A 288,358-nucleotide genomic window follows, 5' to 3' on the forward strand; every position below is an offset into this window, starting at 1 on the left:
ATCTTACCCTCTACTGTATGATTAGGTTTTTACAAAAACATGTTTGTCTTTAAATACAAATATCTCAAGCGATTTGCTTCCGGCACTGAATCTCTGAATAAAATTAATACTGTGAGATGGCAACTGGCCAATGTTCCTTGTAAAATGTCAGATAGTCAATATTTTAGCTTTTCTCAGCCACTGGGCCTCAGTGACACCTCAGCTATACCCAGTGCTAAGGTAGTCACAGGTGATCTATAAAGGAATAGCCGTGTGCACTCATCAAATCTTATGTATAGCCACAGAAATTTGAATTTGATAGCATTTTTGTGTCCATGAACTATTCTTTGAATATGTCTGTCTCTTAGCCACACCATTGCTGTTCTTAGCAGGGGCCATAGCTTGTCCATTCCACAAGAGGAATCTGGTGTGTGTGGCCTGTGGCTGCAAGGCCAGAGCCAAGGCCGGAGCAAGAACACTACACTATGGAATAAAGGGGAGTATCTCTCCTGTTTCTCTGCCCATGGGTTGTACCGCTGAAGACAGTGACCACTTACCCACTCTGTTCATCTATGAACACAGACTGAGGCCTGGCACAGTGACTGACAATGTAGGCACCAGCCAGGGAGTGCTGGGGTGACCCAGAGTGGCATACATACACGGCTCAGCTGCTCAGGGTTGGAGGTCATGGTCAGAGCATGGGTGGATATCACTTCCTCCTTCCCCGATAACCCTCTGGGCCCACCTCCCCAGCTTCAGATCTTGCTAGTTGAGTGAATACTCAAACCCTTCCTTCCTTCCAAGTTATAATGGGAAGCTGCTTTCCCCATGGCCCTAAGCTGCTCAGATGTGAAGATGCCCCTAGGTTAAGGCCCCTCAGGGGTCCCCAACACCAGCAACAGGGATAGGAAGACAATCTCCCAATTGCCTTCTCCTTAGCTTCAGGGCTGGTGGCTGAAGACCAGAGGTGGAGGGAGGCCCCTCTCCCTTGCTAACGATGTTTGTGTGAAGCTGCAGCAGAGGGTGTGGCCTGACTCCATCCTGGCTCCCCTATTGGTCAGCTAATGGCTTCATACTCATCTTGGACTAGCTGGCTGATCAAGGAACTTGGCTAGCCTCTCTAGATCTGTTCCTTTAATACACAGAGTGCAGGGAATGAGAACATGGCTTACAAGTACTGAGCAAGCTGGAGTGCCTAGTAATGATATATGTGCTGCTCCTACAGATAAAACATGAGATGCCCAGTCTTAATCTGACTTCCAGACCAAAATATTATATGTGTATATATTATATAAAATATACACCAAATATAGAATAGAATATACTAAAAAATATTATTCTGCAACTCACATTGAACGGGGTGTCTTTTCTTCCCCCTTATTGAGGCATCACAAATCTAGGTGCCCACCTACTGCTAGCTCTAGAGCTGCTTCCTTATTCCTTTAGTCCACTCAGGACCTGGGGCATGTGGAAAGCAAACATCTTTCCTGTGTGTAGGGTCTTGGGGATGGAGTCAGGCCACAAGGCTTCTTTCCTAGAGTTATTTGAGCCCAATCCCCAGATCCATTCTGTACTTGCCTTGGGGCAACGTGAAGAAGCTCTTCTTTGCCCCTTCCTTTTCCCTGATCTCTCTCCCTCTCCTGCTCCCCTGGGGCTGGCCATTCTCACCCACTGGCTATTGAGAGGAGTAACTATAATGACTCACAAGAGAATAGGCATAGTAATAAGCACTTGACACTCATCTTTCAACCAGCCCCATGCATCACCCTTTAGGTACACATGGTCAGCAACCTCACTTTACAGGTGAGGAAAATAATTCAGAGGAGGGGTGCTGCTTCCTGCCGCCCCTGCACTTCCTGGCCAGTCTCCACTCCCTCCCTCCTCGTTCTAGTTCCTCTCCTTGTCCTCTAGGGCTTGGACTAGGACTGAGGCAGAGCTTAGACGTCAGGGGCTATTTGGTCAGCAAGAGGTTCCACTTCCATCTGACCTCATGAAATGCCTTTCTAGTAAGAACCAGTACTTACCCACTCCTTCCTTCCTATTCCTATAGTCCGCAAATAACTTGCAAGTATGGCGGCCATGTCCTGGGGTAGCATGCCCTGGAGTTCAGCTCTTGAGCTCCTGAGCCCGGTGTGGAGAAGCCATGAACAACCAATGTAGAAACAAATCCTAGTCACTAGGTTCAGGTGAATCCTATTTCTAACTGAAGAAAGAAATCCTGTGGTTTCCACACCAGGCAAAGGAACAAATAATTCTTGCAAGAAATACTGTTAAGGAATTCAGTGTAATGAATCAAGCCTAAGCCTTTCCAGAGGGTGTGTCACTTGTGTTCCATTTTTACTAGTGCCAGTTTTTCCAAGTGTAATTTACTCGCTTAGTTCAGTCTCTGAGGCGAAGAGGCCCTGGAGTGGCAACAGAAGCCAGGACTTGGAGGATTGGCTAGTGGGACCATGGGGTCTAGTCTCACTCTTCTCTGACCAAGACAGCTTGGCAGCTCCTGTTGGCTTTCCCACTAGGCCAAAGGCAGTCACTATGGCAAACACACACAATACCCAGTGCATGGAACTGCTAGAATGAAACCAAGAGTCTTCCCTGATTCTGTATATGCCATTATTCTACCCAGGAGAGAGCTCAGTCTTGACTAGAGGTCTGTAATATTTACTTACTTAAAAAAAAATGTAGGGCTGGGAATATGGCCTAGTGGCAAGAGTGCTTGCCTCATATACATGAAGCCCTAGGTTCAATTCCTCAGCACCACATATACAGAAAATGGCCAGAAGCGGCGCTGTGGCTCAGGTGGCAGAGTGCTAGCCTTGAGCAAAAGGAAGCCAGGGACAGTGTTCAGGCTCTGAGTTCAAGGCCCAGGATTGCCCCCCCCCCCAATGTAGCAGAGAGCCAGGTATTGGTGTCTTGCACCTGTGATCCTAGTTACTCAGGGGGCTGAGATCTGAAGATAGTGGTTTAAAGCCAGCCCAGGCAGTGCAGTCTATGAGACTATTATCTCCACTAAACTAAAAAAGAAAAAAAAGAAAAAGGCCCTAAGTGGAGCTGCGGCTCAAATAGTAGAGTACAAGTCTTTTTTTTTTTTTTTTTGCCAGTCCTGGGCCTTGGACTCAGGGCCTGAGCACTGTCCCTGGCTTCTTCTTGCTCAAGGCTAGCACTCTGCCACTTGAGCCACAGCGCCACTTCTGGCCGTTTTCTGTATATGTGGTGCTGGGGAATCGAACCTAGGGCCTCGTGTATCCGAGGCAGGCACTCTTGCCACTAGGCCATATCCCCAGCCCTGTAGAGTACAAGTCTTGAGCAAAAAAAAAAAAAAAAAAAAAAAAAGCTCAGGAATAGTGCCCAAGCCTTGAGTTCAGGCCCTAGGACCAACACACACAAACACACAAACACACACCGCCCCCATGAGCACGCAGAGTACCCTTAGGCCTTACTCTAACAACGTCCCACCCGTTCTTCAGGCCACTGTACACCCACCTATGGCTGTTCCATAAAGCTAGACTGGGCTAGCAGCTTGTTGGGGTTTTTGCAGGGGAGGGGAGGAGAGGCAGTGCTGTGCTTTAAACTAAGGCCTCCCACTTGAGCTGCAAACCCAACTCTATTTTGCTTATTTTGGTAGGGTCTGTGCTTCCGCTGGAGCTGGTCCTCAGATCAACATCTTCCTACCTCTGCCTTTGGAGTGGCCAGCACCACCACAGGTGCAGGCTACTATTCTGGTACCCTGCTCAGACTTGACTATTTCATCCTTTCCTTTCTCTCCCATGCCCTGTGCCTCATGAATGAGGTCTCACAAAGCCCTTTCTGGCTGAGGAGCCATGTTTCCCAGGGCTAAAGACCAGTGTGTTCTTAAAAAGGCCCAGAGAACTTCAGCTCTCAAGGTGTTCCTGTCTTGTGGACCTGCTCTAACCTGCAGAAAGAAGACTAGTGTGAGGCGGGACTTCCGTTACGGGGCTTGAGAAGTGGTCCTGAAGAGTGATCGGCTGGGTGGGTGTGGGAGCTGGATGTGGTGCTGCCAACCCCCGCCCAGGGCACATTTTGTTCACCTGTGCTGGGGCAGGCTGAGAGGCAGGCGAGGTCAGGCCTCACGACTGACCGCTCAGTGAGCACATTCTCATGCCTCGTACGCACGATGCATTCATCAAATACCCAGGCAACAGAGACAGAGATATCAGGAGCAGTGACTCCCTCAAATACAGATCTGATTTTTAAAACCTTTTGCCCCCACCCCCCCAAAAATCCAGGATCAAGACCACAGACAATTTATTATGTAAGACATGGGTGGAGAACGGTCAAGGAAGAGTTTATGGCTGTGAGTGATATGGAATTAGATGAAGAGGCTCAAGTTTGCTGAAGAGACTTTAAATTTGGCTTTTGCTCTTGGAAATGTCAAAATAATCATAAAGCAGCACTTACGCCTTACAGAGCAAGTAATCCACAGAGTTGTCAGTTTCATTTGGCAGACAGGGTCACAACAGCAGTCAGACAGAAGCCTAAACACCCGAGAGTTAACATACAGGTCGGCAGGTATAACAAGGAGTGTGCATGCTGGTGGCTTCTCCCCTTCGATCTGGAGAGAACCTGGGACCGCCTAGGGGTGTAAGTGGGACCTGGGAAAGCAGCTTTTCCATACACAACAACAACAACAAGAACACAAGGACAACAAAGGAAACCAGGCTCTGCTGGCTGTCTATAATACTCATGTGCAGTAAGGCTTTCAAGATACAGGAATTTTTATAGCATTTGTATTTTAAGGATTTAGGGCAAATACATTTTTTTTTCTACTCGATAAAAAGAAAATTAGTACTTAAAAGGTTCAAAAATATATCGATTGAGTGATTTTTTTTACATAAATAAATTATATTGATTTTTTTTTTAAGGATTTAACAGCTGAAAAAACCCTTTCTGCTTCCACTGGAGGCAAAACGGAACACAATGTTAGTTAAATAGAAAGCAGCATTTCTAAGAAATCTGTTGTCAGCCTTACAGAGCATCCGCACTAGAGATGTCATTCAATAGGATTTATTCAATTCCTGGCTTATTTCTTCTTTATAGGATCAATTATGGAATTGCTATCTTATATATTCGATTCTTAAAATTGGTATATTCCAAGTTTTGAAAATACATTTAGATTCATATTTTCATGATTGAACAGACTTCTTTGAGATGCTCATTTTAACATTTACATAATTTATAACCCCAAATGTATAAAAGACAATGACAAAAGCATCATAAATAAATAATGCAAAATGAAAGTTATGTCAAACATTTGGACCTTCTGATAAATTAGCAAAACGGTAACAGAAACAGTAAAAAAAAAAAAAAAAAAAAAAAGGAAAAAAAAAGAAAGAAAAGGAAAAATACAGCGAATTGTGACAACACAAAGTGAAACACCTGCCGTATTTCCAGGCCCTGCAGGTCCTGTGTTCCCCAGAGTGCTCAGCCGCAAGCTCGTTTCAAGTCTCCAAAGTAAACTGCCCACCAGGTGGGACGTGCCCAACGTGAGAGGTGGCCGGAAGCCGAGGCGTGGTCGGACAAGTTCTTATTTAGCTCCTCAACATGGAGAACTAAGCAAGGAAAGAGAATACTGCAGACCTGCAACAGAGTCTCAGCTAAGTATAGTGTGGAATTGGGGCCAACCATGAGATCTAAATAGAGCAGAGAAACAACAGGGAGGAAAAGACTTTTCACAGTTGTAGCGTAAAGGGTGGCGCATACCTTAAATAACTGACTGCAGAACTTAGCGCCCAGGGAGGCCTCCTGTCAGGCGCTAGCAAGCACAGCTACAACCCACTGGGCAGGCAGGTCGATGGTGAGGATGTACAGGGGAGAATGAGGCTGCAGCAGCCCTGGTCCTGTGTTGGGGAGCTGGCGTGCATTCTGTGGAGTATGGACCCTCACCCACTCCCGCTGGCAGGAGCTCAAGCCGTGCTAAGCTCTCTCAGAGTTAAAAAGTCATCTTTCTGTTGGGAGCGGGCGGGTCCAGATACACAAAGGAATGCCCAGTCAGCCAGTATTTCTGCAGGTGTCTAAAAACAATGAAGGGGGAAATTACTAGCAGTAAGGTTTTTATTTCCATAAAGAAATCAATATATATGTTTCAACCGTTGGTTTATATACTTCTGACTAGGCTACTCAGTAATCATAAAATAGGGCCATATTTTAATTCTGATTAAAAAAAAATGCACCAGCACTTCCTTTTTCTGTGCTTTTTGGTTGTTTCCTCATTACATTCTTCCTATTTGACCGAGCTCGCAGGAAAAAAAAAAAGAGCCCCGCTTTGTCTCTGTCCTTCGTCCCTTCCACGACAAATCCCTAGACAGCTTTCTTTTGCCATTTTCCTCCTCAGGTGGAGTGGGAAGCTTGGAAGAGAAGGGGGAGGGCGTGTCACAAGTACTGCATCGACTACGACTGCTGGAATGAACCACTGGGTAACAGAAGAACTCTGCGCCTCCTAGACTAGGCACAGGACACTAAGCTCATGAAGTGGAAAGACCCTGCAACTATGAACATCTGTTACCATAGTTCTCAGACAGGAAATTAGGTAGGCCATATTACTCATGGAAACACAGGTTCCTGTGAACGTGAAGTGAGGGAAGTAACAAACCTTAATGGGATAAGAAACTTACAAGTCACAAGAATTTCTTAAATGAAAAAGTTCTAGTTGGTGGTGGCGCTGGAGTCTTTGAGCACCCCTTCCCCAGCCTGGGCCACATGTTCTCTCTCTGGGGGCAAAAGGGCACTGGCCTCGGTGCAGTTCTGGTCACTACCTGGCTCCCTCTCGCACCCAGGAGCGGGCTCTGGGTTGGGGTTGGGAGTGTCTCCCTTCGTCTTCTTCTTCTTCCTCTTCTGGTTCTCCAGACCTGCTATTTCTGAGTGTCTGGCCTGCTGCATGGCGGGCAGGGCCATGCCCATGCCGGGGGACAGAAACATGGATGGGTAGAGGAGTCCAGGAGACACTCCCGGGATGAGAAAGGGGTTAAAAGCCACAGGATTACTAGTAGTTATTGCAGGTTCGGACTGGTCAGAAAACGGGCTAGGGCCTGGCTTGTCTTCCGCTAGTGAGTCTGTTTTCACGTCGCGGCTGCTTGGCTTGTCCTCCACTGTCTTCTCAGTGGCCGCCGAGCCACTTTTTGCTGTGCTTGAGAGAGACGCTGGCGCGGTGGAGGTGCAGGTGGTGGCCATGGGTGTGTTGAGAAGTCCCCCGACACCAAACATCTGGGGCACCGCGGCCACGCCCGGCAGCATCATGGGCAGCATGCTCAGGGTGTTCTTGACCTCTTCCCCTGTGGGCATGGTGGCAAAGCCGGCTGGGAAGCCCACCAGCCCGGTGAGGGGGATGCCTGGCATGTTTCTCACGTTCTGCAACCCCACCAGGTCCATGCCCGCGATCAGCCCGTTCATGAACAGCGGCCCCATTCCCGAGGGAGAGTCTGCCACGACGGCGGGCCCTTTCAGGAGGTCCGTCCGTGGCCGCCTGCCTCTCCTGCGTGAGCCCGCGTCTCGGAGAACCGGCTCAGCCAAGGTGTGGTTGAACTTGTTTTCTGGGAGAAACCCCTGGGAAAGGACAGAGATACAAGATGCTAAGTTACTGGACAGAAGGTGGAGGCCGGGGGCCAGGGGGTGGCCGGGGCTCTGCACAGCTCCACAAATGGCTCCTGGCAGGAGAAGCATCTCGTCTACATGCCCAGAGGGTTTCTCTGCAGAGGCTGAGTGCCTCTGGTGGCACAGAAATGATCAGGGTGCCTGTGACTGCGACCAGTGCTTCCAACATGCTCACTGGCAAGAGCAGCGCCTCCCCGTGTGAGAGGCCAGCAGGACTGGAGCGGAGGCCGGCACTAAGATGCCTCTGAAACCCTGAGACACAGAGAGCTGTGCGCTCTCCAACAGACAGCAGCAGGTGCCTTCCGGCTGATACAGGAGAGTTTGTCTGCATCGAAGCAGCAAATCGGAATAGGAAGAAGAGCGTTTTGGAGCGAGACAAACCTGACTTGGCCATGCCAAGGATAGCAGGTCAGCTGTGGTTAAAAAGGACAGCACCATTTACGTAAGGTCACTGGGGGTGAAGTGCTGCACAACTCCGAAGCCCCCAGGGACACTGTCCACTAGCCATGTGTGCTCTACGCCTAGGTCCCAAGCTCCTGGAGGCCACAACTGAGTGTGAACAGGATGTGTACAGAAATGAAGGGACTTGGGAACACTTCTGGGTAAATGCCACCAAAAGGGGTGCCTTTTTGGTTTCCCTTCAAGGAAACAACCTATTTTTCTTCTCTTCACGTGTGTGTGTGTGTGTGTGTGTGTGTGTGTGTGTGTGTGTGTGTGTGTGTGTAGTACTGTGGTTCAAACTTAGGCTGCACACTTGCCAAGCAGGTGTTCTCCTGCCCGAGTCATTCTGCCAGACCTTTCTGTGTTGGTCATTTTTGAGACAAGGCTTCACTTCATACCTGGCTTGGCCAGGACTGTGACTGTCCTATTTGCACTTCCCTGTCAGCTAGGATGGCAGGTGTGCACTGCCACACCCAGCCACCAGTTGAGATGGAGTCTTGTGAATGTTCTTTTGGAATGGAGATCTTCTGCTCTCTACCTTTCAAAAGTAACTAGGATTATAGAATGGAGCCACTGTGCACAACCCTCTACTCTTTGTTTTGTGCTGGTGCAGGGGCTTGAACTGAGAGTCTGGGCACTGCCCCGGAGCTTTGAGCTCAAGGCTAGCACTCTACCACTTGAGCCACAGCTCCACTTCCGGCCTTTTGGTGGTTAATTGGAGATCAGAGTCTCATGGACTTTCCTGCCTGTGCTGACTTCAAACTGTGACCCTCAGAACTCAACCTCCTTAGCAGCTAGGAGTGAGCTACTGGTTCCCAGCTCTACCTTTCTTAATTAGCAAACAGCTCCAACGTCAGCCCTTCTGCTAACTAGACTGACAATGCGGTCTTCCATCACATACCTGGCCCCTTCTCTACCACCATCCAGGACGGCTATGCCAAACAAGGCCAGGGAGCAGACTGGCGCCGCTGTGGCAGCAGGCAGATCCCACACACACCTTTCTTCTCTGAGGTGGAAACTAGGGGTCAGGGTGGGGATCTGACAGGGAGGTCTGCTTGCAGAACTAATTACACAAACTGTTGCAATTACAATAGATCTGCTCTCAATTTGTTTCCCAGGGGATGGAAATCCTGGTAGGAAGAGAGCAAATTCCTTTCAGGACTTAGTGCCCATAATCCCTGAGCCATGGAGAACTCTGCACACCCCCTTCTCTACTGCCTTCCATGGCCCCTGTCATTATTGAGTCATACACATCCATAGGGTTAAGACTAGGCCGGTGACATGGGTGCTGTCGAGCAGTCTCTTGTCTTTTGTTAGGGGAAGGAGTGTAAAGCGGTCTGTCCCTGTTAGTGGCCAGGGATCCCCAGTCAGCTGCTCCTTTCCAAACACACCGAAGGGAGGCAGCCTCACTGCCTGCCGTCTCTACAAAGCCTGTGTTCATTTACACTTCCTCTCAATCCTGAGTGGCTGACAGTGGATTTGCACCGGGGACGTGGGGCTACCATGTAGAGCAGCAGAGCAGCACAAAGTGGGAGAGTTCGCTGGGCCCCCAGTATGAGGGAACCCACCATCTTGAAAAGCTGTGGTTGGTGCCTTTCCCAGACCGTCCTTTATTCCTGCAAGTCTACAGAGAGGGGGGAATCTGACAGGGACAGGCCAAGCTCGCTGGTTCACAGCCTCCTGTCTGGAGAATCAGAGGTGGGCAGGACTGGCAGTATTCCTTAATAGAACAGACTCTTGGGGGGAAAGAAAGGAGGTGCCCAGAGACACTGAAAGAGACATATCTAACCTAGCTAGACACACTGAGAACGTCAGACAGAGAAATCCTATTCTTAGGGCCTGGAGCCCTGGAGAATGTGGAGAGAGACATCAGTGAGGCTAAAGATGTCTAAGTGCTGAGTCGGGGGATTAGGAACTTGAACTCACAGCTCTGGCACTTCCCACTGTTTTCATGGTTTCCCATCTCCTTGAACTATTATATAAAGGAGGGGCAGTTGTAGGAGTGTTGGCGGCACTGCTCTCTGGGAGGCTCTCTGGAGGCTGTGGGGACATGTGTGGTGAGCTCCAAGAGGAGCAGCTCTGGACATGTCCATTCCCCAATGGGGAGCATACAGCACCTCCAACGGTGCTGGGGGTTTGGTGGTGACAGGAAGAGCAGCACGAGAAACACTAGCTGCCACTAACAAAGTGTCCGCATCTAATCCAAGGGCTCTGCTGCATGGTCTCAACCAATCATTACACCTACCCCGAAGTTAGCACTATCACCACAGCCACTCACAGAGAACTTGTAATTTACAGGATGGATGGTGAAATTATGAGTATCTGAGGTGTGCATGTGTACATTTGTACTGGGGTTCGAACTCAGGGTCTTTTACTACTCTTACTCTGCTTTTTCACTCAAGGCTGGCACTGTACCAACTTTAGCCACACTTTAACTTCTGGCTTTTTTTTTTTTTTCCTGGTTAATTAGAGATAACAGTCGTTTTCCTGCCCAGGCTGGCTTTGAACTACAATCCTCAGATCTCAGACTACTGAGTAGCTAGGACTACAGGTGTGAGCCACTGGTGCCTGGTACATCTGAAAGTTTTGAATCCCCAAACATAGTTATTTATGAAGTTTCACACTTGTCTTACAATTTCCCAAAAAAACACAACAGTTCAATATGGGAAGCTTTATGAAACCTCTCAAAAAGCCCTGGCTGGAGAAATCTATGCAAAAGTTACACTTGTCTCTCTTCCCTTTCAAAACTGAGGGCCCTGGGACGGCCCTGGGGTCCAGATGGGAGAGACAGAGCAGGTGAGAGCCTGGGCCTTTTTGCACACCCTACCATGCAATGATACTTATTCCCAATACTATCAACCATTGGCAATGTGCTAGGCTGATTTATCTTTGCGTATGCTGCAAGCGCTCCTTCTAGTTCTTGGTTGGAAACAGAGACAGTGAGAAGGATTGCTCCCAGTCTGTCTTAAGCTCATTGATGCTGGTCCTTGCTCTGGGCTGGCTACTTTCTCTAGATTGTGCAGTCTGGGATTGTTGCTGGCCCCATGACCTTTCCTATTTAGCACAAATCCATTCCAGGACTTCTCCAACTGAGACCTCTTCCTTGAAGCCCACCCATAGCCAAGGGGCAGGAAAATGGGGAGAGGCTTTTTCCCAAGGGCACGTTCCACCCCAGACATCTTTCAGTTAGGAAGAAAACAGCCCAGCACATGATGAGCCATGCCTCCACCATCTTTTCTAACAATCGTCTATAAATTGGATCTTTAATATAATTTGAATTAAGTTCCTGATCAGGACAGCTAGAATTAGACAGCTCATCTAAGATGGGTCGAGGCCCCACAGGACCTTTGCCTCCCTGACGACTAAATGCACAGAGTGTTCTTCAGGCATAAGGATGTTTGGGGAAAAAAATCTTTTCTCTGTCCTTGCTGAGAACCAGGGACACTTAAGAGAATTCTGGGACAGCTCAGAAATGACAGCTTGCTATGAAGGCATGGCTGGAGATCAGCAGCAGAAAGGCCCAGGGCAGGCTGGCTGGTAAAGTGGCTCGAGCGGTAGAGTGCCTGTCTAGCAAGTCAGAGGGCCTTGTGTCCAACCCCTCCTCCCCCACCATCAACAGAACAAGAGGAGGGCTGGCAGAGAAAGCCTGCACTCACCACTTCCTGTGAAGGGGAGTCACTCCAGCCACCCAGCTGCTGCCCAGCCCAGGCAGGTGCCCCTCCCAGCAGCTCAGCGACCACACACAGTGGCCAAATTGGGCTTTGGCAGCTCTCTCTCCTGGTAATTATACCCTGGGAGCAAACCTGCTTGTGATTCCAGGGGAGGCCTGGGGAGAGGGCTGAGAGAGTAAGGAAAGGGAGAGTCCTTGTGTTCGAGCAACACTGGAGGCAAAGCTGCGTTCCAGATGATTGCATGGGCATTCCAACTCAAGAACACCCTCACCAATACAGAGCAGCATTTATCCCAACTCTAAAACTCTTGGGTGGGAGTCAGAGAAGGGTGCTGCTGATCAAAGCCTTCCCACTCTTCACAGAAAGGTTAGCAGGATCACGGAGTGAACTAAAGGTAGTATGTGGCTTCTCCCTTAGAAATCCTAAAAGTGAAGCAAAGCAAACCACACTGGAACAAAAGCCAGCTCATAAGGACACTTTTGGAATGACTGGCAAAATCTGAATACAGATACTAGATATCATGAATGGTCCTGTGTGGTAATAGGGATAATTATGTAGGAAAATGTTCTTAGAAGATGCATGCTAAAGAAGCTAGGATTGGCATATCATATTTGCGACTTACTGCCAGGTAATTCAGCAAAAAACTATTCACAAGTGATACGTAAATATATACTATGAAATTCACAAATATAAGCTATATTAAATATGTGCACGTGACATGTAGTTAATGGGCAAGCACTAAGTCCTGGACATTATTAAGCTGAGCTCCCCTGTCTTTCATGTAGTCTGGGTTATGCCAGGTCTGGTGGGCCTCAGCCAAACCACAGAACACAAAGCAGAAGTCGATGGAAGCTCAAAGGAAGGAAGACATTCTGTGTGGCTTTTTAATCTGTTTCTAGAAGAGAGCTTATGTTTTCTTCCACACTCCACATCTGTATCCTCTCCAAATTCGTATGTTGCAATCCCACCCTGGAAAGGTATGAGGAGGTAAGGGCTTTTGGGGTGATGAGTGCAAGGGGCCAAGCACTTATGGATGCATTTGTGCAGTCATAGATGGACTACGGCTCTTGTGGATGGATTGGTGCTCTCCTAGGAGAGCCCTGAGAACTTGTTTGTTCCTCCTCCACGGGAGGACACGGCAGCAAGATGGCTGGCTGTGAGCAGCAAGGCCTTCATCACCAGATACCAAGGCTGCAGTATCTTGACCTTGAACTTTGAAGCCTTCAGAATGATGTGGGAAGGGAGGGAAAGCACACCTGGAGGGGGCTTGAGTCCCCGGAGACCTGTGGAACTCAGTGTGGGAGCCACCAGTGCTTGGCTCTGTTGAGAAGGTGAGCAGCCCTGGGGATCAGGTGGACAGACAGTGCTTCCAGGCAGGGAACCTGTTTATTTAACAAAGGCGGGGGAGGGGACGGGTTCCTCGGAGAGGAGGCTGGCTTGCAAGAACAGCTTAGAAATTTATTTTTTCTGGTAAGGAGTGAACATCCGCCGAAGGGTGATGGACGTTAATTTCTCTCATTGGGAAAATGGTTAGACATGTACAGAGAAATGGAAAGGCAAGTGAAGAAATTATTACCATCAATTTGAACATGTCTGTAAGAGCTCAGGAATTCCAGCAGGGCATGAATGGAAGGTCTTTGTCTGATCTGACCCCTTCACTAAGACACTCTGTACACAGAAGGTGACAACAGACAGAATGAAAATGGAAGCTGTATCAGCCTGGAGAGTAAAAGTGTATCTAAGAAAAGAGTGGTACGGATGTTTTCTGAGAGTAAAGCAAGATTGGGAAGGACTGGTCTAGGCTTCCCTCCAGATGGTGGGTATAGTGAGCAAGAACAGTTGTCTGGAGCTGCTGGGTGAGAGACAAAGCCAGCGACAAGTTCCTTGGGAACATTGAATAACAACTTTCTGCACAAGGAGGAAATGACTAGGGCGAGGGTGGGTGGTCCTCCAAAGCTAAAATAAGAAGTCACACTCAGGCGATCCCACAGGGAAGGGGACTCATTTCTAGGGAACGCTGCAGCTGGCAGAGCACTGGAGGGCTTGGGCTCATGGAACAGCCAGCCCAGGAGGAGCAAAGGTCTCCACCAAGGTTTTCAGAAGTCCTTTCTGGGCAGAGTGCATTCTGGAGAGGTTAAAAGTTCATGGGCGTGCAACTTGCCCAAGCTTTCGATGGAAACGCTACTGCTGCCCCCTAGAGGTAATGATTTTTCAATTCCAGATTTGTAAGCCATCTGTAAACTTTTTAACTCAGATTTGTTATACCGTGCAAGGATTCTGCAGAGATCTTTGAAGTCGCTTCCAATTTTGGGATTCTACAAGAAGAAAAAGGGCAGCTCAGCTGCTTTTTGTCAGTGAGGAAGCATTAGGAAGAAATGTCTGAAATAGCAGTCATCAAAAAAATTTAGCTAAGAAACGAAAATACTCCATGAACATTTGTTAAACACTAGAAACAGCCTGCCGCTGAGGGCTGAGGCTCCTTCCCTCCCCCTCTGGTAAGTTACAAATATGAGTGGGGAAAAAAAATCAAGCCTCACACAGTTGAGGAGGTACAGGTAACATGGAAAACCTATGGCCACAGGACTCACACCCAGCTCCGCAATGCCCAGGAACGGCTACTACTATTTATCAACTGCCAAAATGCCACCAGCTACCCACTTGGCAACGTTTCCCAGCTGGGCCTTCCTCTCAAGCGTGCAAGGGGTGGCTCAACGACGAAGCGTCCCTTGCTCCCAGACCCGTGGCCCTCCTCCTACCCTCAGTCCTGGCTCCTTGGGGACAGCAGGAACCCTCTCTTCTCCGCTCAGAGAGCTGACATCTAATTTTCCAGGTTCTTTACAGCGTGGTCTCCTCTGCTTTGGTTTATCTGAAAAACTCTAGGAGGCAATGGAGACCAATATTACAAAACATTCTGCCACAGTCTTCAGATGAGGGAGAGAGGCCTTCCAGCTGCTGTTGCCCTTTGCTCATCCCTATGACTTTGCATGGGACAGCATCCCCAGCCCTCGGCTAGGCTTTCTCCTTGAAGCACCCTGGTGACAGCAAGCTGGGCCCTAGGCTTCGCCACCGGAGCCCCCGGCCTCCAGCTTCCCAGGGGCCTTCTCTGTGGGCTCTTTCTCCACAGCTGCCTGGGAAGGCGTGCACCTGAGAATCTGTTCTCCTCTTTCCTGTGCATTCTGCTTACACATCTTATTCCCCAGATGGGCCCAGGGAAGAAGGTGGAGGGTAGATAAGCAGGGAAGAAGAGAAAAACCAAGAGGAAAATATCAGCACTCAGGAACCCATCTCAAGAGTTCTAACTTAAAGGACTCAAGAGCAAAAGCAGCAGATGCGATGGCCAAGTCCCAAGGCTACACAGCTGTAAACTCAGAATACAGCCTTTCCTACCCCCCTCACCAAAAGAGCAGTAATGTGTTCATCTGGAGATTTTTCATCAAGTGGTACAGTTCATGCACCCTGAGGACTCCTGAAAGCTTATATACTTACTGTATGGCCACTTTTCTTGGGGGGGGGGTGGACTCAAGTGGTTAAACTTAGGTAAGGCCTGCCTGCCCTCTTAATATTTTGCATATCTATTACTTAGGACAGTATTCTTACTTAGGACATGAGCTGTAATTTCTGTTCCTGGAGGATTTAACAAAAACGTACTTTCTCAATCAACACAAATTTGTCCCAAACGGCCTTCATGTCTGGTCTCCCTCAGCATTCAATGATAAACCAAGTCAGCAGCCTGTTAGCAGAAGCATCAGGCGGCACCACCCAACACTTACTGCTCCAAATCCAGGAATGTCCAAAGAGTAGTCCGCCTGCTGCCGCAGCCAGTCGAGCAGGCTCTTGCTGGGAATGGCTTTCTCAGCCTGGCTGTTGGCTGTTCCTGTAGGCTCAGGGGCTGAGCTGGCAGGTCCTGGCCCTTCAGGGTGTGTGGTGCTCAGGGTGGTCTGTCCTGGGTCTTCATGGACTTCCTGGATGAAAGAATGACAAGTATGTGCAGCTCAATTACAATGGAATGAAAACTAGCCCCTAAAAGTTAAGCACATCAAGTATTCTTTAAACTTTCCCACCTATCCTAGTATCACTGCTGGAGTGCTTAAACTGGAAACCCACACACGACTGATTCACCATTGCATGGTGGGTGCTCTTTTACCCGAATGCCCTTCTTCCGGTCTACTTGGCCAATTTTAATTCCACCCCAGCTAATCCTATTCAGTGTACATATCTTTGTCCTATTGCTGACTGTCCCACTCTAGCTTCTGGGCCACAGCACCTGTTCACAGCCCCTCTCATGGCTACAATGAGGTTTGCTCACCCGATTCTATCTACAGGTTTTTTCATCTATAAAAGACTGATTTTTCACATGGTGGTTGTTGCTAGGATCAATAGAACAATCATGAAAAGCTGAACATAGTTTTAGATAGATAAAAAAAATAGACAGGAGACAGTTAACTGGCTATTATTATTATTATTCTTTAATGCATGATTTGTGACCCTTCCTTTTGGGCTTAAAATCTGACAAATGGGAACTCAAAAAACAGCATTATGGACTATACATGTCTAAAGTGGATTGGATTTCTCTTGACTAAGTGGTTTCTGACCTCCTCCATGGCTTACAACGGTCTCCTCTGAATTTAGAATGTACTGACTTGGTGTGATCTCCAGGAATCCTCACAGAGGAGCAGCGTGGGGCGTGGCAGTGCCCACCTACCATGTCAAGCAGTAGAGCCAGGACCAACATTCAGCTGGTCCTGCCTCCCGGATCTCTACTCTGTGAGCCTTGCTTTGCTCCCTCAATTCCAGTGGCTCTTCTGGAACTCTGGAAGGTTTGGGCTGCTTCTATTGGAAATGACAAGACCTGATTCCATTTGAAATAAGAAGACATCCTGGCTCATTTCTCCAGAATGCATGCAGATCAAGGGCCATCAATCGGTTATTATCTATTGATTTCTAGAAAGATGGAAGGTACCTTAAAACAAAAGAAAACACACAGGGCCATTGAAATAAGGAGAAAAGGGACACACGGAAACACTAGGTATGTGAGGAAGAAGGGTGTGTTTCTGTGTGTAGAAAGGTTAGTATTTTTATTCACTGGCCTCCTAGACTCACCAAGATTCCTGCCTGGAGTGTTTGCTCCTTCAGAAAGATGAGGTCCATCCCTCCTTCCACAGGTTTCCGCCTCCCTCTCCGCCTCCTCGTGGCCGCATCGTCTCTCCTTAGGCTCCCATTGACTATCTGTCCCGTCACTGGATGGATCAGGCCAGCTTGTAGAATCCCAGACAAGTCCATGCCGAGGGTTCCTTGAAGTGAACTGATAGCTCCAATCTTGGGGGTGCTGGCGCTCACTGGGAAAGGGGATGTGGCTCCCGGGGACCCCTCTGATGAGCAGGAGAGGTCTATGGCTGATTCCCCATGCCAGCCATTAAGGACGATGGGAGGGTGCCCATGGGTGACAGAGAACTGTTCTAGGCTCCGAGCCTTGGAATCCCTTTCCACCTCAAACTCATAGGGACGTCTGTGCTTCTGTTCCTCTTTTGTGAATACTGGAGCTACAAAGCTCTCCTGCAAACACATAAAGGAAGTAAGCCTAGGATAGAGACTGAGCACCCTCTTTTCCTCCCTTACCATTTCTGTGGGGGTATGGACTCAGGACCTTATACTTGCTAGGCAGGCGCTCTATTGATGAGCCATGACTTCAGCCTTCTTTTTGAACTGGTTATATTGAGACCTGTTATAGCTGGAATGACATGTATCCCCCACCATACCCGGTTCCTTCCTGTGAGACGGAGTCTTGAACTTTTTTGCCCATGTTATCCTGAAACTACAAGCCTGATGACCTCGGTTTCCTATGAAGCCAGGACGCAAGTGCATGTCACTGCACCTAGCTATAGGCTGAAAAGGGGTATTACATGTATGCCTGGGCTGGGCTTGAATCTCAACTCTCCATATCTCAGCTTTCCATTTCATTAGGATTACAAGCATGAGCCATTGACCCCTGAATAACAGGTTTCTAGTCTAGGACTGCGTTTGCAGTTTATGCTATGACTCAGGGATCCTCAGTATCAGTAGTCCATTGAATCATTTGGGGAGTTACAACAAAAATTCCAATACTCAGGCCACACCCCAGACTAATTCAGAATCAGTAGGTTTCCAAGGTCCTGTGCTAATCCAATATGCAGCTGAGTGAGAACTTGTGTGCCAACAATTTATCTCAAACTTGCGTTGACAGAAATGCTCATTCCTGCCTTGAATGACTCATTTTTTATCAGCTGACACTGAACTCTCTCATCAAAAGACATCTGTCTCCTCATGCCTCCTTTCTCCTCTAACTAGTCAGCAAGTTGTCCTTGCCAAGTTTGTCTGTTCTTTTTTATCCACTCTGCCTACTGCACAGTCTAGAACCTTCTCTGTGTACTGGTTCCCTATTTGGTTACCCAGCTCTGGCTCTCTTTTTTTCTAATGTCACTTTCACACCAACATGCAGACTCCAGTTGAGCCCAAACCTTGTTTTCATCATGCACTTCTCTGCTCGAAAACTTTTACTAGTTCTCCGTAGCCCAGGAGGTTGGGTAAGAAATCCTTCAACTAACACTCAAAACCAAAAATATACACTGTCCACTCAGTACCGGTTTGCTGAGCGAATGCCTCCGCTGAGAAGCTGGATGTGGCTGGCGTTGTTTTGTGGTCCAGCCATCCCAGGTCTCACCTGCTGGAGCTGGGCTGCCAACACTGCCCCATTGCTGAAGCTGTGCTCCGCCGCTTCTGGCTCTGAGAAGCTGTTTCCAGAACCAGCATTACTGGCTAAGATGGGGGTGGGAGGTGTGCCCGAGGGCTCATACGGCTGGCAGGAGGGCCACTTCCCCTTCAACACCACGTGGCAGATATTATCTAGGCGGTTAATTATCACCCGGTCCTAGGAAAAGGATAACAGCCACAGTAAGTATGGAGACACCCAAATTCACAGGGTCTCTTGAGATCAAGGGTCAAGTTATCTCACTCTACGGAGCTGATCAGAGAACACTCGAACATACTCTATAAACCTTAAAATAAATTTCACAGTCTGGACAATGAAGATTAAATGTACAGTGCTATAAATGTGGGACTTGACACTTTCTCCTATGGTTTAATTAGTCTAGTGCATCTCTCCAATGTCTAAATGTTACCTAACTGATACCTTGTGCACATGTGCGTGTGTGCACATACATTGGTACTGGGGCTTGAACTCAGGGCCTGGGTGCTGTCCCTGAGCTTTTGTGCTCAAGGTGAGCACTTTGTCACTTGAGCCATAGCTGTTTCTAGTTTTCTGTTGGTTAATTGGAGATTCTCACGAACTTTTCTGCCCAAATTGGCTTTGAATCTTGATCCTCAGATCTCAGCCTCCTGGGCAGCTAGGGTAATGAGTGTGGACCACAGCACCCAGCTTTATAAGTGATACCTGGTGAAGACAATGAACAGTTCCTGGAGTCTGTTTTGAAGAGATACTGTAAGAGGGTTGAGAGGAATCAAAGCTAAGAACACTTTGGTGGAGGATGCAAGCTCTGGGCATTTACCTTTGGCCACTCTGAGAAGGAATAGAGTGTTTTCTCCTGGAGCAGCTGGGCGATAGTGGGAGCCCGAGCTTCCTGTGTGTCGTCTCCAAGGTCTGCAATGCCCGAGGTTGAGCTCTTGCTCTCCTCTTCAGAGTATTTCCCGGGATAGTCTGGAAAGACAATTACAAAATCTAACTGGACATTTGGGAGACACTGATTTGAAATCTACCTTTGCTGTTCCTTTTTCTTCTTGGCTCATTTTGTGCTATTTAAAGTTCACTATTAATGATTATATCTTCTATTTCCAGGGGAATAGATTAGTCAAGCCATAAGGGCAAATCCTGCTTTAGGGCTATCAGTGTAGGTTATCTACTGAGAGCATGCACCTATACAAAGAACACCAGAAAGAGGGAAGGGGAAGTTTCTCAAAGGAAAGGAGAAAAGAGGAGAGGGGAGGGAAAGGGAAGGAAAGAGACAGGAGGAAAGTCTACATTCTTTATTAGTAGAGCAGACAAGAGGAAACTCAACACTGTAATACTGTAATATGTGAAGGACAGCCCACAAATATAAAATATAGGAGTTCTTATCACTGTTATCTATTCCTATAAAGAATTTCAGGGTCACCTGGATTGTTTTCCTTTACAATTTGAAATTCCTTCTAACTTTAACCCTTATCTAAGATTTTCCTGTTTAAAAAGATGACATTCACTTTTTTCAGCTGCATGTAAGGGGTCTAACATAAATGCCCAAAAGTACAGGGTTTCAATGACAACTGCTACCCTACCTCAGCAAAGGCCAACTTTACTGGTGTTTGGGGAGTTCCTATAAAACTACTTGTATTGCGCAGCTATATAAGCTGCAGGTCTCTGGTATTGCAACCATCAGTTTCTACAATGACCACAGTTGGGAAGCTCTAGTTTTAGACTAAGGCCTGTGATGTCTGATTTTGAAGGAGTGTAGGCCCACTAGTCATGCCCACTAATGCCATTCCCCTACCCTACCTGCTTCCCATTATGTAAAGACTGGCTTACCCAGCATCCCACAAGGTCTTACATACTGTACCTTGACTAGGGCATGTTCCATCTCTATCATAATCATCTTTATTTTCAAAATCCATGTCTTCTGATTTGGGTTCACTCCCCTCGGAAGTGTATGTGGGGAAGCCTTTCTTTCCCTCTGTATTCTCTTTCCACGGGTCTTTGAAGAGCTTCACTTTAAATGGCTCTGATGGAATAGCAGTGGGCTCACGTTCCACTGTGGCACTGTTGGCTCTGCTTCTGAACAACTCTGGGTTATAAGCCTTGGGTTTCTCCACTTCGAATTCCTCACTCCCGAGGCCCCGGGCCCAGCTCTCCATGTGTTTGCAGTGGCACTGACAGGTCATGGGAGGGAAGGTCCTCTGTGGTCCAGGAGTCTGGCTTACCACCTCTAGGCTTCCTTTCTTGCCTTCATCCAGATGGAAGGCTCGGCTCTTGCCCCTTGGGAGGACAGGCGTGGGCTTGGGGAGGCGCAAAACATCCGGCCTTTCTCTGGTGCGGGTTATCACCGCTAAGTTTTCCTCCTCATTTTCTTCCTCGTCCTCTTCCTCATCACTCTGGTTCTGACTCAAAATCAATTTACTTTCTAAACTTTTGCTTTCTAGTAAATCAATTAACTGCTGGTCAGATGAGAAGTTTCTTTTGGAGTCACAGACGCTAAGGCTGCACAGCTCTACGAACCCGCTTTCACTTTCTGCATCCACAGCAGGGGAAGCTGAGCCTTTGTCCTCCAGCTGCCCAACACTGTCAGGTCTCGGCCCTGCCTCACTACAGCATGGCTCCCCATCTTTTGAAAGAGAGATCAACAAATGCTTTCCATTTTTAATGTTCATTTGAGCCACTCCTGCTTCCAAGCTCTCCATGAGAGAGGAGCTTGAATCTACTTCTGCCTCATGGCTGCCCCGTTGGCAGCTCCCATCTCTGTTGGTAGAGATGGTAATGGCATCTTTCCTAGATTCGGTGTTGGTACCTGGGCTCTCCTGAAAGGAGCCTGGATCCCGGCTGAGTCCTTTCTTACCATACAACATTTTCTCCAAGGATTCCGGCAGCAGACTTTCATCATGGTTGACAGAAACGACATCTTGAGCGTTAGAAAGGAAGTTTTCACAGGTCGCACGAGGTAAGCTACCCCCGGGGAGACCAAGATGATCATCTCTGCTTTCTATTTTCACCACGCTCTCAGGCTCACTTTCAAGGGACTCTGAAGTTCTACTCATTTGAGTATAGGTAAGAGACTCGTATAGTTTGGAGTTGTTCTGGTAAAGGCAACAGAGACTTCCTGGTGCCTGGGTGTCAGTCCTTTTATGCTGGGCATAGTTCCTGTAAGCATCCAGGAAGGACAGCTGGGGGTCGTTCATGATGTAATAGTCAGTGCGGTTGAGCCCGTGTTTGGCAGTGCCAATGAGCAGGTCTCGATCATGTTTCCCACACTCCCACCAGACTGGGAGGTAGAGGCTGGGCCTGCAGAGCTGCAGGCGCTCATGCAGCTGCGGACACCTGAGCACCTGCTCTCGGACCTTCCGCAACAGCTCGATGCGGTACAGAGTTTTTGCAGCCCGCTCCTCAGTGATGGGTTCAACATAGATGGTAGCATCGGGAATGCCTGAAAGGGAGGAATACAGCCTATCAGTGTGGTTGTGGATACTCACCGCCTCCTGAACCTTTCATTTAACAATTCGGCTCCCTGGCTCCTTGGCATGGGAGTCACAGCCATGCTGGTTCCTGCTGAAATGAGAAACTAAAAGGAAGTGAACAAGAACAGATCCAGGGAGGGTGAAAGAACAAGAAGATGTCAGACCTGGAAAACCATTAGGTGTTCTGCACACAAATGACTTCACATTTATTATCCAGTGTTTACCAAAATTTCTGCTATGTCATTACTCCTTCTGCCCTCCCCCGCCCTGCCATCCTGGGGTTTGAACCCTGAGCTTTTGCTCAGGGCAAGCACTCTACCATTTGAGTCACAATACCACTTCTGGCTTTTTCAAGTGGTTTATTGGAGCTAGGAGTTTCACAGAGTTTCCTATCCAGGGTGGCTTTGAACTGTGATCCTCAGATCTTGGCCTCCTGAGTAGGTAGGATTACAGGCATGAGCCACTGGCGCCCAGGTCATCATTCCTTTTTTAAGGACAATAAGACAGGCTCAGAAAAGTTACTCTACTCCAGGTGGCAGAACTACAATCTGAATCTGTCTTGTCAGTATGACTCCATGGTCCAGATCTTTCCAGTATATCCAGCTTGGTCTGAGTGCGAACACTTGCATCGTGCTGCCTGAGGGGCAAAGGCAGGGATGCTCGCATGCTGCCACTGGCTCGGAACGTACACCAGGCAGGCCCAATACTTGTTTTAGCTGTCCTAAATCATGGCTGCAAATTCCAACCAGGAGATCATTTCAGAAGAGCTCTTATCAGACCGGGAGATATTTAAATATTCATTTACTTTGTGTAAGTGAACACATGGTATTTCTCGATATTTCTGTGAGGTTTTGGTTGCTGGTGGTCACAATACTCAGGGCCTTGCACTTGCTAGGCAGATGCTCTACCACTTGAGCCAGGCCCTCTATGAGCTTTTAGTTTAATTTCCATTTTCACTGCAATAATATCTGGGGAAGAAACATTTTGTGACACAGACGGCAGAGCCAATGACAAGTGGATGAGTTTCTAAGAGCCTCCTTGACTTTATCCGAATCCCTTGTAGTGGGAATTCTGCAGTAGAGTGCTAGCATGTTCTCCCCATCTCACCAAGCACCCAGTGACATAGGTTTCTCACCATCCTCTTTCCATGCTGGCAGACGACACACATTCCGGCACATGGCCACGAAACTATAGAAATAATGTTCCAGGCTCTCATCGGACTTCTTGTCTAAACGGGAAATGATGCGAAACTGTGTCCAGTCGAAGATTTTCTTTTCTTGATCATAAATGACTCCAAAGGAAGACACTGTTCTATAGAAGTCTGCTTGCTCTCTCCTGGTCCACCTTGAGATTTAACCAGACAGGGAGAGTGAATGGATTTTCCTCCTTCATTTTCAGGGCACGAATGGGGGTGGTGGTGGCGACGATGGTGAATTCTGGACCTCATGCTTGCTAGGCAGGACAACTACCACTTAAGCCACTGTCTGCGATTTTGTGTTTTGTCTTTTTTTTTTTTTTTGCCAGTCCTGGGCCTTAGACTCAGGGCCTGAGCACGGTCCCTGGCTTCTTTTTGCTTAAGGCTAGCACTCTGCCACTTGAGCCACAGTGCCACTTCTGGCCATTTTCTACATATGTGGTGCTGGGGAATCCAACCCAGGGCTTCATGTATATGAGGCGAGCACTCTTGCCACTAAACCATATTCCCAGCCCCTGTGTTTTGTTATTTTTGATGTAGGGTCTTATTTCTATGCCTGGGCTGGCCTGTACTGTGACCCTCCTATTTATGCTTCCTTCTGTTGCCAGGATGACAGATGCATGCCATTGTCCCAGCCACTGGGTTGTAATGAAGGGGGGAGGGGATCGAGGTGGGGTTGGCCTTGAACTCTTGAGCCCCTGAATATGGCCTTCAAGTAGTTTGGATTACAGGTTTGAACCACTATGCCTAGCTTTTCTTTTCTTACTGGGAACTGAACTCAGGGCTTTGAAATTGCTAGGTAGGTATTCTACCACCTGAGCTATGCCTCCTCTGGCTTCTTGTCTTTTTTGAGACAGTCTCGCTACATAGCCAGGCTGGCTGGCCTCTAACTTGATCAGTCCTCCTGACACAGCCTCTTGAGGACTGAGATTACAGATGTACGCTATCATGCATAGCTTATACTTCTTTTCTTTTTCAACAGAAAGCCAACAACCACTTTTTGAGTACATATTTTAAGGATTTATGAAATCAAGGAAGCAAGTGGAACTAGTTTTCCTATTTTTACTTAATTGTGATTGGGCTAAGAGAACCTTATTAAAAATCATTCTATTCTCAAAGAGGGACTATTCAGATCTCCGGCTCTTTCCTCTAATACTGACCCCCCTTAACTACATGTGTGTAAATAGAGTTTGTTGACTCTTATTTTTATTTTTTTTTTTTTGCCAGTCCTGGGCCTTGGACTCATGGCCTGAGCACTGTCCCTGGCTTCTTTTTGCTCAAGGCTAGCACTCTGCCACTTGAGCCACAGCGCCACCCCTGGCCGTTTTCTGTATATGTGGTGCTGGGGAATTGAACCCAGGGCCTCATGTATACCGAGGCAAGCACTCTTGCCACTAGGCCATATCCCCAGCCCCGAGTTTGTTGACTCTTGAATAACTACTTTTAGAAGTTATCTAGTTAATCTCACTTATAGGAAGTCAGAATTAATAAATATTATATATTCTCAATTATCTTGTCCCCTTCCCCCCACGACATAGGATTATCATAAAACCCCGGAGGGACCTTCCAGACAAGTTAATCCAACCTCTTCATCTCATCAGGAAACTGGAGTCCAGAGGAAAGCACTACCTCAGTGGGCCCACCAGAATGCCTCATCGCTCTTTGGTTTTAGGTCGGTGGGGTGTTCATGTCACTATCTCCTCTAGTCTACACTGTACAGAACTGAGATAATGCCTCAGTGGAACTATTCCATGCCACCATAGTGTTTACAAGGAGGTTCTTGGGCATCGTGCTCTCTGCCCCATTTAAGAATAGGGAGTGTGGCGAGGGGTCAATGGAAGACTGGGAAGCAGGAAGAAGTTTTCTTTGCAGCCATACCAGATGGGAGATATATTTTTCCCAAATTGCCAAATTTCATAAAGCTAGAGGGAGTACAAAGAAGTAACTGGATATGCTATGTGGTGCTTCATCAGAAGAACAGTTATAAAGACTCTCAGAATTGCAGTTTTGATGATTTGTTCATCACTAGCTTATGCTGCAGTAGTCTTTTTAGCTGAGTTCTCAGACAAGCAAGTAACTCTGGTAATTTATACCTTTCTTTGGGCTTATACTTTATGGCATTTATTGCTCTCAAAGGCTTGATAAAGACTTGTGGCTATAATAAGACAGCTTTAATTCCCTTTGTTAATGAAGGAGGGTGTCTGAAATGGTCTGACATATGACAGAGTGGTATTTTAAAATCACAATATCGATGACCAGGGCCTGGCTTAGGGAGTGTCATAGAATTCTGGGAATTGTGTCCAGAGGGTATCCAGGTCTCATCAGACTCCCTAGTCTTTAGGATAACATCATCACCATTTATGGATTTTGGAAATAACCTAATTTCACAGGAGAGAACAAAAACACTTGCCCTCCAGCTACTTTCCCTGTTGTCATCTTTACCTCTTCTGGGCTTCTTTGCCGATAAGATCCATTTCTGATGTTCTCCTGAACATCTCCTCTTGAACCCAGTATCCTTGGTTACCTGGTCCCAGCATTTCAGGTCGGCAGATTTCCTTGCGGTTGCAACGCTGGTAAATAGTGACCAGACGCCGGAGACGAGCCGTAAGAGCAGATGAGACTGGCCACGGTGATTTGTCTGGGTCAGAGCCATCCTGGGCTTCAAACATCAGTGAAGACATTAGTATTTACAAACAGAACTAAGACAAGAACAACTGGACTTTTCCCTCATCCCCTTTTGTTAAAAAACAAGGCTGACCTAACAACTTGATCAATCATTACCATTTAAACAATAGTGCAAGAGATAGGCATGTCAGGAAGGGCTGTGATTTTGCTTCAGCTTTATGTTATGAATGGCATACTCTCTCTTGAATAAACATATCATTTTCTAGGGGGCAGAACCACTCTATAGCACATGAATGAGCGAACTGCAGCCTTTGCCATATACACTACTGGTTTCTGTATAGTTTGGCCCTTCCAGGGCCTCTGATAAGCGTGAATTCAGACAATGCACAATCAACAGAGCATTCCGTTGCTACCTTTCCTAAGATGATCATAATCTTTCTCAATGAAATCACGATTCCTTTTTATCTCTCCAACCTAGCTTACTTTCAACTTTCATTCGATGTCAGGCAGAGGAAGCCAGAGCCGCATGCGACTCCAGTGGGGTCAACTTAGTTTTTAAAGTTTCTTCTTAAAAAAAAAAAATAGCATTTTCATGACACATAACTGCAGGATGACTACATTCTGGGACCTTACTTTTCTTTGCCTTCAGAAGGACACAGTCTCACCTGCCCGGCTGTCATCCTTTTTTTCACCAAAAATGGCATCACCACCGCCATCACCAGGACTCTCCTAAGGATAAAGGAAGCCATTCCATCAGCAAAACTGCAGCTTAGAAGAAAGCACCTCTGAGAAACCCTATATGGAAGAAATAAGCATGCACAGAAGAAAGGCATCCCTGCCTACTAAGGAACCGAGGCTGTTCCTGACAGGCACAGTGCACTTATGCACAGATTCAAAGGAGCTAGAAGCTTGTCTGAAGTCTCTCTCCCCCTGGTTCCTGTGCGCCCCCCCTCTGAGAATAAGTTTAAAGAATGATGAGCTGGCAAACTCTCTCTGGCAATTACATCTACAAGCAGTGTTTTAGCTGTGAATTTAAATATTTGCTTTATCATTGTCACTTGGAATTTAATACTGTCATTTCACCAAGACTATGCCTGCACTTTTGTCTTTTTTTTTTTGCTGGGAAGTAGTGTCAGGCTCACGTTCATTATGGTTAGCTTATTTCACAGGAACAGACACTATTTTCATAAAACATGACTGCTGCAGGCAGGAGACCTGATGGTGCAAAACCCCAGGAATTTAAAATTAAAACGATGACTTCAAGCTCCAACTAAATCTGGAGTAAGATCATAGGCACGGAGCCTTGTCCAAGTTGGTGTACTTGTCAAACTAGCACTAATGGATTCCTTTACAAGCTCTGTCTTGGTTTCAGGAATGGAACTTTATATATGTGCACACATGGGAGTGTGTGGGTGGAAACGAGATCATGCCTTCAACAAGACTGTTTTAACACCAAAACATACGGTTATCTCAACTAATAACATCTTTTGTCATCATTTGATGGCATAGAGCAACCTTGGGACTCAAGACTTTGCCATGTTAGAGGGTCAGAGGACAAGAGGCCTGCTTTCAGTGAACTGTGGCCTGCATTCATTTCTGTGTGACCCTCAAATTAAGAATGGTTCTTATGATTCTAGGTAGTAAAAAGAAAGAAGAACCTAAGACAGAGAGCAGAAGTATAGAGTCGTTATCTGGTGCTTTACTGAAAGTGCTTGCTGGCCTTGGACAGGGGACCTGCAGCAATGGATAGAATAGGAATGGACAGATTCCTATGGCCAAGAGTTCAGCAAACTCTCAGCTTCTAGGGCCTGACAAGAAAGCTCTGAGAAGGCAAAAAGGAACAAAACTCTGCATATGGTTTATCTTGTTTGGTTATCTGACCTGTATCATGAACTAGAAACTATTACTACCCTCATCTTACAGATACACAAAACAAGGCCTAAAAAGAAGCACAGTGACCTGGCTAACAAGCGGTAGAGACAGGCTTCAGACCAGACAGTCTGATGTGAGAGCCAAGTGAGCTAAAAAAATGGCAGCAAGAGGGTCCTGGAGGAAAGTCTTTTTGGAGAGTGGAAAGGTATTCAGAGCTGGGAAGCACTCCTTCACCTCCTTTCTCCAGGCAACAACTGTTTCCTGCCATGTAAGGTCCATAAAGCATGGAAAACCCAGGAGGATTTATCATATCTTTTGTTTAAGTGGCACTGGAGTTTTGAGCTCAGGGCTTCATGTTTGTTAGGCAGGTACTCTACCACTTGAACCACAATCACAGCCTTTTAAAAAATCCTTTTTGCTTTAGGGTCATGTAATTTTGGCTTGGGCCGGGCTGGCCTTCCTGTGCAGTGTAGCTGGGATCACAGGCATACACCACCAAGGACCAGCTAACTTATCTAATTGTCTTGATTTGGCAGTAGTGGGGTACGAACTCAGTGCTTCACACTTGCTGGGCATGTGTTCTACCACTGGAGTTATATTCCTAAGCCATACCTTTTCTGGTTATTTCTGAGATGGGGGGGAGTGTGTGTGTGTGTGTGTGTGTGTGTGTGTGTGTGTCTCTCTCTCTCTCTCTCTCTCTCTCTCTCCTCTCTCTCTCTCTCTCAGCTGGCCTGGACAGTGATCTTCCTATATCATGTCTTGCTGTAGCTTGGATGATGGGCAGGTAGCACCATGTCCAGCTTTTTCTGTTCAGATGGGGAATCTCATAAACTTTTTGCCTGGGGTAGGCTTCAACCACAATGCTCCTGATCTCTCATGAATAGCTGGGATTACCGGCATGAACCCACTGAACCCAACTATTGTATATTTTCAAGTGACACTTAAATATGCCATCTCATCCTGTCCTATTAGGAAGATAAAAGCAAACCTGCCTGCTATGCCTATCCATGACTCTTCTGGGGGGAACCTTTTATAGGACATTCAAAGAGGAGCTGCGGGACCAATCCTCTGAATGCTGGAATGTTCCACAGCCTACAAAACATGGGTGGTAGGCCCCAGAAGGATGCTGTTTCTCCTAACACATGTGTGTATTCTCAGATCCCAGAGCCATGGAGCAGGCTTCCAGCCTGGTGTGAGGTGTCCAGTCCACTCAGCAGACAGGAAACACGAAGAGTCTCAGCAAGTTCTCAGCTAGTGAAAGCTTTTAGTATTAACAAGTGCCTTTTCCAGTGGCTTGTCCTCTCGTGGAGGTATTTCTCCTTTCTGGAAATGATGATGAAGCAGCCTTGGCTTGTCAGAAGCCAAAGTAAGAAAGATGTCATTACTTAGATGGGTGACGTGCTAGGGCAGTGACAGTCCCCTACATGGAAGTCAACAAGGCCTGGCATCTCAACTGCATAATAAATCCTACCTCAATTTCTGCTTGTATGAGTCACTGAGAATAAAGACTCCTCTTAGAACTCAGTTCAGAACGAGGGGCCGAGAGTGCTGACAGCAGAATGTCAACAACCAAAGACACACCATACTGGACACACCATGCAAATTCTCCATCCTGAGGGCACATGTGATTTGGAGTCTTACTGTCTGGGCTCTGGACTTCGGGGAAGTGTTTCCATTTCTCCCAAGCTCATTTCTTTTTTTGCAAAGAAGGGTGACTGTGGAGCAGAAATTTAATGAAATGCTGGTTCAAAGCAAACACCTGTCACATGGTTGCTGGGATGAAGAAAATATCAGCACGCAACCCAACTACTAGCTCATCACTCAATATGTGCACTAAGAAAGAGTTCACAGGATAGACAAACTGTGGTACTAATGACATCTAAGTGCATGGAGTCCAGGTAAGTTGCTGGATACCATATTCAGTATTTTATCCAGGTCTTTTTTTGGGGTGTGTTTGGCAGGGAAGTTCTGGGGTTTAAACTCAGTTTTGGGGTTTCAAGCTTGCTAGGCAGGAGTCACATCTCCAGCCTTGCCTTGTACTCAGTACTTTATACAAATTTCTCACTCATTTTAATAACCCATTCTAGACATGGGAAAATTATGGAAAAGGAGGCTGGTATCTCATCCTAGATTACAAATACTTTTCAATCCTGAAGATGAAATTCAAACCCAGGAGATCTGACTAGTGAGATCTTAATTGTCCTAGAGTCTGTGCTGATGGTAAAGAAATACTGTGCTGACTTCAAAGCACTGTCAGTAGCTAAAAGTAGCTTCACTTCACACATGACGTCCCCGCTATAGTGCAGAGCTCCAGTGTCCTTGTCTGAAATCAGAAGGCCTGGATTCCCTTGCTGTGGCTCCCCCTCCAGGCCTGCCTGCTCCCACTATTGGGTCCTGGCATGCCAGAGGTGGTAATAACAGTGGCAGTGCAGACTGGGGGAGTCCTGAAGACACAGAGACCTTCTTCCACGTTTTTCCAAAACCCCAGAGCCAAGACAACAGAGGATGAGCTGTCTTTCTATAGTCAGCCAAACAACAAGTAACGAAAACAGTGAAAAATATAAAGTCCCTAGTATCTGGAGCTCTGTCAGGTAGCTGTAAAGACAATGAATAGAGGCTATGCAGTAAGGTAAGTGCTCTGTAACACAATGGGAAAACGAAAGTTGCCAGCTCTGCCAGATAGGAACGAGGTGGAAAGACGTGTAAAAGTTGACTTAAGCTTGATACTGAAGGATTTCCAGTGTTCATGCCTTTCATAAAGAGATCTATTAAAAGATATTAATGGCTAATGCTATATATGCATGTATTCACATATATGCATATAATATATGAATAAAATTTCACCTTTCTGTTGGTGCCAGTCCTAGGGCTTGAACTCAGGACTTGGGTGCTGTCATTGAGGTTTTTTGCTCAAGGATAACGCTCTTCTACTTGAGCCACAGTTCTACTTATAACTCTTTGGAAGTTCACCGGAGGAAAGAATTTCACAGATTTTCCTGCCAGGGCTGGCTTAAAACTGCAATGCTCAGCTCTCAGCCTCCCGAGTAGCTAGGAAGACAGGCAGGAGCTACCAGTGTACAGCAGCTAACACTACACTTAATAGTTAAAGACTCATCTTGCTTCCACATCAGGAGTATCAGGAACTGCTCTCATTCACACAAGGAAATAAGTTTTTCCCAGTGCAGTAAGGGAATGAAAAGAAATAAAAATTATACAGATCAGAAAGGAACAACTGAAACCGTCCTTATGTGTAGATGATGTGGCGCTGACAAGGGAAATACTGAGAAACCTGTGAAAAAAAGCTCCTAGAAATGAAAAGTGAGTCCGGTGAGGTTGTAGGACATAAGACAAATAGATCCACTGTCATGTTTTCTGTGAACCAGCAAGGAATACAGGGATAACAAAGTTAAAAATATTTACAACCATTCCAAAGAAAATGAAATACCAAAGTGTGATTTAACAAATGTACAGAACTTGAATGTTGAAAAGTACAGGATGTTGGTGAAAAAGCTTAGAGAGGTTAAAAAGTAAAGAGATGTATAGTAAGATGTAATACAGCTAAACACAATGTGGTGAAGATGCCAAATCTCAAAAGTAACAAAAGAGCTCAATGCAATTCCTATGCAATTTCAGCAAGACTTTCTGTAGATACAGGTTAACTTTATTCCGAAATTCATACAGAAAGATGAAGGAACAAGAAAAGCTGAAGCAACTTAAAAAAAGAATAAAGTAGGAGGAATCAGTCTGCACAATTTAAGAATCATGACACAGCTAAAGCAATCCAGATTGTACACTACTGGCAAAGGAAGAGACAAGTACATCAGTTGGACAGAAATAGACCCACAGAAATATACTAGAATTTTCCCCCATACGACAAAAAAAGACAATTTAGTGGAGGAAAGATTTAAACAAACGGTTCTAGAGCAATGAAATATGAATAGGTTAGAGAGAAAAAAATCCTTAAGGTGGGAATGTCAGAGTATGCCTGTAAGCCCATCACTCATGAAGCTCAGACAGGAAGATCTTGAACTTGAGGACAGCTGGACTATATAGTGAAAGAGACCCTGTCCCAAACAAACAAACTCATGTTGATCTATTTCTCTTCATTTACACCCAAATCTAAATGGACCACTAACTTAAATGTAAAACTATACAACTTTTAGACCGTGAAGGCAATGAGATAGGCAGGAATTCAGAGTTGGCATAAGCAAGAACCATGAGAAGCAGAAATTGATAAGCCAAATTCTCAGAAGTAAAACTTTAGTTCTTCCAAAGACAATGTGAATAGGACAAAAGGATGAATTGTAGTGTGGCAGAGAATATTTGCCAAGCACCTTTCTAACAAAACAGTAGTATCTGGACTTTTAAAGAACTCTCTAAAACATCAACCGGAAAACAAAAACAAGAAAATTAGACATGAAGAAAAACCCTTTTTACTAAACTGGTCATAAAGATGGAAATTAAGCACATGAAACAATGTCCAATATCATTAGTCATTGAGAAAATACAAACAGAAACCACAACAAGGTATCATTATACTTATGGCTTAAGGAAGACAGTGACAATACCAAATGCTGGAAGGAGGATGTGGACAAGGCAGATCATTGAACCTCTGTTAGTGGGAATACAAAATGGTATAGTCACTCTGAAAAAAATCTGGCAGCTCCTTAAAAAAATCAAAACGTGGAACTACTGTATTATCCAATAATATTCTTTGGTATTTATTCCAGAAAAATAAAAACATGTGCTCACACAAATATCTCCATGCAAATGTTTAGAAGGCTTATTCTCACATGGTCAAAAGCTGTAAATAACCCAATGTCAGTGAATGGATGAGCTACAGCATCACTTTCGGCTTTCTGATGGCTAGTTGGAGCTGAGTTTCACAGACTTTCCTGCCCTGGCTGACTTTGAACTGCGATCCTCAGATCTCAGCCTCTTGACTAGGCTAGGATTACAGGTGTGAGCCACTGGCACCCAGTAACACAGCACTTTTGACTCACCGTTTGCTTCTGGAGGCCATCTAACTTGTCCTCGGCATTGTCTTCTTTATCGGGGCTGCCTCTACATAAAAGCAATCACATACCACTTGTTACTCTGCTGCCAAGGTCCTTGAAAGCACTTCCCAGCACGCCCCTCCCCCAGACACGTGGATATTAGTAGGTCTCTATCTCAAATGGCAGTCAAAAGCTTAGTATTCCTCTTCCTACTGGGAGAACTCAAGAGACAGAATGAGAGAAACAATCATCAGACTATGTCATCATTTCTATGGCCAAGAATGTCTGCTGGAGCCTCATGCTTTAAGCCTCATGATCTGCTAGAAGTTGGCTGTTCAATCAGGGGGAGAAAAAAAAAGGTAGGTTCTGCCACTAAGAGCTGTCTGACAAAAGACTCTAGACTGAAGGTTGTGTGGATGGATGGAGTGAGGCCATGAGGGTACCGAGCCCAGACATGGTGAAGCGAATCTTCCTACAAGGTCACTGGCACAAGTACTTTCTTGGAAGGAAGCTCTGTCTCATGGCTGGGAAGGAAGGGCATTTGCTCTCTGCCATTAGACACAGGCCATGTTCATTAACTGTTTTCCATAATTCCTTTAAAAATGACTTTGATATTCCTGTCCCAAATATGCTTGTCCTTGCGGTCAGGTCTGGGATGTAGGGTGATCTTCTACTATCAATGCTTAACCAGAAAGAACAGCTACTCCTACCAAAATACAAGGGTTTCAAGTCACATTCAGTCACCTCACCTGGGAGTGTTTTTTCTAAAATGTGAACCTATATTGGGATCGTTTGTCATCTGGGCCTTTGTTGGTATCTCCCAGAATGCATTTTTATTATCTGTCCACAAGAAATGTCTCTAGAGCAAAGAGCATCACCAGGCACTACCTATGTTTTCCAGTTTGAGCGGATGGTCAGGAGCTACGCAGTGCTACGCTCTCTTGGCCAGGCTTGACCTCCAGCCTTGGGAAAGGTTAAGTAGAATCTGTTACTTAGGGGGAGAAGATCAGACTACAAGCTTCCCAAACAGAAGCTATGTCTTCCAAAAATAGGTGTATATTTGGGGGAACTATAGTTTTTAGCTATTTAGTTCAACTTCCTTGAGAATTTATTCATTCTGGAGTTATGCTAACAGGAAATAAAACTTGGCCAAAGGTAATGTTTCCACACATGTGTACCCCTAGGATGGGATGAAATGCCACAACTATCAAACACAGCGGCTCAAGTTCACCTTACGCACAGAGCTCGCCATCTTAAGTAATACTGGCATTGGAGCTGAAGAACTTCAAGATCAAGAAGCCTGTACTTGCTATTTCTCTTCTTAGCTTTCTGCCAGGTACAAGGAGTCTGAATTCTTGATCTGTGAAAACTGACCAGACATGAGGAGAGCCGGTGTGAAGCATAGCAGGGCGGACCCAAAATTGCAATTGGAGCCAGATACTTTAGGGAGATGGCAGATTCCCTTAAGATACTGAGAACGCTGAACATATATGTAATAAGTTGGTGGCCTGGCATGTCACATCAGCATCAGCCCCTGTGGCTTCTCACCTTTCAGGAATGTCTGAGGTTCCGTCCGTAACACCTTGCTCGGCAGAAAGAGACTTCTCATCTGGCATCCCAACTTTGTCCAGGAAGCAGAGTGCTGGGTCTGCTCGCATGGCATTGTACCTCTCGTAACCTGATCAAGCAATGAGGAACATCAGCAATTACGTCAGAACTCACCAAATCTACCTTGGGTCCTACATAGTCATCTTGTCTTCTAAGTAAAAAATAAAACACAACACAAAACATGCTTCTGTGGAATGAATGAGACTTCCTAATCATGAAAGATATGGATGATAAAGCTTACACTTCTGAGCAGTGAAGGACTAACATTGAAAGCTCATGTAAATACTCAAGTGTCTATGAACAGAGGCAGAGTCCAGGTAGAATTAGCACTGGTTTTTCTGCTTTGGCCAGCAAAGGAAATCATACAAGTTGCTTTTATAATCCTTCAAACCTCAACTTCAGATACGTTATTATGCCCCAAATGGGCCTGTGTGCTTATAGTCCATACACTAGAAAGAGAAGCTGAACAAGATGATGAAAGGAGGGCTGAAATATTCCCTAGGAATAGACTCTGTTCCAAAACTTCTCATTTGTTCCAAAATGGTCTCATCTGATTTGCAGACCATAACATCATCTACATTTAGCTTTATTACCCCACTAATGGCCTTGGAACGTTCCCTCATTTAATTACTCCTGCACTCAAAAAACAGTGGGTTTCTACTATGTGTCAGGTACCAGGACCATGAAGACAGAAGGAAAATGAGGCAGTCCCACACCAAGCAAACAAGAGAGTAAGGTAAACACCACATGAGTTCTTTGGGACCACTGCTGCTCTTCTCAATAATATATTCACAGTACCGCCACAAGTCACACATTCACAGGGTCAAGGCCAGGTCGGGAGAGGTAAGGCTCTATTTCCTTAAAAGGTTAGACTGTTGAATTTGTAGGGATTTGTGGAGTTTAGTCAAAGACTGCCTGAATCATCTTCCCTGGGGGGACTTGATCAAGAGGAAAAAGCACTGCCGAAACACCTACCATGCTTGAACACACCAATGAGAAGGGACTTATCGGCCTCAGCATCCCACCAATCCACTGGGATCTCCACATAGTCTATGTCGGGTAGAGGTACATCCAGCTCCCTATGGAAGGAAAAGCAAGACTCAGACACAAACAACAGAAGAGCTATGGGCCCAACTCTGATATTAAGCCACATTCTGAACCCCATGCTGTGATGGTGAAGTAACAGAGAAGCATTTACAATATTGTGGTCCAGGTTTCTCAACAGGGCTTTGTCAGAATCACAATGGGAGCTATCTAAAGCACATTTTATTTCCAGGCTTTACTTTAGACTAAACAAAGGATGTTGTGTCTTGAAGTACCCACTGGAGAATCCACTGTCAGTGGCGCTGGGGTCTATACATACAAGGTTGCTCTGATGTATGTCTTCAGTCAAGAATCACAGCAAAAGCAATTCATATATAGGTTACCTGAAGGCAGAATTTTGTCCAGATGGCTGAACTCATATGTATGACTTAGCACATATATAAATGCATGTATACCTCAACATAAAGAGATCTCAAGTTCAACTTGAGAACAAGGTCTGCACTGGTATAATCAGAGATTAGGAAGAGGGCCTTTCAGGGGAAAAACTGATCACGTATGAATATAACATGTGCCAGTGGGGATGAACAGACCTGTTCCATCAGGCCCTCTTCCAGCTTCTGTCCTCCCGCTGAGGGCACACAGGGACCTGTAGCTCTCTTCATTCATCTGAGAAATTCTTATTCTTTGAAGGTTTGGGTTTAGAGGAGGGAATATCCATCTGGATGGTTCCTGCTTCTCCTCTCCACAGTCTTTTTTTTTTTTTGGTCCTGGGGCTTGAACTCAGGGCCTGGGTACTGTCCCTGAGCTTCTTTGTGCTCAAGCTAGCACTCTACCACTTGAGCCACAGGGCCACTTTCAGCCTTTTCTGAGTAGTTTATTGGAGATAAGAGTACCATGGACTTTCCGCATGGGCTGGCTTCGAACCATGATCATTAGCTCTCATCCTTCTTTTTTCCAGTCCTGGGGCTTGAACACAGGGGCCTGGGCACTCTCCCTGGCTTCTAGCACTGTACCACTTGAGCCACAGTGCTCCAGCTTTTTCTGTGCATGTGGTGCTGAGAATCAAACCCAGGGCTTCATGCATGCTAGCCAAACACTCTACCACTAGGCCACATTCCCAGCCCCGTCAGATCTCATCCTTCTGGGTAGCTAGGATTGCAGACCTGAGCCACTGCCTCCTGGCCTCCCCACAGTCTTAGATAGTTTCTCTCCCATTAGGCTCTTCCCCCCCCCCCCCGGCCTCCCTTTATTCTAGGCAAGTGGTCAGGGTGCAAACATGGGCCTCCTAAAGGACAGACCAGTTTGGCCACTTCATGTCAAATCTTTTCTGTTGTTATTTGTTTTTTTGGGGGGTGCTTTTGGGCAAAACTGGCATTATTACCACTGAAGTCACATCACCAGCCCTTATATATTATGAGACTGATGTATGGTCCAGTGTGCCAAAAAAGTTTTATTTTTCTGCTTTTAGTTACTTTTCTTTTTTTTGGCCAGTCCTGGGGCTTGGACGCCTGAGCACTGTCCCTGGCTTCTTTTTTTGCTCAAGGCTAGCACTCTGACACTTGAGCCACAGCACCACTTCTGGCCGTTTTCTGTATATGTGGTGCTGGGGAATTGAACCCAGGGCCTCATGTATACAAGGCAAGCACTCTTGCCACTAGGCCATATCCCCAGGCCCTTAGTTACTTTTCAAATAGGATCTTGCTTTTATGTTCGGGCTGGTGGGAACTCTGATCCTATTTATACCACCATGCTTAATCTTTTTCACTGTTGAAGCCAGGGTCTTATTGTTTTGCTCAGGTTGGCCTACCAAATAGCTAGTATTACAGATGTGAGTCATCATGTCCACTGGCCCTTTATACCAACTCCTTAACTCTGAGAGGTGAGGCTGATGTATTTTACCTGGCAGGAGTTCCCTCAAATGCTTTATCAGCTGCTTCTCCCAGTATTTCGGCTTTTAGGTAGTACAGCATCCGGACTCGCAAGAGGACCCTATAAAATTTAGTGACTGTGTTAATGCAACCGATAGAGCCCATGACTGCCTGTGAAAACACTTCTGAATTAAGACAGGGAAATTATAGGCATTCCCATGGAGTTGGTGGTATGAAGTGCCACAAAAACAAAACCCAGCACCAATGGCAGGTGACACTGTGATCATGCCTGTCTTATCAGGAAAACAACCATCTCCTTGGTCACTTGATGGATGGCTCTGTGAGCCACTGGGGATGGAGGAGAGCAGGGATGGCGAGCACTCTATTCAAACTTCCCAAGATTACGTGCCCCTTTTACATGGCCACAATGACTTCAGTTTATTAGATGCTGGCTTCTAGTAATGATAAACAATGATTCTTTCCAACATTTTTCACGCATACACCATGAAATGAATTTTTAATTTTTGGTGCCAGTACTGTTGCTTGAACTCTGGGCTTAGTGCTCATGCTTGGCATTTTTTTTCCCTCAAGGTTTGTGCTTTACTACTTAAGCCACAGTGCCATTTCTAGACTTCTGTTGGTTAGTTGGAGCTGAAGAGTCTCATAAACTTTTCTGTCTGGTTTTGAACTGTAGTCCTTAGATCTCAGGCTCATGAATCACCAGTACCAGTGAGTGGCTAAAATGAACTTTTATTATTATTTTGTTTCTGCCAGTCCTGGGGCTGGAATTCAGGGCCTGGGCTGTTCCTGAGCTTGTTTCGCTCAAGGCTAGCACTCTACCACTTGAGCCACAGCACCACTTCCGGCTTTTTATGTGGTATTGAGGAATGGAACCCAGGGCTTCATGCATGCTAGGCAAGCACTTTACTACTAAGCCACCTTCCCAGCCCAAAATGAATTTTATTTTTGTGTGTTAGCACTGGAGCTTGAACTCTTGGCATCACATTCTTGTGCTTGGCTTTTTCTCTCTAGGCTAGCACTCTACTACTTGAGGCTTATTTATTCTTTCTGGTACCAGTCCTGGGGCTTTGAACTCAGGGGCTGGCTGCTATGCCTGAGCTTTTTTTTTTGCCAGTCCTGGGCCTTGGACTTGGGGCCTGAGTACTGTCCCTGGCTTCTTTTTGCTCAAGGCTAGCACTCTGCCATTTGAGCCACAGCGCCACTTCTGGCCATTTTCTATATATGTGGTGCTGGGGAATTGAACCTAGGGCTTCATGTATACGAGGCAAGCACTTTTGCCACTAGGCCACATCCCCAGCCCGTGCCTGAGCTTTTGTGTTCAAGGGTAGCACTCTACCACTTGAGCCATAGTCTGGCTTTTTTAGGGGAGGTGTTTAATTGGAGATAAAGAGTTTCACAGAGGGCTGGGAATATGGCCTAGTGGCAAGAGTGCTTGCCTCCTACACATGAAGCTCTCGGTTCGATTCACCAGCACCACATATATATGGAAAATAGCCAGAAGGAGCGCTGTGGCTCAGGTGGCAGAGTGCTAGCCTTGAGCGGGAAGAAGCCAGGGACAGTGCTCAGGCCCTGAGTCCAAGGCCCAGGACTGGCCAAAAAAAAGTTTCACAGACTTTCCTGCCCAAGCTGGCTTCCAACCATAATCCTCAGCCTCCTGAGGAGCAAGGTTTACAGGTGTGAGCAACTGATAGCCATCTCATCTGTGGCTTTTTGCTGGTAAGTTAGAGATAAGACTCTCATGGAATCTGCCTGGGTTGGCTTTACACTGTAATTCTGAGTAGTTAGGACTATAAGGTGTAAGCCCACCAGTGCCAGGATATGAATGAGTTCTGACCCAGCGGAGACCACAGATACACATCCTCTCTTTTTGGACTCTGCATGGTGAGTAGTATGGAATGTGAAGGGCTTTCCACATCAGTTTCTTTCAAAAAGCCTGGGCGGTCTGTGCACAGCTGCCCCTAAGAGATACGAGAGGAAAACTCACTTGTTGCAGTGCTGTTTGAGATGTTTCTTGTAGCCATCATCATGCAAGACCACCTCAGGGTTACAGGTGGCTAGCCAGTCCGCATTCTTTAGTTCTGGGAGCAGTAGTTGGTTTTTTGTCTTCTTTCCTTTCCTCCCTCTGGGAACTGGGGCAGACAACCCTGGAACAAAAAGGCAGTGTTGGTATAAGGATGAGCCAAGCTCACACCTAGTTCATAGTGTGAACTAAAAGCCAGGCTAGGGTCGCAAAGAGGAGCTGGGTGCCACATGACAGGCCCCACTCCTTAGTTCCTAAGTAGTAAGGTCCCCAACTCAGTCATCCCTAGAACACTCTAGCCAGTCAGTAAAGTTCAGCGAGTACCCTGGGAAAAGCAAGAAAAGGGGGACTTAGCCTCTGCCCTGGGACCTTCTAATTTAGCAAGGGGAGAAGGAAAGATATGATTTGAAATTTGAAGGTGAGCTTGGTCATACACAGCAAAGTATAGCACAAGAAAAGGCAAGACTGAAGCAGGACTGGGGCAGGGACAGAACAACAAAACACAAAAGGTGAGTCACAGAGTACAAGTTGTGAAGCCCCGGCTCAGGGAGAGCATGCAGGACAGCATGTGGAAAACCGCAAGGTCTTTAATGTCCCTAAATCAAACAACAAGGTTCCGCTGCATGATCCCGAGAGTGCTGCTACTCTTTCCCACCAGAAACGTGCTGAAATGCGTCTAAGAAAGAGAAGTCCCCCCCCCCCCCCCCCGCCCTAAGCACAGCAATGCGGACTCATGCAGGAGCGGGGATGAGAGCACCCGGGAGCTGGTGCCTCTCGGGCCCTGCCTCCCATCTCTCACCTGAGTGGTTCTGGAGGGTCTGGGCCTGCCCATCTTTGGAAGGGGTGATCAGCTCCCAAATGAAACTCTTGATTTTCTCATCCCCCTTATAATGCTTGACACAATACACTAGCAGGGCCCGGCAAATCATCTCCATGTCCTTCTCATTCAGGTGCCACTTGAATCGCCCATGAGTCAGGATGTCCTTCCACCGGCCCCAGCTGACGGCGAGAATACAAAAAGGCATTGGAAGGGAGGGGCCATGGCAAACCCATCCCAAAGCAGGAAACAAGAGCCAAAGGTGCTCCTCATTCTCTATGGGTCTACTGATCACTGAGGATTTTGTCCTAGAAGGCCTCTGAGGGGCAGGAACATGATTGCAGCACATCAAAGGTCATAGGGCCATTGGACACGGACAGCCTCATCGGATTATTAGATTGTTAAGAAGGACTATTGAGAATGGAGAATAAGTCTGGACTGGAACTATTGTGAACCAAGAATAAGGCTGGATTGAAAGAGCCCAGCTGCAGTATTCAAAAGCAATGGTAAGCTCGGAAGCTGAGCCTTCAATTTCAACCACAGCCAGAGTACTACACAAATCATGCCTTGATGGCAACATCTGTTGCACTGATTCCTTATACATCCTCAGGGGGAAAAGGCAGGAAATCAGTACCAGGCAGCAAATTAGCATCAGAGATTTGCTGTTACAGCACTAGAAAAAAAATCATGGCACCTCTACGCTACGTCTGCAGAGCATGCAGAAACAGGGGACCCAGACAGAAAGCCAGCTCTCTTGGTCCAGCACATCTCATCGGCTCCATTAACTTCAGGGGGACTGCTGAGATGTGCTGCGCAGATCTTAGGGACTGGAAAAACAAGAGTGGGAAAACACCACCCCCACTGCCAATGCCCACCCGAAGATGAGCAGGTTTTTCTCCACCCGGAAGCACTCGGCTCGGAGGTAGCGCCTGGCTTTATCATTGAGGCGCCTGGATCGTGTGGGCCTTTCATCCGAGTCACTGTCCAACTCTGAGAATTCCATGAGCTCATCCTCTTCAAATGAGTTGTAGTGTTTGGTCTGTTTTCTCACGCGAGGTCGGTCGATCACTAAGCTTTCCTAGAAATTGAGGAGACAGTTGAAAAGAGGGCCCCTTTTCTCTCTATCCCCACCACAAAGCACAAACTCATCCTGCAGCTGTTCCTTAGGGCCCATTTGAGAAGCAATGACCCCATGTCATCCTCTGGCAGGGTAGGCTCTTCATTAGCACACCTGTGGTCTCCCTGACCACAAGACAAGCAGAGGGGATTCTCTGGGACCTGGTCCCCAATGCTGGACATCACCACCCACTGTTTTGTCATCACCCAAATAGGGGTATGGGCAGGCAAGGCCCCCAAGTGTCCAGAGTGGCAGGCTGCTTTTGCCAAGAAGGACAGGAGTTGTGAGCTCCAGCTGTTTTGCTCAGCATAGAGAGCAGTCTGTATTTGGAGATAGAACAGGTCAGAGAATTCCATCTGCTCAGAACTTCCTGAAGACAAACACACACCCTGCTGCTTTATCTGTGTCCTCTGGTACTATGTCAACCATGTCTTTTGCCAAAGATAAAAACCTCTGCCTTAAGAAGTCTCATTTTGGTGGGTCATCTGCCCACATCAATTGCTTCTAGTTCCATCCTATCTTCTTCAACTCCTGCCTACACCTCTACCCAAGGCCAGGATAAACCTCCGAATATGTCTCTATGTAGCTCAGCCAGTTTCCAGACACCTCTGCTTCAGTGGCTTTGCTTTCCACCTTGGGATACTCTCATTGCCTTCTGCTGCCTCTAGTGCAGGAACCCTTCCTTCCCCTCTCCCCACACGGCGTCCTGCACACAGTGACTGCCATGCTGTCAGATTCCTCAAGCAGGTTACTACAGGGGACTCAATCTTAAAAAGAGGAGAAAAAGCATTTCTATGTAGAGAAAAGTAGTTGGGCTGAGCAGCCACTGGCAGTCCTGCAGAACAATAGAATGGCCAAGTGCTGGTTCCAGACTTAGGTATGAGCATGGATTGTCTTCCCAACTGGTGGGCTAACTCTCACCTGAGAAGACAGGAAGGATGTGTATTCATCCCAAAGTGAGCTGACAGGACCATAGAGGAAGAAGAAGGGAAACCAACATTTTATGGGTGCCTCACGTCTGGTGGAACACCTGTACTGTGTTTAGAGCGGGGCCTCCCACCTGCCACGAGAAACTCACTACCTTCTTTTCCCTTTGGCTTGGGGAAGTCAAGTACCTCACCCAAACTGTAAGGTTGTGACAGTTACATTCACCAAGTGCTGGCTTTGTGCCAGGCGTGGTTTAAGTGCATTAGAGCATCTTGTCATCTAAGAATCAAGACGCAGGAGTCAATGATTGCAAGCTGTATGAGAATTCATGGTCCCGGGAGTCACCAGTGAAATGCTGAGTGGAATAAAATAGGCCGTACCTTCTCATTCTTTGCTTCAGTGTCTAATTCAGCTATTTTAGCCCATTTCTGCCAAAAGTTAGGATCATCCAAGGAAATATCTGTTCTGTTTCCTGAAGCCACAAAGCTAGCCTGTGAAGAAGACAAGTCAGAAAACGGGGCTTGAACATGGACAGTACAAACAAATAATATATATATATTTTAAAAAAGCACTTGTATTATTTCAAATGCATCAGAAACTTTAGTTTATGATCTATCTGCATCAAACCCCAAGCCTCTTAACAGAGTTTTCAAGGTGAAAGCTCCTATTCTTTTTGTTTTATTTTGCAGACTGGGTGACAACATTAAAATTTCAAAGTACAGAATTTATTTTTTAGAACTTTAACTGGAAGTAAGGAGACAATAGCAATATGTTACTTGGTGTCTAGTTCCCTTTACAAAGAGTTCTGGCCTGGTGCCGGAGGCTTAGATCTGAGGATTGTGATTCAAAGCCAACCCAGGCAGGAAAGTCTGTGAGGATTTTTATCTCCAATTAACCACCAAAAAAGCCAGATGTGGAGTTGTGGCTCAAGTGGTAGAATGCTAGCCTTTAGCAAAAAAGCTCAGGGAGAGTGCCTGGGTTCGGAGTTCAAGCCCCAGCACTGGCACACACATGCAGAAAGTTTTGTTTTTTTTCAGACAGGGTCTTCCTGTGTAGCCTAGGCTGGCTTTAAATTTGCAGCTCTCCTACATCAACAGCCTCTCAAGGGCTACATCATCTCCCAAGTGCTGGGATGGTAGACAGGTACCATCATGCTGGCTGAAGGGTTAATTCCTAGATTTTTCTTTTTTTGCCAGTCCTGGGCCTTGAACTCAGGGCCTGAGCACTGTCCCTGGCTTGTTTTTGCTCAAGGCTAGCAATATGCCAACTTGGGCCACAACACCACTTCTGGCTTTTTTTCTATATACATGGTGCTGAGGAATCGAATCTAGGGCTTTCATATTCCCAGCCCTAGATTTGTATTTTCTAACAGTGACTAAATGTCTGCTCTAGACTGCTTTGGCTGGGCAGTATGAAGTGTAGAAATGAGGGAGAGACCGTCCATATTCTGTCCACAAAACACAAAGATGCCCTACTAAAAAAGTCACCAAACAGGAGACTGGATCAAATAAGTCAGAAAGCTCTCATAGGAGCTGGCAGAGCACACAGATCTAAACCCAGTGGCTCAAATAGCAGAGGAAGGCAGCTCCAAGAGTAGAAGGTGGAACTCCATGTAAAACCTCTCTGACATGAAATGGACAAAGTTCTTGCTTGAGTGTGAAGAATGGAGTGTGTGTTAGAGGTTCATTCTCTGGCCATGATCAAGCAGAGCTCCACAGCCAAGATGACCACTGAAGGGGTCTGAGGCAGTCCTCATGAAGAGTGGACAGAGCAAAGCACAGAAGAGTGTCTACCAGCCAGTCATCATCAGCCCTCCAGGTTTGGGGCATTTTCCTTCCACAGTCCCTTATTCACTATTCTGACTCCCTCTAAGTACCTACATCTCCAGTGTTACACAGACGAGATGTGCAGCTGGACAATGTGAAGGCTTTGGCTTTGGAGAAAATGAAGTATTGCTAATGAGGGTCAAAGAGCAAACCGCTTTCTTTCCCCTTCCCCACAAATGATGACCTCAGAGAGGATCTTGTACCTTGGCAAAAGTGGACCCTTTCCCCTCAGACTGGATGGTGATGGTGTGAGTTCTTCTCTGCAGAATCTGATCTATGTCTTCTTCGCAGAACTTCGAGCCTTCGTCTTCCTCGTCCATCAAGGCTCCATAAGCACCTTTCCGGAGTAAGTCCTCCACTTCCATTTTTGAGAGCTGTTGTACCTGAACAGGTCACCAAAGGCAATTCACCAAGTGAGAAATGCATAGGTGAAGAACAGCCTCAAATCTGGCTCCTATGATTCGGTGTCCAGTTCCCTCACTCAAAAGTACAGGTCAGAAGAACAAAAGATAGGGACAACAAACTTTGGAAAATGGAAGCTCAGATAAAGATGCTCTAAATTCTCTCCAGGAGGACAGGCAGGCCATTCTCTACGGGAGCTCTGGAATAAAGCTCAGCACACAATCCAAAGGGCCTAACATTCTTTAGGACATTGGTTATTATCAGATGTCATAAGCCATTAAAACTATGCACCACTGAAGAGGATATATCTGACATATGTTTTTAATATTTCAGTTTAAGCCTATATCTTTTAAAAACCTCCAGATGTACCAAATGAGCTGAAGAATGATGATTTATTCATCATTAAATAAATACATTTGTATTGGAAATGATGTCATCTGCTAACTAAAAAGAGAGTCTCGTGCCAAGTGTGATCTTCTCAACTGCTTGTGGAAAACAGGAAATGGGGTTCAAAACACCCTTTCCTGGTTCTAATTAAGAATCTGGTTCTCCTTATAACAATCACAAGAGGGAATTCCGCGACTACCCCGGATGGGTAACTTGAAGCGCTATACTTAGTAACATATGCATAGCTAAGAGAATGCAGAACATCTGGACTAAAGACAACTCATTTAGATTCTAATTCCCAATCTTTGATGCCCTAAGCACAGAGATTAATGAGATATTCTGCTTTGTTTGCTTATCCTTTAAGACAATTTAAGAGTCTTAGCTATAATTCTTATCCTCCAACACATAGGAGAAAAGACTGATACATTTTAAGCTAATTTATTCATTCATTATTCAATGACTATCACACATTGAATATCTTTCCAATGCTGTGCAGTGTTCAGGTCCATGAGGGACTGAGATAACACTGATCCCATTATACCATCAAGAAGTTCAAAGAGGGCTGGGAATATGGCCTGGTGGTAAAATGCTCACCTAGCATACATGAAGCCTTGGGTTTGATTCCTCAGCACCACATATATACAAAAAAAGGCCAGAAGTGGCGCTGTGGCTCAAGTGGTAGAGTGCTAGCCTTGAGCAAAAAGAAGCCAGGGACAGTGCTCAGGCCCTGAGTTCAAGCCCCAGGACTGGCAAAAAATCCCCACAAAACAAAGAAGCTCAAAGACTGGATATGAGCTAAGGCTGAGAAGATGTGTTTGTACTAGCAAGGATGCTAACAACTACTGGTTCTAATGGGTGGGTTCTTATGGGTGTGGTTGCAAACTGTTTCCTGAAATGGTATTGCATGTTCGGCACCCCTGTCACACAGAACTGCTCCTAAGGTTCCTTTATATACTTAGGAATGCAGAGACCTGACCTAGAATTATTCCCTTCTGTAGAGAATTGTGCAACAATAATGGCCAAAGTGAACCCAGAAACAGCTGTCAAGAGGCAAGCCCAGAGAGGTGCTGGCTATGTGATGAGTGCTCCCAACACCCGGGGCAGGCCTGGCCTACTCACTCCATTGGTGCTGCCCTTTCGATTGATGTCCTGAAGAACGGCCTTGTCTAGGCCCAGCTTCAGGCTGGCCTTGTCAAACATTTCTCGCTCGTAGGAGTTCCGGGTGATGAGGCGATAGACCTTCACGGCTTTGCTCTGGCCTATGCGGTGACATCGGGCCTGGGCCTGGAAAGGAGGCGGGTCAGATGCAGCACATCACTGTTTTGAACACGACAGGAAGCCTGGGCTTAGGAAGTGCTCACACACCTGGGGTGTGATGGCCAGCTCTCAGGTGTGTGACACAGGACTGGGTTCAGAACAGAATTCACTCAAGTGTCAGCTGCTACCTTTGGGAACAACATTTCTTGTCAGTTCACCAACAAAAACATTTGGGGACAACCTTCTTTCAGTTTACTCACTACTATGTGGAGGGGAAAAGCAGTAAGAACAACTTTCCTCCTCGGCTGTGGTCTGTGTGCAGGCACCTAGTTCAAGTGGCACACCCTCCCGGGACGCTGTCCTGCCTCTGGGAAAAGCCTCAGAGCCAGAAGTACAACTTCTCCACCTTCCAGTTTTACTACAGAAAATGTCAAACCCTAAACAAAAATACAGAAAAGAATGATGACCTCTTGTGGACAATCTCATTTCTTCTCTACCATATTCCTACTCTAGAATTTTGAGGAGGTAAATTTTGGGCAGTTTTCCATCCTTCCATAGTTCAATAGGTATTTCTAAAGATGAACTTTTCCCCCCACCTGATGATTTTACCTGGTTGGAGTATTTACTGATATTTTTAGACTTTTCAACTTCTATCAAAATCACTTTTTAAACTTATCATTAAACAGTTGTACAAAGAGGGCTCAATTCAACATGTCAACTTATGTGTGCAATCCATCTTGACCAGTGTCACACTCCCCTCATCTTCTCCCCGCCCTTCTCAAGATAAATTGTGAAACAGTCAATACTCCCACTGCATTGCAACACTTTAAAAATTACTTCTTAGTACTAACAGGCAGCTTTGTTTATTTTGTGATTGTTTATTACATTTGCTTAATTAGATGAAGGGCAACATACAGCCAAACAGTACAATCAGTTGATGTGTTGATGTTGCACAGTTTTCTATCTAGGTTTATTATTGGTGGTGGTGCTGGGGTTTGAACATAGGACCACTAGAGTCATACCTCCACTAGATCTTCCAGATCGTGCTAGGACTACAACCACATCCCACCTCAACTGGTTTTGTCAAATGCAATTCACTCTTTAAAGAGACCAGGTATCTGTGCTATGGTTTCCCATTTTGTGATGTCACTGAGCCCTCTATCTGCCCTTGTGGGAGACACAGACCCTATCTAGGAAGGAGCATGTGGATGGTGGGCAGAAGTGCAGGTGCACAGTTGCTGGGAACTGCCAGCACATACCAAGCAGAGGTCTTCATGACATAGGAACACCTCATTCTTTCTCTAGCCAGATCTGGGCTAACTGTGTAAGAAATGGTCTAGCCATAGGCAGGAGGAAGGAAACTGTGTTTAGAACAGTAATCTGGAATCTACAGGTCTGTTGTTGATTCTAGTCTTGCTTAGTGTACGTATGTAGTGCAAAGAACCACATCCTTCTGAAAGTGAGGTGGAAGACAAGTTGTCTCCCCTCCTGTCCCTAGGACAACTTGGTAATTCTGGATACAAGAATTTTGGTCATTACAATGAATACTGAGCTTTCTTATTACAAGCACTTTGCAAAATAAAATTATATAAAAGTGAAAACAGACCCAAACATTAAACACAAGAATTTGTCTTCAGGAGTTATGCTGTCTACTTAGTTCAGATTCAATTCTTTATTTTATTTCTCCATTTTAAGAACTGACTTTCCAATCATTTATTTAACCACAATGAAGAAAATGAGTTACACTGGGAAATAATATTTTTATTATATACTATAATACTAAAAACTGAGCAACCTTAAACTGTCATCTTCTGATCTCCACTACCCCTGTAGCTGGAATTACAAATTAGAGACTTCACACCTGGCTCTGTATAATCATGGAACTTGAAAATAACCTGAACATTCCACCACAACTCAATCCAGTTTATCAAGAGGCTGACTTTCTCAGCCTGTTTTCTAGGCAGCAGTATTTTACTGATGAGGGATTTTTTCCCCCATTTCTTTTGTCACCCTGAAAGTTCATATGTAGGCCACCTATTCATGGAGGAATTGACCTACCCGTGCAGTAGGAACAGAGGGACCAGGGAGCTGCCCCCTTTCAATCATCTCCAGAGGCCTACAGTTGAACTTGAAGTTCCCAGCTCCCCACACTTGTTCCTCATATAAGGTGTCAATTCCATTTAAAATCCTGTGTGATTCCCTTTATCACTTTGGTTTCCCTAGGGCCTAAAATAGTATCCAGGGCTCAATAAATACATCAGCTACGTCAGCGGGGAACTGGGTAAAAACAGGTGAATTCACTGCATAGGGAAAAGGTACTGCGAGGCAAAAGAAAGAGAATGAGAAGGAGAGGCAGGAAAATACCCAACAGAAGCCTGACCTGCTGTATGTGAGAATGGTGTTCTACGTGGAGCATCTGTATCACTACCCTAGCTTGCAGGTGCTCCATCTATGTTTATTCCCCTCTATACAGCCATTTTTTTTTTCTCCACATGGAACAATTCTTATCTCATAATTTAAGATCCTTCTTACCATTTAGGCTCAAACACCACCCTAGACCTTTCTATCCAAAGTAAGGTGCTCAACTCATGTCCTTTATGCTGCTTTATTCTATTGCATGTTTTTCATCACAAGCATTGCTACATGTACTGATCTTACCTATTTGTCCTCCATTATTGTCTGCCTACCATTCCATGAACATGTGGAATCTTGACAGCAGTTAACTGTTGGCCTAGCCCACCACTGTGCCTCCAGCTCATTTTTTTTTTTTTTTTGCCAGTCCTGGGGCCTGAACTGGGGGGTCTGAGCCTCTTTGTATTCAAGGCTAGCACTCTACCCATTTGAGCCACAGCACCACTTCTGGCCTTTTCTGAGTAGTTTATTAGAAATAAGTTTCATGGAATTTTCTGCCCCGGATGGCTTTGAAAACTGTGATCCTCAGATCTCAGCCTCCTGAATAGCTAGGATTATGCATAGCTTATCCTGGTATTCAACAGACATTCACTGAACAATGGACTGCTATCTAAAAGGAGGATTTGTGCGTGCATGTATGAATTCCTGCTTTTGTTGAGCAAAGAAAAGAAAAACCAGCAAGTGTGAGCCTTGAAGCTCAATATCACACAGACACAGACACACAAACACAGAGTCAAGAAATAGGAGGTTCCAGCTACCAAGTAACATCAAGGAGGCAGAAAAAGGAAGCAGCCCCTCTCTACTTCCTCAGAGCAGTGTGGCAGGCTCCTACAGACCATGGAGGGCTCCATCTCTTCAGGGTGGATCTCTTTTCCCTCCCCAAACCCTGCTGACACACAGCAGCTGCGTTAGTCCATGGCTATGCTCTTGACCAGGACATCGGCTCTCATACTTTCTCACGTCTGCCTTCAGACTTTAGCGACAGGAAAGACATGGAACTATCCAGCCCCACCACTGTTGCCATGAGCCTTGCTCAACCTTAAGGAACTTGCCTCAAGGACAAAAACCCTGCCAGAGAATAAGAGGGTGTTATGAAGGGGTAGAGCATAAGAAGGTACTGTGAAGCCTGTCAACTTGGTTATCACAGAGGAAGGTGCTTGTGGTCATTGGGAGGTGGGTAATGATACTCCAGCCATTCCTAGGAAGAGGCCTCTGCTGTCGGGGCTGGCATTAAGTCGAGATTTCTCCCATTTTTCATTTCTCCCTTTTGTTCTCAGGCTGCTGTCATTACTCTTTGCATGTGTATGTGTGTGTGTGTTGGTCCTGAGGCTTGAACTGAGGGCCTGGGTACTGTCTATGAGATTTTTGCTCAAGGTTGATGCTCTACCAACTGAGCTATAGCTCCACTTCCAGCTTTTTTTGGCAGTTAATTGGATGCAAGAGTCTCACAGACTTTCCTGCCAAGGCTGGCTTTGAACCACAATCCTCAGATCTCAGCCTCCTGACAAGTTTGGATTATAAGAGTGAGCCACAGGCATCAGCTCCTGTGCCATTTCTTAAGCCCAGGCCTTAAAGGAAATGTAGAAAATTCTCAATGAATTACTGGAATGAAACCATAACTTGTGTCTCCTGAATGAGACACATTTTTCTGGGAGAGAAAATTTGGAAATGGGAAAGTGATATTGAGTTGACACAGAAGACACTAGTGTGGGAGTGCCACTGCCCCCCCAAAGGAGTGACTTACCTGACTATGGGACTGAGTCTGAGACTCTCTCTCCCTTTTCTCTGAACACAGGCATCCTCTATGTGTCACTGGCATGTTCAGATTTGGGTAAGTTTAACCTAGGGAAGAAGCTGTGTATACACCCTGTATGTACACACAGAGACTTAGGAAGCCTAACTATAGGAAGCCTATAGGAAGCCTAACTATAGGAGACTTAGGAAGCCTTGACTATATTGAACCATAGCACCAAATTTAACCCTCTTTGGATTTTACTGAAGTTAATTTTTGATCATCCATGTTAGTCCTGTGCCTAGTTCTTAACTAGTGGAGAGCTAAGAATGGGAGAAGGCTAAGACTTCCTGGATTCCTCAGACTCCAAGAAGACAAAAACAAACAAACAAACAAAATGCCACATGCCTATGAAGAATAACATTAAAAAAAGTATCTCTAGCTGGATGTGCTGGTATTCACCTGTAATCTCAGCACTCAGGAAGTGGAGGCAGATCTTAAACTCAGGGCCATCTTGGATTATGTATCTATATCTACATCTATCTATCTATCTATCTATCTATCTATCTATCTATCTATCTATCTATCTATCTATCTACCTACCCACCTACCTCTATATCTACATAAATATACATATCAGGCTCTTACCTTAAAAATCCCCAAACAAGCCGGGAGCTGGCAGCTCATTCCTGTAATCCTAGCTACTCAGGAAGTTGAGATCTGAGGATTTCGGTTCAAAGCCAGCTCAGGCAGGACAATCTGTGAAACTCTTATCTTCAATTAACCACCAGAAAACTGGAGGAGGAGCTGTGGCTCAAAGTGCAGGTACAAGCACCCAGGTTTAAACTCCATGATTGACAAAAAAGAAAAAAAAAGTCCCCCAACAATGTCCCCCTCCCCAATCATATAAATATATAGCAAGTCTTAAACTTCTAGTTCTGTCCACAAAACACAGAAAACCAACAAAATGACCAGAAGATGGATAGACTTTTGCTATCAACAATGAAGACACACCAGAGAACGGCAGGAAAATGGATGTATCTTTAGACCTGCCTCAGAGACTTGTTACAATTTTGATCTAGAATATCCCTAAAAGCCCATATGTTAAATGCAGTGGAGCCCTAAAGAGGTGGGGCTTAGTAGAAGGGAATTAGGTTTTCAGGAAGAAGCACATCCTTGAGGGGGACCCTGGGCTCTAGCACCTTCCCATCTCCCCACCTGCTCACTTGTCCCTATGAGGTGGGCAGGCTGCCCCACCACCACCTGCCTTCTCCCCGACATGCTGCTCTGCCACAGGCTCCGAGGCAATAGCGCCAACTGATCATGGATTGGAATCTCTAAAACTCTGAGCCAAAATAAACCTCTCCTCTAGGGCGATTATCTTAGGAACTTTGTTAACACTAATAAAAAGAGCTTACTAACATGGAGACTCAAGCTGGCTTTGGCTGAGCCCAGCCTTCTCACAATCAGGCTGGTTTCACTTTCAGGATTCTGCAGGGTTCACCTGGGCTCAGTCAGGAAGCACGGGGCTGCCTGTGCAATAACACACACTTCTCTGTGTGTCCTGACCGGGGACGTGGACTGCCCAGAGTGAGTGAGAACTCCTGGCAGTCACTTTAAAAAATCACCTGAGCTGAAACCTTAACCACACTAGGAGAGAGGGAATTTTCTACCTGTTCACAAGGCCTTGACAGTTCTATCAGTAGTGTGCGCCATTATGCACTCCCAGGTAAATGTTTTATGATTAAGCTCATCTTCCAAAGGCAGTAATCTTAAGAAACAGAAGATTAAAAGCTTTTGTTCATTTACCAAAATATGTTAAAACGTGTGACTATGTGTAAACAATTTTACATTGTAAAATAATGAACTAAGGAAAGAGTCTAGTTTTATTTTCTGATAGGGTGATGATGATCTTAACTCACTAATGCTCACATCAGACTTATTTGCAATCTTGTGAATCACAGAATGGGCGCAGGGTCCCAGGCATTATCTTCTAACTTTGTATTTGCAGCTCTTGGATACAAGGGAAATGGCACTGGGAGTGGAAGTGCACGTTTGTGGTGTTCACTGTACATCATTCTGTGTGCAGTCTCCATCCATCTTCCCCTGATCCACCATATCAAGTACCAAGAACCGGTCTCATCTCTGTGGGAGACCCAGAACTTGGATCTTCCTCCACCTAACATAATTCCCTCTTCATCTCTTGCCAGTTTCCCCAGCAGTGCAATTTCCAAACAGCCAAATGGTGAATCCAAAGTTTCTTCCTTTTCCCCAGATTTTCTTCTGGACAGCCCCACCCATTTCCTCTAGCTGCTACAAACACAAATCAGATCACTTCACCGTCTCTGTTAGTTTGGACTTTCTTGCCTTTTCCATTTCTCAGCAAATTAGTATTCCAAATTATTCAATGAGTAATGTATGGAATTCTAAAACCTTTTGCCCCTTGCAGTATTGCCTCCAATTTCTCTTCTAGATATCTATGCATGCCTTTCCAGCTAATATGACTTCAAACTTCAAACTAGTCACTCATCTTTGGTTTCTTATCTTCCTAGGGAAGATTATGCAGTCAGGGAAGCATCACAAAGGAATACAGAACTTTATTAACTGTCAAGGACTTAATAAATGACCTGTCTGGGGTTGGCAAATATGAAATGGCTGCAGAAAAATTCAGGTTTTATGGCCTATGAGATCTGGATGTGTGTGTGTGTGTGTGTGTGTGTGTGTTAAAAGTGCCTTCATTACCCCACCACACCATGGAGAATAAATGACCAGTGGGAAGGGCTCCATCACCACGCCACACCTTGGAGGACAATGGAGTAGTAGCAGTACTTTTATCACCCCGCCACACCATGGAACTTTCCCATCTCTTTAACTCATTTACTGTTTATTTATGACATAGGCCCACCAAACAAAATGAAGGAGAGTGCCAGATACTTTTATGCTTGCTAAGAATAACAATAATTTTATTCTGCACTTGGAGGAGGCTACTGTCTGGTTAGTGGGGAAGAATCATCACCTACTTCTCGTTTGGTTTCATTGCCCTGACCAAGGCCCTACCCTGTTACCACATCACTGGGCACAGCACATAATCCACAGGCAAGTCAGACCCTGTTGGGATATTCCGGGATTCAGGGCAACTAAGACAAACAGCGATCATCCTAATGGTTACCTGCAAGTCATTTTGTGGGTTCCAGTCAGAATCAAATATGATGCAGGTATCAGCAGCCGTGAGATTGATCCCCAGGCCTCCTGCTCTGGTACACAGAAGAAAGACAAAGCGGTCTGAATCTGGCTTACAGAACCGGTCGATGGCAGCCTGCCGCAGGTTTCCCCGTACTCGCCCATCAATTCGCTCATAGGTGTATCTGAGGGGATCCAAATGAATGAAAGCCCAGGTGTTAATCATGGCATCAATGGAGAACACAAAAGAATGCAGGAAGCTGTTGCCCAATAAATGGTCTTAAATCTATCATGTCTAAATTTGGACAGCAGTCTAGAAGCAGGGAAAAAGCATAAAGCTACATTGCAGAATTCTTCCCCACCCCCAATAAAGAAAAAACAACAACCAGAAAATCAGCTGTAAACTAAGGAAGGCTAGAAGAACAAAATATTGACATCCAACACTGATCCCAAATAAGTTATCCAAGTAACTTATTCTCAAGAATGTAATACAGCTGCAGTGAATTTAATCATAAGACCAAGAAATATAAATAAGAGCATTTCACACAGATTTTCAAAAATACTCCTAACAAGGACTCAGTATTCTTATCAGTTTCCATCTGCTCAGGCTAACTGGAAGTTATAAGAAAACTGCCAGGCCTGGGTGGGCCATATCCAACCTACCAGTTCCTAAAAGCTTAAGAGGTACACAGGAAAATCTTTAATTAAGTTAAGGTTTTCTCAGTTGTATGTTGCCAAGCAAGCAGACTCAATCACCGGAATGGTTTCTAAGATTGCTGGGGGCAGGAAGGTTGAAGATTAAGCAAGGGAGTAATTAGAGAGAGAGAAGAGCTGAGTATCAGGAGAAAGACATTATGTACCTGTGTGCATAGGTAAAGAAGGCGGAAGGCATGGTGAGGGTAAAAAGAATAGGTAATGAAGATGTCAGTCATGCCAATACTTCCATTCAGAAAAAAAAAATACAGAAAAGATCTTTATGGTGGAGATGAGGAAATTAATACAAGATTAATACAATCTTGTCTCTCTGAATTGATTACTACTTTCTTATGTATTTGACTGACGACCAATGATTTCATAAGTGGCATGTTACTCTGGACTCAACAAATAAGCAAAAACTGGCTAATCCAACAGAAGGAATAGGAATCTTGTGAAGAAAAAAAGACCAAGTTATCCTCAACCCAACTATAGCTAAGACCATGAATCTTGGGAAAAGTTTTTCCTGACACCCAGAATTTGGGGGGTAAAGAAAATCAGATCTCTAAAACTTAGAGAAGTTAATTGTTAAGATTGCAGAGACAGGGGGCTGGGGATATAGCCTAGTGGCAAGAGTGCCTGCCTCGGATACACGAGGCCCTAGGTTCGATTCCCCAGCACCACATATACAGAAAACGGCCAGAAGCCGCGCTGTGGCTCAAGTGGCAGAGTGCTAGCCTTGAGCGGGAAGAAGCCAGGGACAGTGCTCAGGCCCTGAGTCCAAGGCCCAGGACTGGCCAAAAAAAAAAAAAAAAAAAAGATTGCAGAGACAGACATTCTAAGGGTAGCTATGTGGATAGCTTCAGAAAACTAAATTTGGCAATGTATTTCTGACTTCCTTGAAGGAAAGGAAAATCCACGTAAAGAAATTAAGGAAATATATAACCCAACAAACTCAGAGCTATTAGGGACACAGACAAAAGAAACAAGTCTGAACATACTGGCTTTTTTTTTTTTTTTTTTTAAAAAAAACAAAACAAGGGCTGGGGATATGGCCTAGTGGCAAGAGTGCCTGCCTCGGATACACGAGGCCCTAGGTTCGATTCCCCAGCACCACATATACAGAAAATGGCCAGAAGCGGCGCTGTGGCTCAAGTGGCAGAGTGCTAGCCTTGAGCGGGAAGAAGCCAGGGACAGTGCTCAGGCCCTGAGTCCAAGGCCCAGGACTGGCCAAAAAAAAAAAAAACCAAAAACAAGCAAAACTACAATACGATACCTGGAAGTATGGATTTTAAAAATTGTTAGTTTTTAAATTAGAATATATTTAAGAATAATATTACATGGGAACTATAGTGGCAAACAAAACAGGCCTGTCCTGAGGCATATCAAAAATATTTTGTTTCACAGATGAAGTGAATGTTTCTACAGATACCACCTAGAACAACTACAATAATAGTAGTAGTAAGTTCTCAAATGTCTGTCCTGGGCCAGACACTGGCATACACTTGATATGGATCATATTTAATTCCTACTACAGTCCTCTGAGGTAGTTTCTATGATAATTTCCCACCTTGCACTTGCCCAATCTTCAAAACAAAAACTTGCTCTGTCACCCTGTAACTCAGTTGAAGCTCCAGCTCTGACTGATGGCTTTCATGCAGTTCCCTTTTGCTTAACAATTTAGAAGTTAAAGACAAATAAGAGACCCTACTGAAGTTTGGAAACAGGTAACCCTGACGGAAGGGAAAAGCAGAACCCTTACATCTATGTATCAAAAAGGTTAGCTCAATCAGTGCTTCAAGGACTGGTGATGGTGTTTACCTATGCCACCCTGGCCAAGCATGTGATGCAGCTGAAGCTGCAGAGGGTTAGAAGTCAGAGATTGAGATCTACTAAGCAATGGACCCCGTCTGGGGACCCGTATGCATTATTGATGCTCCGGGAGTAGGAGACTCAATGTTCTGTGACACAACATCTCTGGTATCAGAGAGGAGCCAGAGCCCCTGGGTCAGAGGCAGGCTGGGAACTAGCATAGCATTTGGAGAAGAATTCAATAAATTGCAATGATGTGGTTCAGTCATACCTAAAGGAAAGAAAAAAAAATCCCATAAAATTAGATAAGTACTCTGACAACCATGATGTAACAAGGGTTTTCAGAAATAAAATCTGTGCAGGATGACTGGCACGATGATTCTCATTTCTTGTTTAATTTTGAGAAGTAGTCTCAAAGAACACAAAGCTAAAGTTGGAATTATTTGAGTTCTTTTAAATTATTCTTCACTGCCCAGAGTGAGCCAGATCTCTTGGCTCTGCCCTCATTCCTGTGTGAGAGTCTGGCATGGAATTAAGTGGGAACAAAACCAAACCGACAGCTGGAGCAGCAAAGAGGCTCAAGAACAAAGAAAACCTTGAGGGCTAATAAGTTTGAATGAAGAAATCAGACACCATAAAATTTTCCACACTGAACTTCAGCGCAGCAGCAATTAACCCTCTGTGACAACTGTATTTTGAATGCGATCCCTACGAGTTGATGTGGCTCATCAAACTGTAATTCTGAGTCATTGTCAAATCTCAACAAGAAGCAGGTGGCATGATGGAAAAACCTCTGAGGACTGGCTGGGGGGAGGAAAGTGACAAGTTTTTGGCATTAAAAAATGTTGACCTCAGAAGTCCTAAAGGGAAATGAACAATCTTCTTGTCTCCCAGCAATAACCAGCTGGAAAAAATACACACGTGCACACACATGCAGAGGCCAGGGAGAAAAAAATGAGAATGAACAAGAGTTCACAACCACTGAAAACATCTAATATGTTCAGGAGGAAAGTCAGGAAGAAATACAGAACCGGTAACGTGACACTGGAGTGCCGGTGACAGCTCATTGTGGCATTCCTAACACCAACAGAGGTCTGCACAAAAAGACTCGAGTAAGTAATGTTTTCCAACTTTGCAAAGATGTTACTCTTACCCTGCTTAATGTGTAAGAAGAGCCAATAAAAATGCTTATACATCTAATAAACATGCTGTTTTCTAGAGTTGGAGCCTTGAATGGTCACAGGTTAAAAGAATAAGAAGTCTTCTGGAATAATACACAAGAGCAAAAGAATACAAGCACTGTCAAAAGAAAAGAAAGGCTAGATATAGACCTCATTTTATTTTTAGTTTTTGTGAATAGTATTTTATATGCATGAGGTAAATATAAGATGGCTACTTTAGTAAACAGAAAAGCAGAAAATCAGATGTATTTGGAGAGAAAAGAAACTTCCTTTAATATCATTAAGCAAAATAACAGAAGGAATGAATGAAGGGTGAAATGCAAAAAGAAGACCAAAGAAATCCAGGTAAGAATTATGAATTAATGTCACATTTAATTTGTTGATTGTTTCAAACCTTTAGTAAAATGGCAGTGAAAGACATAACCCCTTCCTCCCAATAAATCTATAAACAGAAGTGGCAATATTCTACAAGCTAGGAAGCATGCAAAATGGGATCTGATTTGAAAAAAAAAGTGCAGAATCCCAGGCAAAACTCAGCCTAACTGAAGAATGTCTGAGAATGTCAGACACTGGTGACCCTAGATATCTGAATAGTCTTAAAAACAGAGTATCTACTGGAATATTTGTATCCATTAGCTTTTAGATTATCCATTCTAGCCTTGAAGATGAAAAAAGATCTTGATCCTCTCTCTACTCTGGGAGATTCTAACCAAAGACCATGGTAGATGTACCAAACTAAAAATCAGCTTAGAGCATAGTCAAAAACTTTTTAGATGGAGAAGAAGCGAAACAAGAGCCAAAGTAATTGACATGGGAGGGCCCCCAGTGAAGTGGCCTAGCTGGATAAATAGCGCTCACATGTACAAGACCAAGTCCACAGTCAACAAGCTCCATTCACAAACCCAGACCCTCAAAGAAATAATGGCTCACCATCTGATGGCCAAAGACACCAGACACAGAGCAAAAGACCCTCTCATGGGGCTAACCCTATAGCAAATAAGACAGAGTCTATGCAAAATATAAAACAACAACAATCAAAACAATAAATGAGCAATAAAAATCTACTTGAAGGTACGCGAGAGGAATAGAAACAGTGCCTGGCTTTGAAATTGTAGCCAAACTTCTAATACCCACTGTCACCTTCAGATTGCTGGTGTATATCAATGACTGAACATCGGAGGTACAGTGTATGATTTCACAAATGCAAACGAGCCATGTACTTGCACAGTTTTCACCTGCACAAGAACTAGAAGGCAGGTTCAAAGAACCATAGAAGAAGCAATGAAAAGAATAAACTGAGAAGCTGCAGCTAGCGTGTCATAAGCCAGCAGAGGACCTGCTCAGTGAAAATTGTCAGCTCATGTATTCAGAAACTTGCTCCTATTATTGAGCCACACAAATGTTAAATCGTTATTTCCTTAGCTTTCCTTTCAATATTATTTTAATTTTGCTTCTTCCAACTAAAGTGAATATAAACAATTGTGGAATTTTTCTTAAAGCAAGAGACTCCAGACAGCTTTCATGTAAGCTGTGAAATTCACTTTGAATAGTTAAGCTTGGATCTGTTTGGTAATACAATTAATTCTGAATTTTAGTATTCAAGGGGAGAATCTCTTATCACTTCTGAATGTCATGTTGTAACAGCAGCATCTCTGAACGGATCAGTGGATGAATGCCCAGTGTAGGACCAGCACTCTGACCAATCTCACCTCCTCTGGATGAGGTAATCTTCCAGGATGTCAAGGCAGCGCACCATTTGGGAGAAGATGAGCACTTTGTGGCCGCCTGCGATCAGCTTAGGGAGCAGTTTGTCTATCAGCACCAGCTTCCCTGCTGCCTGGATCATGGCCTGCAGCTGAAAGTCAGAGGCATCAGGGCTGTGGGTTTTTCGGAAATCTTCTAGAATTTTTTCCTCTGCCCCTGTAAAGCAACGGAACAAAACTCTTCTTTAAACCAAGTGTAAGTATAAAAGCTGTTCTCTACTTTATAGAACCTGAGAAAAATGAAGGGGGCTCTTAGATTCCTGGATTCTCAGTCCAGTGAAGACATGCTGGGTGTTTGCTACTGTCTGTGCCTGGAAGGCCACCTTGTAAAGAATGAGAATTCCCACTAGAACATGAAAGGATTGAAAGGTTAAAACACTCAGGTAAGGAAATCTTCCAGTCCTGCATACTTATGGTCATCACAAGATTGCATTTTGATGTACAAATTTCTCAAAAAAATTTCACTTAAAACACACACACACACACACACACACACACACACACACACACAACAAAGGGCTGGGAATATGGTCATCACAAGATTGCATTTTGATGTACAAATTTCTCAAAAAAATTTCACTTAAAACACACACACACACACACACACACAACAAAGGGCTGGGAATACGGTCTAGTGGCAAGAGTGCTTGCCTCATATACATGAAGCCCTGGGTTGGATTCCCCAGCACCACATACATAAAAAAAAGGCCAGAAGTGGTGCTGTGGCTCAAGTGGTAACGAGTGCTAGCCTTGAGCAAAAAGAAGCCAGGGACAGTTGTGCTCAGGCCCTGAGTCCAAGCCCCAGGACTGGCAAAAAACAAAAACAACCACAAAATAAACTTTCCCCAAATCTTCTCTAACTAGTATAGATAAGGGTTCATTTATCTAGAGTTTTAACCTCATTGCAGAATCACCATCCAATGAAGTGATAGGACACATTTCCGTGCACCCAATTATGTGGGCTAGACTGTATGTAAGGGCAGCACCTGCTCCTAGGGAGCGAGGTGTCAGAAGAACTATAGGAGCTGAACACTGAGAGCAGTTTGTTTCAAAGTAAGTTCTGCAGATTTTTTTTAGCTATGGTACTTAAGACAAGCAACTTCCTTGAACCTCTAGTTCTATATTATGAAAAAAGTATGTTCTAGCATCTAATGAAAACTTGCACATGAGATCTTTGAGTATCACTGGCTTCTGGCAGAGACCCAAGCTGCTGCTGAGTTACTTCCTGCTGGCCTGACTCACCATTGATCAGATAGGGATGGTTGCAGCACTTTCTCAGCTCCATCATGGTATTGATGAGGTTGGGCATGTTATGCTGATTTGCTCCCTTCGTCAGGAAGGAAAAGTTTTTCTCCAGGATGGCACGGTAGTACTTTTTCTGAATATTGGTCAGTTCCACTTCAATGATTGTCTCTTGTTTGGGAGCCAGGTTCTTTTCCACATCATCTTTAAGGCGCCGAAGCATCATTGGTTTTAGGATAGATTGCAGTTTCTTTACCTGTTCAGGGAAACGAGATCTATTTAACTGCCCCAATTCCAACTGAAAGATTGTTGGAGCAGTCCAACCTTCACTATAATCTCTTCCGTGTCTAATCATAGTACTGTGTTGTAAACTGAAAGACCATGGATTGATCCCTGAGAATGCCACAGTACTGGAAAGAAAAAGGGGATCTGGTTTGCACAATTTAAGCACCAAGGACCTATGTGGCAATTTCACAAGATAAAAAGGGAGAAAGATACAGCTCCTATTCTCTAAGATGGAGAAAGCAGCCCCCCCTTCACACATACACACACACACACACACACACACACACACACACACACAGAAGCATGCACATGTACATGCAAGCACAGGAATAAAGTAAAGAATATTTTAAGTCTTGTTAGGAGGTACACATGATACATAACAAAGGGAAGACTTGGATGCTGAAAGAATGGAAGAGGAATTCAAGGCAATTTGGAAATGGAGTCCTTCTATGCCTTTTAAATAAAAGCAGCAGCATATGTGTTTGGAACTGCCCGTATGTGAAGAATTAAGTGTTTATGGTGACATCTCCCATTTCATCATGGGAGCTGTCACATCAAGGGCATGACAAGCCTGAGAGTGTTTGTATTCACCATGATCTTTTTCTACTTCATCAAACAGCCCATTCCTGGACAAAGACTCCACTCACATGACTAAACCAGCAAGGTGACTGGATTCCTCTTCCAGGAAGATAATGCCAAAGCAAGGACTTCAAGTTAAAGTACCTAAGCTAACCTAAAGCTACAACAAAATAATGGTAAGATTAGTCCTGATGGGAAAAGAAAAGAAAATGAAAGTAAAAAGAAACCAAGTTTCGAGTAAGAAAGAGCCGTTCAAAAACTTTAAAAAAGGGCAGAACCTTCTATGGCAATGCTTCCTGAAGAAATGTAACATGACTTACAGAGAGTAGCTTAGGAGACTCACTTGCTAGAACAGATGTTTTCCAGAGCTTTTATTTAATGTGTTTTAAAATACAGAAGCAGAGGTAGAACAGAATTTTGGGAGATGTTCAACAATAAATGCAAAACTTTAGACAGAAGGAATAAGTTCAAGAGATCTACTGTGTGACATGGCAGTGACTAGTTCTAACAGTGGACCTGGAGTGTTCTCAACACAAAACTTAAGTAGGTGGAGTAATGCAGGTTATTTAGCTCGATTTAGCCAAACTATCATGTTAAATAGTATGTATGTGTGTGTATATATACGTATATACACGTTATATAACTTTTGTCAAATAAAGCAATTTTTAAGTACAGACATTTGATGCCATTTTAATGGTTTTCTTTTAACTAAGCCTATTTTAAACCTAATTCTTTTATAAGACTTTGACTTTACCAATCAAGGGCATTTAGGAATCAAATTCCTCAAATATGTGAGGAGTTACTATGTAAGTGCCCGAGAGAAAGACATGACTAGCTAACAGACAGGGACTAGATAGGGACAAATGTCAGCCTGTCACATACTGGGTTCAGCTTTTGCCCTTCTCTTGGTTCATACCTTGAATCATTTAGAGTATACTACATGCCAGACACTTTGCTGGTCAATACAACAAACACAACTTTGGAGAAGATGTGGCTTTGTCCTCAAGGAGATCATTGTCTAGAAGAAAAAATGCATACCACAAATTCAGTGCGATGGGAGAAGAGGATGTATTTCTAATAGTCCAAAACGGAGAGGACAGGAGCTGGCTTTTGTAGGACCAACGGACATTGCAAATGCAGAGGGAATTGTTTGATTATTCAGTAACTTCCAAGTCTGACTTGTACCATGAGTAGAAACAGAAGGGATCCACAGAGTATATTCTTTTTTTTTTTTTTGGCCAGTCCTGGGCCTTGGACTCAGGGCCTGAGCACTGTCCCTGGCTTCCTTTTTTGCTCAAGGCTAGCACTCTGCCACTTGAGCCACAGCGCCACTTCTGGCCGTTTTCTGTATATGTGGTGCTGGGGAATCGAACCCAGGGCCTCATGTATACGAGGCAAGCTCTCTTGCCACTAGGCCATATCCCCAGCCCCACATAGAGTGTATTCTTGACCTTGTTAGTAAATGTCTAAATTCACTCCCATAACTCTACTACATCAATTTTGCAGAACCAACAATGTCATTCTGGTGGTATAACCATGCATGATTTCTGCATGAACTACAGATTCTTCCATCTGCCATTCAAGACTTCCCCAACAATGTATGTAATTGCAAACCATGCTGGGCTTCAGATACCTCCCAATTGATCCTCCCTATTTTCAGCTCAACCAGATGACCACACTTCCTGGCTCTGGTTATGCTGGAACTTTTCTTATGCAAAGAAGACACCACTGCTCTTCCCTACCTGTTGAAAACTTATCTATCTTAAAAATGCAAGTCATTGTTTGTTTGTTTTACAGTAATGAGGTTTTGAACGCAAAGGCGCATACCTACTAGAAAGGTATTCCACACTTGAGCTATGCCTCTAGCCCCTTTTGGCTTTATTTATTTTTCAGATGGGGTCTTTTATTTTTACAATCTTCCTACTATTGCCTTCTTTGTACCAAGGATCACAGACATGAACCACTACATCTGACTTATGGAGATGCAAGTCTCGGTAACCTTTTGTCTGGGCTGGTCTTGAATCTTAGTCCTTTTGATCTCTCCCTTCTGAGTGGTTGGGGTCACGGGGAAGTCACTGCCTCTGACTGAAAATACATCCTTAAATTGTACCTTCTCTTTTAAGTCTTTTCTGATTGTCATATAGAAGGAACCTTTCTCTTTTCAACCTCTCCCCTGTTATTTCTTCCTCTTAAGACATTGAAACCCATCTGACTTATTTCTGTAATTCTCACAGAGGTTTTACCAGCAGTAGATATTTATTAATATTGGTTGTTTTGAATTAGTTTTAAATCTGATAGCCTTAGGACTATGACCTTCAAAAACTAAGGAAATACAGTTAATCTGGGCATAAGTGGACTTAATCAACTACTTTAGGTACACAAGTGGCACCATTTCCTCACTCCCTGTGTGCTGTGCAACAATTAAGACAGGGAATATGTTGCAGATTCTGAGGAAGGATGAGGGATTGGGGGGGGGGGGGCGGGGAGAGGGGAGAAGGAACGCCATGCTCCTGAGGCCAGACTGTAAGGAAGGGCCTCAAATGTACAAGGGAGCCCAGTGAAGCAGGCCTAATGTACTAAGATCCTCTGGCTGTGGACTCATCTGTGCTCTGCAGCAGTAAGAACTGCTAACAATCGGGTGGTGCTGTCCAACATAAAGAAAACCACAACATAAAAGACACGACACTCATTTTACCAGAGATGTGGAAACCTGCTCACTTCTCCATGACTTCTTCTTCTTTGTCATGAAGGTAACCCTCTTGTCTCCTTGATCCTTCAGCCCCTTATTACCTGTTCTTCTGTTTTCAGATCTCCAAACTCCTCCAAAAAAGCAGTCTCTGAAGGAAACTGTGATGGCTCCAGAAAATTCAGCAAACTAAAGAGTTCTTCCACAGAGTTCTGCAAGGGTGTTCCGGTGAGCAGCACTTTATGTTCCTGCGTAGATGACAAGTACATGATGAAAAGTGTTTGAGGCACACAAGAATACATTTTACTGGGGAAAAATCAGTAAGTCGGGCACTCTGTGCTCAATCTGAAGCAATTCTATTCTTCTTTAATAAAAAGCCCGGTGCCAATACTTCACAGGAGTATGTTCATTAACAGATCAATGTTCCTTTCATATTGAATTCAGCAGCAATTTCACGTTCACTGAAGTTCATTCACTCAACCTTCCTGAGTGGCAACCCACCACATACTGGGTACTGTCCTAAGGTAGTAATGTTAAAAGGCAGGGACCCAGGATCAAGCCAAACAGAAGTACCTTACATTTCCAGGTCACAAATGTCATGGTTTTCAGAGTCCCCCAAGTCCTGCTGGGAGTCAATCTCTGGAGAAGGACTATGGGCAAGTAAGCTGTTGGCAACCGAAACTAAGAATGTTCTCTGCACTGGGAACAAAGGGAACCTATTTATGTACAAAGCTGACCCATTCTCACCAGGGCCATGAGCTTTAGTCCCTCCAGAAGTTTGCAGTTCCTATTCTTCAACCTGTGAGCCTCATCAATGATCACACAGCTCCAGTGAATCTTCTTCAGTTCTGGGCAATCTGCCAGGATCATCTCAAACGTTGTGATGACGACATGGAACTTGAAGACTCCTGAAAGGGGATTTCCCTGAGGATGACACAACCGGAGGCAGAGCTTTACACCATGGCTACTGAATTCTGCTGGATTAGAGAGGGCAGAAGAATTCACTGCCGAGGCCTAGGTGAGATCCCAACATGCACTGCTTTCCCCATGTGAGAAAGGCAGGGAATGTAAGGATAGGCCAGATAATCAGACAAAAGAGACCCCACACTATTGATGAAACAAGAGAACAAGTGTCTCCACATAGGTGAGAAAGATGAGCTTCTAGTTTATTAATTGTGATGGTCAGGAAGCAGATGGGGGTGATTCACACATCATCCCCAGCCAAATGACTATCTAACCAGATGCCTATAGCTTGACTATCCAAGGAAATCCTCTACTTTTTAGTTCACTGAATTTTACCTTATAACTCAGGTTCTAACATAGACTCAACGTCATCTTGATGCACTTGAGACAAGTGTTACTAGATGAGACATTTGCTTTTGAGCTGTCACATTTCAGGAGTAGAGCTGCATTAGTTAGAATATACCTGAAAGTTCTTCCAAGTGTCTCTACTGTGTATGGAGCCTTGGGGGACAGCACATTGGCTATTCTCTGATTGGAGTCATTTAATTTTTACTTCAATTATAAAAAAAATTAGTACCTAGGACAAGTATAACTGTACTTGGTATGGGATTATATGTAACAAAAACTTTTCAAAAATCCTATTGTTTTTTTAAATATGAAACCTCTTTTTACCTTTCCCTGACCAGTGTGTTCAGTTCCTCTCTCAAATACCTTGGCTGGGAATCTACTCACTATACATTATTTCTTCTCACTTCCTTTACTGAGCACATAAAATTACAAGTAAAATCTGCATATAAAGCTAACTTCATAAACCTACCACTAAGCCAGGCTATCAGTGTCCTAAAAAAAGCCCTCTGGTGTGTCTCAGTGAGCTAAGAAAGCATGTCCTCCCATCATGTGTTTTATTATAAATTAAAACAAAGCACAAAGGAATAGTAAGAAATCATAGGAATCTATAAGTAAGCCAACAGTAACCCAGAGGCCAGGTCCTGAAACCTCCTGGAGTGCAGCTCACCTGTGCATCTCGGTACACCATTTCATACTGCTGGATCATCTGCCTGCTGATCTGACTGCCGTGGTACACGATGGCATTCATCTCTGTCCATGTCCGGAATTCCCGCTCCCAGTTAGTGATGGTTGAGAGAGGGGCAATGATGAGAAAAGGGCCATGGATTCCCCTGAGGAATATTTCTGAAAGGAACGTGATGGACTGGATGGTTTTCCCTAGGCCCATCTCATCTGCCAAAATACAGTTTTTCCTGCGGAGGGTAAGAAATGTCCATAATTCATTACCAGTGGTAGAAACTTCTAAGGTTAGTCACAGCTAAAACACTTTCATGGGCAAGATGATCACAGTGAAGGTAGTGTTACCATCATTTGGCAGAGAAGACTCTGGGGCTAGCTTTTAGTATTATCGGAGAAAACTGATGAAACAAACTGATTAAAATATAAACCAACAACAAGGAGACAAGACTAAAACAGGGAGGAAAAAAAAAAATAACACCCCGAAACTACCAAGGTAACAATGAAGAGATGACAGGTTGTGCAGTACCTCTTGCCTATTGTTGATGTGTTATCACACGACAATTTTTTTGCCCATATAATAAATTCCAGCATCACAGCATCAGCGCTGTGGCCCTGCAAGACCTGCTGCCACCTCTGGTCTCACTCCCTCATAGATCAGAAGGGTAACTCAAGACCTGAATGACTTGGGTGAGCCACACTCTTGGTCACACCATGAGAAAGTGGCTCTCCAGACTCTCATTTAGGTGGATTTTGCATTATAACATGCTGTTGTATGAAAAAAATATCATTATGACAGGTTATAATCTCAGATGTTAAGAAAATCTGAATCTGAATCAAATTATGTAAGTCCAGTTAGATCGATTTTGATAGGAACCAGAAGCCAAAGAAATTAATCACTGAGTTTTGTAGTGTAAGTCTGCTATATATATGACTTACAAGTAAGTAGCAGTGTCATCTAGAAGCCAGAAGCATTTTTTCCCCTTCCTTCCTTCCCTTTCTTGCCCTCCCTCTTCTCTTCTCTTCTCTCTCCCTCCCCCCTCCCTTTGTTCCTTGGCTTGAAATCAGTGCTATCCCTGAACTTTGTCATCCCAAGGCAAGTGTTCTACCACTGCAGCTACACATCTAATTTTTTTTTTTAAATGATTAACTGGCTTTGAATCATGATCCTCAGATCTCAGCCTCTTGAGTAGCTAGGAACACATGCACGCCTGAGCCACTGCTGCCTGGTAGAAGCATTTTCTCATAGAAATTTTTAGTAGTAGATTTGTGGGCACGTGGAAAGTAAAGACTTGAAGACAAATTTCCAGGATCATTTGTGTTTTGTTACATCTAAGTTGATCCTAACCTTTTGATTTGATTCTTTCCCCAAGTCCCACCCTACCCTAGGCATATAGTCATCTAAAAACAACTTCTCCTTTTAGTTGGAAAACCACCTGATATAAAGGTGGTCTTGGTGTGACCCTCTGTTAGGGCTAAGGGAACAATATGCCCCCAAGTATAAACATCTGGGCTGCTTCTGGCTCCTCACCTGTTATACCAATTAAAAAGAAGCCAGTTCATTCCCTCTAGCTGATATTCCCGGAGCTGGTTACTGTTCTTGTATTCCCGAGACTTCTCCAGCTTCTGCCAGGAGTCTGAAGCAGGCCGTTCCTAGGAAGGAGACAAGAACAGTTTATAGATCGGATGTAAGGACCTTAACACAGATAGTTAGGCACAATGGGGCAAAATCTCACATGGTGTTGATGCTGGTTTCAAATTGCAATGATCACATTCTGAGTAACAGATCATCATTTTCTACCATTTCTCCAGATGAAGAACAGTTTAAGACTTGTAGCTGAGAAACAGACCTACCTAAGAATCTTGATAAGTCTTTTGTTGCTTTACAAAGATTTCTGGGTTTATGACATTTGAAATTACTACATTTTTAATTTGCCTATCACCTAATACTACTCAGGTTGATTTTTATTTCTTTTTTTTTTTTGGCCAGTCCTGGGCCTTGGACTCAGGGCCTGAGCACTGTCCCTGGCTTCTTTTTGCTCAAGGCTAGTACTCTGCCACTTGAGCCACAGTGCCACTTCTGCCATTTTCTATAGATATGGTTCTGGGAAAATCGAACTCAGGGCTTCATGTATATGAGGCAAGCACTCTTGCCACTAGGCCATATTCCCAGCCCTGATTTTTATTTCTTTTTTTTTGGCCAGTCCTGGGGCTTGGACTCAGGGCCTGAGCACTGTCCCTGGCTTCTTTTTGCTCAAGGCTAGCACTCTGCCACTTGAGCCACAGCACCACTTCTGGCCGTTTTCTGTATTTTTGGTGCTGGGGAATCGAACCCAGGGCCTCATGTATACGAGGCAGGCACTCTTGCCACTAGGCCATATCCCCAGCCCCCTGATTTTTATTTCTATAAACAGAAGTTCTTGTATTTCCTTGGGGCTCAGGAAAATACAGTGAGCACATAAGGCCAAAAAAAAAATCTGCATAATCATTAAACAGCAATTTTTTGAAATTCCCTTTAAAATAGAGACAGTATTACCACTTCATATCTCCACATGAAACATCACTTTTAAAAGTAGTTAATCTTCTCTACACTGAAAAGAGAAGCCACATTCATATTTATTAAGTTCCCAGAGATCTATGAAGTGTATATCTAGATTCTTTCATCTTTTCCATCGGCTTGTTTTCCTATTATAGCAATACACTACTTTAATTACTATATCTATAGCTAGTGGGGAATTCATTACCAAAGTAATGTTTATAATCTATCTTACTTACTACTTTGTGTAACTTTAGTATTAACTTGCCAAATTCTAAAATCCCACTAGAATTTTGTCAGCATTATAATGAACTTATTTTGGGGAAAACATAAATGTTTATGTATTGAGCTTTCCTATCCAAAAGTTTTACTTTTTTTTTTTAAATTTGGACAGGCATGATTATCTTCCTTATAGACAAACCCTAAGCCAGAGGTGGGGAATACCTAGCCTACTGCCAAATAAGGTCCTGAAATCATCTGGTTTGGCCCTGCTAAGGCCTGCAGATAGGACTCAAAACTCAGGAAATCTAGCTTTTTCATAGCAATGTAAACATCAATGCTAGCTAGCATCACATGTCAAATGGCCCTTGGCAAAAAGCAGGCAACCCCATCTCTATGCCTAAGCTAATACTCTAGGATCTGAAAACAAAAAGCAAAACCAAAAAACAACTATATTGATGGTTACAAATAAAAATAGCCAAATTGTAGCTATTATTATTGGTGGTGGTGCTAGAGGTGGTAGGTAATGGGGTCTGAACTTGGCTGGAGTGCTACTTTAGCCATGCCTCTAGTCCTGCTTTTTGTGGTTATTTTGGAGATGGAGTCTCACAAGGCTGTTCTGCCCAGGCTGACTTTAAACTGTGACCCTCGTATCTCACTCAGACTCCCGAGTAGCTTGGATTATAGGCATGTGCCATTAGCAGCCAAATTGTAGCTTTTCAACAAAACAATTTTATCTCCATAGGACAGTCACACAACCAAGAAATCTAAGCCCATATCTAAACTTTTTTTTTTTTTTTACTCAGTTGTGGGGCTTGACCTTAGGACATCAGAGGTGTCCCTGAGCTTTTTATACCCAAGGCTAGATCTCTACCACTTTGAGCCATAGCTCCACTTCTGGTTTTCTGATGGTTAATTGGAAGTAAGTCTCACAGACTTTCCTGCCTCCACTGGCTTTGAACTGCAATCCTCAGATCTCAACCTCTTGAGTAGCTAGGACTACAGGTGTGAACCATCAGTGTCCAGTTTCTAATCTTTTTAGATGCCACACACACCAAACTAGAGCTCAGATGTAAAGCTGACTAGGATACAGGCAAAGACTGACCTGGGGAGGAAAACACTTTGAACTTCAGGCTTATGGGACAGTGACAAAGAAAGCACTTAGGAATTGAGCCAATGGCATCATAACTGTCAAATTAGGAATAAATAAATATATTACCACATGCTTAATTTCAGGGAGAACTTGAAGAGATTCAAATTCTTTAACTTTTGCAGGATCCACATCTTCCTCTAGCTCCCAGGTGCTCTCCTCATATGGCAGGGAGCACCACTTCACCAGGTAATGTGTTACTTCCTGGTGGGAAATGAGAGAAGCTTAAATTCAACCACACTAGGTCAACCTTTGAGAAATGCGCCTTACCTGTCAACACACAGATACTATTAAATCAAAGGCTACATATTAACAAAACAAGTTATGGGGGAAGAAAGGATAATGCTGAAGGAGAGGCAAATAGCAACACACCTACCTCCCCTGTTTCTGCATCTTTGGTGTGTGCCACCTCCAGGATGCGATCAACTTCCACATAATCTGGATTGAACAAGTCTTCGTCAGGCTAATGCAAACAGAGGAGAAACAATGAACCAGTGTAACTCCCTTCCTTCAGTTCTAACACCCAGGGTTTTAGTGTGTGTATGTGTGTGTGTGTGAGTTTATGTGCTTGTCTAGGGGCTTGAACTCAGGGCCTAGGCACTGTTCCAGAGCTCTTTTGCTAGTGCTCTAGCACTTGAACCACAGCTCTACTTCCAGCATTTTGGTGGTTAACTAGAGGTAAGAGTCTCATGGGCTTTCCTGCTCATATGGGCTTTGGACCACAATCCTCAGATCTCAGCCTCCTGAGTAGCTAGGACTAAAGGCATGAGCCACCAGTGCCCGGCTCAGGGTTTTACTTTTAAGTGGTCCCTGCTTTGAGTCCTATCAGAAAATGCAGACAGAAAGGGTTTGCTTGAGACCATGATTAAAGCTAAATGATCTAACTATCTTTGAGGCTGCAGGATGGCTAGGCAATGTCTTCCCTGCTGCAGGTCATTAACATCAATAAAGAAAAAGCATCACAGAGTTCCCTTGGCAACTTGGAACTAGATTTTTTTTCCCTTCTTATTAACAATAGTTAACACTGGAAGAGATATGGAGTTTCTTCCTTTTTGTCAGTGGTAGGGCTTGAATTCTGGGCCTGGGCACTGTCCCTGAGCTCTTCAGCTCAAGACTAGCACTCCACCACTTGAGCCACAGAACCACTTCTGGTTTCTGGTTTTCCAGTGGTTTATTGGAGATAAAAGTCTCACAGTCTTTCCTACCCAGGCTGGCTTTGAACTGCGATCCTCAGATCTCAGCCTCATGAGTAGCTAGGGATTTATAGGCATGAGCCAACAGTGCCCAGCACTTTTTCTTTTCTTTTCTTTTGGAGTTTCTTGGTTACTAATTATTCTGATTTAGGTGATAGTTAACAAGTATGTTTATTTTGTAAAAAATTCAGAGATGTACACTTAGCATTTGTTTACTTATTGTCATATCTATAATGCTCCAAAGAAAGTTTTTTTTACAAATTGACAATAAGCAACACTTAAGAATATTTTATGTGTGTTCCCCAGTTATCCTAAGTGCTTTTATTTATGTCTTAAAATGATCTTCTGGCATGCGTAGGTGTCAAAATTAGTTTATGGAAAATTAGAGAGGTTAAGTACTGACCAAGATCACAAGAGTGGTGTGAAGTGAATGGCGGGCCGGCCAGTCTTTCTGATCTAAAATGCTCTTCTTAGACTGCCTCTTATGCAGCAAAGAACTTTCAGGGTCTAACCAGTATCATTGCCTAATCAGTGCAGGAATTCTTTATGTAGAATTTTTTTTAGACCTATCTTCATATTTAATTCCTCCTTGCAATATTTTATCATCATTAAATTATTGCCAACAAGACTACATCCAGAAGCCCACTTTCTTGGGTTCCACTTTCCCTCCCTTGCCAGTATGACAGCACTAGTTTTCTTGAGATACTAGTATGCACAAAATCTCATTTTGTTTGGCAAAATAAGCATTTACTTCCTTTTCTCCACAGCCCTGCTGCCATTATCTGCAAGTTGGCACTGAGTGCAGGGGACCAAGTTTCCATTATCTTTAGAGCCTAAGTTCCTTCCTGTAACTGCCTCTCTGTATGAAATGCTTCTTCTAGCAGCCTAAGTTATCTGATTCTTTGTGTCAGCTTTTCAAAAATCTCCTATCTGGGTTAAAAATGAAAAACAGAACAAAAACAAGATGGGGTAGGGTGTGGCTCAGTGGTTAGAGTACTTGCTTAGCAACACACACCAGTTTTTTCAATTATTCTCCACATGTCATGATTCTAGACCCTGAGTATACAGAGAGTTAATGTTTATGGAACGCTGGCAGTGAATTATGAAGCAAGTACCATGCTGAGCACTTCCAATAAATACTGTGCCAATTTACTACCCACAATGCTTTAAGATGTGAAGGCAACCTCAGTGTTGATAGTACATACATACACACAGAGAAGAATACTATTCAGGTTTTTAAAAAGTAAATCCTATTTTTCCAACAACATGGATAAATATAGATGAATATGGAAGGCATCATGCTACGTGAAATAAGCCAGGCATAGAAAGAGTACTGATTTCTCTCATGTGTGGAATGTAAAATAACCAAGCTCATCGAAGCAGAGAGTTAAGTACAATGGAAGGCAGATGGGAAAATGCTAGTCAAAGTTAAAAAAATTCAGTTATATAAGGAGAATGTTCTGGAGATTCAATGTATAGCACAGTGCTGACAGTCAAAAATGCTGCAGAATATGCTTGAAATCTGACAAGAGGGTAGATAGATCGTAAGTGGTAGGGGAAAGGGAAGGAGAAAAGGGAAAAGGAAAAATATGGCACTATGTGGAGTAACGGATACACTAACTTCCTTGAATACAGCAACTGTTTCACAACATATATGTTCATCAAAACATCAAGATGTACCTCTTAAATATATATAAATTTTGTCCATTATATCTCAGGAATGCTGAAAAAACAAGAGCACTGTGTTGCTCAACTGTAGGTATTGTGCAGGCTGCTAGGATTAGGAGTTTGACTTTTAAAAAATTTTATTTATTTATTTATTTATTGTCAAACTGATATACAGAGTGGTTACAGTTTCATACATTAGGCTTTGGATACCTTTCCTGTACTGTTTGTTACCTCCTCCCTCATCCCCCCTCCCCCTTTCCCTTCCCCCCCATGAGCTGTTCAGTAGATTTACACTAAACAGTTTTGCAAGTATTGCTTTTGTAATTGTTTGTCTTTTTTACCCTGTGTCTCTCGATTTTGGTATTAGGAGTTTGACTTTTTATACACCGGTCTCTGAGTTTATTATGCCTTGGCCCAAGGTCTCCCGGCTGTATGTGCACACTCTGAGGAGGCCCCAAGCACCAGACCCAGGGGCCCAGGTGTTGACCAACACACACAGCCCACATTGAAGAGCGAGTCCCTCACTGAGTCCAGGTATCCAAATGAAGAACAACAACAACAAAAAAGCAGGCCTAGCAGTATTCTATTTTCTGTAAGGCAGCCTACGATTAGTATGCCTTGGCATGGAATCAACTCAATAGATAATGAAACTGGCAATATCTTTCCTCCCTAGAACTGTTATCTAATCATTTTCCTTGCTTCAAAACTGTCAAGATTCTTCTATGTAAATGCTCTATGCTGGAATTTCATTCCCTTATTTTACTCATCTTAACCTGAGCCAGCAAACCTGGACTTTGCCAGTTTTTCTTGGAGCACCAGTCTGTTTGGAAAGCCTGTGTTTTCAGAGGGAGTCAGGATTTCATGTCAGCCCTTGCCTCTGCGGTGTGTGGGGATCTGCGGCCTCTCAGGCTGGGTTTCCCTCACAAGTGTCTTGACCATCTTATAAAACAATTGGAAAAAATGGGCATGAAGACGATCAAGCTAAAATTTAGTTATTAGTTCTATCATAAGAACACTGCTTCCCAACTTACTAATAAAAATGTCGACTAGGTCAAGGTCATAGACAGTGTTACAGAAACTATCTCCATTATTATTCACTGTTAAATTTATGACATATGCAAACTTCTTAAAGTCTTTTTCTTCCCCTTAGAGTACAAGCTCCTGGAGTACAAACACACTGGACAAGAGGATTTACTGACATTATTCTATAATAATTTTTAATCACTAAAGGAGGAACACAATACAAACACTGAATTAAATATATGAGCAATTTCCTATAATTTGATGACATCTGGATGCACTCTGGTATTAGTGACTACATTTTAAGATTTATTTTATTTATTTTGTGCCAGTCCTGATGCTTGAACTCAGGGCTGGGATACTGTCTCAGAGCCTTTATGCTCAAGGCTGGTGCTCTACCACTTGAGCCATAGCTCCACTTCTGATTTTTTGGTGCTTGATTGGAGATTAGAGTCTCACAGACTTTCCTGCCTGAGTTGGCTTCAAACTATAATCCCTAGATGTCAGCATCCTGAGTAGTTAAGATTACAGGCATGAACCACCTGCGCCCAATTTAAGACTATTTTCTCTTGCTTCTTTTCTTTAAAAAAAGTGTAGTGGCACACACCTGTAAACCTAGCTTCTCGGGTGTTGAAGAAGAGGAAGACCTCCACTTTGGTAGACAAATTATTTTTTTTGGCTTAAATCTGGACTACATTAGCTGCAAATTGGCACAACGTCTACTGATGTGATCTGAACAACAGACCTGTATAGGATTTCCATTTGGCCTTAAAAACTTTAACCCAGTATATTTAATGCTATAAGAAAAGTAGCAGACAAGTAAATATATGTTGCTTCACCTCTGTAAAAATGTGCTTCATCTGGGCTTGTTTATTCCTAAATCGCTTGATCTTCTGTGCGATGCGAGGATCCTTTTCCAGCTCTTCCATTGTGGCCCATTTACAATGTAAGTAGGAACTATCCAAAGACACACAAATTGTGAGACAAGCAATTACCAAATAACTGAGCTTTAAGGTTTCAGTAGGAAGGGGGACCAAGGGGACCAGCTTACATAGAAGTAGCTGGGTGGTCTGTTGTGAAACTTCTAGAAACTGCTTAGAAGGTCCTTGCCCTTAAGGGCAACAAGAAACCATACAAAATGGACTAAATGCAATCAACTCATCCTGCTGTTTCCATAGAAACTAGCTCTCCACAGTGGAAGGGGCAGATATGGGCAGGGTACCAAATAAGCATTGTGAAAAGCACAGGACAGTGATTTTCTACCCTGGGTGTATATAGAAATTGCCTGGGGAGGTTTTAAAACTCATCAGTCCTTGGGGCCCACTCTGGCTCTGAGTCAACTTGGTCTTGAATGAAGCACGGACTTTAGTAGTTTTAAAAAGCCCTCCAGGTGATTCTATGTGCAGCCCAAGTTGAACACTACTGTCTAAGCTCAACTCAAGGCCTCTGTGGCTTGACACACAGATGCCAGTTTCTGAAAGTATAGAAGACATTGAAGTATCAAGGCTTCACTCATGTAAAATCCCAATGCATACATTAAATAGACGTACAAATTTCTATACTTAACGTAGAATAGTTCTAGGTCAAATGGAGGCTCTCCAGGGTGAACCTGTAACCAAAGCAAGAAGTTATCAGTCCAGCTCCAAGGCAGATCACACTTAAGATACCAAAAGAAAACAGGTAAACCAACACTTCTGCCTCACTTTAGAAAAGATTTCTGGAGGATATCTTCATTTTCCCATGTCTTTTCCTGATACGCTATTGATCAAGTTTTCCACAGGCTGAACATACAGCTAGATAGTGTGTGGGCTGCGGTCCTTCCAAGGCCCAGGAAGGGAGACTGCTCAGCTGATAAGCCTAACCTGACCCAGGGTTCTAAGGAATGTCAGGACCACAGCCTGTACAGAAGGGATTTCATTCATGGTTTGCTGGCTTCCTCCAAAACCTTCTACCCAGATGTTGAGGTTTTCTACCACAGAATACTGGAAATACTGCAGGTGGCTCACACATGTAAACCTAGCTACTCAGGAGGCTAACATCTGAGGAATGTGGTTCAAAGCCAGCCTGGGAAGGAAAATCTATGAAACTCCTATCTCCAATTAACCACTCAAAAGCTGTAAGTGGAGTTGTGGCTCACGTGGCAGAGCTCCAACCATGAGCAAAAAAGCTCAGGGACAGTGCCTAGGCCCCAAGTTCAAGCCCCAGGACCGGCATGAACATGTATACCCCTCTCACCCACCCCCCAATCCCCCCCCACAAAAACCTGTAAATAAATGATTAATCTATGCTCTGACCAACATATTCTGTTGCTCAAGGAATGTTCACTAGAGCTTTCCTATAGCACTGAGGTATCTAAAGAAAATTTCCATATTTCCACTATGACTCTATTCAATCTTTCTTCTTGGCTCTTGATAACTTTTCAAAATGTGTGCTAGTTAGTAACCGGGCTTGAACTTACAGCATTGCCTGACATTTGTGTTCAAGGCTGACCCTTTCCAACTTTTTGCTAGTTAACTGGAAATAAAAATCTTAGGTTTGTCTGCCCAAGCTGGCTTCAAACTGTGATCTTTACATCACAGCCTACTGGGTAGTTAGGATTATAGGTATGAAACATCAACACTATATCCCCCATGATTTTTTTTAAATGGACTTAACTAAGGGATAAAAATAACTTTTGATAGGATCACAATGGGGAAATAATAAATTCAAGAGCTTTATGTCCTAAAATCTTCAGGATGGTAAACGGTAGTACTGACTATCTGGACAATATTTCTCTCATGCTCTCGCTCAGGACAAGTGTATTGTATGTTCTCTAGCCAAATACCTCTTCATGGAGGGTCAAATCTGTGTTGGGACAAAAAGCTACAAACAGAAACCACTGACCTCCTGGACGGTCTTAGATGCCAAGATCTTCTCAATGATGTTTGCATCATCTTCTGGAGGCTCCTGGATTAAGAGACAGAGGTTAAAAGGAAAGAAACTTTGGAGCAATGGAGTCTGAGAGAATAACTATGAGAGGTACAGGTTGGGGACACATTGTGTGAAATGCCAGTTTTTCAGATTTTGGAGCACTGGTACAGATTACCTATTGCATTCTCCAAAATTCTGTAATTCAAAGCTTTATAAGCATCATATTGGTATTTTAAAAATTTCAGATTTCAGAGTATTTTGGATTAAGGATTTTTTTTAATAGGGATTCTTAGTCTGTATTGTACTAGCTACTACTTTCATTCAAAAGTACACCTATGAATACTACAGCCTCTCTTAAAAGATCTAATTTTGCAAAGCTAGAATTCAAGGAGGTGGGTTCTAACCTCTGGGCACAATCTATGACATAGGTGAAAAGCCTTTCTGCTTTTTAGACTCAACCTCAGGGCTGCTGTTAGCATTACTAAAGTTGGTCCCGGGTCTTCCTTTGCTATAAAGCTCGCTATATTTTGCTACATAAAAATTTCAGAAAACCACAACAGAAAAGAATCTTCAGGCCTTAGAATCAGAAAGTCCCAATTCTCTAATACCTACCTATCAGTTAATGACTTTGTGCAAGTCAACTGTTTTCTTTTAGTTTTCAAAAGGTAGCAAAATACAGACCTCACTAGGTTAAGTGTGAAATGCTTCTTGAGCAGTGGCATTCTCCACAAACAGTATTTAATTACTTTCTACTGACCATAGTTACTTGTGTATGTAGAAGTGGCTTTCTGTTTCATTTATCCTTGACTGTGACCCCTAACTGAACTCTTTTTCCTATCCTACCCACATCAAATTTCTACTCTGAAATCTTCCACAGAGAATTTATCACCAAAAAAAAAAAAAGTGCATGAAAAATGGCATTCTTAAAGAAAAAAAGAATATACTGAGTCAAAGAACATTTGGAGGGGGGGAATTAAGGGCCTTGTAATAGCTCCGCTTGCTTGCTTATGGCTAGCACTGTACCATTTGAGCCATGCCTCCAGGCCATACTTTTTTTGTTTTCCTTGGCAGTCCTGGGGCTTGAACTTGGGGCCTGAGCACTGTCCCCTGGCTTCTGTTTGCTCAAGGCTAACACTCTACCACTTGAGCCACAGTGCCACTTCTGGCTTTTTCTGTATATGTGGTGCTGAGAAATCGAATCCAGGGCTTCATGTACATGAGGCAAGCACTCTACCACTAGGTCATATTCCTAGCCCTCCAGGCCATACTTTTGCTGTTATTTTGGAGATGGAATCTCCCAGACTATTCTACCTGAGGTTGACTTCAAACCATGACCCTCTAGATCTCAGTCTCCTAAATAGCTAGGATTACAAGCATGTGCTATCAGCACCTCATATTTAAAAATATTTCAGGACTCTGAGTAGTTTCATTTCAGCAGTTTCACATGCACTGAAACTTTCCAGTCCTATCAAAATATGACACTTAAAACACTATATGAAAACAACACTAACCACCAAATTTACTGTTCTAGGTTCCTAGTTGGAATGTTCTAGAAGGATGATTTGTGCTCTATATTACCTCAGTCTAAGGCTCAACTGTTCTAAGTAAGGGGTGTGTGTGTTTCTAATATTGAAGTGGGAGCTTGAACTCAGGGTCTCTTGCTTCCACTTGACTTTTTCATGATACTCTACTACTTGAGCCACTCTTCTACCTTCCAGCTTTTTGCTGGTTAACTGAGGATAAGAGTCTCACAGATGTCCTCATCCAGGTTGGCTTTGAACCTCAGTCCTTAGATCTCAGCCTCTCGAGTAGCTAGGATTATAGATGTGAGCCACTAGCACCTGGCTAAGTGCTAAGAAGAAAGAACATTATACTTTTGCTCGGCATGGTGGCTTATCCCTGTAATTCCAGCTATTTGAAAGGCAGAGATCCAGAGAATCATGGTTTGCAGCCAGCCCAAGAAAAAAAAACTAGCAAGCTCTTATCTCAACAAAAAACGAAGTACTTCATACTAGTGATCCCAGCTACCTAGGAGGCCTTATGTGTCCTCGATCCAGTGGCCCAGGGAGGAAATGCAAGACCCTTTCTGAAAATAACTAAAACAAAAAGAGGCTGGGGGCATGACTCTAATCGCAGAGCACCGGCCTACCAAGAACAAAGCCCGGAGTTCAAACTCCAGTTCAAACTGCCAAGGGAGGGGTAAGGAGGAAAAGAAAGAAAACATTCTATTTCTTAAGCTCTTAAATGAAGCTTTTCCTAGAAGAGTCATGACAGTTGGAAAAGAGAGAGTGAGAGAAAAAGAAAAGCAAAGGGCATATGGTAGCAAAGAATTATGGAAATTAGCAAATGGGCACAGACAGATGCTCTCAAAGGTTACAAATATTTACGACACTCCTCAGACACATGGCATTGTGCTCGCCAAAACCAATCCAAAATGGCCCAAGTCTTTTCTTGCAGCCTGACAAGACTGCAAGGGAACACAGTACTTACAATAAAAGGAAGGGATGGGAACACAAACTTCTGGTTTTCTGCCTAAGTATTTGTGTCTGCACAGGTAAGAAAAGGAGAAGGTGGCAGATTACTGTCCACTGGGTTCTGACCCTTTACAATGTAAACCTCCAGAGGGCGGGGATCATTTGATTCATCGAAGTAACTATTTCCTTAGAAGATGCCAGGCAAAAATGGGCATATTAAGAAGAGGAAAAGAGAGATTTAAGGAAACAGGCTGAGATAGAGGCCACAACTAGAGACAACTATTCTATCTAGGTCATCTAAGTGAGAAGACATGGCCATCTTTATATACTTAAAACATTACCTCGTGTGGATGCTAACAGAAGGCCAAAGCTAGGTGATCTTTGGTGCTCTTTCACAAATAGCACTTTGTGGTCAACAACAAAGGTGCAACTATCCCAAGTGATAGTAAGGAAAAGAACAAGTGCTACATCAAAAGAAACTATAATATGATATGAGGTCATAGTCTCCCTAAATTCCAGTTCTACACTAATTGACTGAGCAAGTCTTATGTTTATACAGCAGTCTTCCAGAAATAAATTAAATACGGCCTATGAATAGTGTTCACAAATCTCAGGTGTTTATCTTTCTAATACACATACACACTTACATAACTACTACTCAGATTCAGGTTACATAATCTTTCCAATGTTCTGGAAGATCTTGTGAGTTCACAGAAGTAACCACCATCAAAACTTCTACCATCACAGTAAGTTTATCTGTTATTAGACTTCATTCCTTGTTGTTGTTGTTGTTGTTGTTGCAGTAATGGGTTTTCAACTCAGGGTCTTTGCTTGCTGAGCTATGCCTATGGCCCTGATTCATTTTTTTCTTTACTAGTTATTTGAGAGAGTCTCAGTTCCCACCTGATTGTGCCTGAGCCTAAGCTACAATCTGCCCGCTTGAGGTTTTTTCTTTTTTTAAAAAAATAATTACTTATTAATTGTCAAAGTGATGTACAGAGGGGTTACAGTTTCACAGTAAGGCAGTGGGTACATTTCTTGTATAATTTGTTACCTCCTCCCTCATTCCTCCTTTCCCTTTTCCCTCTCCCCCCACAAGCTGTTCAGATGGTTTACAACAAATGGTTTTGTAAGTATTGCTTTTGGAGTCATTTGTCTTTTTATCCTTTATCTTTCGATTTTGATATTCTCTTTCCCTTCCCTAGTTCTAATACTAGTAAATACAGTAGCCAGGGTACTCAGATGAGATACAGTATCACTGTATCCGCTTGAGGTTTTCTGTTGCTGGAATGGTACACACCAGTGTCTGGCTCCCCTCTGTGGAGATGGAGTCCCACAGACCTTTTCTGCCTGGGTTGTCCTGGAACAGGAGTCCTCCTAATCTCAGCCCCACGTGTAACTTAAGGTAGCGGGTATCCATCACTGTGTCCTCCATGGAGACTCTTGTGCTTAGGTTGGCCTCAAATCACTATCGATCTCAGCCTTTCAAAGAACTAGGATTACAGGCAAGTTGTCTTTACAACAGAAATCTAGCTAATCCCAAAGTATGTAATGAATGTGTATATTGATTAGTATATGCTAATTGTACAAAGGGGTTTCACTGTGATATTTCTATACATTCATATGCTTACTTTTCTTTGGGGGAGGGTCAGTTGTGGGGTTTCAACTCAGGGCCTGGGCACTGTCCCTGAGCTTTTTTTTCAAGGCCAGTGCTCTACCACTTTGAATCACAGTGCCACTTCTGGGTTTTGAGTAGTTAATTGGAGATAAGAGTCTCATGGGGACTTTTCTGTCTGGGCTGGCTTTGAATAGCAATCCTGAGATCTCAGCTTCCTGAGAAGCTAGGATTACAGGTGTGAGCCACTGGTGCCAGGTGCATATAATATACTTTGAAGAGATTTTCTTGATAGCTCCAGGTGGATACTATGAGCTATTTCAAGTTTACAATATTTAATAAACTCTTGATCTGTTCTTCTAGCTAGATCCCTCCCTTTCTTCTGATCCCTCTGCCTACAGTCTGTTTTTGAGTTAAAATAAATTCTTTTCAGGTGATTAGATAAAAATTTCTTGTGTAAAACTTGACTTTTTCTTTTTATAAACTGTATCTGACTGGCCATGAAACCTGTGGAATCTTCCTTCAAATCATGTCCAGAAGCCAGCCCGCTACTCATCTTCTCCACTGTTCCACCCAGGTCCCCATCACCTTTGTTTCTACTTAATTATTCCCAAGAGCCTCTGAACCAGAATACAATAGAACCCCACTTCTATTCTTACCTCATTAGTCTATTCTCGTACAAACTAAGTCACTCTTCTTACACTGCTTTACCAAAGATTTCTCTCTAATTCAGAGCAAAACCCAAGCTGAGACATGCGTGTTATCCCAACTATAAATAGGAAGATTGTGGTCCAGGCAGGTGGGGGGGGGGCGGGGAGGAAAGCAAGATCTTATTTCAAAAGTACCCAGATATTTGGCTCAAGTAATTAGAGCAGGTATGAACTCTGAATTCACCTTTCCACAGGAACAACAACAATAACACCCACCATAAAACAAAACAACAAACAAAAACCCTGTAGGGTCTGTAGGTATCCCATCTGCTACCTCTCAAGTCTCCTTGACTGTTTGTCATAGGTAGGAGTCATGATCCCACTTCAAGGATAAGGATAGGTCATTCTCTCTATGTGAAATGTTCCTTCTCCTACATGACCTCTCCTTTAACTTTTAAAATTCTCCACTCAAGTAGAGGCATCTCAGCCCACCTTATTGAAAACTGCAACTTCCACCCTTGAGCTCCATGCAACCATGTCCTTTCCCCTAGCATTTGTTGCCACTGACACAGTTTTTTATTTCTTTTATTTCTTTTTTCTTTTTTTAGGCTAAGCTTCTCCCTAGCTATTTATACCTTTGGGAAATTTTCAGTTTAGCCCTTTGGCCAATCATTTCATTTAGGTGTCTGGAGAAACAGAGCAGTGGAGCATCTGCTGCAGGGTTCTCTTCTACTTGCTGTAAGGCCCCCTCCATGACAAGACAGACTTTTGCCACTTTTGTTTCTTGGCAATATTTGTCTCATTGAAGTAGTTCTTGATACATTATATGCTCAATAAGTATTTCTTTTAGGAAAACTGAGACTTAGGTGCCAGTGGCTCAAGCCTGCAATCCTAACTACTTAGGAGGCTGAGATCTGAGGATTGTGGTTCAAAGCCAGCCCACGTAGGAATATCTGTGAGACTCATTTATAGTGTTTCTATTTTTAAAATACAGTTTAAACAAGAGTTATACCAAACTCTCAGACCCAAAAGCAGAAATATCCTGTGTGCCTTCTCCCCGAAGGGCTTGGCCCATTGAAAAGCAGCAAGCTTCTCTCATTTTCTTGCTTTTCTTCATAGTTTTGCACGCATCCTTATATACATCTCTGAATAACATACTTTGCTTATCCTCTTTTTTAGCTCCATGTAAGTGGAATCCTATTGTAAAAATTCTGGGTGGAGGAGAGAATAAAAGAAGCGATGGTGACCATCAAAGCACTAAGCACAGAACTGGGTGTGGTGGCGTATGCCTGTGTTTCCAGCACGTGGGAAGCTGAGTCAGGAGAACTGTGGGTTCCAGGCTAGTCTAGGCAACACAGTAACCTGGGCTATATTCCGAGACTGTCCAAAACAAAAGAAACAGACTTGCTAAAAAAAAACAAAAACACCACTGAGAGCAGACTTTAAAAAAATTCTATCTTAATGAAAGGAACAGGAAGCAGCATCTGTACACATCAAAGTAGACAGGAGACTGGAAAAGCAGGGTTTCTTTCCCTAAACAGAAATTGTGCATAAGCACAATCGCCTGTGTATAAACATTCAGTGTATACAGATACACACAGTTTATATAAACTAAATCTGCCTGCCAAACACACTTCCATAACAACCATCTGTTCTTAACCACTTGGAATTTTCTCAAATTATCCTTCAAAAAGACCATCTTAATTCATTTGCTTGTATGTCAGAGATTCATATGATTTAAAATTTTTATCCTTAGAGGAAATTCTCAAAATCTTGCAATCCCATTCACCCCAATTTCAACTAACCACGGAGAAGAGGTCTAGTGGAAGGCACATTGGTTTTTAAAGCAATTGGTTATTCACTGGGTACCATGGAAGATTCAGAAGTGCTGCCTAGTGCTGGGATTCAGGGGCTCACACTCATCCAGGGAAGGCACAGTAAGCCTCTTTGTCTTAGAATGTCCTAGATGATAATGGTATGACTGTAACTACAAGTTCAACTGGAGTTCAGAATGTAAGAATAGTTTGGATTTCACAGAATAGGTGAGGTTTTGTTGGGCCCTGAAAAATGATGGCTCGCAAAAGAGCAAGGACAAAAGGAACCTGACGCCAATAAGAGTCTAAAAGGTTCATATCCAGAATACAGAGTAGCAACTTGTCTTAGTAGAGTAAAAGCATCAAGAATGAGGGGAACTAGAAGAAGGTTAAGGAGTAGTGTGTGGCTGCATCTGAAAAACAAAACAACAGACCCGCATTCTGCACAACACAGCAGTTAATAGCCACCTCAGATTCTTGTGCAAGACACTCCCAACTACCAGAGGAATTTCTGGTATTGCTCAGTTAGTCTAGTACCAGGTGAGGGAAGGCAGAGACCTGTAGCAGGGAACTATAGAACAGTGTGCTGTAGTGGTCTGAACACTGGCCTCCGCGCAGAAGGTGGCAGCAAAGACCAAGGACACACTCAGAGGAAACAATCTAAAGGGAAACAGTGGGAACTGACGGTCCTGCCCAGCGAAGACAGGAAACCATCAAACGTGGCTGAGTGGACAAGTGCCTAATGATGAAGGGCTCAAACTGGCCCCATTACAAAGGTACACCAATGCCAAACAACAGAAGGAACTGGGAAGGAGATGGCTACCAATGGGAAAACTAAGGTCCGCATAAGAAAATGGAGAAAATAGGAGCCTGGGAAAAAATGTTAGTATTTGTCTTGCCTTCCTAATCCCGGTATTAAAAAAAGTTTACATAATGGGTTTAAATTGATCTTAATCATTCATTAAATATATAAGTACAACTAAGTGGAAAGCTTTATGTTAGCTACTACCTAATAAACAAAGTTCTACCTATACTAAGTAAAAACTATGAAAAATTAAACACTGGTGACTCTCTTGCACTAGCTTACAATCTGATTAAGGAATTAAGACTAGTCCTCAACACAGTATGGGAAAGGCACTAAGGATCAGAAGAGTCTGAGTGAGTGGAGCAAACGTTCCGGTTACCTGGACTTTGGGTATAAACACAACAACAATAGGAACATTACAAAACATAAGACAGAGTGGTAAAGAGTGATTTCATCTGGGTTCCTGGGGCTTACTGTAAAACATACACACATGGTTGCTTAACCACAGAGCAGCTCCTGGTTTAGGAGAAGGTGACAAGAATAGGCAGGTATTCAAAGAACAATAGCAGGACAGTGACAGGGTTAAATGTACCTGTGCTCCTGGAACTCAAAGGAGGGGCAGGGAGGCTCAGCATGTCAGGCAAGGGAAAAGGCCAGATAAAGAGGGCACCAAAGGCCATGAGCTGAAGGAAGCCTCATTCAGACTCAAGTCTTTCTTTTCTAAAAGGTAACAAACATACCAACTACCCAAACTGTCAAAACCAGAGTTATAGAAAAGTCTATACACTTTAAGTGTGTCACAGAACTGTGAAGGTCTGTCGGTGATCCAGGCACTGACATTTGTTTAAGAAAAAAGAAGGGTGAGTCATAGCTAAGTGTGGTGGCACACGCCCCTAATCCTTTCTACTTGGCAGCTACAGGAGGATCAGAACCGGAACACAGACAAAAGGGCAGAAGGTGGTAGAATGCTGGCCTAGAATGGGGAAGGCCTGCGTTCAATCCTCAGTACTGCTATAATAAAGAAACAGCAGACTGGCAAGCCATATACAGTAAAAATCATTTGCTACACGATGGGACAGACACATAAGCTTTTCGTCAGCTGCCCTATGCCCATCTGCCTGTATCAATACATTTGTATATGACCCATGAACAATGCTAATAAGTACTCAAATGGCCCTTGGAAGAAAAAGGTTCCTCAGTCCTGCCTTAGAAGGAAAAAGAATCTTGATAAAGATAGATAAAATTTCCTTGATTATTTCTGTCAGAAGAGCCACTGCTGCTCCTCAGGTATCAGGGGGAGAAGTCATAACAACATCTGAAATATGGTAAATAGCTTAGTCTAAATGGCTATCAGGAGAAAATAAAAATCTCTTGTAGTGTTTTAACTATCAAATCAACCATAAAATCCTCAAGGAAAGAAAACCAATTACAAAGCATCACATTCTTATCACCCCATGACAGTTTTAGCTGTTTGCTTGAAAAGTACTGCAATTGAAATACATCAAATTGTTACTCCATATTAAGTATTATATTCATTAGTTCTATAACCTTTAGCAGAGGTATAAAACGAGCTATTCTGAATTAGTTACTGATTAACTGCTGCTTGATCACTCCAGGTTAAGTGAGGACAATAACCCCTGTTCTATGAAAAGACAATGAGAATGGATGTGATGGGAGTGTAACGATAAGAAAATAATCAAGGATGTTGCGATTACTGATTTCGATACCTTGGTTATTGTATATACATTTATTGGAACTAGGGAAGGGAAGGGGAACATCAAAAGGGAGAGACAAAGAGTAAAAGGTGAACCAATACAACAGCAATACTGACAAAACTCTATCCCATAATCCAACTGTACACCTCATGGGGGTGGGGAGGGAAATGGGGAGAGGGGAAGGAGGGAGAAACATGAAGGAGGGGGTAACACGTTTGATAAGAAATGTACTTACTGCCTTATGTATGAAACTGTAACCCCTCTGTACATCACTTTATAAATCAATAAATAATTTTTTTAAAAAAAGAAAATAACCAAGGAGCTTCTGTGGAACACACTAATGTCCGTGAGAGTCAGGCATCGGAGCTACTGCCATTCTGTGTGTAAAGAATTCTGCCAAGTCAGCAACAGAGGCTCCAGAACAGACAGCCTGCGTCCCAGAATGTGCTACTGGCAACGATGTCCTTCCTGCCTGCACAGCCTGCTGCTGCCTTTCGCCTTTCACTTCTTCTCTAAAAACTCTTTAGCACAGACCACCTCCTTTTCAACATTTAACCTTTTTTTTAATCTCATACCTCTGTACCAAGTCCTAATGCTATTGTCTTTCTCCTTAACAAGGTGGTCAAGAACAACTGTGAAATCAAACGTGCCATGAAGCCTTCTGCCCCTTGTCTCACTGACATTACAAAGGCTATGCACCGCAGTGGACAGCGTGACTCTTCCTACCTCTCACCCCTACGGCCCATCACTCCTCAAATCACACCCCGGCATCCACTCATACTCTTCCATTGGTCATGCCACCCACGCTCATCCTCTGGCCAACAGTACTGTGGTGCTGCTCAGGAAAGGTCCCTCCTAAGTCCTTTCCACACTCCTCTGTGTAGCCTCTGTACCAAGCAATATTTCCAGGGCTGCACTAAGCACAGTATCAATACAGCCACGTGTCCTTTCCACTAAAAGCTCTGTGGAGGAAGAGCCATACTTTCTTATCCCTGTGCCTCAGGACCTTGCCTTGCAGCACATTCTCAATATACTTCAGCTGAATCAAAGTTCCACCTATAATTGCTAGTTTAATTCTCTGAAGAAGTATTTCTTTCATACAAAATTTCTGTATTCTAATGAAAAACACAACAAAATCAGAGACCAGGCGTGGTAGCTACAATGACACATTAAGTTCCCATGAGGGAACTTAAAGGATCTGAAGCAGAAAACTAGTATGATGGCATAGTTATCTGTGTAGACAAGAGCAGGGAAGATTGCCTTAAGAAGACACTGTTTTAGGTGAAATTGAACCCATAGTAAACCAGCTATGGTAGCGAGCAGTCCAAGCAGAAGGTACAGGTAGGTTCAGAAAGAGGTTAATTCATTAAAAGACTAGCTTTTTGGGTGGCAAAAAATGAGAAGGTAAACAAACTGATCTAAAACGGCTCTGGTAGGGGCTGGGAAGGTGGCTTAGCGGTAGAGTGCTTACCTAGCATGCACGAAGCCCCGGGTTCGATTCCTCAGCACCACATAAACAGAAAAAGCCAGAAGTGGCACTGTGGCTCAGGAGGTAGAGTGCTAGCCTTGAGCAGAAAGAAGCCAGGGACAGTGCTCAGGTCCTGAGTTCAAGTCCCAGGACTGGCAAAAAATAAAAAATAAAATAAAATGGCTCTGGTGGAAGAGGGGAAGGGTGTGATCCGAGGGTACTACAGTACACAGTAAGGAGCCTGAAAGTTATTCTGATTAACAGGAAGTCATTCAAAGGTTGCCAGCAGAAGTTAAGATGTGTAGGGCTGGGAATATGGCCTAGTGGTAGAGTGCTAGAGTGCTTGCCTCGCATACATGAAGCCCTGGGTTCGATTCCTCAGTACCACATATATAAAAAAGCCAGAAGTTGTGCTGTGGCTCAAGTGATAGAGTGCTAGCCTTGAGCAGAAAGCAGCCAGAGACAGTGCTCAGGCCCTGAGTTCAAACCCCAGGACTGACAAAAAAAAAAAAAAAAGATGATGCTTTATATGCTTTATCAAAAGTCACAGAACTCCAAGGCCAGGACACTCATGCAGAAGCCATACCTCAGCCTGCCACGCCAGTGTAGAAGCTGAGAGCGCAGATGTTCGGCCAGCTCCAAGAACTGCGATTGTTTCCCCATCATCATCCACCACTTTGAAGTCTAGGTCCTCGTTGTATTTTCTGCGCTTCACCTGCCGGCCTGAGCGTCGCTTCTGCAAGACAAACACACCCATCAGAGCAGCTCTAGCTCAAAGGCAAAGGCTTGCACACAAATACCCTAATATAGACTAATATGGCAAGCAGAGCTTCTCACCTTACCAAAACAGTCTCCTTTAAATACAACTCTCTTAAGAACTAAACTAAATTCACTCTGAATGGGATCGGGCCGAGTGAGGGAGAGAATAAGAGACCAATCTTCAAACCCCTGAGGATCCACTAAGAAGAAGGAATTTTCTCAAGAGTCCAGGGAGGTGGAAGTGTGCTTTATCAATGGCAGTATATTCTTTCTCTTTTCTGCAATAGCCTTTTCTCCTATACAAGAGGGATGGGAAGAACTCTACCATTTCTGAAGTCTCCCCTAGCATTAACTATAAGCTCAGATTTTATGACAAAGTTGGTATTTAATTACTTTGCTTGAATTCACCACATCTACTGCAAATATTTAAAAATATACCAATTTTATTAAGACTTCCTTTGAGGATCTGTTAACTGTTTGAAATGTAAGGATGGCTTAAGTGTGACAAACAGCAAATCACTAGCTAAGAATTGGTCTGTGATCCACCAGCCCATTTAGAGACAACATACAACAAAGCAGTGCAGGGACTTTTCCCCACACCCAAGAGTATGACACACTTGGCCTCTACACAATCTTTATACACAAGAGCAGAAGTATCTCAAGGAACTATTTTTACCAGCTGGCACAGTCTCACATATTTCAACCTTAAAAAATAAATCTAAGCAAAATATCACTTTTTTTCCCCCTAAAAGATGACCCCTGAGTATCTCTCACATTCTCACTGCTTCTTCACCTTGTTACCTCTTATAGTTAACTCCTCCCTCACATCCACAGACAGATCCTCATCCTTTAAACATGTAACCTCCTTGTCAGATCCTCTCAAGGCAACGTGCTTGTCCTTCTGCTAATCGGCAAACTTAACAGCCACCAGCCCCAGCTTACAGGAAATGAGTACCATGATTTTGTACCTGCCTACAGTGAAGATCAATGAAAAACTGAAGGGTGTCCAGCTAATCCTGGAAGGTACAAGCAGGTCGGTCTTATTCTAAATGATCTCCTTGTAGCACCGCAGATAAGATAAACTGCAGTGGATATAGCACTACCAAATGTTAGAATTCATGTCCATGAGCAGTTACCTGAACTTGAGGAGGAAATCCCCACAATTGCCACAAGCACTCCTTGGCACACATTAGAAGCTGAACTGGATGGGCTATTTCTTGTTTCTATATCTTTACTATTTTTGGCACAATGAATTCATCCCTGACTTTTCCAGCATCTGGCATTACAAAGCTGCCCTGGTGCACACTGGTCTAGCATTACCTTCATGGCAAAACAGACCCCCGTGAGCCTTGCCTGGTCTAGCTCATCTCACTTTACACAGCAACTTCCTAATATGCTACTCTAAAAGAAGAAAGCCGGCACTCCTAAAAATCTGGGAAGTTGTTAGCATGGAATCAGGCTAGAGACAGCCTGTGTGTGATCTACCTGCTCACCCAACAGTAAAAGCCCAGCCCCGGTCTGCATGTGAGGACGGCAGGCTGGAGACAGTATAGAGGAGCACCAGCCATCCAGCAGCTATACCCTCCAGCAGGCTCCCAGTACTAGCTGTACCTGGCTGTCTGCAGACTCAGTGGACTCCTCAGGACTCCGCAGGGACGGGTTCCGCAGGCCCTGATCCAGCTCTAAACTCTCCAATGTGGTTTCACTTTTCCTTTTTCCTTTCTTCTTTCTCTCCACTGGGGTTGGTCCTTGCTCCTTGCTACAAGGAGAAATTCAGAATTAAAATTGTGGGGCAGTTTTCAAAACTCAAAATTACTCATAGGATTAAGAGTTATAAAATAACACCCTGGAATTCTAGGACCAGAGCAGGATTCCATGGAGGATCTCCAAGTTTCTTCCCCTGAAATGTACAGGAATATGGGAAGAATGTAAGGATTGGGGCAGAATTCACTTTATTATACCCTTATAAGGACTACTTGTATAACCAGATAAGAATATCTCCCAAAGATCTCACTTTCAGTTTAACAAATGTTTTCAGTGTTGTTACTGTGAAATGAGAATGCTTCACAGTAATAATCACCAAATTACAATGTCTCTTTAAGTTACCTGTCTTTAATCTGTCCTTTTCTACTGAGCATGGTCTATGAACACAGCGAGCACCAGGAACTCCAAAATGAAACAAATACTGTCTTGGCTTTTAACAAGCATATAGGCATGAAAACCCTGTAGTCTACCTCCAGCCACAGTCCAAGCAGCAGGAACCGGGGTGCTTCATCAAGGACAGAAATGGACAAAGACCACCCATCTTGCAAGAAAGAAAGCCTTTTCTAGAAAGCCTTCCCTGATCCCGCTACAAGATAAACTCTTCCCCACATTCTCTAAACACTTCAATTGTGCTTTGCTTAAGGTAGTCAAACTCTGATGTTTCACCAAGGTTAAGTCATTAACCATGACATCAGGCCGAGAACTCAAAAACTACGTATAGTTCTCCTGGGTGCTATGGCAGTTAATCAACAAACATTTATGGGGTGAATTAATATTTTATACTTCTCTGATATCTTATATTAGATTCTAAGTTCCTAGAGGAAAATAGTTAATTAGGTTTTACATTTCTTATGCCTTATACAAAGCAGATATTCAAGCTAATCCTCAAAATTTTAAACAGGGGAGTACTGGATACATTTATGGATGGATAGGACTACTTGAGTTGGAAAGAGTTGAAAAAACTTATTCGGGCAAGGATATGTAGACTTTTGACAGACATTGGTAGAAGAAATAATAAAAATAATCAATAACACTAATATAGCTAATATTTCCTGCAGACATAATTCTGAGCCCTTCACAGCAAAGCTATGAGGCAGAGGCAGTATCTATATTCTCATGTATTTTATTGTGAGGCAGCTGAGAGTCACAGTGAGAATAAGTCAGATTGGATTCAAAACTAACAAGGCTAGGACTCCATGAAGAAGGTAACTAACCTAGGCAAGGTCTGTGTGTGTTCTTGGGGAACCTCCACTCTATTTGTGGGGAATGGAACAGCATCACAGCCACAGTTCATAAGACATTTGTGTGGCTGATGACCAGCACGCACATGTGGTCACACTATGTGACCAAGCCGAGAGGGAAAATTAAGGACATTTGAGGACAGTTTACACTTCTCCCCATGGGAAAAAGGCCACAACAGCAAGTTCTGTTAATAAGACTGAAGATCTACACTAATACAACAAGTAAAGGTGTGGATGCTTTGAAGGGCCCAGCAGTAGCAGAACTAGTAAGACTTGAGAAGTGACAAAGTTGAGGTCCAGGAAAGAGACAACAATATTAACTCTCCTCAGGAGAGTTAATGCTCAATGTACAGGAATACACTTCACCCCACAGCCCAGCCAGGCCAATACGAACTCAGCCCATCTCTGATATGACAGATTGAAGACTGGCCTGTCTAGCTGCTACAATAGTTTGCCACAGTGATGACTATTCTGGGAGTGAAATGCCAGGGGTCCTGCTACTTTAGAGGATTGCAGATTTTAACAAGGGACTGTACCCTCAATAGGGGAAATGGGGGAGCGAAAGTACTTCTTTTTTTTTTTTGGCCAGTCCTGGGCCTTGGACTCAGGGCCTGAGCACCATCCCTGGCTTCTTCCCGCTCAAGGCTAGCACTCTGCCACCTGAGCCACAGCGCCACTTCTGGCTGTTTTCTGTAAATGTGGTGCTGGGGAATTGAACCCAGGGCCTCATGTATAGGAGACAAGCACTCTTTGCCACTAGGCCATATCCCCAGCCCGAAAGTACTTCTTATTAGTACGACAAGGGACTCAGACCAAGCAGTTTTAAAAGATGCTAAAAATCCACAGAATACTTATCTCAAGAGGATAATTAGAATGGTTTCTCATTTTCAAAACTGTACAGGAAACTGGTAGGATGGCTTGTGCCAATCATCCTAGCCACCTGAAGTTCCAGGAGAGCCTGGGCAAAAAAATTTCACAAGACTACTTCAATGGAAAAACTTGGGTGTGGTGGCACATTCTTGTCATCCCAGCTACACTGGGAAGTATAAAATAGGACTGTTGCAGGCCCGAGCAAAAAGTGAGACCCTAACTCAAATTGCCAGTGCAAAAAACAGTTGGATGCGTGGCTCAGTGTCAAAGCATATGCCTTGACAGTGTGAGACACTGAGTTCAAAATGGGAAAAGCAAAGTGCGAAGCAGCATCATTTTGTGTAGGGGGAAAACATTACAAACACACTAGGGTAAGAGAGAAACAGTAACTACCTACAATGGACATGACTCCTACACAAGGGCCAGAGAAGGGACATTTCCCTGAGCACAGAGTTGACTTGTGAAATATCTTAAAAAGTCTACATATTAAAATAAAACAATAATAACAAAAACTACCACCAAAACCAAACCCTTAAAGACAAAAATAAGCTCAAATGAATCAGAGTGTTTCAAATGAATAGCTAGCTTGATGCCATTTCATGGTGGGATTCCCCCTTCCCCCTCCCCAATCTTATGGACTTATAGATGTGGCACGGACTGTATCCTTCTACTTTTGGGAGAAAGAAGGTATTACAGTTTGGATCTGAAGTGTCCCCAAAGGCTCATTCATTAGTTGGAAACGTGGTCCCCTTACCCAACAATGGTCAGACATAAGACTCTGGGGAAATAACTGGATCATGAGGGCTCTGACTTCATTCAAGAATGAATTCCATTTATGGCTTCATAAGAGCAATATGTACATCTAGCACTCAGATCTTGGTTTCTCCTCAGAGAAATAGTAGATTCTGGAAGGGAAGCAGCTAAGCCTGAAACATTTTGCTATGTCAATAAATAAGGAAGTGCCTGAAAACATAAAAACCTAAGTGGAATGTCAAAAGGATACTGGAGACATCTTAAAGAGCTCTTACTGTCCATTCACCCCTTGCCCCCCCCCCCCATGGAACCATTTATATACCAAAGTAATTGACACAGTGAGAACTGATTACACCACTGAAAGCTACAGAACTCCATACTGATGACAGGCAGATACAATGAATAAAAGAGAGAGAAGTGAAAGAACTCGTACTTAGTAGAGCATATAAGTGATATGTGGAGAGGAGGCAGCAAAGGAAAAGAATCATTCTGTAACCACCACAGAAAAGATAGGCCTGAGTAGGTGAGGTAGCTCATGCATGTAAATCAAGCTACCTGAGAGGCTAAGATTGGCGGGATTGTGGTTTTAGGCCAACCTGGGCAGAAAAGTCTATTAGGTACCACCTAAATGGAAGTTGAGCAGGATAGTGCATGCATATTATAGTGGTTAGCAAAAAACAGAAAAATCATGGTCCAAGTAGATGCCTGAGCAGGAAGTAAGATCCCATCTCAAAAATAACCAGAGCAAAAGAAAAGAAAAAAGGCAAGGCTGAGTGCCTGTATCACAAATGTGAGGCTTTGAATCCAAATCTAGATATCACCAAAGAAAAACAGTAAGAAAAAAAATATGGGTCAGTTCTAAAATCATCAAGGGATGCTAACAAGTTGATAAGGCGCAGACTATTTGTACACTCTTACAGTTCCTCCCTACAGATTTCTTATTAGTCATAGGGAACACAAACAGAAACTAGATAATAGGTGAAAGAATACTATGGCCTTTTTTTTTTTTTCAAGCAAAGGCATACTGGAGTGTATAGGGAAAAAAGACGATACACACAGTACCATATGAATCTTATTTTATATAGATACATATTATGAGTATGTTTTAAAATAACTTATTTTTATATATACCAATTCCACTGCCCAAGTGGACACTGCATTTGTTCTGCATCTTTTTGTGATACCCAACACTGAAGTCCAGGCTGTTATGAGTAAGCACAGCTCAAACTGGGTTATGCTATCCTATTCCTTTTTATCACCATGATCCAAGGACAGACACATGATTCAGCCAGCCAAGCCAGGGAGTCCTTCTAAAACAATAACTTTTCCACAGGAGTACATAGGAAAATAAATGCTTTCCTCCTAGGTCAACAAGTTGTACAGCTTTGAGTCTATAGCTGCAGATAGCCAGGATTCAAATCTTCAGAAGCAAGCATTTGCAAAGGCTGGAGCTGTTACCAGAGAGGTGCAGAGATGAGTTGGGGACAAAGAACCTTGGTGGAATTCTCAACTAACACTCCTGATTTGACTCCTAAACCACTTAATCCCATTTCTAACTTACTTTAATTCAAGTTAGGGTTATGTTGCTTGTAACAGAGTTCTCAAAAATAAATACAAAGGCTTACCTAGTACTATCACCATTTAATGGCACTTGAGTCTAGCTTTCAGTTAGAATTAATAGAACAGGAAAAAAGAAATGGAAGTCATAAGGTTTTTGAGGCTAAAATATCTATTTTCACTAACAGCAAAATCAAACTTAGTTTTATAATACAAGATATATTCACCCTAAAAACACACCTACTGTATATATATGTATATATATATATATATATATATCACAAAAACTCCCAATAAATAAATTATACCATACAGGTAGGACAATAATCAAGTATAACTACTAAGTTTATCCAAAAGCTATCTTATCCTGTCTTCTACCTGGCTTTGTGAGACAATAAGACTATACATCTTGATTTATTATAATTTATATTTGAAAAATAAGTATTTCCTGGCCTATGCTATAAGCTGAAACTAGCTGCTCAGCATGTCAACCAATATGACAGAGAACACTCACTCGCCCTTCTCATTCAAAAATGCAGTGACATCTCTTACACCTTTGAGGAATTCACCACTTGTGTTCTTCTGAGAAAATATAAAAGGAAAATAAAATAAAATAAAATATGCTTGGGCTGGGAATATGGCCTAGTGGCAAGAGTGCTTGCATCCTACACATGAAGCTCTTGGTTCGATTCCCCAGCACCACATATACGGAAAACGGCCAGAAGGGGCGCTGTGGCTCAGGTGGCAGAGTGCTGGCTTTGAGCGGGAAGAAGCCAGGGATGGTGCTCAGGCCCTGAGTCCAAGGCCCAGGACTAGCAAAAAAAAAAAAAAAAAAAAAAAAAAAAAAAAAAAATGCTTGGTCTATTACACTAAAGCTGGAGTCCCTTGAAAACATTTGTGTAAATACATTTTAGTCTTTCTGCCTTAAGTCTTTTTTCATCTTATAATTCCTTCCATATACAGCTCAATACTCACTTGTGAGGGACTCCCTCTGGATCCTAATCAATCATCTCAATCTTTTCAGCTATTCTGCATGCAGTCATACCAGGTTTTTCTCCTGGTTTACATTTCTGTCTGTTTCCTGAAGACATGTAAGGCTGTTTTTCTAACTTATGAGTTTGTCAACTATAGGACTCATAGACAATACTGCTGTGACACCATCCTTCCTTCACTAATCCACTGGCAATAAAAATACACACAAACAAGGCAAGACACACTGCCAGCACAAAAAAATACAATGGTAAGTAAATGACCATGCATTTACTTAAGTCATTTACTCATCAAGCACTAAATCTGGCAACTATTTCCTTATAGCTCTGGTAAAGGTCTGTGATGCTTGGACCTAACCAACTCAGAAATCTGGAGATAAAGAGAGTAAGAACTCCTTGAGTTTTTGCCAACACTGGAATGAAAACAGTCCAAGACTCCAGAGGAGAGTTGTTTCTGTCATTATCACTTACATTCTTCCCTACTCATACCTAGTGGTCCCCAGTGCAGAGTCTCTACTCAGAACTTACACAACCTTTATGTTTGTCTTCTTTAGTCTAAAAATGGAAGAAAAAAAAAAGTCAGAAAGAACTCCATCAATGGAATCTCATGAGCCTAAAACCAGCTTCAGAAAAGATCTCCACACTAAGTAAGGTCAGGATATGTTATGCCCACCTATACTTCACCTCTCCTGTCTGCAGTTTGGTGGATAAAGTCAACTGAAGAAGTAACAAAAGCCTGAATATGACCATAAGCCAGCGGGAGTTCTTTAATCCATTTTATAACTGGATTCTGTTGATAACCTCCCAACTGATTTATTAGTTAAGAGACAGGACAAAGGGATGCGACTTACCACCACCGCTACTACTACTGACTGCCAATGTACATAAGGTAACACAGTACTTCAGAAAAACTGGCCACTGACTTCTGGCAAGATGGATTGAGGGAGGAAGGGGACAGAAGTCTGGAGATCAGAGGCAGAGCTCTATCCAAACATTCAGTGAATCACTTATGATCATTAAGAATTACCCAGGAACTAAATCCGTCAATGCTCAAAACAAAGAATGTACCAATGTATGAAAAAAATCAAAGAACATAAGAAAACTAGACTTAATTACTAACTTTTGAAAATTAATTTCATACCTAAAACTCTGATCAGTGGGATTATTAATTAAAGGGAACAAAACAACACTACAAAAATGCAAAGGAAAAAGAAACAGTCCAAAACCATCTCTAGGCTACACAAATTCTGCAATTATAGGTCAATGTCATAGAGCCTAAAAACAAAGAGAAAATCTGGTGTAACTGGTCCATGTTCCTAAAGAGCAGTCCATTCATATGTATCTGCCAGGTTCCTCTCAGGGGAGCACTCCTGGATTTCTTTTTTTTTTGGCCAGTCCTGGGGCCTGGACTCAGGGCCTGAGAACTGTCCCTGGTTTCTTTTTGCTCAAGGCTAGCACTCTGCCACTTGAGCCACAGCGCCACTTCTGGCCATTTTCTGTATATGTGGTGCTGGGGAATTGAACCCAGGGCCTCATGTATAAGAGGCAAGCACTCTTGCCACTAGGCCATATCCCCAGCCCCACTCCTGGATATCTAAGCTTCAGGGGTTCTGCTGTCTTCTAAGTTAGAACCCTCAAAAGTACAAGCACTTCCATAACTCATTCATATTATTTAGCCTAATCAGATCAAAATCAAAGTCATCAAATTAACACTATACATGACAAAGCCTTTAAGTTTTTCATTAGTCAGAATCTTGATTTTGATTATACACGTGACAATCTTGTTTTGTGAAAACAGTTCGCATTCTCCCTAAATGGAAAGTACAACCATGTCCGTATATTGTTTCATATGCCACACAGTCTAAAAGTGAATCCCTATAAGGAGAAGTCAGTAAAATGGTAAACATCAGAGACCAGTGGCTAGAAGAGCTCAGATGCCCCTGCTTTCTATTGCCTCCCACATCCAAACCAGATCTGTACAATCTCCTCTGACTACCTCTACTCTCACACACACTATCCAATTTCCTTACAGTGTTCTACAAAACCACATAAATAACCACCAGTCCAGGAATACTACTTCTTTAAACATGGTTTTACACAAAAGAACTACTTTGGATTATTTTCTAAAGTAATATGGCAGTGAAAATTGTTGGCAGAAACCAGTTACTATGCCCTACCATTCACATACTGGAGATCACAGAGTGTCTTCCCTAGGTTAGCTGAGAAACAAAAGTAAGTTGACGTATGTGTATGCCTGTGTGTGCACACATATCCTGGTAATGAGGGCTGAACTCAGAGCCTTACTCTCTCACTTAAGATTTTTTGCTCACATTTGGTGTAATACCACTTGAGCCAAACCTACAATCTGCCTTTTAGTTGATTAATTGGAGAGAAGAGTCACAGACATTTCTGTCTGGGTTGGCTTTGAAATGTAATGCACAGATCTCAGCCTCCTGAGTAGTTAGGTAGCAGGTGGAACCTGCTCTCCAAGTTTTTCACTAGTCAGAATCCTGATTTTACCTAGCTCTCTAATATATTTTACAGCCATTCTTTGCAAATTACATCCTAGCATCCCTCCCAACCCCTCAGCCTCTTCAGTACATAAAAGATCAGCAGAAGGGAGTGAATATCATGAGGCAGCATTTCTACTTTAATTAGGAAATCATCCATCTGGCTCCAAACTGTCCTAAAAGAGAAATGGGCCATCTAGTAAAGTTCAAGTCACAGCTCATCGCCCTTAAAAAAGCTATTTCTCTAAAACTTACCTCCTTTGAGTCTGACCCAACACGGGTGTGGTAGGTGTCTTAGCATTCATGTCAATGTCTCAGTCTGCATGAGGGCTCTTGGTCTAGCATGACAGAGACACAAATATCTTGCCTCTACAATGCTCAGACTTCAGGGACTTAAATTGCACTGGGATAAGGCTTATATATGGTTTGTTTTATATTGCTCAAAATGTTTAAAGTACAATGTTTGCATGCAGATGGGAAATACCGAATCTGCCGTGTAAGGAGTACATCTGCTATCCTCACGAGTTTTCCCACAACACCCACCACAGGGACTCTGCTCCCAGGTCTTTGATCCTACAATTCTGCTATGGTCTCCTCTGGCCTGATTGCCTCAATAGTTCTTGAGCAGTTGTGAAAAGGCCAAACAAGCACTGTGTCAAGACAATGAACTAGAGAATTAGATCCAAGCACTTGAGGTTCGGAGGCTGGAAATGCAAGTCAGTCATCTTGCATCTGAAACAGCACATCTGCAGCTCTCCCAGGTCACTGCAACACTCTTCTCTGTGACTGCAACCTCTGACCCTATGCTGCCATCATTCCAAAAATCCCTGCACCCTGGTGTCAGGCCTAGGATGTTCCCTCCCTCCTGCCTCATGCACATTAACATTTTAGTTCTTCTTAATCCAAACCAAAGAGCAGAATATTGCAAGACCAATACCCCTGAAGGCTAGCTTTCTCATCAGGAGGTATGAAAGGCAGTCATACTTTTTGGCTGAAAGCTATTATAGACAGAAACACATCAACATGGCATAGAAGGGGCACGTCTACACAGGAAACAGGATGCCAGGGACCAGAGAAGGAATGCTAAATACTAAGTACACACCAAAAGGGATGGATGGGGTCTGAAAAGGGAGAGCAATTCCTGGGAGTATCTTAAACACTTAGATAATGTTTTTTTAAGTCCCATAACTCCAGGAATGAAATTAGCAAATAGCACCCTCCAGAGACAACACCTCCTATTAGTACCAAGTGAATATCCTGCCCTCACCATCCCATGCTACCTAAGTGAAGTATGAAGCCTGGGACCACAGGAGTGCAGTACAGTTATGCCCAGGCATCTGGGTTAATGCCAAAGACAAATGATTCCGCAGACGCAGAAGCAAGGGTGTGGGGAGGGAGGAAGGTACGCACCTGGCCTTCTTAGACTTTGTCCTGGTTGCCGAGTCTGAGCAGCTCCTCTTTTCTTTGGCCTCCTTGGTACCGGAGGCCTCCCGAGGCTTCCGTGCCTTCTTACTTCCGTCTTTCTGCTTCAGCTCCTTGGGCTCCTTGGCCTTCTTCGGTTCCTTGGCCTTCCTGGGTTCCTTTGGCTCTTTAGGCTCTCGTTTCCTCTTTGGCTTGGGCTCCCTGTCCTTGCTCCCCTTGGCTGTACCCTCTTGCTCTCCTGGCTCCTTTTTCTTCCGTTTCTTCTTTACCCCAGTGCCCCTGCCCCCACTGTCTTCCATCCCATTGTGGGATGTCATTTTCCTAGAGAAAAGGGTATCCTCTTCAGCAGTGTACAGGTCTTTCTGGGACAGACAGTGACTGGCAAGATCTTCAATTTTCTCTTCCTGGTCAGTGCTGCAGTCAAATGGTGATGGGGATTTGTCATCAAAATTGACAGAGGCATCAGACATTGGGGAGTGATTGAAAACTTTTAAATTTGACAGCTGTAAAATAAAGAAAAAGCACATTACCTTCCCATGGCATGCTTCATATAAAGAGTGCTACAAAGGTGAAATGCATAGATATATTCAACAAATTTACTTAGTTCCTACTGTGCTAAGCCTCGGGGATACAGCGGCAACAGGACACATATGGCCTCATGGAGATATATCATGAAAAGCCTAGAGCATTTCTATATTATTTTAAGAAATCTGAAATATCACTTAAGTCTAAAACAGGAAACCGTACAAGTTTTCCACAAAATACCTTTAGATATCACTAACAGGAACAGATAAGCATACATAGACTGATCCAGAAGGCATGTACCTTACTAATACACAAAAGCTACTATTCAAATCCAGTTATGAATTAAGGTGGTCTCACTGGGCTGATAAGAATGTAGTATCAAAACAGATGGCCTTAAGAAGTAATGGCATTCATCTGAGATGATTTGAAGCAAAAAAAGTAAAAAATCAGGATCAGTTTTGCTTTGGATAGCAACTAATAAGGTATTGTTGTATATGATCATCTAAGTCACCGGACTAAGTGGCGTCTTGCAAAATCTTTGGCCTCTTGCAAAAAATGAAAAAGCAAGCCAGGCACTGGTGACTCATGCCTGTAATCCTACTCAGGAGGCTAAGATCTGAGGATTGGGGTTCAAAGCCAGCCTGGGCAGGAAAGTCCACAACACTCATCTCCAACAAACTCCTCTGAAAAAGCCAGAAGTGGCACTGTGGCTCAAATGGTAGATCCTTGAGCACAGAGAGGCTCAGGGACAGCACCCAGGCCCTGAGTTCAAGCCCCAGGACGAGCAAAAAAGTACCCTTTATAGCAATTGATGCCATTAGAAAGGAAACATCACAGGTGCTGAAGGCAGTCCTTTGAAAGGAAAATTTCAAAGCCTGTCTTTAGGCACCATTAAATAAAAGCATACTTTTAGGTTGCCGTTTAACTTGCCGTTTCATAAGCAAGGTGGATAAGACTAGCAATAAAAAAATAGCGGGTACTTTTACTCCAAGGAATAGTGTACTCTCCCTGGTCTGAAACAAAGAAATGACTTAGGGAGAGCCCAGGAGGGATCAGCAGGTTTTTCCAGGAAGATGGCACAATTATCTCCAGATGATGGCTTAGAAGCAGCTCCATTTGTGAAAAGCCCGCTCCTCTAATACCAGGGCTGGCATGTGATAAAGGCACAGATACTTGCCCACATGTTATGCTTTCCCTCTAGTGTGTGTTTGTACTTCTGGGCATATCCTGACAGGGATGGAGACTTTCCCTTGTTTCTCCAGTGCCCCTCCCCAGCTGGATGCTTTCAAATAAATCACCGAGAAGGTGGTAGGGAAGAAAAGATAAAACAAAAACAAAAAAAAAAAAGAAGAAGAAGAAGCAAGATTTATAAAATCTAAGTAAGATCCAGCATCATAAACTAGCCTAAATCCAGAGAGAATCAGTTGTTCTGGCAAGACTGACTACTTTAGAAAAGAGAGGAAAGGAAGAAAAGGAGAGGGAGGAAATTAATTCAGTCTGACTACCTCATTACCAATTGAGTACTTAGGATGGCTTAGACAAAGAAAGGTGCGAAGTATTTGATTTAAAATCAAAATACAAGAAATGGCTAAGATAGTATATGTTGTGAAATACAAGGCAAGAAGAAACCCAGCAGTTAGTGACATGATACTCATGTTCTCTAGAGTCCCAGAGGCAAACATACACAGACATACAGACACACACACATACACACAGGGAGAGAGAGAAAAACTGAAAATGCTCATTTTGCCTTATGTAAGTTTATCTTTGTTGCTGTTTTGTCAGTTGGATTTTTTTATTTGTAATTTTGGGGGGTATAGCTGGTACAGGTAATTTCATACTTTTTCTCTTATTTTCTTATATTTTTGCTTTTTTTTTTTTTCATGTTGGTATGGGGACTTGAACTGAAGATATGGGCACTGTTCTTTACTTTTTCGCTTAAGGCTGGTGCTCACAGGTCTGTATACAACACTTGACCAGAAACAATAAACAGATTACTGAACCATACTGCTCCAAATCTAACAGCAGGAAAATATACTTACAACCAGCTTTAAGTAATCTCCTGGTCTGAAAAACTATCAACTAGAAGAACAGAAGCTATTTCTCAGTTTAATTTACCTTGAGAGGATTTTGAACAGGGAAATGAGGCATTTTCAAGATCAGAATATATTTACATATCATTTTTTCCATTGAAGAGGAAAATGAATGAACAGAAATGAGAATTTTTAAAGACTATATGTTTTATTTACTGTTACTTCTAGCATTTTAGAATCATGATAAGAGAAAAAGAAAGCTTGATGATTACTTTTATTGTTATACTAAAGATTTCCTTGCCACTGACACAGTAAATACTAAGTACTTTACAAACTACTTACAATGTAAGACTTCATTTAAGGGAAAACTGAGGCTGAGCTTGCATAAGTGGTCGAGTGGGAGTTTCAATCTGGTTATACAGAAATGGAAGCCCAAGTTAATATACAATGAGAGAAGTGCCTTGCTGGGGTCAGACCCCAAACTAGATGGTACATGCTCAATCCCGAGCCTACCAGTTGCTTTAGTGCCAGTGTAACTTTCTATTTTCCTGCAGTTCAGTCATCTGTATGACCTAATACCAGTATTACTGAGAGAGAGCAACTCTTCCTGGAAGTGGCTCTACTTATTTAAACTGACCCTCCTCCACAGCTACTATTAACTTTTAAATAAAAATTCTACTCTGCTCAGTATCATTACTGTGAGATCTAAAGTGAAAACCCATCTAAGAGTACTGTACTCATTATATGGCTAACACCAAACGTCTTAATATGAAACAATAAAATCACGAAAGGATAATTGATACAGAGATTTATGCTTAAATAAAACTGATAAGAGTTATGCTTAAAGCTTAAAGAATGTTTAAAAACTGGGGGAAAATAATGAAAGGGTTGATTATTGGTCAAGATGCATTGTGTATAAACTTATTTGTTGAATGGTAACTCTTTTGCACAGCTACTTAAAGATAACAAAAGTATAATTTAAACAGGAGTGTATAAAATTAAAATGACCTGTTGTAAGAACTATAACCCTACCTATGTATCATAAATAACAGTTTTGAGGGTTTGAGGCTATCTTCAGTAATGTGTGTTTTTATATCAGCAGTCATTCCTCTAGATGACTGTGCTATGATTGATGAAGTTTTTGTTTTTTTAATAGTGCTTACCTACCAACAGACCAATATAATGCCAAGTCAGAAAGAAACCTAGTATGTAGATGGTATCACATCAATAACTGCTTTTCCTGATAGGAACTGGCAGCAGGTAAGAATTACTTCCCCAAGTCAATGGATTCACACAGGGACAGGCTACAGATTAGTGGTTGCATCTGCATTCCCCCTTGTACCTAACTAGGGCTCACTAGGAACAGACTGAAAAGAGTGGCTGGTTCCACCCAACTGCTCAGCACAAGGTCTGAGAGAGAGGCGGGGATTCAGATGACTCAATCATCATACTGACATCCAATTCTGTAAAGGAGAATCACTCCTTCAGGAATTGTCTACAAGACAATCACATCCACCAGCCTTTCAAACAATCTACCTGAGGCACAGGAAGTAACAACTAAGCAAAGAGATCATAGGTGAGCCATAGGGGACAGAGTATTAATTGCCCTCCCCTTCAGGAGACTGACCAAAATGCCAAAAGGCAGATGTGTGCATCCTTTCAATTCATTCACTGTTCCCTCTAGGAAGAACTCCTTGTGGATTATTATAAGAATTTCATACCAAAAGATAACAAACTAGGATACCGTAAGGCCGCTTGAACATACTCATTGCAGCACTAGTCACCACAGCCCAGGTATAGAACCAGCCAGATACCCCTCAATGGATGTATGGATCAAGAAAATGTGGTATATATACGCAATGGAATTTCACTTGTGCATTAGAAAGAATGATACTGCATCATTTGCAAAGAAATGTAAGGACCTGGAAAAAAAAATCATGCCAAGTGAAGTCAGGCCCAGAGAGACAAATGATGCATTTTTTTCTCTTATACATGGAACCTAGAATGAATTTATAATTATTTAAGTAAACACTTTGAGGTGGTATCCAAGTGAACGTAAGTGTATTAATACAAATATGGTAGATTCAGGGAAGAACTCAGTGTCATTTCTTAGAAACACTAATTCACAGTCCAACATTATAAATACCAGGAAATAGGTACTCAATAGGTGGGGGTTGGACCAAGGGGAGGTGAGTAGACAAATGGAGAGGAAGTGGGGGGAGGGAGTTAGAACTCAATGCATATCCTACAAAATTAAGAGGGAAGAGGTGGGGTTGGGAGGAGTGGGGAGAATCATAAAATGGGTGACACTGATCAAGACACAGTGTATTCATCAACTGCTTTGTTGAGTGGCAACTCCTTTGTACAACTAAAGATAATAGTAAGATAATTTTATAAATGCTAGAAGACTTTTTTGTTAAGTAAATGTTCAAATTAATACATAAATGAGAAAGAATTGGTCATATCTCCCAGGAAAACCTGAAGAGCTATTTCAAGACAGGAAACATTTCTCTTCCACATAGCTCATGCTTAATAATATTCTGATTTACAGCTTATAGTACATTACTCCATGTGGAAATGAGATGACAGAAAGAAAAATCTATCTAGTCATTCTGGGCTGGCTGGGAATCAGGTAACAGGACACTAGAAGTTAAAAAGTACACACTCCCAGCATCCTCTTCTGATCCAGATGTGCTCACCTGACATAAAGAGAATCACCACCTACCTGCTTCTCTTTCTTCTGTATTTTCATCTTCATCTATTGAAGGAAGATATTTATTTCTGTAAAACACAAAGGCAAAGATGACAATAAAACCCAAAACGGAAGTATGGATTATTTTCAGAACAATCATGTCACAGGAGGAAAACATAAACAGAGCATTGTGTCAAGAGGACATTTATGTTCTTAGGGCATGGACTCTAAGGGTCAATCTAATCCTATCAAGACCCGAATTTATTGTTCCTGATAGGATGAAGTAAACAGTATAGGAGAGTCCAGTGCTTGCCCGGCAGGTGCTCTACCACTTAAAGCCGTATCTCCAGCCCCTTTATGCTTTAGTTATTTTTTAGGTACGGTCTTGTGATTTTTTGCCTAGGGCTGGCCTCAGTTTGCAATTCTCCTACCTACTGCCTTGATGTAGCCAGGCCAACCACCAGCACACATTACTGCAACCTGACTTATTGATTGAGATGACCAATTTTTTACACAGTTGGCCTCAAACCATGATCCTTCCAATCTCCATCTCCTGGGTTGCTGAGATTCCCGGTATGAGCCGCTGCCCTCAGCCTCATATGAATTTTTAAAAATAGAATCTTATTGTTAGTAAGTGAAGTGTTATAGAGAGGGGTTACCATTTCATAAGTCAGATAATGGGCACATTTAAAAGTAGAATCTTATTATTAGTGAAGTATAGTAGAGAGGGGTTACCATTTCATAAGTCAGATAAGTACATTTCTCTCTCTCTTTTTTTTTTGGCCAGTCCTGGGCCTTGGACTCAGGGCCTGAGCACTGTCCCTGGCCTCTTCTTGCTCAAGGTTAGCACTCTGCCACTTGAGCCACAGCGCCCCCTCTGGCAGTTTTCCATACACATGGTGCTGGGGAATCGAACTGAGAGCTTCATGTGTAGGAGGAGGCAAGCACTGTTGCCACTAGGCCATACTCCCAGCCCCATTTCTCTCTCTCTTTTTTTTTTTATGACATCACCCTTTCCTTCACTTTGTCTCTTCCTATGATTCCCATTCCTACTCAAACAGTAATGGTCTTTGTGACAGTGAGCTTTTCCTCCAAATAACTTATGAACCCTATAGAGCCCAGCAATTGTCTTTATAGATACAGCAGAGCATTCTAGAACTCTAGACAAGAAACCAAGAATTTGGGACTATGCATTATTAACACAAGTGCTACTTCAGATCCATCACACAAGACAAACACACAACAAAGGGGTCATAGATTTCCTCACCTCTGGCTCGAGGCTAGACTTAACATCTCCTAATAATGACTATTTACTTGATTTCCTGGACCTTCCTACACAGGAACTCTAGTGGTTGGAAAATTATACCAAAGGCACAGAACTATGCTTAAGTTTCGTAATTATTTATATCTAAATGAAAGTGACGCACAGGCACTGAGACTTAAAACTGCGGTGAAATAAGTATTTGAGGTGGTACTTGGTTTGACTTAATGATTCTGTATTATATTCTTTTTTTTTTTTTTTTTTTTGCCAGTCCTGGGCCTTGGACTCAGGGCCTGAGCACTGTCCCTGGCTTCTTCCCGCTCAAGGCTAGCACTCTGCCACTTGAGCCACAGCGCCGCTTCTGGCCGTTTTCTGTATATGTGGTGCTGGGGAATCGAACCTAGGGCCTCGTGTATCCGAGGCAGGCACTCTTGCCACTAGGCTATATCCCCAGCCCTGTATTATATTCTTAAGTAATTATTCATAATATATTTAATTATTCCATATTATATTCATCAGTACTAACATTACTCCATCCCACATATATTTATATATATATAAACATAATTTATTAATTTACAAAAAAGTGTTTTTAGGTATGAAAAGGATTAAAAGTGAGAAGGCCCCAGTATTGTAAGTGGTATGTTTGATACCAAAACCAACAGAAACAAAGCAAATTAAGTAGGGTGTGTGATCAACACCGAGTGATTGCCTGGAAATGAGCAAGGGACAGGGTTCAATCCCCAGCACTGTAAAAATAAAAACTGCCAGGTGCCAGTGGTTCATGTCTGTGATCCTAGCTACTCAGGAGATCGCAGTTCTAAGCCAGCCAGGGCAGGAAAGTCCAAGAGACTCTTGTCTCCAACAAACTCCTCAGAAAATGCCAGAAGTGGTATTGTGGCTCAAGTGGTAGAATATAAGCCTTAAGCAAAAGAAGCTCAGGGGCAGTGCCTCTGCCCTGAGTTCAAGCCCCAAGACTGGCATACATACAACACATACAAAATCATTCCTAGAGCCACAACTGTAGCTTATCATTTTAATGTGTTGTCAATCTAGGTTTTTAGGTTTTTTTTCTCCAATAATTACAGGCATATTTGATTAAAAGGATCATAAAATGCCATGGAGGGTAATACAGAGACCATCCACCAAGATACTACCTGTTTGCAAAAAGAAATGCTTTTTCCTTAGCCAAGGAGCTAACAGGCTGGGAAAGCAGGGAGGGCAGAGAGACGTAGAGAAAATCACCACATGGGTTAGAAGCGGGCGATATAATTATTAACCCCCAAAAGACATCAATTTCAGGTATACAGTAAATGCTCTGAATCATGGCATATAAAGCTTTTAAAAATTCCTAAGTTAGGATACAGTGGAGTAAGTCCTAGGAAAATTATGTTAGCACAAATTTATCTCCATCTCTCAATATCAAATTATGAACTCAGAACCGACATTCCCAACCATCACAAATTCTACAAATTCTGAGATGAAGAAACAAGTTTGGTAAAGAACTCTAGATGATAAAAAGGAGTATTATCAGTAAGAAAATGTACTCAAAATTCTGTCCAACAAAATGAAATTATTTCAACAAAATTCAAAAAAAATTCCAATGCCAATAAACATGCTTTTCCAATATATACAGAACTAGTACAAACACCAAGCAGCAGAGACATCAAGAAACAGTTTCTATTCAGAACCACAATCTACTAATAAACACAACCCAAACACAGTCAGGAACGTGGGAAAACAGGTCCTATTTAAATGCTTTCTGAACATCACCAAGCAAGGTGTTACTAGATCTATAAACTGTTCCAACTTTTCTTTCCTTTTTTTTGTTCCCGTCCTGTGGCCTGGGCACTGCCGCTGAGTTTTGTTTTGTTTTGTTTTTGCTGAAGGCTAGAGCTCTGCCACTTGAGGCACAGCTCTACTTCCAGCTTTTTTGGTGGTTAATTAGAGATAAGAGTCTCACGGACTTTACAGTCCAGGATGGCTTGCAACTGTCATCCTCAGATCTCAGTCTCCTGAATAGCCAGGATAACAGGTGTAAGCTAATAGCAATAGTGCCTGACTGTTCCAATTTTTTTTTTTTGTATGCCAGTTCCAGGTTAAGGAATATATCCCAAGGAAATTCACTACGAAGCAATTTTCCTGACCTCTGAGGAAGCTCAGAGATAATGTAGGAGAGCTAGGAGAAGGCCACTGCTTATAGGAGTATCATCACCCACCCAAAAGGTCAGCAAAGGCAGGAGAGCCGGGCTACAAAGATGATGGGAGAGGTGGGGCTACCATGGCCTGAATGAAAGGGGAGTTAGGGATACTAGACCTCATCTCTTCCTTCCATCTCATCACATTCTGTCCTCTGACAGAGACTGTGAGTACAAAACCCACAGACAACAGAAATGGAGGGACAGAGGGTGAACACATGCAGCAGTGGTACTCACTAGACACTCAGCTGAAAAACTATACAACGTGGGGATGGGAGGGAAAAACTGGGAAAGAGCGAGGGAAGGAAGTGACATTGTCCAAAAAGAAATGTACTCTTTACCTGATGTATGTTATTGAAACATCAATTTTATAATAATTTAAATTTTTTTTAAACCCACAAGAGTGTAAGTGATGGTACTGTAAAAATAACGGCTGTTTCACTGAAAGCAATGCTCGGCTAGCCTCAAATTCCTACTGTTGAATTATTCTAGTGCTCTTATGGACCACCGTACACCAGCATGCTGCCACCCTACAACACAACAAAGGTCACCAGCATCGATGGGTACTCAGTAAACAAGCACTGACTTGTACTCGCTGAATGGCACGCCACAATTTACAAACATTCTCTCTTAAATTACCTCTGCTTTTTAAGTCTGCTCGATGGCACACATTTTTTTTAAAAAAAGCACAAAAGACTCTAATCTGCTTCTCAAGCAAGGTTTTAAATGCTAGGAATAAATGAATAAATAGGCCCAATACAGCACTTGTACATCTGCACACACAGGAAGGGGTGTTTATGGTCTCTGTTGCTGCGTTGCCATCATTCAGAAGTTGTGATTAGATTTTCCTGACTCAATAAAGAACAAATCAAACAGTAATTTTCTTGGCCTCAACACTTAATTAAAAAGATAATATACACAATTCTGAACTCCCCTGTGTGAGTAAACCAGGAAATTTGTCGACAGGGAGGGAGAGGAAGAAAACCATGTGTATAACTTCTGAATCACATGAAAACTAGGACTCTGGCTCCCCTCACTGCATTTCAATACCTGTGTATGTTCAGCATTTAATTACCTTCCCTAAAACATATGCTGCAAATAACAGAGCAAGCAAACAGCATAAAAGTTCCCTTTCCTTCCTACGCTCACCTACCTAACAATGCTGCAAGAAAAAACGGATGCCAAGTTCCAATAGGAATATTTAGAAAAATGTTTTAATTTAATTACTCTCTCTAGTTCAAAAGTTCTACCTAACAGTGCCTGTGCCATTGCCAAGGCGGCATTATGAAATGAATACTTAAAAATATAAAAACATCAGGTTCATGTTATTCAATCACTCATTTATGGAAATCATTTCGATCCACTACATCTTAACAACCCCTGCTTACTACAAGGGTTGAGTTCATTAAGGGAATGTGTGTGTTTTCACGGAGACAAATGCACACACAGCAGACCACTATTCACAGTCCTTTATAAGTCACAACTGACCACAGTAACCATGGAGATCTTTGCTATTAACCCATATCTCCCGCAAAAAAAAAGTTGGTATCAAGCTCTTAGGAGCATGGGAAGAAAGCAGATGCATCTCAAAGTTTCTACAATGACCACCCTCAACTTTGAAGCAGGTTCTTAAGAACTATTTCAACAGCAAGCACAAGTAAGAGAATTCCATTGTTTATAAGAAGTTTTGGGGTGAATTATCCATTGGTAATAGGGAGTGAGCTTCCTCAAAACCCCTGTACAGTCATCGTTTCCAAGGCTCTGCCTCTCCTGACTACAAAGAGTGTTGAACGGGAGAAAGCACTCAGCTTCTTCCCGCCCTGCCTTATTGGCCATCCTTCACTAGGCTTGAAGAGTCTAAAGAAGGTAGTTTAATAGCCAGGGTTTGAAATACCAAAAAGTAGAGAGCCTGAATCCAGGTTCCAACATGACTCAACATGTTTTAAATTTAATTACTATATCTCTCTAGATGATGCTTCCTCTCTTCCAGATGTTGCTTCTTCACTTACCAAATGGTAACGACATCTGCCTCAAAGGAGCAGGGATGAATTAAAGGGATAACTATTTATGGTGTCTGTGTGATGGTGAACATGAACTATAGGGAGCCATTAGTCATGTTTGTCCTTAAGGTCTTCTTACCTCCCTCCCCCAGGGTAAGATGGCTTTGCTCCCAAGGACAACCATACCTTGGGATCCACCTCTCCCAATTCTCAGTCCCTCTGCTATTCTTTTGTTCAGGACTCCTCTTGACTGTCATCTAATCCCGGATGCCTTCTCTGGAAACACCACCTCCACCACACTTCACTCACTCATTCTTTAACCCTGATTTCATTTATTTCTGATTCTTGTTACATTGCAGACCTTCTGCCTGTAAGTTATGAATTTGTTACCTGTGCCCCTTAATACACACGCACACACACATACACTCACATGAATGTTAGCTAGCAGATGCTCAATAAGCATTTTTATCATTTCCCTTCCTACAATAATCACCAAGTAATCACAATTATCTTCTATAGCTCCTCCTCTTATCAAAGAAATAGATTTGGTTCAAAATCGTTGGTTCAAAACAACACACAAAACCTCCATATACCTGAAATCTGCTTCCTCTCATATACTTCCCTAAAAGCTGTTTATAGCGATGACTTCTCTGTTCTGACTTCTTGCAGCATTTATTAAAAGGTTATTCTCTACTATTGCTCTTGGATTGCGGGCTTCCAAGCTCAGTTTCTGCCTAGGACCCCCTTGTTATAAAGTCTAACCTGTACATGTCACTGTCTCCCAGGGTGCAATGCTCCCAGTACAACAAGAGCTCCCCAAACTTTCTACTCCATCTCTACACAATGACTGCTGCACATTTCCAATCCAATCCTCTCTGCTGACCACTCAGTGGAGGCACCCAACCCACTTATACCTACTTCCAGTCAGGTACCACCAAAACAAAAACCCCACCATTCTTCAAAACGAATAAAGGCTTCTCTATTCTTCAGTGGTTGGTTAATGTCTAATGACCTGCCACCCAGCCTATAATCAAATCTTTCTTGATTCTTTCTCTTTCACTTAATTCCTTTGTAATTCCTGAGTTCCTTGGTTCTTCCTCAGTCCACTTTGGCTTATCCCCACATTTGTTTACTTACATAGGTACCATCTTTTGCCTGAAAGCATTACTATTACTGCTACCAGAATATATTTTCTGACTGGATGCTGGTGGCTCACACCTATAATCTTAGCTACTCAGGAGGCAGAGATCTGAGGATCAAGGCCAGAGGAACTGGGTAGAAAAGTCCCCAAGATTCTAACTCGAACCAATTAGCAAAATAGCCAGACTGGTGGTATGGCTCAAGTGATAAGGGTGCTACATTTATGAGCCAAATAGCTGAGAGCTCCAGTCTCTGAGTTTAAACCCTGGAGTTTGCACAGATACACATTCATTTTCCTAAAGTATAGACACATCTTTAGCAAATACTGTGTCTCTTGTTTTGTTTTCCTGGGGTGCTGCAAATTAAACCCAGGAACTTGGGCATGCTAGGCAAGAACTAACATTGAGCTTCATTTCTTTCTGCCACTTTTTTTTGGGGGGTGGGTGGGTGTGCTGAGCGTGGGGGAGGTGTTGTCTCTTTAAAAGGAATACCCACAAATCCACAAACCCAGAGTGGAACTCTGCATAAACAATCAGGCTTTCAGTCTTTTTCCACTGCCCTGACATCATTTTCCATCATAAATCCAACAATACTAAACACAGGTCAGTACAGGTCTCAACACCTGACCTGCGCACTCTCATCTTGTTCAGGCTGTCTCTGCCTGGGAAATCCTTTCATTACCCTGCCTGATCTGGCCTCTTGTTCTTGAGTGAAAACATGGCCAGGTGGTGTCAAGTTCTCCATCTCCCCATAATCTCACAATCAGGAGCACTGCAACAGTTACCTTCTACCTGAGTGCTTCAAGTCAGCAAGAGACCCTCTGGGAAGGAATATGCTCTGCAGAAAAAAGACCTCAATACCTGACCTGCGGACTCTTCAGTGATCATCTGTGAATGAATGTAAAAGCCATGTTTACAGAAAAGGCTTCTCGTTCCTGCGTCCTCGTGGCTTTTTCCCCCTTTCCTGTTTATTTTGTCCTAATCAAATTTCTTCAGGATTTTTCATTTATACTTTTCAAAGTAACACACACACTTGGCTTGAGAGTTCAATAACATAAAGCCTATCCCTACTTCCCAGAGGCAATTGTTTGACCTTTAACAAGTTCCTTTTGCTCTTTCCACCATGCTGAATCACATGCTTACACTGCTGGTAGCAATTTTTCCCCTTCCAGTTTTAGAAATTATTGTGTTGGCTTCTTCCTACAGAACAGAAGTCAGCAAATACCGGTTTCTAAAAACCCAGATGACAAGTATTTTAGGCTTTGAGGGCCATATAGTTTCAGTTTCAACTATAGACACCCCCACCCGCCATCCATAAGAGAGACAACTCACGACCCTCGTGGGACATCCGAAGATGCAGATAGCACTGAACCCTACATATGTTGTGTTTTCAAGACTTGAAGCTACGTATTTATTTATTTGGGATTATTAGTAGTTCAAGGGAATTTCACTGTGAAATGCTATGGATACATATAGTGTACTTTGAATAAGTTTACCCCATCTATTATATTCCCTAAACCACCCCTCTCTTCTCCCATTTTTCAAACAGAATTTGGTGGCATGGCATTTCATCATGCTATCTCCCTATATTGCACATGTACACATATTATGGTGCCTTCACCTTTTTACCTGAAGGAAGCACTCCTGGCTTCTGTTTGGCCAGTCCCACCTGCCAGCGCCCTCTCCTGTGCCTAGAGTCACTGAAAGATGAAGCAGGGGCCACTTGAGCACAAACACTGCGATCTTCACAATGTCATGCAACTGAAAATGTTTATTTCTAGAATTTCCCATTTCATATTTCGGAATCACAGCTTACCACAGGTAAGTAAAGCCACCAAAGTGAAATGAGTAAGGAGAGTATTCCATTGTGCCACCGTGCAAAAGCAGCCACAGACAGTGTGCAAACAGGGTTGTGTTCCAACTGAACTTTGTAATAGCGAAGATGGTTAATATACATAATAATATACTAAATAAATGTTTAACTCCTATCTATGAACTACACTATGCTAGGAAAATAATTCCCCTCATTTTAAAATCTGACTTGTTTTATATGAATCACTGACTTATACCAAAAATAGTCCTTGAAAACTAACTCCTCTCAATATGAGGTCTATTTTCCCCCTGGGGGCTATTATACCTGGAGACTTCCACCATTCTCTCCAACCCCCTTCAAAACCACCCGCTCCTGTCCTTGCCATCTCTCCTGGGCTCGCTGGCTCCCTGTGTCTCTCTCAGGGGTGGTCTCCCAGGCCATACTCACTCTGGAGAAGCACAATGTCCTGCAAGGCTCTAGGAAACATTTGAAGGATGACTAAGTTTCTGAGGTCTTCACAGATGAAAGTGTTTCTATTCTACTTGACAGGTTTGCTTTTGTAGTAAAAAGTGAATATTTTACGCAACTAGAATATTCAAATTGGTGTGAGGAAAAGGTTTCTGTTTTTAGGATTTCTTATATACACAAGCTCTGGGAAAGAAAGTTCACTGTGTGTGTGTGTGTGTGTGTGTGTATGTGTGTGTATTTATATTTGCATTTGATAGTGTCACTCTACCAAAATACACTAAGTGGATGCTTTGAAACCTGTACGTTCCTTATTTATTTTACTAATGGGAATCAGTTGAACCCAGGACCTTGAGCATGCTAGGCAAACACTTTAATGCTTAGCTGCATCCAAAGTGCTTGCTTTTTTTGAGACAAGGTCTCACACTATGGTCCTTAACTCACCATATTCAGCTCAGGATGGCTCTCAATTCTCCTGCCCCCTATGCTAGACTGGATCCTCTTTTTAAGAGCCTACTTTTCTGATCAGATTGTTCTAAATTTTAACTTTCACTGAAATATGACATATATTTAAAACATAGATATTCATAAATACCCCCACTGCAGTGCAAAATGGCATCCTCATACAGAAACAGAACATTCACCCTCCTTTCTGATCACACGACCTTCCTCCACAAGTAACCACTCGCCTGTCCACAGTGCTGATTATAGTTGGGTTGTATTGATGTACATTGTGAAAGTGAAATGTACTCTTCTGTGGCAGCTACCCAGTCCCGCACACGCCCCTCAGTACCAGCTGTGACAACTGGCCTCCAGCATTTCTCCTTCAGAGTGCACGATGCTACACGTGGTCAGTAGAGGGAGCTGGTGGGGCACCGCCAAAGGAAAGGAGCTTCTCTTTCCCAAGCTGTGTGTGCTGTGTGTCTCTGCTTGTCCTCGCTCTCCAACTCCACAGTCACCCATGGATAGCTGGTGGTGTTCTGCTATAGTCCTATGTCCAAAGCACGGGGCCCGTCCACAAGTTCAAGCTGCAGGTGGGGCCTGGTGACCATCTTCCCAGTCCTTCAGATCCAGACACCAGGTCTCACGTGCGCTGTGACTTTGACTGCCTCCCCTAGCTTACATTCCTGAGAGACGGTTTCCTGCAACTCCCTCAACAGGGACACCTGTGCTCCAGGTACTGTGGCTCCAGCGGCCCACCAACTACCTCTGCGTGTCCACCCAATAGACCTGGCTCACCCAGACCCAGTTGCTGTGGCCCGCCACTCTAGGTCTTCAAGTGTACCCACCAGCCGAGGTCGGTCTCACTCGAGGGGCTTGTTTCTCTGTATTTTCCCAGTGCATTCTGAACTCCCACACTGAGTGTCTTCCTAGCCCACGGTGAGTATAATTTTCTGCCGTTACCCAACTTCTATAAAGGACAGATCTTAGGTTTGAACCCCTTGAGATGTGATCCTAAGGCCAAAGATCTTTTTCTCTCGCTCTCTCTCTCTCTCTTTTTTTTTTTTGCCAGTCCTGGGGCTTAGACTCAGGGCCTGAGCACTGTCCTTGGTTTCTTTTTGCTCAAGGCTAGCACTCTACCACTTGAGCCACTGCGCCACTTCTGGCCATTTTCTATATGTGTGGTGCTGGGGAATTGAACCCAGGGCCTCATGTATATGAGGCAAGCACTCTTGCCACTAGGCCATATCCCCAGCCCGGCCAAAGATCTTTCTACAACCATCAATCCAGATGAGATTAAAGACTCTAAATTTTATAGACTACAACAATGTCCTATTTATCACTATCCTGCTACCAGGTACTGTGCCTGTCAAGTAGAAGGTGTTCCCTATAAATACTATTGAGTGAATGGAGATCCTGACATGACAATAATTTCCTTATATGCCTGTAAATTCTTAAGTTCAGTGATTTTTAAAAGTCTGTACAAAGAATGCTACATAACAGTTTTAACAGGAAATTATGATATTTGCAGATTATCTTGATTAAAGCAAGTGAAAGCTTCGCAAAAACCAAAGTGGTACAAAATGCGCTGGCCCATGAAAGGGATAATGACATAATCTTGTTAGAAAGATAAAAACAACGAGCAAAATGGCTGAGAACCAACCAAAGGAACCAACATGGAACCCAAACAAATCATCAATACCTAAGCTTTAAAAAAAAAAAAAAACAGAGAGCTGCATAAATTTAAAATCTATGTTAACCTGGCTATGGTGACATACATATGTAAACTTTTTATCAATTATAGTTTGAAGAATACATTCAGGAAGATCAAGAACTGAAAATGCAGATAAAGAAAGCCTAATAGCTGACTTTACCTTTTCCCATTTAGGTAAGGTTTGCTAACCAGAGCTAGAGAGAACAGCTCAAGGAAGCGCTTACCTTTTTTTTTTTTTCCCCTGCCAGTCCTGGGTCTTGAACTCAGGGCCTGAGCACTGTCCCTGGCTTCTTTTTGCTCAAGGCTAGTACTCTACCTCTTGAGCCACAGCGCCACTTCTGGCCTTTTCTGTTTACATGGTGATGAGGAATGGAACCCAGGGGTTCGTGCATGCTAGGCAAACACTCTACCACTAAGCCACATTGCCAGCCAGGAAGAGCTATCTTAACATCCATCTCCCCTCCCCCATCCTAAGGAGCTTCCAGTTCCAGGCCTGGAAGAAGCCAAAGAGAAAAGGGCAAGGTGGGTCATTTTCCACCCACCCTCCAAGCAAATGACACTGCAGCTACAATGGGGAGTCGGGAGGAAAAAACATTGAAACGCTGTGTACTTCTCTATGTGTGTTATCGTTCAATAAAACGTTTGGTAAGGAAACATTTAGAAAACTAAACTGTCTCTCATTCTCAAAGATCATCTTGAAGCTTCAAATTGTTGGTACAAGTTCTCCCTATAATGAAATCACCCTCTAAACTTTTTCCTCTGCAGAACTTTCCCACTTTCTAACATCTCCACTCAAATGCTATTTAGTCACCTATACATTTCCTATCTCTTCTCTATATTCTCTACCCTCCTCAATTTGCAAACTCAAGAGCTGAATGAAGGAACTTTAAGTACCCTTATAAATAACCATATGATGGCCAGGTATGGTGGCTTATACCTGTAATTCCAGTACTCTGGAGCTAATGATTTCAGGAAGCTCTCAATTCCAGGTCAGTCTAGTCTACACAGTAAATCTGTGCACACGCACACATGTTATGGATTATTATACAGTCATAAAGAAAAAATGAAATCATGTCATCTGTAGGAAAATGGATGCAATTGGAGGATAGCAGCTCAAGTAACACAAGACAAACTCAAAAAACAAAATATCCTATGTTTTCAGTCATGGTCATAGACATGCACAAATGTACACAGATGCATATGCGTAACTGTATATGGATAAACTTAAGACTATAAATCATTGTAAGAAAATACTTAGGAGAAGGGGATAAGGGAAGAAAAAAAGACAGTGGATAATTCTGTAATGAATTACAAGTATATATGAAACCAGCAAAAAGATCGTCAGTTAAAAAAATTTTATGTCCTAAAGCCCCCAGGATGACCTATGACCCCAGGTTCTAAACTATATAGCGAAAAGAATCTGGGCATTAAATCCTTCTGTAAAAACAATAACACATTCCCTACTGACTTTCACACATACATGCTTTCATACTTTTCGTGTGTGTGTGTGTGTGTGTGTGTGTGTGTGTGTAAAGTATTTTTTCTTCAAGCAAAACTTACTAAAAAGCAAAGGCTACAGAGATGGAAGAGGACTCAAAAAAATCTGCTTCTAACAGAAGGCTCAAACATCTTTATCAAAATATGCTAAGAGTAATGACTTGGAAGAAATTTTGGGTTTGGGGGAAATCAACTCTGCACTGGTGACCATTATTATACACAGGGTCAGTATTTGGATCTATTAAGAGAATAAGTAAAATTAAGTCTTTTGGCCTATCCCCACCATTACTACCTACAGAATCAATCCCTGAAACCTTCCCTGTGAGCTTTTACCACAAGCATGAATCCTGAGGAGTTTCCAACACAGCTTTTGCATCTTTCCCCAGAACGCACACCAAATGACATCTATTTTTCAAACCATGAGCCACCCACACAGACTAACCTCTCAGCAGAACAATGCAAACAAGAATAGCTCAAACATTAAGAACATATACAAAAGCAGTGACTTTTTTGTGAAAGAACAAACCCACTCAAATTACTCACTACTCCCACTTAAATTAACATTTGGTAGAAATATAATAAATTCACTTGCTCAAGTAAAAACAGAATGAAGGACAGTAAAAGAGGGGAGAGGATTATTTAACAGTTTGTTAAGACATTATGGGAGAACAAGTTGGGTACTGGTGGCTCATGACTATAAACCCTACCTAATTCAGGAGGCTAAGATCTGAGAACCACAGTTCAAAGCCAGCCTGAGCAGGAAAGGCAGGGAGATTCTTATCTCCAATCAACCACCTGAAACTGGAAGTGGAGCAAAAAGTGGTAGAGTGCTGGCCTTGAGCAAAAAAGGCTCAGGGACAGCATCCAGGCCCTGAGTACAGCCTCAAGAGTGACCAAAAAAAGATATGAGAGACATTACTTCAAGTAAAAAGAAAAACAACAACAAAACACCAAGCAGAGACAGCTAAGCTTGGATTACAAGTCTGTATGGTACCTCTTGACTCTTGGCTATTTGTTGTAATTTAGACAAATCGAACAGTTGTTTTTAGTGGTTTTAAGATACCTAGCTATAGGCTTTTGCTTCAAAACTGTGCAGCCAAGACCTACCTGGGTGGCTTCTTGGACAGTAGCAGTTTAACATCTAGCAAAGTGGGTCCAAGGGCCCACTTGAATCTGACTTATGTGTCAAGCTCTCTGAGGTTAGTAAAGACACTTCAAACTACCCTACGAAAGTCCTCCTCCTACCCCATTCTGCTAAGAATGCCAGCGTCTCAGGGCTATTTCTGCTATTTGAATGGTGTGTGCAAGTGTACATGTAACCAAACTAATAAATATACATGTGTTTTATTTATACACCAACATCAATGAACTTATTCTCCCAAAACCCAGTTCTTACCTCTTAACAGCTGTACAATCATCTAAGTTCAAACCCTAGCCCTTGAATATATATTAGCTATCCGATCTATCTTGCTTGAGTTTCTTCATGTAAACTAGAAATGATAACTGTGTATTAGATAAAAGACCACAAGTTATAAAGAACATATCCACCAATCTAAAGGCACTGAGACAGTATGTAACAATAGCAATCAGAATATATGACTTATATCCAGTCAAGACTTGTGCTCACTATGCTGCCTAATCCTCAAAGGGACTCTAGAACTGTATTTTCCCTGGTTAATGGGATAAACCAGCCAGGCACCAGTGGCTCACACCTATAATCCTAACTACTCAGGAAACTGAGATTTGAGGATTAGGGTTTGAAGACAGCCTGTGCAGAAAAGTCCATGAGTCTCTTGTCTTTATTCAGAAAAAACCAGAAGTGGTGTTTTGGTTCAAGTGGTAGAGCACTAGACTTGAGCACAAAGAGGCTCACGGACAGTGCCCAGGTCCTGAGTTAAGCTCCAGGACTGACACCCCCCCCCCAAAAAAAAAAATCAAAGGAACAAGCCTCAGTATAAATAAAAACATTTCATAAATCAGGATCATGATTGTAGTTAAAAATCTGTTCCCACAAAACCTTTTTTTAAAATAAAAAACTCATTCAAAACAAATAAGTACTAGTCATTTAATTTAGCTAAAACAACAACTAATAAACACTCTTTTCTTCACAATGACACTTTTTTTTAAGTTAAACTTTATTTTACTGATTACCAGGAATGAGAGACAGCCATATTTGTCTTCTAATTCACACACACACACACACACACACACACACACACACACACACACACAGCAAATCAAAACAATAATACCTCAGGTCTTCTCTGTTTGGATATGAATCTTATGTAGTACAAGCAATTTTCTTCTTGCCCACATCGCACCACCCTTTTCATGTTTAACCTATTACCCAATGCCCTGATCATCATTTGGTCAGTTTAGAAGGCAGTATATACAAATTACTCATATCATTGTATGTGTATGTGCGTGCGCACGCACACAAAGTGTGGTAATCCCAGGGCTGGCACTCTACCACTTGAGTTGCATCTCCACTTCTGGAAATAAGAGTCTGGATTTGAATTCTAATTCTCAAATCTCAGCCTCTTGAGTGGCTAGGATGTAAGCCACTGACACCCAGCACCTCCCATTCTTTTTTTTTTTTAATATGATTTGATAGTTATTTTTTAATTAAATTTTATTGACAAGGTGATGTACAGAGGTGTTAGTTACATAATAAGGTAGTGGTACATTTCTTGTTATATTTATGACACTCTTTTATTAAGCATACTCAAAGAAATTTGTTGCATGAATGAGTATTTTCTAGACATCTCAGACTTACTTGGGGTTGGGTTTTTTTATCAAAATTTTTCTTTGTTCAAAATTATTTTATTAACATGTATTAATTGTACAAACAGAATTTTCATTCTGACATTTATATGTATGTTCATAATGCACTTTTAGTGGTACTGGGTTCTTAGTCTTCTCAAAATCTAAGATCAGTAAAATAAAAAAGGACTACGGCACAATTATTAATGTTCAATTCAAAACTTTAGGTGAAAGCTGAACAAACCTAGAAATCTGCAGACTATTAATATCATCCATGTTCTGTATTGATCAATGGGAAAATAATTTAACCAATGAGAGTGTGCCACTAATCAGCCTTAGTATACAAAGTAGGGTAAGGGTACAATGGGTACAATGTGCCATCTATGCATTTAAAAAAATAATGACTATAAGAATAGTCACACTTCCATGTCTAACTACCTGTTTATAGGTAATATGGAGGAAAGTAACATGGCACACAGATGAGGGGGAAAAAAAAGAAAATTCACAACGTGAAGAATGACTTAATTTCCTCAACAACTAAATAGCATAACCTACCCCAAAATGGGGAATAAATAATGATAAGGAGACTGAAGAGATGTAACAATCAAATGTACTGTATTGAACCAAATTTATATCTAATTCAAAGAATTAACTGTAAGAAGTCATTTTTAAGAAAATGCAAAGGAAAAGAGTGTCTCTGAAGTCCACCTCTCTGATAGACATGTACACTGTATAGGCTGTCTGAAACTCATTTGAAAGGGGGCATAAAAAACAGAAATGGCATGAAGATTCACGGTATTATTCTACCTGTGTGTTGGTTGAAATTTTCTACAATAAAATACACTTTAGCCAGAAGCTGGTGGCTCACATACATAATCCTAGCTACTAAGGAGGCTGAGATGTCAGGAAAATCGAGGTTTGAAGCCAGCAAAGGCGGGGGGGGGGGGGGGGGGAGGCAGCAGTTTGTTAGCCTCCATCTGCAAAACAGCCAGCAAACAGAAAGGCTGGTAGTATGGCTCAACTGGTAGTGCACCACCAAGCACAAAGCCAGGTTCAAATCCCAATATCACCAAAAGGCAAAGTTTGGAGAAAGAAGGGGCAGGCATCCACAACCAATCAAGTGTGGCCACCATCTATGAAGCATGAAAAACTGCAGAAAGCCCATATCTGTAAACCCAACACAAAAACAGTGAACAGCAGTGGTCTCAAAAAGCTGCTTTGAGTAGCTTCCTTTGTCAGCAGAAATCCTCCTAGCACATTCCTGCAGAGGTGTCTCCCATTGAGCCGTGTTCTACTAGCAAGGTATAAACAAGATGTCTTGCTACCAAAGTGAACTTCCCCAGCCTCTATCTAGAGAGTTCAATTTCAAGAATATTGACTAGGGTAACACGTAGTTTTATGTATTTTAAGTGGCTTATCTATTTGAGCTCCTCAAGTTTCTCCAAAATTCACATAAATACATAGTGTTGTACAAGTTAAGAAATAATCTTGTCTGCATAACAAAGCAATCACTGTGGTGTTTTTTTTTAAAGGATGCTTGAATCAATCATCTCCATTCCCAAGTTCCCAACTGTTCCCAAGTTAGTTAAGCTACTACCACTGCAGTTAAAACATTAATTATGTCACAGAATTGAAGGTTGAATATATCACCTATTTTCTTTCAAAAGGTCCCATGAAAAGTAGTTTATTGCACGAGTAAAAGAAGTTCAGATGCTTACCCACTATCCTAATAGTGTTTCAAATAGTTTATCCACTAACCTGATAAAGGAGTTCACTAATATAGGCATCAAAGGAGATTTTCTTTCCCTTTTATGTTTGTGCCTTGGCAGCTTTAAATCGTATCTCCCCAGCAGTTCTTGGCCAAATACACTGAAAAACTTTCTCTAGGTCATCCTCACCTTTCTGTGACTCTCTACTCTGATGTTTGTATACTGAACATCATTCTGGTCAATAATAGAAATACAAAGGAAGAGAAGCTATAAAAATCAAACATCTGTAAATAACATCTGAAGACAATATAATTGAAAATAAACTGTAAGATAAGAGTACATTTGGTCATGGGGAAAGCTGAAGTGGGAAATTTATTTCTCCATTGATCTTATTCTCTTGGGAACAGGGCAGATTGTTCTGGAAAGGAGAAAAGAAACAAACATTACTGCTGGCAAGGTAGAAATTAATTAGCTCAACTCCCTTCTGCTGTTAATATTCCAAGCAAAGGTGTTACTTCCTTAATTAATATAGAAGTAGTTATATTTAGCCAGCCACACTAAGGTAGATCGTATTCAGGTATTAAAAGTCCTTCTACTCAAAGAAGTTCGCTTCCAAGAACTTGAAAATTGGATCTGACCTTCAAGCACTCACTGTAACAATTAAGAAGCTATAAAGCAGCAAGCTTTATTGGGCTTTGCTTAATCATCATGTTAATCCTACAAAACAGGTACTATCATTATTCCTATCAAATAAAGAAACTGAAGAGGAGGAAGGTAACTTGCCAAAGAGAATAGCTAACAGGAAAGAGTGAGGGAAGGGGTGACATTGTCCAAAAAGAAATGTACTCATTACCTAACTTAAGTAACTGTAACTCCTCTGTGTATCCCCTCTATAATAACAATAAAAATATAACAATTTAAATTTAAAAAGAAACAGCTAACACGTACCTCAGCCAGGATTGAAGCCAAGAAGTATGGCCACTGAGCAACGAATGCAGGGCACTGCACTAGCTTGGCATGTTTGCTCAAGGTGGGCACTCTACCGGGCACTCTACCACAGGAGCCATGGCTCACTTCTCTGGCTTTTTTTTTTTTTAATTGGACTTTCCTGCCTAGGCTTAGCTTTGAATCAGGATCCTCAGACATCACTCTCCTGAGTAGCTAGGATTATAGGTGTGAGCCAATTGTGACCCACTTGCCACACAGTTTTAAAGGGGACAAACTGAAAAGGCCAAGCATTATAAGTAACTTAATGCAAAAGCCACAAGTATCATTAAATATGCTAAGGAAACACTGATGATGTTTGCTGTGTGCTTCACAATTCTTTAATTATAAAGAACACTGGAAGCTGGGCTGGCACCTGAAATCCTAGCTACTCAGGAGGTTGAGATCTGAGGACCACGGTTCGAAGCAGCCCAGATAGTAAAGTCCTCGAGATACTCACCTCCAATTAACCACTAAAAAGTCAAATGTGGAGGCGTGGCCTAAGCGGTAGAGTGCTAGCCTTGAGCACAAGAGCTCAGGGACAGAGCCCAGGTTCAGTTCAAGCCCCAGGGCCAGCCCTGCCCTGCCACACAAAAGAATATTGGAGAAGGTAACATCTGTCCTATCAAAACTTTACTATAACCAAGGAATGAGCCAGACACACATATAAAGTGAGGAGAGAAAGTTTGTGTTATCCCTGTATAAAAGCTACTTCTTCATCAATTCATTCAAAAGAAAGCTACAGAAATTACATTAAGACTTGATCAAAACTATTAGAAGAAATAGAGAACTATCACACAGGGATAAAGGAGTTAATTCATCCAAAAGATATAGCAACCGCTGATACGTATGAATGAACCTCAGAGCAAATGAAGCAAAAACTGTTAGAACTGAATGAACAAACAGAAGTATCTATAATTAAATTGGGGCTCAGCTCTGCTTTTAATAATCCATAAATCAAGCAGGGAAACTATCAGTAAGGTTATAAAAGATATAAATAACACTAGCAACTAATAAAAATTTTACCCTAAAGAGAAGAATGTCCTTTCTTTCAAAGTGTACAAAGAATAATAGCCAACACAGCCTAATTCTTAACCATAAAAAGACCTCAACAAATTTAAAAGGGCTGAAATTATACTAAAGAAGAGTCTCTTACCACAAAGGAATTAAACTTGAAATCAGTGACAGGAAGCAGTCTAGAAATGTATAAACACATGTGTCAAGATGGAAATAATAAAAGAAATTAGAAAATATCTTAATTGTATGACAATCAAAATGCAATAAATGAGGACATATAACATAAATTAAGTTAAGCAGTGCTAACAGGAAAGCATATGTAGCCTTAAAGGCTTAAATAAGAAAGAGAATGACTTAAGCTTCCACCTAAGAAACTAAAGGGAGACTAGATTAAAGAAAGCTAGGAGACATGTCAGGAAAATACAACAGCAACCACTTGAGGATTTCCACAAATGAAAGGTGTCATGAGACATGCAGACTTGGCCAACACACAAAGAACTTCCAGTCAGTTACCCCCACAGTTTGTAAATGTATACATACTTATGTGTACACATGAGCAAAACATTTTTAGAGTGGTATTTTCTCTATCTAGTTTTTTTTTAAGTGTTAACAAGGATTTTATTTCATATAAACGGAGTTTTCTTTCAGTAGGGAGAAATGGAAAAGAGACATTTCCTGCTCCCCTTGTAGGACATGGGAATTAAGACTTCGCTTCGCAGGGCTTTTTTTTTTTTTTTTTTTTTAAAGAAAAAGGTCATAGAACACACATCAAGTTAGATAAAGTTAAGTGCAGGGTAGAACATAACAGATGAGAACAGAATGAAAACAAAACAATAATTCTAGAAAGTTAAAATAATTTGCTAGGCACATGTTTACTATCTTAAACAGACTTTTGTTTCTTTGAAAAGTTAAGTAAAATTCTGGGTACACTTTTGAACTATGACTCCCATTCCAAATGAGGAACTTATTCCTTTCTAAGGAATTAGCAAGGGCTCAGCAGTCCCTGAGAAAAGCAGCTCATTTCTCAACAAGCGGCTGAGCAAACTAAAAACAAGCATATACATTAATATAAACTGAAAATAGAGCTAGCTACCTCTGGACTGGGACTCAAAGATTACAAATGGTACTTATAACTCAGACTGTACTGGCAAAATCTAATTCATGGTCAACCCAGTCAGAACTAAGGGAAGGAACACAAAGACAATGGGATTGCACTAGCAGTGACAGGAATGCTGAATGGAAACACCCAGGCATGCTGGGACTTCCCAAAATTCTCTGTTTATGTGGGGCCCAGTGGATATGTGCTAACCCTTCTTACTGAATTTGTGTAGAAGTCTTAAGGCTTTAATTCCAGAAGCGTTTTATAATACTAGGACAAACACCAATCCAATATACTAAACACTATTGCATAGAAAACCAAACATCTTAACTTCTCAGATACCTACAACAGCACCCTCTGCTACCAGAGAATTTTAGGCAAATAAAAATAATAGCAATCGCTCCAAAATCCATCTTAATGAGATTTTCCTTTATCTCTAAGGAGAACAGTTTAAGAAGTGATTGTTCAAAAAGCATTTTCCTAAGGGATGAAAGACCCTCAATGTTCTTTGTGGCAACTGAAACAGAAAAATCAAAATCTTGCCCCTAACAGAAAAACAGCAGAGAAGATCTGATTTTAAAACAGCTCTATGGTATTCAGATGTTCTGATAACAAGAATGCCAAGGCCAGTAAAAGAGCTTTCCATAGTAAGAGAAGGATGTGGTTTGTTTGACACTGAAAAAGATACCAGTTAGGAAAGCTGTAAGATTGTCTGCCTGGTAAAGCCCACACTGTAATGACTTTTCTGTCTAGGTTCTTTTCTTCTCAGACTCTATCTTCAATCCTTACTAGTTTGTGAAAAACTACAGTGTTAGGATGTATTTATTACCCAAGGCTAGAGGTTTATGCACACAGACCCGAGCCACTGTGAATGCACCATAAACTCAGAGATAGCTCAGGCCCACCACCACTACCTTGTCTTGATGCTTTCTGAGCTTCTAGTTTTTTAGGGTGACATCCTCTAACAGTCCAATTCTCTTATGGCAGGTTCAGAAACATAGTTGTCACCCTCCTCCCCCAATTCATATATTGAAACTTTACTCCCAGTACCTCAGAATGTTATTGTATTTGAAGAGTCTTTAAAGTGGTGATTAAGCTAAAATGGGATCGTTAAGGTCAGCCATAACCCAATCTAATATCCTTACAGACACACACACAGGCAAGACCATGCGAGGCCATGACAAGAGGCTGCTGCCAAAGAGCCTAAGAGAGACCATAGAAATCGATCTTGTCAGGCACCAGTGGCTCATGCCTATAATCTTAACTACTCAGGAGGATGAGATCTAAGGATCACAGTTCAAAGTCAGCCCAAGCAGGAAAAATTCATGAGACCTTTACCTCAAATTAACTACCAACAAGCTGGAAGTGAAGCCATTCCTCAAATGGTAAAGTGTTAGCCTTGAGTACAAGGGACAGCACCCAGACCAAGTTCAAGCCCCAGTACTGGCACAAATAAGGGAAAAGGGAAAGGAAAGGAAAACAAGTCCTGCCTCTAAGACACCTTGATCTTGGCTGAGCTGTGAGAAATAAACTTCTGTGCTTAAACCACCCTATTTGTGCTATTTTGTTATGGTGGACCCAACACACTAATACAACGGAAAATACATTTAGCTATAAAATCCCATGAATGGAGAAAGATACTACATATTAATCTACTCCTAGCTACTACTTAGGAGGCTGAGATCTGGGATCATGGTTTGAAGCCAGCACTAGGAGGAAAGTCCAAGAGACTCCTTATCTTCAGTTAACCACTAAAAAGCCGAAAGTGGAGCTATGGCTCAAGTGATAGAGAACTAGTCTTGAGGGGGGGAAAAAAAAGCTCAGGGATGGTGTCCAAGCTTTAAGTTCAAACCCCCAGGATCTGCGTGAGCATACACGCACACGCATGCACACACACAAGCACACAGGCATACGCACACAACATTCATGAAACACATCTCGACAGTTTAACCTATCTGAGTCTTCCACAAGTCACAGTAAAGCACCCCTGGAACCTTTCTCCTCTGCTACAGACACATCTCTCAAATTCACTTCCTCCCTCTGCCTTCCCCACCTCACTATCTATCTCTAAGACCATATAGAACGGCCTATGTGCCAGTATGGATGGAAGGACACCAAATCTTTCTTCTAAAGTCCTTCCCAAAGTGATACGCTTGATAGCTTTAGGTTCTAACCAACCTAAAAATCAAAGGATCACCACTACAGGGTTCTGGAAGTACCCGGCTATTTCACACCTACACAGTGTGCATGAGCTACCACTCCCCGGGCATCTGAGATAGGGGGAACTTAACCTCCTCCATAAAGGTTTCTGAGAAACATCTTCACTCCTAAAGCTGACCAGCCCCTCACTGTAGTTATTTGTGGAAGGGCCTCCTTCACTCAATGGTAAGGTCCCAACACCAGGAAATGTATTCACCTCTTACCTGCAAAAACTACTGTAGAGCAGCTGGAATAGGGTAGGTGTAAATGTGTACTGAACAAAGGAACACAAGTAAGTAAGTTCCTACCAACTCTCACCAGCATAAATCACGATATTATGCTGGGTCTCTTCCCAGCACGGTGACTGGCACAGCCAGTATTCCCTGAAAATTGGAATGGATCTCACAGACATACTTTTGACGTACAGAAACCAAACATAAGGGTAAACATTTTTTCTTAGTGTTTTTTTTTTGTTGTTGTTGTTTCTGGTTTTGTGTTTTTTTTTTTTTTGCCAGTCCTGGGGCTTGAACTCAGGGCCTGAGCACTGTGCCTGGCATCTTTTTGCTCAAGGCTAGCACTTTGCCACTTGAGCCACAGTGCCACTTTTGGCTGTTTTCTGTATATGTGGTGCTGAGGAATCGAACCCAGGGCTTCATGTATACGAGGCAAGCACTCTTGCCACTAGGCCATATTCCCAGCTCAGGGTAAACGTTTTGTATTATTCCAGTTAAAGCTTAACGGCAGACAAACTATCATTAAGCTGGGGAGGATAGAGGGTCTTATCAGGGAAGACACATGAAAGGATCCTTATGGGGTTTTAGCATGCTCTGTGTTGATCTGAGGGTGGTGGTTACACAATACGTACAAATATAAGAGCCTTCCAGACTCTTAAGAATCTCTTGAGATTAATTCATTTTATTGGAATGCATGTTCCACTTCAAAAACACAAATTATATGTATGGTCCTCATTGCCCCTTCCCTACCCAAAGAGAGAGATTGCTCATATAAACATCTGTGACGGAATGCTTAACCTTCTGAATAACAACTTTTCAGGTAAGACAAGAATAATCTAGCCAAGCAATTATAATTAAAGACGAGGTGGAACTAGACTACGGGGATACTGCCAGCCTGTCACATACCAAGAAACTTCTTCAGCCTAGAGTTGCACTGTGCCTACAGCTTCTACATGGGTAGCACTTTCATGTGGAATACAACTGGCTGGAATTCAGCCCTACTACTGATCCAGTGACATTCAAGACAGTGAGAGAAAAACAGGCTTTTATACTTAGCAGTCCTTCCTACTTTATTAAAAATCTAGACATGCTCCAAGTATGCCTGTAATTCTAGCGCTCAGGATGCTGAATCAGGAGGATGCGAACTTCAAGTGTCGGCTGTGAACTCGTCTCAAACAAACAAATACAAGAACAACAAAAACATAGACACACAGGCAAAAACATCAGAAGAAAGCCTCTATTTTTCTGACAAATTTTCTATGACTTATCTACCTACCTGAAAAATTCCTATGCATTCTGCAAAACCCAATTCAGAAGTTAACTCATTTGGGAAGGTCTTTCTAATCTCTCCACCCTTTCTATTTCTTCTTCCAGTTCTACTACTTTGCTTCACTAATTTAAATATTAGTAGTATCTACTTCTGTGACCACATTTCCCACTATAGTACCAAGTGTAACAGGGGGCTCTTACAAAGCATGCAAATGTCTACAGGGCTGTCTTCAAACATTACTACCACTGGACATGCCCTATCATTCAGAGACCCAACTCTATATTCCCAAAATAAGTGGTATTTCCTAGATAAGGCACAGACTGTACTCAAGAAGAGGGAGTGAAAAACTATAAATATTCTCTAGGACTGTGTTATTTTTAGTGTTGTGATCACCAGCTCTCAGAGTTAACTTCAGGATGGCAATCTAGAGACGAGATGGCTTAAAGGCAATGGCAGAGCCTGCTAGGTAAGCTTATGGTCCCAAAGAGAGGAAGTAAGGTACGGCACAGCACAGCTGCCTGGCCCCGAAGCAGAGGGTCACTCACTTTAAGGCAGGAATTCTGGAACAACCACGTTCTAGTGTGTGAGGACCAGACCCAACAAGCTGTGAGACCCAAGAAAGAGACAGAGACACAAGGCAGAGAGCTAAGATTGCACAGACTGCAATTTATTGGGGACTGGCTGCCAGAAGTGTGATCCCAGGGGGCAGAAAGAGCAGTTGGATCCTCCCAATGTGGGTCAGAAAGACGAACGTATTTAAGTGTGTAAGGAAAAAAGTGACTTCGTTCTGGCCACAATGTACCTAGGTTGTCTTAATACCAGAGTCAGGAGCATCCTTGGGACCAAGGTCAGATGGTTTTATCCATTTATACTGCGCTGGGATACCATGCAGGAAAAACTAGCTAGGGTTTCTCAGGACAATCATGGTGGTCTTGACTCAAAATATTAAGTTATAGCTATATAGCAGGGACTCCAGCACTCCATGCTTATATCTATGCTTATATATGTACAACAATAAGTAACATGTGACCATAAACAAATTCTTTTACCTTCTTGTGCCTCAGTTCCTTCACCTTAAAATGGAGGCTTAGTAATGGAACCGACAACCTCAAATGGCAGTGAAGGGCTCAATGAGATCATATGAAATGCTCAGAACCTGGTGTATGGTGGGCACGCAGACATCTGCTCTTTATTCTGCAGCTCTGAGATAAGACCACAATCTTGGTTTTATTTGGTCTTAATCATATTCCCGCCCTTCCTAGCAGTGGGGCCAAACCTATTCCCTGGGTTTCCTTGCATGCACTCTGATTCCCCTTGTGTGTGGGGATAACCTAGGCATCCCCTCTCCAGCAATGCTATAGCTTTTTTCCCTTTTAGTGAAAACAGCAGCTTCCTATTTCATTTCCCTGATGACCTCTCCCCTCTTTAACAGATTAATGACAGCAAATTGATCAAATAAACAGTTCCCTACAGTGCCTCTCATAAATATTCTTATAGATAACAAGGTTAAATAATGACAATGTTAAGAATTTCAGCCCTACAATCTAATGTGAAAATCAATCTTCCCTCCCTCCATCTCTTCCACACTCTCTTCAGCTTCCTTTCAGGGTAAGAAAGAGATTCAACTGTGCATTGTGACAACAGAATGAAGGTGCCCATTTCACCTTCCATGGAGGCTGGTCCTTTAGCTGCCCACCAGTGCAGTTTTACTTGGAGTCAGTTGGGGTATATGAATGTAAAAACAACTTACTTATGTGTCTTGTGTTAATGACAGACAAATACCCAATGTCTGTGGCATTTTATTTTAAGGGGTTAGGATGACATTAATGCAAAAAGGCTCTTAAGGAAAGCAAAAATAAAGAGGAAATGAAAGAATAAAAACTGAGAGGCACTGAGTTAATTCATGAAGTTTACTGCCAGGATCCCATATCCAAGTGGAAAAGGCATTGTTGGCCAGGCCTTGTCTTTCATTCACCTTTGGGGGGGGGAGGGGAAGGGCAAAGGAGACAGGGACTACTGAGAAAGGATGGCACAGCCCTTATGTCCTCCTCTCCTCTAGTCGATACCATCTCTGTCACCTCTAGGTCTAATAAAGTAGTTAGTGCTGATGTTTATATAAAAAGATGTTGAGTTTAGTTTTGCTTGTGGGACAGGTGGGTAGAATTGCTGAGTAGATGATTAGAAATAAAGGTCTGGCTCACAGCAGAGTGTGTTAATACAGATTGGAGAGCTATCAAGAGCTGAAACAAGGGCTGGGGATATAGCCTAGTGGCAAGAGTGCCTGCCTCGGATACACGAGGCCCTAGGTTCGATTCCCCAGCACCACATATACAGAAAACGGCCAGAAGCGGCGCTGTGGCTCAAGTGGCAGAGTGCTAGCCTTGAGCGGGAAAAAGCCAGGGACAGTGCTCAGGCCCTGAGTCCAAGGCCCAGGACTGGCCAAAATAAAAAGAGCTGAAACAAGTCAGGTGCACTGGCTCATGTATGTAATCCCAGTTACTTAGGATGCAGAGATCAAGAGGATCGTGGTTCAAGGCTAACCTGTGGGGGGGGGCGGACAGGGAGTAAGATCCCATTTCAACCAATAAATCTGGTTATGGTGGCGCTCCTGCAGTCCAACAACATGGAAAGCATAAATAGGATGAGTGTGGTCCAAGACAGCAAACAGGCAAAAATAGAAGACTATTCGAAAAATAACAAGAGTTGGGGGTATGGGTCAATGTGGGGGGGGGGGGGGTAGAGGGGGACTGGGAGTTGAACTTAGCATCTCTGGCTTTTCACTTTACCACCTGACCCCCCAATAAATATATATACACACATATATTATCCCCATTCACAAATAAATTTATTTTTTTTAGTTGTATTTGAAATTTTATATCTTTTTTTTTCAAATTTTTATTATCAAACTGATGTACAGAGAGGTTAGTTTCATACGTTGGGCATTGGATACATTTCTTGTACTGTTTGTTCACAAATAAATTTATTTGATAAAAGACATTATTTCAAGTGCACAAACTAAGTCAGTCTCTAGTGTCACATTGGTAAATTCCTAAGGTACTATATGAATTAATAGGATTCAGGTGTTATTTTTAAGTTATACTTTCTACATGTTGCTGGGTACTTTATCCTGGATTCTTTATTTTAAAGGTATATTAGTACTAACGGGTTTGCAACAAATGCCAAGCACTAAGGGAAAAATTACCTAATGCCCTATTATACAGAATATGGCTAAACCAAAACCATGTGAGGCTTCCTGCTGTGATTTATGCATTTTGCCTTCAACTTTAACCAGAATTACAAGATAATAAAAGTGATCATAGCTGGGTGCCAATGGCTCACATTTGGAAGGATGCAAACAGGAAGACTGAGTTTCGAGAACTTCTCAACCCACAGTTGGGGTCAGTGAGTGTTGTGTGCCTGTTATTCTAAGCTACCTGTGAACTGAGACTGGGAGGCCTGTGGTACTAAGCCAGCCTAAGGAAGCAAAACCCACCGGACCCTATCTCTGTGGAGGGAAGTTAGACAAAGTGGTGCTCACCTGTGAACCCCAGGAAGACAGCAAGCCTAAAGCAGGCAGACTGTGGCTCAGGCATACACCAGGGCAGGAAGGGAAACCTCAACCCAAAAATAACCACAAAAAGTAGGGTGAAGGCATGGCTCAGCAGTAATGTACTAGCTTACCAAACAAAGCCTGAGGCCCTGAGTTCAATCCCCAGTACCACTAAAAAAAAAGGAAAAAACAAAACTAAAACTGAACACCTGACCTAAATGCTTCCACACTCTAATTCCTAACGAAGAGTCTATTTAATAATAAAAAGGAGAGCTGTGGCCAGGTGCCAGTGGCTCATGCCTATAATCATAACTACTCAGGAGGCTGAGACCTGAGTGTTGTGGTTTAAAGCCAGCATGGATAGGAGAATAGGTAAGACTTTTATCTCCAATTAACCACCAAAAGTTGCAAGTGGAGCTCTGGCAGAGTGCTAGCTTTGAGCACAAAAAGCTCAGGGGCAGTGGCCAAGCCCTGAGTTCGAGCCCCAGGACTGGTACATGTGCACACACACACAGCACGCATGCGTGCACACACACACACACACACACACACGGAGAAATGTAAGTGACATGAAAATATTCTAAGTTCTCAAATAGGAGCACCTCAACAAAAGTAGGCTGACTCTAATGAAGGCAGGTATTCTCTGAAAATCTGTGTACTAACTAACCTCTACAAAGAATTCAAAGTACAAAGAATGGACTATGCATCTGTAGGGGCACCAATTTTGTTGGAGAAGTCAAGCATACAGAAAATTAAAGAAAAAGAATAATGGCTGGCCCTGCCTCCTTGTCATCGTTTCCAGCCAGGCCACTGCAACAGCCCCCTAATTCATTATTCCATCCACACCGTCCTTGAAACTTGGACACAACACTCAAAAACCTAAGACCTTCCTCCAGAGAATTTGATTGTGTGCAGACTAGGTGCTAGTATTTTATTTTGTTTCTGTGGTTTTTTAACTCGGAGCCCTGAGCTTGCGGGGGAGGCCTTCTACCGCGTAGGCCATGCCTCTCATCCAGCACTTATACTTTCTAAAGCGTTTCAGTGATTCTAATACACAGCAGTCTAAGCATCACTGTTCTGCCCCAGGGTGGACCTGTGGTCCTCCAAGCACCACCGGCACAAATCCAAGTTCCTGACCAAGCCATCTTCATGCATCTCAACGACCTTTGTCTCCAGCCTACATACTCCACAGATCCCTAGGGTGCTCCAGCCACAAGGACTCACCATGGCCTTTGTGCCCTGCAAGAAGTTTCTTACACAGCAAATGTTCTTCATCAACACCAATCCCACGCTCTGATTATCAAACTCCCAACCAACCAGTTCAAGAGCTGCTTCCTTTTGGAAGCATTAAGCAACTCCCTTAGGTTGATGGTTACTCTCTTGTATTCTTAACAAAACTTTGGACACAGGTCTACTCTGACATTTATCACTATTTGTAGTACTTACCTTTCTGCCTCTCCTAATGCCCTGTGCATTCCACAAAGGCAGGAACTGTATCTTCAATTTCCCAATATCTGGCAACTGCCAAAACCCAAGGAATATTCAATAACTGTTTTATTAAAAGCATGACACAGTGACAGAATTAATAACAGTATGAGCAATGACAAAGGCAATTCCATATGAAGTGCCAAATTAGTATGAATGGCGAATCAATCTCTGGGAAACATTGCAGGGAGAGGCTGCTTCAGGCAGATACAGAGAGGGAAGACTCTGTAGGGCACTGGAACTTGTTCTTAAGTAGGAAGAAAATATCAAAGGAAGGAAAATATCCCAACAGGCTCAGAGCAGAGCCAAGTATGGGCAACAGCTCACTGGGTAGGGCAAAGCCATTTAGTTCTGCCTTAGCAGTACAATACTGGGAAGGACAAGACTGATAAGAGGCATCTACAACTTTGGAACTATTTTACTAAAAAAGACATATCAGGAAGATAACATGAGCACTGGCACAAAGATAATCACAGGCACTCTGTGATCTACATGTATTAGTACATGTATTAGCACAGAGAAAGGTAGCACACACTGTAGTGCTTGAGAATACAATCTCAACATTTGAGAGGCAGGGGGATTTATGAGTTCAAGGCCAGCCTGGGTTACACAGCAAAATCTTGTCTCAAAAAAAAAAGCAAAATGAAGAGTTAAAAAATCAGACCACTGGGCAACCAGTTCTATGTTTGTAGACAAGAAACTCAATCCCTGCATCCAAATTTCATTAATAAGTAAATAAATGCTAATGGGCATTTATTCATAAGAATCCATGTCCATTCATTAGGATAGTTTCGTTATACTGGATTAACAAAGAACTCCATTTTTAAAATAGTGCTTTTAAGATAAAACATTTTAAAGCTTTAAAAACAAGTAATACCCTGTTTTTGCAAATAATACTTATTTAATAAAGACCACCCAATTACAACACTATAATTTGAATAAGGAATGTACAGGGCCAGGTGCCTACTGCTCACACCTGTAATCCTAACTACTCAGGAGGCTGAGATCAGAGGATGGAGGTTCAAAGCCAGAATAAGAGTCTTATCAGTTAACAAGGAAAAAAACCACCCCAAAACTGGAAGAGGAGCTGTGGCTCAATGAGTAGAGTACCAGCTTTAAGGAAAAACAAAAAACAAGGGAGAGTGCAAGGCACTGAATCCAAGCCCCAGTACTAGTGCAAAAAAGGAATGTGCAAGGGAAGCTAATGTTGCTAACATTTGGACATTTGCTAAAATTATTTTCTGTGTAGATAACACATACTATAACCTATAGCCCAAACTTCAGGGCAGAATTATTTTATTAGATGTGTATGGGTGTTATTTTGTTTAAAAAACAACAACAAAAGAACAGCAGTGCTTTAAGCAAATAAGCAAAGTCTATTTGCTTATATAACCACTGCACATTTCTTTCAAGAAAGAAAAAGTATCTGCTTGGAAATAATTCATCTTAGTTCCACTCCAGTGTCAGTATCCAAACTCACTCACAACTTCACTTCAAGGTAACAGAAGTGTAATCCTACACCACATGCTTGAGTGCCAGTGCCAGAATACAGGTGATGTCCTAAGGACCACCACACCAAAGGAAGACTCTAGGCCCCTACCTGGCACATAGAACCAGTCAGTGATTAACAGGACTAGTATTCTTATTATCCTGATTATTGAATGGGCATGGGCCCATTCCAATAATCCCATGTCATAAAACTAAATAGCTGAATAATCTGACATGAAAAAAATCTTAACCATGAACATTATTTGACATAGAGGGGGGCAAGCTTCAATTTATTTAATAAAGAAGCCATTGCTTTATAAAGTTACCAAAATAGTACCACCCACCGTTAGGTAGGACATGTAAAATTTTACCTATAATACCTTTTTATTTGTTAAGGAACATTTCCTATAGGATACTGGCATTTCCCTGTATATTTCCAACTCCTTCCTATTGTCCTTCCTCCACTCTCTTCTCCTCTCTCATTATGTAGCCTCAAGCTCCAGATCCTTCTGCTTCTGCCTCCTGAGTTCCTGAGTACAGGGACGTTAGGCATGTGCTACCACACTTGCCTTTTGTTTGTTTGTTTTTGATGCTGGTCTTTTTTGGTGCCAGTCCTGGGGCCTGAACTAAGGGCCTGGACACAATCCCTGAGATTCTTTTTCTCAAGACTGGCACTCGACAACTTGAGCCACAGTGCCACTTCCAGCTTTTTCTGAGTAGTTTATTGGAGGTAGAGTCTCATGAACTTTCCTGCCTGGTCTGGCTTAGAACCACAATCCTCAGACCTCAACCTCCTGAGTAGCTAAGGGTTAACAGGCGTGAGCCACCAGTGCCTGGTCTCCCCATAAATTCTTAAGGAACATTCTCCTACGGTGGCTTTTCAGGACCCCTAAGCCTTTGAGGCTAAGGGAAGAGCCTACACAGCAAAATGGGAACTGGTTCTAATCATAACTCTGCCACATATGAGCTCTGTCCTTACAAAATATTTACATGGCTAAGACCACCTTCTACCATTTGTAAGAACATAAAATTGGACTGGGTCCCAACATATAAATCTACAGTACTTCCAACTCTCCCACACTCCTGAACAACACCAAGAAGCTTACTTTAGAAACAGTTATGATGCGAGTGCTGCACACTTGATAAACTAGAAATGCTACTGCAAATACATTAATAATGGCAGCAACAAAGCTCAGTTCAAGAGTGAATGTGCAACCCTGTAAATACCCTGGTGGCATGAAACACTGCAGGAAAGAGACAGTGAGAGTGGTACAAGAGGAGACTGTTGTTTGGGTGTGGTTTGGGAGATCCCTTCCCGGGACATTCCAGCAACCAGTGGCAAACATAGGAACAAACCCCAAGCAAGGAAACTTGAAACTTTTTAAGCTCAATCTGCCAGCTATCACATCTCAAGTCCAACAAACTCTTTAAGACCCGATATTAAGAATTCCAATAGAAAAATCTAGACCTGGAAACATCTTAAGAGTTTCAGGGAAAAAAAAGCCCAAACAGCATGTTTAAAAAAAAAAAAATCACACCCTGCCCCATCAGTAAAACGTATATCATTGTAGTTAAGCAGATTCTCTTACCTACCACATCCCAGCCCATGCGCTGGTCGCAGGGCCTTAAGAGGAAGACCATTGATCAACAGAATGAACGTAATGGGAAAACGTGCTGACTGGTAACAAACACCAGTGAAAGACGATACAGCATTAACTCAAGGCATAGCCATCACAGAGACCTGACTGCAATACAGTTTGTGGTCCCACTTCTAGCCACAATCTATATGGAATTGGATTCTAAATCTGTAAACTACAGGACAACCTTCCTATTTCTCACTACCTAAACGGCCAATTTCCTGTTTGAAAACCTAAAATCTTGTAAATAGTGTTAATAAACATGCTGTTTGATTCGATTTATTTTAATTGGACAGTATTTTTTAAGTTATGATTCCATGTATGGACCTTAGTTTAATTCTATACCCAATTTTCCATGTTTGTCAATTTCCAAATCTGTGATGGATATTACCTACAAGAATCAATGCTATCCTTGATTTTTAGTTAGGAGCTCAAACTTCGAAGTACCAGCAGATGTAGAGGTAACGCTGAATGAGCAAAAAATAAAAATTCCTTATTTCATCAAATTAATGTTTAAATAAGTAGAAAGCAGACGGAAGAAAAGGCTCTTTCAAAGGAGTATTAGTTCATATTAGAAAAAAAAAAACACCTAAAAACTAGAATTTGCTTTATTAACTGCAAAACTAATAGTGGGTGCAGGTGGCTCATGCTATAATCCAAGCTACTTGGAAGGCTGAGATTGCAGTTTAAAGCCAGCCAAGGTAAGAAAGTCTGTGAGACTCTTATATCTAGTTAATCACCCAAAAAACCAGAAGTGGAGCCGTGGCTCAAGTGATAGAGTACAAGCTTTGAGCAAAAAAGCTCATGGACAGCGCCCAGGCCCAGAGTTCAACTCCTAGGGCTGGCACCAAAAACAACAACAACAACAACAACAAAACCTGCATAAACTAGACTAATATTGTTTCTATTGAGAAATGGAGCCCTATATAGCACTGCACTTAGAAGCTGACTGTCTTTATAAGAAAAAAGCTTCCAAAATCATGCTAAAGGACATGAATCACACATACTACTCATAGATAGAAAGGGCCTAAGGCCTCCCTGGCTTGCTGATTTTTTTTTTTTTGGCCAGTCCTGGGCCTTGGACCCAGGGCCTGAGCACTGTCCCTGGCTTCTTCCCGCTCAAGGCTAGCACTCTGCCACTTGAGCCACAGCGCCGCTTCTGGCCGTTTTCTGTATATGTGGTTCTGTGGAATCGAACCTAGGGCCTCGTGTATCCGAGGCAGGCACTCTTGCCACTAGGCTATATCCCCAGCTCCCTGGATTGCTGATTTTAAAGCCTTAGAGATATATTCAAACTTATTTTCTCAATATTCAAATCAACTTTCAGATAAAAGTAAGTAAATTATAAAAGGGTAAGTAGTATTATACATAAGAATTATATGACTTGCTTAGTCTCACTGTAGGATAAAGGGTAACTCATCCCAAATGATATTTTCCTTTCCAACTGAAGAAAACAAACAAACGACTTTTGCTTCAAAGGAGGTTCAGAGGCTGTACATCCACTATTAGAGGCGGCAGCCATGTGCGCTCATTTAAATTTAAATTAATATTATATAAAATGTTAAATTCTCATTTGCTCCAAGCACACTATATACACATATGGAAACATCATTATGAAGCCTCCTCATATTATAAGTACCTCTGAACCCCCAAATAAAGAATTAGAAGATAAAACTTTCAATTCTATTCTTCAGCCACACCCACCCTTTTTACGGGCTCCTGTGGTTAGGCACCAGACATTTCGGCCACAAGTTGTACTGGGTGGTGCTGCTCTAGAACAATGTTTCTCAAATTTCAATGTGCAAAAGAAATCATCAGGACAGACTGCTAGGCCTCCAGTAGGTAGGTGACTTCTGCCTGCATGTGCATTTCAAACAAGCTTCAAGGTAAGGATGAAATTGCCCATCATCTGAGTACTGATCTCTGTGATCTCGGGTTGTTTTGCTGTTGTTGTTTTTTATTTTTTTTCCTAATCCATCATATGCTAACACTTTTATACAATACCAGAAAAGTGGAATACACAGGAAAAAAAAAATCCAAGACCCTAGGAGTCAAATTTTTATTACTAGATTCAACAGGCTTCTGTACCAGTTCTAAACTTGTTTCAGGAAACAGTCCACAGACCCACGTGAGGATTACTGTTGAGTGGCCTGGTCTCGAAAATATCATTTTATACATTTAAGACAATGCCTTTCTGGAACCAGTCACCGACATACTTTTTCATGTCCTCTATCATTCTGATGTACTTTTCCAACTCAAAGCAAAACTGTTCATTCCAGCTGGGCGCTGTTGGCTCCTGGCTACTTCAGGAGGCTGAGATCTGAGGACTGCAGTTTAAAGCCAGCCCGGGGGGAGAAAAGTCCAAGAGACTCATCTCCAATAAACCACCAATAAACTGCCAGAAATGGAGCTGTTGCTCAAGTGGCAGAGTGCTAGCCTTGAGCAAAAAAGTTAAGGGACAGTGTCCAGGCTCTGTATTTTTTTTTTTTTTTTTTTGGCCAGTCCTGGGCCTTGGACTCAGGACCTGAGCACTGTCCCTGGCTTCTTCCCGCTCAAGGCTAGCACTCTGCCACTTGAGCCACAGCGCCGCTTCTGGCCGTTTTCTGTATATGTGGTGCTGGGGAATCGAACCTAGGGCCTCGTGTATATGAGACAGGCACTCTTGCCACTAGGCTATATCCCCAGCCCAGTGTCCAGGCTCTGATTTCAATCCCCAACACATACAGCAAAACAAACAAACAAACCCCTGCTAATTCCATTAAACTGAATGTAGTTTAAAATATCCCTTAAAGTGACAGTATCGGTATGAGGTAAGCTTAAGAAGCAAACTAATGGTGTCATCATTTGTGATGTGATCCAAATGTCACATGACCAGCAATGTTGACTAATTTTTAAATTCATACCCATAGTTGATTTCCCACTGCTAACATCGCTACAATTGTTAAGCCAAAATAGGGAACAGTAATAAAGCAGTAAATAAAGTCTGTATTGACTATGTAAAATTTCTTTCCGTAAATAAAACCCAAAAGGACCTGGATCTAGTTCGCTAGACATAATTCCTCAAAAGATTTGGAAATGCTGCTAGTTTTTCCTGAGAGCCCAGGTACACTTTTTTCACTCATAGACAAGGGCTCCTCATAGGAAGGAGCCTGGCAAGGCCCCTCACCAAGCGTTTTCCCCAATCTACATCTCAACCAAATGAACTAATCCATGCTTTCAACTTCATGTCCAGTCCAACAAACGGGCTTCCCTAAAGAAATATCTAGGAAAAATTCAAGTCCAACTACCTCCTAGAGCTGCTCTTAGGGTATTTTGGTTGCTCCAGAATTTTGTTTTACCGATTTGTTTTTCCTCAAGTAAATCATAAAAGAAGCCTCTGGGAACTTTAATATGAGATGCTTTTTCTGTATAAGTGAACTTGGTATTCATATCCTCTGCAGAATAATACATTTAACTAGACATTATTTTAAGAAAAACTCCACTTAGCATTAATAGAAGTTGTAAGATATCTCATAAAACTCTGGGGAATATAAAGATGGAGGGAGTAATTTTTATTATTCCTATTCAATGTAAGAAAAAAAGAAAGTTCTTTTCCTAATGTTGAATGAAATGATAGAAGAATGAATAAAAAGCAGTACATTAAAAGCCCAGTGCTGGTCACTCACACCAATAATACAAGCTACTCCAGGAGGCTGTGAGATCTGAGGATCATGGTTCAAGGTCAACCCAGGCAAGAAAGTCACAACCACCAAAAAAGGTGAAAGTGGTAGAACATGCTAGCCTTGTGCAGGAAGGCTCAGAGACAGTGCCCAGGCCCTGAATTCAAGCCCCAGACCAGCACACTCATGCGTGTACACATGCACGCGTACACACACACACACACACACAGCAGTGTAGTACAAAAAGCAAAACCTCTCATGAGCTTTTGCCACAGATTCCCCTCTAATCCCACCTGCAGAGGCTGATGGCTGGAATGAGAATCCCAGGCCCTTCAAGGCTGTCTTACAGTTGTCCCATACCCTGGACTCCAACCTTAACTCCAAAGAGAAAGATCAGTTCCCTTAAGAACAAGGGAGAAGCTCCAAAGAGAAAGATCAGTTCCCTTAAGAACAAGGGAGAAAGGAGGGCTGCCCAGAAGAATGCAGAAGCCCCTGGTGCCCTCCCCAGGCCAACTGACATAGGCTGAGACTACAGAACCTGCTCAAGGGCAAAAACGCCTGAGGAAGTCAGCCTCCAGTAGAAGCCAACCTGGAGCATACAAAACAAGTTTTGGTATAACTTAAGTCAATGATTGGGGTGGAGGGAGAGAGAGGGGCAGGCAAGTGAAGAGAGATGGGAGTAGGAAATAAGTTTGGGAATCACGAACATCCATGAACTAGCTCTGTACACAGAATCAGCAAAAGCTCACATAACAAAACTCTGTGGCATTCACAGACGCGTCACCAATTCCCTAAGGGTTCCCTGAGTCTCAGAAGAAAAAGTCTTCCTCTAAGAAGGTAGGAACTAAAGTTCAATACTAACCGGAAGCCAGCCCTTTCAGATAAAGGCAATCTTAGAATAATAATAATAATAATAAAAGAAAGAAAGAAAAAAGACAAGGCTGACCAGCAATGGAGGCTCATGTAATCCTAGCAACTCAGGAGGCTGAGATCTGTGGATTGAAAGTCCATGACTCTCATCTCCAATTAATCACCCAAAAAGCTGGAAGTGGAGATGTGGCACAATAGGTAGCACACCAGCCTTGAACTGAAAAAGCTCAGAGACAGCACCCAGGCTCTAAGTTCAAGTTCCAGGGCCAGTAAATAAATAGGTTCCCCAAATAAAATACCTTGGTTACCCAGTATATAAGAAAATATGAAATACATTAAAATTTTGACTGACTGCTTCATAAAAACAAAATCTGTAAACAATAACTTTAAGGGACAGAAAAGTGAAAAATCTCCCTTCACCTATTTAGAAAATTCAAGTATCTGTCCATCACTTTCTATGTAGGTTTGGATTCGCATCCTGGGATTATCCTTTAGTTCTACTCTTCCTTATTCCTGAAGTTTTCAAATGTTGTTTTAGCATGTTAAGTTCTTCTGCAATAACAGATAAAAGCACAACAGGAGTGTACTGGAAGATAAAAGTTGTTTTTTTTTCCTTGTTATTTTTAAGTCCTTCCTTGTAATTATAAAGCAAAAGCATTCATCAGTTGAAATAAAAAAAAAACTACTTTGATTCTTCAAAATAGGGGCTACTGAATTTATATCATATATACATCACAGATTCAAAAGGTCCCAGAAAAGAATGATGGAAAATTACACTAAAAAATAAAACAAAATAAAAACAAAAAAGACTGAGCCAGTCACTGGTGGCTCACTCCTGTAATCCTAACTGTTCCATAGGCTGAGATCTGAGGATAATGGTTCAAAGCCAGCCCAGGCAGGAAAGTTTGAAGACTCTTATCTCCAATTAACCACATCCACACAAAAAGAGGACATACAGATACATTATCACAAACTATAAAAACCAACAAACACAGGTGTTACAGGCAAAAAAAAAAATAAACATCTCCTTGGGCTTTATGCTAATGATTTTGTTCAAAAATGGGAATGAAGGGGTGGATATTTTAAAATAACTCCATTTTACTACCTCCAGGACTTTTATGGAAGTAACAAAATTTCTCATGGTATCACGCCTCCACAAACACAAAGAAAAGAAAAGAATATTTTAGCAAGGAAAAAGTGAGAGCACACTCCCTGAGAACTTCATGATTATCATACCCAAGGCTGTGCCTGAACTCCTGAGTGCAATTATGGAGAGGAAGGGAAAGGATGCCCTCACTATCTAATACACCTTTCTTCACTGACAAAATCCTTGAAATGGAAAGGTAAGAAGGAACACATGTGTAAGAAAAACTAAAAGAAAGTGTATCAGCTAATCTGGTACCATATTACAACATATTACAAGTACTTTTGAACTTTTAAAAAGTATCTTTGGAGGAGTTGCTACACACACACACACACACACACACACACACACATACACACACACTTTGGATCCAGATGATATGGGTTCGAACCCTAACTCTACTTTTACTGGCTTTACAGCTTTGACTAGTTACTTCCTTTCTCTCAAGTCCACCTTCATGAATTGGCTGCCACAGCACTTTGTCCTCAGTACCTGGCTGAGTGCTGGACACATACCAGGTATTTAGTCCCAGCTAGTTCTTTTTGTTCTTCTAAGTATGTCACATTCCACTGCAAACAAAAATGTTCTCTAGGGAAAAGATACCTAAGCCTTGGCTATTATTTTGTGTATTTCACACAGTTTTCAGTATAACAAGCTGACACAGGGAATGCAATCCGTTCCATGGAATTCACTGAAGCTTTTCACCTGAATTAAACACAACTTTTATGAGGGATGAAGGTGGACTAGACCCATAAAGTACTAGGCATTTAATAATACCGAGCCATTTAATATATACTAGGTACTTACTAAACTATCTCAAGCTTTGCTACACTGGGGAAAGCTGGAGAAGAAAAAAAGTGACAGCACAATTTGCTTAGCTCATGTGTACATTGTCACTGTCCTGTACCAAAAGTTCTTCTGCAAGTAGTCTCTGAATGCCAAAACCTGTTCAAAGGGCTTCAGAACACGTGGGATTCATATGGTAATTGATCAAATAGTCTGCCCATGAAAACTGAAAAACATCAGTACATAAGGTGGGAGCAAAGCCTATTGGGATACAAGACATAACCACAAGTTCTGCTTAGGGCTAAGTTGTATGTCCACACCAAAAAAAAAAAAGTCTTTGAAATTTAAATAAATCAAAGAGCTCTACAAGACACAGCAGTAGCCCAATGGCCTACTGTTTCCGGTAAGTTTTCTGCAATATTGGATTAGTAAAATCACAAAGACATGCTCTCTCCTAAAGAGATCCAATTACGCTTCAGATTTCCTTTGGTATTTAATAGTCGTAAGAAAAGTAAATCAATAAACAACATTCATCGATAAGTACTTTCTTCCAGAAATGCAGCAAGGTTTGTTGTGATTCTCTAACTGGTCTTTCAACTTCTTGTGTGGTTTTCCCTGAAGCAACATACTGAGGAGTACAGAGACTCCTCAACTATACTAATAATAAACTACAAAAATAATAATAAAGATAGAGGGCAATTAAAAGTTGCGGTAAGAGCAATCACTGACAGTTTATGGTTCTGTAACAGAAGGGCAAAAGAGCTAACTGCAGGATAAAAAAAAAATCAAGACTTGGGTGAGACAGCAACACTGAGGCACAATTCGAACTGTACAAGAAATCTGCTTTGCTATACCAAGAACAGCACCACGGTCTGTTTACAACTGGAGATATTCCAAAACTAACTTATAGATGAGAAGGGGATTAAGGAGAAGAAGGAAAAATAGAAGATGCACAGTACAGGTTACCTCACTCTTTAAACACCACAGACTCTCAGTCCACCCATGAAATCTGCTCCAGGACAGGGCAAACTTTAAAATTAATCATCTTAACACACTATATTTTCTCAAGCCTTTGGTTTAAAGTGATGGGTTGCTTATAGGAAACCACCTGTTCCGATTGGCACAGACATGTTCCTGGCCAATTCATGCTTAATCATTTTATCATCCATGGCTCTCAAGTCTTCTTTCTGCTGCCAGAATGCCATAAAGTTCACAAAAAACTCTCTCTGAGGATGCCAACCTGATCTTCGGATTGGCTTCCAATTAAAACGATTGTGCCAATGAGACAGACCCCCAGTGAAGTCAGAAAGATCACCACCAGCCTCACAGTGGTGGTCTCTGTCTCGACTTTCCCAAAGGCCTCTCATGCATGACCCTATGAAATGTCGAAATGTTCTGGGGCCTTGTTGGAAGGTTATTCTTATATACAACTTGGAAAATTAAATCTCAGGTGAGATATTCCAGACACCTTGGGAACTGCAACTATTTAAGATGCGTATTTTGTCTGTTCGTGGATCCATCACCCCAGAAATGAATAGTTTTCAGGGGATGAGGAGGAATAAGGCACACAGAGCTCCAGGGAAAGACGTTCAAAGAGGCCAAGGATACACTAGAAACCTTGGCCAGATTACTAATGGTCCATAAACCCTAATTTGGACAACACGGGCCTACAAGCTCCAAATTGAATTAGACTGCCTTATTAGATCCCCACACTAGCGAAAACCAAGGTCCTATTAGTCATAACAGACTAGGAATATTCTATGTACACAAATATAAAGTGCCTGCTTATGCATTTTTAATTGGATCAAATAAAACCGAAGCTGCAAAGAACTCTAATTTCAATTATCTCACTAGTGCGGGGATTTCCTAATAACATCCTCTTAAAAAAAAAAAAGAAAGGAAGGAAGAAAAATCCAGAAAGCTGCCAACAAATCCTCTGCACCTCTGAGAAGCATATCCCTGAAAATGTGAGAGCGACAGACTCTGTGACTTCTCCACAGACAGAGGAATAAATACCCCGAAGGGGGGACAGATTCCACCACCACCCCCCGCCCCTCTGCATTTTCCAGCTCACACATGCAATCTCATAAAGCACGAAACTTGGCAGCGGTGCTGCGCCGGAGCCCTCCGGGGCTCGGAGGGCCGGGGCGAGCGCGCGCCAGTGCGCACGAAGGGGGCGGCGGGGTGCGGGCGCGCGCCGGGGCCCCCGCCCCGCCCCCTCCCGGAGCAGCAGCCTGGCACCGGTCCACCCTCCTCCACCCCTGCACACCACACAGACGCAGGACGCGAACCCAGCAACTTCGGCGCGGGGGCGGCGGCGGGAGCAGCGGCCACCCCGGCTCCGCCCCGCCCGCCCGAACGCCCGGCCCTAGGGGTTCCCCCCCCCCCCCGCGACACTCCGTGATGCTCGCCGGAGGGGAGAAGGGGGAGGGAGGCTTCCGCACGCCCCGCCCCGCCGCCAGGCCCGCGGCCGGGGTCTGCGGGACCCCCGCCCCTGCGCGCGGCCCCGCGGAGGCGCGCTCCAAGGACGGCACCCGGTCCGAGCGCGGCCCCTGCGCCCACGGGGTCGGGATGACGCGGAGCCCGGGCCCCCCTGGCTTCAGGCCTCGGGCCGCTGCCGTCCCTCCGGCCAGGCCGCCCGCCTGGCCGGCCCCGCTCGGACCCCGGCCGGGCCTCGCGCCGCCGCAGACCCCCATCCCGGCTCCATTCATAGTGGCCACCCCAGCCGGGCCAGCGGGGCGGGACCGGGGACCTACGGACAAGGCCAGTCCGCCGAGACCGGGGAGGAAAATAAAAAGTTAAGAGAAGAACTTACCTAAAATGGCTCCTGCAGCAGCCAAAATACAAACAGCTATTATTTGGTGAAGTTTAGCTCAGACACCCTGCAAGGACACCCTAACCCAGCTCGGGCCCGCCTTCTCTGCCGCGCCATTGGGCTTCGCTGGTCCAAAACACAGACTCATTGGTCAACCTGGCTGCCGCTCAGACACAAGCCCGTTTCAAGCTTGCTTGCAGGGGCGAGTGATGGGCTCGCTCCATTGTGCTCGTATTTGCATGGATGTGATCGCGGCTCTGATTGGCCGGCGCCAAGGACGCCCCGCCCCCTCGCCTCGCGGACCCCCCCCCTCCGCCTTAGAGACGCCGCTGCGCGCGGCCCCGCCCCCCGGGACGGAGCGGAGGGGCCACGGGGGCGGGGCGGGGCCGGGGTCCCGCGGGCGGAGGGGGCGGGGCGGGGTCCAGCGCACCGCAGACCGCAGCAGGCAGGGGGCGGGGACCTGGGGCGCTCGGGGGCGGGGCCGAGGGTTCGACCCTCAGGTGGAGGTCTCCCAGGTAGGGGGTGGGGGGCGGCGAACGTTCTGGAAAACCTGGGACTGGTTTATCCGGAGGGGAGGTGGGGGAGGATGTGGCTGGGGGCGTCCTATGACTGAGGGGGCTCCGCTGCGGCCCAGACTCCTCCGGGCAGGAAAAGAAGAAAACAGGCGGTCATGCGAAAAAGCAGAGCCGGGGCCGTGTCTGCCTCCAGCCGCATTCCCTGCCGGTCGGCCCGGGCACACCGCGGGGTTCTTCACGGAGGGGCGGGGGATGCACGCCCCAGGAGTTTTCCAGCCCCGGGGATCCTGCAGTACGCTTGGATGTACCTCCATAGAACCAGGTGTTTTATTCTCGGGCCTAACTCTGCTAACCACCCTTGCGGCATCCTCAAGGACAGAGCCTGGCCTGTGGCAGAGATTCAACTAATTGTTACATTCCTTAATTCATGCCTCTGCAGCTAATCTTTGAAAAGTGCTCACCCCCAAACCGGAGGATACTGCATGCAGTCAAAGCCCCTTGCTCTCTCACGGAACAGGCGAAAGAGAAGACAATAAATAAACACAAGAGGCAGGTAGTGGTGATAGATGCCGCAAAGTAAATAGATGAAGGGAGGAAGGAAATCAGACCTCCGTTGGGGAGGAGCAATTAGGAAAGGAGGGACGAGGAGTCTGAGCTGACTGCCTGGCAGCCTGCTCCCTGTGGCATCCCATTACTGCCTTCTCCCTCCCCCGGCCTGGCTGTCACTTACCCTCCTCACTCCCTGCCTGCCTGCATCTTGAGTGCTTTCCTCACCACCCTTTAAAAGCCTGGTTAGGGTTCTGACTTTAGAGCAGCAGCATTTTACCTTAATTAAAGCTGGAGTGATCTGAGTCTGATGACTCCAATCTGAGCGATTTGTCAGGTAACGTTCAAGACAGGATGGTTTGAGTGTATGGGGGTAATAACCATCGTGATTTAGCAGGTCACTGCTGCACCCTCAGAGAGACTATTTTTCGCGTCTTCGAAATTCCGGTTTTCCTATAGCTTTCGGCCTACGGCCTTCATTTCTGAATGACACTTCCTTACTTCTTGGCAGACATCAGAGATTTGTTTAGCTTGAAAATGCAGAGGTAGTAATCCCCTTAACCACCTCTGTCACCTGGCTCTTTTATTTGACTTATGGCAGGCAGGCCCTGATGTTTCCGAACCTTTTCTTCCCCCTCTTCTTCCTTTAATATAGTAAGAGCTAGATACTGTTGTAGACCCAAGGTTATAATATTTTTTTAAGCAAGGCAAACAACAGTCATGTCTTCAAGGAGCTTGCGGTCCAGCTGCAAACAAGGTAGAGATTTGCACATAAATACAAGATCCTCTTAAACTGATGAGTGAGTATGCTTGGAGCTGCTTATGGCCTTGCAGTGGACTCACAGGAACAGTTTACCATGAATTTATCCTAAGCCAGTTACTAATCTGCAACTAATTCAACACCTACAGCAGAACCAAGCAGCTAGTAATAATAGCCTTCTGCCCAAATACCACAACAAGGATTCAGATCTCTCAACAATGTTCAAGGGGTGTGTGCATTTTGGAGAAGGGGCTAAGAGCAGAATTAATCAATGATGTGGTGGATACATGTAAGTACAAAGGCCCAGGCACAAAGGGACAGCCTAGGGACCTGCAGAAGTGGTAGGAAGAAACACAGTAGACTTGTCAGGTAATTGCTGTTCTTAAACATGGAACAAAGTCTGCAACACAAGAGAACTTGGGCACTTAGCTTACCAAATAAGGAACTAATAGGAGTATGTGATATATTCACAACTGAGGGTAAGTATAAAGGGTCTGAGGCAACATTCAGGAGAGGCTACAGGCTTGACCATGAAAGAGTAGGCCTGAAGAACTGAAAGAGCTTAATGAAGTCTGAATCTTAAAGCACTTCAGATACCAGCCAGGGCCCCAGGGCACCACTGGAGAGAGAGAGCAAAAACAGCTAAACTGACTGGGTTCTGGGTTGTCCAAAAGTAGAGCCTGATTTGAAACCATAGGAATGGGGAAAAAAATGTGAGTTAGGGAAGAAAAGCCATTACCTGGATTAGTTACTAATCTGGCCTCCACTAAGTATCTGATTGCTTCTGCTCAAAGCATTACTCTCTGAGAAGTCAAAATGAGACTTAGTATCACCTCGTGAAGGTAGAAGGAAAAAACAACTTACCTACGAGTACATTTCTCACCAAAAATTCATACTAGTTTTTCATATTTGAATGCCAAATGAGCTTCTGTGGGGTTCCAAAACTCAGCGTCAACAGGGAACCTGACAAATGCCACATGGAGCTAGATGCAGATGCCTCATGCATGTAATCCTAGCCACTTAGGAGGTTGAGATCTGCGGATGGTGATTTAAAGCCAGCCTGGACAGGAAAGTCCATGAGATTCTTTATCTCCAGTTGACCAGCAAAAAAGCTGGAAGTGGAGCTATAACTCAAGTGGTAGAGTACCAGCCTTGAGTGGAAAATAGGAAAGGCATGTAGTGGAGCCATGAGTCAGTATCAAAGTAAAGCTGTGCGCAGCCAGATGAAGTCCATGCAGAGCTGTCAACACTGCAGCTGCCAGAAGAAGAGATGGCTGATGCTATATGCAGGTCTGAAAGCCTGCTGGGGGATGAAGCCCATGATGCATGAATTTCTACGTCATATTCTGTGCCCTCCTTTCCAAAGGCCCTCACTCTCAGGAACCCTTAAGAATCACAATGCTAGCCCAGTGCTGGTGGCTCATGCTTGTAATCCTAGCTCCTCAGGAGGCTAAGATCTGAGGATCATGGTTCAAAGCCAGCCTAAGCAGAAAAGTCCGCGAGACATTTATCTCCAAATGACCACCAGAAAACTGGAAGTGGTGCTGTGGCTCAAGTGGTAGGGCATTAGCCTTGAGCTGAAGAGCTCAGGGACAGTGCCCAGGCCTAGAGTTCAAGCCCCATGTCTGACAAAAAAAAAAAAAAAAGCAAACAAATAACAATGCTAAGGAGCTCTCAAAGAAGCCACAGAAGGGCTTATAGAAGTTCTAGAACTTTCTGACAGTAACTGCACAAGATGAATCCCACCTAATGATGTTCTCTTGTTTCCCTGCCTATTTGCTTATCTTATAAGAATCATTTAAGGATTTTAAACAAGGATGTGATGTCATCAACTTTATGTTTAAGGGTGATTTTTCTAGTTCCTAGAGGAAAGAATGAATTACAAAGGAAGAACCAAAAATACAGGTTGGGGATATGGCCTAGTGGCAAGAGTGCTTGTCTCATATACATGAGGCCCTGGGTTCAATTCCCCAGCACCACATATGCAGAAAACGGCCAGAAGTGGCGCTGTGGCTCAAGTGGCAGAGTACTAGCCTTGAGCAAAAAGAAGCCAGGGACAGTGCTCAGGCCCTGAGTCCAAGCCCCAGGAGTGGCCAAAAAAAATAAAAAAATAAAAAAAAATACAGATTTTTTTTTTTAAGCCATACTTCCTACTTTCCAAAATCATCATCTTGAAATACTCCAATAAAACTTTGGGATCAAGTTGGTTTGGGGAAATTGTGCAGACCATGGCCCTTTTTGACTGTTTTTGGAGATTTATTGAAAACTCTGAGTGGTCCTGCATTAGTAGAATCTGCTAAACTTTAATAATTTTCTTGCCAGATGCTGGTGGCTCAAGCCTGTCATCTTAGCTATCAGGGAGGCTGAGATCTGAGGATTGTGGTTCAAATCCATCCCAGACAGGAAAGCCTACGAGACTCTTATCTCCATTTTACTAACAAAAAAGCTGTAAGTGGAGCTGTCTCTCTAGTGGTAGAGTGCACAGCGCTATTCTTGAGCGCAAAAGCTCAGGGGCAGCATCCAGGCCCTGAGTTCAAGTTCCAGGACCAGCACACACACAAAATTCTCTAAATTATTTTTAACAGTAGAACTCTCTTTATTTAGCACCTATTAAAGCTAGTATTACCTGAGATCATATTACTTAGGATAAGAAGATTGGCTGTGTATAATAAAAATGGACAAAGGGATAGACATATTTAAGTTTAGCTCAAGGAAAATGAAAAGCAAGCAGGCCAATGTTGGCATGGTAGTTCTACTGTACCTTAAGAATTCAGATTCCAAAATATTTGCTCCAGGGGCTGGGGATATGGGCCTAGTGGCAAGAGTGCTTGCCTCATATACATGAGGCCCTGGGTTCGATTCCCCAGCACCACATATACAGAAAATGGCCAGAAGTGGCGCTGTGGCTCAAGTGGCAGAGTGCTAGCCTTGAGCAAGAAGAAGCCAGGGACAGTGCTCAGGCCCTGAGTCCAAGCCCCAGGACTGGCCAAAACAAAACAAAATATTTGCTCCAGCCTCCTTAGCTTTCATTACCACGATCATTTCATGGTTCATAATGACTGTTGGAGCACCAATCCAGATGTACTTGGAAGGAAAAAGGAAATGAAAAATGTAAAAATGTGGAGCTGAGTACCTTAAACAGCCTTCCTGTAAATACTACACATTGCTCATTCTTATATCTGATTGGCCAGAACTTGTTCACATAGCCACATCTGCAAGGACGCTGGGAAACATAGAGATAGGTAGGTAGATAGATAGATAGATAGATAAGAGTTTTCTCTCTTTTTTGCACCAAGTTAAAAATGGGGTCTGTCAGGACTGGGGAGTAGAGTGTTTATCTGGCAAGCATGAGGCTCTGAGTTCAAACCCACCACCTACAGTAATGAAGTACTTGTGTTCTGCCACGAAAGAGCTGATAGAAATCACCTAACATAATTTCCCCAACATTCTACAAAGATAATGTTCTACAGAACATAAATTGGGGTAAAATGACTTATGTAAGGCTATAAAAACATTTAGCCACTTTATTGTGTTATTTAATTCAATACCATATAATGTTTTCATTGCAAGTATGAAGTTTGATGTTTAGTAAATTTAGACAGTCGTGCAACCATACCAGTTTCAGAACATTTCCATCACTTCCCAAGGTTCTCTTTTTCTCATTTACAGTCAATCCTCATTCTTACCCCCCAAGGCTAAGAAATCATTGATCTTTCCTCTCTAGGTTGTGCCTATTATAGAAACTTAATGTAAATGGAATAGTGCAATATGCAGTCTTTTGTGTCTAGCATATTTCATATAATTTAATATTGAATATTGTTGTGCTTCATCTATGTAGGAGAAGTTTTCTTAATTTGTTCTTTTTGATTGTTGAATAGTATGTCATCTTTTTTTTTTACCCACTCACAAAAGGACAAATATTTAAATTTTGTCTGCTTTGGAGACTGTTATGAACCTGACTACTATGAACCTCCATGTATGTACAAGGCTGTCTATGGACATCTGTTTGTGTTTCTTCTAGGTAAACACTTAAAGTGATTCATGTGTAAAATTGACTACACTTATTGAAAGTATATTTATTGAGTGTCTGCTACTGACAAACACTGTGCCTAGTATTATATACCCACCAAGTGTTGGGTATACAATGGTGAATAAAATTTAGTCCAAATTTTGCCCCTCTGGAGCCTATAGTTGATGAGAGACATAGGACTTAGTCCAACAGTCTTACAACTACAATACCACAACAGAGATACAAGTCATAAGTATTATGTGGTGCTACAGTGAGATGGTGCTAGAAGGATCTATTTTGGTCAAGGAGCTCAGGGAAATTGCCCTTGACCTGAGATCTGAAGCATGTTAGAACTCATGTCACCCCAGTGAGTCCTGTCTTTCAAAGTAATATCATGGGAGACCACACACTAATTTCCAATAATGCTGCCTTGCAAACATCTTGGAGGCAATGAATAGATAGATGCTCCAGCCATAGGCTGCTTGTCCTCACATAAAGTCCCTATGTTTAAACCTCTCTGAGCTTTTAGAAAGCTTTGAAACAAACAAAAAAAAACCCAAAAGTCAATAAAGGTTAGTTTGGGGGTAATCTCATATTGTTTCTCCTATGTTTGAAGTATTTCGAGATAAAACATTTATTAAACATCCATGTGCATAAGCACACACACATAAATATAAATATATAAATATTCCCTTGAGGATATATATATATATATGTATATATGAATACACACACATATTCCCTTGAGAATTCATACCTGCCAAATAGTCCATTCTGAATTTATTTTCTCTTTGTAGGAAGAAAAGTCAGGACTGGAAGAGGATTTCTGGAACCTAGAACTTCTGAAGGCATGGTGTTCATTGCCAGTGTGTATCCTGTAGTGCTAATAATCTAATGCCTTTGTCTTCACTATAAGAATTAACCTGCCATCAAGACTTCTCCTACCCAAAATACCAATACTTAAGGCAAAAATAGTAAGACCTGTGGGCTTTGGAGCCCTCCAGATCCTGCTGGAATCCTAGCTCTACCACTGGCAATCTTAAGAAAATCATTTGGTTGGAGACATGGCTTCAGTAGTAGAACACTTGCCTAGTAAGTCTGAGGCCCTGAGTTAAAAAACCCAGTACCACCAAAACAAAGAAAGAAATTCACTCAATTTGCAGTTTCTTGATTTCAGTAATAGTTGTGTTAATTCAATGATTTTTGCAGAGTACTTAGCCCATGGTAACCACTCAACAAATTATTTATTGCTACATTACTATTACACCCTTTCCTTTGGTCCCATTTTCCAGGGCTCTTCCATTGCTGACTTGCTCTTTTCGAATGGTATCACAAAGCATTGATCCAACTGTAGCCAATCATTGCTTTTCTTGTCTTTGTCCTGGGAGGCCTCTTGCCTTTAGAGTGCCTTTTGCTGATAGATGGCTTCTATCACTTATACATTAACTCTTAAAGTGCTACAGACCTCTTATCCATGTACAGCACAACTACTATTTTCTTTTGTTTAGTTTTGTTTTTTTGCCAGTCCTGGGGCTTGAACTCAGGGCCTGAGCACTGTCCCTGGCTTCTTTTTGCTCAAGGCTAGCACTCTACCACTTGAGCCACAGTGCCACTTCCGGCTTTTTCTGTACATGTGATGAGGAACTGAACCCAGGGCTTCATGTATACGAGGCGAACACTTTACCACTAGGCCATATTCCCAGCCTAACTACTATTTTCTTTAAGAAAGAAACAAGAGTTTATATATAGAAATGCGTGTAGTCCCTTGCCATTGCTGTGATTTATGGAAAGTCACACCTCAAATATTCTTGGGCAGGATTTAAAAAACAAACACTTGTCACACTACCATGAAATAGCTCCATAAATCGTATGTCCTCGCTCAGCAACATACTTTCCTGCAATGATGGCAAGACAGTTTTAGCCATGAAAACTTGCTTAAGCTGAGGCTTTCTACTAAGCCTCAAGTTGCTGTGCCATCCTTTCCCTATGTACAGTTTCAGCACCACTGACTGATTTAGAGAGGCCATCTGCAAATTGATAACAAAAGAAGCAACATTGCTTTGCACTCTAGGAATATCACACTGCAGTTTTTAAAGTCAATTAATTAGTTTCCATGTTTTTGGTAGCTATTCTTCAAGATGGACCCCACAGATCTCTACTTCCTAGGATTCCATCTTTACAGGTTCCATTCTATACTGAATACAGCTGCTTTGAGTGACTAGTAGGATATTTCTAAAATGACAGTGTGACTTCCAAAGCTAGGTCATAAATGACCTTACAACTTCTGCCTTGCTCCATTAGGTCATTTGCAATGAGAAATGTCAATAGCCTGTAACAAGAGCATTTGATCATGCCTCCTGTCAATAAGCATATGAATGAGCCATCTCAGAAGATCTATGCCTAGCCAAACCTTGAGATAAGACTGCAACCCAGTCAATAACTTGACTGTAATATCATAAGAGAACCCTTAGCCACTCACTAAGCCACTCTGACCTACAGAAACAATGTGACATAATAAATGTTTATTATTATCATATGCTACCAAGCTCTTAAGCCAATTTGTTACACAGCAATAGATAATGAATACACACCATGTGTTAGTGACAAGACTAGAATGGAATTGTATGAGTGATGCCCATCATTCACTTGCTGCAAATGTATAACTCAGTCTTGGTCATTGTATAACCTTGCCCAAATGGTGGTTTCTTAACATATGGTCTCTATCCAGATATTTTAAGGTGTTCATGGTTCATTTCAGTTCCATTCAGCAAATATGTTTTGGCTTCATGTTGTGGAGCTTTTAGAGATCATTGTAAGTAATTCTTAGTTATTCTAATTATCTGCATTAGTCAGGGCTGTCCAGAAACACAGAACCAACAGGACACACATAAATGTCTGCCTATGAAGGGATTCATTATGGGAGCTGGCACACTTGATTCCAGAGGCTAAGAAGTTCTGTTGCCTGCTGTATGCAAGCTGGAGAACCAGGAAAGCCAGTGGTATCATTGTCTGAGTCCATAGGCCAGGGAAACCAACAAGGTAACTCCTAGTCCAAGTCTGAAACAGAGGGTAAAACTAGTTAGGGAGAGAGAGCACAGCTGTAAGCCATTGAGGCAGAAAGGCTGAAAGCCTGGATCTCCCAGAGACCAGGAAGAGATGTATATCACAGCTCTAGAAGAGAAAATTCATACTTTTCCATTTCGTTACTCCATTTTGGCCCTCAAAGGATAGGATGAACCCCATCAAGAATGGTAAAGACCTTCTCTTGTCAAATGTTAATGAAATGCTCATCTCTTTTGGAAACATCCTCAGAGACACACTTACCTTTACATCCGGGCATTCTTGAGTCCAGTCTAGTAGACACACAGGCACTCATCACATCTGAGTTATACAAATAGCATCTGTTTTTATGTTGAGTTTTTGTGTTTTTGGAGGGGGTCTTTTCACTTTTCCTTCTGTAAAAATCTTAGCTTTATTGTTGCTTCTGATGTATTTCAAGAAGAAGCCACGGAAGTGGTAGAAGTTAGACTTTGCAGAATTCAGAGGCTTTCTTCTACAAACTTAACCAGCTTAGTCAAGTGTGGTTCCCAGTGTGGTTCCATAGCTAGCAGAACCATCTGGGTAGAGACTTGGTAGAGACCCAAGGAATGGGACTTCAACCTAAACCAACTGGATCAGAAAGCTGTGGGTGGGGCTAGTCTGTGCTTAAACATTAAAGTTCGATATTTACTGTATTTGGGGGGACTCAGCTGAAGCAAAAGCTGAGTTACATGACTTCTGAACCCATGAGATCTCTGAGTAATCATTGCAGTGCTGATTTTGGAGTCTACAATGGAAGGTATCACTATAGCGCCAAAGAAACAGGACTCTAACTCTCTTATAGCCATGGACTCAGCAGGGCTCTTTAAACTTTCCTTTGATGGTCTCTGTTAAAGACAGATTCCTGGGTTGTGGTGAAGGGTGCACACCTAACCTCACTTGAAAGTTATATTTTAAATGTCCATCATGGTGAGGGATAGCTATGTTGGAAGGAAGCTGAAAGAGGCCAGGCACTTTAGAACAAGATTAGTTAGTTTCATAATCATTAGCTGCTATAACTGCTATAACATTAGCTGCTATAAATATGTCCACCAAAGAACAAGGGCTTCACCAAAAAAAAAAAGAAGTTTTATTTCTTGTTTACATGGTATTTCAGGAAAACTATTTCTGATTGACGAGTCATAATTTTCTGGTGATACAAAGGTCCAGCTTCCTTTTATCTCATGACTATCTTTTTCCCTAAAGGTTTTTATTATTATTGTGTGCATTCAACTAGTACAAAGAGCAAGTATGGCGAGGATATTCCTGCTTCCTACAAGCATTGTCTGGAAAGATGACATGCACCATTTCTACTTACATGTCACTGCTTGGAACTCAGTTACCCAGACACATCAAAACACAAGGCAGGTCAAATGACATGGTCTACCTGTATGTCTTAGGAAGGGGAGGAAATTCCTTTTTTTGTTGTTGTTGGGGTTTTTTGTTGTTGTTGTTCATGGGACTTGAACACTGGGCCTGGACACTGTCCTTGATCTCTTCAGCTCAAAGCGAGTGCTCTACCCCTTGAGCCACAGCACCACTTCTGGAGATTACTTTTTATGAAGAGATAAGAAGATCTTTTATCAGAGACAGTGTAGAATGATGGAATTAATTAATTAATTAGCTCAGCACTAACAAATGCCTTACAGCACTCAGTGAATATTGGGTGAATGAAGGAAAATATAGAAATAAAAGTAATGGGAAATGTGGAGCACGTTTGTTTCTGCTTATCCATCCCACATCATTGAAGATGTCCTAGCTAATTCACATCCTTGCTAATCCTTGATTAAGTACCAGAATCTATGGATTCAATATTCCTGGTAGACATTACCCCTCAACTAGAAATGGTTTGCCATCTCTGGATATTGAATTTTCTAGCTGTAACCATTTAATCTGTGAAATGGGTATTAAGCCCAGTCTAGGCAATTTGGGGTGGGTAGGAAGAGCAAACGAATTGCAGCATTGTGAAAAACAACATTGTACAAATTCCAAAACCAGAGAATTATTTATTGAAGATTTCAATTGGAGCATTTCTATATATGGAACATAAACTATAAACCCTTGTTGTGTAATTTGCACATGCCTTATTGCCAGCCAGAGCCTGTATTTATAAATATGTGACCTTACATTGTTGAAATGTCAGTGCCTTCAAAATTTTTTGACTCAAGGAAATTTTTTTTTGACTCTGGAATCTTTCATCTGCCGGAGGAGTGACATCTTCTCAGTTCAATCTGTTGCTCAGTCACAAAGAATTGTTCCTTTTTGTCCATTTCTGAAATATTCATTTGATCAAGGCCCTAACAGCAGCATTTTAAATAAATTCAGTCTTTCATAAAAGGGTTTGAAAAAGTGTAGTCCTTGGGGTCCTGTTTTGGAAGAAGTCTCTTTTTCTTTTGTAAATCTCAAAGACCTGAATCTGCAGAAGAGGAACTGAGCTACCCAGACTTGTCCAAACAATTTCTCTCTGGTATCTATTTTTGCTCACAATAAATGCTTGACCTTCGACCATACAAGAATCTAGTAGCCATTTAGCCATAGTTCTCAATGGTCATGTCTTGACATGGCCTGTCATAAAGTACGTGGCCAGTAATTTGACACTAATTATATGAAGTACTACAGTCTGAGGGATTTGCCTTTTTAAAAAAAGTGAAATAAATGGGAGCAGTTGTTCTTATAATAATGTCATTCCTATTCATTTGCATTCTGCCATGCTCTCCTGAGCAATGGAGCAGGGGGTGGCATTTTTAGCTGAGCACTGGGAATTTCACATAGCCCTCAATCTACCTTATCTCTGTCTCAGCCTGTGGTGAGACCATTAGCAGTTCTGACAACTAGAAATGATGGTTGTATTTGTGAGTGGTGATTTTATAGTTACTGCCACTGTTCGTGCTTTTGCTTCAGTAGTATATACTTTCTCACCTTAATACCACCTTTGGTGGGGGCTGCCTGGGAGGGGGCAAACAAAATTTGTTAAAAAAAAATAAAATTAGTCACATTTATTTAGCTTTTCCTTACATAGAAGCAACTTTCAACATCTTTACCTTTTTTCCCTGGTCTTGGAGCTAGAACTCAGGGCCTGGGCTCTGTCCAAGACTCTTTGTGCTCAAGGCTAGCACTCTTAGCACTTGAGCCACAACACCACTTCTGGATTTTTCTGAGTAGTTTATTGGAGATAAGAGTCTCACAGACTTTTCTGTCCAGGGCTTCTTTGAACACTGATCCTCAGGTCTTAGCTTCCTGAGTAGCTAGGATTACAGGCTAGAGCCACTGGCACCCAGATAGAATGGCTTAAAAAAAAATTGTTCAAGTACTTGAAAAATTTTTTATGACCATCACACCACAACTATTTTACAGTATTATTTGTCTTATTTCTTTAGGAAGAAAATAACATAGATTGTAAGGAGTGTGAGTTTTATCCAAGCATCTTCACAGAAGCAGGGAGATAAACAATGGCAACATCTAGTGCTAATCTAGTAACTTGCTACACACATACTCATGTATTTAGGTTACTTGAAAGATTGCCCACAATCTTTCAGGGAATAACCAAGATGGAGAGGAATACAAAGTCAACACTGTCAGGACTCAGACTTCAGGAAGACCTACTGGCATATAGCCAGTACAAAGTACTTACAAGCAAAACTGAGTAGGGGTTAGGAGCCAGGAATACCAAGTCATTTGGAGCTAAGGTAAACAAAAAGGATGGAGGACAAACAACAAAGATAATTACCTGTTTTGGTTAAGAAGATCCAAGTTGTGCACACGTGAACTCAGTGGTGTGTACTGTGTGTATGTGTGTTCATGAAGAACATGTAACTGTTTGGGATCTTGGGAGGGCACTATTTGGTTAAAGAGCCAAGGGAAAGACAGATTACAGTAGCGCACAAATGATTAGATGAAAGGTTGAGTAGACAGACATACTAATGCATAAATGGCTGGTGGATAAAGGGATTATTGAATGGGTGAATGAAGTTAGAAGAGATGGCTGATATGGATGATGAATGAAAACTGGACAAATCAATGGTTAATTACACAAATAGATAAACACATGGACAAATAGATGATATTGGGTAGATACAGAGATACATACATACATTGCTATGTGAGCAAATGGATGGCCAAAGTGATGGATTAGTGGATAAATCATGGTAGATTAATGAGTGAATGGATGGATGAATGAATACAAAAATGAATGGGTGATGTGGAGGGCACAATAAGGGTTTTTGTATTTTCTTTTGTTTTTAATTTGTTTTTGTGCCTGGGCTTAAACTGAGTGCTATTTCTTAGCTTTTTCGCTCAAGGCTGGCAGTCCACCTCTTGAGCCATAGCTCTATTTCCAGCTCATTTGGTAGTTAATTGGAGGCAAGAGTCTCAGACTTTCCTGCCTGTACTAACTTTGAACCATGACCCACAGATCTCAGCCCCATGAGTAGCTAGGAATTCAGGTGTGAGCTATCACCACCCAGCAACATGTTCCCGTTTAATTCCTGGAAATTGTGAACATGTGAGACTGTAAGGTAAGTAAAAGGGAATTGCAGTTGTTTTTTTATAAGATACCTTTGAAATGGGGAAACTATCCTGGATCATCTAGGTGTGTCCAAATGAATCATGGGGGTCTTTATAAGTGCAAAAATAGGGCAGAAGGGGCAGAGTCAGACCAAGATTGAGTGATACTCTCACCCAGAGCACTAGGAACAATCTTGATGAGCAGTAAGGGATTATTGATAGCATGGCAACTAAGCCTGCCTTTATTGATGGAAGACTTTTAACAGAAAGAGTGACCCTTCAAAAGGGAAGTGCCAAGCAGCGAGCACGGGACTTCTGCTGCCCAGGGTCTGGCTTAGAAGAGGCAGTCTAATCATCTCTTTGCCTTTACTCAGATCCCTTCACTCACCTGTCCTTCAGCTAGCGTCCTCTTTGACTTAGCCATCTCCCATGGTGCCCACCATCAGTGGGCACCTGTCCCTGTCCCAGTCACCTGTCCCTGCCTTGCTGTAGGCTAGCAGATTCAGAAGGTATACTTATTAGTAACAGCTTGAATATCCTCTTCTGTCTCCCTGGTTATCTCATCTTTCCTCACCGCCAGTTAGTTTCCCCTTGATCTCTTTAGTTATCTGCTTGCTGGCAGTGTTTAGTTCTGTGATCTAGTCTTCCTTTCAGTACTCCCTATACCAAGGGTCTGAGAGAACCGCACTCAAAATCCCAGCTCTGCCTGAACTACTTTTATGTCCTTGAACAAGTTTCTTAAATGTTCTGAGCCTTTGTTTCCCAGTCCATGAAGTAGAGGTAGTAAATCTATGTCCCAGTGTTGTTGTATTAGAAAAGATGATGTAAATGAAGCATCTGGCATAGTGGCTGGGAAAAAGTAAGCGATCATCAATGATTAATTTGCTTTCTTTCCTGTGTTCTCTTTTGCTTCTTCCTATGGCACAATGCAGCCTCCTTTTCTATTTCCCATGTTTCTGTCTGTAGCATGCTTTATAGCCCTTCCTAAAATAGCAACACATACAATGAAATTGCACAGTATTTGCACATCCTCCAAATAACTCAATTCAATTATAGGCTGATCAATTTTAACTATTCAAGCAGTATCAAAGCATCTGACACTGGTAAATAAAGTTCTGTATCCACTTTCAGAAAATAAAGAGCTAAGTCAATACTTTGGAAAATGGTAAGAGAAAGATGATTTTCCTGGAGGCCTGAGACCTTATATGGAATGTCAGCCTCGAGCTAGTTTTGCTGGCTAGAAGACAATGCACAAGAAACCCTTTATATTTTAAATTTGACACAGCATCTGTGACTCTAGCAGAAGAATGGAAGCCCACATTTTCTGGGAACAGAGATTTGGCAGGGATGCCTGCATGTTACCCTCACAGTGCTCATGTGAGTGATTTAGTGAGGAGATTTGAAATTTCCGGAAGAAGTGGAGCAGTTTGTAGGAAAGTGATCTCCAACTCATTATTTGAAAAACGAGTGGAATAATTAGGTAACTGTGAAGTTTTCTAAGTAAAAGGGAGAGTGTTACACATAAACACACAGGGAAGCAGCTGGTCCTGTGTTCAAATACTTCTACTTTCTTGACTTTGTAACTTTGGTGTATTTAGTGTAATTTGGTCTCCTTCTGGGTCCATGGTTCTTCATCTATAAATCAGAAACTAATGTTTGAATTGCAACATAACCCAGCAGTTCACAGAAAGGGAATATAATAGTTTATAAATTTTGAAAGAAAGCACACAGCACTATAATTGTCTTATAAACTTTGTCAAGCTCACTGAAGTTATACTATTGTTATAATTCCATATTTTTGTTAATGTAATAGACATCTATGGCTGTCTATTTGCATATGATTAACAGCTATTAAATACATTCTTCTGTTAATTACTGTATATGTTTTTCAATCGGAATATTCTTTCTCTTATTGATTTAAAGGAGCTCTTTATATATTCAGGTATTAATGCCTTATACATGTTGAATAAATTCTCCCACTCACTCTCCTCTGGGATTCTCGACACTGTGTTCCAAGTTACACAGGAGAGAATTTCTTTTAACTGAACATGAATGTGTGCCAGATTATCTGATTTACCTTCACAACAATCTAGGAAGCAGGCACTGTAATCCCTATTTCATAGCTGAATATTCAGTGGCTCAGAGACTATGTCTTTTGCTCAAGGACGCATAGCTACTAAGTTATAGTTGAAACCTGAACCTAAAGATTATTTGCTGTTGTTGTTGTTGGTGGTGGGGGTGTGTGTGTGTGTGTGTGTATGTGTGTGTGTGTGTATTTTGCTTGTTTTGAGATAGGGTCTTTGTGAGTGTGTGAGTGTGTTTGCACAGGCATGCGCATCTGCACGTTAGTCCTAGGACTTAGGGCCTAGGTGCTGTCCCTGAGATTCTTTTTCTTAAGGCTAGCGCTCTACCATGTGAGCCACAGCACCACTTCGGGCTTTGTCTGAGTACGGGAAATAAGAGTCTCACAGACTTTCCTGCCCAGGCTGGCTTCACACTGAGAGCCTCAGATCTCAGCCTCCTGAGTAGCTAGGATTCTAGGCTTGAGATAGGGTCTCCTCCTGAGATAGGTAACCCAGACTGGCCTTGAATTTTTGATCCACCTGGCTCAGCAGCCTATGTAGCTGAGCGACATTTGTCTCTCACCATGCTTGGCTGAAGCTGTGTTCTTTTCTGTTATATAAATACCTTTCCAGAAGGCCCATAGCTCTTCTGCCTATCACCTATCTTACTATGACATCTGGGGATCCAACTGCAGGGTTAGCTCCAGCTTGTCTGAACCAAGACTAACTGGCTGGGCTACATCAAGAGTATGGGTAGGTAAAGTACTTTGTACTGCCCTCGCTTTCTAGCACCAGTGTTCAAGGTTGAGTCCAACTCTTGAGTAGCCACTGAATTTGCAATCCCCCATATTTCTTTCTTCAGCTTCCTTCTCTTCCAAGGGTCAGGCCAAGTCAACCTCAAATAGAACTCCTTAAGAAAAACTGCCATTTCAGAGGACTTGATCTTGATGCTAAGGCTGTTTGGTGACAATTTCTACTTAGTGCTAGGTAGCATCACCAAGAATCATAAGCCAGGATCCTGTCACTCCTTTGTCCTCTTTTAACATATGCAGCATTGGCTGCTACATGCTCACTTAGGACACACAATGCCTCCGTCTTGCCTGTCTGGCTCAATAACCTGCAAGGTCCCAAACAGGTTTTGCTGGTCTCTCTCCCCCTCCCCCTCCCCTCCCTCCCTCCCTCCCCCCCACCCCCCCTCTCCTGTGTGTGTGTGTGTGTGTGTGTGTGTGTGTGTGTGTGTGTGTTGGTACTGAGATTTGAACTCAGAGACTCATACTCTCACTTGTATTTTTCTGCACAAGACTGTTACACTACCACTCAAACCAAACCTCTACTATTGCCTTTTTGCTGGTTAACTGAAGGTAAGAGTCTTACAGACTTTGCTTCCTTGGGCTGACTTTGAACCACCATCCTCAGATCTCAACTTCCTGGGTGGCTAGGTATGAGACACTAGTGCTGGGCCTTCTCTTTTGACCTAGTAAATGCTTTTACATCCTACAACTCACTCCTACAACAAAGGACCACCAGACCCTCCTCACAAAAGGAGTTAGGTCCACAGCTCCTATACTCCCTTGCCATAGCAGTGACCATAACTTTTTTTTGGGTGCTGGTCCTGGGGCTTGAACTCAAGGCTTGGGCACTGTCCCTGAGCTCTTTTGTTCAAGGCTAGTAATCTACCATTTGAGTCACAGCTAGTAATCTACCACTTGAGTCATAATTCTATTTCTGTTTTTTTGGTGGCTAACTGGAGATAAGAGTCTCATGAACTTTCCTGCCTAGGTAGGCTTCAAACCGTGATGCTCAGATCTCAGCCTCCTGAGTAGCTAGGAGTACAGCCATGAGCCACTGGTGCCTGGACCTTGATCAGACTTTCCCAAGGACAAAGACCACGTTCTATGCCTCTCTAGTACCTAGCACAGGGTAATGGATGGATGAGAATATTTTTGAGCCAGAGTCTCTCCTTCCTGACTCGGTCTGTGCTCAGATTCACAAGGCTGGTTCTTGCTTTGGATCTCATTATGATTTGTTTGTTTGAGTAATTTGCCCAGCTCCCCAACTTTTTATGAAGAGTGGTTCTTGTCTCCATCTTGCTGTGAGGACCTAATATACTTCTTAATCTGTATCATCAGTCAGCTAGACTCCTCATCACTAACTCTGGCTGCTTGAAGAGAGAGTCTGGAATCCTCATCTGCAGTGAAAACCTTGCAACCTCTTAAATCTTTTCTGAGTTGGCAGAGTTCCCCGAATCTCTGCCACACTCCTGGGGTAAATCCAGGACTAAGCACTAACTCTTCTGACCCTCTCCACGGTTTTATGACATGGAACCTGGTCCCCTCATAACCCTGAAGCACAAACATTGCTTCTAAGTTGACCTCCTACCATTTTGTCCTTCCTGTACCACTTCAGGCATGTCAGAAAGCAAATTAGCTGAGTCACTCCTGAGCAGGAATCCTGCAGCATCACAAGAGAAACCAACAGAGCAAGAGGAAATGAGTTCACTCCATAGAAAAAGCAGCACAAATAGACAGGATAGAAAGACCAAGGCCCCTGGGAGGCCACGCATAAGGACCACCCAAGCTATAGCTATGCCATTTATCAGAGAGAGGCACTCTCAGGACCTACTCTTTCAATAAAAACAGTTATACAATTATATATGTATAACTATAGCTAGGGTTTGAACTCAGCACTTTCTGCTTACTAGGCAGGCTCTCTGCCATTTGAGCCATACCTCCAAGCCCTGCAGGACCATTCAGTGTGGCACCTGTCCCAAAAGGAAGTGGTGGGACCAGGAGGTAGAGGGCTAACAAGAGGTTGTATGTCCTAAGATTTAGAGGAAGGACATGTGTCATCGCTTATTTAGCTTTAGAGATACTCTTTGCTGTTCATCCCAGCCAGCCACCAAAATTGCTGATATCCATTCCTGTCCAGGAGCATCCATGTTCTAGCAAATGAAGATAATAAAAGTAATCCAGGCTTGATGATTGTAGGGGAAATAAAATACAGGTAGGGGGCCGAGGAATGCAAAGAAAGTTCACTTGTCAGAAAGAGAAAAGTGAGTTGAAGAGAAAATGTATTGGCTAGAGGACTGGGAGAGTTGACTTCATCTTTTTTTTTTTTTTTTTTTTGGCCAGTCCTGGGCCTTGGACTCAGGACCTGAGCACTGTCCCTGGCTTCTTCCCGCTCAAGGCTAGCACTCTGCCACTTGAGCCACAGCGCCGCTTCTGGCCGTTTTCTGTATATGTGGTGCTGGGGAATCAAACCTAGGGCCTCGTGTATCCGAGGCAGGCACTCTTGCCACTAGGCTATATCCCCAGCCCTGACTTCATCTTTTAAATGACTATGGAGCAGTTCAGAAAAGAACAGTGCAGTGGGAGCAGGAGGTGAAGGTGGAGGGGTAGGTTGTGAGAAGGGGTTTTGTTTGGAAGCCTCTGTTCTCTCTCTATAGAAGTGCAGGACGGTCATTGGGTTCAGGAACAGTGAAAAGAGCAGACCTGTAAGTGAGGATGACATACTTAGCTCTGGACATGTTATGTGTCTGAATGATGGGATTAGAGTATCATCCATTAGCTCTGTACATTTGCCACATCATTAGCTGTTCCCAGCAAAGTGGCCATAGACAATAGAGCTGTGAAACGCTCTGTGTGAGCAGTGATCAGCAGATCTTATCACACCATCCTTTGAGAAATCACAGTAGAATGGCCTGGAAGTTGAAACCCAGAGAAAAGGTAGCCAACAGAAAATAGCAAGGCAGCAAAACCATGCTTCAGAAGATGCAGTGGGGATAGACAGAGTCTGGCAAGAAGCTGTGACCCAGGGAGAGCAAATGGTGTGTAGGAGTAAGAAAAGTGGCCAGAGGGAGAAGCCATGAAGCAGAGAAAGGCCAAATCATGAGCATGGTGGACTGCCAAAGGCAGGGAGCAAGGGTGCCCCACAATGCCTGGAAAAAAAAAAAAAAAAAGGAAACATTTTCTATTCACTCACAATGGCTAGGCCTAGCTCCTCTCTCCCTGTTTTCCAGCAATTGACATGCTTACATGGATGGGCCAAAGGCTAAGATACTAACCAGGGCAAAAGGTAAATCTTCTTGTAAGATGGGATCCATTTTGAAATTCTCCTTTTCCCAAGTGGGTAAGAAGGGAAAGAAATGGCCTGGGTCATTGAGTTGCCAACCCATAAAAGAAAAGCTAAAGAAAGGCAGATTAAGTCAAGATCTGCTACGGAGCTTAGAATGTCTTTCCCAGTGAGTAATTCTTTCTTGGGCTTTACTATTTTGGACGATTATAGTGGAAAGGGTTAACAGATCTATGGCAGGATTTGGGGGAGGAAAAAGGACATTCTATTCCAACAGTAAAGACAATCAATGCTCAGTGATCCTAAAGAGGGAGGATTCCTTGGAAAAGTATCAAGAAGCTCACAAAACTGATATGAAGGGTAGATAAAAGACCTCAGAAGAGCCAGATAAAATTCTACTACAGTTTTGTCATTTAAAAAAATTATTGTCAAGGTGATATACAGAGGGGTTACAGTTACATATCTAAGATAGTGAGTATATTTCTTGTCAAACTTGTTACCTCCTCCCTCATTTTTCTCCCACCTTCTCTCCTCCCCAATTCCCTTCCACTCTGAGTTGTACAGTTGGTTTACAACATATTGTCTAGTAAGTACTGCTGTTGTATTGGCGTCTTTTACCCTTTGTCTCACCGTTTTTTTTTCCTCTGAGGAAGGGTTTATTATTATTTTTTCAAATTTGTTTATTAATTGAACACAAATTTTTTGACAAGGTGTTGTGCAAAAAGGGTACAGTTACATAGTAGGGCAGTGTGTACATTTCTTGTGACACCTTATGTCCTGTTTTTCTATCTCTTCTCTAGGTCAGGTAGACATATATACAATATACAATGTATCAAGAACATATACAGTAGCCACGTGGCCACGCCTAAGAAAGTTCGCCTATGGCTTTAAATGTAATGTCGATATTAGACCATATGTCCACAGTAGTCTTATATGAACGTACATACCTAGCTTTTGAGCTATTGTATTCCCCTGAGAGGTCAATTTTTGACCTTTATATGTTGAGTAATTGTTTAGTTTTAGTTACATACTGTTGGGTCGCTGCCCCAATCCTGTGGGGAATACTATTTGACAAGCAGTTTTTGGTTTCACAGACTTGGTCTCTACTGTCTCTCTGTCTCCCTTTGTTAACAGTCATATATCAGGGAGATCATGCCCCTTTGTTTTCTGTGTTCTAGGCTTGTCTCACTCAACATTATTTGTTCAAGTGCTGACCATTTCCCTGCGAATAACAATATTTCACCATTCCTAATCGCTATGTAGTATTCCATTGTGTATAAGTACCATATTTTTTGGATCCATTCATCTGTGGAGGGGCATCTGGGTTGTTTCCATATTTTGGCTATTGTGAATTGTGCCACGATAAACATGGAGGTACAAATGTCTTTTTGATATCTTGGGGTTTGCTGTTTAGGATAGATGCCTAGGAGTGGTATGGCTGGGTCATAGGGTAGGTCTATATTGTTGTCTCACTGTTTTGATGTTTCCTTTCCCTTCCTTAATTCAGATAAATGTATATACAATACACAGTGTAACAAAATCAAATATAGTGAAAACAGGGTTAAATCATAGGGAAGAAAAACAAAAGAAAAAGGCATAATTTCACATAATACATTGGAAATAACGATAAACCACTTATTTCCATAACTTGGAGTTCATTTCACTTAGCATCATCTTATGTGATCATATGTACATAGCTATTGAATTATTGTGATCATCTGTTAGGACTAGGTTAGACATTTACTAATTTTTACCAATGAGGGAAACTGTAGAGTCGATGTTTCTTTGAGTCTGGCTCACTTCACATAGTATGATTTTTCCCAAGTCTTTCCATTTCCTTACAAATGGGACAATGTCATGGCTAATGACATAGCTTTCAAGATAAATAGAAAGCCTACAGATTGGGAGAAGATCTTCACTGGCCATACAACAGACAAGGGCCTCATATCTAAAATATACTTAGAACTCAAAGAATTAAGTTCCCTCAAAATAAATCCTCATGGGCTGGGAATATGGCCTAGTGGCAAGAGTGCTTGCCTCATATACATGAAGCCCTGGGTTCGATTCCCAAGCAGCACATATATAGAAAATGGCCAGAAGTGGTGCTGTGGCTCAAGTGGCAGAGTGCTAGCCTTGAGCAAAAAGAAGCCAGGGACAGTGCTCAGGCTCTGAGTCCAAGGCCCAGGACTGGCCAAAAACAATAAAAAAGATCTTTCTTGGGCTGTGTTAGGTTTTTAAAGTAGGTAGCCGGTAAAGGAGACCGCCACGCGGTATTCAGGCAGGAGAGAACGTTTATTACCGAACTGCTGGCCTGTGGCCAAGATGATCCATGGCCGGAGAGAAGGGAGAGAGAGAGCGACCCCTACCCAGCCCTGCTTTATTTAGGGCAGGGGCAAGGGGTGTGGCCAGGTGGATTAGGAGGTGACCTCAGGGAAAGGGGAGGTAACTGCCTCCAGGTCTGCTGGTTACCCAGGTAACTGGGTGGAGACTTAATGAGGTGGGGGCATCTGCATGTTGCCCTCAGGGAGAGGACCTAACATTCCAGCCTTTTAATAGTTATGAAAAAGGACGAAGACTCTCTCTGGCTGCTTCCTGCTGGCAAGGGGCGTCGGCATTAGGAGTAAAAGGCAGAAATGTGGCCTCTCCTGGAGAAGGCGAGCAGCAGGGTCCCTTGGTGGTAGATGCCAGTCCTTGAATGAAGCCTGGAAGAAGTCTCATGAGGCAGGGGCTGGACAAAAAAAATATTCAATGCTAGAGAAAAGAACTTTTAGATATCTTTGCTGACAAAGCACATTGGTGGTCAAGCCTCAGTTTCAGAGGTCTGTGAAAAGAGGCAGCTTTGTGAGCAAGGCACACAACGATGGTACAACTTGGGAATTTTATAAAGTAAGCAAGTAAGCAGGAAGATGAGAGAGAGAGAGGGAGAAAAAGGAAGAGAAAGAGAGGAAAAGAGAGAGAGAGAGAGCCTGAATATAAGTGACTTCTAACCATTTACCATTGCAGTGGCAAAAACTGTATCTGAGCGAGTATTTCGAGCAGGCCTCATTGCACTGTCAAGAGGCGTGCTAGCAGTGTCCCGGCTCGGGTGTGACTGTGATACAAAACCCAAAAAGTAAGGGAGGGAGGCGCCTGGTGAGTGAATGAGCTTACCAGGCAGAAGTGGCAGGCAGAAGCGGCAGAAGAGGCGGACCGAGCGGCAGAGAACCCGAGCAGCAGCAGCTTCACTCACCAGGGTAGACACGTGGTGTGGAGGTGGATGTGGATGTGGAGGCCAGCAATGGTATTAGTGAAAAGTGCCGCGTGGCTACTCGCAGCAGTTCGGTTCGCGGAAAAAGGGCCATCAGGAGTGGGGATGCTCCCAGAAAAAGAAGAAAAATAGAGGGGAATTCCGCCTGTCCTGACTCTTAAGCCCTTCCCAGGTTTCGGCACCATATATGTTAGGTTTTTAAAGTAGGTAGCCGGTAAAGGAGAACGCCATGCGGTATTCAGGCAGGAGAGAACGTTTATTACCGAACTGTTGGCCTGTGGCCGAGGTGATCCATGGCCAGAGAGAAGGGAGAGAGAGAGAGTGACCCCTACCCAGCCCTGCTTTATTTAGGGCAGGGGCAAGGGGTGTGGCCAGGTGGATTAGGAGGTGACCTCAGGGAAAGGGGAGGTAACTGCCTCCAGGTCTGCTGGTTACCCAGGTAACTGGGTGGAGACTTAATGAGGTGGGGGCATCTGCATGTAGCCCTCAGGGAGAGGACCTAACAGGCTGGGGTATGGCCTAGTGGCAAGAGTGCTTGCTTCATATACATGAAGCCCTGGGTTCGATTCCCAAGCACCACATATACAGAAAATGGCCAGAAGTGGTGGTGCTGTGGCTCAAGTGGCAGAGTGCTAGCCTTGAGCAAAAAGAAGCCAGGGACAGTGCTCAGGCCCTGAGTCCAAGGCCCAGGACTGGCCAAATAAATAAATAAAATAAAATAAAAAATCCTCAAAGAAATAACTGCCCCATTAATGAGTGGGCTAAAGACTTAAAGAGAGACTTCTCTGAAGAGGAAATGAGAATGGCCAAAAGGTACATAAAGAAGTGCTCAATATTCCTTCCCATAAAATAAATGCAAATCAAAACAACATTGAGATTCCACCCCATTGTAGTAAAAATGGCTGTTATCAAGAAAACTAATAACAACAGTTGCTGGTGGGAGTGTGAACTTGTTCAACCACTCTGGAAAGCAGTATGGAAGTTTCTCAAAAGGCTAAACATAGAGCTTCCCTATGACCCAGCAACCCCACTTTTGGGCATTTACCCAAAGGATCACAAGCAAGACCATACTAAAGCAACTATGCACTAACTATGCAACTAAAGCATAACTATGTCTGTTGCAGCACTATTTACCATAGCTAAAATATGGAACCAACTTAGATGTCCCTCAGTACATGGATGAATGGATCAAGAAATTGTGGTATATATACACAATGACACAATGGAATCCTATGCTTCTGTCTTTCTGTCACAAAGAATGGCATTGCCCCTTTCGTAAGGAAATGGAAAGACTTGGAAAAAATCATACTAAGTTTGGTCATTTCTTCCAGCACTGTTTTTTTATTACTAGACATGTCCTTCCTGTGTGCTGGGCACTGGTTCCCTCCAAATGGAATAGGTGCTCAGGTGCTTAGGAATTCATAATGGTCAATGTCCTCTTCTCAAGTTTTCCCCCAAACCAGGTCAAAGAAACCCTCCCATTGTTTAGTCTAGCACCATGTGAGGCCAGAACTGCAGACTATGCATTCTTCTGGCCTTGTTCTCTTGGCACATATTTCTTTGCAAGACTTAAGGAAGAATGGGCAGAATGACTGTGGCATACAGGTTGCAGGTCTCAAGAATGCCTGAACATTTTCCAAACCCCCTTATCTACAACTTGCCTTAACACATCTCAGTTGACAAATCTGGCCAAGAGACTCCTAAGCTAGACCTACAGGACTGTATAGCTGTTAAGCAAAGGGGATGTTGTTACGAGGATATGTGAGAGCTCTGTCATTTGAGTTCCTAAAATTGATTCCATGTGTCTAGAAAGGTAAGTAAAGGAGGTAATGGGGTGAAATGGGCTACAGAAAAGGCACCTCTCTCCTGCTAAGGGTTGTGGGATGGCATTGACATCGAGGCTGGGTAGATGTGAGACAGTATTTGTGCTTTTGGAAAAGGAAGTAATTGGCTTCCACAAGAATATTTGTTCTATGAGGATGAAGCTTTTGTTTTTGCTATCATTCTATCAGTAGCACCTCACAAACCCTAGATGCTCAGTAAACAATTGTGAAATGGATGAATGGATGATCACTGTGTGGGAAACATATATAGAGCAAGCAGTTAGGTAGTGACCACATAGTCCCGAATATTACAGAACGGGGATGGTTGCTGAGATGGAAAGAACAGATTAGATTCATGGGACAACAGAGTTGTAGGATAAATTAGATGCTGGTAACAGGGAGGGTATCATATTGAAGAGGATCTCCTGGTTTTTGAATGGTTAAAGGTACCATTCCCTGAGATAGGAAACATGGCAGGAGTAGGGGTGTATATGCGCCCATGAGGGATGCGATGAAGGTGAACACATTTATATGTATCAGTGTATAAAGTTTTTCAGTCTATGGGACAGCCAAGTAGTAATGTCAAGAGAGTTCAGTTCAAGAGAGATCTTGGGAGAAGCAGAAGTAAACCCAGGTGGATCACAGAGATCTTACAATCTCTTCTGGACAACAGAGTTAAGCTGGGGGCCCTGAATTAAACATGCTGATGCTGCCCTTGACTCTGCCTTTGAATAGTTAAACAATATGCATCATGAAGGGACTATTCTATACCTGCATCCTGACTTCATCCTCTCTTTCTCTGGCTCTCCACTTCCTTATGCCTGCAGGGGAGAGCAGCCAGCACTGCTTTTGTGGGGACTAAGCCTAAACACTGCCCCAGAATGGCTTCCTCAGAGTTATGTAAGCTGGAGCCTCAGTTTAAAACAGCCAGATCGCTGCAAGGGAGTGCTCTAGTCATATCCTTCTATTGCTTGCCTGGTAGAAATAGCAAAATTAAACTAAAACAAATTGCCAAACGAACAGGTTTATTTATACACAACTTACGTAAGAACAAGAACAACTTACATAAGAAAAAAGGAATCCTGTTTTGTCATGGTGATACTGTCACGTCAGCATGCCACTCCCACTTCTCTGGGCTCTGATGTGAAGCCAGCCTGTCTTGCAGTCATCAGCCATGGAGACATAACACAGAGAAAGTAGGGGGCAGGGCAGGTACTCAGTGATTTGTATTCCTCAGTAGACAAGTGGTAACCTCACTGTTTGTTCTCTCCCTTCTCTGGGGCATGGAGCTATGAGGATGCTAGGCACTTTTTCTGCCAGAAAAAAAAAAATACACTGTTTGAGGATAAAGGAAGATCACTGCATTCCTTCTCACACAAATTTGAGTCCAGGATAGATACCATGAACCCTGAGTTCCAGTAATGCTACCTCTTCTTGTCACCTCCACTAGGGTGGTGATAGCTCCCTACTGTTGCTAAGCTCCATTATCCTCTGAGTGTCTGGTCAGCTCACTTACTAGTTGTATAACCAATGTTCTACATTAAATTACATTTATGTATGCTTCGATTTTAGTGGTACCAGGATTTGAATCAAGGCCTTGCACTTGCTACGCTCTAATACTTGAATCTTCCCTATGTTTTAAATATTTCGCTTTGGTTCTGTTTTTCCTATTGGATTGTGCCCCATATTAATGGGAAGGGTCACAGATGGGACGTTTCTGGGCTTTTTTTTTTCTCTTCTTTTTATAAACTGAGGATGTCAACTTCCTGAAAGAAAAGAACAAGGAATTAGAAACTGGAGTTTATCTGAGGGATTGTGGAGACAAGACTTTGAGTCAAGCTAAGTCTCCAGGGTTCCAAAATGAAGAGGCTCAAACACTGGCAATCACCATGAGACCAGGTAGAATTCTTTGGTAGCAAGTCACAGAATCAACTTGGGATAATATATACAAAATGAGGACTTACTGAAACATTAGAAGAATGCTCACAAGATTTTAAAGAATGCCAAATAATTGGCTTTGGGAAAGAGTAGGAACAAGGACACATTTGCTTGGGGAATTAGCAGTCCCTTTAGGAAGCTTGGTTGTAGTAGCTCTACTATAAAGGTATCACTTTTTTTTTAAATCAATGGATCATTCTATTCAAGTTTCAAAGTCTACAAAGAACAGGACTTCAAGGCCTCATGGCCAAGTGTGATGCAGAAAACAAGCAGAAAGCTGTGGTATTTGTGCCTTGGCCCCACAGCAAAAAAATCAGGAATAGAGCATAAAGTGGCCCCAATGCAAGAAGGGAAATCTCTTCTCTTTAGCCACAAAACCAGTCAAGAGCCAAAATGGAGGCCAATCTAAGCATAACTTGGCTGTAGTTGATGTTGGTGGCTTGGATGCATAATGGATTTGCTTCCAACATTGTGCCAATGACAGCTACCTGTCTGTGTTACTCAGGAACTGAGAGCGTAATCATCAAGCTACTCAATTCCAGGGATGGATAGCTGTGGTGAGGACAGATTCCCACACGGGAAGCCAAAGCATAGGGAAGAATAGGACCTATTGACCTTGTTTCTAGGGCATGGTAGACAGCAATATTTGTACTTAGAGCTCTTTAATAAGGTGCTATTTAGCATTGTGATGTCATTATCTCTGGACACCATACACTGAAGAAGTACCCAGGGTACTTCTTCACTCGCTATGAAATGGGGTAGGTGAGAACAGAGACTCAGGAAAGGCAACTTTTTCCTGAGATTAAGAGTTATTGAGGGGTTAGGGATCTCATTCAGTAGAAGAGCACTTTCCCAGTGAGCATAAGGACTCAGCTCTGAAAAAAAAATAAAAAAAAGAGTTATTGGCTTGGTGTAACCTATGTCCATTAGTGGATTCCAGACAGGTCTGGGTTATCTCCATAGAGCTTGTTAAACTTGACACCCAAACATTAATTTGCACAAGAATATGATGTATGAGTGGTTTCTTAGGAGAAAATACAACCTAAACAAGGAAGGAATCAAAAAACAAAATGTCAACATATCCTAGTGTGGTTACAGGATCAAGAGTTTGAGGCCAGCCTGGGCTACCTAGTTAGACCCTATGTCCTATCTCTCCTACTTGCCCAAATAAGAATTTTGAAAAAGGAAAATAGCCTAGCTATCTTAAGCCCTGTAGTGTGTTCGTGTGAAATACCTTGGTTAGTATGCCAATTCATGTTATAGAAATCCTCTTTTTTGTAATGTGCTGGTCCTGGGGCTTGAACTCAGGGTGTATGGCACTGTCCCTGAGTCTCTTTGTGCTCAAGGTTAGCGCTCTATCACTTGAGCCACAGTGTCACTTCTGGCTTTTTCTGTGTAGTTTATTGAAGATAAGAATCTCAAGGACTTTCCTGCCTGGGCTGGCTTTGAGCCATGATCCTCAGACCTCAGCCTTCTGAGAAACTAGGATTATAGGTGTGAGCCAGCAGGTGCCCAGCTGAAATCCTGTTTCTTAAAGGCCAACTACATGGTTGAGTCTGGGGCTGGCTAGCCTCTCTTCTCCCCTTTCTGGCATTCTTTTCTCCTTTTCTTGGTCTCTTGTCTTCTTCCTTACTTCTTCAAACTCTTCACCGCTACAGTTTCAAGACCAATTCTTTGCACTACTTACTTTCACAGAAGTTGGTGGTATATGCCTTCCAGGAGGGAAAATTCACAAATGGCAAAGAAGAGTTTTGCTTTAGAGCTGAGCAGCAGGATCTGAATGGCAGAACTTGCAGGTTTGCTGCCTGCTCAGCAAGACAAAGGGAGCAGAGAAAAATGAGAGCCAAGCAGGCCAGAAGAAGGGGAAAGGCAAGACAAACCATTTCAAAGGGTGGGGAGACTTTCCCTAGGCTTTTCCAGTAGGGTGAGTAAGGACACTTCCTAAAAGCATGTGCTGTCTCCAGTTTGCAGACAGTGTCATTTGCCCTGCAAGACAAATAACAGACCGCACAGGTTTGATGCTCAGAAATACATGTGTGGGGGCTGGGGATATAGCCTAGTGGCAAGAGTGCCTGCCTCATATACACGAGGCCCTAGGTTCGATTCCCCAGCACCACATATACAGAAAACGGCCAGAAGCGGCGCTGTGGCTCAAGTGGCAGAGTGCTAGCCTTGAGCGGGAAGAAGCCAGGGACAGTGCTCAGGCCCTGAGTCCAAGGCCCAGGACTGGCCAAAAAAAAAAAAAAAAAAAAAAAAAGAAATACATGTGTGGGCAAGTCCTTTGAGAAATGATGCCTGTGGCCATTATAAGGAAGGGATTCAGCCATATTTGAAAACAACTGCCCTGCCTTGCTGCTCTCCAGTTCATTTGAATACTCTGTTTACATTGTTACCAGATGTATTTGCACAGCTAGAACTCCCACCTGTTGGATAATTTACTTAGGGTGCAGACTCTATTTGCCTGGTATAGACCTGAATGGGAAAACTGGTTGTACCAGTCTAAGGCTGGAATGAGTATAAAACCTCTAGGTTTCCCCGGATCTACTTCCTCTGCCATAGGTTCCAGGCACACAGAAAATCCACTTCTTTTTCACTTTCAGCCATGCTGGGTTTTAAACTCAGGGACTTGTGTTTTCTAGGATCCTCCACTAGATTAGAAGATCCTAAATTGATCTGGTTTAGCCCTTAACCCAAACCACAAGCCAAAATAAACCTCTTTCCTTCTTCTTTATAATGTCACTAGTCCATGACTTTGTGATATTAACTACAGAGAAAATGGTTCTACAGCACAGACTAGAACCAGCATTTGAACCCAGGAGAATTGGATCCAGATGTTCTCGTACTAGCTGTTTTTTCAACATAAAGATCTTGAGTTCAACATGACAGACTGAAGGGTTATTATTAACAATTTTCCGCAAGACTCCGTGTGTGTGTGTGTGTGTGTGTGTGTGTGTGTGTGTGTGTGTGTGTGTGCAGGTAATAGGGCTTGAACTCAGGGCCTGAATGGTTCTTTTTTTTAGCTTTTTCATTCAAGGATGGTATTCTACCACTTGAGCTATATAGCCCTACTTCTAGCTTTTTGGTCTCACAGACTTTCCTGCCCAGGCTGACTTCAAACCTCAGTCCTCAGGATTACAGGTATGAGGCACCAGCACCTGGCTAGGAATATTTAAAAGGTTTAAATCTACAAAGACCAAAATATAGTGGAGAAGACAACACCCTCAAAGCAGCAATTTTTAGAAGCTGGAAACAAGAGACTGACTTAGTAGGTCCAGAAAGCCAAGAAGCTTGGGGAAGATATCCTAAAGGAAACCTCTAAAGGCTCAGGAATTGATGGTACAGGATGGGGATAAAGGAGGAAGATTGGTTTAAAGTTTGGGAAAATAGTTTCTAGATTGGAGGATGCCAGAAGTACAATGGAAACCAGGGTGTCATTTTGTTTCTTTCTGCGAATAGAAGAATCAACGATAGATTTGCATATTGAATGAGAGACTCTCACTCATTTCACTGACAACTGCTAGGCTGTTGGTAGCCAGGATTATGCACCATGGGGCCTCCAAAAAGGAGAGTGGGAGGTCTTGCTTTTTGGGGAGGATCTGACCACCCTAAGAAAAGGACTTCACAAATGCACCCAAGGTCACTGTCCAGCAAGCCCCATAACCCCATGTTCAATCCAAGTACAAGAAGCCTCTGATCCACTTTTTTTTTTAGGTCTTTACTCTCATCAAGCAACCTAAATACATAAACTTAATCTTAAAAAAAAATCAAGCCAGGTGCTGATAGCTCATGCTTGTTATCCTAGCTACTCAGGAGGCTTCACAGCTTGAAGCCAGCCTGGACAGGGAAGTCCATGAGACTCTTATCTCCAATAAACTACTCAGAAAAGGCTGAAAAGTGGCATTGTAGCTCAAATGGTAGAGTGCTAGCCTTGAGCCAAAGAAGCTCAGGGACAGTGCTCAGGCCCTGAATTAAAGTCCCAGGACTCTCTCTCTCTCTCTCTCTCTCTCTCTCCCCACCCCCACACATTCAAAATATCCGAATAACTATTGCATAGCCTCAAATATTTCAGAAAAGACTCCAAGACGAAAGGTAGAGGACGAAATGAACTGGAGCAATCTTGAGAACTTCAAGATGATGTAGGGAGGGGGATGAGATTAGATGCTGGAGCCTTAGTTGAAAGGGCAAGGTGTTACAAAGGCAGATCAATGGGATGACAAAGAGAGGCCTTGAAAATGAAAACAATAAGCAAACATAACAACAACAGCAAACAGCTGTGAAGGAAAAGATGAAGTCATTTCCCTCAGCTATTTAGAAGATGTCTCTCTATGCTCTTCTAGCTGCTTCTTGAGGAATCTGTTGCCATTATGGGTCTTGACATTTTCTACGAAAAGTCCTTCCAGTTTCTAGAAGCTTTTAGAACATTCTTGTTGTCACCAATGATCCGGTACTTTCCAGAGGTGTGACTTGGGGTAGAAATAATTCCAGTGTTTGTATTGGCTATTCTTTGGAACCTTTGAATCCGGAAACTCATGTCTGTCTTTTTTTTTTCTGAATCATTCCAATTATTTTTCAGTGTGTGTCAATTATTTCTTGGATAGTTTCCTTCTATCTAGTCTGTGTGATATTTCTGGGTGTCATTTTACTCAGTTATTGTACCTCACCATTGGTGCTCAAATTAATTTATATTTCCTCTCTTGTCACACATCTCTTTGTTTTTGTCCTAGAGAGATTTAATCATTTTTACCTCATTTCTGGGGAGCAAATCCTGTTAGAGAGCCCCAGGATCTCTGGAGTGGGAGATCCGGGGAAGGAAGCCTTCCAGAGAGCCTGCAGCTCTCCTCTGGTGTTAGTGTTTGAGCTGTGGTTTGGAGAGGTGGTATTGGGGCGGGGTGGGGGAAGGATGGAATCTGTTTCTTTTATTGTCTCTGAATCTAGACTATTAATATATCTCCCTAAAATTGCTTTTACTACCAATCACTCCAAACAGCTGGATTCCATGAATGTTTAGTAAATGACCAAGACTCTAGGCATCTCCTTCTAAGGGCCAGTACCTGGATAAAATGCAAGGATCAATCTGATATTACTGACAGCAGTTGAGGGAAACACAACTTGTTAGGAACATAGGACAGCAGGATTTTTGTGAGGCCTCAGGTAACACACTACTACCTAGGCTTTGCTGTGTCCTGGGATGCCAGAAGACTTGTTTCCTTAGCAACTATAGTCATGTGATAGGAACACACAGAGATCTGGAGATGTTGCTTAGCAACTATGCTGCACCTGCTGGGGCTCTGGGCCGGCAGCTTGGGCCAGGGAGTCTGGCTTTGAACTTGGAAATTCCCATCACACCTGGCAAAAGGAGGAAGACCTAAATTTGGAGAAGCCTAGTTTGGGGCCTTGAACAATTGCATGGATGGCAGGGGTACCAATGGGGAAACTAAGGCAGAAGAGGTTGCTTTTCCCATAGTAATAGAAGAGTGGAAATATGGGAAGAATTGGGCAGGTGAGCTGAATCAGACTGTTGTACTGATACGAGCAGCTTTCTGTCTGGCCCACCTAGAGGAAATCTGCCTAGCTCAGAAAATGGATCTCTGCTACCCTGAGAAGAAATGTACCTGATTCAGGACTCTACAGAACTTTTCAGAGATGAATCAATCCATAGATCCTAATTCTCCCTAACAGCCAATTCAAAGAAAATTTCTTTCTGCAAGGAGGCAGAGCTCTTCATAATGGATGGATCCTTAGTGGTAGACAGGAGATGCAGTGAACCAGCCTCAGGAACCTAGGTATTCAACCACAGGGCCACAGAGGAGCTGTCCATGGTTTGGGTAGCCTCCATGCCAACTGTATCTCTGACTCTCTGCCAGGAGGGTTGACTTGGAGTTTGGCTGCAGAGCTAAATTGCCTAGATTTGAATTCAGCCTCTTCACCCAAGGGCAAGTGACTAAATTTTGTGTTTCATTTTATCTCTATGTATGGCAGTGATAGTAATCTCACAAATAAGTCTAAAGATTGATAGACTTAACCTCTGTTAAAGTGATTATAACACAGTTTGGCATATAGTAAATGCTCAGTAAAGCTATAATTACCACCAATGCCACCCTAACCTTCCTCTCTAGCAACTAGCACCAGACATATTTCACATATAGGTTTATATCCCAGAGAATCTGAGAAAAGGTAGTGGTTGGAACCTAGACTAATGGAAGGAGTATGTCTCTTCCCCTGAGAAGCTTGCTGAGAGTCTGAATATCTCTGACTAGTTCACTGTGGTTTAGTGAACTAACCACCCATCTAAACCTTGATACCTCATATACCCCAAATACCTTTACCTGTTACTGCTCAAACTATTGCACAGGTAGAATGCCAGTAGGAAGCAGTGTGACAAGGATTTAAGTTCAAATCCCAGTTTCTGATGCAGCCTAGCCAGGAGATAGATGGTGACCAAGTTTTATCATGAAAACTTAGTTTTCTTCTCTATAATATAGGAAAGTGGCAGTATCTAACTCTCTCTTTGGTGTGAGATGTGCTTGGGTCTTAATAATCATAGTGATAACACAGGTATCAATAGCTAGAGATAGCACCCAAAAAGTTCTATCTCTCCCTCTCCTCTCCTTTCTTCCCCTTGCTCTTCCTTCCTCTCTCTTCCTTCCCCTTTCTCTTTCTTCTCCTCCTCCCTTTCCTCTCACCCCATCTCCTTCCCTCCATTCCTTCCCCCCAAGAACCCCTTTATGAACTGCTTTCAAGTGAGAATGTAAGGAGCAATAGCATGCTTGATTCTCACTGGTCCCTCAAAGGGAGAAAGGCTAGAGAAGCGGCTGCTTCTCCAAAGAGAGGGAGTAACCCTCTCTTTACACAAGACACCACTGGCTGTTGCAATAGCAGCTTTGCATTCTGATGTCCACAACTGAATGCTGATATCTGGTGCTAAGGGAACCCCAGCCAGCCTGCCTAACTAAGCTTCCTTCTACCCTCCACTCCAGCTAGCCCCAGGGACCCCAACATTCTTCCTCTCTATCTAAGTACCACAGAAGCTGATGCCTGCTCTCCTGTCTTTCTCAGCTGAGCTTGTTCCCCAGCTGACCCTACAGCTGTGTGTTTCTAAAATTAGCTGGATCCTGCATTTGACTCTGATAATTAATTACCCAAATGGAGAAAATTGAATAGTTAACTGGTTCACAGGAAGATAATTAGCTTTTCAGAGCCCCTGTTACAGGCAAATAAAGAGGAGGATTGTTTCTCAATTGCCTTCATTAAAGGGGGCCCTGCACCCAAAGCCCAGGGGCCCTATAGGGTTCCTTAGCACTTCTGATTCTTCATTTCCAAATAGAGAGGCAGCTGGCACAGTGTAGTGCATGCAGCCTTTGGAGGCTAACAGGGTTGGGCTTGAGCCCCATCTCACCATGTATATTATCTATGTAACTTTGGTCATGTGCTACAATCGCTCAGCTTCAGTTTTTACCTGAAAATGGAGCTAATGTGATATAACTCACATGGTGTATCATACCCACAAATGACATGCTATCATGACATGATGCTTAGTTCTCAGCTGGTTGAGTGATTTTCATCGGTAAAGTTCTGCATTGTTCATTCATTGGGATCCATTTTTTCCAGATTACCATTTGAGCATCATGTCCCCTTTCATGGAAACAAGTAAAATACACAGGGAAACCCAGGGGATATTTAAGCAGGATTAAATCAAGCATTATGTGCTGATGGGTACAGTAGGGAAGACTCATGAGGGTCTTGTCCAACCTATCCAATTTGTCCTTAGACTTCTGATTTTGGCTCTGCCCTCCTAGCTTTTGCTGGTCACAAGCAAGCCGTCATCATCACCCGTAGACTCTCTCTCTCTCTCTCTCTCTCTCTCTCTCTCTCTCTCTCTCTCCCTTCTCTTTCATACTCTCACTCTCTCTTTCTCCCCCACCCCCTCCCACTGGTACTGGAGCTTGTACTCAGGGCTTCATGCTCTTGCTTGGCCTTTTCTCTCAAAACTGGTGCTCTACCAATTGAGCCACAGCTCTACTTCTGGCTTTTCTGTTTGCTAACTCAAGACGAGTATCTCAGATTTGTCTTCCTGGGGTGGCTTTGAGTATCAATTCTTACATCTCAACTTCTTGTGTACCTAGGATTACAGGCATGAGCCATTGCATCCAGTTCATTTCCATCCACTTAGCCATAGATCTTTTAAGATTTTAGGCCAGAAGTGCTGGCAAACACCTGTCATCCCAGCTACTCCATAAAAGGATAACAGTTCAAGGGTAGCTAGTGCAAAAGTATGAGATTCTCTGAAAACAAAAAAGGATTTGAGACTATCCTAGGGGTTGTAGAGTTCTTGTCTAACAAGTGAGAGGCCCTGATTTCAATCCCCAGTACTGCACACATACCCCCAAATTTTATTTGTTCTTCCTAATCTCACTGCCATCTAGTATTTATTATACTCTGATATTTCTAACATATATTGATATACAATCATGCTTGGCATCTGTGGGAGAATGACTCTAGAACCCTCTGTAGATGCTCAAGACCCTTCTAGAAAATAGTATAGTATTTACATATCACGTATGCATATCCTTCTATCTCTAGATTACCTAGAATTCCTATTACAAAGAATGGTATGTAAATAGTTTTTCTAGACTGTATTGTTTGGTGGATAATGACAAGGAAAAGGTCTGCCCTATGTTTAGTACAGATGAAAACATTTTTAAAGAAAAAAATTGATGTGCAGTAGGTTGAATTGGTGTCTATGGATGTGGGAACTCTTGGAGATACAGAGGGGCCTGTGGGTGTATGGAAGCCCTAAAAGGACCCTAGAGTCAGACTGCTTGAGTTCAAATTCCGCTCATCTATCTGCTATATTACCTATGCCTTCATTGTAATTTTTTTTTACTGTGAGATGGGGTTGATAATTGTTATTACTAAATAGATGGAAAGACTCTATAATGACCATGTAATTGCTCAAAAGTATTGCTTATCATCATCACCATCGTTGCCATTATTATCCTGTTTTGATGCCCCAGTAGAGTAAGGTAAGGTCTACTGGAAGAGTGAAGAAAAGCTTTTTGCAGTTCTTCACTGGGTATGGGACTCCGATTGAAATATTTCAGAAAGAGTGAATCATTTTTACTTAGAAGATTAATGTCCTAGGCAGCATTTTTTTTCTATTTCCATACATAAGGCTATCATACAGGCGTCTTCCATGCAAACACAATTCCTCTCTTACTTGCATTCTCAGCCGATGACTTGGCTTCTTGTTTCAATGAGAAAACATAAGTAACTAGGAAAGAGCTCCAACACCTCTCCCCACCCCTGACCTACCACATTTAGTCTCCAGGAGGGCTCTGTATATTCTGCTTTCCTGGTGGGGTACTCTAGATGAATAGCCTGTATTCTTTTCCAAGGCCAGACTCTTACTTCTCACGAGATCCCATCTTTTCTTGCTTACTCAAGGACATCACTCCAGCAACCTTACTTCTCTTTCTTGCAACATCAATTTCCCTTTCTTACTGGAACATTGCACAGAAAAAAACACAATGCTATTTTTTCATTGTAAGAGAAGAGCAAACAAACAAACAACAAACAAACAAGAACTCTATTTCATAACCTTTGTAGCTACTACTTCACTGTTTTGATTTCTTTTACAGCAAAATCAATTGAAAGCGGTTATTGTTGTCTTTGTTTTTCAAAATAATTGCTGCCTCCAATTCTCTGCTTCCTGCTGTCTCTACCCACTTCTTTTCCTCATAGTACCAGGGATTGAACTCAAGACCTTGCACTTTCTGAGCAAGAACTTTATCATTTGAGCAACCAGCCCTCCTCCTCTTCCCATTCTTTGTCGATTCTACTCTAACTAAACTTGCACATCCACCATTTACCAAGACTGAGTTATCATGATCACCAGTTGCCTCCAAGTACCTGAATCTAATGATTAGTTCTCAGTTATTATAATTACTTGACCAGGTAGTGGAGATAGGTTAGCTGCTCATCAAATCTTTCTCTTCTTCCTAGGGACTAGCTGGACCTTACTCCATAAACAGACTTGTAGTTAGATAGGACAATGCAACTGAGTTCTGGCCAATAGAATGTAGATGGAATATACACATACAACTTTAAAACCCAACTCACAAAATCGAGCTGTGTTAGACAATGGCTCTTCTCCCATTCCTACCCACTAGATACACCATTCTCCACTGTGCTCATGTCTTAGGTGTGAAACCACTAGAGATCTTTCCAATGAATCTTTGGTTTCTGGGTTGGGTTGAGTCAATGGATGGTACCTGCAGGAGACTAGAGGGAAGAATTGAGGTATTTATTCTCCTGGCTCCCAGTAGGGTTGCTTTCAGCTGGCATTTTTCCACCAAAGCATTAGTCAGATATCTCTCCCTCTATACTTCTTCTTTCCCAATGTAACTAACCATTACATTTTAAAAAATGGCTTCAAATCCAAGGTGGTAACAGCTCCTACTGTCAATTATCCCAGGGTTAGGCAACATCCTTTGGTAGGTTTCTTGCCCCTTCTTGTATTTTTTAAAGTTGTCCCTTTATTAAACGTTTCTCGCTTCCCATTTACCATACCATAATCATCTCCCACCACTATTTACTGGCTAGATATCAGCATCCACAATGACCCTGGGAGACACAAAGTGAAGATACTCAGCCTGGGTAACTAACTATCATCACGAGCGGAGATCCTCTGTTCTAATTCTTTCATCTTTCCCTGCTGCACTGGATATATTTTACATGCATAATGCATTTAAATGCTTTACGACACTGAGGTATGAGACGTCTCCATGATAGGAGCTTCTTCCTACTTGATTATCACAACCTATTGTAATATTTTGTGCCATTGATGCCTCACTCCTGGAAATAATTTCTCTGCTTAGCATCCATATCATTGCATACTCCTGGTTTTCTTTCAACTTTAGTCACTGTTCTTTCTTGGTCTTCTTGGTCAGTTCTTCCTCATTTCTCCATCCAAATGTTAGATTTCCCAACCCTTAGTCCTTTGTCCCTGTCTCTATCTTCACATGCTTCTCAGAGGTCTCATCCAATCTCATGGCTTTAAATAATTCCAAATTTACACCTCCAACTCAGGCTTCTCCCAAGAAGTCTTGGCATGTATAAACTACTTGCTTGATGTCTTCAAACATCTCAGATATCGGAGATACAATGTTCCAAAATAAAAATTTCAGATTTCTTCAAAACATTCTTATCCCATAGCCTCCCCCATGTTGGTCAAGAACAACTTCAGACTAAAAACTTTGGAGCCAGCCTGACATGTCCCCCTTCTCTTTGTGTTTATTGCAATGTTCCCACATCCTTTTACATTTGCCTTTCCATTTCAATGTCCTGTTCTGCATCTTTCTTGGTGCTCTTTGCTTGGATACCCAAGAGTGGAGCATTGATGTGCCATGTGAAGGCCATGTAGACTTTGTGAAATTTTTCCCTGCTTTGTGATGACTCTGGCTCTCACCTTCCTGTAGATGTCCCAAGTGGGCTTCCCTGGGCTTGTCAGCTGGGTGACTAACTTGAATTCTTCAGCAGAACTGTCTGCCTTCTTGGAGGATGAGGGCTTCCTGGGGAAGAAGACAAGCGAGCTTGGAGCAGCATTCTTCCACTGTTTGCTTGCAGGAACTCAGTGGATTTGATCTGCCTCCTAAGGTCCACAGAGATGTCAATGGTCCCAGGCTACTGTCTTGTGAATGCCAGCCACCTGCCCAAGAGAAATAGAGGAAGTTCTGTTGATGATCCTACTTCTGCCTCGCAAGTGGCTGAGTGTACACACGTATACCAAAACACCCTGATCATTCTGTTTTTTTTTTAATGTTTCTTTATTTAGTATTGCTTAAGAAGAAAAAAAAGATGTGTATCTGTAGCTTCTATTATTGATGATGTTCTTGTATCACCTTCCTGTGGTTGTACCTACACTATCTCTGTAATCTTACCTGAGTATATTGGAAACCATGTATACTGGTATTAGAACTAGGAAATTGAAAGGGAATACCAAAATTGAGAGACACAGGGTAAAAAAAAAACCAAACAACTACAAAAGCAATTCGTGCAAAACTGTTTGGTGTAAGCGAACTGAACACCTCATGGGGGGAAAGGGAAAGGGGGAAGAGGGAGGGGGGTATGAGGGATGAGGTAACAAACAGTACAAGTAATGTATCCAATGCCTAATGTATGAAACTGTAACCTCTCTGTACATCAGTTTGATAATAAAAATTTGAAAAAAAAAGAAGAAAAAAAGCATATATGAATAGGATAATTTGATGAGATATATAAAATAAATATATTTTAAAACTCTATAGCATTTCTCTGTACTATCCATATAAACCTAGAAATAGAGGGGAAAAAACCTTTAAAATACAGAATATTTAAGAATAAATTTACCTAGGAAAAACTATATTTAAGCTTATGAAGGTAGCTGGGATTTGTAGAACATTCCAGTTTTCTCAGCACTTGGGATACTGAAACAGAAAGATTGCAAGTTTGAGGTCAAACCTGAGCTACAGCAAGAGACTCCTATCTCAAGTACAAACAAAGAAGGAAGCAAAATACGCTCCATAAAAATAATACTATATTTAAAGACACAAAAGAAATAAATCAATTAAAAAGTTTACCATATTCTTGGACAGGAAGGCTTAATAACAAAAATTTTAGCATTCTCAAAATCTATACAGCCATTCATTGCAATTCCATTTAGAATCTCATAGATTGTGTTTGGTTTGGATAAAGTGATTTCGATGTATGAAACAGTAAATGCCCCAAAACTATAAAGAGATAGGAGTCTTATATTATTAGACACTGATTAATAGTCTGGAAAAAGCAAATGTAGTTAACAACACTTTCCACTCACAAGACTTCTAAAAAATTAAAAAGAAGGTATTGCTGCTGACTATGTGGATAAATCGTGCTCTTGTACATGGCTGATGGAGTCTAAGTGTCTCAGCTTTCTGGAAAGCAATCTTAACATCTCTTAAAATGTAAACTATGTACTCTTCACCCAGCTAGCCTACCCGCTAGGACTCTATTCTTTAGAAAGAAGAGCATTAGAACACAAGAACAATTTTTTTCTTCTTTTGATGTACTGATGTTTGAACTCACGGTTTTATAATTACCAGGTAGACACTCTATCACTTGAGTGATACCTCCAGCTCCTGGTTATTTTTAGGATAGTCTCTTCTTTGTACCCAGGCAAATCTCGACTGCAATTATCCCATTCATGTTTCTCATGGTGGCTGGGGTAACAGGCCTGTATAACCATATCCAGATTTTTCAGTTGAGAGGGATCTCATGAACTTTTTCCGCCCAGTTTGGACTTAAATAACTCAACCTGATCTCAGACTCCCTAGTAGCTTGGATTATAGGTGTGAACCACCAATGCCATACTCCTAGTTCCCCTCAATTATTATTATTTTTTTAGTGTGTCAGGACTGGGGCTTGAACTTGGGGCCTGTGTTCTTTTTGTTTTGTCTTGTTTTTTTTTGCCAGTCCTGGGGCTTGAACTTGGGGCCTGAGCACTGTCCCTGGCTTCTTTTTGCTCAAGGCTAGCACTCTTACCACTTGAGCCACAGCGCCACTTCCAGCTTTTTCTATATACATGGTGCTGAGGAATCAAACCCAGGGCTTCATGTATACAAGGCGAGCACTTTACCACTAGGCCATATTCCCAGCCCTGGGCCTTGTGTTCTTACTTAGCTTTTTCTACTCCAGGCTTGTACTCTACTATGTGAGCCATATCTCTACTTCCAACTTTTTGCTGGTTCATTAGAGATAACAGTTTCATGGAATTTTGTTGCCTGGCCTAGTGAACCTCAATCCTCAGATTTCAGACTCTTGAATAGCCAGAATTACATGCATGAGATACCAGTACCTGGCCAGACCTCTTTCCCCCCACATATATAGTATACTATATACATATATAGTATTGGAGTTTGAACTCAGTTTTATGCTTACCACATAGGGGTTCTATTGCTTAAGCCATACTACCAGCCTCTAATTTTCCAATTACTTTTAATTCTTTACTTCCAACACCTGGCATTGTATTGCTTATGGTTTATATTGTGCTCTCTCTCTCTCCTCACACTCTTTTTTTCTCGAAGAACTGGTGCTTAGTTTTACTTATTGTTTACTTAGCTTTCCTAATTTAATTGGTCTTCTATATTTAATAATTCCTTTCTCCTAAAATATCTGTGTTCTCCTCTTATGATTACTGATTGTTCTATTTGGAGACTTCTAGTCCAAAAATTATACTCTTGTGGAAAAATTTAAAAAAAATTTTTTCTATTACAATGAAAATGAGATAAAATTGCTCATTTTGACCAATGTGTAAAATACCCAATGTTTCACCATTTACAAAGACTGACTAGAAATGGGTAAGTATAACCTATTAAGACCTGAAACTAGGGTGACATTGTCCAAAAAGGGAAAAAAAATGTACTCTTTACCTGACTTATGTAACTGTAACTCCTCTGTATATCATCTTTATAATAATAATTTTTTTTGCCAGTCCTGGGGCTTGAATTCAGGGCTTGAGCACTGTCCCTGGCTTCTCTTTGCTCAGGGATAGCACTCTGCCACTTGAGCCACTGCACCATTTCTAGTGTTTTCTGTTTATGTGGTGCTAAGAATCGAGCCCAGGGCTTCATGCATGCTAGGCAAGCACTCTACCACTAAACCACATTCCCAGCCATCAATAATTTTTTAAAAGGACCTGAAACTGTGAAACTACTAGAATACGACACAGGAGAGATGCTTCAGGACACTGGAATGGACAGGGATTTAATTGGTCAAGACCCTCAAAACCCAGTAAACAAAGGCAAAAAAGGCTCAAGTGGAATTCTATCAAAGCAAAAAGCTTCTGCATAGCAAAGGATATAAGCAACAAAGAGCAAAGCAAATCTACAGAATGGGAAAAAATGTTTGTAATGTATATACTTAGCAAGAGTTTGAGTGCCAGTGTTGTAGGGAGTAGAACTCACTCCATCTTGATTAGTCAACCTGACTGCAAAAATTCTGCTTCTATAAATGGCTTGCTTAACTCTTTGTTGCTTGCTCTACACCCTGGGTCAACCCCCTACATCGGTGCTACTTTTACCTTTATAAACCCCAGTTTGAGGACTGTTAGTCGTCATAGTTTCAGCTCCTAATTCTGTGCTGCGCCCCTGGCCAGTCAGTTCACTTTTTATTTCCCCAATAAATCCATCTCTGCTTAAGACTGTCTCTGCATGGTGGACTCTGGAGGGACGTGGGTTTGAGTCCCACTTGGGTACCTCCCCCGGACCCTGTAACCGCCAGGGTATATATGGAACTCAAAAAAACTCCTTAGAAAAAAAGCCCTAAATAATTCAATAAACTGGGTTTGGTGGTGTGCTTTCCTAATCTTAGCTATTTAGGAGTCAGAAGAGACTTTGAATTTCAGGCCAGCCTTGGCAAAGATAGTGAGACCGTGTTTCAAACCTCTCTCATCCAAACAAATCAAAATAAAATAAAGCACAAACAAAAATGAAAAATAAAAAGCTTCATTCAGACACTAGAGGCTCATGCCTGTAAAAATAGCTACTCAGGAGACTGAGGATCATGGTTCAAAGCCACCCAGGGAAGGAAAGCCCATGCATGAGACTCTTGTCTCCAATTCGCTACAAAAAAAAAAAAAAAAAAAAAAAAGCCCAAAGTAGAGCTCAAAATGATAGAGCAAAATGGCTTCAAGTGATACAGTGCTAGTCTAGAGTACAATGCTCTGGGACAGCACCCAGGCTCTGAGTTCCAGCCCCAGGACTGGCACACAAAAAAAAATTAATCAGATTGTGCACACTAAGATCTAAGAGACAAAGAGAGAATAAATTGGGAACAGCAAAAATGAGGAAGAGCATTGATAACCCAACCACAAGAGAGGAAGAGGCCAGCTAAAAAGTGTAGGGAAACAGAGAACACTAGAAAGCAGTTTCCAGTTCAGCCCCATCTCCCCTGGAGGAAGAAGAGTCCAGAAGCCACCATAAAGTAAGGAAGGCCTCTTCCAAGGTAGGCCAACAGACCCAATCTTGTGGCATCAGGCCACAGTTCAGGGGTTTGTTGGGTCAGTGACTTGGCCAGTGGGACAGGCCAGCATCAGGTGGAATAGCCTTTAACTCCCTGAATCTCAAAAACGACCAGCAAGGCATCATCGGGGGGAAGGTCCTCCTGCTTGAGACTAAGACACTCAGAGTATCAGGTTTCCCCTATGTGTGATTGTAGTACCTGCCTCATTAGGTTTTGAGACTGAGATACAGCAAAACCAACCAGTGTTTAGGGTGACCCAAGTCATGCAGCCATTGTCCCGGTAGCTGACAGCTATCAGGGTCAGAGGTGGACTTAGAGGGAGTTCACCCCCCTCCTCAGTCAGAGTAACCTGATAGCCCAAGGATGAATGCAGAATACAAAAATCCTATCCTCTGCTGGTGGAGAGCTTTGATCATTACATTGGTTACTGGCTGGTAACCTATAGCCAGGCAAGCTTTGGGACTAAGCCATCACCTGGGAAGGCTTGGAATTTTAGGAACATTTTGGTTATTAGGGAGGGCTGAGATATGTAGTCAGGGTCTAGTAGGGTAGACTGCCATCAGAGACAGAGGGAGTGAGGAAGTCTTTCAACTAGGCTTTCGTAGTGTCCAGCCCCACCAGACTTCTTCATGAGGGGGTGTGGGGCTGGGAGCATTCCAGAAAACAAAAGCTTTATCCTCTGCTGGAACTACAGAGTGATCAACTTACATTGCAAACAACTGTGGCCAGATGGGGTTTGGGTTGGAGCCACAAACCTGGGGCTTGGAGGCTGGAAAGCAATCAGAGTTTAGGGCCTTGTAGGTCACCCAGCCACAGTGGGAGACTGCCATCTAAAGCTGATAGGGAGAAGGAAGCATTATGCTTAGGCCAGAGGAGGGCTCCCAGGAAGAGCTATGGAAGCTGTTCATAGCCCTGCCTTGATAGGGAGGGAAGTTTCATCATCTGGAGGAGACTTCAGAAAGCTGAGCATTCACTACTGCTGCATGAGAACTCAAGTTTTAGAAGTGGTCAGAGAGATTAGCCTGCATTAGCTCTGTTCAAGCTACTTGTAGACAGGCAGTCCTAGAGACAGAGCCATATCTGAGGGGCTTGCAGAACAGTAAGGAGACAGCCAGAAGTGGCATTGGAAAGGGAGGGAATTAGATGTAGGCAAGTTGAAAATTCATAGTAACCAGAGCTCAGGTAGAGAAGGGTCTGGAAGTGGATGATCATACCCTTCTTGGTTAGACCAAGTCCAGGGCCTGAGGGTCACTACAGAAACAGCACCAGGTACAGAGCTGGCAGAGTGCTTGATAGCTAGGAACTGTCTGATGGCCTTTGGGGCTTGAGACCAGGCAGATCTGGGAACTCTGAGCACAAGACCTGGAGCCCATGCCCTATCTCTCCCTCTCCCCCACAACCTTACCACAGAGTGACAAGCTTCTGGGTGGAGTTGGAAAGAACAGACCCTCAGGCAGAGCTCCTAGGTCCTTCAGACCTCCACTAATGGAGAACTCAGTTATTTATTCCTTTACCAGGCACATTAGGGAAATCCCTCTGGGTAGCCCATCAACTGCCCCAGGGGGCCCAATCAGAGGAACCTGTGTAGCAAATAGGCTCTTGACTGGCTCACAGACTCAAAAGTGTTATGCTACCAGCACTGTCTCACAGTACACATGAAGGGAAGTTCCACAGTGGAAGCAGCACAGAAGTAGACAACAGACACATAACCAGACTTGTCTTTATCTCACATATAACATCAACCCAAAGAGACCTCAGCTAGTGCTTCTGAGTGGTGCTGCACTTTAAGTGTGCAGGCCTGGTGTCCCATGCAAACACTTGGCTTCTAAGCTATCTTCCAGTCCAGTATGAAGAAACTCACTGTAACCCTTCTACCACACAGCCCTACCTGAGCACTGGCAGAATGACTTCAACATTAAAACATTAAGCTGGAACTTGAGCATAGGGATGGGAGTGGGGAAATGGGGGAGAACAAAGAAAGGAATAACATTGACCAAGAAGCATTGTCCTCATAACCTGACTTAGGGAACTGTAACCCCTTTGTACAGCTACTTAATAATAACAATAATTTAAAAATTAACCAGTTAGTTGACCTCAGATGTATAAATCTCAATGCAGGAACACAAAAAAGAAAGAAAAAAAGGCACCCTGGTACCTCCTAAGGTCAACCATCCCACAATAATAAATGCTAAGAATAGAAAAAAAAGAAGCCCAAATAATTCAAAAGCATTGTAAGAATGATTAACAAAATGAAAGAGACCATGTAGAAAAAAACTGAATGAATACAAAGAGGACACAGTTGAATAAAGTAAGGAAGACACCACAGGATATGAAAGAGGAATTCAATAAAAATACAGAAACCCTGAAAAAGAACCAAACTGAAATTCAGGAAATGAAAAACTCTTTGGAGAGTCTTTCCAAAAAAGTGTATCAAACTAAAGATAAAACGTCAGGGCTGGAGGACAGCGAAGGTGTTTTAGAACAGTCAAAGGAAGAAGTGGGGGGGGGGTATTAAGAAGTATTAGTGGAACATGAAAAAAACACTGGGACACTCTGAAGAAACCAAACCTAACAATCATGAGCATAGACGAAGATTAAAAAAAACATAGTAGGAGAAAATATTCCAAATCTTGAGAAAGAAGCAGCCATTCAGACACAGGAAGACTTTAGGACAACCACCAGATCAGTCCAGAAAAGAAACAACCCAAGATACATCATAATTAAAATAGTACATGAGCAGAACAGAGAAAAATACTGAAAGCTGCAAGTGAGAAGCAACAAATCCTATACAACAGTAAGCTCAACAGAATAACAGATTACTCACCAGAAGCATTAAAAGCAAGGAGGGCATGGAATGATGTGCTTTAAGCATTGGAAGTAAACATCTGCCAACCTAGATTCATCTGCCCCTCAAAGTTATCATTCATAAATGAGGACAAATAAAAACTTTCCATGATAAACAAAAATGAAAGCAATGACCTAGAAACCAGTACTACAGAAGATACTTAATCCCATTGGTTAAGCAGATAAACAAATGAAGAGCGGGAAAGAACCAAACATGATGACAAGAACAAAGTTATAAGAATTGCTATATACCTCTCAATAATAACCATGACCATTAATGGTCTCCATTCTCCAATGAAAAGGCAAGATGGAAAGATAGATTAAAAACATAAAGTTTACTATTTGTTGCTCAAAAGAAACATTTTTACTGAGAAAAAGAACCTTTGGCTTAGAGTAAAAAGGTAGAAGAAAGAAAAGTAAAAGTAAAAAGCTTGGCAAATGGACCTCAAATGCAGGCAGGAGTAGTTCTATTCATATGTGATAAATCAGACCTCAAATCAAAATCAGTCTGAAGAGACAAAGAAGGCCACTTGATATTAATAAAGGGAGAACCATCACAGTATTATTTCTAGTGGTGAAAATTGAGACCAAATAAATGATGGTATAGTCATACAAATAGTATAACACCTTAAACAGACATGATAAAAGTTTTGTTTTGACTTGGTATTTAATGACAAAAATATATAATTCTAGTCCTTTAATTACATTTCATCTAATATGGAAGGCTGTGTATCAAAGTGTTAAGTGTCTATTTTTGAACCATTCTTTCAATCAATATGTTTTATCAGAAAATAAAATGATCCAAGTGCTCGTGGCTCATTCTTATAATCTTAACTACTCAGGAGGCTGAGACTTGAAGGTATCAGTATGAAGCCAGCCTGGGCAGGAAAGTCTATGTGATTCTTTCTCCAGTTAATTATCAAGAAATCTAGAATTGGAGCTGTGGCTCAAGTGGTAGAGTCCCAGCCTTGAGTGAAAAAGCTAAAGGCCAGCACCCAGGTCCCGAGTTTTGCCCTAATACACACACACACACACACACACACACACACACACACACTCAAAAATAATTTTTAAAAATAGTTTTCACATAAAGAATTCTCAGAATCTCAGTTGTTTAGGTGTTCTGGTGAATATGCCACAAGAGATACTAGATTCCGAGCTAGGCGGTAGGGATAATCATGTCAGTTGCTTCAGGAGTACAGGGGGATGATGGAAAGTCTCATTCATTCATGCATCTATTCATCCATTCATTTTCCACCACTAGATGGTGGCTACGCTAAGAGAAAAAGTAGAAGTCCTCTGGAAACCCAACAAGGATGGGTGATTATTGTGATTATTAAAAATTGTGGTTATTGAGTGATACCAAAAGCACACATTGCAACATGTGAGGAACATGTTTGGTGTCTTCAGGTTGACAATGGACAATAGAGAAAAACCTGCTCATTAAACCTATCACAAGTCAGGTGAAAGAATATGAGATAAAAGAAAATTCTGCTTCAAAAGGAAGAAATAGAACAAAATCCCAACACTACTTTCCTTTGAAGCAATGACTACTACTGGATGTCTACAGTGGTTTCAATCCATTGAAAGCAGTGTGGGTGTAAGTTGAATGTTGCTTAATATTATTTGGGTAGAGGAGAATAAGTGGTTGACAGAGTGACCTTTGCTCACATTCTGTCTTGTGGCATTCAAGAGTTTGCGTCTTATTTTGACTTTTAAAATACTGAAGTTGAGCCTAAATCAGCACGATTTAGCCCAAGGTCATTTTTAGCACTTGGTACATGCCTGTTATATATGTGTGTGCTGATCATCAAATCAATACATGAATTAATATTTAGATGTGTAGTGGGGGTGGGGGTGGGGCTAGGCATGGCCTCTCCAAACCAAGTGAGTGGCAAATATCCCAGAATGGGAACATACTTGGGTACTCTGGAAAAATATATGGGATCTCATTATAAATCTGGGGCTGATCTGAACTTCAAGTCCATTCATCTGTACAACATTGTTGTAAAAATGATGAGGCTGAAAAACATCTATACCCTTTACCTAAAAATGCTTTATCTGTGGTGCACAGCCTCCTGAAGGAATTGCTCAGACATGTGAAGCTCTAAAATACTATTCAATGCATGTTATTCGTAATAGCAAAAAGAAAGAGTTGCTAGTACAAACTACATTGAGACAGGCTGGTTACTGTGAACACTGTCAAATTTTCAGTGTCATCTTTCTTCAATGATATAGGCGAATTTGACTGTAAGAGGCCAAGATAAGAAAGGAAGGTGGTGGGCAGGGAAAGAAGGGGGTGTGGTAAGAGAAGAGTCAGGGAGAAGCACAAATGGAATCAGGAGACAGAAACAGACAGGCAGACAGAGATGTCAGTTCCTATTAGAGTAAATCTGTTTGTGAAAGAAAGAGTTGAAACACAGAGTCAAGGGAGACAGGCATGGATGCAGAGACAATCCCCCAGAGTGGTTTTAGAGCTCACGTACCCGGGAACACCTTGGCCACATGGGGGAAAGGAGCCCAGCAGAAGGACCAAGGGTGGGAAGGCAGGGCAGGGTTCTCAGAACAGGCTGTTGAGGCTTTGTGTGAGTTCAGGAGAGGGGAAGTCCCAGGGCTACCCTGGCTTTGTCATGGGCTGGAAGCAAGAACGACACTTGTATTACAGATAGGGATGAAAATGCCATGTTGTAAGCTCTATTTCCACCGTGGCTTTGGACTAAATCACCTCAGTAAGTCCTCATTACCCCTCCCTCGCACCACTTTTTCAGAACTCCTGTGTTTGCTGCAGAAGTCAGTTTATAAACAATCATTGGAAACTTCTGTTCTAACACTGTTTTTACAGTATATTCTTGGGGTGATTTTAGACATTTCAATACTTACTGAAAATTTTATTATTTTATTTCATGTGTAACCCAGGGCTCAGGGAAGGTGTTGTTGTTTTCTGTTCCAGTACTGAGGCTTGAACTCAGGAAACTCAGGGCCTGGTACCCTACCATGTGAGGCACAGCTACATTTCTGGCTTTGGGTGTTTAATGGGAGATAAGAACCTCATGAACTTTCCTATCTGGGCTGGGCTGGCTTTGAACCAGGAACTTCAGGACTCAGACTCATGAGTAGCTAGGATTACAGGGGTGTGATATTGGGGCCTAGCTAGGAGAGGTTTTATCTCTTTCAATCTCTCAGTGAATTGATGTGAGTGTGTGTGAGTGTGTGTGTGTGTGTGTGTGTGTGTGTGTGTGTGTGAGATGCATGATGGATAGTGTTGTTTTTAATCTTCTCTGGGTTGAGTTTCTGCTCCCACAGTTCAGTTGGGAGGTAGTTTTTTGCTTTCCCTTCACCCTCTTATGTTCTGCACTGCAATCTCCCAGACAGTTTTTTCATTTGATTCCCTCTGCCCTGAGCCTCACACCCACACAAGCTGTGCAAGTCGTAATGAGCTGAAGGCTCAGCCCGGTAGCTAGCTTTCCTGCTGCCACTCCACTCCTCTCCTCCTCAGGCCCCCAGCTCTGTCCTGTTTTCACCTTTGCAGTTTTCCTTTAGAAGCCAATTCACTATCTTTCTGTGAGAAGTCCTCATCCTTCCCTTATCTCAGGGACTGTTCTATCCTGCGGGCCACAATGTGCCTAACAAGCCAATGGCTTCCCACTTTCAATTTTCTGGTAACAAACCAACAAAGGACTCCAACGGAGGAGACTGCCTTAGTTTGCAGCAGTAGATGGAGAAATTGCAAAAGCTCTTCATGACGCATTCACAGAGAAAACTTGTTGGAGGCTGGACAAGTGGGAGCAGGGGGAAGGAGGCCCAGCAGAGGCGCGTGATCAGGAGAATGCTGGAGACACCCTATAACTCCCTCTACTCAGGACCAAGATGGGGTGAAGGATCAGGCTCCATGTGTTCAGCCTTTTATAAAGAGCTGCCCCTGGGGCATGTACATTCCCAGACAAGCTCTGGCCGTGAGGGTGATGGTGTAGGGATGTGAATGTGGAATAGTTTCCTTACTGATAAGGTGACTCATACCAGGACTGCTCCGGTCCTTCCAGGCCCTTCTCCCATTATCTCACCCTCTCAGGTATGCTGCTTTTAGAGAGTTCGCCATTCACAATGAGCTCTGGGGATATGCAATGGATCCATTGCCCTTCTAGTCTGGGGCTTCCAGGGTGAATTGCCACATCCCAGTCCCCAGTCTGGGGCAACTGTGCTGTCCTCTTTCAGAGGCCTCTGCTTGCTAGATGCAACACATTGCTGTCCTGTTTGAAGCACAGCTCTCCTGTTTGTAGCCATCTGCCCACACAAGAACTCTCTGGCCCTTGAGGAAGCAAGGTAGGGGTTGTAGTCATTAACTAAGCCTTCTTCTTAAGGGAGGTGGTCCTGGGGATAAGAAATCCACTTTTCTCCTCTGCAGGAATGTGACCTTAGGTGCTGAAGTGGTGCTGCTATTGGCTCATCAAGTTTGAGTCAGGGGTGCTAGAGTGAACTCCGCCATCTTGGATTATTCTCCTCCCACTTCCTCTCCTTCTACTAAGGAGGAGAATGGGGTGGGCCAGAATGGGAACCTGATATCAGATCACCTCCATGCTTTGATGTTAACTTAAAAATATTTTTATTATCTTTGAATAGTTGTACAAAGCAGTTTATGAATAGAGTGTATCTTGATCAATGCCACCTCTTTCAACATTCTCACCCCCCCTCCCAACTGATTCCTTCCCTCACTTTTCTGAATGTTATAGGATATTGTTTGTTTGTTTTGGGGACAGAATCTTGCTGTGTAGTGTAGGATGATTTGGGGGAGCAATACCCCTGCCTTAGCCTCTTAAAGTGCTGGGAATACAGTCCTGTGCTACCACACTTGGGTTGTTGTTAGGCTTTTGATGACTCCAACTGAGCTTTCATCAATTTAACAGCACTTCCTCAGCTGCTCTCTGCAAAAGCATTGCTGTTTTGAGCACACATGCAAAAACAACTCCTCCTGACTCGCCACGTAACTAGAGGTCTGAAATTAGTCTCATGGGGCTAAAATTCAGGCACTGGCAAGCCTGTCTTCTTTCTGGAGGATGTTAAAGAATGGGTTTCCTTGTCTTTTTTTTTCTTTTTTCTTTTTTTCTTTTTGGCCAGTCCTGGGCAGTGAACTCAGGGCCTGAGCACTGTCCCTGGCTTCTTTTTGCTCAAGGCTAGCGCACTGCCACTTGAGCCACAGTGCCACTTCTGGCCATTTTCTGTATATGTGGTGCTGAGGAATCGAACCCAGGGCCTCGTGTATCCGAGGCAAGCACTCTTGCCACTAGGCCATATTCCCAGCCCCATTTCCTTGTCTTTTTTTTTTTTTTGGCCAGTCCTGGGCCTTGGACTCAGGGCCTGAGCACTGTCCCTGGCTTCTTCTCGCTCAAGGCTAGCACTCTGCCACGTGAGCCACAGCGCCGCTTCTGGCTGTTTTTTTCTGTATATGTGGTGCTGGGGAATCGAACCTAGGGCCTCGTGTATCCGAGGCAGGCACTCTTGCCACTAGGCTATATCCCCAGCCCCCCATTTCCTTGTCTTTTTGAGCTGCCCACTCGCTTGGGTTTGTCCCTCCCTTCTAAATCCAACTTTTGCTTCTGTTGCCACATCTTTCCACGGTCATCACACAGCCTTCTCTGACCCTCCTGATATCCCTCGTAAAAGGACCTTCATGATGATAGCAGGCCCGTTGGGCAACTCAGGGACATCTTCCCATCTCCAAACCCTAAACTTAGGCACATCTACAAAGTTCTGTGTGTTGTGTGGCATACCGATTCAAAAGTTTTGGTCATCGAGATGTGATCATTTCTGGAGGAGGGCATGATTGAACCTACTGCCTTCTCATGTTCATGCACACATTCACAAGTTATGATTGCTAGCAAAAGGCAAGAGAACTTACAGAGTTTTAGAATATGGGAGTTTAGTCATGTTATTTAGTTGCTTTCCTATGGCTCAGGTGTAAAGAATTAGAATATATATACATATATTCATATTTTTATTTTTGTTGGTCATGGGCCTTGAACTCAGGGTTTGGGTGCTCACCCTGAGCTCTTTTTGCTCAAGGCCAGCACCACAAACCCACCTCTGGTTTTCTGGTGGATAAGTGGAGATAAGTCACATAGCTTTTCCTGCCCAGGCTGGCTTGGAACTGTGATCCTCAGGCCTCCTGAGTAGCTAGGATTATAGGCATGAGCCACCAGCACCTGACAGAAAATATGTTTTTAAAAATATATCATTTATATATCTAGTTTCCTGAATTTAACATTTTTATACCCCTTTTATCTCGTTCCTATATTAGAGTCCCTGTGTCCTGATATCTAGGGTTTCCTTTTGCATGATTTACCAGCTCGCTTAGGCAGAGTACATTCATTTGAGGAAGGGTACATGGGAGATAGAAGTTTTGAGGTCTAACTTGTCTAAATGCATCTCAGTTCTGCTTTTTTAAATTAGCTTCTAGATAGGAGTCTATTTCTTCAGAACATAGGTGGTCTGTTGTCTTATACTTCCATTCTTGCCATTGAGAATAGTAAAACTATGCTATAAAAGACCAAGCAATGACAAAAACATTCCACATTAAATATAACAGAAGATGCATAAAACTATATAAAATACTCTAAGAAGTGGTAATCTTTTTTTTTTTTTGGCCAGTCCTGGGCCTTGGACTCAGGGCCTGAGCACTGTCCATGGCTTCTTTTTGCTCAAGGCTAGCACTCTGCCACTTGAGTGACAGCGCCACTTCTGGCCATTTTCTATATATGTGGTGCTGGGGAACTGAACCCAGGGCCTCATGTATACGGGCAAGCACTCTTGCCACTAGGCCATATCCCCAGCCCCAGAAGTGGTAATCTTAAAGATGACTTACATAAACAGAAGACATGTTCTAAGCATAGGAAGGACAATAAAATATTATAAAGTTGTCAATTGTGCTCACTGATAGATTTTTATTACATTTCCACTCAAAACTCTAACATGCTTCTCTGAGAATGTAACAAGACAACTGTTAAGTGGAAATGTACAAGATCCAGTGGCACACATATGGAGATGAAGCAGAGGAAGGATGGACACACCTTACAAGACTTATTACAAGATATTGTCATTAAGACAACATAGCATTAAGCCAGATGTGCTGACTGTAATCCTAGCTATTTGAGAGATGGCCATCAGGAAGACTGAGGTTCAAGGCCAGCCCAAGCAAAAGGTTATCAGGACCCCATGTCAACAGATAAGAAGGGTATGGTGTTTTATACTTATAGTTCCAGGTAGTTGAAGTGATACACAGGAGGTTCACAATTCAGAGTTAGCCCCATGCATTTTTGATGAGATCCCCATCTAAAAAAAATACTCTAAAGCAAAAAGGACTAGAGGCATGGCTCAAATGGTAGAGTAACAGTAATGCTGTGAATTAAAAAATTCCAGTACAAAAAAGAAGCCAAATTAAAACAAAAAAACAACAACAACACAACCAGTATGTCATCGAAACAAGAATAAAAAACTAGACCTCAGGTATATAATATAGAGCCCAGAAACATTCCCATCAACATCTGATACATATTGGTATTATTACAAATCAGTGGGAAAAGGATAGAATTGTCAAAAACTGACAAGTAGTTTTTCATACAGGAAAAATGAAATTGAAATGTCATGAATCTAAATGAAAAATAAAGTAAAATTTAGAAATCTAATAGAAAAGAAAACTTTTTTCTTGTCTGTCCTGGGGCTTGAACTCTGGGCCTTAGCTCTGTATCTGAGCTTTTGTGCACAAGACTAGTGCTTTACCACCTGAGCCAGAGCTTTACTTCTGACTTTTGTGGTAGTCATCTGGAGATAAGAGTCTCACAGGCTTTTCCTGCCCAGGCTGGCTTTGAACCTTGGTCCTTAGATCTCAGCTGCTTAAGTAGCTAAGATTAGAAGTATGAGCCATCAGTGCCAGGAAAGACAACTTTTAGAAGTAACATGATATACTCTTTAATTAGAGTGAAGTTTTAATCAAATACAAGGGCACAACTGGTACACAAAAAAAACTAAGAGCGTGAACATTACTAAGTTTTAAAAAGCCTAGGTATCCAATGCCATAATTAAAAAGGCTAAGAAACAAACTATGTATCAGGATAAAATATTTACAGCATATAGAATGGACACAAGATGCAAATCCAGAATATAGAAACAACTCATAAATCAATAATAAAAAACTCAACAGAAAATGAACAGAAGCTAAACAATAAATCAGAAAAATACAGATCCAGAATGACTAATAAATCTCTGAGGAGATGTTATATCTCATTATGATTCAGGATGATGCAAACTAAACTACAAGAAGACACCATTTTAAATCCATCAACTTGGAAAGCTAAAATGTCTGATAAGGTCAAATACTGGCTGTCAGATGGAGCAATGGGAACTCCCAGGGCAGAAGAATAATTTGGTACTTTGTAATGTTCTGGATACCCAGTAGTCAATATCCAAGGTCAAGAGGCCTATGTCCCTCAGCTCAGCAGTGTCATTTAGGTGATGCACCTTAATTTCCTGAACAGGTGCAAGAGGAGATGTTCTTGAACATGCTGCAAGAATGTTCATTGCAATGTTGTAATGACACAAAAAAAGAAGAAATCACCCAAATATTTTTCAACAGGAGAATGAGTCAATTAATTGTGGAATATTCATATAATAAAATACTATAAAACCAAATTTATTCTCAATGAAACACTGTTATATGTGTCACTGTAGATAATTCCCCAAACCATAATAGCAGGAGGGAATGAAAGGAGGGAAGGTATACAGTGCTTAAGTATAAATGCAATGTGTTCTCTCTTAAGAATGAGGGATTGGTGTTATTATTTGTACCTTGGCATCTAAGCAGCATCATAGTCTTATAATGCAGAAATATGGCAGGAAAGGAAAGAAGAACTTGGAAGAAAGAGAAAGTGCCAGGGATTAAAAAACAAAACAAAACACCCCAACAACATTGCTCTCTTGGTTGACCTTTTAAAGTGTATGTAATTAGTACTTTGATAAAGCTCAATACTACAATAATAATGAAAGTTTGAGCCAGGGATTAATATGTAGGATAATTCTGGAAAATCTCCAGGTTTCAATGTTTTATCTGTGAGTTATTCAAAATATGTTCTCTGACAAGTGTGGGCTGATGATCTGGTCTGCCACATACTAAATATAGAATTTGGGAACTTGTGCAATTTTAAAGTGATTTCATGTGGGCTCACTCCAATAACTTAAAAATGGGACTTGCATAGTGAATGTTCTAATTCATTATAGCTTGTTTTCTAGAAATAAGTTTTTTAGTTTATCAAAGTAGTTATGCAATGAATCGACACAAATAACCACCTCCTCCAATAGGGCCTATGTAAATAATTTGAAATACATTATACTCAAAGTGATGTCTTTCTCTAAGGCATACATTTTTATATTCTTTAGAATCTGATGTTCTACCCTTAAAATATTAGCTTTGTGTGGGGTTCCAGAATTATCTGTTCCTATTCTGGATATCTGCCCTGTATAGAGAAAGATATTGCTATTCTCTGCACGCAGAGACTCATGTAAATGCAGTTGTAATTTCCTGGTGGTAAATGGCACATCTTTAAATTTAGAATTAGGTGGTGAGGTTGATGATGTAGAAATGCAGTAAACTAGATTGCTTTCAAAGCAATATATTTTCCACTTAACTGTTAACCAACCAGTTTTCTGCCTTTATCATGTGGTATGAGGCAACACTATAGATATGGTTTAAGGCAGTTCATGGATTTTTTTTCATAATAAATGATCCTCAGGTTGCAGAGGTTAGGGAACACCTGGAGGTTAGACAAGATCTGAGGAATCTGTTGATACACAGCAGGGCAGACACATAATGCTTTCAGTCAGCTGCCTGAGCTCCATCTGCTTATATTGATAATTTTGGAGAGGCCCTAATGATGTTATAAATATCTAAATGGCCATTGGCAAGGAAAAGGTTCCATACCACTGTGAGGTATGAAATAAAACATTATTTTAACTTGGTTTTGACCAAATTAAATCACTTCTCCAGTGCTTGTGAGCACACTTCCTGAGACATTTCAGGCTGTCCAGTCTCCACCAGGGCTCAGGGCTAAACCTGCTGGGTGACAGCCAGAGCGGAGTTTGCAGGGGATTCTGCCTCTACATATGCAGGACAATGGGGGTTCTGATGGGTCCAAGCATACCTGGTTTTGGATCTCTTCTTCCCTTCAGAAAAAGTTCTATTAAAAACAAAATTTTATTTTTTGAAACTGTCTTTTCTGTTTTAGTACTGGGAATTGAATTCAGTATGTTACATTTGTTAGGCAAGCACTTTGCCAATGAGCCAGAAAAAAAGAAAAAAACGTTTTTGAAGCTGGATTATTTACTGATTTCTTGAGACTTCTTACACATGCTACTTTTCAAGGAATTTTTTGGGGGGTATCATATTTTAATCTTTCTGGAAAATGATGGAAATATTACCTAGCAGAAATGACCAATCTTTTTCCATTATGTCTCTTTGGCAAAGACTATCTATCTACATAAATATATATTTAACTCTTTTAAAAATTATTATTTTTGCCAGTCCTGGGGCTTGAACTCAGGGTCTGAGCACTGTCCCTGGCTTCTTTTTGCTCAAGGTTAGCACTCTGCCACTTGAGCCAAAGCGCCACTTCTGACCTTTTCTATATATGTGGTGCTGAGGAATCGAACCCAGGGCTTCATGTATATGAGGCAAGCACTCTTGCCACTAGGCCATATTCACAGCCCCTATTTAACTCTTTTTAACTCATCAAGTTGTTTGCTACTTTTTTTTTTTTTTACTATTTTTTAATTTCACCCTTTATATGTTGAATTTGTTTGTCTTTACAGTATCTTCCGTGTTCTTACCAATCTCTAGTTCTAGCATATTTTCCTAAAATTTCACTTTGCTCTATTTTTTATTCTTCATTCCCTTAAGAGACTATCAAACAGAGCTGAAGCTCACGGTGTAACCCTGCAAATCCCAGCACTGGGGAGCCAGAAGTAGGAGAATCTTAAGTTCCAGGCCAGTGAGACCTTTGGCTTAAATAAACAAAAGCAACAAAACAACACAACACAACAACAACAAACAACGTGGAAAACGACACGAAAGGCAATTCTTCCAAAGGATTATCTCACCAGGTTCTCAACATAAGACTGTCTATTGCTTGATCTTCCCCTCTCCCCTTCCCCCAATGCTATAACCAGACTGCGGAGCTTAGAGCTCAGGTGAGGAGGACTGGGACCTTAATTGCAGTGATGGTAAACTGTTTGATTTGGTAATGTAATTTTCCTCCTACCAGGAGCACCGTAGCAAACCAAAGGCAGGCAACTGCATTAACCCAGGGTTTGGAATTACAGAAGGAAGACAGGAAGAAGAAAGTGGTTAGGATGCAGGCTGGTTAGAGAGTGGGGGTAGGGATAATGGGAACGTAGAGGGATCTAAAGCAGTTTGCTGCAGAGGCCACGGGCAGAAACGCACGGGGGGAGGGGAAAAGACAGAACCTGCCAGCTATGGAGAACCAGGAAGAGCTTGAGTATATGCAAACAGGCAGCCAGCAACCTGTTGGGCATCAGGGATGGGGCAGACGCTGGGGAGATCAGTCTATAATTTCGGTGACAGCTGCACAGGCCAAACCTAGGAACCCCTCAGGCAAGCAGTCCCAGAACCGCAGACTGCTCGGGTCACGTGACACTCCCCAGCCCGCTTCTAATTGGCTGCGAAAGCTCATTGCCGTCCTGGGGAAACTCCGCTTCCCGGAAGTTCTCATGGAAACTACATTTCCCAGAGGGCCATGCGGCACCCCTCCAGCTGGCTGATAGGTAGGGGCGGTGGCTGGGTTTACCTGACACGGTGGGGGCTTGACAGACTGGCGTGGGAGAGCAAAAGCATCTCTAGTAAAACAACGTACACCCTCGAGGCCGGGAAGCCGAGCCGCAGCCTTTGGCTCAATGATGGAAGCTGGCCTGAGGTCTTCTGGGAAATGTAGTAACTTGATCTTTCAGGTCCCGTGGTCCTGAGTTCTCCCGCTGTGGGTAGGACGGACTGGAGGGCTGGCGGCCGCGTGGGTCCTCCGAGCCGCCAGGGGGCGATGCGCACGAACCGCGGCCGGTCCATCTCTCGGCTGTCCCGCGGCAAGAAAAATGTATACCTGCCCTGTAGTCTTGAGCTTCCTCCAACCTTAGGTTTCGAGGAATCGCAGATTAGAGGTCTCTGCTGAGAAAGGGCGGAGGTCTGTAAAAGAAATGGTAAATGATAAATGATAGCGGCCTTAAGTGGTTTCCCGGAACCTGTTGCTCATCGGACACTTTTTGAGGGCACAAAGGACAATGGCGCCGCGCACAAGGGGGACCCATCATAGGTCAGGAGCCGCATCCGGCGGAAGTGCCCGCCTCCCAGTTACAGTTGCAGTACTCACCTTTGGGCCTTTCTTCATGCCAGTCCTTGCATTGTTTCTGCCCTGGGAGAGGTTCCCTCTGCCAAGGGGAAGGGCTCTCCTCATTTTCCCCAGGGGGAAAGAGAGCAGGATTCTTGCTACTTCCTTAGTTCAACCACAACAACCTGGCTGTCCCAACACTCTCCTCCATCCTTTATTTACTGCAAGTGTAAGCCTTGTGCTGGGCCTTGTGGTGGGTGCTGGAACACTTTGTTCAATGGGGCAGATGTGACCCTACTCATGCTGTGTGTGTGTGTGTGCGCGCGCGCGCGTGTGTGATATTAGGGCTTAAACTCGGCCTGGGTGCTGGCCTTTAGGTTTTTCACTCAAGGCTGGCATTCTGCCACTGAGCTACAGCCCTAATTCTGGTCTTTTGGTGGTTAATTGGAGATAAGAGCCTCAGACTTTCCTGTCTCGGTTGGCTTCAAAATGTGATCCTCAGATCTTAGCCTCCTGAGTAGCTAGGATTACAGGCATAAGCCACTGGTGCCCAGCTCATAGTATGATAGGATGTATACAATCACAGAATACGAATGATGAAATCGCAAGCTGTGATAAGCATCCACCCCCCCCCCTCCGAAAACAAAACAGATGCTTCAAGAGAGAATAATAAAAGAGGATACACATTAGGAAAAAAAAAAAAAAGCTTTATCTGAGACTTAAAAATCAGATCGAATAGAAGCCCTGAAAGAGTCAAAAGAAGTCCAAGCAGAAGGAACACAAGTACAATACTCCCACCCCCAAGGCAGGGAAGAGCTTTGTAGTTTGTTACTGAAAAACTCAGAAAAGTCCCTTGTGAGTAGCACACAGGTAGGGTAAGCATGAGACATTCTGAGCCTGGTCTTCTCTATAACCATGCCCTCTTCTAAGCTGTTTCCACACTGGCAACGTAGAAATAATTTCAGAAGCAAAATGTGATGGCAAAGGTTGAATTTGAAATGTCTCCTAGAGCTCATGTGTGCTAATTGATGAGGCTTGTGGGAAGTGATTGGCTAGTGAGAGCTCTGACCTAATTGATGCAATAATCAACTGGTGGATTCATACTATGATGGACTGTGGGGAGAGGGTAGAAGCTGTGGAAGGTGGAGCTTGATTGGAGGAAGTGAGTCACTAGGATATGTGTTAGTAGTTGTTGGTGGTGTAGGGCTATATCCTTCCTCTGTCTCTGCTTCCTGGCCACTATGAGGTGAGTAGCTCTGCTCTACCATCCCCTTGCACCATGATGCCCTGTCCATTCACCAGCCCAGAAACACATAGCATGTCACCATGCATTGAAACTGTGAGCCAAAAGTCAGTGTTTCCTCCTTTTAAGTTCTTTCTCTTACATGTCTGTCAGAGCAATGAAAAACTAACACAATGACTTACTCCTTGTATAGGCTTGGTGTCTCCCTACAAGTTTTTGTCAAACACCTCAGCCTAGTTCTCAAGGATCCTTGTAACTGTATTTACTTTGCTTTGTACATTCCTCCCCCCCCTTTTTTTTTTAATGGAACTGAGGGCCTTGTGTTTGTTAGGGTATTGCTCTACTGTAAGCCATATTTCTAGTCCCTCAATCTCCCCCCCCCTTTTTTTTGCACATGCCTTTTTTTTTAAATCTCTGTTGGGCACACTGTCTCCTCTGTGCTTGTGTAACAAGTTAGCTTCTATTCATCCTTTCTTTAAAAAGTTTAAAAATTGTTATTATAAAGGTGTTATAAACGTTCAGAGGGGTTAGTTACATAAGTCAGGTAAAGAGTATGTTTCTTTTTGGACAATTTAACCCCTTCCCTTGCTCTCTCCCAGTTTTCCCCTCCCATCTCTACCTACAAGTTATATAATTCATTTTCAACAAAGTGTCTAGTGAGTATCACTGCTGAATTTGCTCACTCTTTGTCCCTTCATTTCTGTGCCCAGGGGAGAGAAATGAACAAATAAGACAAAACAAAATAAAAGAGCCACAATGGAAAAAAACCCAAAAACCTCTTGTATTCATTTCCTGGAGTTCTTTTTTTGGGGGATGGGGGGTCGGTCATGGGGCTTGAACTCTGGGGCTGGGTGCTGTCCCTGAGTTCTTCAGCACAAGGCTAGTGCTCTCCTACTTTGAGCCACAGCACCACTTCTGGTTTTCTGGTGATTAATTAGAGATAAGAGTCTCGTGGACTTTCCTGCCTGGGCTGGCTTTGAACTGTGATCCTCAGATCTCAACTCCCTGAGTCACCAGGATTTCAAGTGTGAGCCACTGGTGCCGGACTTTGAGTTAATTATGATAAATATTACTTTAATATGATCAGATGCACATAGGCATTGCACACCTTTGTGTCTATTCACCCTTTCTGACCTGCCAGAAATATCATCTCTGTGCCCATCGTCTTGTGTACTTTCAATGAACTTATGGTCCTTCTGCTGTATAATTACCCAGTCTCTCCCATGAGGCAGGGCATTGTTTTCTGTCTCTGTATGATACAGAATATGAGGCCAGACATCTAGCAGCCAGCACTGGACTCTCAGGCGGCACCTGGCACCTGATAAGAAGGCAATTTGTGACTCCTGTCCATTGCCAAGTAAAGATTAGTATTGGACAAGGCAAAATGATGGCTTTGATCGGTTTGGGGGTGTAGCTCAATGACAGCATGAGTGAAACTTTACATTTGATTCCCAGCACCACAAGACAAGATAGAATAAAAGAGAAATATAAAAGATCAAGAAGAGGTGAGGAAGAAGTCTATACTGACCATGAGCCGGACACTGTCTCATTTAATTCCCATAACAATTGTACATCTTAGCTCCTTTTTGCTGGCAAAGAAAAAACTGATACCTGAAGAACATCTAGCTAGTAAGGAGGAACCTGGCTCTTTCCAGCCTCAAAGGTTGAGCCTCATAATGTTCTCGTCATTTTCTTTACTGTCTCTTTGGCATCTTTTGGGAGTGAAGAGTCCTGAAACTTTAAAAAACTTGATGTCCTTTGTGTTTGGTGTGTCATTGCTCCCTCTGAAGACAATAGGCCCAGTACAGCCATTATATAGGCTCTGTGACTCATAGTCGTCTCTGCTTACATATGTCTTCAAAGTTCCTGGACGAGCTAATAGGACTTAAAGAAGTAGAAGGGCTCGTTCAAGGTCACTTTTGGCGAGTACTTTTCAGTGGAACCCTGAGCTGTTTGTCTGGTTCTATCGCTGTGCTGTCAGTTTGGTAAAGTCTAACGTTCCTACTTAAGGCAGTCTCTCCAGCTGCCTTGGTTGTCTCTGAGCCCCAGCAACCTCCAAGATATTCAACCTGAGATTATAGACTAGGTGTCTATAATCTCTATTTCTCTTTCTTTTTTTTTCTTTTTTTTTGCCAGTCCTGGGCCTTGGACTCAGGGCCTGAGCACTGTCCCTGGCTTCTTCCCGCTCAAGGCTAGCACTCTGCCACTTGAGCCACAGCGCCACTTCTGGTCATCTTCTGTATATGTGGTGCTGGGGAATCGAACCCAGGGCCTCATGTATATGAGGCAGGCACTCTTGCCACTAGGCCATATCCCCAGCCCTATAATCTCTATTTCTCAAGTTGTAATCAAGAAGACCCAGGAGAGGAATGTGTGTGGCTCAGGTGAAGGCCAGAGAATTGATGATGCTACCACTCCGCCATCTTTCCCAGAGGAGGAATGAATTTACCTTCTCTTGTCCAGGCTAGGGAATCTCTCACCAACAGCAATTGGCTTTTAGGATGTTTCCTGGTGACCTGGTGGCCTTTGACATGCATTTAATGGAACCAGTATATCATAACTATCTCTTTTATTTTGGCATTTTTTGGGGGGGGTGGGATGGGAAGGTATGTGTCAGGTGGTAGATACAAAGCCAGTGGGTAATAATGTTTTGGAAATGTGCAAGATCTACCATTGATCTGATTTGTTTCTAAACCTTCGCCACGATATGGAGGCCTTCCAGGTATTATTAGGGGCTTAGTATCCTGCCAGGGAAGATGGACTGCCCCAGGGACCATTCTGGACCTGTGACTGACAGGCTGTGTGGCCTTGGCCAAGTTGCCCAGTGTTTCTAGGCTTTGGGTTTTTCCTGAATAGAATGAAAAACACGAGACTTCAAGCTTACTTTTGCAGTTAATATGGCTACTTGAAAAGTAATCAACCCACATGAAGAACTTTCAAGTGACCATTTGTTTGAATCTGACCTGTTGTCATCATTTACTCTTGCTGTCACCTTTCACTTAACTTTTTCTCTGCTACTGCCTTCCCTGTTTGCACCGTCTTCACTATTTTTGTGTACTTTAATCATCTTTACTTCTAGTCATTTAATCACCTGATACTTGGTTCCTCTTCGATTCTCTTGAATACTCAGCTGTCTCAGTTCCCTGGTAGCACACGGTAAGGGTCTCTGGGCTCCTGTTACCAGTTTGCTAGCTGGGGTCCTTTTGCCTACCGGGATAGAAGCTGTGAGCAGATGAGGCATAGCTCCTCTAGTGTTAACAATGACAGTCCTGGAGTGGTCAAGGCCTAGGATCTGGACTAGTAGAAGCTTACAACTCTAAGCCCTAGAGCTTGAGACTTCTTGCTTTAGGTGGTAGAAGCAGAGACTTATGGCCCTGGGCTTTAACTCTTGGTGACTCCAGTTCTTGGCAGTTAATGCGTTCCTTGGCTTCCTGGAGCAGCAGCAGCAGGCGGCAATGCCTACTATATGCAAAGGAGGGATTGTGATGACAATCACAATTGTTGCAAACATCCTTGCTAGCCCCCTCACTCTGCTTATATAAGCAAGCTTTTCCTGTGAGTTGGCAGACAAGCTCCTGTGCTGCCCCCTAGGGTTACAGTATTAGACTCATTAAAAGGCTTCTCATTAAAAAAAAACACAAGCAAACATATATTTCTTCTGGTATTGGGGCTTGAACTCAGGACCTAAGTGTTGTCTTTGAGCTTTATTTATTTATTTGCTCATGACGGACACTCTGATTACTTAAGCCACTGTTCTTCCATCGTTTTGGTGGTTAGTTGGAAATAAGAGATTCACAGACTTTCCTATCCATGCTGACTTTGAACCTTGACCCTCAGATCTCAGCCTCATGAGTATCTAGGATTACAAACGCGAGTCACTTTTACCTGGCTAAAAGGCATCTCCTGAGTAGTCTTTTCTTGTTCACTTTTACTTTTTTTATTAGTAGCATGAGCTGAGCTGCAACCATTAAGAGGGGATGGTGGAAATGCAGGAGGCAGCCCAAGTGGACCCTGAAAACAGAACAGTAGGGGGCAGAGGAAGCAGTAGCACAGGCAAGGGTGAAGCAGTGGTGACAGCCACAGCAGCTGAGAGGCCCAGTGTGCAGGAGCAGAAGCATCACTGGACAAAGGTGGTGGAATGATAGAAGTTCAAGGAAGGCAAGAGATGGACATTTCCAAGCCTCCATTGATAGAAGAGTTCTAGGGAGCTGCCAAGCCTTAAGAGACAAGGGTTCTGACACCCTAGGCCAGAGACTTGAAAGACTAGCCATGGAAGGAGCTGAGTGACCCAGTACCTGAGGCACACCCAGGAGATGTAACACTAGCAGACTCTGCCTGCTGCTCAGAGCTTCTGGAGTCTGAGGACTACCATAATTGCTAAGTGCCAGGGCTGATGGTGGTGAACACACAGATCAGTAACCTTCAACCTGAGTACCTGCAGCCATACATTTCTGGTTTCTAAAACGTGGAGCCAACAAGTCCCCAAAAGCCTGGGACTGCCAGTAGTAGAAGAGCTACTCCCAGCCTATTTAATCATTTCTATCCTGGTAGGGCAAAAAGCCTTCAGCCAGTTGTTGGTTAACAGTTCCACTTTCTTCCCCAGCAAACATCTGTAGAACTAGGGCTTCTTTGCACGCAGTTGCTTCCTCTCACCACTAGATGGCACAGGTACTGCAGGCCACCAGTCCTTGGGGCAGAACCTTTGTGTATTAAAATTCCCCTTCAGCCCACAACAGCTCTGATAGGAATTACAAAAGTATAAAGTATACAAAAGACTAAAGATAAAAAGTGGAAGGAATGGGTGAAAACAGCAAACAAGGAGAAGTTACTCCAGAATGGCATGAGCTTAAGGAGATCAATAATCCATTGGCCAACGTGGGAAACATGAGTGCTTACAAAATCTTAGAGTTTGTGCTAGAAAAATGAAGTCATAATTCAGGAAAAGTCCAGATTTTCCTAGATTAGAGAGATATTTTTCCTATGGGTCTTCTGACCAAGGTGACATACTACAGCTATGACTTGATTGGAGCTATTTCTAGTACTGTCCTTCTACACAGGCCCATGCCATTTTACTGTGGTACAGTTGGGGAAAATTGGGTTTGTTTTTTTTAAAACATAATTTTGTATATATTTTTTTAAACTTTTTTTTCTTTTCTTTTTTGGTACTGGGGATCGAACCCAGGACATTGCACTTGTTAGGCAAATGCTTGGCCTTGGAGCTACATCCCAGAGAAACAGAAGAATAATTCAGTACATGTGTACAATGTGTAATGATCAATTTAGGGTAAATAAGTACTACTGGTTCCTCAAACCTTAATCATTGCGATGTTGGAAACTTTTGCAATCTAGTTATTTTGAAGTATGTTGTCAATTGTTGTAACCCATAGTTCTCATATTCTGCTAGAGAACACCAGAATGAATTCCTCCTTTCTGTCTGTGTTTTGGGGTCCCTGTATAACTTCTTTCCATCTTTCATATCCCCTCCTCTCCGTTTCCCCCAAGTCTCTTGTGAACACTATTCCACTCTGGTCATTAAAGAAATTAGCTTTTCAATTTCTACAACAGAGTTAGAACTAGGAAAAGCAGTTTTATGGGGGTGCAAAACACAGATTTCCAGGACAGAGTAAGTCCGCTGTTTGCTGTGTTTTCAAACAGTGAAATCCATACCACTCTCCTCTCCCAGGAGGAAGCTCTCCAGGGAGACAGTGGTAACTGGTTTCCAAGATGGCCCCCAGGGTTCCCCATTCCCTGCTAGTCACTTCCTGTCTAGAACCTAACTACATTGCACCAGAGGTGTCCTGTGTCCTCAACGGACAGAAAGAGAACAAGAGAAGTTATGGTAGGTTCCTTCCCTGATTAGGTTCTCAAAGACAACACTGCTACTTACTCTCAGTCTTTACTAGTTTCATCTCTCTTCTGAATGTCAGGTAATATTCTCTGCAGTAAGCCAGCTGTTCTGTTAGGAGGAGCCCTAAGGAGAGACCGATGCAGTGAAGAACTGAGCCAAATACAACAGCCCTGGCAACAGATCTTCCAGCTCAAATCAAGGTTTTGATGACTGACTCGACAGCTAGCCACTGGCCTTATGAAAGACTATGATCCAAATCATCAACTCACTCATCTCTTAGCTCTGTGAAAGAACAAATGCTTTTTATTTTAAGCTAATAATTGTTGGGTTTATGCTACACTTTGGATAAGTGTCCTCCAAAGGTTCAGTGTGTTAAAGAATTGGTTGCCAACTTGTGGTTCTATTGGAGGTGGTATAACCATTCAGAAGTGTGGCTAAGCGGGAGGTGTGTCCCCTTAAAGATTTATACATGAGCCCTGGGTGCTGGTGGCTCACACCTGTAATTCTAGACACTAAGGAGGCTGAGATCTGAGGGCTGCGGTTTGAAGCCAGCCTGGGCAGGAAAGTCCATGAGATTCTTTCTTTCTTTCTTTCTTTCTTTCTTTCTTTCTTTCTTTCTTTCTTTCTTTCTTTCTTTCTTTCTTTCTTTCTTTCTTTCTTTCTTTCTTTCTTTCCAGTCCTGGGGCTTGGACTCAGGGCCTGAGCACTGTCACTGGCTTCTTTTTACTCAAGGCTAGCACTCTGCCAGTTGAGCCACAGTGCCATTCCTGGTTGTGCTGGGGAACTGAACCCAGGGCTTCATGTTTATGAGGCAAGCACTCTTTGCCACTGGGCCATATCCCCAGCCCCCATGAGATTTTATCTCCAGTCAGCCACCTAAAAACCAGAAGTGGAGCTGTGGCTCAAAATGGTAGAGTGCTGTCCTTGAACAAAAAAGCTCAGGGACAGCACCCAGGCCCCATGACCAACAATAACAACAACAACAACAAAAAGATTTCACATGCTTTTGATTTACTTTGAAAAATTTTCCATGAGAATAGTGTCCTTAGTTTATCCTGACAACTAATTTCTGGGCATCATTTTTCCTTTATGAGAATAAGAGTGGCTCAGGATGTCAAGTTTAGTTTGTCCAGCTTTGGTTAGGTCCTGCTTTGCTGCCTTTAAAAAGAAATTTCCTTTATCTTTGTTGAAAAAAACAGTCACTCTTTTTGAAAAGGCTGCTATTACCTAATAACAATTCAGCTGGCTTTTATGACAACTTTCAGCATCTATATTCTTTTCATACTGATTTTGCTGCTGATTTGGAAACATTAAAATATTCTGGGGGTGAAGGAGAATCACATAGAATTTCTGTAGCTGTATCCTCTCTACTTCTTCCTCACCACAATTATCATCTCACAACTATTATTTATGTATTTGACAGTACTGGGGTTTGAGCTTCTGGGCCTGATGCTTGCTAGACAAGCACTCTACCAGTCGAGTCATAGCCCCAGACCTTTTTGTTTTAGTTACTTTTCAGATAGTTGTTTTTTTTTGGTTCTGGGGCTAGAACTCAGGGCCTGGGCACTGTCTCTGAGCTTCTTTTGCTCAAGGCTAGCACTCTACACTTGAGCCACAGTGCCACTTCTGGCTTTTTCTGTTTATGTGGTACTGAGGAATGGAACCCAGGGCTTCATGCATGCTAGGCAAGCACTCTACCACTAGGCCATATTCCCAGCCCACTCAGATAGGATTTTAATGATTTTGTCTGGGGCTTACCTTGAACCACAATTTCCCTGTCTCCTTTTCCCATGTAGCTGGTTACAGGTATGAACTACCACACAACTATTATTTATTGAACATCTACTGCATGTGTAGTACTTAGTTACACAAGACTTACATGCAATATTGAAACTGTGCTAGTGACTGTGAAGAGAGGGGAGAGAAAGAGGAGAGAGGAGGAAGGGGAGGGGAGAAGGGAGGGAGAGGAAGATGGGGAGATTGAGTGGTTGGATTTCCAAATTGCCCTGCTGTCTGACAAATATGATTGGTTAGTCCTTGAGCCAGAGTCAGCCAATGAAGGTGCTACTTGTCTCAGGATCCCCTTAGACTTTGAAAACTTAACCATCAATGGGGCTTCCTCATGGGAGGCGTGGCCAGGGGAATCTCAAAGTTGTACATCTCTGATCATCAGTTCCCTGCAGTAAAACATGTGCAGGGGTGAATTCTTATGGATGTCCCACCAATATTTATGCTTGCTTTCTTTGTAAATCACAGAAGCCTGGCTTGTTTGATGTGGCAGAGATCTGATGCTGAGGAAAATAAGAGATTTTGGTTCTCAGCCTTTCTCACAACTAGATGAGTCTCTATAACTATGTTCTTCTGGCTATTGAAATAGAAGCAAGAAGTGTTCTACGGACCTTCCAGACACTTTAAAGGGATCTGACTTGGTTGAGAAGCACCCTCTCTTCTCCTTGTCCTGCTCAAAGCTATAGAGAAGCTTGCCATGGCTTCAGTAGCCATTGACTTCAGGAGCCAAATGTCTGGGAGTGATGATGATGAAAGAACAAAAAGAGAGCAAGAACCTTCCTTTCTAGGGATTCGTGAGCTCATAGTAGCTCTGGATTGTGAGACATGCTCAGGGGCAGTATGTAAGGCCCTTGAAATCATTTGGTATGTGATGGGACAGACAGGTAATGTTTCTTGTTGGGGGGGGGGTGTCTTTCTGTCTGTATTGATAATGCTTTTTGTGTGTATGTGCCAGTACTGGGGTTTGAACCTAGGGCTTCATGCTCTCTCTTGGCTCTTTTGCTCAAGGCTGGCCTGCTACCACTTGAGCTACAGCTCCACTTCTTGTACTGATAATTATGTGCATACAGTTGTAAGGCTGTTATAATGGTTCTCAGCAGAAAAAAGTTTCCCCAGCCCTGAAAACCATCATTGCTCTCTTTTTGGTAATAGGTAGGTAAATTTAAACCTAGTTGGTCCAGTGTCAAATCTTCACAGCAGCCCTCCAGGGCAGGCATAAACCAACCTTTTAGCCGATGACTCTTAGAACCTAAACTAGAGCCCAGAGTAGCTTTTAGGATACCTTTAAACTGCAAGCAATAAAACAGTGTTGCTCAATCTTCTTCAAAGATAAGAATAAAGTCGCATCCCAGTGGCTCACACCCGTAATCCTGGCTGTTCAGGAGGCTGAGATTTGAGGATCATGGTTCAAATCCAGTCCTGGCAGGAAAGGCCATGAGATTCTTATTTCCAATTAGCCACCAAAAATCCTGAAGGGGAGCTATGGCTCAAGTGGTAGAGCACTAGCTTTGAGCAAAAAGAGCTCAGGGACAGTAACCAGGCCCCGAGTTCAAACCTCACTACTGACAAAACAACAACAACAACAAAAACTATACAAGCTTGCTAAACATGCTTCCTATCAAACAGGCAGTTCAGGCTTGCTTTATCCTCTAGGAAGAGTGGGAATCTTCATTTTGGCAAAAAAAACCCAGCAAGAAATGACTCAACAGGTAAGGAGCCTTCTGTGGGCAGGGCAATCATTTGTGGAGCTCACAGATTTTGGGCTCCAGTTTTCATTAGGAAGATTAAACAAGTCGGTACCTCTTTCGTTGGCACCCGAGGATTTGCACTTTTTTCGAAAGCTTGGCTCAATATCCCGGTGGCTGTGATTCCTAGACTTTACCTTGAGAGACTTGGGCTTCAGTGTTAGGAGCATGAGTGTTGGGTAGGATGACCCTGGGGTTGTCTCTCAGTGCTGTCATTCATTTACCGGGATGACCATGGCTGGCTAATTAAGCAGTCTATGTCTCAGGTTTCACTGTTCTTCAAATTGGAGAAAATAATAAGGCTTACCTGGCAGGGTTGTTGTGAGGGATTAGATGAGATAATTTATGCAAATCTCTTAGCTTTGCATAAATATGCTCTTGGTAAATGGTGGCTATTGTGATTATCATACCCAGTGCACACATCTCACAAACAGTATGGGCACAGCTTTATTACGATGGATAATTTACACAAATCCCAGGGAACCACGATTCAGCAGGGTTGCTATACAGAAACCTGGCTTCCTCTTTCTCTGGTTCCTTTGGGCCTGAAAACATGTGACCTGCCTTGTGCCCGTGGATGTGGTCATCTGCCTAGGGCAGGCAGATGTTGAGTAAAGAGCTTTTAGGACAAGTTCCTATGTCCTCCCTTTCCTCCCTCGTTCCCAACTGGTCTGCCTGAGTGATCTACACTCCCCACACGCCCACGTTCTCACTTCCCATTTCCTTCTAAGCCCCCTGCCATCTGGATTCTGCTGCTTTCCTGAAGTGATTCTCAAGTGATGTCATAGGGCTTCTGTGCCTCCGTGGACATAGTCAAGTCCACATCTCCTGGGATCCCTGTGTGACTTGAATGCTGCTGTCTGCTTATTCCTTCTGTTTGTTTTTGTTTTTTTGCCAGTCCTGGGGCTTGGACTCAGGGCCTGAGCCCTGTCCCTGGCTTCTTTGTGCTCAAGGTTAGCACTCCACCACTTGAGCCACAGCGCCACTTCTGGCTTTTTTCCTCTCTATATATGTGGGGCTGAGGAATCGAACCCAGGGCTTCATATATACGAGGTGAGCACTTTACCACTAGGCCATATTCCCAGCCCTGCTTATTCCTTCTGCAACTTCACTCCCTTGTCTCCCAGAACTCCATGCTGCTGTTTCCTTTGGGAATCTCTAATTCCTTCCTTAGGCTTTGGCAGAGAAATGAGCTCTACATACAGTGTGGATAGTTTTGTTCTCTACCCTTTTAACTTGCCATTTGCCCCTAATTCATTGTGTCTCTTTCCTTTCTCTTACCACAGTCCCAGGATGCTGAATTCTTCTAAGTTCTAGGTGAAGTATCTGTCTTCTTAGGATATCCTGGTCTGATTCAGTTTCTCCTTTAATCCTCCATAGGGTTCAATCAGGCCCTGGCAGTGATCTAAAGTCTGTCTCATAGGTAGTTGTAGGAAGGCTACTAATACCCACAAAGATAGGACTTGGTCTTCCTGTGGGTCAGGCTGCAGGCTGATCCTGAGATATCTTTAATTGTTCCAAGTTGTACTGATATGAGAGAAAGTCTCTTGATCTACTGCCATAGCTGAACTCTAAAGGCTCTTGTCCCATCAGTACCCTGTGTCTTTCGGAGATGTTGACTTTCACTGAACTTTGCTTTTATTCTCAAATTTCAGTTTTCTTACAGATGAAATGTGAGCATTTGGCTAGTTATCCTGGAGGTCACTGACTCTCTGACACCATTATGATCCACCCTTTCATCATTCACATAATGATGGCTCATTCTGCTCCTAGGACTCCATCCTACAGAGGGAATACTCTCCCACACAGGTAAAGATAAATACAGACAGCAGTATCCATTTGAAAGAACCCAAGTGCTCATTAGGTTAAATAATTTTCAGTAACCTGTGCCTGTCCCCTATATATACTCCAAACAATCTTTTGTTTGTTACTGTCCGCTAGGAGATAAGGATTTTGAGCCAGACCGACTTTGCCAAGAGCCAGTGACTTTATCAAGAGAATATTACTGACAAAAATAAAAACAAACAAATACATATACCAGTTGAAGTCAACATTGTATTGAGAGGCAGAGTTGATGTGCATCTGATACAGGCTTCTTCCTTTGACTTTGCTGAGACCACTGGCAAATGGTTCCTAGACCAGCAGGAACACAGGGGACATTTGAATATCATTGCACAATTAAAACTGAAGGAACTCTACATGTACAGGTATAGGAAGATGCTTAAGATACTTAGTCTAGTTTTGGTTCCTGTCACAAAATCCCTGAGAATGGGTAATTTATAAAGAATAGGAAGGAGTTGAATTGCCTCCTTTTTCTAGAGACTGAGAGGTACAAGAGCATGGTGTTGGCATCTAGGTGGCCTCTGGAGAGGGCCTGGGGCTACATCATCACATGGCAGGGGTCATCACAAGAGGAGAGAGACTGAACACTCTAGTTCATCTTTCTCTACTACTTATTAAGCCACGAACCAATTCTGGGGGATCCACCCTTGTGACCTCATCTAATCCCAGTTATCTCCCAAACTTTCCTACACCTCTCAAATCCCATGAACACAGACATGTGGGAATCATGTTTCCAACACATGAATTTAGGCAGATAGATTGTTAAAAGGGGGGAAAAAAGTATAGTACGGGTAAGTCCAGACAAGAGTCTAGACAAAAAGAGTCATGCAAACACATAGATACTCTGGTAGATGCATAAAACATTTCTGGAAAGAGTTCTAAGAAACGAGCAGTGGTATTCTCTGGGGAGTGCTCCTAAGAGCTGTGCGTGTGTGTGTGTGTGTGTGTGTGTGTGTGTGTGTGTGTGTGTGTGTGTGTTTTGTCACTGTGTATCCAGGTTGCTCTCCAGGGAATGCTTCTTCATGTAAGAGGAAGATGCTTTTGCCTGGCTCTGTGAATTCACTAACATGACCTGACTTTATATCTGTGCCATTTGATGTGAACTCTTCTCTGCTGCAGTCTTTTTGCAACCCCCCGTTTGCAGGAGAAAAGATTCAGAAACAACCATTTTGTGTGGCAGGCAAACTACCCCTCCAACAAGCAATGCCTTATCATTATTTTAAAGCCAACAGCCAACAGTTCAGAAGAGCGACCACCTTCTGGTCTATCACTTGTCTGCTCCAGTAAGAAACATTAAAAAAAGATAATTAACTCTCCAGAATCCCTCCAGAGACAAAGACTGAACTAATGAATGATCAACCAGGCCCTACTTATGACTTGTGATTGTTTTAATTATGCATAACTTCATGATCCCTGCCCCCAATTCTCCCTATTTAACCTGAAGTCAATGTGTGTACCTTTGAAAATGTCCTGAAGTGCTGTCTTCCCATGGCTGCCATGTTATAAATATCCTTCCTCTGTCCTTCACCATGTCTCTTAATTTGGCATGTGGGAGCTAACAGCTGGAATTGGGATTCCTGGAGTTGGTGTCTGGGGTCTGAAAACCTGATTTTTACTAGTACAGGTATAGGTACAACAAACAGAGCAGCTGGAATTGCTTCTGATTCCTCTGTTCCTTCTTACAACAATGGTTGAAGAGTCCCTACATCACTTCTGCTATATGCTTTTTACTCTTTGAACATTAAAATAAACAAAAAGGCCCAAATAGCCACTGGGATGCATGTATCACTTTCATATTTAAAGATAAACTAGTTAACAGTGAGAATACTGATGCTTCTAGAATCTCTAGTTGCTAGATAACAGTTTTCTTCATTTTTTTTTCACGAACACTTCTTGCCTCTCTTCTCTGCACTGGGTTTGTGAGCGAGGCATCTTTCTCTGCCCTGTGCTTTGGCTCTCTCCTCCTGCAGATACATCACAGCAAGTCATTTTGGTTCACAGCTTAGTGATGAGGAAGGCTCGGGGGCCAGCAGGCTGATTATGGTTCTAATTTGCAATTATACAGTGAGTCTTTTTTTTTTTTTCTTCTCTTCACACTGCTCATGGAATCCTGACTTCCTCCCTGTTTGGGTTGGAGAGTTGGAGGCTCTGATTTGATTGGAGTAGTATGGGGTGTGATTACGTTGAGAATTTGGCATATTAAATTGAATTGGCAAGTATTACATATTGGGAAACAAATGTAAATTATTTTCTTCCATTTCTCACTCCTACACAACTGCATATTTACTGTTGGTGGTTGATTCCTGGGTAGCAAAGTGGACTGTCTCATTCAAATGCCTTTGAAGTGGGAACCATTGAGGACCTCCAGTGCCCCTTCTTCCCCCCGGGCAATTTATACTTAAGATAGACCTTGTTGCTATTAGAGATGAGCTGGAGCTGAGGCAATATCTCTGGAGGTGGGTAGGTTTTTATTCAGGAGCTACAGACCTACCTACTGTGGTTCGTAGTTTTTGATTTGTTTGTTTTGTTTTTGTGATGCTAGGATTGAACTCAGGGCTTTGTACATACTAGGCAAATTCTCTACCACTGAGCTATAATTCCCTAGCCCCTTACTATTGTCTTTGATTATTAATTAAAAAATTAATTTCAGAACTCTTATAGTTCTCGGAAGATAACCTCTCAATTCTTTAAGTTTCCTTAGTGACAGAGTGTCTTTGCTATTTATTATGGGGCCTGATAGTTAGTGGTAATGAGATGATGCAGGATGACCCTGGTCCTGGTGTGATTGGAGGGTTTGTCAGTCTGATTTCTGAAGACAGGAGGAAGTACATAGCCAACAGCACCACAGATACCTACACAGTGAAAGTCCACCAAAGACTCTGGAGACTGGAGCTCGGTGGATGACGCTGCCTGGCAGTTCTCTTTTGAGTCACACATCAGTGGGGAGGAGAGAACAGTGGAAATTTTGTGTATGAGACCTTCCCGGGTCTTATATGTTCCTCCTTACAGCTATTTCTCATTTGGATCCTTTTACTGTAATACAACTGTAGTCATAAACTTAGTGATTTCCTGAAGTCTGTTAGTCATTCCAGTGGAGTAGTGGGAAACTCTGATTTTGTAGCCCGCTAGTGTCATATAAGAGTGGCCTGGTGACCCCCAGACTTGTGGATTTGGCATCTGACTTGATGGCTCTGTGTGTGTGTGTGTGTGTGTGTGTCTGTGTGTGTGTGTGTGTGTGTGTGTGTACTGTGTCTTTAACTGGTGAGGTTTGAACTCAGAAGTCATTGTAATTTCCCTTTCTATTTGAAAAAAAATTTGAGCCTTAAATAAGATTCACAGAGGTAGCACAATGAAAACCCAAATACTCTTCATTTAGAATCTTTAGTTTGTAATACTGTCCCATATTTGCTTTATTTCTCTCTTTATCTGTTTCTTTTTCATTTCCTAAGCACTTTAGCATATATGTCCTGATTCTCAGGACGTTCTCTAGATAACCCCAATATTATCATTATACTTAGGAAGTTTAGTGCTGACACAATAGCATTGTCTAGTGCATTTCATTTTCCCTATTGTCACCAAAATATTCCTTGTGATTTTTCATTTCAACTTGGAACCAATCATGGTTCTGTTAGGACATTTGATGATCATGTCCCTCCTTTTTCATTTAGATTCTGGAACTGTGCCCTTGTTTTATTTTATTTTTATGTCTTTAATGACATTGACATGGTTTTTGAAGGGGTCAGGCTACTTCTTGTACATTGGCCCATGAGCTGGATGTGTTGAAATACAGATGCTGGGTCTAACTGGAGCCATCTTAGCCATGTGAAGGATGATAGGGAATCGGGTTTCATTGGCACCATCTTGTCTTCATGGTAGAGGAGTGTCCTACTTCTCAGGTGACAGGTGTGCCTGCATTCCTAGAGGCCGGGGCAGGGACTTGGACAATAGGTTACTGGACCTGCTGATCTTATACCATTAACCTGCAAGACTCTCTGAGCTCCCGGAACCCTGCCTCCTGACCAGGACCCTATTTAGGCCGAGACCAGCTCAGGTGCCATTGCTGATGCCTCATGTCTCCTGGCTGTCCTCCTGCCACAACCGTGTCCCACTTCATGTCCATTGGAGCTGATCTGGTTTGTCAATATTGTTCTTCTGCTCTTTCTTTTCTCTTCTACTTTCATGGCTCAGTTTTCTAACAGTGTTCAGTGTATTCAAGGCTGCAAGTTTTCTAGGGACATATGTCTGCAGTCTCTGGCTTTCTAATAAAGACTCCTGATTCGACCTCTCAAAATGTGGCTTCTCTGTATCTTGCGATTGAATTCCAGTACAACAGTGTCTGATTATTTCTTCATAATTACATCCAGATTGTATATCTTTGGCAAGAATACAAACTATACAGATGATGTGTCGATGAAAGGTTTGGATTGGAAAAGGGAAAAAACAAACCAAGAAGATCAGCAGGAAAGGACAAATGTTCTACAACCAAATTGCTTAGGTTAAATCTGTGGAGGAGATAATTTTATGGAGCAGGAATGCTGATGTTGCCCAGCCTCTACCATCTGGCCTTTCTGCTCTTCTCATACCACGTAGTTACATTCCAACTTCAGTCTTAGAGGATACCCATCCATGCCTAACTTGTCTTCCTATACCCAGTTCCAGTACCCAAATGCTTGGGTTTCATAGGTTTCATACTTAACACAACACACTGAGCTTTTGATTCTCCATACTCCTCCCCAAGTATGGTCCTCCTCCTGAATCCCTGTCTCTCTCCATAGCACCAAGACCTACCTATTCACTTATATTATAATAGGTCCATAAAAGCTACTTTTGTTGAAGGGCCTAGATGTCTTACTTGGGCCCGTGAATGAACTAAAAGCAGTGGAAAAGCTAGGCACCCTTGCTTTTATTTTGTATCTGTGTCCTTCTCCCTTCCCCCCGCCCCCCAGTCCTTCTCTACTACAGTCATTTCATAGCTATTTTGAAATTCAGGGGAAGGGATGGACAGGAGAATGGACCACCTACTGAAGGTTACTGACTCATGGTAACAAGGCCGTGCCTGTGTGATCCTGAGACAATGGACTCTCGGACTACCTCTGACCATTGGACACTACTTCAGACTATCAGAGCATGCTGTGACTGTGTACCTCTCTCGTCCTGACTTTAGTTCTTTGTTTCTTTGAACCTATAGCTCCTATCTTTATCCTGAAGATGGCTGATGATGGGCTGAAGTACTGTCTTCCCGTGACTGCCCATGGTGTGTAGTGGTTACCCTAAGAAATCTTTCTGCTGGTTACCATTTTTCTTTATTTAGCATATATTGGTCAGAAGCTGGGCCAGACATGTGGAACTCCTGGAGTTTAAGCATGGGGTCTAAAACTCCAGTGTGAACCACAAGCCTCAGTGTGAGCAAGTGTTATCCTTGACATTTGTTTCCGCCCTTTCTCCTCCTCCTGCAGTCCAGCACCAAGTACTGCTCTTTCAACCACCTAAAATACAATGGATTCCATCCATCCCCTCCTCCTTTTCTGCTATCATCATAGTCCAAACCACTATTAGACCATGGTCTCTTGGTTTCCATACTGAATCTACCTTTTTATGTAGCAATATATATTATATTAACATATTAATATACATATTGATATATATCAATATATCAAAGTGGATCTGGCCACATCATCTCCTAACTCAGAATTCTTCAGTAGATTCTTATTACTCTTCCAAAAAATACCAGTCTCTTCATCAAGGTTGTGGTCTCTAGTTGTAGCATCCTGTACACCTTTATTCCCTGTGCATTGATGCCTTACTATCTACATTTTGGTTGCTTAAGCCCCAGACAGTTCCTTTCCCCTTCTGTGTACATGTGTACATGCAGGTGTGCACATGCGTGCACATGTACACACACACACACACACACACACTCTCTCTCTTTCCTTTTTGCCAGTTGTGGAGCTTGAACTCAGGGCCTAAGCACTGTCCCTGGCTTCTTTTTGCTTAAGGCTAGCACTCTGCCACTTGAGCCACAGCACCACTTCCGGCTTTTTGCATATATATATAGTGCTGAGGAATTGAACCCAGGGCTTCATCTATACAAGGCAAGCACTCTACCACTAGGCCATATTCCCAGCCCCACATACTTTCTTTTTTTTTTTTTTTTTTTTGGCCAGTCCTGGGCCTTGGACTCAGGGCCTGAGCACTGTCCCTGGCTTCTTCCCGCTCAAGGCTAGCACTCTGCCACTTGAGCCACAGCGCCGCTTCTGGCCGTTTTCTGTATATGTGGTGCTGGGGAATCGAACCTAGGGCCTCGTGTATCCGAGGCAGGCACTCTTGCCACTAGGCTATATCCCCAGCCCCCCCACATACTTTCTTAATATGTGTCCCTTCACATCCTTTCTTATTAGTCCCTTTCTCCCCAGGGAACTTGCCTCTTCAACATTCTCAGGGGACTCCACAATCTTTTACTTTTAGCCCTTACTACAGGTTGAACTTGTGCAATTGGTCAGTGTTTTGTTAAGAGCTGTGTTCTCTACATGACTTTGTCTCTCTTCTCCCCCTTGGCAGCCCCAGAAGGTAGCACAGTGTCTGGCCCTAAGTAAACCCTCAATAAGTATTTGGCTTAATGAGAATTCCGAAGGGCATCTATGCCAATGAAAGTGTTAAAGAATTCATTCCATACTCTTATAGTCTTGGTAAGTTTGATAAAAAAAAAAATATCTATTTTATCTACTCAGTCAGACTTCAAAAGTCCATAGGGAAATTTTTATTTCAAAGCAGTTCCTATATTTAAACTTTTAAAAAGGAAGAACAACCAGCATTTCTCCCATCTTTCCATTATGTCTTGAGCCATCTAAGCTCTGAGGGTGGCCCAGGCAGCAAATGAAGAGAGAGGCTATTGATATGCAAATGTAGTCATTAAGATTGGAAGCCACACCCCAGAACCCTTCTCAGTCCTTTCCTAGTCAAAGCCTATTTGCATTTAAAAAAATGAATCTTGGGAACTTGAAATTATTCTCAAAAGCTAAAATGCATAGAAATTAAAGTATTAAAAAATTAATTTTCAACTGAGCACAGTGCTGGTATACGTATGTTTTTTCTTTGGGGGAGAGAGCTGGTGGTTCTCCAACAATTAGGTTCTCTTAGGCTTGTGGAAGGGTTTCTGGGTTGCTGAGGCTTTTGACCTTGGGCTGACCTCTGCAGTGTAACCTAAGTGCTGTTGGAAGTATTGCTACCATTTCCAAGTTACAGACATTGAGAAGCGGGGAGACCAGGGTGCACATTGAAGTCTAGGCTCCTTTCTCAACATTGTTTTTCCAAAGAGCCAAATCTTCCACAGGGCTGTGATTCTCTTTAGTGCTCAAACCACACCAGATGGTACTGCTCAGGCGCACACATCCCCCTCTAGATTTCACAGAGTTTTGGAATATATTGCTAATCTCACAGAAAAGAGTCAAAGCAATTCTCTCCTAGGTAGAAAAAGAGTTGGGTCTTCTTCATTTTGTCCTACTGCTTGAATCTAGGTACGAAACCTTCAAAATGTAAAGTCCTTTCTGTAGCTGGATGTTAGGGTCAGTATGAATGATTTGAAAGGCAAAGGAGGGTTGTAGGGGAGGGGTGGGAAATGGGATGTGGTTGCTGAAGTGTAGAGCTGCGGTCCTGAAAGCTGAGGGATAATGGCCCGGGACTCTAGCACAGGTCAGCCTTTCTGGTTTCTGCTTTGGCTCTACAGCTCTGTAGCCTTTGGATTAGAAGACTTGTCCTGTGATTCTGGAGACTTCTTTCAGTTACAGGGCTACTGTCAGAGTTATTAAGGCTGTAGGCGCTACTGCTCACCAGCTTTGGAGTTTGGCAAATGACATTTTCTGATTCACACCCCCCCCCGGCCCCCCCCGCAATTTACAATAACAGTGTTGTATGGGAATTCAGTCACAAGAAAACAGAGAAGCCACATTTGGGTTGGTCAAATTGGAAGTCTTTATTAGAAAGCCAGTAACTACAGGCAGACACATGTCTCCAGAAAACTTGCAGCTTTGAATACACTTAACACTGTTAGAAAACTGAGCCATAAGAGGAGAGGAAAGAAAGAGTAGGAGAACAATATTGACAAACCAGATCAGCTCCAATGGACATCTGAAATGGGACACAGTTGCAGCAGGAGGAGAGCCAGGAGACATGAGGCATGAAACAATGGCACCTGATCTGGTCTTGGCCTAAATAGGGTCCTGGTCAGGAGTCAGGATCCCCAGGAGCTCAGAGTGTCTTGTGGGTTCATGGCACAGGACTAGCAGGTCCAATAACCTTTTGTCCAAGTCCCTGACCCTGCCTCTAGGAATTCAGGCACAAACTAGAGAAGAAGGTTCACTGTGCTTTGGGGACCAACTTGTATGATTTCTGAGACAGAATACCTACTTTCCCAAGCCAATGACAAAAAGTGAGCTCATTACTTATAGGTTGGCAGTGTGGTAGTCTTGTTTTGTTCATTGCTGTGACCAAAAATAAAAAAAAAAAAGGTGTACCAAGCCACTTTGTGGAGGAATTGTTTCTTTTGGCTCATGGCTCCAGAGATTTCAGCCCCATGGTTGGCTGGACTTGTTTCTGGGCCACGGTAGAGCAGAATATAACGGTGGAGGGACATGAGGAAGCGAAATTGCTCGCTCATAGCGTCCAGAGAATGAAAGGAAAGGGTCAGGGACAAGACAAAGCCTCCAAAAGCATGGCCCCAGCCCATACAGGATTTTTCTGCCATTTGAGATGAGCAGTTGCAGAGACTGCCAGGGTTACAGCCCTGTTGCTGGCCATACCTGCTTTGTGCTATAGCTCAGCAGCAGACAATGCCTGCCAGTGTGGTCACTCCACTGCCAGCAGCTGCCCCTGTGGGCTTCTAGGGATATGTCTTGGAAATTTGATGAATGCCTGAGAATTTGATGAATTGAAGTCTAGGGACAAGGGAGAATAAGGTGAAGGACTTTATTCAGAAGAGAAGTATTTCAGCCAAAGGCCATTGCTGATGGCTGCTCTGGATCTGTCCCTCTTAGATTCCCAAGGGGTTTTCTATCCTGTGCTGTGCTGTGATTGTTTGCTCCCATTATAATGAGGTGTTTTGGAAGGTGACACTTTATTAATTGGTTTCCACAACATCCTAATTGTTAATTTCTAGTCAAGTCCTTTCTGCAAATCTCCTCTCCAGGGGTCATGGGAAGTTTGTGGAAACTAGAAGGGGCTAAAGAAGAGCAGAGACAAGATGGTTTGAAATAGTGTCTGTTTTGCATCTGGTTGCATCTTGCCTGGCCAAGGTACTGTCCAAGGACCCTGGGTCCCAACGAATCTGTCCATTCACAAAGACCTAATTTCTTGGACCAGGCTTTACCTTCCATGGTTTGACCACCTCCCAACAGTCTATTCAGATTTTGAATCTGTAGATTAGGTCAGAGCTTCTGTAATCTAATCATTTCTGGAATGGACCTCACAGAGATACCCAGGGGTGTGGTTTCTGGATCTTTCCATCTAACCAAGTGGACAATGGAGATGCACTACCACAGAGGTTAAGAAAGTGTAATAGAGAGGGCGTGAGTTCGAGCACAGTACATTATATGCAACGTATGGGAACATCATACTGAAACCTTGCTGTATGATTAATTTATGCTAATTAAAAAAGATTAACCCTTGCAGGCATCCAGGGACAACAGCAGCTTCATTGATAGTAGATCCTCTGGGGATCAGGAAAGCAGTTCAGGATAGATGGAACCTCTCTTGCATGTGTACCACTTATATGGTAGCTGAGGGACCCTAGAAACAGCCTACTCTGGGTTTTATATCCAGGGTAATAATAATACTTGCTGGGCTAAAGCATTGAATGACATCCTGTTTAAAGAAGGGGATTAGCATAGAGCCTGCACCCTTCTGGCCAGTTCCTCTCTTATGTTTCATTTCCTTGAGAACAGAGCCCCAAGGACAGCGCCCAGGCCCTCAGTTCAAGCCCCAGGCCTGGCAACTCCCCTGCAAAACACAGCAAAAATGAATTTGGAGGCATGGTTCAGAAGTAGAGCACCAGCCTAGGAAGGGTAAGGCCCTTCAAACTCTAGTACTGTCAAAGCAAAAGATGGTACCTTGTAGCTGTGTCCTCACAAGGTAGAAGGGATAAGTAGCTTCTGGTGCTTTTTTCTTTTTTTTGCCAGTCCTGGGGCTTGAACTTAGGGCCTTGGTGCTGTCACTGAGTTTCTTTGTGCTCAAGGCAATCACTCTACCACTTGAGCCACAGCACTACTTCTGGTGTTTTCTGAGCAGTTTTTAATTTTTTTTGGGGGGGGGGGATAAGAGTCTCACGGTCTTTCCTTCCTGCCTGGCTCTGAACCTCAATTGTCAGATCTCAGCCTCCTGAGTAGGTAGGACTATAGGCTTGAGCCACTGGTGCTGGCCCTGATGCCTTTTTTTCTTATGACCCTAATCCCATTCATGAAGATGGAGCTCTCAAGACCTGAAGGTCTCATTTTCCCATATTGTCACCTTGGAGGTTAATATTTTAACATATGAATTTGGGGGCCCGGGGACAAACATTCAGATTGTAGCAGCAGGGTTCTGTTTCCTCAGGAGGTTCTTGTCTTTCTCCCGGCTCTAGAGCTCCATCCCTTGACTCATGGCTCCCCCCTCTTCCATCTTCCAAACCAGAAGCTTAGCCTCGTTGGACCTCCCATTGCCTCCAGCAGCACCTATCTTCTGTTTTGACTCTGACTTCTCCAGCAGCCCTCTTGGAGGAATACTGTGATGGCAGTGGGCCCATCCAGATAATCCGATTTCTTCATCTTGTGGCCCTTTCACTTCACCTGCAAAGTCCTTCTTGCCCTGTGAGGTAACATTCATGGTTCCCAGGGATTAGGCGATGGGCTGTGACTCAAGACATCACACTATGGTCTTCCCTGCTTGGCTGTGTCAAGAATGGCAGGTGGCCATATCGAGGAAGAAACGGTTCTACCCAGCCCCTCCTCCCTGCTGTGTCAGTTCCAGGTGGCTAAATATGCAAAAGGGGGAAAAAATGCCAGTCATCTTCAACTACAACTCTGGATTTGTGGCTACCGTTCTCTGAGAGCCATTTCTTGGGGTGCAACAGCAGGATCCCAGCGGCTGGAGGAATCTTGCTGCCTCCTCAGCATCTCTAACTCGGACTCACGTCTTTCTTCAGAGACAGCTGGCGGTGTTGGCGAGTGAACATGTCCAGGTGGAATTCTTTCTGCCGGAGAAGACTGAAAATAGGAACTTGATCTGCACAGCTTCCTGTTTCTCGTGTTGTCCCTTGGGAAGAGAAGGTTGGAGCCTTAGAAAAGTCATGTTGGACAAAAAGAAGGACCCAATTCATGATAGTAATGTCACTGAGGACAATGATATTCAATCGATTTCAAATTAAACTTTAATATCCGTGAAATTAAATTTAATTAATGTTTTAATTAAACATATATTTATTAAAATTTAATAATTTATCAGCACTGGATTCCATGTGCTTTGTTTATATTATTTTTATTTTATTAAAAACAATGCATGTAAAATGAAAATAGATGAAAGAGGATGTGATGCTGTAAAATGGAAGTACTGTCTTCACTTAAGCCTCTTAGATTCCTTCCTCAGAAATAAATATTGTTTCTTGTGTATTCTTCAGAAATTTGCTTATTTTTCTAAAGTTAGTTACTGAAACCAGGGCCTTGTGCATATTGGGTAAGAGCTCTACTACTGAGCTACACCCCAGCCCTAGATTGGTCTTGAACTCCTAACTTCAAGTGATTCACCTACCTCAGCCTCCCAAGAGCTGGGTTTAGAGGAATGTGCCATCTAGACTTCTGTTCTATCATGCCTTTTTTATTTTCCCCTCAGGGTTTGAACTCAAGGACTTGTGCTTGTTCATATGGTTGCTCTGCCACTTGGTCTATCACTCCAGCTTGTCTTTTTTTGGTTATTTTAGAGATGGAGTCTCTTGGGCTTTTCTGCCTGGGCTAGCCTTGAACCTCAGTCCTCAGATCTCAGCCTCCCAAGTGGCTAGGATTACAGACATGAGCCAACTGCCACCCTTTGTGACCTATCAGTCTCACCCCTATCAGATTTTCGGGACCTGAATAATGCACAGTGCCAGAAACCAGACAGCTTTCTCTCTTTGAAGGCAGACACATACTTTTCAGAGAGGCATTGGAATTACACTAGGGTTACAAATTCACACATTATCTCATGCCATTTCTAGGCCATCATTTAATCTTCCCCTGAGCTATTTACTGCATGGAAATTTCCCACACTATGCAAATTTCACTCAATTTATGCTAATCATCTACTGTAGGTTCCCAAACTCTAGCACCTGTACCAGACAGAATTGGATGATTCAGGCCTTGGAGCATTCAAGAGCAAACGCTTAACTCACGGAATCTCTTGGGGGAGAGAGTTGAGCGTTGGATGAGGGACCACAGGCTGCAAATAGCCTGCTACCCTTCCAGGCTCTGCTGAGTCCTGCCGCCTCCCTCCCCGCCTCCCCTAGTTACCTGCAAGCCCCTTCCAGGTGGTAATGACTATTTGGAGTAAATATTTTGATGTGAGTGGAATGATTAAATCTCAGCTGTGGCTCTGAGCAGAACTTGAAGGCAATTAGGTTTCCCAATCAGCGCAGGTGAGGGAGACGCTGCCTGGCGGCACTCTGCTAGATGCAGAAAGAAGTCATACCTGGATTTCTAAAGTGGGGTTTCTGGAGGAGGGAGTGAAGCAGGGACCCATAACCTCGGGTACACCTTGGAGTTACTTGCGGGGGCGGGGGGTTAGTATTCTGACTTAATCAACAGGGCAGCCTAGGTGTGAGGAGTTTCAGACCCTTGGCAGGGGATGTTAAGGGGCTGGACAGGAGCCAGGAGGGCTCTGCGTGGCTCTGGTTCTGCTAGTGACTCTCTGCATGACATGGGAGGGGTGTGTTCTCCCCACAGTCTGGGCCTCTACTGTGGAGTGGCCCAGTGATGGGCCCTGCCTGCTGAGAGATGCCTGGAGGTCAGACTCCCGCAGGGAGAGTGGCTTTTCAGAGCCGCTCTTATGGAGGTGTCACCCACATCTCCCCAACTGCCTATACTTCGGTTCAGTGTTACGTCCACACCTTTGAAGCCACCATCATCATGCGGAGGTTGAGTATAGGCAGGTGTCAGTTTGCCAGGGCTTTGCCATAACCAGGTTCTACAGGCTGGGTAATGGAAAGCACAGAAAGTTATTTTCTCTTGGTTCTAGGGACCAGAAGTCCAGGATGGAGCTGTTGGCAGGGTCGCTTCCTTTGGAGGCCTTGCTCTTAGCTTGTCGATGGTCTCTGTGCCCCTCATCTTTGCCTCCTGGACCTTCTGCGCGTGTCCGAGTCCCAGTCTCCTCTTATTGAAAGGACACTGCTGGTGCTAGGATTTCAGCCCACCGGAAGGCCTCATTTGACCTTAGGTCCCTGTGTCAAGGCCCCCATCTTCCAATGCACACTTTGGTTCTGGAGTGCAGGCCTTCAGTACCAGCATTTTGAGAGGATACAGTCTGTACCCATCTATTACTTCCCAACATTTCCTTGAGTCCCTTGAAGTTCTTCCTTTTTGTCACAACAGATTAGTTGGCATTTCCCTAGGACTTTCTACAAATGGAATCTCATATCATATCACGATTACATTTTTTTGGTCAGACTTCTCCTTCCCAACTCAGCCTCGTTGTATTTGGATTTCTTTATGCTGTGGGCCTCACTAGGGTTTTCCCTCACTTTCTTCTCTCCTTTCCTTCTGACAAGATCTTGCTATATAGTCCAGCTGGCCTTGAACTTGTGACTGTCCAGTCTCAGTCTCTTGAGTGCTAGGATTGTAGGCATGCGTCACCACACCCAGCTCCTTTGATCGTTCTTCTTTGTGGCTACACAGCTGCCCCACAGTTATCACTTGCCTGTGGTTTGCCTCCAGTTTTTGGCTGTTGTGAATAAATCTGGCAGGAACATATGCGAATACTTCGGTTCAGAAGGCACACCTCACGTGTGATCTTTCTGAATCTGCCAGGAACGTATGCGAATACTTGTTCGTATTCATCTTTCCTGATCCTGAAAAGCAGGCAAATGTGCTTCTCAGGTTGTAGATGAGGAAACTGAAGCCAGAGGTGGCTGCCTTGCCATGTGGGAAGGAATTGGGCCTACCTGGTTCCTGCATGTCTGCAGTGCAGATGCCCATTGGTCTCAGGTGGTCTTCCCTTGAGTGAATGACTGAAAGCACATTGAATGAGGAGTTGCCTTGGCTGACTCGATGGGTGTAGAAGCTTGCTACCTTCTCTACATACATTCATGCTTAGGAAACACAATCTTCTCAGCAACGTTTCTCAGTTGCATACTGTGGTGAGTCCAATAGAAGAATGGCAGCTTCCTTAAAAGCAAGGAGAGCATAGGATGACATCTTTGCTGTCCAGGTGCCTGTCCTGAGCTCTGGTATGATGAGAGGTGGGACCTGCCATTCAAACAGCCTGGAAGGTCCCACCCACAAGTTAATCTTGCTTAGCGGCTCAACTGAAAACTGGCTCTGACTAGATGCATTTCCAGACAGAGCCTAGAGAGGATGATGCTTTAGAATTTGGGGCCCCAGAAAATGTGCATGGTCTGGCTACAGTCAGCACCTAGATACCTGGCTCCCAGCACAATTTCTCTGTCGGTTCACCTTCTTTGCCTTTTGGCAGTTCTCTGGTGTTCCTAAGAGTTGTGGGACACAAGTAGGTTGTGTTGGGTGCCTGTGTGTGCTTGTATATGTGTGTGTACATATATGTGTCTGTGTGTGATGTGTGACAAACCGTAATTTTCTAGGCAGGTGTGTGTGTGGTTAATACTATTCCTTAAGTCAGAGTGTTTGCGGCCACACATGAGCCATGGTTTAAGAAGTAAAAGCACATCCTCAAGCAGGAAGATTTTTGCCCAACGCTGCAGGCCTCTAGGTGTGCTGGAATCCCTTTCATAGAGCCTTATTCATCGGCCTTTGTGGTGGGCACCTCACAGACAAAGATTCCAGTAACTCTCTGGTATACCTTTTCATTTAATCACTCCAACACCAGGGGAAAACACCTTGGTTGACAAGGACATTCTGGTTAGATGAAAAGAAGTTCACCCCAAGATCTCTCAGGAGATACTGGGAAGCCAGGATGTCAGCCGCCAGGTTTTAACAACTGGGCAGTCAGTCCTAGGACTATGCTTAGTTTTGCAAAGTTTAAAAATCTTGTCTCGTCTGCTTCATTCCTGGAGGTCGTGAACATCCAAATCCTACTTCTCAGGCCATGTCTCCGCCCTGCCGTAGGCAGAGGATCTGGGTCTGCTGCTTCCATCCTTGGTCATCTGGAAGACCAGCGCTCTCTGTGGGGCCCGGCCAGGTAGACAGGAAGACCCCACTCTCACCCCCAGGTAATTCTAATCCAGGCCCTGTCCTTTGGTGTGATCCTGCAGAACTCTCTTCACCCCCCCCCCTCCGAACTTATGATTCCTCATTTATAGAAGATAGGCTATCGCTACATCCAACTTTTGGTGTCCTGGCACGTGACCTCACAGGATGGATCTGACAGCCTTTGAACATAGTAGGTTTTCATCTGGTGTTCATTTCTCTCTCTTCCTTCTTTGTTTCCTTGGGCACAGATGACATAGGTTGCGATTTTTAGAATGTTTGTTTCTAAATAGTAAACAGGACACAAAGGATGTAATCACAGAGGAACTAGAATGGGGACATTATTGATTTCATGCTTTAATGTTAAAAAAAAATAAGCTTCTCAAAGAGCCTTTCAATCAGGCATATTGTGTGGTTCCCTAAACCACAGCAGGGGTAGGAGAGCAGCCCCTCTGCTCCTCATCACAAACCTGCCTGTGCTGATTTGCTCCTAGGACAGGTTGAACCAGGAGCTCAGAAAATCACCAGCTGGGGGTTCGCACAGCCCCTGAGGGGGCTCAGTTCTTCTTTGTGGAGGTGGAGGCAGCCTCCCAGCTCTCTGCCCCCATTCCAGGGATCAGAGTCCAACAAAAGGGATCTGCATTGGCTGACCTAAAAAAAAAAAAAATTGGCTCCAGGAAGGAAGGGAGCAAAGAAGTGAGGAAAGGAGGGAGAGAGAGAGGAAGATGACAGTGTGGGAAAGAAGGAAGGAAAGGGGGGAGGGAGGGAAGAAGAGAGGGAGGGAGAAAGGCTTTGTAGTCAGAGGGAGTTCTTGCCTTCCAGAATGACCAGGGGCCCTGGCTTCCTGATCACAGGACGCCACAGGTTCTCTGAGAGCTCAGTGCCAAGAAGGAAGGGCGACTCTGGCTCTGCTAATCCAGCTGGAGGCTGTGACCAGCAGCTGCTGTCAGCTCACACCTCCTCCAGGCTCCTCCAGGCTGCAATCCCTCATTCCTTCCCCTCTCCCTCTCCATTCCCAGATTGGCTCTACTCCCTGTTCTCATGCCAAGTCTCAGTCCGTGTCTTGATGTTTGGCCTGCCCCCGCCCCCCCCCCCCCCCAGTGGCTCCAGGACTCACCTTCCAGCTCAGAGCTGGCTGTCTAGGCCACATCTCCCATGGGCTCCCCAAGTTCTTGTCTCTTACCCAGACCACCAGGACCTGAGGTCTAGTCTTCTGCAGCTACGTGGGACTGTCTGATCTCAGCTTCGTCCTCATCCTTGTGTTTACTGTTCACATGCAGTTGACATGCCGCTGGCTCCTGTGCTCCAGTGAAAGGAATGGAGGCTGGGAAGGGGAGGCCACTCTCATGGCCACCCCCCTCCCCCAACACACTATGGAACCCAGATCCCAGATCCCCGAGCTCACCAAGGACTCTGATCCCTGGTGACTGGGAATGTTTTTTTTGCTTTTGTGCTGATCCTGGAGCTTGAACTCAGGGCCTGGGTGCTGTCGGAGCGTTTTTGGTTCAAGGCTAGCGCTCTACCACTTGAGCCACAGTGCCACGTCGGGCTCTTTTTGGTAGTTAACTGGAGATAAGAGTCTCACAGAGGTTTCTGCCTGGATTGGCTTCCAATCACGATCCTCAGATTCCAGCCTCCTAAGTAGCTAGGATTTACAGGCCAGAGCCACTGGTACCCGGCTGAGAATGTTTCTTTCTTCATCTACATAGAACACTTCCTACTTCCCCGGTTCAGGCCAGCTTTGGCTGGGTTTTCTGTTACAGGAGGGTGAGAGTTTCCCAAGTGGTTAACGTATGAAGTGGAGCACTGTGCGTTGGTATGGGTTGAGTGACTCTCAAGGGGCTCTTGTCATTGAAGAAGGGGTGCCCCATAGGTGGTATTCCTGGGTCAGGGCGGGACCTCTGGGACCTGGGGCATGATGGCAGGCCCTTGGGTTCTCAGAAGTGAGGTTTTGTGGAACCCTTTGAGTTCTCCCAAAAGCGTTTTGTAAGAGGGAGGAGCCCGGCCCCTTCCATCCTCTCTCTGGCTGGTTTGTGATATAAATACTTGCTGCACTTTCAAGGGGTGCCTGCCATGGCTCTCTGCGTCCTCAAGGGACATGGCCAAGGGCTGTTCCCCACTTGAGAGTCTCAGCTGTTGCCGTCTGGAATTTGGACCTTCAGTACGGTGGGCTAAATACATGTTTTCTTCTTTTATAAAAGTTACTGGCCACAGGTGGTTTGTTATAGCCACCAAAAAAGCTGACTACTACAGGGAGAGAGAGATCATTAAGAGATGAAAAGATTCTGGAGGCTGGAAATCAGATGGCAGGTGATGCTAGGAGAAGCAACTGACTAAGAACGTGAGTCCTGTGGCTACAAGGGGAGTGGAAGTGTGTTCAGACACCAACTCCTGCCCCACAACTGAGGCCCTTAGGACAAAATGGGGCATTTTTTCCCTGAATGGCCTCAGGACTGCCCCACACTGGGCTGGTGAGCATGGACTCATGGGACTTTTTGAGACCCCACCCATGTTTTAATTTCAATTTATTTTAAAGCCAGAGAAGCAAACATATGAGTACAATACCAATGATTATGTAAAATGAAGCCAGTCTGGATTGCCTTGCCCCAACTTGGTCATGAAATATAATTTTGATGGAGAGAGGGGTACCTGAAAAGCAGAGGTGTGCAAGGTCCGGGGAGCCTCATTCCAATGTGATGCCCACTGGCGACAGCCCCCCTCTGTACCTCCACCACCCAATCAGAGTTCTAGAGGTCCCCAGTTAAAGCTGAAGTGAGAGCAAGTCCCACTCTGTGATGAACTCCAGCCTAGCAGTCTCGAAGGTGGGGGAGCAGGCTGTGTTCACAAGCGCCAGTGCTCAGTCACTAGAACACACTAGAAAGCCAAGATCTGACCGACCACTAGAGTGATTGTTGGGGTGCACAGGTAACCCAGTTCAGGAATAGCTCACATGTATTTAACAGATTGCGCCCCAGGGCTGAGCTCAGGGGATGGTTCCTGGGTACTTTGGAAACCACAGTCACACCTTATAATTATGATGGGGTCTCCCAAGTGTCCTTAAAGTGGGGTGTGCCAAGTGCTATGGCTTCACACAGGGGGAAATATTTGAGTGTTTGAAATATAGTGTGAACTTCTGACAGAGGGCCCTGGGGGGGTGGGGGGACTGGGGTTCAAGCCAGGGAAACAACAGGATTGGAAGGTCAGAGACCCCGAAGAGCATTTCCTATCTAGAGAAATTGTACAAACTACAGGCGGACATGACTCTCCCGAGAGTGCCGAGAGCGTGGTGTGTAGCTCCTCAGCGTTTGGGTTTGAGTTTGAATCCCTTTCGTGCTTAACAAGCATGACCTCTGGCACAGCGATGTCAGTTTTGGCTTTTGTGGTGAAGAGTGGGGAGAATGCTCATAGCAAGAACCTCCAAAAATTGTTCTCAGGACTCCATCCTGGAGTCACGCACTGTCTAATCCTCACCCTGGAGCAGAGGCATTTCTTCCATTCCCACTGATGAGCTGTGAGCTTCTTGGGAGCTCAACCGGGCTGACCACCCCCCATTGGGGATTTTCAGCCTCCAGAACTTGGAGAACTATGTATTGTTCTTGTCCATTGTCACCCAGGCCATGGTACTTGGTTCTATAAGTTCAAACAGACTCCTCTCCTTGCAATTTTATCCTGGAGGACTAACAGAAGGAGCCTTGCCTTTCCTATAGGAAGGGAGGGCCTGGTCCATCCCACTGAAGCCTTCCCGTGGGCAAGCGTCCATTGCAGGTGATGGCCAGTAGGTGGCAGTGCCTAGGCTTCTGAGGATGCTCCAGGGAAGAGACCCAAACTGGCCTGGCCTCCAGGAGTGTGGGCTACTCCAGGGAGGAGGAGTCAGGTGATTCTCTGTCTCCAGCTCAGGGACCAGCCTCGAGATCCACTGGGCTGGATATTGGGGGACCAGCCTGCTTGGGGAATCTCAAGGCTCCTGGCTTCCCTCAGCTCACCATCCATCTACCCACTAGGGACATGAAGGAAGAGTTATTTATTTTATTCCTATCTCTTATTACTGCATATTAATTGTACAAAGGGTTTCATTGCAATATATCCATACACATACCATGTACTTTGATCACATTTACCCCCTTTATTATTCTTTCTTCTCCCTTTGAAGTGTGTGTGTGTGTGTGTGTGTGTGTGTGTGTGTGTGCGTGCGTGCCTATGTGTGCACGCGCCTGCCAGAGTTGGGCTTGAACTCAGTGCCTAGTGATTTTGTTCGGCTTTGTTTGATCAAGCCTGGCTCTCTACCACTTGAACCACACACCTCCATGCTTGGCTTTTTGCTAGCAAACTGGAGATAAGAATCTCATGGACTTTCCTGCTTGGTTGGCTTTGAACCTTGACCCTCAGACCTTAGCCTCCTGAGTATCTAGGATTACAGAACCACAGGCCCCTGGCCCCAAGGTTCTTAATTTTATGTTGCAGATGATGGGAAGAGCTCAGAAAGACACATCCGGCGAATTGCACTGAAGCCTGGGTTGGGATTTACATGAGTCTGATTCCTGGGCTTACATGTATTACCTCTTCTTTCTTCAAACAGCAGGAGCCTTAAGGCGCCTTTCAAGCCTGCATTTCTTCACCTAGGAAGGTTCCCCAGCCGCACTGAGCTGCAACCTCATCTCCTCTGCAGGCTCGCTGCCCTTGGGGCAGCCTCAGTTGCTTTTCTACAGACCTAGCTTGTCTGAAACTTAGAGATAAGGTTTTCTTAAAAGAGCCTTTCAGCTCTTCCCTACCTGAGCCAGAGTAACTCCATCCCACTGCCGATCTCGCCTGCTCGTAATTTAATTCCTCCCTGACACAAAGAGATGAGAAGTCAATTGTATATGTGTATGTGTGAATGTAAATGTGTGTGTGTGCATGCACACACACACACACACATACTTGTGACCTCTGTTGCTTCGTGTAAGGGGAGGGAGAAGGGAAAATCAACCATATAAAACCCAGTATGAAAGGGGAGAGCATGTCAATACAAGCCTCCTTGTTCCCCGCCATTGGTTCCTATCAAGCTTGTGTCAAGAGAATGCCTTGAAAACTCCATGTTGTCTGAGTTTTCTGGAAGAGAATTCAGACACATTTTCAGCCTAACACATTGCAGGAGGAACCTATTTATGATGATATCAGACTCCTTGCTCCATCCATTCGTCATACCTGTGCCCTTCCCGGCTCTCTCTCCGAGCCTCAGTACTTTTAATAATCGTCCCACACTGGACTGCAAATGTGGCAGTGCTTTTCTCGTTGTTGTTGTTTAAACGAACACACCGTGTTTAAAGCAGGGAACACCTGTCCAGAGGGGCGGAGGATGGCAGAATTGCAATGTGTGATCTTCCTCTACTCTGCGCTAATCTGCGCCCGTGTGCCACATACCAGCTAGCCCAACCCATGTGCCTTTTCTTTGGGAAATTGTGTTTTTCCTGAAAATACAAAGGTTACATGTTGTTGAATCTACAATGGAGTTGGGGATTGATTTTTTTTTCCTTTGAAGTTAAAAAAAAAGAAATCTTTTCAAAGGTCTAGAAGTGGGTCAGACTGTGAAATAGCCCAGTAGATATCCTTATGAAGACATCCAAATTTGTGCGTCCTCAGGACCAACCAGTGGGTTCCTGGGCTCTCAGGCCAGGCAGAGGGCGCCGACCCTACCCTGTGGTGTTCTCAAAGTGACCACAAGATGGCGCTGCTGCTGCTCCTCAGGCCTGGCCACAGAGAGCCTGCCTGTTAGCAGCAGGAATCATTAGCTTGAAAAGCTCTCTACAAGTTAGAAGTGATTGCCTGATGGCAGTCCTTCTTGAGTAATCTTGAATTTTAGCTAATGATGGAGGCCTTTTGGAGGAGCTCTCGGCGGTACACTGCCCTCTTGGTTGTGCTTGCCAAAACTTGCTTTCCTCTCAGAGAAGGAATAATGATGAGGTCTGGAAAAGACAGACCGTCTCTCTTCCTTCAACCCTGGCACAGTGAGCTTCTAGAAGTTCCCATAGATTGTTTTTTTTTTTTTTTTCCTAGCATAAGCCTGTCTCAGATGGGGTCTTCCATCTTGGCTCCTTGAGTCTTCTCCTAGAGATCCAATTTGTCCCATGGCAGTTGATCCGTAGGTGTGAACTAGTTACTTGGAAATAAATTCATTCATTCATTCACTCACTCAGTCATTCATCCATTCAATACCCACTGAGGACTTGCTACATTCCAGATACTATGCTAAGAACTAGAAATTCAATTGTTAATGAGACCAAGATTTGGATTCCTGTGTCTCTGTAGGCCCCTGGGTCTTGGCCTCCTCCCCTTGCAGTCTGCCTGGGCCTTCACTCTGGTGGGGGCTCCTTTTCTCATATCTTTATTTTTTTTTTTTGGAGGGTCTTACTGTGCCAGAATGAGGTCTTACACAATTAGATTATTTGAACTTTCGCTTTAGTGTTGCACTAGAGCAAACCCTCTAGCCCTGCCTGTCCCTGGTCGCCTCTCTAATGGACACAGCAGCAGGGACCCGCATCAGGGTGGTGAAGGGGACAGAGGGTGGAGATGTTTCTGGGATGCAGAACTTTCAGTTTTAAAACAAGGCCTGATGGGTTTCCTGGACATGGAACTTTCAGGGCTGAGATCTGAGGATCATAGTTCAAAGCCAGCCTGGGCAGGAAAGTCAAGAAGACTCTTATCGCCACCTTAACCAGCAAAAAAAGCCAGAAGTGGAGCTATGGCTCAAGTGATAGAGCATTAGCACTGAGCAAAAAAAAACAACCCAAAAACCAAAAACATAAAACAAAACCCCAGCAAGAGTGCAAAGCTCTGAGTTCAAGTCCCAGTAGTGGCACACACACACACACACACATACACACACACACACACAATTCAGCCTTAATTTCTATTTTTGTGGAACTAGGAATTTGAATACAGGGCCTCGTGCTTGCTAGTCCAGCATAATACCACTGAGCAATAACTCTAGCCCTGTGTTATTCACTGGTTATTTTTAGGGCAGGTCTCCCCTCCTACTTGGGGGTAGGGCTGTGTGTTTGAGCCATGTTCTGCTTCCTTGAAGGCTCTTCTCCTTCCATCCCAACTTCATCCGCCTCCTCCAGCTTCCCTCTGTGGTGCTGGAGTCTCACAGACTCTTCCGCCCTGGCTGAACTGGCACTGCAGTCCTAGCCTCCCAGGAAGCTAAGCTCCATAGGAAGGAGCCACCCCTACCTAGCCCAGTAAACACCTAGCTAATGCGTTAGCAGATACTTAAGAACACATGATCTCTGAAGATTGGCGGGGGCCAAATCCCTGGCAGAGGGCCAGGTTTTCCAGGCTTCCTGCCTCTGACAGAGATCCTTGGGTCTCCAAGGGTATCTGCAGACAGAACCACAGTGATGGGCCCAGCAGAGGCCATGCCAGTGATCCGGACCCAGCGCCAGGCTCCTCGGCTTCCTGGCCTGTGGCTTCCCTCTGCGCTGGGTGAGCTGTGAGCGCACACCTGCTCTTTCAGCTTTGGGGCTTACAGGGCCAGACCTGGAGACCAAGGTGAGAGGAGGGGTGGGACGGCCTCCGCGAAGGCCAGGGGCATCCTGGGAGCTCTTCTCTGGCAGAGCCTTCCTGTCATGGCCACTGCCTGAGTGTGGGCATCAGAGCCTTCCTCTGCCCTGTAAGGTGGCAATGCTGTCCCTGCCACCTGCGGATCCATGAGGGGCAGCGGGAAATGTGGGTGAGATCTGTGGCCTGCTACGAGTGCCCTCACCCCTTCTCCTGCTCTGACCTGGTTCTGTCCTCTCCCTTCTTGTGGATTAACTTCAGCTACACTTAAGGTTTACCCACATCCATTTTTGGTCATGGGGCTTGAACTCAGGGCCTGGGTTCTGCCCCTGAGCTTTTCTGCTCAAGGCCAAGCACTCTACCACGCAAACCACGGGTCCACTTCCAGCTTCTTGGTGGTTCATTGGAGATAAGAGTCTCATGGACTTTCCTGCCTGGGCTGGCTTTGAACTGTGATCCTCAGATCTCAGCCTCCTGAGTAGCTAGGATGACAGGTGTGAGCTACCAGTGCCTGGCTTGCCAACTTCCTTTATTGGTGTCTTGAGTAGGACTCCAGGCTCCATCCTTGCAAACTCGCATTCCTGGTGGCTGTGGTCACCCAGGACAAGCGGTCTTGGTAGAAGCAAACCTCAAGATGGGGCCAGGCCCGTTTCTCTCCAGACCCACAGCCTGCCCTCCGAGGCCAGCCCACCCGGTGTGAGCTGAATCCTCAGGCTGGCCAGACAGCCCATGTTTAGGGCTGAGCCAAAGGCAAGAGCAGGGATCTCATTCAAAAATGACACCAGAAAACCTGGAGGAGAATGTTTTCTTGGTCCCACAGCCTCCTCCACCCCACCCGACCTTGGAGATTGGAGAATGGGTGATACCCAATCCTTCCACTCAGCTCACCTGCCAGGAACCAAAAATCAAAACGCCCCACACCACTGTGTGAGCCTAACAGGAAAGTTGCTGCAGGGAGCGGGCCAGCCTCACTCTGAGAACAGAAATGCCCATCAAAGGGAGCACAAGAGGGGCCCTTAGGGTCCCGTAGGAGAAGGGAGGGACCAGGGCTGCCTGTGCTGACGGAAAGAGGAGTAACCCCACTGAGGATGCAGAACGGCTGTGCTCATCGAAGTGCAGCCTGTGAGCTGGGCCCGCCCCCACCAAGCAGCCCGTGGCCCCTGCGTGGGCTGCAGCTGGGCGGAGGAGCTGTGTATCCATCTCCTGAGCCCCAGCTCTGCCCTTTCAGACACCCAAGGTTAGGCATCGCTGAGAAACCACTGAGAAGCCAGTGTGGGCCCCTCTGATTCTCACAGATGAGGCTAATTAACCTCTGCAAACCTCTGATTTTCTCATCTGGAAAGTCTTTTGATTTTTTTTCTCCCTTTACATAACAATATCCTTGCAAGTTTGCTCCCAGGATTAAGTGAAGCACACACTAAGTGTGGCTCCGCCTCTGACCTGAGTTCCAGATGCACTGAGCTCCCAGCTCCCAGAGGCATCTGGTAACCCTTGGCCTTTCTCTCAGGCTTCCCCTGCTCTTGGGGCCCCCTAAGTGCTCCTCCCATCCTCCTGCCTGGTCATGCACAGTACCGCAAACCCACCGCCTCTGCTCTCACAGGTATTGAGATGTGTTGATGATGGTAATCAAGGGGAACCAGGTCACATTTGTGGGGACATTTCACGATCTGAATGTGTCCTCCAGACCTCACAGGCTGGGTCAGGAAGTGGGGCTTCATGGGAGGTCTTTAGGTCATTGGGCTCTGCATTCATGAATGGATTTGTTCTCACCAATGCCATGGAACAGACTTGTGGGATGACAACCTGAGGACACAGCACTGTCCCCTCTTCACCTCTCTTCCTTCCGCCATGTGAGGAAGCCCTTGCCAGACACCAGGTGTTAGCACCTGGACTTCCCAACTTCCAGCGTGGTGGGGGGCAGCCTTTTACAACCACTGTCATAGTAGCACAATGAACTCATAGAACTACTTTGTTCCAGCACGTGTATGTGACATGAAACATTTATACCAGAAATAGCAAAAATTTCTTTTAAACACTAATTTAGGCTTTTGACACCTCCCAACCCCATTGCATAAATCTAGAAGTGGAGCCCAAGAGTCTGTATTTGATAATCCCTCCAGGTGATTCTTTTTTTTTTAAATTAAATTTTATTGACAAGGTGTCGTGCAGAGGAGGTACAGTTACATAATAAGGCAGTGAATACATTTCTTGTGATATCTTACATGCTCATTTTTTCTTTCCCTCCCCTAGATCAGGTAGGCATATGTACAATACCTCCAGGTGATTCTTAACACACACTGAAAGTTGAGGTCCCTAGGCTAAGATTGCTATGCTGCTCTTCTCACCCACCTTAGCTTTGTTTTCCTTCTCTTTGATCTCCTTCTTTCTTAGAATTTAAAGAAAATACCCCAAAGCACAGGAAATGTTCATGCCAGGTGCAAAACACATTATAATGATTAAAACATTAATACATATTTATTAAATCATAATTGCATTCATATATATGCTCATAATTAGAGTAGCTCACATTAGAGTAACTGAGCTACTCCTCTTCTTGGAGAGTCCAGTCCTTGAGGTCCCCAGTGCTGGCTTGCTCTCATGTACTGCAATTGTGTGGTCTGGTGCCTATCAACCTTATGTCTCAGCACATCTTGCCTGGTACCCCCACTACCAAGTCATGTGAATACACTGGCCTAATTATTTTATTGGTAATAGGTTTTTGAAATATGAATTCTTCGGGGCTTTAGAGAAGTTAACTAGCTCCGTTGTATTTTCCAATAACAGGTTTCTGTTATCCGTAGTTATTCTTCTGCTCCCTCCAGTTTGGATTACTGGGCTATGTGGCTCCCACCACTGGGTGGGCTTCATTCCCAGTGGCAGCAGAGAGATGAAGAAAACCTGAGCAGGTGTTCTTGCTGTGGGGTTTGGCTACCTCTGTGCAGCCCCATTGGACAGAGTGGTGTAATGCCAGTCTTTGTCAGCACAGACGACAGTTGCTGGTGCCTCCAATGTTTATTTTGTCAAACCTGAAATCCTTTTTTCCCCCATGTCATCTGCTTCCTGCAGTCAAACTCCACCCAGGCTCCTGTCTGTTTCTCTCTTGAGATGGGGTCCTCCCCCGGCCAGCCTACCCTGAAATCACACCATCTGGTCTTTTGTGTTCTTTCTTCTGTCATGGTATTTTACAAAATGGCCTTGGAAGTTCCAGACAAACTTGTTATAGTCCTAGGCAACTTTGGCAACTTTCCTATCCTTGCTTTCTACCGATTATTTTGGAGAAAAGAGTCTATCAGACTTTTCTGGCTGATCTAGCCCCAAGCTGTGAAATTTAGGATTTCAGCCTCGTGACTAGCTGGGATTACAGGTGTGAGCCACCAGCACTCATGTAATATTACATTTCTTTGAAATGAGATGATATATTCTATTTATATATTAAATATTTATATGTATAAATAAAACATATATAGTATTTACGTATTTTCAAATATATATGTATAAATTTATATGTTTTTATATAATTTTAATGTATTTTATAAAGAAATACATTTATACATATAAAATTTGAAAAAAATATCCACTAAACTGCTAAGGGATTGGAGGATACTATAAGAAATAACATCATAGCAATATGATTTTAATAATATATTACTATGTACCATCGATTTACCAAAATAATACATTGCTTTTATAGCCAGAAAAAGTTTTTTAAAAAATGTATGTGTTTTGGGATGCAAGCAAAGCTCTTATCAGTGAAAACATTATTGCTTTTAATAATAGGATTTCTAAATAGAGTAAAAAATAGCCTTTAGAATAATAAATAAAATGTAAGTGTAGGTGACACAGAGGTTTAGAAATAAGAACCAAGGGCTGGGGATATGGCCTAGTGGCAAGAGTGCCTGCCTCGGATACATGAGGCCCTAGGTTCGATTCCCCAGCACCACATATACAGAAAACGGCCAGAAGCGGCGCTGTGGCTCAAGTGGCAGAGTGCTAGCCTTGAGCGGGAAGAAGCCAGGGACAGTGCTCAGGCCCTGAGTCCAAGGCCCAGGACTGGCCAAAAAAAAAAAAAAAGAAAGAAATAAGAACCAAGAAATAAGAACATAAGAACCTGTAATCCTAGCTACTTGGGAGGCAGAGATCTGGAGATTCAAAATTTGAGTCTAGCCTAGGCAAAAAATGTTCAGAAGACTCCATTGCAGCTGATGGCTGGGTACGGTGGGGTGTGCTGCTCCTCCCTGCTGTGTGTGGAAGCACAGATAGGAGGACCACTATCCAGGCCAGCCCACATGTCAAGCGAGACCCTCCCTCAAAAACAACCACACACAAAAGGCTGGTGGGGTGGCTCAAATGGTAGCGTGCCTGCCTAGCAAGGGTGAGGCTCTGACATCAAAACCTTGTACTGCCAAAAAAAGAAACGAAAAAGAAGTAAACATTAACAATAGCTCATCAAAGGGCGGAATCCAAATTACACACACAAGGGGAAATGAAAGGACACAGGTTAGTTTAAACTCTAACTAGAGTCCACAACATAGATCAACCAATGCAACAGTGATGCTCCCAAGACAGTATGTTGGAAATGAACTTTACAGCTTGTGGGGAGGGTGTTTGGAGGGGAGGGAAAGTGGAGAAAAATGAGGGAGGGGGTGACAATGTTGGACAAGAAATGTATTCATTACCTTATGTATGTGACTGTAACCCCTCTGTACATCACCTTGACAATAAAATAAAATTAAAAAAAGATGCATTGCAGTCATTTAAAAAAAGGAGGAAAACTTAGTCTGTGCCTAATCCTGCATCTATGGACAAATTTGGTTCTCAAGATCCTTGAAAAGAGAAATCAGATCTTTAAATTTATGGATTATGTAGTTTAGTGCAATTCATTTTTGGTTTCTGTGTGAAATAAAAGATGCTTAAGAGGCTATTTAATTCATTAAGGTTTAGTTTATTTTCTTGTTGCTATCCATTTTTAGTTAGAATTTCATTAGATTTTATTATATCGTGTTTGAAAAATGTCTCATATGTTATTTTGTACTTTAATTGTTTTATTGCTATTAGAAAGGTGATGTACAGAGGGGTTACAGTAATGTAAGGTAAAGAGTAGTTAGGGGCTGGGAATGTGGCTTAGTGGTAGAGTGCTTGCCTAGCATACATGAAGCCCTGGGCTCAATTCCTCAGCACCACATAAACAGAAAAAGCCAGAAGTGGTGCTGTGGCTCAAGAGGTAGAGGGCTAGCCTTGAGCAAAAGAAGCCAACAGTGCTCAGGCCCTGAGTCCAAGCCCCAGGACTAGTATTAAAAAAAAAAAAAAGAGGGGCTGGGGATATAGCCTAGTGGCAAGAGTTCCTGCCTCGGATACACGAGGCCCTAGGTTCGATTCCCCAGCACCACATATACAGAAAACGGCCAGAAGTGGCGCTGTGGCTCAAGTGGCAGAGTGCTAGCCTTGAGCGGGAAGAAGCCAGGGACAGTGCTCAGGCCCTGAGTCCAAGGCCCAGGACTGGCAAAAAAAAAAAGAGTAGTTTTTTTTTTTTTTTTTTTTAACTTTTTGAGGTCTGTAATGCATCATGGATCTTAACAAGAACCTACTCACTTAAAATTCAAAGGTATAGCATTTGAATGTTATTATTGAATATATCTTATCAGTTTTATTAATCTGAGCGTGTGTACCCCTGCTTATTTTTAGTTTCCTTGATCTTTCCTGGGCCAAGAGCTACAACACTTTGATATAATGACCACTGGTTGTGTGTGTGTGTGTGTGTGTGTGTGTGTGTGTGTGTGTGTGTGCATGCCAGTTGGCTTAAACTCAAAGCCTGGGCATTATTCTTGAGCTATTTTTGCTCAAGACTGGCACTCTACCATTCGAGCCACAGCTCCACTTCTGGCTCTTTGCTAGTTAATTGGAGATAACAGTCTCATGGACTTTTCTGTCTGGGCTGGCTTTGAACCATGATCCTCAGATCTCAGCCTCTTGAGCAGCTAGGATTACAGCCATTGGTAACCATCATTTTCTACAAGTGTATGTTTGATGGGCTTTGGAGTTATATAATCACTACCACCATTGGTTTTAGAGTATTGTCATTAGCCCAGAAAGATATCCTATAGCCATCTCTCTATTGTTCTGAGCACTAGATCATCACTTAAGCTCCTTTCTTATCTTTCCAAATGAGGCTTAATGGGATAGACTTCCAGGCCTGAGAATTAGGGCCAAAAGATCCTATTTATTTTTCCTGGGCCTAAGAAAGACAAGCTTCATTGAAGTTGCAGAAATAAATAACACTACTGAGTTTTTCTTATGTTGCTTAATCAAATCCATAGTAACTTTTCTTGTTATAAAGAAGGTCAGATTGTGATAGCTATTTTTGTATATTTTACCAACGAGTTCTTTCTGCTATTTGCCAGTTTGTCTTTCAGTGATGTTCATTTTTTCATTTAGTTTTTGGTAAATTCTCTGTCTCTATGAGTAATGGCAAGCTTTTGTCTGTAACATATGTTGAAAATATTTTCCCAAACTTATTTATTGGTCAACCAGAAGGTTTTCATTTTTATGTAGTGCAATCTGTCAGTCTTTCCTGTTTTGTTTCTATTTTTGACATTATATTAAAAAATGTCACCATCCATGAATTATAGAATATTTACCTCAATTTCCATATGGAGCTCTGCCTACCACTTTTATGTTAATATTCTTGAGTCATTCAGATTTTATTTTGGTGTAAGATTTTATTTTTAAAGCTGGATAGGCATTTTGCTTCATTTCTTTCTTTCTCTCTCTCTCTCTCTCTCTTTTTTTTTTATAAAGAACTAGTAAGATGGGACAGGACTATTGAGGGTAATTTCCTGAATTCTGGTCCTGTGAGGGTAGCTGTGTGGACTTTAGTAAGGTATTTCTCTTCCCTGAATCTCATTTCCTCATCCATAAATTCAATATAAAATAGCAGTTATCTGTGAATATGATAAGTATACAGGGCACTTAGATACTGACCCGTCCAATGTATAAACTGGTTATTCTTGTTTTTTCTAGATACATTGTATACAGCAGCAGGAGATCTTATCTTTCTTCTGCCCATTTCTATGAGTTTTGATGGTTGAATGAGTTCCTAGAAATACATGTTCCCTAGTTAAAAATGGACAGTTATGCTCTTGTGACCAAAAACAAGAACCAGAGAAATACTACTACTAGTAGAGGCAGGCTAGCTTGTGTACTGTCTGGAAATGCTGGGTGCAAGAGGCAAGTTTCTACACATTTTCCTTGGGTTGTAACATGCCCAAGCATACACCCAGGTAATTGCCAAAGTTCATTGTAAATCCACACATCATCAAGAAAGCAAGCACTTCCAATCTCCTGATGATGTCAAGCAATGGGGACTTCTCTATTTCCTCTTTTGCAAACACTTGTCCTGTGGGTTGGTTAATAGCCAATTTCTCAGAGTACTTCCTTTTAACTTCTTTTCATTGGTAAGAGTCCCTAAGTTGGTTCCTGAACACATACTTCTATTCGGAAAGAGTTGAATCTGTGGCTGCCTTATACAAACATTATGCTGTCATAATAGCTAGGATTATAGGCGTGAGCCACTGGCAGAACAGCATTCTTCTTTTTTTTTTTTTTTTTTTTTGGCCAGTCCTGGGCCTTGGACTCAGGGCCTGAGCACTGTCCCTGGCTTCCTTTTTGCTCAAGGCTAGCACTCTGCCAATTGAGCCACAGCACCACTTCTGGCCATTTTCTGTATATGTGGTGCTGGGGAATCGAACCCAGGGCCTCATGTATACGCGGCAAGCTCTCTCGCCACTAGGCCATATCCCCAGCCCCTAGAACAGCATTCTTAAGGGTCTTCAATAGAATTTTGTGAACTTAAATAGGGAAACCTTACAGTTTTATTTTCCCTCAAATCAAATGGAAACATACCATTTCCTCCAGTTATTGAAGGAAGGCAACCAACTGTAGCTGTATCTGTTGTATATGTGGTTTTGTTAGTAATTAAGAGAAATCACAGGGCTGGGAATATGGCCTACTGGCAAGAGTGCTTGCCTCATATACCTGAAGCCCTGGGTTCGATTCCCAAGCACCACATAAACAGAAAATGGCCAGAAGTGGCGCTGTGGCTCAAGTGGCAGAGTGCTAGCCTTGAGCAAAAAGAAGCCAGGGACAGTGCCCTGAGTCCAAGGCCCAGGACTGGCCAAATAAATAAATAAAATAAAACAAAATAAAAAATCCTCAAAGAAATAACTGCCCCATTAATGAGTGTGCTAAAGACTTAAAGAGAGACTTCTCTGAAGAGGAAATGAGAATGGCCAAAGGTACATGAAGAAGTGCTCAATATTCCTTGCCATAAAATAAATGCAAATCAAAACAGCATAGCCTCAATTTTGTTTATTACTAGGAATCTTTCCACAAATACAGGTCCTATTTTGTCCGAGTCTCCTGCTCTATCTGTGTACATGTTCTGCTTACCGGTCCCATACCTCAGTTTAATCTATTCTCCTACACCATAGTCTTCAAGGGAGAAATGTATCATTGATTGAGTATAACACATTTTGTGTGTGTGTGTGTGTGTATGTGCGTGCGCATGCACACTGGTCCTGAGGCTTGAATGCTTCTTTGGTTCAAGACTAGAGCTCTACCATTTGAGTCACAGCTCCATGTCCAGCTTTTTTGGTAGTTAATTGGAGATAAGAGTCTTAGAGGCTTTCCTGCTCTGGCTGGATTCAAACCACAATCCTCAGATCTCAGCCTCCTGAGTAGTTAGGATTATAGGCCTGAGCTGCCAGTACCTAGCAGTATAGACCACAGTTCATGTATCCCTTCTACTACAGGTGGGCATTTGGGTTGTTTCAAACTTGGGCTATTATAAATAGTGCTTCTATGAATATCTTACATATATTTACTGTTGTATCTGCACATATATTTTTGTGGCTGTGCATTTCAGGGTTATGAGTATGTGTCTGCTTAACTTTACAAAATAATGCTAACCTGACTTCCAAAGTGATTCTACAAATACATTCTCCTAAGCACTGTTTAGGAGTTTCCCTTGGGCTGGGAATATGGCCTAGTGGCAAGAGTGCTTGCCTCGCATACATGAAGCCCTGGGTTCGATTCCTCAGCATCACATATATAGAAAATGGCCAGAAGTGGCGGTGTGGCTCAAGTGGCAGAGTACTAGCCTTGAGCAAAAAGAAGCTAGGGACCGTGCTCAGGCCCTGAGTTCAAGGCCCAGGACTGGCAAAAAAAAAAAAAGAGAAATCACAGATATTTTCATTCCGCCTTTTACTTATTAGAGCTACTTCAAACAATGTTCATGTCCATCGCTGCTTTGAGATCATAGAAGTTGTTAGACTCTTTGCTAGATCTTGTTGCATAATGCTTTAATAAGAAGCACGTGTATTCTTGTGGCACATTTAAAAGAACACTTCTCATTCCAGTTATCTTTGGTTTTCTTATAAGTAGAATTCTGGAGAGTGGCATAGGTTGTGATAGATTGCCAAAGTAGTACCCAAATAAATAAAATAGGAGAAGACCCTGGGTTGGATAGCACAAAGAGAGGTGGATAACTGGAGCTACTCTTACCTTTGTAACTACAGGTGAGGATTATGTTCAGAGGGAAACAAAAGGGATGATTTGAGAAGGGTTAGGATCACTACTTGGACTTTTGAGAACCCCAGAGTAGGAGTTTGTTCAGGTAAGCTCTGGACCCCAGAGTAGAAGATGGAGCTGAAGGAACCTGGGTGCTAGACCTGTTCACATGTGGAGAATCTGTATCTGCCAATGGCTGCCCCCATTGTTTCTGGAGTAACTGTGTTTGCAGATCTGAGGCTATAAGATTGACCACTAAGCATGGACCAGTTTCCTTATCTGTGAATTGGTATTTATCCAATTCATTTGGATTAAATACCAAACAGGGATAGAGTAGATAAAATGAGATGTTGTGTCTTGAAATACATGGAAAATGGATGCTCTCATTGAAGAAACTTTTCTTTCTTTCTTTTTTTAAATCATCAGTGTTTTTTTCTTTTTTTCCTTTTCAGTCTGGTTGCTCTTTGAAGAAAAGAGACTTGGGTCTTTTCAGGAAGAACTTAGCCTGGGGAGCCCACAGCTCCCCTGGGACGACCCTTTCAGTCACCCCTGTCATTGCCGTATGAAGTGTCAGGGCCAAAGTCTAGGGATTTTTACCAGATGAGATGTGACCACTGGAGTCCATTAGTGCTGTCAGCCTGGCAAGCAGGGTATGCACAGCTATTTATGCCCTGAAGTATCCTTATAATTAAACTCATTCAAAGTCAGCATGATTGGTTACTTAAGAGACCCAAATCATCCTAAGTGAGGACTGTAATTTAAATGTACATCACACGGTTGGACTTAGAAGTTCAGCACAGGAAAAGAGAACGCGCAAGGATGAACGATGCTGAAATACGTTGCATCTGTGGATGGAGCTGCCAAAACAGTCACAGAGGGTGAATCCTAGAGGGTGGGTGGGGATGGGGAAGGCAAGAGGGAGGGAAGTGTGAAATACCACCAAGAAGAAACTCCTTTGAGTAGCTAGGTAAAGAATGACAGGGACGCTAGCCGGGTTCTGTTGGGGTTCTGAGTACTGGTGAGGGGGGTGGCAGGAGAGGGCAGGAAGGGGAACAGGGTCAAAATATGTTATGTACCTGTATAAGATGGAGTGATGAGGCCTAGCTGAGGTTGGTTTGAGGGGGAGGGGCATGAGGGAGATTGCTGGAATGGGGGGAGTCTGATCAAGGTCTATTGGATGTATATATGAACATATCAAGATGAAACTCCCTTGCACAAGTAATTGATGCTAATAAAAATGAGAGCAAATTTAAAAAATGAGAGAAAATATATAGTAAGTCATCCCCCTTCCCTCCCCAAAGAAGCACAGTACAGTTTATTGCCGAGGCAAAGCAAAAAACACCTGTCAGAGGCAAAATAGACACATGAAGGCAATTGGACAGAACCTGCTGTGAACTAGGAAGCAGTTGAAGACTTGAAGACATCTCATTCTCTTGGAAGAACCCAAGGGGCATAGCAACTTCTAAAAAAGAAAATCACAAGTTCTACCTCATTACACATAGGCTTTCTGGAAACAAGATTCTAGGCCATCACAGAAGACAACCTTTGTCCCACTCACCCTTACATTGTCTGCACGGCAGCCATGGTTACCAGCTGTGCATTTGGGACTTGGAGAGCTGAGGTGCAGCCCTAATCTGTGGGGAGATGGGCACAGAAGAACCCAATCGGATTCCAGAGGTGGCTAAAGGGGGTGCTGCGAAGTGTGGGCTCTGGTGCTAGGTTTTTCAAATCTTACTTGTTGCATGGGTTGACGGGGTCACTTTTGATGAGTGGCTTAGCATCCCCAAGCTTCAGGCTTTCTACCTGTAAAAAATGAAACAATTTTCCTGTGGGGTTCAGAGACTGAGTAAGAGAATGACTGGATAGTACCTGCCCCACACTAAGCCAAACCAGTAGTGCCTGTTGCTGTTGTGATTGGAGAGTTGGGGCAAGAAGCAGCATTGCCAGGCCCTCTCTAGTTGTGTTGTTCCCTGTCTCCTTTGCTTCTGGAATTCGGTCTTTTGTTCTTGTGACCTTCTTTTCTCTAGTTCTGGAAACATTCTGGTACATTCCACTCAGACAATCTCCAGTGACAGAAGAAATGAACCCCATACTTAATAAGGCTACAGGATTCTCATAGGAAAATTCTTCAAGAGTGTGGGACGAAGTCAGGAACTATCACCTTCTGAGTTCAGTGCTTGGAAAATTAGCAAAAGTGAGGACAGGAGAGAGGAAAGGCTTGGCCACTTTTTTTTTTTTTTGGTTGGTTGGTTGTGGAACTTGTATTTAGAGACTGGGTGTTGTCCCTGAGCTCCTTTGCTCAAGGCTGGTGCTCTACCACTGTGAGTCACAAGACCTGAGGCACAAGACTGAAGGATTCTGGGTTTTCTTTTGTCAGTCCTGGGGCTTGAACTCAGGGCCTGAGCACTGTCCCTGGCTTCTTTTTGCTCAAGACTAGCACCCTACCATTTGAGCCACAGCGCCACTTCTGGCCTTTTCAATATTTGTGGTGCTGAGGAATCGAACCTAGGGCTTCATGTATATGAGGTAAGCACTCTACCACTAGGCCGTATTCCCAGCCTAGGATTCTGGTTTTTAAAATCAACATGTAGGGGAAAGCCAACTGTCAGCCCTTGGCTCACTCTTGTAATCCCAGCTACTCAAGAACCTGTGATTTAAGCATGGATGTTTCAAGCTAGCCTGCGCTGGGGTCTGTATGGAAGATACATTTCCTTTATGTATAGATATTCAAATGTTGCATTTGTTAAAGCAGGTGGTACTATTGTAACATAAACTTTCTATGCAGAATGGTCATACCTGTTTGAAGTTCTCTAATAACCTAATAATACATTCCCAATTCATTGATTTTTTTTTTCCTTTGCTGGTCCTAGAGCTTGAACTCAAGGCCTGGGTGCTGTCCCTGAGCTTTTGCTGCTCAACGTGTCTACGCACTGCTTGAGCCATAGCTTTTCTTTCCAATTTTTGGTAGTTTATCGGAGATGAGTCTCAAGGATTTTCCTGCTTGGGCTGGCTTTGAACTGTGATCCTCAGATCTTAGCCTCTTGAGGAGCTAGGATGACAGGCATGAACCACCAATGCATGGTTTTGTTTCTAATTTTAGTTTTTAGACCAAGGACATTTATTAGTAAATCAAAGAAGAAGAAAGAAAGTACACAACTCATACATGGGTATGGCCACATCTGATCACAGGTGCAATGAAATGTTTAACACCACAGGTTTTTATGATTTTAAAAGAACTAGGTTGAGGGTTGGCTCTAAGTCATTCATTGATCTTTTAAAACCAAATAGTCATAGGACATTTGTCTATCTAGAGGCTACACTCTGAGTGCCAGAGCTACAGTGTTGAACAAGTCACATGGGATCCCCTGTTTGTCTGTAAAATTCATCTTCTGCTTGGAGATAATGCCAACAAATAAATGGAGACTAACATTAGATGATGTAGATGCTATAAAGAAAACAAAATAGGGAAGTTTGACAGAAAAATAGCAGTGTTTTGTAGAGTGGTCAATAAATGCCTCTGAAAGGAGGTGGAGACATCTGAGCTGGGGTGGGGCTGATGACAACCCCATCTCCTCCCCGTGGGGCTTCCCGTGATCCTTTAGGAGCAGGCCCTTTCCTGCCTTCCTGCTCCTACAGCAGCTTTCTCCTCCTGGGAACTTCGCATTAGGGACTCAGTTTCCCCACTGAAATGGACTTGGGCAGGAACAGCTCCTTTCTGTCTTCTCTCCTGCCTTGGTAACAGCACAGCACAAGCTATGTTGTATTCTGTTGCTTTCTTTTTTGGTTAAATATGTATCAACTTTTCTAGCAACCTGTCATTCTTTCGTCTTTATATTCTAGACTATTGCACAGTGCGGGGCACACAGTGGGCGTCTGCTAAATGTTTGTGGAATTGATTTGAATAGGAAACCACTAGAAGTGATGATTTGGTTTTGTCAGGAGCCTGCATAATACATGGTGTTTGGCAAGCAGCTTTTGTTTAGTGTCAGTGTCGAGAACACCGGCTCCTTTAACCATATGCATATGGTAATGGAGCTGATTTTAATTAGTATGTGCATAAATACTCATATTTCTCACACACAAGGCAGAATCATTTTGTTTTCTTCTTTTCTTCCTTCCTTTCTTTCCCCCTTGCTGCAAAACATCTCTTCTTTAGCTACTGGTGATTCTGATCACACCTTCTTGGGGCGATGGGACATTGTCTCCTAGCTTCTGCTTTGGGGAGGCCTGGGGGCTGACTGCAAGGGAAGGCTGTGAGATCAGGTTTCATCTGTCAATGTCCAGCTTTGCTCTTCCCTCTTCATGTTCTGGTCAAGCTGTCAATAACTGGTGCAAGTGTGCACTCATTAGACCACTTGTGACAAAGGTCATTTTGTCATAGTCCTCTGGGGAACTTTGTTGCTGGAGGGTGGAGAGGAAGAAAGATAAGCTCCCATTTCAAATTCGTAGCTCTGCTCGCAGATTCTACTGCATCATCTTCTGCGAGTCATCTTCATGTGTCTCAGCCATGTTCTGTTCATCTACCCAATCGAGATAAGAACAGGCACAATAAAACAAACACAGTGTTATGTGGAGGATCAAGTAAATCTAACCATGGTGTGATTCTCACTACTCAGGAGGCTGAGATCTGGAGGACTGCCATTCGAGGCTAGCCCAGGCATAAAAGTTTGCTACACTTCATTTCCAAATTACCAGCAAAACGTAAGACTAGAGGAGTGGCTCCCGTGATACAGTGCCAGCCTAGGAAGTGTGAGGCCCTGAGTTCAAGTCCTCAGTACTAGCCCACCAACCCATAAAATCAAAACAATGATAATGAATGATTTTAGTGGAAAGCAATCCACTATATGCTAGATCCTTTACATACATTATCTCTTTTATCCTTCCAACTGTTAGGCAAGTGATTGACCATGCTGTTGTTGAGTGAATGAGGTGGGTACTGTTAGTCTCAATGACAAAGCTGAGGCTCAGAGGACTGGAGTGCTTTATTTAGGGTTCAACTTCATGTGACGTTTGGTTCAGGACAAGCATGAGAGAAGTAATTAGGAAGGGCAGTATTCCGTCAGATGTGGGGAGGGACTTTCTCCTCCTGAGAAAAAAGTGTGGTTTTGAGGGCTAGTTTTCCACTGAAGGTAGCATATTGCTTCCTTTCATCTTCTTGTCATTGGTGGAAATGCTACAATTTAATCAGGGGCTATTATATCACTTCATCCTCTCCTGCATGATCTAGGGACTGCAATTGTCAGCAAACCCATCATCTTGTTGATGTGCATTAATAAAACAAAGATTATCTACCTCAGACAAGGGAGCACTTGGGAGCTATAATGTTGAGAATCACTTGAAGCGTGGGTCCATCGGAATGAGTCTGAGTCATCGGTGAGGCAGACGGCATTGATGGACACTTTTCCAGTTGTTCGTTTGGTTTCTTGGGTCATGGAGGAAGGCGTGGACCTGACACTCCATTTCTGCTACCTACCAGCTGCCTTGTGTCCTGGGGGGAGACAAACTACCTCTAACCACTCTTTATCTTGGTGGACAATTGTGGGTAGAATGAGTGCAGAAGAGTGCTTTAGGAATCTCGCAGGTTCAGTGAGGACAAGAACTTCAGGATAAGGGAGATGAATTGAGTTGATTTGGGAAAAGGTCATTGTCATCGTTTGATATCCCCTGGATGCAGACTCTGAGACAAAGGTCAGAAAGCACCTGCTGTTTTGAGATAAGATCCCAGGACCCTGGGAAGAGAAGCAAATCGAGACAGATGTGTTCTCAATCAAATTACCCTGCAGAGCAAATAAGGGTTCACCCCACTGGGGACTCTCAGAACCAAGGCAGACCACATACTTCAGAGTCAGCCCCTTTGAGGGGTAGGGGCGCCAGGATACTGATACTCCGACTTTCACCTGTACGGCTGGTTGGTGTTTTTACTTTGCTTTGCTGGCCAACCACACAGACAGAGGTTGGCCAGTGTACCCTGAAAAAGTGAGGTTTGGGGAGATGGAGAGGAATGCCATCAGAATCTGCCACAATCTCCCACTCTGAATTCAGATGACCTGGGTCCAAGTTTCAGATTGTCTTTGCAATTTGCTTTGTGAACTTGGGTAGTTGACATCATCTTTCTGCCCTTATCTGTTGAAAAAGAGTTGTGATAATTCAGTTTATTGATGATGGTTATAAAGATACAGAGAGAGGGGGGGGGACATGCAAGTCACAGTGAACCTGGCACAGGATAAATGCAGAATACACTAGAGCTACTATTTATTTGTTTGTTTATTTTTGTGTCAGTACTGAGGCTTAAACTCAGGGCCCCATACTCTTGCTCAGTGTTTTTCTTTTTTTTTTTTTTCCCTCAAGGCTGATGCTCTACCAGTTGATCCCTACCTCCCCTTCTGGCCTTTTGCTAGTTAATTGGAGACAAGTGTCTCATAGACTTTTCTTCTTCAGCTGGTTTCAAACTGGGATGCTCAGACCCCAGCTTCCTAAATAGCCTGGATTACAAGCATGAGCTAGTATTATTTTCTACTTCATGCTACTGAAATTGAAAGGGTGAGCATTCCTATGTAGACAATGCTATAGGATTGGGAAGAGAAGGGTAAGAAACAATGATCCAAGATCTGATCTCAAAGCCATGTGATTTTTTGAATGAAGTAGTGAATGAGTAAGGCAGGGGAGGACAATCCTTGCAGAAAAGAATCAGGTTATTTTTACCTTAAGTACACTTCCAGGACCTCCTGTGCTTCCTGGAGCCACCGTGGAATTACAGACGAAAATAGCCACCGTTAATGACACACAGACACCATTCTGTAAGAACTTTAAAGATGGGCCGTTGAACGTTCAAAGATTCTAATTTGCCATCAGTAGCTAGCACTGGATATGTGATGCTGCTTTAGATGATTATGAACAGGAGGATTCTCAACGGTCAGCACAATCTTAAGTGGAGGTGAGGATGTCTAGCAGGTAGATTCAAAGCTGAACTGGACATGGTAGCAAACCTCTTAGTGTATTACCTGCAGTATGATGTCCAGGATGACAGGGGTCTGCTAGGGCACAGCTTATCATCATCATCATCATCATCATCATCATCATCATCATCATCATCATCACAACAGGCAACATTTATTGAAGGTTGCCTGTGTTTCTGACCACAGGCAAAGCATTTCACAAGATGATGTCATTGTTTCATCAGTGTTGCTACAGGGACATCATCGTCACAACTGCATAATCTCCTGGAGAACATCAAAAAAGAGTCTGGCTGCCAGTGGTTTGTCCAGCAGGTCTAGTCCCCACCTGTTTCGAGTCTGTCCTTTCAAAAATAAGCCCCCATGTACATTCTGTTGCTGGGCTGCAGTGGTGGTAGGATTTCTCTTAGCTCCTGGCTTTGGGCCCCGTTCTCACACCTAAAGAGCAAATGTGCCACCAGAGGGGGAAAACACTGGGTCATTGTCTCAGGCAAAGCGGAGCCATGAGAAAGACGATTTGGTCTCTGGGTTCAGCAAGCCTCCTAGTGGTTAACAGACAGCAGCATAATGGCCAGCCAGTGTGAAATGGTACAAATTGCTTCATAAATAACTCGTAATGCACAGGCAACACAGAGAGGCTGTAGCTCATGGATAAATGACTCCCTGCCATTTCAGGGTATTAAACCAGGGCTAATCTGGACCTCTCCATGGGGACTCATTAACTGCTATGGGTTTCCTGCATACAGACCTGCTGGGACGTGGGCGCCTTGCTTGGCACCCCTGTGACCATGAGGTAGGAGCAAAACCACTTCAGAGCAGGGCCATTTGGAGGGGAAGTAAGTACCTTTAACACAGAAGGTGGGGGTGGGGGGAAGCCAGGCAGGGATGGCGTAGATTCTGTAGGAAACTCAACTTTTCAAAGAAATCTCTTTGTGGGCAGAGGAAACATTACAACCATAGCAGCTAACTTATTGGGCATTTACTCTGTGTCAGGCATTGAGATAGGCTTTCACATGTAATTCCAACTCAAGTCTTACTAAGTAGATAATGTTACTACTGGTCTTGTTTTTAAAAGGGAAGAAAGGAAGGCTCCCAGAGGTTTAGTTATTTGCTTTAAGTAATATAGCCAATATATGGTATATGTATCAGTCAGCTTTTGTTATGTGGAGGTAACAAATGAGTTTCCTAAATTTCCGTGGTTTGAAAAAGTTAAGTTCCCTGCCCTCCCCCCCGCCCCCCGCCCACTGCTGCCTTCTGATACTCATGGGCTGCCTACTCTACTCTGCTGGTCTTTGTGCCAGGATCCATACTGAAAGAGCATGCTACTTTCACAGCAGAAGAAACAAACAAATGAACAACACACACACACACACACACACACACACACACACACACACACAGAGGAACAGATGGAGTCAGCTATAGCGGTTAAGACTTCTGCTCAGAATTGGCACGTGTCTTCTGTTTGTGTTTCATTGGTCAAATGTGGTCCCGTGGCTATGCCTTCTGCCAATGGGGTTGACTCCTCACACAGTGATGTATGATAATTAATTTCAGAGGGGAAATCAGAAAAGGCAGGGAACCATGAATAATGTAACCAGCACAGGTGAGTTAACCCATATATTTGTGACTGTATAAATGTTGTACTTTTCGTCTCTGCTTTGCACTGACTTTGGTATTGGGAGAGTTGGGTTTAGGCTATGTAGCTCATTACTGAGAAACTTTATGAGGAAGAGCAAATTGCTTCTCTATCTGGCTTCCAGTATTCCTCTCTTATTAGAGCTCTCAGAAGAGGACTGCAGCACAAGGATTTAAGTGCAAGTAAGTTATTTGGGAGATGGCAAAGGGAGCTGGTAAAGAATGGAAAGGAAGAAGAAAAAGAAGAAGTTGGAGGAGGAGGAGGAAGAGGAGGAGGAGGAGGAGGAGGAGGAGCAGGAGGAGGAATTTGATAAAGTGTGTCATTAAGCAGATGTGTTGTTGGCAAATGTCGTGAGGCTCAGAGCAACCAGCTTGCAATTCTGGCAAGAAACTTGGGAGCCAGAGACCTCACAGTCATCCTTTGCGAGGGCAAGGGAGCTGGGTATTTAAAATTTTTTTGCCAGTCCTGAGGCCTGAACTCAGGGCCTGAGCACTGTCCCTGGCTTCTCTTTGCTCAAGGCTAGCACTCTACCACTTGAGCCACAGCGCCACTTCCGGCCTTTTCTGTATATGTGGTGCTGAGGAATCGAACCCAGGGCTCCATGCATACTAGGCAAGCACTCTACCACTGAGCCACATTCCCAGCCCGGAAGCTGGGTGTTTATCCACCAACTTCAGAGCATTCTTTGTGGAGGGCTGGTTTTGGAATTGCTGGCTCTCCCGCATTCAGAAAAGAAGCTTCACACAGAGTTATGAGTGTTTACAATCAGCATCCTTCAGCCTGCAGTGGTAATCAAAAGCCCTTTCCTTTGCAGTGGGCCATGTCGATTAGAAGCTTTAAGCCCCTACCCTCCCCCCTTTTTTGACCACCTGTGCCTACAGGCTTGGCATTGCATTCCCCTCCATCCTCCTATGTAGCATCCAGCCCATGGCCGGCTCTTTCTATTGCCTCCTCACTGCCTACAAACCTCTGATTAGAGGCTGTTCCTTCTACTTCCTACCTTCCTCAAACGGTGCTTTCTTGCCTGCTCCACTAGAGGGTGCTCTTTCTCCCACCTCCCATGCTTCCAGGGGTCCCAAGGAGGCAGAGTCAACACCTTTGTTTGCTAGGCCTCTCTCTATGCAACGTGTCCTTTGCTGTGAAGGCCTGGCTACGATGCCCTTGCTTTCCTCTTCGGTGTCATCTTTGTCTCCACTACTTCCCCCCCCCCACCCCCCCTTCTTTGCTTGGCCCGCTCTGTTTACCTAGAGCTGGAACCTGGCTTGCCTTCCTCCCATGAATGAACACGTGAAGCCTCTTGGCTGTGAAAATGATGTCCTTCCACTTGTAGGTTGTTGCACCAATGTCCGTGCCTAGTTCAGATCACCTACATCTCCCTCCAGGACAACCCTGACAGCTTCTTCCCCATGCTCCTCCTGGGTTTCTTTCAGTCTTCCCTCCATTCCTTCTTGTGTATCTTGACTTTGACTATAAGCAGGAGAGAAGCAAAGAGTAGGAGTGGTTAAGAACAGAGATTTCTGAGGTAGGCTATCTGGGTTTTAATCCTTTACCTGCCACTTACTAACTGTGGGAACTTGGAGGGGCCATTTTACTACTCTGGGCCTCCATTTCCTCATCTGCTATGTGGATCTGCTTCCTAGGCATTGCTGCCATAGACCCTCATGGCAAAAAGTAATCGCTGGATTGTTATTAAATAAGTACAGTTCAATAGTGAAGTCTTTCCCCTGCTTCAGAGCCTCCCTCTCCTGGTCACCCACAGGGCAAAGTCCGAGCGAGTCAGTCTGGCACTTGGTCTGGGTAATTGGTCTCTCTCCTTTTCTCAAATCAGATCCTTAGTTCTTCTTTACTGTACTTTGCATTTCATGACTCTGCACGAGCCTTTGCATAGATTGTTCCCTTGGCCTGATGTGCTCAGTCCTAGCTCCACGGCATACCATCTTCCTGTGGACTTAGCAGGACTGAGTTCAGGGTCACCTCCCTTCAAAATTCCCAGACAGAAATAACTGCTCTCTTTCTTTTCCTCTTCCTGCTCCTCCTCCACCCTTTCCTCCTCTTTCTCCATTTCCTCTCCCTCCTCCTTTTCTTCATTTCTTTTATGATTAGGACTATGTAGTTGTGCAAAGGGGTTAAAATTCCTTAAGTCAGGTTATATGTACAGTGCTTCCTGGTCAATGTCACCCCTTCCTTTGTTTGTCTTCATTTCATTTCCTCTCCTCCTCCTCCTCCTCCTCCTCCTCCTCCTCCTCCTCCTCCTCCTCCTCCTCCTCCTCCTCCTCCTCCTCCTCCTCCTCCTCCTCCTCCCCCTCCTCTTCCTCCTCTTCCTCCTCCTTCTCCTCCTCTTCCTCCTCCTCCTCCTCCTCTTCCTCCTCCTCCTTCTTCTTCTCTTCTTACCCTTCTCCTCCTCCTCCTCCTTCTCCTTCTCTTCTCCTTCCCCTTCCCCTTCCCCTCCCCCTCCTTCTTTGGTGCCACTACTGGGGCTTGAACTCAGCACCTAGGCACTGTCCTTCAGCTTTGTTTTTGCGCATGACTGGTGCTCTACCACTTGAGCCACAGCTCCACTTCTGGCTTTTATTATGTGCCAGTCCTGGGGCTTGAACTAAGAACCTGGGCACTGTCCCTGAGCTCCTTTTTTTTTTGCTCACAGCTAACACTCTACTGCTTGAGCCACAGCACCATTTCTGGCATTTTGGTGATTAGTTGGAGGAAAGAGTCTCACAGACTTTCCTGCCCAGGCTGGCTTTGAACCATGATCCTTAGATCTCAGCCTCCTGAGTAGCTAGGATTACAAGTGTGAGCTATCGGTGCCCAGCTATACTTTTCTTCTTGTATAAGTCAGTCACTCTTTCAGTAGTGTGACTAAGATGAGATAGGCACTTGTTATAGACATAAAATATAAAGGAGTAGCCCCAAAACTTAGTAACCAACACAAAGTATTGGAATATTTGAGACAATTAAAATGAACGCAACAGATCTAGATTGAACAGAAGGTCAAACTCCTTTCTTTCTTTCTTCTTTTTGTTGGTCGTGGGTCTTGAACTCAGGGCCTAGATGATGTCCCTGAGCTTTTGTGCTCAAGGCCAGTGCTATACCACTTTAAGCCACAGGGATGCTTCTGGTTTTCTGGTGGTTAATTGGAGATAAGAGTCTCCGCAGACTTTCATGTCTGTCTGGCTTTGAATCATGACTCATCCTCCTGAGACAGAATATCAAACTCTTACATAAAGATGGAATCAAATCTTAGGCTTATAAGACTCATCTCACTCTAACCCTGGCACTGTTGGGTCCTGGGCGAGTCAGCCAATGGGAGACCGTGCCAGGGAGTCCAGCTGTCCCAGCTAAGGTCACTGGAGGCTGATCTATAGCATGATAACCTCACACTAGTTGGGGAGCCTGGAGAAAATCGGTGAAGACGCTGACACAGCCTACAGACACCCAAATGAACCCTTGTGACCCACAAACATCTGAATGATATCAGCACCTATGCTTCTCAACTACTATGTGCTGGACGCTTTGTTACACAGCAGTAGCTCACAAATTCCCTCTGGCCATCGGTCTCTGAGTGTACTTTCCTGTTATCTGGCAGGCTTTCCAATGTCTCCCTTCATTCCTTAGGCCTTGCTCGGAATATTGCTGCTTTCGAGAGGCCTTCTTTCACCTCCCCTGCCATGCCAAAGCTCCCTCCCACTGTGCAATGCACTGCTTCTGCTCCCTCCCCTCGAGTTCTCCTTTGGCATTGGATTGTGTGATTGTCTGATGCTAGGTTGGCCTGCTGCATGAGGGCACTGTCACACCTTGACACACAGTAGGTGGACGAATACATGAATGAGTGGGTTTATTTTTTATACAAAAAAAGAAATCGAGCCTCTTCAAACCCTGTAATGTCTCTGCTTTTTATCCAGAGGTTTAAACGGGCACAATGAATCAAAGGCAATGGGCATGTTCCGGGGTCCCCCCCTCCCCGTCATGCATCATAAAGAAGTCTGCTTTCTTCTTTGGAGCAGGCTGACTGGCAGGACATAAACTCCTATGTGAATGGCACTCCTGGGCAGACTCACCCTGGGAATGGAGGCAGTAACCCAGGCCAGGGCTAAATGGAGGGAGGAAGCTGTGACCAGGTCAAAGGCGGAGAGATCTCACTCTGATTTATCTGGCTTTATTCCTTCCGTGCTTCCTTAGTTCCCGGCTCTCCTCTGGCAGTTTTAAGTCCTTCCACACTGTGGCTCTGGCGGCTTTAAGGCTTTCCGATGGAGCCTGGCATCAGATGCTTTGTTTCCTGGCCACCATGTACTTTCTTTTGGTTTCTCAGTCTGGGAAGGTCATATAGGTTGAGACTTGGAGCTTAGGCCATGCTGCCTTGGTTCAAATCCCATCGTGGCTTCTTACTAGGTGTCTAGCTTTGGGTGAGAGATAACCTTCCTGGGCTTCAGTTTACTGCCTGTAAAATGGGCTCTTCCTTATATCAGCTATCAAGATGGAGCTGCGCTGCAGCTGAGCAAGAGCACGACAGGCCCACTGTGGGATGAGGATGAGGTCAGCCTTTTCCTCTCTGCTTTTCCTTGGCTGCTTGAGGCCCTGATGTGGGGGTGGGGGGCAGCCCTTCTAGCTGCTGCTTCTCAGGGAGTGTGCCCCAGGGCCCCTGCAGTGTCTTTGGTCAGCAACTGTGCTTCCAAGGGATAATTCTGCAGGAGCCAGAAGCAAGACTGCCTCCGTCACACACACACACACACACACACACACACACACACACACACACACACACAGTCCACTCACCCCAAGGTTCTCCAAGTCCTACACACCTTATTCAGCCTCATCAACACCTTATTATAAAACCCTTGTCCGGCTCTCCATCCAAAGGTCATCATAATTATAATCACGGCTGCAATTATGTCCAATGTCTCAGCTCCCCACCAACAAGTGTGGGGCGTCATCTCCGGCCTCAGAGGCCCAGTTCGGTGTGAGGCCTGTCTGTCCTGCGTTGCCTCCCTGCTGTAGGGAAAGCCACGGTTGTGGGGGCCTGCCCCATCTTGCAGGCAAATCCCCTTCACTCCAGATCCCACTTGTGCTGTCCCCGGTGTCACACAGGCCAGCGCCACCTGGCATTCTGTGGTGCTCTTCAGGCCTTTCTCACACTGCTCTTTTGTTTTTCTCTTTGGCCAGTGGTGGGGCTTGAACTTGGGGCCTGGGTGCTATCCAGTTTGAGCGACAGTTCCACCTCTGGTTTTTGGGGTGGTTCATTGGATAAAAGAGTCTCGTGGACTTTCTTGCTTGCGCTGGCTTTGAACCGAGACCCTCACATCTCAGCCTCCAGAGTAGCTAGGATTCTAGGCATGAACTACCAGCCCCCCACTCCCATGGTTCTTGATACAGAGCAGGCTGGATAATTGAGAGACAAGACAGGGCTTTTGCCAGGAAATGCCTGTCTGGGTGGTAGGATGGAGGTGAGATGCTGGTGACAGGGTGAACAGGTGGGGAAATCCATGTGTCAGAACCTGGCGACCAGCAGCTTGATGGTCATTCAGAACACAGTGAGCTGTAGTCTTCCCCATCTTGAAGTGCTTTGCACCCTACTATGGCTTATTCATGCTCCTCTCCATTCATGCCTTTGAAGTCCTAACCCCAGTGCCTCTACTAAGACTGTATATTTGAAGGCAAGGTCTTTGGAAAGGTCATTAAGGTTCAATGAGGCCTTTGAGGAGAACCTGAGTACAACAGGACTCGTGTCCTTGTAAGAAGAGAAGACGAGGACACAGACAATATAAAGATGCTGGTGAAGGTTCTACAGAGAAAAAGAACGAGAGTCACACACATAGGTACAGAAAGAGATCATGACTGCAGACAGAGGTATACAATGCGATCATTGTAGGAAATGGGTCCTGTGATTATGGATGCTGAGAGCCCCATGGTCTGTGGCAACCCGGAAGCTGGGATAGAGGAGAGCCAGCGATGTTATTGTCTAAGCCTAGAGGTGACAGGGCCCAGAGCTCTGATGCCTCAGAAGCAAAATTTGAAATTTATTAGACAGCTAGTCTAATAATCATTATTGATTATGTACATGATCGTTTCAGGGTCCTGAGCCCATTTTTTCATGAGTATTGCCTATTTTATTTTATTAGCATTCCAGGGGGAAGGCTCAACTTGGTGCCCCATTTTACACAGGAAGAAATTAAGGTTCAGGAAGGGTAAGAAACATACCTAAGAGCACACAGCTAGGAGGTGGCAGGGCTAGTATTGGAATCCAGATTTGACTGAGGCTAGTGGTGGGAATTCAAAAATCCTGTCATCAGCACCTTGAGAAGTCAGAGGTGACACTTAATCCCCACAGAAAACTCCCTCTGGGTGTCCTGCATGAATGACTTTAATTTTCTTTTCTAGGAGTACTTTGAACAGCCTTTATGGACTGTAATCTTCTGGCAGTTTTGTAGGCTTCCCTGGAAGATGGCAGCCCCCATAGATCTGTGCCTCTTGGTTTTCACATCCTTGCGTCATCCTTCTCTTTTGAGGAAACCTACTGACTTACTTATAATCAACAGATATGATAAAGTACTGAGATGTTATTTCTGAGATTAAGTTCTAAACAGACTGTGCCACAAGAAAAATAGAAGTCCTTTAGGGTGGACGGCATTCAGCTATTTTCTCCCCCCTTGGAGTTGGAATTACTAGCTAGGCTATTGCATCCAGGGAACTGAGGGGTGAGTTAACTCTTATTGAGTACCCACAATATACCTGGCCTTTCCCTTAGGTTTCCATGTTTATGTCCCATGCACAACGCTGAGAAATAGGGGTCGTTACCATTTATTACACAAGTGAAAGAGAAAAGGAAACCCATTAAATCATACATGGTAGAGATGGTGTGTTTTTTCCCTTGGCTTTCTCCTAGTGGCTCCTTGTTTGCTCTGAGTGAACACAGTTACCACGTTCTATGCAGAGGCCAATGTGCAAAGACCCATAGTTAGTGAAGAACTGAATCCTGCCAAGATGTCTTCCCCGCCCCCAATGAGCCCCCCAATGAGCCTTCACATGAGACCTCAGCCTTGGCTGACAGGCTGAAATCTTTACTATTACTATGATGATGATGATCTTTAAGTAGCTGCACAAAGTAGTTGCCATATAACAAAGCTGTTTATGAATCAAATGTATCTTGAACAGTCTCACCCTGTCCCACATTCTCACCCCTCATTCAACCCACTTGTTCCCCTACTTTTCTTAATTTTGTGGCATTTACAATGAATTATTTCTTTCCTTTCTCTTCTTTCTTTCTTTCTTTCTTTCTTTCTTTCTTTCTTTCTTTCTTTCTTTCTTTCTTTCTTTCTTTCTCTCTCTCTCTCTCTCTCTTTCTTTCTTTCTTTCTTTCTTTCTTTCTTTCTTTCTTTCTTTCTTTCTTTCTTTCTTTCTTTCTTTCTTTCTTTCTTTCTTTCTTTCTTTCTTTTTTTGCTTGTTTGCCAGTCCTAGGGCTGGAACTTAGGGCCTGAGCACTGCCCCTGACTTCTTTTTGCTCAAGGTTAGCACTCTACCACTTGAGCCACAGTGCCACTTCTGGCCTTTTCTATATATGTGATGCTGAGGAATCGAACCTAGGGCTTCATATGTATGAGGCGAGCATTCTACCACTAAGCTACATTCCCAGCCCTACTTATAGATTTGTAGGTATATTTTATCTACCACAAATGAGGGAAACCATGCAATCTATGTTTCTCTGTGTCTGGATAACTTCCTTAATACATTTTTCCTCCCAAATCTTTCCATTTCCTTACAAATGGTACAATATCATTCTTTCTAATGGATGAGTGAGAGTCCATTGAGTATATATGCCACATTCTCTTGATCTGTTCATCCACTAAGGGGCATCTGGACTGATCCCATATCTTGGTTTGATTGCCACAATCATGGTTTTTAAAGAGCTTCATGGAACAGCATTGCCCAGACAATCTCTAGCTCACCACACTCAATCCTTATCAAGAGCTGAATACCAGCCTTTCCATTTCCTTTCAAGTGCTACAACATCATTCTAATAGATGAGTAAAATTCCATTGTGTGTACATATCATATTTTCTTGACCCATTTGTCCACTGAAGGGCATTTGGGCTGATTCCCAACCATGGCAATGGTGAATAGTGCTTCAACGAACATGGTTGTGCTGGTGGCTTTACTGTATCCTGGAGTGTAACCTTTTGGATAAATACCTAGGAGTAGAGTTGCTGGATCCTAGGGTAGTTCTATGTTTATATTAAAATTTTATCAGAGGACTTGAGGCAGAGGACCAGCTTCTGTGCTTTGTTTTTGACTCTCAGAAACCATATGATAGTGAGCTTCTCTTATTATGAGCTGCTAAACATTAGGATAACTCGACTGACTGGAGTAGATAACACATATAGCTCCCAGCCTTCAAATCTAATGTGATTGGGAAAGCTTCAGGTTCTCTTGCACACCCTTCTCATGGGAGAGTTCCATGATACTTCATGCTTATACTACCGAAGTACCTAAAGACTGACCATAAGTAGGATTTGGGGGCCTCTTAGAAAGAGGGCGGATATTTGTCTTTGTGCAGTGACATGTCAGTCTTAGTTTCAATCCTCTCTCCCCTTTCTGCTCTGCAGTGCCTCACTCTGCTTGTCTGTGTGCTGTGAACACTCATTTTTCGTATGGTCTCATTGGCAGGGTGTTGGTCGAATGCAACAGAGCAATGGTGGAGGAGAAAACAGAACATGGGTAGGCTGCCTTGGAGGAAGCTTCCCCTGAATCCTCAGGGATGTTTGTATCTCTCAGCACCCCAGCACTGGTCTGGGCCAAGTAGGTCAGGTGCAGGCGTCCTCCCCACCAATGAAGAGTGCTTATACTTCTGCAGCTCACTTTTCACAACACATGGATTTTTACAGAAGATGGCCTCTGGCCTAAGTGTAGAAATCTGTGTCTGGGTTAATGTTACACCCTGCTGTGAAGCTTTGCCAGCTTTGGAAGTCTCTACAGCAGATTACATCTGCAGCCAGAGACAGTGTTAAGACAGGAAGAAGCTGAGAAGATGGGTAGAATCCCCAGAGAAGCCTTTAGTGCAGGGGAGGCTATGAAGGCTCACTACCCCACAGGTGGTATGCATAACCAGAGCGCAAGAAATTCCTCAGGTGGCGAGATTGTGACCCATTTAATGCCAAGATGGCATGACCTAGAATGGTGGCTAATATTAATGATGGCTGCAAAAATTCCCCAGTTGAGTATTTTCTGTATTTTTTAGCATGGCACAGACATTTCCTGAATGCCTTCTGTACAGGTGAGTTGTTCTTGACCACCCCCTATTATTTTAGATGATTAGAGGAGGTTGAGGTGACACTGACACAGGAAGTGAAGATACAAACCTAATAAACCCAATGTCTGCCTCCGAGTCCCTGTGTGCAAGTTCTTGGCTGCCTTTCACCGTTACGACAGAGCTTGCAAGCTGGGCTTCCATGCATGGCTGGTGGCCCAGTCTTTGAAGACAGTTAGGAACCCACTGGGTAGCAGGATTATGCAATCATGGAATTTATTCAGTTACTGTACAATAAGCTTCAGGGTGGAAATCAGAGCTTCATTTTGTAGATGGAGAAACTGAGACTCAGAGGCACTGTCAACACGGCACAGCTGGGACTCAAGCTCAGGCCCCCTCTCTCTGCAGCTGCATTTTAGCACACACAGCGCGGAGCCTATGGTGAGGTTTGCCATGAGCCTCAGTTGGCCTGATGGATTTCAGACATTTCCCCAAAGAACATGGGGGCATATGTTGTGCTCCAGAGCAGGGCCCGGGCATCTTGCCTGTACCATATGCAGAGGGCTTCCCATGGCAGCCCCGAGAACCACACACCCAGCCCCACACATGCGAGGCCTGGGAGGCCTAAGCTCATTCTCACTCTGCTTTATTGATGTGGAGTGAGCTGAAGGTTATTGCAATGAATAATAAATGAGCTATCATAGTGCAGCTGATTATTCCAAAGTGTTACCGATGTTTGTGTTGATAAAAATGAATAAATGGCTAAGTGTTTTCAGGGAATGGAAGGGAAAAGGCATAAAGAGGAAATTCATATGTGCCTCTGATAGTTAGAAACAATGAGTCTCGAAACAGAGGCAATCAAGGAATGGGATAAAGCAGCTTTGTGATTTGTTATGTAGGGGAAATAATGGCAGAATCTTTCATCTCGGGCCATGTTGCCTGCAAAGTGGTAATAGACATTGGCTTTGAACAGTGGAGATAACCAGAGAAAAATAAAGTTCAGAAGAGTGAATATAAGAGTCAGATCGCTGCTTGGATTTTTTTAGAGGCAGAGACATATGGCTTGGAGAATTTCAGGAACTCCTGAAGATAGAAGTAGCAGCCTCACTGGGCTCAAAGAAGGAGAGAGAGTTCAAGGGTTGGGGTGGGGAACAAGATCAGATGCAGGAGGAGCAAGAGAAATCAAATGCAATCAGTAGGATTAGGCAGCCATAGCCTGGCTACTAATTTATTCACTCACTTTTATTTTTTATTACCATTAAATATTTGTACAAAGGGGTTTCAATTCAACACATCATTTTAGTGGCTCTTTTATATAGACTGCTGAGATATAGTTATTCATAATCTTTTTCCCCCCAGGCTAAGACACATTGCTAGGAACAGTGTTATCAAATTGACCACAAATCCTCCTTTTCCTTTCTTACTTAAGAAAAGTGTACTGGAATGTAAAGAGAATGAGAACGGTGTGATGTTCACAGTCCCCAAACTAATGTACCAGGATGGCTGCCATAGAGCACAGTACAAATTCACCTTGGTATTGTGGGGTGTTTTCATTGTTTTGAGGGGTGCATAACATCCTGTGAAAAGGGAGTCAACTGCTGCCTCAGGGCAGTTTATAGTTTCCATGTTAGATCACGCTACATTCCTTTTGATGACACCAGAGCTTTGCAAAGCCGGGTGTTCAAATCACTGCTGTGGGTAAGACTAGTATGATGGGAGCTGGGTAACTAGTGGCTCACCACCTATACTCTTAACTCAAGCAGAAATTTTTGCAGCAAAGATGAGGCTGGAGGCATGGCTTCAGCCATGAGCAAGTAAGCTGAGGGATGGCAAAGCCCTGAGTTCAAGACCTCAGAATAGCAACAACAACTACAAAAAAGTGTGAATCAGTGTATGGCATGCAACAATAACAGTGGTTTCCAATCTTGGTGGTGTCCAAGGTCTGAAATGTGCAATAATATCCAACAGGCACACATCCTATGGCTAAGTAATTATAGTTATTTGGACATAAAACACTCATCCTTCGACCCATATGCCTTGTTACTATTTTGGGGGACTCCCTATTGGTTATTGCAAGAGCAGGTTGTTACAAGGGCAGTTTGGTTTTGTTGCCTCTCTCTCTGTTTGTCTTCCCCCACCTCTTGCCTCTGGGTTTTTGTGTTTTTTTTTTTGTGTGTCTTATATTTATGGAGCAGGGGATTGAACCAAGGGCCTTGCATACTAGGCGCAAGAGCTCTCCCATGACCAACATTCCAGCCCTTGGCTTGCGCTCTTATCTCCTCTTCTGGCAAGTGGTGCATGTGACACAGGCTACCTCCTTGGGCTGTGATGTCACAGTCAGAAGGCCTTCACAGGAGCCACTGTGATGAAACCATCCAGCCACGAACACCGTGAACCAAACGCCTCTCTCTTTCTTATAAAGTAACCCGTTTCAGGTATTCTGGGATAGCAACACGAAACAGAGTAAGACAGAAAGAGTACGGAGAAACAACCAGGGGCAGGCAACAACCAGAGAGTGCAACGTCACACAATGAGTTACATGCGTGTGGTGCGCCCTCCACAGTCTTGTCTCTGCTGTTTCTTGTTCTGGATTGTGGTAGATCAAAACAATGCCGGGAGGTTTCACCCAGCCACTGCATCTGGCAGGACTTGACAGAGGTCTGCTGAGTCACTGGTTCTCAAACCACACCCTTAGGGAACACTGAAGCCACACTACGTGGCCTTTTCTGAACTCATCAGGGATATCCTGATCTTGGGATACAACTTCCACAATTTTAGCTTGTTTTCTCATAAATTTTCTTTAAACGAAGCTCCAAGTGAACAAATAATGCATATTAATGGGGAATTTTTTAAAAAATATGATTTTTTTTGAAGAAAAAAGGTGTTTTATGTATTTTTTTTTTTATTGGAGATACAGAAGCTTGCATGCTTACACTATAGTCATATTTCCTACTGGTAAAACTGTTCCTGACTCAGGTGACAGAATTAGGCACATTCCTTCTCTTCCTGTGGTTAGGTGGAGGGCATTTCATCTAGTCATCTGGGTGAATTTGAAACGACTTTATAAGAAAATTTGCATGTGGTGGAAAATGTAAGTTCTAGAAACACAGTCTCTCCGTTATCATCTGTCAGTTACTCACCACTGTCCCCCCTTCCCCCCTCCCCGTGCCCCATCGTCATCATTATTTTGTTATTTTATCTTGTTTATTTACGCACGGGTACTGGGGGCTTGAACTCACACCCCGGTGTTCTCCCTTGGGTTTTATTTTTGTCTGTCTTGAGGCTTGAACTCAATCTGGGTGTTGTCCTTGAGCTTTTTTTTTTTTTTTTTTAAGATTATAAAAACTTCCTCTTTAATCAAGTCTTGAAACAGAACAGGTTTCTTGAATAAAATGGAAAGTTTCCAGTACATTGAGAGGTAAATCCACGAGTCACCATACATACCGTACCCAGTAGGAAAAAACAAAACAAAAATGGGTTTACCCAATCCCCGGTAGAGCCATGGTCTGGTTCTTAAGATACTTCCTCCCTTTGCCAAGTACTCTGTGGATACAGAGCACACCATGACTTCTGAGACCCCACTCAGCTGAGCTTGTAGCCCACAAAGCACTCCTCTGGCAGGGCTGTGGTGGTGGCTCTACTCAAGAAGCAAAACACTTTTCAGCACATTCAAACAGTGTATCAAACATCCTTTAAATATCAAAGTGAGAAATAAGAACACAACCTAATCACGGTATGAGAAAGATGTTAGGAAGGACAGCTGCGTAAAGCTTGAGGTTGAAAATGGTTCTCCAGCTTCATCTCTTTGGCTTGTTGGGTAGTGGCCTCCGGAACAGCAAGATGTGAGGTTCTGGATCGTGGATCATATAATGCACCCATCCTTGACTCTGTTGCACACCAAGATTCCTCCATTCAGATTCAGACATCAAATGGGTCTTCGGGACAAGTTTGGCTATGTCCTTGGGTAACATGACATGCCGGTATTCGAACTCCTCATCGTCGTATTTAACCGAATAGTAAATTTGTTGATGGGAGCTCTCGAGTTCCAAACAACTCCCGGCAGCACTTGCTCCCACCCTCTTTGGCAGTCCCTGAGCTTTTTTTGCTTTAGTGCTCTATCTACCACTTGAGCCATAGCACCACTTTCAGTTTTCTGGTGGTTCATTGGAGATAAGAGTTTCATGGACTTTCCTGTTTGGGCTGGCTTCAAAGCGCAATCCTCAGATCTCAGCCTCTTGACTAGCTAGGATTACAGGCTTGACCTCCTGGCGCCTGGCCACTTGGCTATGTTGCTCATAGCTGTTCACTACCACTGAGCCCTGCCTCCAGTTCCGATTTGTTTGCCCAGGCTGGCACGGAACCATCATCCTCAGATCTTAGCTTCCTGAGTAGCAAGGATTATAGGTATGAGCCATTGGTGCCTAGGTCATTGTTATTCCATCTATATTTATACATAATAGTAACTCAAAAATTTGTTGAATGAGTAGAATGAATGAATGGAAGAAAATGATCTGTGCTCCTTTGTTTCCTCTTCTTCGAATATATCCAAAGAAAACACCCGGCAAGGTAGCTAAGCAGAAATGGGCAGAAGGTATTCCCTGCCTTCCGTCTTCTACATTTTAAGCAGGAATTTGCAAAACTTCTGGTTTTAGCAAAAGGAAAGATTAAAATAAGAGTATCTGTAAAGAGTTTTACTTGTCATTCTGTTTTGTAGCTACAAAACACTAGACCCAGAACTCAAATATGCTAAGAATTTTTTTTAGTCTAAGAATGAATCCAGAATTATAAAGTCATTTTGTACGTAAGCCTGGAGGGAATTCTAGCACTAAGCATGCTTGTTCGTAGCTGAAAGTAAGTAAAAATGTGTTCACGATATAAAAAACCATGTGGTTTTAAATGTTCTAAGTTGGGAATTACTTTTTAACTATATGGTAACTAGATAGGAGTAATAGGTTTTGGAGCAGGATTGGGGATTTGTGTAAAATGTAATTTAGGTTGCTTATTTGAGCTAAATAGGCACAATATTTACACCTCCCATGCAAGGCAGTCCTGTGCTGCTAGGGGACTGTTGACTATTGGGGATCAGATAATGTCAATGAGCTTTAGCCAAGGAAATATCGTAGAAGTATCTGAGGAATTTAAAAGATGAATTTCAAAGATTATGCAACTGGCAAGAAGAACTGGAAGTGGGTCTCAGAGAGACAGCTCCTAGCCGATCTCTGTGAAGAGAACAGAACAAAGCTGGCATTTCAGATCAGGGCTGACAGCACATTCCACTCTCTGGGACCTTCCCTTTCTGGCTTGTTCTTAACAATGATGGCGATCCTTTAATAATTCAGCAACAGTGCCTTTGGAGATGGAACTTTCTAAGCAGAAACAGCTTGGCCAGGCAAAGGGAGACACTCACTGTGTTTGCTGGGATTCCTCTGGCTGAGATCATGATTCCATTTTTGTTTGTTTTCCCAGCACTTGGTCCCTCTCCCACATTCGTGACTGCAGCCCTCCTTTTCCCTTATCATGGAAGCACTCTTGGCCTCCCCTCCCCTCCCCTCCCCTCTCCTCCCCTCCCCTCCCCTCCCCTCTTCCCAGCCACCCTTTGGCAACTACTCTCCAAATAGAGACAATAAAGAGGTGGTGTCTTGTCTAACATGGAACAATATTGCTGTGCATAGCCCAAACACACTAACCTATTATTATTTTTAAGTTTCTTCTTCCTCTTTCTCTTCCTCTTCCTCCTTGGTGGTACTACAGTTTGAATTCAAGGTTTTGTACTTGCTAGGCGGGTACTCTACCACTTGAGTCACACCCCAACTCTGCTTTGCCTTAGTTATTTAACCAAGAAAATCTCATGCATTTGCCTGGAGCTGGCTTTGGATGGTAACCCGCCTGGGTGACCGGGCTTACAGGCAGGTACCACAGGAGAAGGTACAAAATGCTCAGCTGATGTTTTTCTCTTTGAGAGTTTATAATTTAAACACTATGCTGTGAAGTTAAAAATACTTGAATACTACAATATAAAGTCAGCACATGTTATTTTAACAAGGCCATAAAAGAGGAAAGAAAACAAAGATATTTGCATAACATACACACAAAAAAACATATTCATGATTAAACAAGGAAGAAATTCTCATGATAATTATAGTCCTCATTTCTGTAACTGCCCAGAAGGGTCCTTATAACTCCCTTCTGATACCCATTGTGTATTTCCTGTGCCTTTAGCAAGTGTCTCAGTAAGTTAGAGTTTCTTCCCCCTAACTTCCCTCCCTCCCTCCCTCTTTTTTGTGCTGCCCCTGGAGCTTGAACTCAGGGTTCTACTCAGGTACTATTCTGAGCTTTTTTGCTCAAGGCTAGTGCTCTACCACCAAAGTCACAACTCCACTTCCAGATTGTATGTGTGTGTGTGTGTGTGTGTGTGTGTGTGTGTGTGTGTGTGTGTGTTTAATTGGAGATAAAGAGTCTCATGGACTTTTCTACTGAAGCTGGCTTCACACTCATTCCTCAAATCTCAGCCTCCTGAGTAACTAGGATTACAGGTGTGAGCTGCCGGCACCTAGCTTAGGATGTAGATCTTGATCTGGTGAAGTGATCTAAGTTTTTCCTTCCAGGAGGGCATAGTTATCTTGTCCAGAATGGCTTGTTGTACTTTGAATTACTTTTGTCGCAGAGCCGGGGCATACTCAGAGATGCCCGACCTCACCTGTGTGCAGGTGCCCTAATCTCTCCTGTGGATCGGCAGGTCTTGTTGTGTTAGCTCAGGCTAGTCTGGAATTCACAAGCCACCCGTTGTAGTCTCCTGAAGTTCTGGGCTTCCAGGAATGTCCCAGCACTAAAGTGAGCATCTTGATCAGAAGCTATGCTGCGTGGATAAAGTGTTCTGTAAGTCCGTGGAAGGTGGTGTTGATCAAATCAATGCAGGCAGCAGAGCGAGGGGTCTACAGCCCTTACCAAGTCCTCCGCTGGACTCCTGCAGATTGAGAGTATCGAGCTGGTAGTGGTTCAGAGGTTTTGGAGTTCTCACACACGTTCTCCCCCGAGGGGTGTTAGAGATGACTGAGTTAAGTGGGTTCCCATGCTGCCTGCCTGTGAGAGGTGATTTTGATTCTTGTTAAGCAGAGTGAGTTCAGATGCGTTCTGTGCTGATTAATAGATCACCTGGGCTTTGCATGCCCAAAAGGGACGGCTGCTGAACATCTGAGCTTCTGCTCACTGCTGCGAACCCTGCCTCTGTGGGGGGAGGGGGTCACACCTCCATATCCACATCTTTTCCAGCTAAGTGAACTGTTAGCTTAGGCGAGCGTTTCCATCGTTTGTATGCAGCACATGGAGTCAAACTGTCACCCTTCCGTGGTGGGGGTGGTGATGGAGAAGGGGTGGGAGCTTCCTGTTTTGAATATCTTTGTCTTTTTTGAGAGCATGTAACACCAACCTTGTCTGTGAATTGTATTAATTTTTGGAGGCTTTCTCCATACACCTGAGTTGCAGAAGATCCTTCTTTTCTTTCTTTCTTCTTCTTTTTTTTTTTTTAATTCACATTTTCTAAGCAAGAATTCCCACCTAGGTTCAAGGGAAGAGTCTGGGAAGGTGGAGGTTTGAGGCCTCAGTTCTTCAGTTGAGCAAGGCAGCCAGTGTAAACATATGAAGGGAAACACAGAAAGCCTAGACTGACAAGAAAGAAAAATCCTTCTCTGGGATTCTTCAGACTAGCTCACAACCTAACTTTGGGGCTGAGATAAGCAAAGTAAACCCTTCAAATGGGAAAATAAGTGGAAAAAAAGTGTTTTGGTGGTATTGGAAGTTGAACTCAGGGTCTTAGGCTTGTTAGGCAGGCACTCTACCACTTGAATCATGCCTTCAGCCGTTTTGTTATTATTATTTAGTTTTTACTTATTCTGTCAGGTGTGGGGCTTGAACCCAGGGCCTGGGCACGGTCCCTGAGTTCATTTTGCTCAAGGCTAGCACTCTACCCCTTTGAGCCACAGCTCTACTTTTGGATTTTTGAGTGGTTGATTGGAGAGAAGAGTCTCATGGGGACTTTTCTGCGAGGTTGGCTTTGAACCATGATCCTCTGATCTCAGCATCCTGAGGAGCTAGGATTACAAAAGTGAGCCACCAGTGCCTGGCTTTTCTTTGTCATTTTTTTGAATAGAGTTGCTTTTTGCTCTGGCTGGCTCAATACGATCTTTAGGCTTTCCTTGCAACTGGATGCATTCAAACAACAACAACAACAACAAAACAGACAAGGGCTTTATTGAATCAGAGCCTGTCAGGCAATTTACCAGAGCAGAGGACACAACGGGTGTGGGTATTCCACCCCCCTCCTCCCCCCCCTGCAACAGGAATGATAGCTGTGTGCCACTATACGAGATTTCTATTTCTTTCTTTTTTTTTTTTTTTTGGCCAGTCCTGGGCCTTGGACTCAGGGCCTGAGCACTGTCCCTGGCTTCTTCCCGCTCAAGGCTAGCACTCTGCCACTTGAGCCACAGCGCCGCTTCTGGCCGTTTTCTGTATATGTGGTGCTGGGGAATCGAACCTAGGGCCTCGTGTATCCGAGGCAGGCACTCTTGCCACTAGGCTATATCCCCAGCCCCAGATTTCTATTTCTTGAAATGGGGCTCTCATAAGCATTTTGCCTAGGTAAGGCTTCACTCATGAGTTTCCTGATCTCTGCCCTCTAAGAAGATAGGGTTATAGGTGTGATTATAGGTGTGAGCCAATGTGTCTAATACATGCATGTTTTAGTGCTAGATCTTTTTTTTTTTTTGCCAGTCCTGGGCCTTGGACTCAGGGCCTGAGCACTGTCCCTGGCTTCTTTTTGCTCAAGGTTAGCACTCTGCCACTGAGCTACAGCGCCCCTTCTGGCCGTTTTCTATATATGTGGTGCTGGGGAATTGAACCCAGGGCTTCATGTATACAAGGCAAGCACTCTTGCCACTAGGCCATATCCCCAGCCCTTAGTGCTAGATCTTTGAAGGACATGATATTCACCAGACAAAAGGGGAGCGGGTTCTCAGCTGAATTGTAAACTCAGTCTGTGTTGGATGTACCTGAAAGCATGTGATTGAGGATGAATAGGAGCTGGGGTAGGTGAAGGAAATCAGCCAAATCAAGACCAGATTGCAAATTTCCTTTTATGCTATGCTACAGAACAGTGGCTTTTAAGTATGTTCACACTCAGAAATTCTTATAAGATCTGTGACTTCTGGGCCCCACCCTATGAATTCCTGTATATGTTGGTCTCCAAGGGAAAAATGCAAGAAACCTTGCACTTCTAACAAGTGCCCCAGTGATGCTATTGGTCTAGGGGCCATACTTTTGAGAATTACTGCTATAGATAAGTTGTGGGTCCTTGAGCAATGCGGTGCTCCCAGACATTTGCTAAGGAGGAGTATGGTGAAATCAGACTTGTACTTTGGAGAGAGCATTTTGGAAGAAATCACAGAGATGGTTGAAGTGGGTCTTCAAGAGTCAGAGAGATCAGTTAAAGTGGGCATGGGAGGTCTGAGCTAGATGGCTGAAAGGGGTTCACACATGGGCAATGCGAGCTACATGGAGCTTTTAGCCTGGAAAATGAGCTCCAGTTTTCAGTCCTAGGCTGATAGTTCCAAGCTGCTGCCCACAGAGCCGTTCATTCGGCAGGTGGTCTTGAGTGAGGCTCAGAGTCCTGGGCCAGGCCCATCCAAAGCTGTACACAGAGCACAGTGCTGCCCCTCCACGGCAGGAAGGATAGACAATATGCATCACCAAATTCTGCAGGATGATCTATTGTCATTTCCATTTTCTCTCGGCATCCTTTCTTCCATTTTATTAGACCATTTAACAAATAATTTAAATTTTCTGCTTAGATCAGAATTTCAGGAAGTAATGTACTGTTGTACTGTTAATGAGTCTCCTAATAAGCTCCAGGAGAATGCCATTTGCAAATCATTCCCGAATATAACTGTCACTCAGCCTGTTGCCAATTAGCATGTTTCTCAGTAGCTCTTTCTCTCTCTCTCTGTGAGTGCCCAGAGATTTCTGGGAAGATTCTTGTACCTGGCTCAGCCCCCCTGGGGAGCCACTGCAGGAGAAGGAAGCAGAGAAGGGAGTCAGTGCTTATTTCATTGCTGAGCTGTGGCACCTGCTTCAGTCTCGTTTTCCCTCCACCAGCAGCTGGTTCATAATCTCAAAATGGAACGGCACCCTGGGCCTCGTGGAACGGTAATTATAATGACTTGGCAGGTTAAGGATGTTGGCATGCTGGGTTTTCAGTGGCAGGTTGATGGTGGATGGAGGAAATAAGCAAAATTTATTAAACACTGCTCTCTGTACCTGGTGCTTCATTAGGACACTTTGTTTATTAGTATTATTTTTAATACAAACAATATTTTCTTGCAAGCAGCAAAGCATTTGATCTTTAAGAGGGTTTGGAATACTCTGCTCAATGGGCCAGATCTATCCTGGAAATTGTTCCAATAAAACTTTATTAAAACTTTATAAAAACAATCATACCCTTTGTGGTGCATGTTAACTATGGCTGGTCTTTTGCTTCAGTGCTAGACTCAAGTAGTTGTGACAAAGAACAGATAGCTCATGAAGCTGGAAGTAACTGCTATCTGACCTTTTATTTTACAGAAGTTTTCTTGGGCTTAGAGTATGGGCATGTCTGCCTTTTTCTATTCATTTATATACCAGACATGTAAATTGGGACTTACTTCAGCATTGATCTGAGACTTAAGCTTTTTTTTTCTCTTGATTATATGTCTTTGGGATCATGTTGTGGAAGAATAGTTTGTGATTTATATTTTGTACCTACTTACTAATCTATAATGTAAATATCTTGTCTCCTTTCTATTTATATTTCAGTTAATTGTCTTCACAAATTAAAAAAAAATAAACCATTTATTTCACAATGATTTCAGATTTGCAGAAAAGTTACAAAGAAAATACAGGGAGTTCCTCTACAATGATCACAAAATTTTCTCTGTTACCATTTTATATTAGCATTGTGTAGTTGTCAAACTAAGACACACACATGGGCACTATTTATTCATTTTAGGTCACTCCATGAATGCACAAAGAAATTCTCCTTACAAAAATAAAACAGTATAAGCTAGATTCAGATATTCTTTGGCTTCCTTTTCTTAACCTTTGCCTCCATAACTGGTCTTCATCCTTCTAGGCTTTTGTAGAAGTCTTTACACACACATACACACCCCACACAAAGCGAGAGCGAGAGCAAGAACGAGAGTGAGGGAAAGAGGGAAGGAGGGAGGGAGGGAGGGAAGGAGAACAATATTGAAAGTATAATTCTGATTTGTGGTTTAAAAATGTAAATAGAACCCTTGCTGGAGGCTCATACCTATTATCCTAACTATTCAGGAGGCTGAGATCTGAGGATCACAGTTTGAAACCAGCCAGGCAGGAAAGTCCAATAAACTACCAAGAAAGACAGAGGTAGAGCTGTGGGTCAAGTGGTAAAGTGTTATCCTCAAGCAAAAGAAGTTGAGGGGCAGCATCCAGGTACTGAGTTCAAGCCCTGGGGCTGGAAAAAAATAAAAAATCAAATAGTCTCATACTATTCATCAACTTGTTTTTCTCCCTTTTCAGAAGGTCTTGAGTATGTGTTCATAGACACATACAGAGATTGGCCTTAGTCTTGGAATTGCTACATGGTTTCCTCATTGATGAATGTCACAGAGTCTATTTAGCTGACTCATTATGAACGGTCAATTCCTTGTTTCTACTTTCCACTATTATGAATAGTGTTGCAATCCCCATCCAAGTTTAGTTTTTTGAAGACTAGATTCCTATAATAAATGTCACTGGATCAATGGGCTTATACATGCATTTTCTAGTAGATAATACCAAATTTTCATCTTGTAAATTTTACTATCATATACCTCTACTACAATGTGTGAGAGTGTCTTTTCCTAATAAGTATTGTCAATAACAACTTGGTTTTGTGCCAGGCTGAGAAATGCTATCTCATTGGTTCATTAGTTTGCATGTCATGGCTATTAGTGAAGTTAAGCATTTTAATCTTTATGTAGTTACTGTTGAGAGGCTGCACATATGTTCCACCAATCAACACTCTAATAGCTGTTCAATGGAAGTACATTTCTGCTATTTTACAGGGTAGGGAACTAAGGCTCAGAGAAGTGAAGTTACCTGGTCAAGGTTTTACAGGCCATGAGTTCTGGGGCTGAGATTGCATATGATCTAGAGTAGAGGAATCTGGGAAAAGCTAGGATGAGCTTTTAGATACCAGGGAAAGGCTCATGTGTTGACTTTAAGACATATGGGACGATGTGGTCTGGGTGTCCCCTGTATTTGGTAGGTGGGATGTTGCTTTATGAGGCCCTGAAACTGAAGTTATATATGGAGTCAGGCAACTGAGCCAAGGGTTTGGGTTGGGGACAGCATTTACTTTAGGCAAAACCCCAGTGATGAGGGGTACCAGACAAAGGCTTGCCTCCAAAAGGAGGGCCTGACAAAATGTAGGCAAAAGTGTAACCTCAGAGAAACAGGCTGGAGTTCCATTCCTTATAGGGGGCATCCCTGAAGGAACTTGAGTAGGCTTGGCTAATGCTTGAGAGACATGAAATTGTGCAGATTTTCCCTGAGCATGTGTCTTTCCATCTTGGAAGAGCAAGGTCAGCTTCAGTCCCTACCTAAGGTTAGGCGTTAACCTCACCTTCATATGGGTGGACTCTAGCTGAGCTTCTAGCTTAGTAATGATCTTTGGATTGAGAAAGGGGCAGGATGCTTTTCTCTGAAGTAGATCTTGTTTATCTGGAAAAATCTTAACTGGAAACACAGCCATGCACACAAAAAAGCTTCAAAAAAACCCTGCTCTCCAAATCCAAAATACCAGAAAATAAGCAGTAATATGCACGGCTCTTAATTATAACTGCTCTTCTCTAGCCAAACACCATAAAAGCCATGGACATCCTTGATCCATGTCAATATGCACCTATCCATCCTCCATGCCAGATGTGGAATCTAGACTTCCCCTCTGACCAGGGAATAATGAGACATCTTTGTGCCCACGGTGGGGTGGTATCAGGGAAGGCCAAGTAATAACCTGGGACTTCCATAACCACTGGCACATGAGTCTACTTAACCCTCCCTCCACAATGGCAGAGACTGTTGGGAGCCTGGGCTGCCACTCTCACCTGGCTTTAACAAGGTGTTCTTCCTTTTCCTAAGAAGAGGCTGTGTGAAGAATCAGGACTTTACTGTCACCAAGCACTAATTGTAGTTTCAGTTGGAATCCATATTGCTTCCCAATCAGTAATATCAGGGTGTCTCTTTCCTTGGGTGTCAACTGAAGATGAATAGGAAACCTGGGCTTCTGTATCTACCTCGAAGTGATACATCAGAGCCCCAACCCACTGGCCATAATTTGTTGGAGTAGTGTTAGAAAAAGCCAGTTACAATGGAACATTAAATTAAACTCATAGAAGAGTATCCTATGAAAATATCAAGGTTTCACTCCCAAACCACCCATCATTCTAAGAACTAGCAAGATCTCAAATGTGATGGAAAGGGTGATCCATAGATGCCCAAACAAGGATATCTGATAAAAAAAATTAAAGCAGCTATTAAATCCTTTCCTGAGCACTTATGTACATTCTTGAAACAAATGGAAAAGACAAAAAGGCTTTCCAAAGAAACAGAAAGTCTTAGCAAATAAAAAGAAGATCCAAATTAAAAAAAAATTGTAACTGAAAAATACATGAAAAAAAGTTCTGTGCTTGGGTTCAATTTCAGAGTAGAGCAGTCAGGAAAGAAATCAAAGACTTGTAAGCACAATGATAGATGTTATCCAGCTTGGAAAGCCCAGAGGGAAAATAGACTGAAACAATTAGAACCAAATGATCTAACATTCATGAATTTCAGAATAGGAAGAGAGAAAGGACAGGGACAGGAAAAAAAAGAACACAAATATTGACTGAACACTTTCTAAACCTGAGAATTTGTTAGCTAAAGGCTCAAGAAGAAAGTCTAGCTTACTTCACTTAATATGATTTTGTCCAAGTCTTTCCATTTTCTTATGAATAGGGCAATGTCATTCTTTCTGATGGAAGCATAGAATTCCATTGTGTATATATACCACAGTTTCTTGACCCATTTATTTACTGAGGGGCATCTGGGTTGGTTCCATATCTTAGCTATGGAAAAATAATGCTGCAATGAACATGGTTGTGTTGGTAGCTTTAGTATGGTGGCCTTGTTTGTGGTCATTTGGATAAGTGCCCAGAAGTGGGATTACTGAGTTGTAGGGAAGCTCTATGTTTAGTCTTTTGAGGACCCTCATTACTACTTTCCAGAGTGGTTGAACAGGTTTACACTCCCACCAACAGGGTAGTACCATTCCCTTTTGGTTACATCCCCACCAGCATCTGTTTTTTTTTATTAGATTTCTTGATAATGGCCATTAAGTGAAATAAGCCAGACCCAAAGAAACATACAGACTTCATCGTTTCCTTCATTTGTAATAATTAGTATGTGTCTAGGAAAGTCCTAGAAGAGGATAACAATAGCTCAATAGCTATGACCATATAAGATGATGCTAAACAAAATGAATGCTAAGATAAGGAAACAAGATTTTTCTTTGTTGGTATTGTTTTTAATGTACTATGTGAAGTTATTTTTTTCCTATGACTTATCTCCTGTTGTCACTGTATTTGATTTTGGTACCCTATTTCTTATATATATGTTTATCTGAATTAGGGAAAGGAAGGGGAACAACAATAATGGTGAGATAAAGGAAAAAGAGCAAGCCAATGCAACAGTGATACTCATAAGACAGTAAGTTGGAAATGAACTTTACAATTTTTGATGGGAGGGAAAATGGGAGAAATTTGAGGGAGGGGTAACTATTTGAAACAACATTTGACAAGAAATGTACTCAATATCTTATTTATGTGACTGTAACCCCTCTGTACATCAGCTTGACAATAAAATTAAATTACAAAAAAGAAGAAAGTCTTCAATAAGACAACCCAAGAAGCATTATTATTAAATTTCTGAAAACTAAAGAAGTCTTGGAAGCAGTAAAAAAAGAAAAGAAAAATACCTTACTTATAAGGGAGAAACAACCTGAATGACAGCATATTTCTCATCAGAAACCAAAGAGGCAAGGAGGAAGTGGGACATCTTTCAAGTGTTGAAAGAAAGGAACTGTGAACACAGCGTCTTGTATGCAGTAAAGCTATTCTTCAGGAATGAAGGAGAAATCAAGGCATTTTCTGAAGGAGAATGAATATCATCTGTCACGAGCACACATAGCCTAAAAGAATGGCTAAAGGAACAGCAATGAGATGACAAATGTTCTAAGTGTAACAAGGAGATTGGGTGAATGGGTTAAACGCACAACTCAATTATCTGCAGTCTATAAAAATACTCATTTTAAAAGAGTGTGATAAAGGGGGGTTCAAAGTAAAATGATGGAAACAGATATATCAAGTAAACATTAATCAAAAGAAAACAGGACTGGTGATATTAATATCAGACCAAGTATTCTTCAGAACAAAGACATTTACTAGAGACATTATGTAATGACAAATAGCTCTATCTACTGAGAACACAAGGCAGATGGCACAGTCATGTGCAAATGTGTCCATAGAGATAGAAAGTACAAGGACAATCATGTATCTCCTGGAACCAAACATATTCCCACCCCAGAAGCCAACAGTTCTAATCTTGGGTATATAACAGAGAGAAATGAGTGCACATGACAACCATGCACCAATAGCAAAGACAAGTGTTAGCATTCCCATGGCAGCATTACTCACTATGCTCCCAACTGGAAGAATGGCTACCAGTAGAGGATGGATATATTGATTAAGCTGGTCCCAATCTTTGAATACTTGTACAATGAAAAGGAATGTGGGCCGGGTGCTGGTGGCTCATGCCTGTAATTCTAGCTGTTCAGAAGGAGGAGATCTAAGGATCATAGTTCTAAGCCAGCCCAGGCAGGAAAGTGCATGAGACTCTTATCTCCAATTAGCCACCAACCTCCCCCAGTCCCCAGAGTAGAGCTGCGGCTCAATGTGGTAGACTGGTAACCTTGACCAGAAAAGCTCATGGACAGTGCCAGGCCCCATTTTCAAGCCCATGACAAAAAAAAAAAAAGAAGAAAGAAAGAAAGAAAGAAAGAAAGAAAGAAAGAAAGAAAGAAAGAAAGAAAGAAAGAAAGAAAGAAAGAAAAGGAATGACTTACTGTTCCATGAAATAACATAGGTGGATATCAAATATGTTGAATTTTAAAAGTCATGCACCAATGGCTATGAGTAGACTCTATGATCCCCCTCGTATCAAGTTCAAAGGTAAGCAGGGTAAACTAATTTGTTACAGAAGTCTGGATAGTGATTGTGATTGTGGAATGAAATGGGAAATTTTTTGAGGTGATGTTCTATACCTAGAACCTAGAAATTCACTATATATTGTATGTGCAAGTATGCAATAGATAAAAATTCATTGCCCCTAAAGATTTATATCATTTATGCACGTCATATCTTAATAAAAAAGAAAATAATAGATTTGGATCAAACACTGTTGATTGCCTTTTTACTTTGGATCAGCCACTTTTGTCATACACTGAGCTATGGTTTCCTGCATCCATGGCTCTGGAAACTTGCCTCAGTTTCCCTTCTGCATCCCAGTTCTTTGCTGAGTGCATCTCTAGCTATTGGCAGGGCTTCTTGTCCATTCATAGCCCATGAATCTTGTATATCCTGTTTGATCTCGTGTGTGTGTGTGTGTGTGTGTGTGTGTGTGTGTGTGTGTGTGTGTGTGTACTGGGGATTGAGCTCAGGACCTTGTGCTCTCACCTGTTTTTTTTACTCAAAGCTGGACCTCTACCACTTGACCCATACCCACACTTCTGGCTTTTTGCTAGTTAATTGGAGATAAAGTGTTTTTCGGATGTCTGGTCAGGTTGGCTTTGAATCATGATTCTAAGATCTCAGCCTCGTGAGTTGCTAGGATTACAAGGGTGAGCCACCAGGCCCTGCTCTGCTTCATCTTTTTGTGGTCATAAATCTTATCTCTGAGCTTTGTTTCTGAAACGATGTGGCAATTGTCTTTAACAAAGCACTTGCTGAGTGCACTTGTGAGCTCACCTAGCATCTGGTCTGATGGACCCAGTTCTTTGTTCTTGCTTTTTGTATGGAAAGGGGGAAAGGAATGGTTTACTAGATGGTTCACTTTGACCATTATCCATGTCTTCATGGCCTGCAGTAACCTGCAGTGTTTCTGGTTTGAGAGCAGCGGAGGGCTCCTCTTGAGTGAATCTTAGTGAATGAAGAGGCTGAGGCAGCACGAGGATCAGCTGTGTAGAGTGACAAGTGAGCCTTCCAGGCTGCAGAGTGCCAGCTGTAATCAACCTCTCCTTCTTTTGGTGGTTAACTAATGCCAGTGCCCTGGCAGAAATCTGTTCCTCAGTTACCAGGGCATTGAGTAAGTGATGACTGGAGACCTGGATGGCAGGCCCAGCTCTGACATGTTCTAGCCTCGCAATCTTAGGTGAATCACAGAAAGACACACGCACAGAGTGGAGGCAGTTCACCAATGGCTCGCCCCTCTGTCTCAGCTTTGTTTGCCCATCTGTCTCTGCCTGGATGTGTTCAGGAGCGCAGCATTCACTTATCTCTGGTGGAGCTGACGTTGGTACTCAGAAAGTCTGAAGATCAAATCTGGAGCTTATTCATCTTTTATTTAGTGGATGTTGGTGGTACTTGTTGCCACACCTCCAGGTTTACTAAGCCATGAACACAAGAATATTCACATTTTGTCTAATGCAGGAGGACGATCGTCATGAGATGCTCCTAGAAGATAACTCATCCACAAATTATACCTGGTCAGTGTGTCTCTTAGGGATGACCATGCTGGATGCCCCTGCTCGCCCCTGAGTAGACGGGGATGTGGAGAGTGACTCTCTTCTGATCTTTGTGTAGTAGTTAGTTGTTTGAATCTTGAAGATGGATTGTTTGTGTCCAGACTCTTACAATATTGCCACTACAAACATTTCTTTCATCTTCTAATTTTGATCCTTCCTGTCTACAAGAGCTCTGGCCCATACCTGACCCATCTTTGCCTATCACTTCCCTATTTCCCAACTCAACAGACCTCCTCTATTCAGCCAAAATAAAAGCCACTGGGCAAGAGAATTGTTCATGCTGTCTAGAGGAGGAGAGAATATCATATTGTTTAAGTCTCACTTTTTCAGAAGCATGTGAGTGACAGCTTTGGTCTGGAAACTGTGGTAGGAAGTGGTTAGCATTAATTCATCCATCCATCAATCTATCTGTCCGTCTGTCCATGCATGCATCCATCCATCCAAAGTTTTGGCAGGTAGTCCAGGCTGACTTGGAGCTCAAGATCCGTCTGCCTTCTGGCTGGACTTATAGGAGTTTACCACTACGCTCAACTAGAGTACTTGGAATAGAGCCTGGCATAGTAGGGCCTCAGCAAAGGAAAAGCCATACGCTATTCTTGTTCCCATATGCTGGCGAGATACTGTAGATCCTGGGATACAGACGGGATGAAGGGTAGAAGGAGGCCTTAGAATCTAAAAGTGAGCCCAAGATTAGAGCAACATGAAGAAGGGGATGGCTCCATCCTTCATAGGCCTAGCTTGTTTCATTCCCAGCAAAGGCAGCAGGTGGAGCAATCGGCAAAGATCAGCTCATTTTCTCTCCATGTACATTTTCTTTCCAGAGACTATTACAATGTCTGAGTCTGAGCTCAGGAAGAGTAACGGGACAGGGTCTGGCTTCATGGACAGTGCGATACTGGACAATTCTAGGGGCATGGGCGGGCTCTGTGGGGATTGTTGAACATCTGGTAAGAACTCAGACCCTGATGGCCTCATGTCATTCTCCCTCTGTCGCCCTTGATTCCTATCCAAGTTTCTCTTGCAGTATGGAGGTCTAGACTCTCGCAGGCACTGGTCAGAGGGGGCTGGTGTCAGACTGGACGGTTGAGGGATGTTATCAGGGAGACTTTATATAGGGAGCCTAAGATGAGGGGACAGAAAGAATCTGAACGTTAGGGAGGAGAAAACAAAGCCTGCAGTGGGAAATGGGATGCAGATCAAACGGCCAGAGGTTGTGAACTTCGAAGGCAGATTAAGACAGGCAAAAGGGATCAGGACAAGCACCCAGGAACTTTGCCAACCAGAACGGGGGACAGAGATCTGTTGGGCCCTCTTCTTGTTCTCTGCGAGGCAGAGTCCGGGTCATCCTGAATGGTTACTGGAGCCATGAAGGGGCGGGTTTGACTCGTTATGTTTCCAACATGCTGTTGGACACCTTCACCAGCACCTATCTCAGCCACTTTCATCTTGTGGCAGCCTCCATTGTTTCCTTCCTCAGACTTCCTGTCTTGGAAATGGCACAACCATTGAGAGGCAGGAAACTTTCCTTTCAGTACCACTTAGGTCTCTTTTCCTGATTCCTTATTCCTTCTGGAATATTCTGTCACCTGTCCTGCCTGCTCACTGCCTCTGCCAGCCAGGTCTAGTGGTGTTTTTGATTTTTCAGGGAACATACCCACAGCCTCTAAGTTCCTCTTCTTTTCATGTGTTCGCCTTCCTATATTTAAACCATAGCCATGCCATTTCCCCATGTAGTGTGGGTTCTTGTTGCCCTTGAGTGATGTCTCTGTGCTGTACAAGCTAAGAGGCTGGCGTATCTGGTCCTTTCCCACACATATTCATTACTTGCATTACTTGAGCGCTTACTCTGTGTTGTGTCCTGTGCTAGGCCTTTAAAGGATTACATCACTGATTGCAGGAATAATCTTGTCTGTTGTTCTGCCTGGGCTTTGAGTACCACGTGGAAGTCAAACTCACTCTAGCTGAGGGTCGCTGCAGCCATTTGGCTCTTTCAGAAGGCCAAGGAATTACAAAAATACTTAGTATCAGACTCACTGGGCTTGAGTGTATACATTATTTTCAATGCCTTAGTTTCTTCATCTGAAAAGTGGAGTAATAGTGATTGCACTCAGATAGAGTGGTTGGACATAGGTGGTTGGGAGGGATGAGTGAGAAAATACCTATGAAATGCTTGCTGGGCATGTGGAAGTGCCTAATGCATGCCAGGTGTGACTCCACAGGTGCTTTCCTATGGGAAGCCTCCTATACCATCCAGGTTATCTGGTCAAGTGCCATGCTTCAAGGTCATTCTCTCTTCCAGAGGCCTTGAACAGCCCCTCAGCCTGGGACAGGCACTCTCCTCAATGGTCTCAGTGTCCTGGGCTGATCTCCCACTCAGCGCTTGTCTGTCTGAGGGCAACTGGGATTTTCTCATCTGTGATGTTTGAACCTCTGAAATATCAGATGCCATCTGTGCATCCAAGGGCCAAGAACAGAGTTGGGTACAGAGCGGGCCTTTGGTGAGTTCCTGTCAGCGGGCAGAAGGAAAGCAGGTGCTTGTAAGATCTCAGGTGCAGAGGAATGTCTTCCTTATTGGCTGTTTCATCAAGGGCCTTGTCCTACAACTGGTTGTGTGACAGAACTGAGGAGGCCTGTCACACCTCTGACCTCCTGACAAGTTTAATGTAGGTTTGAGGCTGTCTTTATCTTGGATTCCCTCCTCCCTCCCCACTTCACCCCTATCAGTAGAGTCACATTTGCATACCACAGCCATGATCAAGTTAAAAGAATAGTAGAGATGAAAGGAGCCAAAAGCCAGGTCTCTTGGGCAATTTCCCTGGTAATGCAGAAAGAGAATTATCCACGGAGTGATTGACAAATTAGAAGCACTTTGCACCTAATTTTAATGCATTTGGTTCCTTAAGAGGAGGAATATGTTAAACTTAAGAATTATTCACCTTGCAGTCGCTTCTGTCTTTCAAATCAAAATCAATCTTCATGTGGGGTACTAAATCTTAAGGAAACAAATTGCTTTCTATGGTACATTGCACTCTTTAAATGGCTTTATTTGGAGGGCCAGCTGAGCAAGTTAATTTCAGCGGCACAGCTGGCTGGCGATGGTGGGGTGGGCATTCTCTCGTGGAGTTGTGGAGAGCCTGGTCCGGTGCTCATTAACCACCCTTGGATGAAAGAAACAGTGAGAATAATTGGCACATGCACCCAACCATAGGGTGGAAATTAAAATGGAATTTCAAGAACCAGGTTGATTTGTTGATAGACAAGATTGTGAACTTGCTCCTTGGAGTATCCTCTCCCCCCTCCCCCTGGCCTCCCTCTATCCCCCCTTCACAATGGGTCCCAAATAGCAGCTTTCACAGCTTGGGCTGTATTATGCCTTCTCCCCAACCATTGTGTAAACCTGCTCTTGGGAAAGGGCCATGAAGTCTCATTCACGTGGGAGTGATTGTAATGGATAGCAGCTTAATGGATAATTTTATCTTCAGGTTTTTTTTTTTTTTTAAGTTTCACACACAAAAGAAACCAAAGGAGTTCATCTCTTGGGAATTTTTTTTTTGGCAAGAACTGGTGATCAAAGACTTACTGCTAATCCCATAGAGGCTGTATAGTCTAGAATCATAATATTTTTGAGCTAGAATGAAATGTAAAGGTGTGTTTTTTCTGACGTCTAATTTCCCATGGTGTGTAGAGATTCCATCACAGAATATCTTAATGGCTATCCATTGTTTGAATGTTTTCATTGAATTAGAAGGCAGCCCATCTTCTAGTTGGGTAGTTCCAATGAACAAAATATTCGCCTTATTTTCAGCTAAAATTAGCCTCCCCATAACTTAAAGTTTGACTTAAAGTTTGACATAGAGAACCAATCTTGTTCTCGACTTTAGATCAGAAGTCTTCTAAATACCAGTACTTAAGTGTCTGAAGATAATAACTCCCTGTTCTCCGCTTCAATCCAGCTCCTTCACCTGCCTGTCTGTCACTGCTCAGCGTCCAACAGTCTCTAGGTCCTGGCCATTTCCTCTCAGGATATATCCTAGATAGTTCATGTCTTTCTTAAAATACAGTCACTATAATTTCTCTTAATGACATCTGCCTTTGAGGGAGACGTTCCCTCGTCCACAGGGCTTTGAAGCTGAGTTGCTCAGCAGGGAGCTGTGCAGACAGGCAGTGCTTTGCTGGCATTCAAGGAAGGACTTGGTCCCTAGCCCTGTTAAATTTGATTTGGCCTATTTTGGTCATGATTTTCTGCCATCCTATATGTCTGCTGTCCCCCTCAGCAACTTGCCATGGTCACATTTGATGGGCTTTCTTCCTGCCAGTCTTTTTGATGACATCTGAAAGGCCATTAAGGATAATTTGCTCAGTAGTGGGAGACAGCGTGTCAGCAGCAACAGGAATGCATCTGTTTAAAAATAAAAAGTCATATAAGTCTATGCATTTAAATAATCAGCACAAAGAAAGTAACAATTACCTACCAAAGACATTTTGTGATGTATATGTCTTTCCATAAACACATTTATCCAATGGATTCATATGATCTATTGCTTCTTTTTCACATATGATGAGTATTTTCCTGTTACTAGGCCATCTTCTACAAGACTATTTCTAGTATCTCTCTTATATAGGTATACAATAATTTAATAACCCATGGTTGGGGATTTTGGCTGTTTTCTAACTTTTCCCTCTTGCCAAAGGTGTGGCTAGGATTCTTCTTTCTCTCATTCAGGACACATCTCAAGACACGGAATGGCTCAGGACTGTGTGGGTGGGCACAAGTTTTGATATGTTATCAAATTACACTTCAAAATGACAGTGCCTTTTTTTCTTTCAAATTTTTATTATCAAACTGATGTACAGAGGGGTTACAGTTTCATACTTTAGGCATTGGATACATT

At 43.3% G+C, this 288,358-nt stretch overlaps 2 protein-coding genes and 1 long non-coding RNA gene across 6 annotated transcripts; 1 reads left to right on the top strand and 2 right to left on the bottom strand.

Annotated features, from left to right (window-relative positions):
* Positions 1-4,225: 4,225 nt before the first annotated feature.
* Chd6 (chromodomain helicase DNA binding protein 6) lies at positions 4,226-145,099 on the bottom strand. 4 transcript variants are annotated; one of them, XM_048349354.1, is made up of 37 exons: positions 145,010-145,099; positions 103,807-103,862; positions 98,512-99,026; positions 89,029-89,176; positions 87,245-87,394; positions 76,091-76,153; positions 74,758-74,816; positions 74,047-74,164; positions 69,703-69,789; positions 69,396-69,530; positions 66,953-67,074; positions 65,414-65,657; positions 64,183-64,359; positions 63,540-63,683; positions 59,886-60,141; positions 58,590-58,800; positions 53,184-53,379; positions 45,733-45,897; positions 44,028-44,207; positions 42,379-42,489; positions 40,830-41,032; positions 39,937-40,136; positions 39,102-39,261; positions 37,128-37,217; positions 35,160-35,263; positions 34,125-34,254; positions 32,583-32,643; positions 26,373-26,436; positions 25,525-25,741; positions 23,023-23,231; positions 20,279-21,856; positions 19,238-19,386; positions 18,394-18,600; positions 16,797-17,249; positions 15,467-15,658; positions 14,453-14,572; positions 4,226-7,536 (listed from the first exon to the last, which is right to left on the bottom strand). In XM_048349354.1, exons 2-37 carry the CDS (start codon positions 103,837-103,839, stop codon positions 6,640-6,642), a joined length of 8,148 nt encoding a protein of 2,715 aa, XP_048205311.1. In that variant the 5' UTR covers positions 103,840-103,862; positions 145,010-145,099; the 3' UTR covers positions 4,226-6,639. The 4 variants fall into 4 exon arrangements, with proteins under 4 accessions (XP_048205311.1, XP_048205312.1, XP_048205314.1 ...); XM_048349355.1 differs by lacking the exon at positions 145,010-145,099 and adding an exon at positions 109,419-109,927; XM_048349357.1 differs by lacking the exon at positions 14,453-14,572.
* Positions 121,980-123,533, top strand: LOC125353696. The gene is made up of 2 exons (XR_007211349.1): positions 121,980-123,093; positions 123,179-123,533. It is a non-coding gene; the product is annotated as an uncharacterized LOC125353696 (long non-coding RNA).
* Positions 145,100-269,379: 124,280 nt separating the features above from the next.
* Positions 269,380-285,196, bottom strand: LOC125353745 (cyclin-dependent kinases regulatory subunit 1-like). Its single transcript, XM_048349400.1, has 3 exons — positions 285,121-285,196; positions 284,056-284,138; positions 269,380-269,619 (listed from the first exon to the last, which is right to left on the bottom strand). Exons 1-3 carry the CDS (start codon positions 285,194-285,196, stop codon positions 269,380-269,382), a joined length of 399 nt encoding a protein of 132 aa, XP_048205357.1.
* Between the last annotated feature and the right edge of the window lie 3,162 nt (positions 285,197-288,358).

This window comes from Perognathus longimembris, chromosome 6 (genome assembly GCF_023159225.1).
Source record: "Perognathus longimembris pacificus isolate PPM17 chromosome 6, ASM2315922v1, whole genome shotgun sequence".
Taxonomy (NCBI): Eukaryota; Metazoa; Chordata; class Mammalia; order Rodentia; family Heteromyidae; genus Perognathus; species Perognathus longimembris.

Excerpts from the sequence above, each read along its gene's own strand:
- LOC125353745 (XM_048349400.1), bottom strand. The coding sequence starts at position 285,196 with ATGGGGAAATGGCATGGCTATGGTTTAAATATAGGAAGGCGAACACAT. Across the intron at positions 284,139-285,120 it reads GAGGAACTTAGAGGCTGTGG|ATTCTAAGGCCTCCTTCTAC; the intron begins GTATGTTCCCTG and ends GCTCACTTTTAG. Across the intron at positions 269,620-284,055 it reads CATATGGGAACAAGAATAGC|AGCTCCCATCAACAAATTTA; the intron begins GTATGGCTTTTC and ends TTGGAACTCGAG.
- Chd6 (XM_048349354.1), bottom strand. The coding sequence starts at position 103,839 with ATGAAGATGAAAATACAGAAGAAAGAGAAGCAG. Across the intron at positions 58,801-59,885 it reads CCATCCCTATCTGATCAATG|GGGCAGAGGAAAAAATTCTA; the intron begins GTGAGTCAGGCC and ends GTTGCTTTACAG. Across the intron at positions 23,232-25,524 it reads GGCAAAGAAGCCCAGAAGAG|GTGGACCAGGAGAGAGCAAG; the intron begins GTAAAGATGACA and ends TTAAATCTCAAG.